We start from the raw sequence: 280743 nt of genomic DNA on the forward strand, positions 1-280743 counted from the left end.
CTCTGGCTGAATTGGTGAGAGACCCTGTCTGAAAATGTACCTGGAAAGAGATTGAGAAGGACTCCCCCATCCACCCCTCCCCCACAAAAATGCACAGACAAAGGTACACAAATAATGTCAGCAAACTGGAACCCAGTTTCTTTATACTTACAGGATTTGTTTGTTTTGTATATTTTTGAGACAGGGTATCAATGTTTGTGAGATTAGGTAGCCCTGGCTGATCTGAAACTTGCTATATAGACAAAGCTGGTCTTGAATCACAGAGATCTGCCTGCCTGGGCCTCCCAAGTGCTGGCTGGGATTAAAGGCGTTTACCAGAAGTCAGCATTTCACAGGACTCCTCATCTTCCAGCTCTTCCATCTTTCCACCTCCTCATCTGTGGTGTTCCTGAGCCTGGGTGGCTGGGGGTGGGGTGGTATTAATATAGATGTTCCAGTTAGAGTGAGCAGTCAGACTTTTCCTCAGCACTCTGAGCAGGGGTGCATCTCTCTGTTGACTGCTGGGCACTGAGAAGTTTCTTTGACCAAGGTTAAGAGCTGCCTAGGACTGTGGGTTCAAACAGGAGTATTTAGAAGGCAATTTGACAGTGTGGTCATTTAGCAAAATACCAATAGCAAGTTCTACTCTAGGGCCCGTGATCTCCCCAGCCATGGGCTTCTGACCAGGGTCTCAGTACCAGGCGTGGAATCCCCTCCTTGGAAGAGGCCTCAGATCTAATAAAGTGGTTAATTATTGACAAATCAGTGGCACTTTCTATTTTTATAGTTGAAAGGACGTCAGTAATCCTCATCTTCTTAGTGTCCTATAGAGAAACATCACATCTTTCTCTACTTAGTTTTCTTTCTCCCCTTAGTGTGAGGTGTGTGATAATTTGAAGGAGAATGGCCCCATAGTGTCACATGTTTTTGAATACTCGGTCTCCAGTTGGTGGCTGTTTGGGGGGGATTAAAGAGGTATGTCATTTCTGGAGGAAGTATGTCACTGGGGGTGGGCTTTGAGATTTGGGTTGTCTCTCTCTGCCTCCTACTTGTGGATCAAGATGTGAACTCTGCTGCCCATGCCAAGGCGCCTTTGCTATACTGTTGTGAACTCTGACCCTCTGAAACTGTAAGCCCAGTTAAATGCTTTCTTTGTAAGTTGGCTGGGCTGTGTGTTTTGTCACAGCAATTGAAAAGTAACTAAGGGTAAATGGAGATAAGCAAAGGACACAGTTTTGTCAAATGACCGCGCTGCTTGTTTAGAAAATGGATCCAGAACCTCCTGCTCCGGTTCTGTGCCGAGCTTCAGAGCTCCCCCAGGAAGAGTGAGGCACAGTGAGTTCGAGGCCGGGAAGTAGCTGTCACCGTGACGGGTCCTGTGCCCAAGGAGGTAGGTACTGGGATAAAGGTGCTGCAGGCAGTGGGGCCTGGGTTGGAAGCAGAAACAGATTGTCACCGCATTTTCTTTATGGTGTTTTCAAGGTCTGCAGACCCCAGGACAACTGCTGGGTCCCCAGACTGGCTGGGGCTCACAGGAGAGCTCAGGGGTAGAGCACTTAGCTCGCCCGTCGAAGCCCACACGTAGTGGAACAAGCAATACCAAAGGAAAACACTGCCAGGTGTGCTGGTGCATGCTTTTATTCCCAGCACTGAGGAGAACCTCTGTGGATCTCAGGCCAGCCTGGTCTACATAGTGAAGTCTAGCCAGAGCTACATAGAGAGACCCTGTCTCAAAAAATTAAAAAACAGCAAAATAGAATTGGTGGTAAACACTTGTAATCATGGCGCCCAGGAGGTAGAGGCAGGAATATCAAGTTCATGGCCATGCTTGGCTACACAGTTGAGTTGGAGGCCAGTCTGGGACATGGGAGACTGTATCTTTAATAAAAGAAACACGATTGGAGCCCCAAGGATTGGGCAGATGCCTCTTCACCCACAAACCATTCCCTGCAGCACCAGTGACCATCTGGGAACAGGTAAGGCCCCATCTCTGGACTGGGCAGACCAGGTCTCTAACCCCTAGGCCCGGGGGTACATTCTGTGCTGGGGGGGCACCCTCAGCCAGTGCAGCCCCAGAGACTGGGCAGCAGATTCTTCCCTCACCCCAGTCACCAAACCAACCATCCCCTGGGATACCAGTGACCACCAGAGCCATAAGTCCACCCTGCACTGATTGGGAACAGTTAAGGCCCTGATCTCCGGACTGGGTAGACCAGGTCTCTAGCCCCTAGGCCCTGGGGGCACATTCCTTGCCCCTCCACCCAGCCATTGTAGTCCCAGTGACCCAGCAGCTGTTGTCCCCCGTTTCTCCTCCCCCTTGCCAAACAAATCATCCCTTGCAGCACCAGCGACTACCTGAACCATATGACCCCTGGACCAGTTGGGAAAAACAACCACAGGAGCCAGAGGCCCCACCTGGACCAATTGGAAGAAGAGTGACCTGGAGCCCCACCTGATCAGATTAAAGGAAGAAATGGGTAGACAGCAGTGTAAGAACACATTCAACAACATAAAGGGCAATATAGTACCATCAGAACCTGGTGATCCTACAACAGCAAGACCTGAACATCCCAAAGCAGTGATCCAAGAAAACGACCTTAAAAACAATTTTATGAAGATGATCGAGGCTATAAAAGAGGAAATGAAAATTTTACTTAAAGAAATGGAGGAAAAGACAAACAAAAAATTGGAGGAAATCAAGAATTCGCTTAAAGAAAGTCAAGAAACCCAAGAAAAAACAAACAGGTAAAGGAAACAGTTCAAGACCTGAAATTGAAATAGAAGCAATAAAACACAAACTGAGGGAATTCAGGGAAAGGAAAATCTGAGTAAATAGAAACTACAGAGGCAAGTATAACCAACAGCATACAAGAAATGGAAGAGAGAATCTGAGGCGTTGAGGATACGATAGAGGAAATAGACTCATCGGTCAAAGAAAATGATAAATTCATCAAATTTTTAGCACAACATGCAGGAAATCCAGGACACCATAAAAAGACCAAACCTAAAAATAATAGAGATAGAAGAATTACAGCTCAAAGGCACAGAAAATATATTCAACAAAATTATAGAAGAAAACTTTCTCAACCTAAAGAAAGACATGCTTATGAAGATACAAGTAAGCATACAGAACACCAAACAGACTGGACCACAAAAAAGATCCTCTCATCACATTATAGTCAAAACACTAAACATACAGAATAAAGAATATTAAGATCAGTGAAGGAAAAAGGTAAAGTAACATATAAAGGCAGACCTATCAGAACTACACCTGGCCGGGCAGTGGTGGCCCATGCCTTTAATCCGAGCACTTGGGAGGCAGAGGCAGGTGGATCTCTGTGAGTTTGAGGCCAGCCTTGGCTACAGAGTGAGTTCCAGGAAAGGCGCAAAGCTATACAGAGAATCCCTTTCTCAAAAAACAAAAACAAAACAAAAACCAGAACTACACCTGACTTCTCAATGGAAACGACGAAAGTAAGAAGGTCCTGGACAGATGTTCTGCAGATACTAAGAAACCATGGATGCCAGCCCAGACTACTATACCCAGCAAAACTTTCAATTATTGTAGATGGAGAAAAAAAGATATTTCATGACAAAACCAGATTTAAACATTACATATCTACAAATCCAGTCCTATAGAAAGTACTAGAAGGAAAACTCCAACTCAAGGAAGCTAGGTGCAACCACCAAAACACAGGCAACAGATAACCTCACATCAACAAATCTCAAAGAAGGGAAACACATACTTACTACCACCAAAAATAAATAAATAAATAAAATAACGAATTAACAAACACTGGTCATTAATATCCTTTAATATCAATGGACTCAATTTGCCTATAAAAAGACACAGGCTAACAGAATGGATAAGAAAACAGGATCTATCCTCTGCTGCACACAAGAAATACACCTCAACCTCTAAGACAGACATTATCTCAGAGTAAAGAGTTGGGAAAAAACTTTCCAATCAAGCCAGGCGGTGGTGGCGCACACCTTTAATTCCAGCACTGGGAGGCAGAGCCAGGCGGATCTCTGTGAGTTCGAGGCCAGCCTGGGCTACCAAGTGAGTTCCAGGAAAGGCGCAAAACTACACAGAGAAACCCTGTCTCGAAAAACAAACAAACAAAAGTGTTGGGAAAAAACTTTCCAATCAAATGAACCTAAGTAGACTAAACAGAATTCAAACTAAAATCAAAAGAGATCAAGAAGGACATTTCATGTTCATCACAGGAAAAATCCATCAAGATGAAGTCTCAATTCTGAACATTATGCATTGGTATGAGAAATCTCATACCAATGACTTAACAGCACAACTGAAAGCTCTAGAACAAAAAGAAACAAACTCCCTCAGGAGAAATAGACGCCAAGAAATAATAATTGAGGGCTGAAATAAATGAATTAGAAACCAAGAGAACAATACAAAAAAAAATCAATGATGGGGGGAGGGGTGGGCGAGAGGGGGAGAACAGGGGATTCTGTGGCTATTATGTTGAACTGAATGGTGTTGTAAAATAATAATAATAATAATAATAATAATAATAATAATAATAATAAAAGAGAAAAAAAAATCAATGAAACAAAGAGTTGGTTCTTTGAAAAATCAACAAGATAGACAAGCCCTTAGCCAAATTAATCAAAAGGCAAAGAGAGAGCACCCAAATTAACAAAATCAGAAATGAAAACAGATAACAACAGACAATGAGGAAATCCAGAGAATCATCAGGTCATACTTCAAAAACCTGTACTCCACAAAATTGGAAAATATGGAAGAAATGGACAATTTTCTGGATAGATACCACACACCAAAATTAAATCAAGACCAGATAAACTATTTAAATAAACAAATAACTCCTAAAGAAATAGAAACAGTCATCAAAAGTCTCCCAACCAAAAAAAAAAAAAGCCCAGGACCAGATAGTTTCAGTGCAGAATTCTACCTGATTTTCAAAGAACTAATTCCAATACACTTCAAATTTTTCCACACAATAGAAAGAGAAGGAACATTACCAAACTCTTTTTATGAGGCTATAGTTACCCTGATACCCAAACCACACAAAAATGCAACAAAGAAGGAGAATTACAGACCAATCTCCCTCATGAATATTGATGCAAAAATACTCAACAAAATGTTGGCAAACCGAATCCAAGAACACATCAAAAAAATTATCCACCATAACCAAATAGGTTTCATCCCAGGGATGCAAGGATGGTTCAACATACGAAAATCTGTCAATGTAATACACCATATAAACAAAATGAAAAAAAACCCCAAACCACATGATCATCTCATTAGATGCTGAAAAAGCGTTTGACAAAAATGCAACACCCCTTCAGGATAAAGGTCTTAGAGAGATCAGGAATACAAGGAACATTCCTAAACATAATAAAGGCAATTTACAGCAAACCAACAGCCACCATCAAATTAAATGGAAAGAAACTCAAAGTGATTCCACTAAAATCAGGAACAAGACAAGGCTGTCCACTTTCCCCATGTTTATTCAATATAGTACTTGAAGTTCTAGCTAGAGCAATAAGACAACAAAAGGAGACCAAGGGATACAAACTAGAAAGGAAGAAGTCAAACTTTCACTATTTGCAGATGATATGATAGTATACATAAGTGACCCCAAAAATTCTACCAGCGAACTCCTACAGCTGATAAACTCCTTCAGTAAAGTGGCAGGATACAAGATCAACTCAAAAAAATCAGTAGCCCTCCTATACACAAATGATAAAAGGGCTGAGAAAGAAGTCAGAGAAAGAATGGATGAAAAAAATGTGGTACATATACACAATGGAGTACTACTCAGCAGAGAAAAACAATGACAGCATGAAATTTGCAGGCAAATGGATGGAACTAGAAAAAAATCATCCTGAGTGAGGTAACCCAGGCTCAGAAAGACAAACATGGTATGCACTCATAAGTAGATACTAGATATAAAGCAAAGGACAATCAGACTGCAACCCACGGAACCAGGGAGGCTACATAGCAGGGGGGACCCTAGGATGACTGTGGCTTATAATAAGTTTTGGTTTTACTCAATTACTGGGCAAGCCTCAATGAAACATTTCACTATTAGGATAAGAATTTATACTGTATCAAGCTGATAATAGAAAAATAAAATTTAAAAAGTGGTGAAAAAAAGGAATCTAGCATTTCTTGCTGTATGGCATGTCTTTGGTTTACTGAAGTCATTACTGGCATGTGAAATGTTCCCTTGGTTTGGAGTCTCTCTAACTTCCTCTGGGATTTGGCTAGACACACCTGGACTACCTCTTCTTACAAGTGTTGCCTCATGAGAGAAATCCATCCCAGCAGAAGTTCTGAGAATGCAGGGAAGAGAATGGGTCCAGTGTTAGCATTCTGCACATCACAGCCATGATGATGGTTGGTAGGGTGTTCTGGTGAGTGTAGACCTAAAGGCTGGCAAAGAGAGGGATGCAGTCTGGAAATTGTGAGGACTAAAGCATGAACAGGTGACTAGCATATTCTAGTTGGCTTTGTGGACTTAGCTGTCGGTTGAATTTGTAGGGTCATCAACCTCACAGTGTGATTTGTGTGTGTCTCTGTGACGTGGGTTTGCACATGTGTGTGTGCCAGTGTGTTCGACCACCTGTGTGCCCTGTGTAGTCCAGAAGTCACTGTTAGGCGTCTTACTGTGCAGCCCCAGAAATTACCTGTAGACCAGGCTGGCCTGGAATTCAGAACTCACAGCCTGCCTCTGCCTCCGGAGGGCCAGCATTTCTTGCTCACTCTCTGAGACAGGGTTGTTACTGCATCTGGAGCTCACAGGCTGGCTACGCTGCCTGGCCAGTGAGCCCGAGACATGCCTGTTTCAGCCATTCCCTCTCCCCTCCCTGGTCCTCATACCTATTTTATCCAACCATCTCTACCTGATCCTCTCCCTGGTGCTGGGAGTCAAGCTAAGGTTATAGCGTTATGTCAGAGGATGATGACCTTGAACTGACCCCCTGCTCCCACCTCCTCATGATCACAGACACATTTTACCATTACTAACTTTGAACTTTTTTAAGTAATTAAAAATTTTTTTTTTTTTTTTTTTTTTTTTTTTTTTTTTTGTTTTGTTTTTTGAGACAGGGTTTCTCTGTGTAGCTTTGCGCCTTTCCTGGAGCTCACTTGGTAGCCCAGGCTGGCCTCGAACTCACAGAGATCCTCCTGGCTCTGCCTCCCGAGTGCTGGGATTAAAGGCGTGCGCCACCACCGCCCGGCGTAATTAAAAATTTTTATTTAAAGATTTTACCTTTAATTATGTGCATGTGCCCACGAGTGTGTGTGTGTGTGTGTGTGTGTGTGTGTGTGTGTGTGAGAGAGAGAGAGAGAGAGAGAGAGAGAGAGAGAGAGAGAAAGAGGTGGGGGAGATAAACATGTGAGTACATCTGCAGAGGGAGAAGAGGGAGCCTGATTTCCTTGAGCTGGAGTTAGAGGCCCTTGTGGGTGCTGGGAACCAAACTCAAGTCCTCTGGAAGAGCAGCACATGCTCTTCCACACTGGGCCATCTCTCCAGCCCTTAATGTTGGGTATCTGCGGACCACTTGTGCAGCTGTTGCCCTGGAGGCAGAAAAGGGCTGTGGGATGCCCAGAACCAGTCACAGACAGTTGCAGCCACCATGTGAGTGCTGGGAATCAAACCTGGGCTTTCTGGAAGAGTAGCTAGTACCTTTAACTGCTGCTCCAACCCCCACTTTAAAATAAAAATATCAACTCTGTGTATCTGTATGTGGCTGTGTGCACATGCATCCAGGTGTCCTCAGGGTCAGAGCTGTTGGATCTCTCTGGAGTTGGAATTACAGTTAACTGCCTGATATGGAAGCCCAGAAATTAACTGAGTCCTCTGAAAAGGCAGCAAGTACTCCTTAACCACTAAGCCATCTCTCCTGCCCCCAAATCAAATTGTATTTAATTAATTTATTTTGAGACAGGGTATCCTTATGTAGCCTTGACTGGCCTGGAACTTGCTATGTAGATCAGGCTGACCTTGAACTCAGAGATGAATTGCTTCTGCCTCCTGAGTGCTGGGATTATTAAGGCATGTGCCACCACACCTGACTCAATATTTTATCTATTTATTCTATGTGTAGGAACATTTGCCTGCATGTATGTATGTGTAGCACTGGTGTGCCCAGACAGACAGTGACAAGGCAGTCATGTGTTTGGGTTTACAACCAATGAGAAGGCAGAACAACATACTATAAAAAAACGAACCGACAGGAAGTAGGTCTTTTTTCGTGAAGCTGGGACAGCAGGAGGAAGGGTGAGATTTTAGCTCTGAGCTCTGACCTCTCGGCTTTCTCTTTTACATTGTTTCTGTGTTTCTTATTTAATAAGACGGTTGGTTACATCTACATACCTCTCTGTGAACACAGGTGTTTGAGTGTGGTTTGTGCCTAATCCGGGGTCCGGGAGGGAGCCCCCACTGTGCAGGAGGGTGCTCTCCTTCACTCCCTCCCCCAAAGAGAACATACTTCATGATTTAATTCATTTGAAATTCTAGAAAATGTGAATTACTTTATGATGACCAAAAGAGTGCATCTTGGGGAATGGTGAAAGAGGGGGAACAAAATCAGGAAAGTGAAATTGCAAAGATGTACAAGGCAATTTTGTGGGGTGATTTGTGACCATGTTTTCACATACATATGCAATATGCTAGCAATTACCTAATTCTGGTTAGGTGGATGGCTCAGTGATGGTATGCTTGTCTCTGAAGTATAAGGCCCTAGGTTCAATCCCCAGGACTACCAAACAATGAAGGGTGAGGACGTGCCCATTGACATGAGGTTGAATTGAGACTACTGTTTGGACTGCAGGGGCGGCCAGGTGGGTAAAGTGCTTCCTATGCAATCAGCAAGCATAAGGACTTGAGTTCAGATCTCCAGAACCCACATAAAGGACAAGCACAGTAGCGCTTGTGGGGCAGGCATGCAGGGGTGAGCACACCTGTACCCATGTGCACACACACACTCACACAGTGACAAAATGTAAAGAATAATGGAAATGGACAAATAACACACTTTAAATAGCTTCAGCTCCTTCTATGTTAATTCTAGGTCAATAGAACACTATTTTTCAAGTAGTTCTGTATCGAGATGGATCAGTAGGTAAATGCACTTGCCACCAAGCCCAATGACTTGAGTTCAAGCCCAGGGACCCATAAGGTAGAAAGAGAGAACTGTCTTTCACAAGTTGTCCTCTGGCATCCACAGATATCCCAGACATGGAACTGGGATCCTCAGGGTTGGGGACAAGCACCTTTACCGTTTTGCAGTTTTGCCTTTTCCAGAATGTGATATAGCAATAATTATGTAGAAAGCAGCCTTGTTCATGTAGGATTAGACACCTTGTAACTAAATCTTCCAGTGTGATCTTCTTTTCCTAGTATACATTTTTAGAAGAATATTGGGTTCTTACGGTTTTGAAGATTTTGATATTTGTCAAAATTCTTCTATACAAATTTTCTTCCAGCTTACATTCTCTTTAGCATTGTGGAGAAATATACCTTCCCCACAACCCACTGCCAATCTCTTGCCACCACCTCCAGGGAGTTCATTTCCTTTTATTTCTGAGTAGTATTGTCAAATTGATATTATGAAATGCTTTAGAAATGGAAATCACTTTCTTTTATTTGCTGAATATAAAGAGAAGTCATATTTATGCTATCATTTTAAGTTATTTGCAGATTGAAAGGTTAAAATAGTACTCCATTATTTAATTTGTATTTGTTCAATTGCTAACAATATAAACATTTTGTCAGGAAAAAAATATTATCTTTGTGCCACTTAGATGGCATCAATCCAATGGGTAGGTGATACATATGAAATTGCAGCACGGTTGTCTTAGTTAGGATTTCTATTGCTGTGAAGAGACACTGTGATGGCAGCAACTCTCGGAAAGGAAAACATTTAATTGGAGTGGCTGGCTTACAGTTCAGGGGTTTAGTCCATTATCATCATGTCGGGAAGCAAGGCAGCATGCAGGCAGACATGGTGCTGGAGAAGGAGCTGAGTTCTACATTTTGCAGGTGACGGAAAGCCGTCTGAGATAGTGGATATGGCTTGATCATATATGAGACCTCAAAGCCCACCTCCACGGTGACACACTTCCTCCAATAAGGCCACGCCCACTCCTAATAGTGCCACTCCCTTTGGGGGCCATTTTCTTTCAAATACCACAATAGTACTCCTAAAAATCAAATTTTTGAGCCGTTATTGTAACCTAGTACTTTGCTGGGCATTCCATCAACACGTAGGGAAGAATCTATTTCTTTTTACATCTTTTTATTGATTGGAGGGAGGGCACATGAACTACAGTGGTTATGCAGAGGTCAGAGGGCAATCTGTTCTCTCTTTCCATCACATATGTTCCAGGACCCCCTGGAGCTGGAGTTATAGACAGTTATGAGCTGCCTGACTAGGTGCTAAGGATTGAACCTGGGTCCTCTGGAAGAACAGTACAGGCTCTTAGCCATCTCTCCAGCCTCTAATTAGAAGGGGCTGGATTCAAACTCACAGAGATCCTCTGGTCTCTGACTCAGGAGTTCTGGCATTAAAGGCAAACACCACCATGCCTGGCTAAAAAAATTCCTTTAAAATAAATAAATAAATCTGCTGGGTGGTGGTGGAAAGGATCAGAGTCCAGCACAGGACAAACACCAAGACTAAGTTCTCAGCACAAAGGAGATTTATTCACCCCAGAGGGACAAAGGGCAGGAATAAGAGACAAAGACAGGAGATAGAGGATGAGGGAGAAGGAAAAAGGAACTAAGGAGAGGAGACAGAATATTTGCCGCAGAGGGACAGAGGACTGCTTCTGGATAGACAGGAGACAGATATGGTCCATAGGCAAATACCAGTTTATAAAGGTAAAAGGAGAAACCCCATGTTAGGATGAGGTGTTTAACTTTAATTGGGTATGTTATTTAGGTGAACCAAAGGGGGCTTTTAATTCCTGGACTTCAATACTTTGATAGCTGGACCCTGGTAGTCAATCTCAGGTAGAGAAAATGGCCAAATAAAGGAATAGACCTTGGTGGTTAGCTTTAAGAATATAATCCAACGGTTTAGAAAGGAAGAGGGAATGGGGGAAGGGGAACGCCTGTCAGAGCCATGTTTGCTGTGCTCGGGTCTGTCAGAGCCCTTCAGTGGTGCCACTCGCCTTTAATTCTATCACTTGGGAGGCAGAGGCAGGTAGATCTTTGTGGGTTCAAAGCCAGCCTAGTCTACAGAGCAAGTTCCAGGACAGACAGGGCTCCACAGAGAAACCCTGTCTCAAATAAATAAATAAATAAATAAATAAATAAATAAATAAATAGGTAAATAAAATCTGAGTTATAATCAATTGCTAGCATTAATAGTTTACTGTATCTGGCACCAGAAGGACCAGGCAGGTGAAAGACATGCACACGCCCACCTGGAGCTGCTAGCCCTGGGTGGGTAAGAGAAACCAGGGGCCAGCAGCACACTGAGCCATAGGATGCCATTATGGTAGGCAAATATATGGTGGGGTATGGGAGGGAGAGAGGCAGAATGGTTCATGTTCTGTGGAGAGGGGCATCTCTAAAGAGGTGAAGATGGTGAGGACTGGGCTGATATGGGAGGCCTGCTTGTTATCCTGTGACTTCTGGACTTGGGCTTCTGCCAAGGGCCATACTGGTGTCCATGGCCCTGCCACAGCCATGGTCTGCATTTAAGTCCATGGCTCCCGTTACCACCAAAGACCATGTGGACATCCGAGGTCTGGGCCACCATCTGGGGCCATGTTGGTGTCCAAGAGCTACCCTACAGCCAGGGTGAAGGCCATCTGAGTTGCCTGCACTGTCACCTGGGACCATGGTGACATTCAGGTGGGGCTGCTGCCGGGGACCTTGTCTGGGTCCGTGGTCCTACAGCAGTGAGGATCTGTGTGGATGTCCATGGCCTGTGTTGCCACCAAGGGCAAAAGGAATGCCCAGGTTCTAGGTCACCACCTGGGGCCATGTTGGAGTATGGGGACCACACTGCTGCTGGGGCTGGTGCCATGCAGCTCTGGGAGGCCTATACTGCCACCGGACACAAAAAGTCACTCTTCAGGTGGTTTAGCTGCCTGAGGCTGTGTAGTGTGTTCCAGGTTCCCAGCATTGTGAACTGTCACCAGTGCTGGGTGGGCTTTGGAGATGCTGCTGTCTCTGAGTCATTTTTGCTCCTGTAAGTAACCCCTCAGCCATGTTCCTGTAAGTAATGAAGAACCAGCCTGCCTTCATCTTAGGCTTAAAAGCCATCATATACTAAAGACAAAGGAGGTTCATTCCTGTTTATGATTAAACCTGTTCTTCAAGGATTTTTAACCTTAACTACAGATGGTTCAGTACTGCTTGTTCCAGGAATGGTAATCATGTCTTTGTTTCAAAAAGCTGTTTATAACCATCTCGCAACCCTAACTTTGTTTCAGAAGGTTACACAACCACCTTGTTATGCCCACCTTGCAACCATGTCTTTGTGATGGTTTTTAGCGGCGCTCTTACCCTGACAGGAACAGTCAGAAAACACGACAGAACCCACTAGCAAGAGTTTTATTGAAACTCTTGTTATTCAGGCCTGCTGAAAGGACAGGTGAGGGAAGGGGTGGGGAGGAGAACAGGACACATGGGACCCACCCTGCACGTGTGCACACAGGCCCATGGGGCTACTCCACGCATGCGCATAGTTCACATGGTCACATGGTGTGCAATTACGGTAGGACATATGACCAGGAGATGACTAAGTGTCCTGCCTGGGCATGAGCAATCATGGGGCATGGCTGGAATTCCTGTCACTTTCTTTCAGGAGATCCTTAGAACTAATTGGTATGCTTATATTCTGCTCTTGTAACTCTGCCTTTGGAAACCCCCTACCCCTGAGTTATAAAACCTTGTCTTTCTCACATCCAATGCTGACCTCTTGGACCCAGCTGTAGGGGAGGCAGTCCTTTACACAAATCAAAAAACTTTCTTTAATTAATTTGGCCATAATGGCTTGGGTCGGTGGTCTTTCTCCTCCCAACTTTAGGATTAACAGTAATCCCAATAAAACTCATAGGTTTGAGCCAAGCAGTGGTGATGCACACCTTTAATCCTAGCACTGAGGAGGCAGAAGCAGGTGGATCTCTTTGAGTACAAGGCCAGCCTGGTCTACAGAGAGAGTTCCAGGACAGCCAGGGCTACACAGAGAAACCCTGCCTCAAAAAACAAAAACAAAAACAAAAACAAAAAAAACAAACCAAAAACCCTCATTGGTTTACCAAATTGCACTTTGTTCTGTTGTAGGATCCCTATTTGGGCCGAGTAGATAGATGTGTGTGTTGAGTCTCCCCAGAAAAGACTTTGTCACACAACACATAGTGAGACACTGTACTGAGAAAGAAAGAAAGAAAGAAAGAAAGAAAGAAAGAAAGAAAGAGAGAGAAAGAGAGAGAGAGAAGGAAAGAAAGAGAGAGAGAGAGAGAGAGAGAAAGAAAGAAAGAAAGAAAGAAAGAAAGAAAGAAAGAAAGAAAGAAAGAAAGAGGGAGGGAGGGAGGGGAAGGGAGGGAGAGGAGGGAGGGAGGGAAGGAGGGAAGGAGGAAGGGAGGGAGAGGAGGGAGGGAGGGAAGGAGGGAAGGAGGAAGGGAGGGAGGACGAACCCAAACAAAGGAAGCTAGAGAGGAAAGATGTGGCAGTCACACTCTGTCCCTCCTGAAACACTGTGACAGAACATTAGCAAGAGGATGAAAAGAGAGCCATCAAGATGTCTCAGGAGTAAAGACACTTTACATGCAAGCCTGATGACCCAAGTCTGAGGCCCCAAATCCGCAGTGAATGGCCCGAGTCTGACCCCCAAAATCCACACTGGAAAAAGAGAGCCAACTCTTGAAAGTCATCCTCTGACCCCCACATGTATGCCATGACAGATGTCTCCACATTCACACATGTACCATTCCCATGTACATAGTAATATGTAAACTCCTTTCTAGAAAAGGGTGGGTTGAGCTGGGTGTGGTGGTGCAGCCTTTAATCCCAGCGCTCAGGAAGAAGAGGCAGGTGAATCTCTGTGAGTTCGAGGCCAGCCTGGTCTATAGAGAGACTTCCAGGACAGCCAGAGCTATATAATGGAGAGGCTCTGTCTCAAAAAAAGAGGCAGGGGGCAGGGGAGGGTGAGCTGGGTGTGGTCGCACACAGCAGAAGCAGGAAATCCAAAGTGAGTTTGAGGCTAGCATGGTCTACACAGTTAGTTCTAGGCCAGCCAGGCTATATGGTGGGACCCTTTCAAAAAAAAAAAAAAAAAAAAAAAAAACAGAGGTGAGGCTGGAGAGTTGACTCCACAGATAAAAGTACTTGCTCTGCAAGCCTGCAAATGTGAGTTCTGTCCCTAGAACCCACAGTGGGAGCCGGGAACCAATCCTCAAAACCTGACCTCTGACTTCCACACACATTATCTCTCTCTCTCTCTCTCACACACACACACCCCTATAAATAACAATACTTCAGTTGTTTTGTTAGTTTTTTTTTAATTGAGAATGATATGAAACTTGGAAACATATGCTTCCTTCAGATATATACCAAGGAGTTGATTAAAATACATCAGAAGCCCAGGGCATTGGCCACACAAACTCTGATGTACAAGCACCGGGTCCATTTATTCTTCTCCTATGTAATGAGACTATTTTTAAAATTATGATAGAAAGATATATGCAGTAACACCAGTAATCTCAGCATTTGTGAGGCTGAGGCAGGAGGATTTCCATGAGTTTGAGGCCAGCATGGGCTTCACGGTAAGTTCTAGGCCAAAGAGTAAAACCCGTTCTCAATACTGAAACAAAGCACAATAAAAAAAAAGAAAAAGAAAAAAAATTAAAAGACCCCAAAAAAGTACAACATGGATATATATGTGCTGTGGAGAATTGTCTTTACCTGGGGAAAGGTCTGTCTTCGTGCACACTCCTCGGAGATTCTCTCTGAACTTTTGAAATTCTCTGAAAGGTAGAAGGAATGAAACCATCCTGACAATAAATAGAAGGCATATGAGTGAAACTGAGTTAGTTCACCCACGAAGGGAATACTAAGTCAAGCCTGCTTCCCTAATGAAGCTTCAACCTGAAGTCTAGACACTGGGCTAGGGTAGGCTCCTTATGACCCTCCACACATCAAAGTTCAGAGGATGACACAGTCCCTAGGACATAAAGCCTGGGACCTCTGCTGTAGGTGTTTCTAACTTTGGGTGGTTGTTTGCTTTGTTTTTGTTTTTGTTTTTTTTCCCTTCGAGGCAGGGTTTCTCTGTGTAGCTTTGCGCCTTTCCTGGAACTCACTTGGTAGCCCAGGCTGGCCTCGAACTCACAGAGATCCTCCTGGCTCTGCCTCCCAAGTGCTGGGATTAAAGGCATGTGCCACCACCACCTGGCTGCTTTGGTTTCTTGAGACACGGTTTGGCTATGTAGCCTAGGGTGACCTTGAACTCACAACCCTACTTCAGCATTCCCAGTGCTGGAGCAGGCATGGGGCCTCTATCCACTGACTGGTCCGTGGTTGTATCATTTCATTACTGACTTGTTCCAGAAGATTTTTGAACTTTCATTAAGAACTCCCTAATTTATAACCAGCTTATTAAAATCGAGTGAATCTGTTCATAATGAGTGAAATTGGCACATTTTACTTATTTAAGAGGCAATATGATCTCTCATACTATCAGACTTTCCCAGGGGAGGAGATAATTTATAGACTTCATTAGGACCAAAGTTGGGTGTCTAAGGAAACTTGTAGTTCCCAGAGTAAAGACTGCAAACTATCCCAGAACTGGTAACAAGCACATCTACAATAACATGTGTAATTTCATTAGTATACCACAAGATAACAAGCCAATAAACCAAGAGGACAACAAAACTGGTGAATACCAATTTCAAGAAAAGAAAATATAGCTAAGTAAAATACATCCAATTCCTCTCATACTTTGAGAAGTAGGAGTTAAAAGTACAGGGAGATGCCATTTTTAACTATCAAATTGGCAAAGGAAAATTTTTGGATATCATGCCACACTGTGAGACATAGGGAAACCGGGTCTGGTAGCCTCACACCTCAAAGGTGCAATTGAAAATCAACACAAATTCCATGAAGGGTAATGTGGCAATGTCTCGGCAAACTCCTGATACATTTGACTCAGCAAGTTCACCTTTAGGAACTTACCACAGCTCTGTCCACATGTTGGCAAAGAGCCATTTGTTACAAGTTGGAGAACACTGTCCCAATATCCAATAACTCTTCTATTAGGATTGGAATCACTTAGGTCTTGGATCCAAGATAGCCCTGTGGTCTGGTTGTATCTGTAAAATGCCGCAGAAGGCACGTGGTGCTGGAGCCGAACCTCTACAGGCTTGTGTCCTCCATTGCCATGGTGTTGGAATTCTGCTTTTGAACCAGCTGGGGCTTGGAACTGGAAAGACACCAAGGAGGCTGTGAGGGAAGGCTGAAGGGTTGGTGGAGCAACAGCTGCTGGTGCTGGGAAAAAAGAGAGAGAAAAGAGTGTTGAAGCTGGGGAAAGGACAACTCGTGTTATGCAGTCCTCACGTGCCCGGCCTTTGGCAGACTGAGAGAGAGAAAAGATAGCTAATACTGCTTCAAACAGCTTTTGGATTTGTTTATTATTGTACATGTGGTGTGTGGATGTGGGGTGTGTGGATGTGTGAGTGAGTGGGAGTGTGTGTGTATGTGTGTGTGTGTGTGTGTGTGTCTGTATGTGTATGTGTGTGTGTGTGTGTGTCTGTATGTGTATGCGTGTGTGTGTGTGTGTGTGTGTGTGTGTGAGTGTGTGTGTGTGTGTGTGTGTGTGTGTGTGTGTGTGTGTGTAGGTATGTGCTTACCATAGCATGCACATGCAGGTGAAAGTACAATTTAACTACAGAGCCATCTCATCGACCCTGGTTCAGATTTTTAAGTGAGGAGATGGCAGGGCTGAATGTGAATGTTCCATTTGGTATCTCTAACTATGTACAATAACACATAGGAGAGGAGAAATGAGCAAAAGAAGAAATGATACCTTTTGCAGGCAGAATTCGGAGGACCTTTTATTTTTTTTTAAGGCCAAGGGTTCACCAGTTTGGAAGATAAAGCTGTTTCATTCCTATTGTCAGTGGCTAAATTTTTTCTCATAGCCATGGGTTGTATCTGTAGCACTGAAGATAAAACAAATAAACAAGCAAAGCAAAGGACAGAGCCAAAAATAAATGAATGAATAAATAAACAAATAAACAAAACACCTCCCGTTCATATCTGAGATGGGGGCTCAGGACAAGGGCAGGCTCGGCTGCAGTGTCTGGGTACAGCTGAAGTGGCCCTGCTGCTTGGCCCACATGGAGTAGCTCCATGTTACCAGAGGAGTTTGTCATAGATGGGCATGCCACATGGAGTCTCTCACAAACTCCATTAAGAAAGTTATAATAAGGAGCTGAAGAGACGGTTCCACAGTTAAAGGCACTTGCTGCTCTCAAAAGAGGACCTGAGTTTAGTTCCAGAGTTCAGTTCCCAGCAACTACATGGAGGCTCAAAATCATCTGTAACTCTATTTCCAGGGGATCCACTGTCCTATTCTGGCTTCCTCAAAAGCGCTGCATTTATGTGGTGCACTTACACGCAGGCAAATCACTCATTCACATTAAAAAAGTTACAGTAGTTATAATATGCAGGGTTCTGTAAGGCCATTCCACACCTCACTCTCAGTTAAGAGAGATGGAGCTGCAGCAGATGGAGAGTGTGTAGACGAATATTCCAACTCTGCTCCCCTGGCAGAGTAAGTCTGAGATGAGCTTTACACCATCTCCCAGAAGATGAAGCTCCAACTCTTCACCCTTATTGGCTTCCTTCCCTTTCGTCACACATCTGTTTCCTTATTGGTGTCTCATTTCTCCTAGAAACTTCTGGTGCTTAAAACTTTGTTTCAGCATTCCCTCTGAAAGACCCACCTCACCCTACCAGAAATTAGAAGGTAAAATATCTTGTTCATCTTTGAAATCTCAAAACAGAGCTTCCTCCGAGAAGAGAAAATATTGCTTCAAAGAGTCAAAGCAATATCCTGGCTTACTGGGCATTCGGGGAGATTTTTGTTATATTTGCCCATACTAATAGATGCCAGTCGAAAGAGGAGAAAAATAATGGGTCTGGTGAGATGTCTTAGCAATTAAGACAAATTCTGTTTGTGCAGGCTGATTTTTTTTTTTGAAACAGGGTTTCTCTGTGTAGCCGTGGCTGTCCTGGAACTCACTCTGTAGACCAGGCTGGCCTTAAACTCAGAGATCTGGGTGTGCCACCACCACCCAGCATGCAGGCTGATTTTTTTTTTTTTGTCAACTTGCACAAGTTAGAGTCATTTGGGATGATGGATATGGTAGATATGACTGTCAGGCTACACACTCTAGAGTCACCCAGGAGACAAGCCCATGGCATGCCCATGGGGGTTATCTAGATTGGGTCAGCCTCTGGGTGTGTCTGAGAGGCATTGTGTAGATGAGGTTAACTGAGGTAAGAAGACCTACTTTGACTATGAACAGCACCATTCCACAGGCTGCAGTCCTGGATCGAATCCAAGGTGGCAAGTGAGTTGAGCATTGGCATTCGTCTGAGAAAACAGAGTGGCCAGCCTCTGGAGCTCTGCCACCTGTGGTGATATGTTGTGTCCCCCAATATATTGTGCATTTCTAATAAACTTATCTGGGGCCAGAGGACAGAACAGCCACTAGATAGACATAGAGGCCAGAAAATGGTGGCACACACACCTTTAATCCTAGCATCCTGGAGGCAGAGATCCATCTGGATCTCTGTGAGTTCAAAGCCACACTGGAAACAGCCAGGCATGGAGACTCACGCCTTTAATCCCAGGAAGTGATGGCAGGAAGCAGAAAGGTATTTAAGGCGTGAGCTAGAGCCTGGTTTTTTTAGGCTTTTGAGCAGAAGTTCAGCTGAGATCCATTTGGATGCGGACTCAGAGGCTTCCAGTCTGAGGAAACAGGATCACCTGAGGAACTGGTGAGGTGAGGAAGCTGTGGCTTGTTCTGCTTCTCTGGTCTTCCAGCATTCACCCCCATACCTGGCTTCAGATTTGTTTTTATTAATAAGACCTTTAGAGATTTGTGCTACAGCCACCATCCCATGATGGACCGTGCCCTCAAATTGTGAGCCAAGACAAGCTTCCTTAAGCTGCTTTCCTTGGAGTGTTTTATCTCAGCAACAGGAAAAGGAACTATGATGATAAGCAAAGATTTAGGGAACTGGGAGAAGAAGCAGATTCTCAAAGCAGCTCCTTAAAACGTCCAGACAGTAACATTTTCAGCAAGTGATCCTTAAAATATTTGTCACTTCCTAGATAAAAACGAGCAAAAGAGAAACTTGGGGTCCTAGACTGGTCACAAAGCTAAAGGTAAACTGATAACAGTAAATACAGTTAGCTGGGGCTTCGTGGCCCAAAGTTAATAAAGCTAAAAGGTACACTGAGTCTTAAATACTCTAAGTTATCTCCTCCCTCAAGGCTGTTATCTCCTAGAACTCCCCAAACAGTGCCGCCACAGGTGACCAAGAATTCAAACACTAGCCTGGCGGTGGTGGTGATGGTGGCGGTGGTGGTGGTGGTGGTGGTGTCAGTGGAGGAACACACCTTCAATCCCAGCACTCGGGAGGCAGAGGCAGGTGGATCTCTGAATTTGAGGCCAGCCTGGTCTACAGAGTGAGTTCCAGAACAGCAGAGGCTACACACACACACCCACACACACACACACACACCCACACCCACACACACACACACACACAAAAAAAAAAAAAAAAAAACCTGCCTTGAAAAAAAAAAAAGTTCCCTTAATCATTCTTTTGGTCTCCATTTGGTTTGTTTTCTTGGAAGGTACCTCAAGATGTCTCTAACCTTAGGCTGCCTCAGCCACAGGCTGAGGCTCAGCCTGACAACAGATGCCATCCACACGTAGTCTGTCACCTATGAACCCCGAATGACCTCCTGTTTAGCTCACCAGAATGGCTCACAGAACTCAGGGAAACATTTTACTTGCATCTACTGATTTTTTTTTTATAAAGATTGCTTACTACAAAGGATTCAGATGGACAGCCTGATGGAAGAGATGCATGGGGCAAGCATGTGAGAAGTGGTGTGATGCCTCCTTACTCTCTGTGGGTTTTCAGACACCTGTTTCTCTGCAAACCTCCACCTGTGCAGTTAATCTAAAGCTCCACGGACTCTAGAAGCTTCACTAAGTAGGTGTGATTGATTCCATCATTGGTCATTAGTAATCAGCTCAAACACCAGCACCTCTCATCCTCCAGAGGCCCAGGGGCTGAAACTCCTAACCTTCATACCTCAGTCCTTTCTGAGAGCACTCGGGATGGTGCCCCAGCCACCTCAATAGCACATGAAAGATTCTTATCGCTCCCAGAGATTCTACGGGATTTAAGAGAGATAAGACAAAATGATAATAATAATAATAATAATTCACAATAATAGAGGTAAAGCAGTTGGAAGTCACAGAGGTCTGACCAGCTTCTGTTCACAGAGAAGTTTGAGTTCGGTGGGTCTAATCACTAATGCTTTGTATTCCAGCAAGAATTGTACAAGTGTTATTTTACTTCTCTGTGAACAGAAGCTGGTCAGACCTCTGTGACTTCCAACTGCTTTACCTCTATTATTGTGAATTATTATTATTATTATTATATTTATTATTTATAAAATGGAGTGAGTTCCAGGACAGGCTCCAAAGCTACACAGAGAAACCCTGTCTCAAAAAACCAAAAAAATAAATAAATAAATAAATAAATAAATAAATAAATAAATAAATAAATAAATAAAAGAGAATCAATCAGTGACCTCCTCTTTCTCTCCTTCCTCAATCCAGAAGACTAAGCCTCTTTCTAAACTCCTCCCTACTATTTTCTGTGTCTCTCTATATGTCCTGGGTCCTCCAAAACCTCTATGGCTAATTTTGACCATCTAGTAGCTAGCTTCACCCTCTGATTCAAGGTAAACTTTATTGGTAGTCTTGGGAGTGTCAGAGTGTGATCAAAATATCCCACAACACACCTCCAGCCCATTTATTATCTTTTAACTGTAGAGACTTTTTGAGTCTCTACTTGACACTCCTTGAGGGTCTCTTTAACGGTTTGCAGTTGTTATAATGCACAGAGAGAGAGAGAGAGAGAGAGAGAGAGAGAGAACATATGACAAGAGTATTAGTAATTACAATTAGAATAAATTGTAGGCAAAGTTCCTCTGTTTCTTGGCAGCCACTCCCAAATAACCTTTCAGAGACTTATTATTAATTATAAATGCTCAGTTGATAGCTCGGGCTTGTTACTAGCTAAATCTTACATTTTAAATTAACCCATATTTCTTATCTACCCTCTGCCATGTGGCTGTACCTTCTTTCAACACAGCACACTCATCTACTCATCTTACTTCTCTCTTGTGACTCTGGAGACTCCACACTTCTTCTTCTCAGCATCCTCTGTCTGTCTGTCCTGCCTATATCTTCTGCTGAGTTACTGGCCAGTCAGCTCTTTTATTAAACTAATCAGAAGGTGCCTTGGCAAAGACACATCTTTACAGTGTACAAAAAGATTATTCTATAACATTTCCCCCTTTTTGTTTAATTAAAGAAGATGATTTTAACTTTAACATACTAAAACTATACATAACAAAAACAGTTATTAAGCAAGAGTTACATTACAATATCCAGTGCATTTGTATTTGGAAAATTCAGAGAAAATACTCCATTATCTATCTTATCTTGGTGAGTCCAAAGTTTTGTACCTAATTTACTTTCTATCCTAACTTGTATTACCAACCCAAAACTATCCTTTTGTGTCTCTCAACCTTATATACTTTACACCTCTTTTGTGAGTTTCTTTTCTGAATTTGGTAACAAGGAAAACTATATATATTACTATCTCGTCTTCAAATCCATCAGAGACTCAAGAAGGATATAATATTACCCAAGTAAATAGAAAGTGCTGAGCAAACAACTTCCTAAACTAAGAAATGACAGAAACAGTTGGCAGCCTTGTCTCATGTCTCTCATGCTGGCTACAGTACCAAGAAGAGTCTTTCGGCAAAAAATGAACCTGTGTGCCTTGGTTGGCTATCCTGGAAACTAGGACTACTTGGTAAATTGCTGGAAAGATACAAACATACTTGTCTGTGTTTTTGACTTACAATACTCATGATACCATATTACTGGAAATGCTGGAGCTGAGCTCTGAGCTTGGAAATACCTGATCCCACTTTCTGCTTTAAATTTATAGTTTCCCTGAAGTTAGTCTGCACAGTTTCCCCATTGATGTCAGGAGAAAATGCTTCTTGTTTGTTTGTTTGCTTGCTTGCTTGTTTGCTTGTTTGTTTTAATTGAGGTTATCTTAGAGTTTCTATTACTGTGATAAAACACCATGACCAAAAGCAATTTGGAGATGAAAGGGTTTATTTTATCTTATAGCTTATAGTCTACCATTCAGAGAAGTCAAGGAAGGAACTCAAGGCAGGAACTGAAGCAGAGGCCATGGAAGAGTACTGCTTACTAGTTTGCTCAGCCTGTTTTCTTATAGCACTCAGCTTCCTGGTGATCAGGATTACAAGTGCACAACACTGTGTTCAACTATTGTACTATCCCTTTTTAAAAAAAAAACATTTATTTCATCTATGTGGTGTGTGTGTGTGTGTGTGTGTGTGTGTGTGTGTGTGTGTGTATCTTGTCCACTGGTGTCAGCAAGCGTCAGAAAAGGGCATTGGATCCCCTGAAGCTGGAGTTGCAGGCATTTATGAGCTCTTGACCTGGGTGCTTGGATTTGAACTTGTACCCTTTGGAAGAACAACATGTGCTCCTAAGGGACAAGCCATCTCCCCAGCCCTGTGCTTGCTGCAAGCTGCAAGACTATGTTATAGAGATTCAGCTGTATATAATAAAGCTATACCTAGAAAGAGTTTCTCTGTGTAGCTTTGGAGCCTGTCCTGGAACTCACTCTGTCGTCCAGGATGGCCTCGAACTCACAGAGATCCGCCTGGCTCTGCTTCCCGAGTGCTGGGAGTGCTGGGATTAAAGGCGTGCGCCACCACCGTCCAGCTCTGAAGACTTTCTTTAAATTTTATTTTTTTGTATGTGAGTTTCACATCATGTACCCCAATCCTACTCATTTCTCAGTCCTTCCATAACCACCCTTCACCTGGTAACAGCCCCCTCAAAAGAAAATAATGAAAAATCAATCTCACCATGGCAGCTTTGGCATGTCACAGTATGTCACACAGTATACCCTTTTGTCCAAAGAGCTTTGCTTGCAAATGTTCATTGCAATGAGTTATTGGTCTGGTTCAAGGCCTCTGGCTTTTGCTACTCCATCCATACTGGATCCTCACTGGGACTCGAATACCCTGCTGTTGTCCTGAGTCATAGAGATCCTGCAGCTTTGGTTCTGCAGGATTGGTCCCTTCACTAGCTCCAGCAGCTCATAGATGGGGTGGATGCTGGAGTGGGCCAACTCAGAGTCCTGGATCTAGACCTTGAGAGTAGCCGAGTTGGTTTGTCTACCAGCTCTCCCCAGCTCAAGACAACAGGGCCAGCTCTCCTGCTCTGCCTTGGCAAGGGGCGGGGCCAGCTCTCCCACACTCACACTATCACAACCAGCTCTCCAAAGCTGGCCTGTCCAAGGGCAGGACCAGGTCTCTGCATCCACACCACTGATGTTGCCACCATGCAGTGGCCAGTGATGGGTGGGGCCTGCTCAATGCAGAGCTCAGACATTAACATGGCCCCAGGTGGTAGCCCAGACCATAGATGTCCACATGGTGGTAACATGGGCCACAGACATCGACACAGACCACTGGTCATTGGCAGTGACAGGTCATCACCACAGCCTCAGGTGGCAGCACAGGCTACTCTCATCAGGCTGTTCCTCACCGAAATGGCATTTCCAGCTCCACCTCTCTTCCTCTCCCATCTCTCTACCACATACTTGCTTATTGTGGTAGTGGCATTCGTGTGAAGGTGGGTGGCCTGAAAACTCTTAATAAGACCCTATAGGGGCTGGAGAGATGGCTCAGCAGTGAAGAGCACTGACTGCTCTTCCAGAGGTCCTGAGTTCAACCACATGGTGGCTCACAACCATCTATAATGAGATCTGGCACCCCCTTCTGGCCTGCAGGTATACATGCAGACAGAATACTGTATACATAATACATACATACATACATACATACATACATACATACATACATACATTTTTTTAAAAAAGACCCTATAACATAGATGCTACACAAGAAATGGGGGAAATTTCTAACCCAGGGCCTGAAGTAGTCATGTAAATGTCTTGTTAACTAATTGAAAGGATTGGTCTGGAGAGATGGCTCAGCAGCTACAAGCACTTGCTCTTGCAGAAGACTGGAGTTCAAATCCCCAGTACTCTTATGATGGCTCACAGCTGTCCATCACTCCAGTTCCAGGGGAACTAATGCCCTCTTCTGACCTCCTCCAGCACCAGGCATGCATGTGGCAGCCAGCCACGCATGTGAGAGTGACAAACACATAAAATAATTAGGTAAACAATCAAAAGAAGATGCAGCCAACTGAATATATGCATATGCTAATAAGAGTTGAAATTTTCAATGGAAAAAAATAAACTTATGACATCTCCTTACATTTATAAATCAAATTCAAAGGCCATCTGTTGGCTTAAATGAGTCTGTTTTTATATTGGTCAAGAAAAGCAGACATTTTTCAAGCCTAGTTTTCTGGCATGAAGGCATGAAGGTGTGACATTCCATGACTGTTATAGATGTGAACAGTTTTATTTACTGGGGTCATTAATAGCCTCTAACCTTCTAGGTAAACATTTAACTTTGAAGCATTAGCATATGATGATTCACTGGCTTGAAATCCTTCTTTCCTTATATGTACATGTTGGAACCATTAGGGCTTCAGCTTTTAAGTCCATATGCCCAGACAAAGGAACAAATTCACATGTATTATCTGCAGTGTGCCATGGTTTACGTAAGACCTGCCTATAGTTCAAATGAGATTGTTAGTTTTGTATCTCAAATTAGTTCCTGCCAACCCAGCAACTAAGAAAATGCCTTTGAAAAAACAAAAACTTTCCAAGCATGACCTGGTAATTGTTTTAATGGATTTTCAATGAAGGGTGAAGTGTTAAGTTATGTAGCCTGCAGGCATTCCATAAATATATTCAGACAGACTCAGCAGCCTGCATAGAAAAAAAATCCAAATATGTACAGGTTCAGTCTTCTTATATTGTTTCTTCTGGGCCCTGGTAGCAAGATTCACAAGAACCTGCTGCGGTGAGTGTGGACCACCCAGAGCACAGAGACACTTTGTACTGGAGCCACTTGTTGGGCAGAGAGCAATGAGCTGCTTTAAGAGAGAGTGAGTGAGAGAGAGAGAGAGAGAGAGAGAGAGAGAGAGAGAGAGAGAGAGAGAGAGAGAGAGAGACGGGATTATATGAGCAAGAGATATCGAGACCATGATTGGAAAAAGACAACTAGCCAAACTAGTGGAAACACATGAACTGTGAACCAATAGCTGAGGAGCCCCCATGGGACTGGACTAGGCCCTCTGGATAAGTGAGACAGTTGTTTAGCTTGAACTGTTTAGAGGGCCCCCACGCAGTGAGACCAGGAGCTGTCCCTAGTGCATGAGCCGGCTTTTTGGAACCTAGGGCCTATGCTGAGACACTTTGCTCATCCTTGATGCAGGGAAGAGGGGCTTGGACCTGCCTCAACTGAATGTACCAGGCTCTGCTGACTCCCCAGGGGACACCTTGCTTTGTAGGAGGTGAGAATTGGGGATGGGTTGGGAGGGAAGGCTGGGGAATGGGAGGAAAGAGGACAGGGGAATTCATGGTTGATATGTAAAACGAATAGAAAAATCTCTTAATAAAAATAAATAAATAAATAAAAAGAAAAAAAGCTGGCTAGAAACAAGTCAAGCTAAGATTGGGCATTAAAAAAAAACACATGATCATCTCATTTGATGCTGAAAAAGCATCCTCTTGCTTCCTGTGGACACAAAAGCAGAGCCTCCTTTCCAAAGAAACATATTCTTAGATCCAAATTTTGAAGTCAAGATAACCTTTAATATATATAGGTTTAACTTAACAGCCTTTATAATCAAATGTCTTTCTGCAGTTAGCTCATTAACAGTCAAAAATTTAAAGAAAACATAATATACATAATCCAGACTCTGTAATTTCCATCTTTACATGGCTATTTTTATATTATTTTTATTGTCTCTTTAAAGACTTCATTTTTAAAAACTATTTCATTTCTTTATATAACTGCCTATATTCATTTTCCTCTGTCTTTTAAGCCTATGCACATTTTTACATACATTGTAAACCGTTTAGAGACTTATTCCATCTGAATCTGTCTTCTTGTGTATCTGTGATTCTTTTCTGACCAGGAGAGATTTTAAACTGCTAAGCTGCATGGCTAGGATGAAAGCGGCAGCAGCCCTGGCTGCTGGTTCCACCCTGCTCGGCTTTTCAACATGGCGTGGGTACCTCGGGTACCAAGGTGTCACGTTCAAACTCCCAATTCTAGGAAGCAGTCTTAAGCAATGTGCCTGTGTTTTTAAGCCTGAGGCTGTGCTCCCAAGCCCACAGGCAGCAGCTGAGAGAAGCCTCTTTGTATTGTGGCCCATGAGAGCCCACCGGAGCCCACCGTGTAGCCGCTGAAGCCTGCCGTGACCAAGGGACACGTCTCTCTGTACCACTGCCAGTAATGAGATACACAAACTAGGAAACTGTTCTTAGCTCCATTTAGGACCTCCTTTTAAGTTCTCTCAGGTTTTCGGTGGAAACTCTTGCCCCATGTTGGGTGCCATTTGTAGGTGGTCATGGTCCCACCTGGCCCCGTGGTTTGGACAAATCTCTCCCATCCGCAGTCCCGGGACCACTTCAAAAGTAATTACACAGAGGCTTATATTATTTACAAACTGTATAGACTATGGCTCCAATTTATATTAGCTAGCTCTTTCAACTTAATTCAACCCATTCCTATTAATCTATGTCTTGTCATATGGCTTCAAGGCTTACCGGTACTTTCACATCTTCCTTCTTATGTGGCTGGATCATCTTTCCTCACTTTGTCTTTCTTCTCTCTCTCTCTCTCTCTCTCTCTCTCTCTCTCTCTCTCTCTCTCTCTCTCTCTCTCTCTCTGATTTCCTGCCTGGCTGTAAGTTTTCTTGCCATAGGCCCAAACAGCTTTATTTATTAGCCAGTGGGAGCAACACATATTCATAGCATATAGAAAGACATACCACAGCATGAGTGCAAACTTGTACAGCCATTTTGGAAACCAGTATGGTGACTTTTCAGAAAATTGGAAATCAATTTGCCTCGGGACCCAGCAATGCTACTCTTGGGCATATACCAAAGGGATGCTCAATCATACCACAAAAACATTTGTTCAACTATGTTCATAGCAGCATTTATTCATAATAGCCAGAGCCTGGAAACAACCTAGATGCCTCTCCACCGAAGAATAAATTTAAAAAATGTGGTACATATACAAAATGGGGTGCTACTCAGCTGTAAAAAACAATGGCATCATGAAACTTGAAGGTAAATGAATGGAACTAGAAAATATCATCCTGAGTGAGATAACCCAGGATAAGAAAGACAAACAAGATATGTACTTACTCATAAGTGGAAACTAGATGTAAAGCAAAGGATAACCAGATTACAACCCACAGCTCCAGAGAAACTAGGTAACAAGGAGGACCCTAAGAGGGACACATGGATCATGCTGAGAAGGGTAAATAGGTTAAACTGGGGGTGGGGTGGTACACCCATGATGGGGGATGAGAACATGAGGGAATGGCTGGTTAATCTTGGGGAAGAATGGAGGGGGAAAGCAATGAAAGAGATATCTTGATAAAGGGAGCTATTAGGGAGAAATCTGGTGCTAGGGAAATTTCCAGGAATCCACAAGGATGACCCCAGCTAAGACTACTAACAATAGTGGAGAGGGTGCCTGGACTGGCCTTCCTGTAATTATAATGGTGAGTACCCCAACTGTCATCATTGAGCCTTCATCCAATAACTGATGAAAGCAGACACAGAGATTCATAGCCAACCCGAGGCTGAGCTCCAGGAATCTAGCTGGAAAGGGAGGAAGGATTGTATGAGTAAGGAGGGTCAAGATCATGATGGGGAGGTCTGCAGAGACAACTGAATCAGGCTCGTGGGAACTCACCAACTCTAGATGGAGAGCTGTGGAGCCTGCATAGGACCTAACTGGGCCTGCTGCAAATGAAGACAGTTGTGTAGCTTGGTGTGTTTGAGGAGCCCGGGCAGTGGGATTAGGATCTATCCCTGGTGCATGAGTTGGCTTTTTGGAGCTCATTCCCTATGCTGGGATGCCTTGCTCATCCTTGACGAAATGGGGAGGGGCTTGGTCCTGCCTCAGCTGAATGTACCAGGCTTTGTAGACTCCCCATGTAGACTTACCATTTTGGAGGAGTGGATGGGGGTGGAGTGGGGGTGGGGAGGTGGCAGGGAGAGCAGGAGGGGTGATGGGAGGGGCAATTGTGGCTGGTACATAAATTTAAAAAAATAAAGCATGGTGAAATCCAGCAGCCCTCACATTCCAGTGTGTCTTAGTAGATATCACTCCTTTCCCAGCAGTCAAAAGGTTCAAAGACAACACAACATACAGTATCCACACTCTGTGTATTTTTCATCTTTATGTGGCTTATAATATAATATATATGTATATATATTTCATTTTTAAGGATTTTATTTTAAAACTATATTTTTTATTTGACTATTTTTTTCTCTTCTCACTCCTGAGCACATTTTAAAAGACAGTGTGACCCTTTTAGAGGCTCTCTTTGTCTGAATCTGTCCTTATTGTGCATCTGTAACCTTTTTTTGTCTGCATGAGCAAAATCCAAACTGTTGTGAAACTTTGATCAAGGTGTGCTGGTGGCTGGCTCCTCCCCAACTTGGTTCCCTGAGAACTTAGCCTTACTGTGGAGGTACCTGTGGGAGCCATGGTTACCTCACCAACTCTGGGGAGTTTTGGGGTCCACACTGCCACCAAGTAGTGAGCTGCCCAGTTTTTGATGCTAATGCTAAGTCAGGAAGCCATCTCTTAAAGGATCTGTGCCTCTGTTCACTGCTAGAAAGCAGAGCTTACTCAAGAAAAAACGGTTACCAAGAAGCCGAGTTTGACTCCATTCATGTACGCCTAGAATCCTTTTCCAAGTTCTCTCAGGTTTCTCAAGGAAATTCAGGCCCCACATTGGGCACCATTTGTAAGCTGAAGATCCCCCTACCCCATGTTCCGAAATAATCAACACAGAAACTTTTTTAATTTTTTATTTTTATTAAGAAATTTTCTATTCATTTTACATACCAACCACAGATCTCTCTCTCCTCCTTCCTCCTACCCCACTGCCTTCCTCCCCAACCCACACCCATTCCCACCTCCTCCAAGGCAAGGTCTCCCATGGGGCCAGCAGAGCCTGGTACGTTTAGTTGTGGCAGGTCCAAGCCCCCCTCCCCCTGACCCCTGCACCAAGGCTGCACAAGGTGTCCCACCATAGTCACTGGGCTCCCAAAACCTGGCTCATGCACCAGGGATGGTTCCAATCTCACTGCCTGAGGGCCCCCCAAACAGTTCAAGCTAAACAAATGTCTTGCCTATCCACAGGGCCTAGTCCACTCCCATGGGGGCTCCACAGCTACTGGTCCACAGTTCATGAGTTTCCACCAGTTTGGCTGGCCATCTCTGTACATTCTGTACGTTTTACCATTATGTTCAACACAGAAACTTAACATGAATTACAAATACTCGGCCAGTAGTTCAGGCTTGATAATATCTAACTCGTACTCTTAAATGAACCAATATTTCTTATCTATGCTTTGCTTAGTATCTTGTTACCTTATTTTTTACATGTCCTGCTTTCTCTGCATCTAGCAGCAGCTCTCTCCGACACCACCCTTCTTCATCCCATCTTCATCTTCATTCTGAGTTTGGCTTTCCTGCCTAACTTGCCTGTACAGCTATTGGTCAGTCAGCTTGTTTATTAAACCTATCATAGCCATATATATTCCCACAGGTTTATTTCTCAGCACAGGCCAGGACCATACTGACCCCTCAGTGCCCAGGGTACTCTGCCCCAGGCCTGTGTCCATGTATATCTTTGCCCAGCTGTCTGTCCATGTGCTGAGCAGCACCATACAAACTTCTCAGTGCCTGGGGTACTCTGCCCCAGGCCTATATGTGTGTATACCTTCACCCAGCTGTCTGCTGATGCGCTGGACCATACTGACTCCTCAGTGCCTGGGGTACTCTGCCCAGTCCTTTGTGTGTGTGTGTGTGTGTGTGTGTGTGTGTGTGTGTGTGTGTGTCTGTGTGTGTGTGTGTGTTTGTGTGTCTGTGTGTGTTTGTGTCTTCGCCCCATCAGTTCGTTTTGGAGCAGGGCCATGTTTTCTCTTCTTTCTCAGAGCCTAGGGCAGAGGGCCTCCAGATCTTCCTTCATGTGTGTGTTTTCATGGCTCATTCCTCTCATTCCTCCCAGGCAGCCCGTGGAGGTCCAACAGAGGCTGTTTCCAGCTCAGCTGGATCTAGAAACAGAATAAGTTTCATCAGGAGACATGGATGAGGTTTTGACCAAGTTTTTTTTTTTACAGCATTTGATATTCCCCAGACAGATCCGGGTGAGGTGACCACCCTCGGTCCCGTCCCTGCTACCCTGTGTTTGGGGAAAGTTTCTGCTGGTTTTGATTCTTTTTCTGTGTCTTGTCTCAAGCTGGGAACAACACTTCTTAGGGCACTGAGCTCTTCCCTCTTGGGGCAATTCTCCTGCTTGTCACCAGCAACCTTCACATCTGCTCCCCAGTAAAAGGACCAAAGCAGATGATGTACTACGTCTCACATGACTGTCTTTCTAAGAATATTCCTAAGAAGTGCTCAGTTATTCCTTCTCACCACTGGGCTTAAGTCTGTGGGAGCAGCTCTGTGAGGGACTCATGAGAAAGGGACAAGGTACTCGGATGGAGACATAGCAGATAAATGAAGAGTTATTAATAAAACACTCAGTTCTGAGGCGGGGGAAACACAACGAAGGTTTAGGTCAGGTCATGTGGGCAATGAGGCCAGGGACACAGGTCAGGAGCAAGTAGAGGGTGAAAAAGATCCCAAAGCCTCCATGGACTGCCAGGTACAGAACTCAGTGCCAAAATGGCCTGGGGCAACTGGAGGAGGAGGGGAGTGGGCTCTGGGTAAGAAGAGGTAATCAGAGAAAGTGTGATTGAAGGATGTAGCCAGGGAGGTGGGCTCTTGACGCTCTAGGCAGGACACACAGGACAATCCCAATGCATGAACAATGAGAGAATGTGGTCATCACATCTAGTGATGAGCAAAGGCTATGACGTCACTGCAGAGGCTCCTGGGAAGACAACTGGAGGAAAAAATAGTTTACAAACCAATGCCTACAGAAGAGGAGAAAGAGCTCAGAATTCATTGACTGGAACACACAGGAGTCCCACAGACCTCAGGGGGCAAACAGAGGTGGCCGGAAGCAATGGCAACGTGATAGTACAAGATGGGAACAGGAAAGTGAGTGCTGCACATGTGTGAGTCTGTGGCCCTCGTGTTCTGAGGAGAGGTGATGCCCAAGTGTCCAGGCCTTTTAGCCCTACGAATGTCTACCATAGTCATAGGGAGGACTGCAAGGCCCACCCTCTGCATCTTGAGTACTCACACAAAAATATTTGAAATGCAGGCCAAAACCGGATCACAAGCCCATATCCCTCATCACTCACTAGGTCTGAGGCTCCCAGATGGACAGGCAGTGCTCTAACCTCCTTTGCCTGGTACCCGATAGCACCTCACGTGTGAAGAGCACAGGCTGCAAATGACGTGAAAGTAAGTTCTGTGCTCACCTCCCAGCTCCACGGTGAGCAGAGCAAAGGCAGAGTCAACTCTGTTCTCACGGCACATGGGCCCTTTAAAGTGTGACTGACAGGACAGAAGGAAACCTGCATGTGGTTGCACATGTATGCACAGACCAGAAAGAGATGTTCTTCTCTAGCACTCAGGGACCCAATCTCTAAGACTCATGTCTGCAGGTTTGTGCCACGGGCCCATGAGAAAGTTGTGCCCCACCAAGTAGATCCCTCTATCACAGGTCAGCATCCCAAAGCCAGACTTTGATGGACACAGTTGACTAGAGTGAGCACCACAAAGGAGACAGGAGGGAGCAGATGTTCTGGCAAAGATCCATTTGAATGGTGGAGCCTCCAGCACGCACAGCAGCGTCCGCAGCCAGCGCTGCTCACCCTAGTGCATTGAAAGGAAAATCATGTCTACCCACACACACGTCTCAACCTCTCCTCTGCTCCCTCAGCCTCTGAAGCACAAGGTGACCTGGCTGCTCCTGGTCCCTCACTGCATCCCACAGGGATGTGTTGACTTTACCCCATTCTCCTCCTCCCTCTTCAGGGTCCTTACATCCCAATGTACCATAACTGCTATATTTGTCAAGAAGAATAGATGCTGGTTCCCACATTCCTGCCTGTGCCAGATGAAGCCAAACTGCCTCTCATAAGATCAACTTCAATTTTCCTCTGGTTCATAGACTATCAATGGAGTTTTCTAAATGCCAACATACAACAATTTAGAAAACCAGTTATGAGGCTAGAGAGATGGCTCAGCAGTTTAGACCTGAGTTGAGGTCTCAGCACCCATTTCAGGCATTTCATGACTACCTGTGATCTCAGCTCCAGGGATGGGATCCAACACACAGTTCTGACCTCCACAGGCACTGCACACATGTGGCATGCACTCACAGGGTACACACACACACACACACACACACACACACACACACACACACACACACACACACACACACACAGAGAGAGAGAGAGGGAGAGAGAGAGAGAGAGAGAGAGAGAGATAAAATTTAAAAAAATGAAACATCAAAAATGTACTCAAGTATTTCTCACAGCATTTTGTCTACATACCCTTTTGTTGCCCTATGATGAGAAGTCAGAGGTTTTGGCCACTCTCCCTAAAGTTGCTACCCTTGAGATCTGGTCTCATTCACAGAGGTCATGGGGCTTCTGCACTTCCTGATGTCTGTATTATAAACTGCTGCCCACTAGATTTACGTGAAAATTTAGGGCTGAACTCCAGTCCTCACAAGCACGTTCCTAGCTCCTGTCTTCTGGATGTGAAAAAGAACATCCGGAGGTTTGGTGATACCTGATTTATAAAAAGACTAATGCAGCTGAGTGGTGGTGGCATGCCTTTAATCCCAGCACTCGGGAGGCAGAGGCAGGCAGATCTGTGTGAGTTCAAGGTCAGCCTGGTCTCCAAAGTGAGTTCTAGGAAAGGTGCAAAGCTACACAGAAAAAACCTGTCTCGAAAAACCAAAAAAAAAAAAAAAAAAAAAAAAAAAAAAAAAAAAAAAAAAAAGACTAATGCTTTTGCATCCCATGTCTATGCCATCAGACATACAAAATGGTTTTTAGGGCTTCACAGATTTTTTTTCATTCAGTGATGCATGTTCATTGTCTTTTCTCCAATGTATATATGAGACTCTCCACAAAAGACAACATGTAATAACTAAAATTCTAATAAATGCAAGAACAGAGAGGACCAGGAGACAGGAAAGCAAACTTGACTGGGTTTGACCATTTAGATAATAACAAACTATTTTAAAATCTTGGGCAGATAGCACAGGCGTTACTTTCTCCCTGGAACACACTATCTTCCTGTGTTGAAGGATGACAAGGGACAAAGTATTAAAGAGAAGTTGAATCCTGTGTTGATGCTTAGACAACACAGTATGGGATGGAATGTCACTCTAGACGAGCGTGGAACTGCAGCCCTCTGCTCTGGTGACGCAGGCAGAGCACTGCTTCCACACACCTGAAAACCACGACCGGACTCTCCCAGCCCTTTGCCGCCCCTAACGGAGGTGCAAACTCTCCACTCCTGGGTCCTTTCCCATTGAACCTGACCAGGGATGCATTATTTACCACTCCTGTATTCTGTATTTCTCAAGCTGACCACGTCACTCTTTGAGTCTGTAGTGTATGGAATAAAGTGAGTACAGAAAATAACTTACACATACATTATTGTCTCTAGCAGGGGAAGCCACACTGCTTCACTAAAGGACCACCTCAGCTTTCCTTTCATTCATATCATTCAATAGAATTAAGATGGGTATTGAAATACATTTGTAAATCCTGTGGTTGTAGTTGTACTGATGACTACATAATGTACACTTAACATAGCAAAAAATATTATAAAACATCATATACTTATGAAATGCAAAATAATATATGACTACTCTAAATAATTCAAAATAATTACAGAAACAATCTCCCTTAGACCAGGAAAATACTGAAATAAGTATTATAATTAAAAGAGATTTCAGCTGGGCGGTGGTAGAGCACGCCTTTAATCCCAGCACTCGGGAGGCAGAGGCAGGCGGATCTCTGTGAGTTCGAGGCCAGCCTGGGCTACCAAGTGAGTTCCAGGAGAGGCGCAAAGCTACACAGAGAAACCCTGTCTCGAAAAACCAAAAAAAAAGAGATTTCTATCACTTCTTCGGGCCATTTTCAAACCAGGAAAACTGGCACTATTTTAAACATCAGTCAATCTGCTTTTCTCCACTGCAGATCAAATTCTATATATTGCATTATTAACCAAATATGCTTTTATTCTTAATTGCTTTTATATTATTATTATTAATACAATTATCATTATACCCGGGTAGGTACATGAAGTATGTGTTAGAGTACATGCCATGGCACATGTGTGGGGTTCAGAAGACAACTTGGAGCAGATGATTCTCTCCTTTCAACTTTATGGAGGTTGCAACTCGTGTCACAGGTTATAAAAGGCAAGTACATTTACTAAGGAAGCCATCTCACCAGACCTAGCATAGACAATTTGAATCTTGATAGAGTATACACTGTTTTAGAAAAAGGAACATACCACCAAGCATATGATGCAATCATACTGAAGTATTCACTCTTTGTGATATAGTGATAGCTTATTGGAGAGTGGGTAATTCATTATTACACTTAAAAACCGACTATTACGTATCATTTATTCCTCCTTCTGGTTTTCTTTTACAATGAAATCATTTGTATTCACTGCATAAAGTATCTGTCCAGGTTCAGACCAGCAAACTGACATTAAGGTGAGCAAGAATGGTGATTTGGAACGTGATCAACACCATGGCTTGGACAAAGTTCCAAATGAGAATTTTCACAAGAGTGAGGCATTAGGTAAATACTGAGTGCTACTCTGAGTAGTTATCTATTTCTGCCCCAGGGTGTGTAGCTCGCACAGCCTCACAACTTCTAGATGACACTTACACTGCCTTGACCTATCACTAAAGCATCTTCCCATTCCTAAATGCACTAGAACAGGGTAAGGGGTGATCTGGTACTCACAGGGTGTGTTTCTCCCAAATCGTGAGCCTCAACACTGTATCACCATTGGTTCTTTCTATGTGCTTTGGACATCACCACAGTGATGAGATCAGGATTCCTGCAGCAATGACTACCCTGGCATATGTTACCTCAATCTCTACCTTATCATATGCATTCATATTGGATTTGGAAATCCAGAAATTTACACAGACTACAAAATCTCTTGTATGACAATTAATGATCTCAGATCCTAATAATGAGCCCAGATAGCGAGATTTAGAGCCACAGAATTTGGAACTCTGTGTGGGATTCCCCTCTCAGCCCTCTCACCTAAAAGCAACACAGGTTTGGGTTCATTCATCATTGTGTCTCCTTGATTCCACCCAGGGGATGTGAATAACTAAAGACATACTGTAGTGCTGTTCCCGAGTGACTCAATGAACACAAGGCATGTGGTGTAAATGCTGAGGAAGGTTAGTTATTGGCAGAATGTGCTGCCACAGACCTCACAACTTAGTTGGTTCATAGACACATAAACCCACAGGTAACACATTCTCAAGCAATTGTTCTTCTGGAACATAACCATGCTTTTTGTGAAAGTGTTCATTTTTAATTTCACATGGACTTGGCTTGGACAGAGTTGTAGAAAGGTTTAAAAATAGTTCCTAATTTGGCCTGAGTGCATCCTCAGAATCTACTTCTAACATAGGCCACCATTATTCTCCAGAATGTTGTAGATTCCTAACTATGGCTATTATATCCTGTTTGAATGAGGACTCACAAACACTGAGTAGACTGAAATTCTACTGAAGGTCTGCTATGGCTACAGAAAATTGACCATCATACATTATTAATGCCTCACAAATATGAGGGCTACTATGTTTAGCCACTGGCCAACTCATAGGAAAGGCCAGTTTATCAAGGCAAGCACTGCATCTCCTGAGCTACCAACACAGCCCTCAAAAGGGGCATAAAGTCTGACAGGTTTACCAAATGGAGTTTTTATGTTCAGTTTCTAAGTCATTAGACATGCACAATAAATCTCAGGAGTTTGTTAATGTGATACATGTTCCTTCTGTCTGCATTCTCTATACCATAGGTGATATATGTTCCTCCCCTCTGCATCTGCCATACCATAAGTGATATATGTTCCTTCCATCTCCATCCTCTATACCATAAGAGATATATGTTCCTTCCGTCTGCATCCTCTATACCATATGTGATACATGTTCCTTCCATCTACATCCTCTATACCATATGTGATATATGTTACTCCCCTCTGCATTTCCCTATACCATGGGTGATATATGTTCCTTCTGTTTCAGTAAGAAGTGGCACGTGGAAAATAACTAAAATACATAATACTGAAAACTGTCAGGTCAAGGACACAGGAGAAAATGGGATTCAGTCTGAGGAACTAAATAAGGATAAACAGAAACACAACAATGTCTTTGTACTCAGATGCTTTTGAGGAAGATGAAATAGAAGGAATAAATGAAGAAGTGAGTCTTCTTTTTTACAATTCACATTCATGACATGATGTGGATAATTCATACAAGACCATAAACTGATGACTTTGTGTTCTAGTTTGAATGTAAAATGTCCCCCATAGCTTTGTGTGTTTAAACATGTAGTATGGAGCTGGTGGTGTTGTTTGGGAAGGGTTTGGATCCTTTAAAGGTGGAGTATCCTTGGGTGAAGGGAGGTTCTGGGAAGACCCCATTCCCACCTCAGTTAACTCTCTGCCTTCTGATTGTGGATGTGAATGCAATGTTAATGTTGTTGTTTGCTTTTGCTCTTTTGAGGGGTCCATCACCCAGTTCCCAAATAAATCACACACAATGGTGTATTCTTAATTATAAATGGCTAGCCTTAGCTTGGCTTGTTTATAACCAGCTTTTCTTAAATTAAATTAACCCATCTATTGTAGCAAAAATCTTAAAAGGTCTTATTAATAAAAACAAACCCAGGAGCCAGGTATTGGGGTGAATGCTGAAAAGATCAGAGAAGCAGAACAAGCCACATCCAACCTCACCTTGACAATTCCTCAGCTGATCTTGTTTCCTCAGACTGAAAGCCTCTGTGTCCTCATGCGAATAGATCTCATTCAAACTGCTGCTAAAAGCTAAAAGCTTAATCAGCTCTAGTTCCTGGTCCTCATGCCTTATGTACCTTTCTGCTTCCTGCCATCACTTCCTGGGATTAAAGGCATGTATATATATCACCATGCCTGGCTCTTTCCAGTGTGGCTTTGAACTCACAGAGATCCAAACGGATCTCTGCCTCCAGAATGCTAGGATTAATCCCATGTGCTACCACTGCCTAAACCTATGTTTAATATAGTAGCTATTCTGTTTTCTGACCCGCAGATAAGTTTATTGGAGTACACAATATGTCAACAACAGTCTATCTTTTGGCTCTGGGCTTTTATGCTTCTCTATTTCTGTCTGTCTGTCTGTCTTACTCTGTTGCTAGTTGTGCAGCTGGGGGACTGGCCCCTTGCATCGTTCTCTCCTTGTTCTCCTGCTCATTCTTCTTTTTCTCCCAGATTTCTCCTTCTATTTATGCTCTCTGCCTGCCAACCCCCCCCCATTTCTCTCTCCTACCTAGCTGTTCAGCTCTTTATTAGACCATCAGGTGTTTTAGACAGACAAAGTAACACAACCTCACAGAGTTAAACAAATGCAACATAAAAGATTGCAAACCAGCTTTGCATCATTAAACAAATGTTCCAGAGAATAAACAAAAGTAACACACCCTAAAATAATATTCGACAAGATGTTACTGTTGTCCCCTGTACCTACAGCCCTCCCTCCCCTGCCAACATCCATGTCTCCACCAACATGATGCAGTGATCCACTTGACAATAAGCCACAATAAACCCTTCCTCCATCAACCTGTTTCATGTCACTGATTTTATCACAGCAATGAGAAAAGGAGATGAAATACGGTGATTCAGGAATAGACCCTGGCTGATACTTCTGTCCACTGAAGGACCCTTGAGTGGACTTTCTTCCCCTGCCTTCCAAGAAAGGAAGAACTTGATTGCTGCTAGATTGTTCATTTGATCTGACCTGGAATGCCTTTACCTACCACTAACAAGTTCAGCATTTTGCAGGTTGGTCTTTCTACCCAAGTCATTATCAATGTTGTCCTCATCCATTCCATTGAAATCTGGATGAAAGTCAGGAGAGAGATGGATCTGACCAGGAATGACCTACCACCACCAACATCATTGCTTTGAAGGCTGTTCTCCTTACCCAAGTCATCCTCAGAGTCATCCTCATCACTATCATTGATACATGGAAGTCAGTGGAGAGGTGTATGTGGCCAGGTATACCATTACCTACTACTACCAAGAGCATCACTTTGAAGGTTGTTCTCCTTACCAAAGTCATCTTCATTGTTGTCCTCCTCCTTATCATCGATGTCTGGAAGGAAGAAAGTGGAGAGAGTGAGTGAATGACTCATACCTCAGTGACTGTAGTAGGTGAAGCCTTGCTACCTTACACAAGAACAAACTCAGCATTTCTTTGGTTCACATCACTCACTGAGAACCACAATAGACATTCTACTCATGAGATAAAGTAACACTTCACATATTAAAAATACTGCAAAATATGTTCATTCTTTTTACAGAGGAGATACCATCTTATTTGCAGCTACTGTTAATAACAAACTAGGGACTTGAGAGATGGCTCAGTGGTTAAGAGCACTGCTCTTCCAAAGGACAAGGGTTTGATTCCCAGTACCAACACAGTGGTTCACTACCATGTGTAATTCCAATTCTTGGTGATCCAATGCCCTCTCTGGCCTCCACTGGTACTAGGCAACATGTGTACCAACATACATGGCAGGTCAAATACATTCAAATTGCTTAAATCTAAAGCACAAACTATTGAATTTCCACAGTACCGTCATAAGTGCTACAGGACTTTTCGACTTTTTGCATGGTCTTTTTTTGAGGTATGTCACTCTGTTCAGGAACCTTGGTACTTCTGAAACCCATTTTTTTCTGTGTAGCAGAAACTAGAATGCATCACAGCAAAAATAGGTTTGGTGAATCATAAAATAAAAGGAAAATTAGTCTTTGTTCTATGATAAACATTTGATCTCATTGCTGATTTGTAAGAACATTGTTTTAATTCAGAATGTCACTTCTGGAAGATCAAGGACATCAGTGAACATTTAAAGCACATGCAACATGGTCAGTGCATGGAAGATCTCAGTCCAGGTAGATGACACAGTATTGGCAGAAGAGCATTTGACTGAGTGTGCAGAATGGCCAGCATCCAAAATAATTTTATGTACTAATACTGCGTGTGTGTGTGTGTGTGTGTGTGTGTGTGTGTGTGTGTGTGTGTGTACCATGTCATGGGTGTGGGTTCAGAGGAAAGCTTTGTGGAATTTCTTCTCTCTTCATGTAATCTGGGAATCAAACACGTTGGGTTTGTTTGTTTGTTTGTTTATCTATGAGTGCCTGTATGGATGTATGTGCACCACTTCCATGCCTGAAAACATCACCTTCTCCACCATGCCTTGGCCAAAATCCACTGTATCACTGCAACGGAAGCCAAAGTTGTTTTCTTCCATTATGATTCTGGTGTTTTATTATGGTAACAACAAAACAACTAATACAGAAAACAGTGCCAGAAAGATGGGTTATTGCTGTGACGGACCTGATCATGTTGCTTGGGGGAGGATTATGGAAATGTGGTGTTTTGACACAGAAGATCCACTGAATGCTCAAAACTGAATAAGCTTGCATGTAGAAATTTGGAAAACAAGAATGGTGAAAGGAAGGTAGACAAGCGAGTCTCGGCTTGTGGAGGGGGAGAGGGCAGCCACGTCTCTTGGGAACTGCTTGTGAGAAGTTTGGGTTAAGAATCTGTGAAGTGAAACCTTCTGTCCTTTACTGGGACAATGGCTACTGGGTATCCAGGACTGGGAAATCAGATGACTAGGAGACCAGCATCACAGACACAAGCTCTTCTTAGAACTATTTCTTTCACATCCGCACACAGAAGCTCTGGCTCAGAGCGGGGCCAGGCCGCATCCCAAGCTGGCACCCAAAATTGGTGATGTGTCGGGGTCTCCTATGTGCTACTTGCTATGGTGGCAGAAAAGCTACAGGACTGAGGGGTCACGGAAAGAAGCTGAGGCTTGCCACCATGTGGAAGGGCCAGAGTCCCTAGAGAGAGGCTAGGCAAGGCCATTGGTGGATGTCCAGGCTCGGTTGCTAGGAGACCTCAGCATATTAGAGATGGCAGGATGTGGAAGGCAGTGTTTTTGGAGTGCAGCTGGCATGAGCCTCCAAGACAGGCCTGTATGCTGTGGGTGACTGTCTGAGAGCTACAACTCTGCAAGCCTTTGAGTTCCCTGCCAGCTTCCCTGTCTCAACCAACATGATGCAGTGATCCACTTTAACAATAAGCCACAATAAACCCTTCCTCCATCAACCTGTTCCATGTCACTTATTTCATCATAGCAATGAGAAAAGAAACTGAAACACGGTGATTCGGGAACAGACCCTGGGTGATACTTCTGTCCACTGAAGGACCCTTGAGTGGACTTTCTTCCCCTGCCTTCCAAGCAGAAGGAATAACTTGATCGCTGCTAGATTGTTCACTGGATCTGACCAGGAATGCCTTTACCTACCACTAACAGGTTCAGCATTTGCAGGTTGATCTTTCTACCCAAGTCATTATCAATGTTGTCCTCATCCATTCCATTGAAATCTGGATGAAAGTCAGGAGAGAGATGGATCTGACCAGGAATGACCTACCACCACCAACATCATTGCTTTGAAGGCTGTTCTCCTTACCCAAGTCATCCTCAGAGTCATCCTCATCACTATCATTGATACATGGAAGTCAGTGGAGAGGTGTATGTGGCCAGGTATACCATTACCTACTACTACCAAGAGCATCACTTTGAAGGTTGTTCTCCTTACCAAAGTCATCTTCATTGTTGTCCTCCTCCTTATCATCGATGTCTGGAAGGAAGAAAGTGGAGAGAGTGAGTGAATGACTCATACCTCAGTGACTGTAGTAGGTGAAGCCTTGCTACCTTACACAAGAACAAACTCAGCATTTCTTTGGTTCACATCACTCACTGAGAACCACAATAGACATTCTACTCATGAGATAAAGTAACACTTCACATATTAAAAATACTGCAAAATATGATCATTCTTTTTATAGAGGAGATACCATCTTATTTGCAGCTACTGTTAATAACAAACTAGGGACTTGAGAGATTGCTCAGTGGTTAAGAGCACTGCTCTTCCAGAGGACTAGGGTTTGATTCCCAGTACCAACACAGTGGTTCACTACCATGTGTAATTCCAATTCTTGGTGATCCAATGCCCTCTCTGGCCTCCACTGGTACTAGGCAACACGTGTACCAACATACATGGCAGGTCAAATACCTTCAAATTGCTTAAATCTAAAACACACACTTGAATTTCCACAGTACCGTCATAAGTGCTACAGGACTTTTCGACTTTTTGCAAGGTCTTTTTTTGAGGTATGTCACTCTGTTCAGGAACCTTGGTACTTCTGAAACCCATTTTTTTCTGTGTAGCAGAAACTAGAATGCATCACAGCAAAAATAGGTTTGGTGAATCATAAAATAAAAGGAAAATTAGTCTTTGTTCTATGATAAACATTTGATCTCATTGCTGATTTGTAAGAACATTGTTTTAATTCAGAATGTCACTTCTGTAAGATCAAGGACATCAGTGAACATTTAAAGCACATCCAACATGGTCAGTGCATGGTAGATCTCAGTCCAGGTAGATGAGACAGTATTGGCAGAAGAGCATTTGACTGAGTGTGCAGAATGGCCAGCTTCTAAATTATCTTTAGAGCTATGTAATCACAATGAAATCTGTGCAGTTACTCAATTCTCTGTTCTTGAAACTGACAGTACAACTTCCTAAGGACTCCCATTAAGCCTAACGAATCTAAAAAAGTAAATGAATGTCAAGCCCCAAAGAAAATCACTAGCACTAAAAAGGGAGCTCTGTGGGGTTTGCCAAAGGCCAGAAAAATCAGCAAGAGGCCACAGTCAGATTCAGAGATAGTGTATGTACACTGCCAGGTCAGGGGAAATGGTCGCTTCTTTTCTTTTTCTTTCATTCATCTTTCTTTCTTTTTCTTTTTCTTTTTCCTTTTCTTTCTATTTCTTTCTTTTTCTTTCTTCTTTCTTTCTTTCTTTCTTTCTTTCTTTCTTTCTTTCTTTCTTTCTTTCTTTCTTTCTTTCTTTCTTTCTTTCTTTCTTTCTTTCTCTCTTTCTTTCTCTCTTTCTTTCTTTCTTTCTTTCTTTCTTTCTTTCTTTCTTTCTTTCTTTCTTTCTTTCTTTCTTTTGAAATATTAAATTTCCTTTTTATTTCCTTCACCACTTTTCATTCCTCACATAACATGATGTTTTACAATCCGTGTTAAATATATAAGATCACCAACAAACGGAGGCACTGGTAAGGGACCATCTCTACTTCTTGTTATTGTCTGAGGACACTGTAATAATCACTTTAAGATTACAGACCGAGCTGGGTGGTGGTGGCACAGCCTTTAATCCCAGCCCTAGGGAGGCAGAGCCAGGCAGATCTCTGTGAGTTCGAGGACAGCCTGGGCTACCAAGTGAGCTCCAGGAAAGGTACAAAGGTATGCAAAGAAACCCTGTCTCGAAAAACCAAAAAAAAAAAAAAGATTACAGACTGAATTATCTGACAGAACAAAGAAACTGAAACAAGGATCGCTATTCTACTTTTGCAACCCTGACTCAAGAAAAAATAAATAAATAAATAAATAAATAAATAAATAAATAAATAAATAAAAAAGACCATTTCCTTTAGAAGAAGCAATATGAGGAACCAGGTTAGTTCAAATGACTAGTAATTTATCACTACAATGTCAGGCTTCTCTCAGTGCAAATTTATAATGATCAGACAACCACACTAGGAGAAGGCCCTCACCAGGAGTCTGACTCCAAGTTACTTTGAAACACTTGTCACGTGATGACTGAGAGAAAAGATTCCCTTCAGTCAACAAACCCCGCATAAGCCCTCAATCTTGACTGACAGGGTGGGACAAATCTGGATGCTTTGCCGAGTTAATGGACTGCATCTGTACATACCACTTTCTTCATAACTACTGCCCTCAGTGCTGTCTGTATTGCCTCGACTAAACATGCCTAAGACGAGGGCAATGGCTTTTCTAGCTCAAAGTATGTACTTAACCTTGCTTGCTCCTTTCTCAGAGTCCAGTTTCTGCTCTACAAAATTTTCTGTTCATACTGTACCCAAGAGCAAGATAGTCCCACATTCCCTTAACCAAAGCCCCCCTTTACCTAATGCCTAATCACATAGATATGCCTTGGGGAACAAAAGGCATCTTAGAAATGATGACTTGTCAATGCTGGCTGTGTGGATCCACTGAGTACACATGTTCCCCATGTTCTCCCTTACCAGCCAACATGGAGACCGACCATCAGTAAGGGCAAGTATTTTGTGGAGACACAGTCTAGATCCCCTGAAATATTTATGGTCAATAGAATGAGTGAAACCAGAATAGTAACTTAGTGTTGGGGGCTGGAGAGATGGCTCAGAGGTTAAGAGCATAAGCTGCTCTTACAGAGGTTCTGAGATCAATTCCCAGCAACCACATGGTGACTCACAGCCATCTATAATGAGATCTGGTGGCCTCTTCTGGCCTGCAGGCATACTTGCACACAGAATACTATATATACAATCAATCAATCAATAAGTAAATAAAATAACTTAATGTTGACTGGGGTCTTAGTAGATAAGAGCTCTAAATGGCCTTACCATAGGGTGAGGGGAGATCTGGTAGTTATAGGGTGTGGTTTTCCCTTTCCCCAAATTGTGAGCCTCAACACTCTGTGTCAGCATTGGTTCTTTCTATGTGTTTTTGACATCACCACAGTGATGAGAAAAGGATTCCCACAGCAATGCCCACCCTGGGCTATGCTTTAACACATTACCTGAAACTCTACCTTATCTTATGCATTCACAAAGGCTTTGGAAATCCAGAAATTTACACAGACTACTGAACCTCTTATCTGGCTAATGACAGCAGAGGGGAGCCTCCAAATCTGGACCCACACGTTGGAGTCCCTCATTGCCCCTTTCACATAATAGCACTGGGTGTTTTCATTCACTCATCATTGTGTCTCTTTGAATCTGCACAGGGAATGCAGATCTTAATTGAAAATGGACACACATCTGTGCTGTTCCTGAGTGACCTAATGAACACAAGACACAGGACAGAAATGCTGAGGAAAGTTAGTTATTGGCAGGATGCTCTGCCACAGTCCTTACACGGTCCCACAGAAGGCCTACGTCACGGTCTCTAAAGCGATTGTTCTTGCATATATCCTGCCTAACATGACAGCAGTGTCCTCTCACACAGGGCTGGGTTGAACAGACAGAATCAAAAGTTTTAAAATAATTCCTGTTTGCCTAAGCGCATAGTCAGTGTTCACTCCTAAGGAAGGTCAGTAATGGTCTCTACAACGTTCCAATTGCACAACCATGGTGAGTAGAGACTCTCTGAATGACATGAGCTCAGAATTCTGGGAGGAATAGCACTGTCTATGACAAAGTCTTGTACTGTTAGGCCTAGAAAACGCACCATCTTACATTATTAGTGTGGTGAAATACTGTGAACCCTAATAAAGTTTACCTGGTGATCAGTGGACAGAGGCAGCCACTAAATCAGACATAGCTATCAGGCTGTGGTGGCACACGCCCTTAATCCTATCACTCAGGAAGTAGAGATCTGTCTGGATCTCTGTGAGTTCAAGGTCACACTGGACTACACATGAGAGAAACAGAATCAGGCAGTGGTGACACACGCCTTTAATCCCAGGAAGCAATATGGCAGGACATAGAAAGGTACATAAGGTGTGAGGAAACAGGAACTTGCTCTCTTGAGGCTGAGGATTTCATAGAGGTAAGCTAGGGGCTGGCTGTTCTGCTTCTCTGATCTTTCAGCTTTCACTCCACTATCTGACTCTGGATGTTTTATTATACGACCTTTTAAGATCAGTGTTACAAGTAATGCCTCACAAAGACGAGGGCTTCCCCCTTGAGCCACTGGCCTGTTTGTAGGAACAGAAGAAGCCCTGAGGGAGTGAAGTCCTGAGCAAGTGTGTATTATTGACAAGGGCACAGCCCAGGGGAAATGGGCAAATCCTTTCTCCCAGGTGGGCCAGGCTAGAAGTCACCAAAGCCTTCTTCTTGTTCAAGTGCAAGTGTTTACTGGTGCCTGATCAGTGTGTACAAAAACCAGCAGCTGCATCTTCCTGGTCTGGAAGGTTAGGCCTGAGACTGCTTGCCTGTGGAGACTTCCTGCCAGCAAGCAGCCAGTCACTCCCCCTGTGATGTACCTAACACACACACCGAACTTTCAGGTTGCTAGAGTTAGTAGATGCCCTGCATCAGAGCTTACACCTCAACCCTACACTCTGACCCCGTCTTTCTGTACATGTGTCTGTGTGTCTGTCCTTTCTTCACTCCCTAACATCCAACTCTAGCCCAGTGTGTTGATGTGCCAATGCATGGCAAAATTGTTATGTTAGCGAGGCAGGCACCTGATTGCCTGAAAAACCCACCCTATCAAGATCAATATAAACAGGGATAGCGACAACCCCTTTTTTTTGAGGGGGGTGGGGGGGTGAAATTCTACCCTTTCTACCAAAGTATAATTTTTGCATTCCCAGTCTCCACAAACTATCTATGAGATGTATATTCATTCTGTCTGAATGTCTGTCTGATTATGATGATCCTGAAGATACTAATTTTACTTTCACACAGACTCAGGTTTGCAAGACTTAGAGAAAGGTTTACAAATAACTCCACTACTGGCAATAGTGCCTGTTCTTAAAGTAAGTCCAGCATTGTTCCCCAGAGTGTTCCAGTTACCTAAGATCCATAGATCCTGCTTGAATGAAATGAACCCCAGAACAGAGGATGGATTAACATTATATATTAAGATATCAAGTGTTGCAAGATAAAGAAAGGCCATCATCTTACATCATTAAGGCCTCATACATGTGAAGGTGATTCCCTTTAGATGTGGGCCAATTGATGGAAGCCTCAGGCTTACAAAGCAAACACTTTATCAAAAGAGTTACCTCCTTTGCCCTCAAAAAGATATAGAAAGGGACATGGGAAAACTTACTGTTCAGAGACAGGCTGATCTTTATACAACAAGTAAGTTCTTCCATTCTATTTATTCACATGCCCCTAGACAATAATTTTTAAGATTGCAAAGATTTTTGTTTGTATGACATGTGTTCATCTGATTGACCTTGTCAACAATCAGTTCCTATTTTCATATGCATATTTTCCATAAGTGATGGCATGAAGGAAATAATTATAAATGAAAGCATTGGGAAGAGAAGGCGGCAGGAACATGGGCTTTGGTTTGCTAACACAGATGAAAACAAACTACATGCATTTCTGGACCACACAACACAGTCATTTCTTTGTACTTGGAATTTACTGTCTTCCTTTGTGGAAAAGGATGACAAAGGGGCAATAAAGTAGAGTGGGTTCTTGTAGCCTCTCAGTTTCCTAAGTAGACACATATTAAGTGGCAGGACACGGTCAATGTACATGGCTATGTGTGTTCTGGATTGAATTGTATGCAGGTGGTGCTGCATGTGGAGTGTTTGGGAGCTTTGGGGTGTGGAGCCTATCCTGAGTTAGTGAGTCATTTAGGGCCAACCTCCAGGTGTTGGAGTCCAGTTCCACCTCTGCTTATTCTGTTTCCTTGGTATGGATGCAACATACCAAAGTGGTCTCCTGCAAATGAGGCCACCTAGCCTTCCCTGCCAGCTGCCAGGTACTCTCAAACATTACAGAATGATCCCCCTTCAATAAGTCACATGGACACTTCCTTCCTTCAGTGAATCTTCTTAGGTCATATCAAGGTGGAAAAAAAACCAAACAAAACCAATGAATGATTCCATGAGAGTCTCATCATGGTTTCTGTCTGTTTAGAAGGCCTCACACTGCATCTGACCCAGAGTCCATGACCTACAGGTAAGAGTCTTTGTTTTTCAGGTGGGTCTGACTACACAAGTCATTCTCAGCACTGTGATCATCATCATTAGCCATGACTGAAAGAAAGCCAGGGGAGAGAGTGAATCACACACAGTGTCTGCCATAGGTGAAGCCACACTGCCTCACACAAGAACCATCTCTGCTTTCCTTTGGTTCGTATCATGCCACCAGAACCAAAATAGGCATTTCAATGTGGTTTTATGCTCTGTGGTGGTAGTTCTACTGGTGGACTAGAGAAATTAATTTCCACTTTAAAACTACTACAATGATTCTTCATTCTCTTTATAGTGGGGATACTATACAATCTACAACTACTGATAATAACTATAATTAATTACTGAATTTCCACTGTACCGTCATTAGTGCCACAGGTCTTTTGCAGCATTGTTTCAGACCTTTCATTGATTGTAGAGGTAACGGAGCACCGAATGCCTAGCTTCCGCAATATGGCTACAACTTGAATGCAATCAAAACAAGAATGTTTAGTTCTGCTGAATTCATTTAAAAAAATAAGGAACTAACAACTGTTTTATGTTTAACATTCCATCTCATTACTGATTTGGGAGTACACTCATCTGATTCAAAATATCACCTTTGGACAATCCTGGAAATCAGTGTCGACTCATTGGAGATATGACATGGTCGGTATAGGTGGGGTATCAATTCACATGGGTGAGACAGTATCAACAGAAGGGCAGTGTGACTGTGTGAAGTGACCAGCATCCAAATCCCTCCAATAGCCATGTAAACACATTGAAAATGCAATTGCTCACTTCTGCATTCTTGACTCTTGACACTGTAGTTTCCTAAGAACTTACATTGCACCTAAAGAATCTAAATAAGCAAATGAAGGAAGAGCTCTGGTTTGCTGTGGATAGTGCTCTGTATACTGTGAATGTGTGGCTATGATTGGTTAATAAATAAAATGGTGATTGGCCAGTAGCTAGGCAGGAAGTATAGTATAGGCGGGAAGAGCAGAGAGGAGAATTCTGGGAAGAGGAAGGCTGAGTCAGGAGTCTCCAGCCAGACACAGAGGAAGCAAGATGTGAAGGCAGAACTGAGAAATGGTACCAAGCCATGTGGCTAAACATAAATAAGAATTATTGATTAGTTTAAATGTTAGAGCTAGTCAGTGGTAAGCCTGAGCTAATGGCCAAGGAGTTTTAATTAATATAAGCCTCTGTGTGTTTACTTGGGTCCAAGTGGCTGCAGGACTGGCAGTTGAGAGAGGTTTGTCCTGAGCATGGACCAGGTGGAACACAGGAAAACTTCAGCTACACTGGTAACAAGCACTAGTACCACAAAGGTGCTCTATGGTGCTTGGTCTCTCCAGAACCACCACCTGGATGGTGATACTTACAACCAGAGAGGCTGTTTGGATGACTTCTGGAAAGAACATAAACATATGCTTGCTTCATTATTTATACAGCACAGCTTTTTAAAGTTCACACACATATCTCGTATTACCTTCACAGAAAGGCACTAGAGAAGAAGACAATCAACATCTCCTACTTTGGACCTGAAGGCACTGTGCTAGTTAGCTACTAATGGCACTGTGCCTGAGTAGATGACAGAAAAAAAGAACAGGACAGATGTTCTACTTTTCAATCCCTACTACAAAAAGTCACCATTCCTCACAAAGGAGTGGAGTAAGGGAACAACGCTTGTTTAATTGTATGGCATTCCTCTGCCACTACTTCACATGGTCAGCTCCTCTCAGTGAGTCTTTCAGGCATTTTCTTATGGCCTAGACTGGCCAGTGATTGGAGATGAGATTAAATTCATGAGAACCATGAGCCCCCTTCTAGAGTACTAGATTAACCAACCTATGTTGTGTCCACATCACACTTTATGCACTGTTGAGTATCAAACCCAGAGACTCCTAAATGAAGACCTGCTACTCCAATGACAGAGCAAAAGCACAAACCCAGTACACCATAGCTTTCTCTGTCTTTCACAGTTGTGAATGACTGTCACCTGATCCATGGATGCTACCTATGTTTTCTGATCGCTGATACAGAAAGGGTACTGTTTGTGTTCTCTATAGGCAGGATTTTTTCTGGGTATATGCTGGGAAGCTGAATGGATTCATGCAAAATGACAGCTCATGTCTCTATGGGGAGAAAATCTGAGCTAATTCTAAAAATGTCACTTTCATCCCAAATATCTGGGAACATGGTTGGCTCTTGTAGTCCTTAGCTATCTAGCTTGGTCACTCACATCCCTCTCCTGTAGCAGCAGGGTATGCTGAGAAATGAATCCAGCATATATGGCTATAGTGAGCTCTGAACCAAGTAATGTAGGAAAGGCATGGCCTCAGATCTCTTCATTGACAAAATTGACATGTGTAATTGGAAAATCTTTTGGGAGAAAACACATAAAGATGTTTGTTGATACATGAAATCCCAACAAGAGTAAATGAGAGAACCACATACACAGGACCATGATAGGTCCCTTGGGATAGCTGCTGTTATCTTACCTAAATTTACAATCTTGTTGCCATTAGATTGCTTTGAAAAGAATGAGGAACCAATATGACCTCATAGAGCCTGTGACAGCTTGACTTCACAGGTTTAAGCCAGACAGGCTCCTAGAGCTCAGAGTTGGAAGTAGACATGGGCTCCTATCCCTAACCAAGAAGCTATCTGCAGCTGACAAGCTCTCACAAAGGAAAAAGTACTTTTCCCCAATGGTGTGTCAACCACACTCCAGGGCAGTCCCCATGCCCAACAGGAGATGGCCAACACAAGACAAACTCAATGGTGTTTTTCTAGATTTCTGTGTCTTACATTGTTTTGTTTGGCATTTTCTGTCTTACTGAGCTTTTGCTTGTATAGTATAGTTTCTGATTCTGTGTTTATATGCGGGTGTGTGTGTGTGTGTGTGTGTGTGTGTGTGTGTGTGTATGTGTGTGCTTTTTCCTTTTTTTGAATTACTTTTATTGTTTTTCACCTTGCCTGTTTGCTTTCTAAAGAGAGAGGAGGCATAGAGTTGTTGGGTGGGGAGGTGGGGAAGATGTGAAAAGAAATGGGAGAGGGGAATATGATGATTTCTTAAAATTTAAAAAAGATTTGTACATAAACAAGTAAATAGCAGTTGTGAACGAGACCAAGACAACAAGTATATGCAGAGTTCTTATCTACAGTGTGTCCAAAAATGTCATTCCAAGATACATACTGTATCTGTGCCTCCTTGACTGGACCTGCAATTCAGAGAAAACACTCTTAGATCAGATCATACTGAGTTATGTTTGCACAGATTTCTGTTTTTTTCCTGTGACTTAGGACAGTTTGTAAACAGGACTGAGAAGAACAACCAATTTAAAGATTCTATATTAGTCTGTTATCTGATTCTCTTACAAAACACCTGCAGCTAGTTACTGTGTGAAAAATATAAGTGAATTTTACACCTTTGCCTGTTTAGTCCACATCTGGCAAACTCACCCCTTTATTCTCTACTGAGGGTTTCCTCAAAGCTTCTTTGAAAGGTGGCAGAGAAATATTATAAGAATCTGTGAGATGAATCCCTCCAAGGAGTGTCTCTGTTGCTCAAGTATCTACTCTAACATCATGCTTTAAAGGTCTCACTGCCTCAATATCTCTTAACGGACACCAGAATCTTTTGCCACATCAATATTTGGGGAAACACATTCCAACTGTGTTAACCTTAGGAGACCCCAGCAGAAAGACAAGAAGACACTCACAGAAGAAACAGGAACTTTTCCTATATAATATGCCTGTTGGCTTCTTATACATGTTTTAGTCTGAAGGGGAATCTTATGTGAGAAGAAAAGCTCCTGACACCCACTGTGGTAACTGACATGGTTTACAATTTCCTCTCATGCTGTGTCGTATCATGGGTGACTTGTGTCCTTTTCCTATGTAAACACTCTAATACCTATAGTGTGTGAACAGTTTTATTATTGAGATCTGATGCCCATAAAAATAAAGTATCATGAAAGAAACCTTTCTATGTTAGGATATGGAAAGGCCATCTTACCGCAACCAACGATGGTTTTGACCCTTCTTCTGAGGCCTGAGGATGCTCCTCACACAAATCTAGGGGAACAGGATATAACGTTCAGCTCATGGTACCACCTGTTATATGTCAAGGGCTTTTACGTTGCTAGGGACAGTGACATGTGGACTTAGTCCCTATGCCTTGCCTCAGTGCACAGAATTAATAAACATGGCTGAAGGGCTGCAAGACAGTTTTCCCTGCCAGGAAAAGTGAAAACAAGGCAAGACCTCAAGAGACCTGAAGTAGAGACTTTTTGTTCTCCTACGTAAAGGGAATCTAACACACTGTGAAATAATCCATCTTGGATTAGGCTACACTTAAATAAATGTTATGTTAAATGACAGATTGCTATCACTTTATGACCATTTCAAGTCTTTCTAGATCTCTGCTAACCTCTTTCAGCCGTACAGATCAACATAGACAGACTCTTTATTCATTTACTATGATCTTATTTTTTAAATTGGTTATTCGCCATTGCCTGTGTATATGCATATACAAAGTGTATGTACAGGAATACATACTATGTGACATCTGTCCAAGGGTCAAAGGACAAGATTGTGGATTCTCTCTTTCTACCTTCATATGGATCTGAGAAATGACACTCAGGTACTAAGCACTGGAAGAAATATACATTTACCCTTTGAATCATATTGTCAGCCTTAGCATATAGAATTTTAATCTTCAAAATGTATACATTGTTCACGAAAAATTCATGCAGTATCAGGAACATGATGTAATGACACTAAATTTTTCACTCCTTGATACATAATCATACTTTACTGATAAGTGCAAGATACTGACATTATTACACTTAAGAACCATTATAGGTTGTTTTTATCTCCTGCTAGTTTTTCTTTACTGGGTCATCCTTTGTATTCATTCTGTGACGTGAATGTCCAAGTTCAGACTACCCAACTCACATTAAGGCAGAGAACACTGATCATCTGTCCCCTGGAATTCTACTTGCTTCCGCAATTAAGAAATTTAGATAGAAGATAGATTCTTTTGTATGGTTGTTCATGTCCTCATAGCCTAAATATAAGTTCATGGTAACAGTTTGGAACCTCATACTAGGGGGCTACATATCTGATTTCAACCTTGGCACTTTCACCTAAGAACATCATGACCTTGAGTCTATTCATCATCACATCTCTTCAATTCCTGTGCATCATCATTAAAGAAGTAAACAATGTCTGTGTCTGTTTTCCTCCTGAGCAACTTAGTGAACCTAACTTATTGGTGTAAATGCTGAGAAAGGCTAGTTGTCAGCACAATGTACTGCCATAGACAGTGCACCCTCACATACTCCACAGAGTCACAAAAACCCTATAACAAATCCTCAAGCTATTGTTCTAGATAGATCCTGTTTTTCCTAAAAGTATTCATTTTAATTTCACACAGACATTTGTTGCACAGAGACAGCTAAAACTTTAAAAGTAATGCCTATGTTGTCCTGTGTTGGCCTGGATGCATATTCAGATTCCATTTCTAAAGTATGGTCAGTATTGTTCTTTAAAATGTTCCAATTGCATGACTTCAGTTATTAGATCTTGAATGAATTGGCCAGAAAAGACTAGTAGGTTAACATTGTTTGTTTAAATGTCTAGTACTCCTAGACTTGGGAAATCCACCATCTTATATCTGCCTCAGAAATGTGGTCACATAATGGGAAAGTCTTTGTGCTTGAAAGCAAGTACTGTGTCAGCTAAGCTAGCCATTTACTGGTCTAGAAATATGCAAAGACCAAAAGATGGTCCTTTTACGTAACAAATGAGGTCATTTGCTTTCTATGCCATTAGACATGCATAACAATCTTAAGTGTACACAGATATCTGTGTTTTATATTTTCATTTTGTCTAACTTCCCCAGTATCCAAGCACATTCCCTACATCAGCTGTGCAGTCTCAGCAAAAAGAAGTACACAGGAAGTTACTAAAATACTTATTAATGAAAGAAGAGGTAGGATAAAGACACAGGAAAGCAAGCAGACTTCAAATCAATTGCCAGGATTATGACAAACTATGTTAAACTCTTGATCAGATGTCATGGTCATTTCTTTGTTCCTGAAACATATTGTAGTCCTCTGAGAGAAGATGACAAAGTGGAAAAAATAAGAAAGCAGGTTCTTGTATTTTTGCCTAGAGTTCAGATTATGTGACATGAAATGGTCAATCTACATAAAGCCTTAAATCATATACTGTGTGTTCTGGTTTGATTAGGGAATGTCCTGCACAGCCTGATGAGTTTGAGCACTCTATCCTCACCTTATGGTACTGCCTAAGAGAGGCTTCAGGAGATGGAGCATCCCTGGAGAAAGCAAGCCCCTGGGGAAAGACCTCTGTCTAACTTCTGTTTAGTCTCTGCTTCCTGAGTACATGTGTATGCACTTATGTACAGATGCAATGTGACCAGCCAGCGCCATACACCTGCTGAGACATTTTCCCTGCCAGAATGACCACCTTGTCATAATAGCCCAAATAAACCTTTCCTCCATTAAAATGCTTTTCTCAGTTATTTGGTCACAGAAAATAAGAAAAGCCACTAATCATTAATAGAATCTCATCGTTGTTTCTGCCCATCTGGAAGTCCTTAAATTGACTTTCCTCTTTTGCCTCCCAAGCAGAAGGAACAACCTGACTGTTGATAGACCCTTTCATTGGATCTGGCCAAGAATGCCAGGACCTACCATGGTCTTTGAGATACACTTTGGTCTCAGGAGACAACTCATTTTCAGTGTTGCCATCCTCCATGATGTCAATGTTTGGAACTATGTCTGTGGAGAGTGATTTACATACTACTGTCGATAGTGGGTGAAGCCACATTGCCTCACCCGAGAACCTGCTCTGCTTCCCTTTGCTTCAGATCATTCAGGGAGAAGCACGACAGTCATTGAAATGCATTTTGAAGTTCTATCATTGCAGTTCTACTTTTGAATACTTCACTCATTAAAAATACATGAGGCATTTTCCACCTTTTAAATAAGAGATGTAGACTGTGGTTTGAATCAGAAATATCCTGTTTAGGTTCAGCTATTTGGATATCTGGTACCCAGTTTGGGGCACCAGTTGGGAAGATTGTGGATCCTTTAGGAGCTAGCCTTGCTGAGTGAATTGTATTACTGGAGGTAGGGTTTGAAGCCTCATAGCCTCACCCTAATTCCAGTTCATTCTCTCTCCTTCCTATTTGTAGGTTTTTGAACATGTGACTTCTCAGCCTACAGATATAAATACAACTTATTCAATCCATCTGTTGTTACTTGTATGTATATGATTTCAGGGTTGACCACTTGTTATTGAATAAGCAACTGGGGCTTCGTCTCTGAAGAAGACTATATCTCCTGCTCTCAGTATTCCTTAGTTGTCTATATTTCTTTTTCTGTGAGTGGGGCTCCATGAGATCCCCCACTTCCATGTTAGCATGTCTATTGGTGGTGTCCTTCCAGTCTTGTTTAGGTAGCCATACTGTTAGGTAGCATGGATGAAGCTTCCCTGCCATTTCTAGGAGACAACCTCAAGCAGAGTTCCTGGTCTTCTGGCTCTTACAACTTTTCTATGCCTTCTTTCTTAATGGCCCCTGAGCTTTAGGTGTGTTGCAGATGTATCATCAATTGGGGCTGTACCCTCTGGGGATTTTTCAAGTTGAGCTAAAGGCATTTTGCATTATAATACGGTCATTAGCTTACAGAGGCAAGGAAGTGGAATATGGTGGTATGCTGAGAAATGTTTCTCATAGGCTCCTGTAATTGAAACCTTGGTCTCTGGTGGTTGATACTGTTTGGGAAAGTTGTAGCATGTTTAGGAAGTGGAGCATTGCTGGAGAAAATGCATCACCGTGGGCAGGCTTTGAGAATCTCTAGCCTCACCCAACTTCCAGTTTGCTGTTTCCTGTTTGCTGTTGAAAATGTGATCTCTCAGCCTACTGCTCCTGACAGTATGCCTGCCATGACTTTCACCCACCATGATTGATATTTACCCCTCTGGAAACCTAAGTCAACATAAACTCTTTCTTCTGTAAGTGTCTTTTGGTCATAGTGTATTATCGTAGCAACAGAAAAGTATCTAGTACAATTACCATCACCAATGACTATTAATAACTCAAACACATTACTGAATATCCACAGTACCGTCACTGGTGCCGCATGCCTTTTCCGTCACATGCACGTTTGCTGTTTCAGATCTCACACTGAAGGACTTGCTGTGCCTAAGCCCCAGCTTTTGCATCATAGATCTCACTGCAACGCATTCACAACAAAAAGAGGTCAGCTCAATTGCATTTAACAAATAAACAAATGACCCCCACCCCCGGGGAAAACTAACAACTGTCCTGTGTATAAACATTTGACCTCATTAGTGATTTCCAAGCATGACTCAGAATGTTACTCTGAATGGAGGATCACAAACATAAGTGTCCACTTAACACAAGAATGGCATGGTCAGTCAGGTCTCAATTCATGTGAATGGCCCAGTATTAGCAGAGAAGCAAAGTGACTCAGTGTGTGAGACAGCCAGCATCCAAATCACTTTAGGATCCATGTAAACCTAGTGAAATTTATGCAGCTACTTATGACACCAATTCTTGGCACTATGACACTCCAACTGCCTAAGCACTTACATTAAACCTGATGAATCTAAAGCAGTAAGTAAACATGAAGACTTACAGAATAGTACTAGGTCTAGAGAAGTGGTCTGTGGGGTTTACTGAATGCTAGAACAATCCCAAGACAGCAATGGGTAGATCCAGAGACAGCTCCAGAACAGTGGACAACAGCTATTTCTTTTCATTCTTTACCTACCCATGGTGTTTTACAGTCCATGAAGATTGTGTATCACATTGAGGTAGGGAAGCAGGTAAGGGGTTATCTTCATGCCACTGTGACATAATTGCCCTGACAGAAGAACCTCAAAACAGGGAAGGAAGTTCTACTTTTCAGTTCTTTTCTCCAAAAGAAGTGATATGAGAGAGTTTGGTTAGTTCAAATGTGTCCATCTCTTCTACACTGTCTTTCTAATGATGAGACAACCATGCTGACCAGACACCACATAATGACTCAGACTCCAAGTCATTCTAACACTGATGTTACATTACAGTCGTGGTGGGGATGGGGAACACTTCCCTACAACTGACATACTCTGGATAAGATTCAAACTCAGTGAACAGGACAAGAAGTTAGGTGGCGTGGTGATTTAATGGATGTGTCTGCGCACATCACTTTCTAGGTGACGACTGCCCTTGGCACTCTCTGTGGAGCCTGAAAAAGTCCAGAGAAGAGAAGGGCAGAACCTTCACTAGCTCTAAGTGCGCACCTCCCCTGCTCACGCTCCCTCAACCGTGTCCAGTTTCTAAACTACAAACTCTACTATTCACAGTCCATTCCCGAGCAAGATACACAGTCCTATCTGCCCCTAACAAAAACAATCTGTAGCAGATGTCTTCAACCTAGAGAGGTACTCTCAGTCACAAGGCATTTAGAAATCCTGACATGAAATCAAATTGTTCGATAATGACTGTATATATCCATTGAGTGTAATGGCTCCCTATGCTCACATTTCTTGGCCAACATGGAAACAGAGCATCTGTGAGGGGAAGTTCCCTTCAAGTATAAGTGTACCTCATCTTGAAAAGAAGTGTGGTTGCCGGGCGGTGGTGGTGGTGGTGGTGGTGGTGCATGCCTTTAATCCCAGCACTTTGGAGGCAGAGCAGGCAGAGATCTCTGAGTTCAAGGCCAGCCTGGTCTACAGAGTGAGATCCAGGACAGGCAGCAAAACTACTCAGAGAAACCCTGTCTTGAAAAAAAACAAAACAAAACAAAACAAAAAACAAAACAGAATAGAAGTATGGTCAAAATAATGAGACTGTATTAATAACTTAGTAGGCTTCAGTTCTGATGGGTGGCTCTTTGGACTTATACTAATGCCTTCTACAATGCTGAAGCATTCACCTGGAATCAGCCATGTTCAAGTAAAACCCAATTATGACACATGTCCACCATGTTTTCCAATGTAGAGTCCCCCATTGTCAAAATCAATTTGACAACAAGCAGATAAGCTTTAACTTTTTGAGTTTTGTTGTGGTGGTAGCTGTTTTAATTTTTCAGACAGGGTCTCATGTCACAATCTGGGCTGGCCAGGGAATGCCTCAGATTGATCACCATACTCCTTACTCTACAGTCCTAGAATTACAAGAATTACCAACTTCCCAGGGTTTGCAGTGCTGAGGATCAAGCCCAACACTTTCTGTATGATAGCCTAGTTTTCTGTAAGCTAAACAATCTGAGCCTACCTAGGCTTTATTTTTTAAACTTGTATCTCCAGCACAATGCATAGATGCTATCTGCAGTTTTGACCAGTGAGACAGCTAAGAGTTCTCTGTCAGTTGGAATTATTCTAGAAATGGAAAGCTAGGATTCCTCCATAATTTCTACCCATTTCTTGACAGGGTCAGAGGCAGAGTTTATAGCTGGGAATGTGACCTATATACTTCATATCTGGGAACACATTTTGTCCTTGTATTCCCTAGCTTGCCCTCTTGCTCATGTGCCTCCCTGTCCTGGTACATTCTTCTTTAGTAAGGTTATGCTGAGAAATGAATTCATCATATGTATCTGTAATGAGTTTTAAATTAATTGATGTGGCAAAAGTGAGAACAACTCTTTAAGTTTTTCATTTAAATTGAAAATTTGTTGGAAAATCAAGATATTTTGGGGGGAAGCACACATAAAGATATTGTCAGACACACAAAATCCCAAGGTTAGTAAGGTAAATAAGAGAGAACTAAAGACACATAACCATGATGTGTCTCTTGGAATATCAGTAGTTGTTTGAAACTAAACCTGCCATTCTCATGGCTACCAGGTCTCTCTGAAAATAGCGGTGCAGTAAATATGCAATTCTTATCTACAGTGTGACTTTAAAAAAAAGTCATTCCAGAATACATACGGCATCGGCACTTCCGTGACTCGACCTGCAATTTAGAGAAAACACTCTTAGGTTCAGGTAATACTGAGTTCTGTTTGTCTTTGGTTCTTCTAGTGACTTGGGGAAGAGTGGCCAAGTGAAAGATTCTGTATTAATTTGTTGTGTGATACTGCTACAAAACACCCGAGGCTGGGTAATGTGTGAAAAACATAAGTATTTTTCATACTCTTGATCATTTATCCCAGATCAGGCAAACATACCTCTTTGTCCCCTACAAATGTTTCCTGGAAGCTACACTGAAAAATGGCAGAGAACTATTAAGACAATCTGGTACTGTGAGATGAATCCCTACTAAGGGGTGCCTCTGTGTCAGATTATTTACTTTAACTTCACACTTTAAAGATCTCAACACCTAATGTCCTTATAATGGACTTAAAAATCTTTTACCACATCAATAATTAGGAAAATACATTCCAATTGCCTTAACCTTAGACGTCCCCTGAAGAAAGGTAAGAGGACACTTAGAAAAGAAACTTTTCACAGGTAATGTGTGTGGTGATATTTTATTTGTACTGAAATGTGATTTTATTTGTATGTTAATAAATAAAGTTGTCTGGGGGTCAGAGCTATTAGCAAGCCATAGCAAAAGCCGGGTGGTAGTTCAAGCCTTTAATCCCAGCACTTAGTAGGCAGAGCCAGGAGGATCTCTGTGTGTTCAAGGATACATCCAGCATTGGAGACACACGCCTTTAATCTCAGTACCAACCATAGAAGACCTGGAGGTCTGTACAGACAGGCAGTGACAAGGTGGTTATGTGGTTGGGTTTACAACCAATGAGAAGGCAGAACAGAAGGTCTTTATAAAGACAGACACACAGGAAGTAGGTCTCTTTTGGAGAGGAAGGACCACCGCGAGAAAAAGGGTAAGGTTTTTAGCTCTTAGCTCTGACCTCTTTGGCTTTCTTCTTTGCATTGGTTCTGTGTTTCTTATTGAATAAGACGGTTACTTCTACAAATGTGTGCCAACTTTTGAGTGAAAATCACTCAGGTTTTAATCTAGACAGAAAAACTTTTGCCAGAAGAAAGGTCCCCTAAAAATACATGTGGAAACTGGCACTGGCATTTTTTTACAACTTGACCAAAAACTGCTTGATCTAGTTCTACTTCCTCCTTTTACTTAGAAAATACTTGAATACCTATAGTGTAGGTAATCAGTTTTATCATCCCAATGTGATAAAAGAAAATATAAAGGAATCCTGAATCCAACCTTTTTGTTTTAGAAAAGGGAAAAGATATTTTACCTTAATTAGTGATGGATTTATCTTCTCTTTTGGGGGGGTCTTCATCTGGTCCTTGTCAGACATCCCTAGGAGAACACAAAATAAACCTGAGATCATGGTACCACTTACTGTATCACAGGGGATCTTGGATTGATGTGGACAGAGTTCTATGGATTCAATCTAAACATTCAGGCTTAATGCACATAGTTAATTAATAAACATAATTGTGTTGATGCGAGAACATCCTCTTGACTAGGGAGAAAAAATCAAGACCTTGAGAAATGAGAAAGGTAAGTTTTGCCCTTCTATATAATGTGAATCTAAAGCAACCTGAAAATGTTTCATTGGGGAAACACTGAAATAAATGTTAAATGATGGGTTTCTAGCCAGGTGTAGAGGCCCATGCCTTTAATCCCAGCACCTGGGAACCAGAGGCAGATGGATCTCCAAGTTCAAGACCAGCCTGGTCTACAGAGTCAGTTCTAGGACAGTCAGGACCACACAGAACCCTGTCTCAAAAAAACCAAAAGAGAAAAAAAATAGATTTCTGCTTTCTCTTACTTCTTCAGAACATTTTGAAGTCAGGACAACTGGCACTTCTTTCTAGATATCAGTCAAACCTCTTTTAACCCCATAGGCAAGCATCTATCTAGATGCATTAACCACATATGATTTTCAAAATTAATTTTATGTACTAATATTGTGTGTGTGTGTGTGTGTGTGTGTGTGTGTACCATATCATGGGTCATGGGTGTGGGTTCAGAGGACAGCTTTGTGGAATTTCTTCTCTCTTCATGTAATCTGGGAATCAAACACGTTGGGTTTGTTTGTTTGTTTGTTTATCTATGAGTGCCTGTATGGATGTATGTGCACCACTTCCATGCCTGACAACATCACCAACTCAACCATGCCTTGGCCAAAATCCACCGTATCACTGCAATGGAAGCCAAAGTTGTTTTCTTCCATTGTGATTCTGGTGTTTTATTATAGTAACAACAAAACAACTAATACAGAAAACAGTGCCAGAAAGATGGGTTATTGCTGTGACGGACCTGATCATGTTGCTTGGGGGAGGATTATGGAAATGTGGTGTTTTGACACAGAAGATCCACTGAATGCTCAAAACTGAATAAGCTTGCATGTAGAAATTTGGAAAACAAGAATGGTGAAAGGAAGGTAGACAAGCGAGTCTTGGCTTGTGGAGGGGGAGAGGGCAGCCACGTCTCTTGGGAACTGCTTGTGAGAAGTTTGGGTTAAGAATCTGTGAAGTGAAACCTTCTGTCCTTTACTGGGACAATGGCTACTGGGTATCCAGGACTGGGAAATCAGATGACTAGGAGACCAGCATCACAGACACAAGCTCTTCTTAGAACTATTTCCTTCACATCCGCACACAGAAGCTCTGGCTCAGAGCGGGGCCAGGCCGCATCCCAAGCTGGCACCCAAAATTGGTGATGTGTCGGGGTCACCTATGTGCTACTTGCTATGGTGGCAGAAAAGCTACAGGACTGAGGGGTCACGGAAAGCAGCTGAGGCTTGCCACCATGTGGAAGGGCCAGAGTCCCTAGAGAGAGGCTAGGCAAGGCCATTGGTGGATGTCCAGGCTCGGTTACTAGGAGACCTCAGCATATTAGAGATGGCAGGATGTGGAAGGCAGTGTTTTTGGAGTGCAGCTGGCATGAGCCTCCAAGACAGGCCTGTATGCTGTGGGTGACTGTCTGAGAGCTACAACTCTGCAAGCCTTTGAGTTCCCTGCCAGCTTCCCTGTCTCAACCAACATGATGCAGTGATCCACTTTAACAATAAGCCACAATAAACCCTTCCTCCATCAACCTGTTTCATGTCACTGATTTCATCACAGCAATGAGAAAAGGAGATGAAATACGATGATTCAGGAACAGACCCTGGCTGATACTTCTGTCCACTGAAGGACCCTTGAGTGGACTTTCTTCCCCTGCCTTCCAAGCACAAGGAATAACTTGATTGCTGCTAGATTGTTCATTGGATCTGACCAGGAATGCCTTTACCTACCACTAACAAGTTCAGCATTTTGCAGGTTGGTCTTTCTACCCAAGTCATTATCAATGTTGTCCTCACCCATTCCATTGAAATCTGGATGAAAGTCAGTAGAGAGATGGATCTGACCAGGAATGACCTACCACCACCAACATCATTGCTTTGAAGGCTGTTCTCCTTACCCACGTCATCCTCAGAGTCATCCTCATCACTATCATTGATACATGGAAGTCAGTGGAGAGGTGGATGTGGCCAGGAATACCATTACCTACTACTACCAAGAGCATCACTTTGAAGGTTGTTCTCCTTACCAAAGTCATGTTCATTTTCGTCCTCCTCCTTATCATCGATGTCTGGAAGGAAGAAAGTGGAGAGAGTGAGTGAATGACTCATACCTCAGTGACTGTAGTAGGTGAAGCCTTGCTACCTTACACAAGAACAAACTCAGCATTTCTTTGGTTCACATCACTCACTGAGAACCACAATAGACATTCTACTCATGAGATAAAGTAACACTTCACATATTAAAAATACTGCAAAATATGTTCATTCTTTTTACAGAGGAGATACCATCTTATTTGCAGCTACTGTTAATAACAAACTAGGGACTTGAGAGATGGCTCAGTGGTTAAGAACACTGCTCTTCCAGAGGACTAGGGTTTGATTCCCAGTACCAACACAGTGGTTCACAACCATGTGTAATTCCAATTCTTGGTGATCCAATGCCCTCTCTGGCCTCCACTGGTACTAGGTAACATGTGTACCAACATACATGGCAGGTCAAATACATTCAAATTGCTTAAATCTAAAACACACACTTGAATTTCCACAGTACCGTCATAAGTGCTACAGGACTTTTCGACTTTTTGCAAGGTCTTTTTTTGAGGTATGTCACTCTGTTCAGGAACCTTGGTACTTCTGAAACCCATTTTTTTCTGTGTAGCAGAAACTAGAATGCATCACAGCAAAACTAGGTTTGGTGAATCATAAAATAAAAGGAAAATTAGTCTTTGTTCTATGATAAACATTTGATCTCATTGCTGATTTGTAAGCACATTGTTTTAATTCAGAATGTCACTTCTGTAAGATCAAGGACATCAGTGAACATTTAAAGCACATCCAACATGGTCAGTGTATGGAAGATCTCAATCCAGGTAGATGAGACAGTATTGACAGAAGAGCATTTGACTGAGTGTGCAGAATGGCCAGCATCCAAAATAATTTTATGTACTAATACTGCGTGTGTGTGTGTGTGTGTGTGTGTGTGTGTGTGTGTGTGTGTGTGTGTGTGTACCATGTCATGGGTGTGGGTTCAGAGGACAGCTTTGTGGAATTTCTTCTCTCTTCATGTAATCTGGGAATCAAACACGTTGGGTTTGTTTGTTTGTTTGTTCAGCTATGAGTGCCTGTATGGATGTATGTGCACCACTTCCATGCCTGAAAACATCACCTTCTCCACCATGCCTTGGCCAATATCCACCGTATCACTGCAACGGAAGCCAAAGTTGTTTTCTTCCATTGTGATTCTGGTGTTTTATTATAGTAACAACAAAACAACTAATACAGAAAACAGTGCCAGAAAGATGGGTTATTGCTGTGACGGACCTGATCATGTTGCTTGGGGGAGGATTATGGAAATGTGGTGTTTTGACACAGAAGATCCACTGAATGCTCAAAACTGAATAAGCTTGCATGTAGAAATTTGGAAAACAAGAATGATGAAAGGAAGGTAGACAAGCGAGTCTTGGCTTGTGGAGGGGGAGAGGGCAGCCACGTCTCTTGGGAACTGCTTGTGAGAAGTTTGGGTTAAGAATCTGTGAAGTGAAACCTTCTGTCCTTTACTGGGACAATGGCTACTGGGTGTCCAGGACTGGGAAATCAGATGACTAGGGGACCAGCATCACAGACACAAGCTCTTCTTAGAACTATTTCCTTCACATCCGCACACAGAAGCTCTGGCTCAGAGCGGGGCCAGGCCGCATCCCAAGCTGGCACCCAAACTTGGTGATGTGTCGGGGTCTCCTATGTGCTACTTGCTATGGTGGCAGCAAAGCCACAGGACTGAGGGGTCATGGAAAGAAGCTGAGGCTTGCCACCATGTGGAAGGGCCAGAGTCCCTAGAGAGAGGCTAGGCAAGGACATAGGTGGATGTCCACGCTCGGTTGCTAGGAGACCTCAGCATATTAGAGATGGCAGGATGTGGAAGGCAGTGTTTTTGGAGTGGAGCTGGCATGAGCCTCCAAGACAGGCCTGTATGCTGTGGGTGACTGTCTGAGAGCTACAACTCTGCAAGCCTTTGAGTTCCCTGCCAGCTTCCCTGTCTCCACCAACATGATGCAGTGATCCACTTTAACAATAAGCCACAATAAACCCTTCCTCCATCAACCTGTTCCATGTCACTTATTTCATCATAGCAATGAGAAAAGAAACTGAAACACGGTGATTCGGGAACAGACCCTGGCTGATACTTCTGTCCACTGAAGGACCCTTGAGTGGACTTTCTTCCCCTGCCTTCCAAGCAGAAGGAATAACTTGATCGCTGCTAGATTGTTCACTGGATCTGACCAGGAATGCTTTTACCTACCACTAACAGGTTCAGCATTTGCAGGTTGGTCTTTCTACCCAAGTCATTATCAATGTTGTCCTCATCCATTCCATTGAAATCTGGATGAAAGTCAGTAGAGAGATGGATCTGACCAGGAATGACCTACCACCACCAACATCATTGCTTTGAAGGCTGTTCTCCTTACCCAAGTCATCCTCAGAATCATCCTCATCACTATCATTGATACATGGAAGTCAGTGGAGAGGTGGATGTGGCCAGGAATACCATTACCTACTACTACCAAGAGCATCACTTTGAAGGTTGTTCTCCTTACCAAAATCATCTTCATTGTTGTCCTCCTCATCATCATCGATGTCTGGAAGGAAGAAAGTGGAGAGAGTGAGTGAATGACTCATACCTCAGTGACTGTAGTAGGTGAAGCCTTGCTACCTTACACAAGAACAAACTCAGCATTTCTTTGGTTCACATCACTCACTGAGAACCACAATAGACATTCTACTCATGAGATAAAGTAACACTTCACATATTAAAAATACTGCAAAATATGTTCATTCTTTTTACAGAGGAGATACCATCTTATTTGTAGCTACTGTTAATAACAAACTAGGGACTTGAGAGATGGCTCAGTGGTTAAGAACACTGCTCTTCCCGAGGACTAGGGTTTGATTCCCAGTACCAACACAGTGGTTCACTACCATGTGTAATTCCAATTCTTGGTGATCCAATGCCCTCTCTGGCCTCCACTGGTACTAGGCAACACGTGTACCAACATACATGGCAGGTCAAATACATTCAAATTGCTTAAATCTAAAACACACACTTGAATTTCCACAGTACCGTCATAAGTGCTACAGGACTTTTCGACTTTTTGCAAGGTCTTTTTTTGAGGTATGTCACTCTGTTCAGGAACCTTGGTACTTCTGAAACCCATTTTTTTCTGTGTAGCAGAAACTAGAATGCATCACAGCAAAAATAGGTTGGTGAATCATAAAATAAAAGGAAAATTAGTCTTTGTTCTATGATAAACATTTGATCTCATTGCTGATTTGTAAGCACATTGTTTTAATTCAGAATGTCACTTCTGTAAGATCAAGGACATCAGTGAACATTTAAAGCACATCCAACATGGTCAGTGTATGGAAGATCTCAATCCAGGTAGATGAGGCAGGATTGACAGAAGAGCATTTGACTGAGTATGTAAACACAGTGAAGTCTGTGCAGTTCCTCACTTCTCTGTTCTTGAAACTGACAGTACAACTTCCTAAGGACTCCCATTAAGCCTAACGAATCTAAAAAAGTAAATGAATGTCAAGCCCCAAAGAAAATCACTAGCACTAAAAAGGGAGCTCTGTGGGGTTTGCCAAAGGCCAGAAAAATCAGCAAGAGGCCACAGTCAGATTCAGAGATAGTGTATGTACACTGCCAGGTCAGGGGAAATGGTCGCTTCTTTTCTTTTTCTTTCATTCCTCTTTCTTTCTTTTTCTTTTTCTTTTTCCTTTTCTTTCTATTTCTTTCTTTTTCTTTCTTCTTTCTTTCTTTCTTTCTTTCTTTCTTTCTTTCTTTCTTTCTTTCTTTCTTTCTTTCTTTCTTTCTTTCTTCCTTTCTTTCTTTCTTTCTCTCTTTCTTTCTCTCTTTCTTTCTTTCTTTCTTTCTTTCTTTTGAAATATTAAATTTCCTTTTTATTTCCTTCACCACTTTTCATTCCTCACATAACATGATGTTTTACAATCCGTGTTAAATATATAAGATCACCAACAAATGGAGGCACTGGTAAGGGACCATCTCTACTTCTTGTTATTGTTTGAGGACACTGTAATAATCACTTTAAGATTACAGACCGAGCCGGGCGGTGGTGGCACAGCCTTTAATCCCAGCCCTAGGGAGGCAGAGCCAGGCAGATCTCTGTGAGTTCAAGGACAGCCTGGGCTACCAAGTGAGCTCCAGGAAAGGCACAAAGCTATGCATAGAAACCCTGTCTCGAAAATTCAAAAAAAAAAAAAAAAGATTACAGACTGAATTATCTGACAGAACAAAGAAACTGAAACAAGGATCGCTATTCTACTTTTGCAACCCTGACTCAAGAAAAAATAAATAAATAAATAAATAAATAAATAAATAAATAAAAGACCATTTCCTTTAGAAGAAGCAATATGAGGAACCAGGTTAGTTCAAATGACTAGTAATTTATCACTACAATGTCAGGCTTCTCTCAGTACAAATTTATAATGATCAGACAACCACACTAGGAGAAGGCCCTCACCAGGAGTCTGACTCCAAGTTACTCTGAAACACTTGTCACGTGATGACTGGAGAAAAGATTCCCTTCAGTCAACAAACCCCACATAAGCCCTCAATCTTGACTGACAGGCTGGGACAAATCTGGATGCTTTGCCGAGTTAATGGACTGCATCTGTAGATACCACTTTCTTCATAACTACTGCCCTCAGTGCTGTCTGTATTGCCTGGACTAAACATGCCTAAGACGAGGGCAATGGCTTTTCTAGCTCAAAGTATGTACTTAACCTTGCTTGCTCCTTTCTCAGAGTCCATTTTCTGCTCTACAAAATTTTCTGTTCATACTGTACCCAAGAGCAAGATAGTCCCACATTCCCTTAACCAAAGCCCCCCTTTACCTAATGCCTAATCACATAGATATGCCTTGGGGAACAAAAGGCATCTTAGAAATGATGACTTGTCAATGCTGGCTGTGTGGATCCACTGAGTACACATGTTCCCCATGTTCTCCCTTACCAGCCAACATGGAGACCGACCATCAGTAAGGGCAAGTATTTTGTGGAGACACAGTCTAGATCCCCTGAAATATTTATGGTCAATAGAATGAGTGAAACCAGATTAGTAACTTAGTGTTGGGGGCTGGAGAGATGGCTCAGAGGTTAAGAGCACAAGCTGCTCTTACAGAGGTTCTGAGATCAATTCCCAGCAACCACATGGTGACTCACAGCCATCTATAATGAGATCTGGTGGCCTCTTCTGGCCTGCAGGCATACTTGCACACAGAATACTATATATACAATCAATCAATAAGTAAATAAAATAACTTAATGTTGACTGGGGTCTTAGTAGATAAGAGCTCTAAATGGCCTTATGATAGAGTGAGGGGAGATCTGGTAGTTATAGGGTGTGGTTTTCCCTTTCCCCAAATTGTGAGCCTCAACACTCTGTGTCAGCATTGGTTCTTTCTATGTGCTTTTGACATCACCACAGTGATGAGAAAAGGATTCCCGCAGCAATGCCCACCCTGGGCTGTGTTTTAACATATTACCTGAAACTCTACCTTATCCTATGCATTCACAAAGGCTTTGGAAATCCAGAAATTTACACAGACTACAGAACCTCTTATCTGGCTAATGACAGCAGAGGGGAGCCTCTAAATCTGGACCCACACGTTGGAGTCCCTCATTGCCCCTTTCACATAATAGCACTGGGTGTTTTCATTCACTCATCATTGTGTCTCTTTGAATCTGCACAGGGAATGCAGATCTTAATTGAAAATGGACACACATCTGTGCTGTTCCTGAGTGACCTAATGAACACAAGACATGGGACAGAAATGCTGAGGAAAGTTAGTTATTGGCAGGATGCTCTGCCACAGTCCTTACAGGGTCCCACAGAAGGCCTACGTCACGGTCTCTAAAGCGATTGTTCTTGCATATATCCTGCCTAACATGACAGCAGTGTCCTCTCACACAGGGCTGGGTTGTACAGACAGAATCAAAAGTTTTAAAATAATTCCTATGTTTGCCTAAGCGCATAGTCAGTGTTCAGTCCTAAGGAAGGTCAGTAATGGTCTCTACAACATTCCAATTGCACAACCATGGTGAGTAGAGACTCTCTGATTAACATGAGCTCAGAATTCTGGGAGGAATAGCACTGTCTATGACAAAGTCTTGTACTGTTAGGCCTGGAAAATGCACCATCTTACATTATTAATGTGGTGATATATTGTGAACCCTAATAAAGTTTACCTGGTGATCAGTGGACAGAGGCAGCCACTAAATCAGACATAGCTATCAGGCTGTGGTGGCACACGCCCTTAATCCTATCACTCAGGAGGCAGAGATCTGTCTGGATCTCTGTGAGTTCAAGGCCACGCTGGGCTACACATGAGAGAAACAGAATCAGGCAGTGGTGACACACGCCTTTAATCCCAGGAAGCAATATGGCAGGACATAGAAAGGTACATAAGGTGTGAGGAAACAGGAACTTGCTCTCTTGAGGCTGAGCATTTCATAGAGGTAAGCTAGGGGCTGGCTGTTCTGCTTCTCTGATCTTTCAGCTTTCACTCCACTATCTGACTCTGGATGTTTTATTATACGACCTTTTAAGATCAGTGTTACAAGTAATGCCTCACAAAGACGAGGGCTTCCCCCTTGAGCCACTGGCCTGTTTGTAGGAACAGAAGAAGCCCTGAGGGAGTGAAGTCCTGAGCAAGTGTGTATTATTGACAAGGGCACAGCCCAGGGGAAATGGGCAAATCCTTTCTCCCAGGTGGGCCAGGCTAGAAGTCACCAAAGCCTTCTTCTTGTTCAAGTGCAAGTGTTTACTGGTGCCTGATCAGTGTGTACAAAAACCAGCAGCTGCATCTTCCTGGTCTGGAAGGTTAGGCCTGAGACTGCTTGCCTGTGGAGACTTCCTGCCAGCAAGCAGCCAGCCACTCCCCCTGTGATGTACCTAACACACACACCGAAATTTCAGGTTGCTAGAGTTAGTAGATGCCCTGCATCAGAGCTTACACCTCAACCCTACACTCTGACCCCGTCTTTCTGTACATGTGTCTGTGTGTCTGTCCTTTCTTCACTCCCTAACATCCAACTCTAGCCCAGTGTGTTGATGTGCCAATGCATGGCAAAATTGTTATGTTAGCGAGGCAGGCACCTGATTGCCTGAAAAACCCACCCTATCAAGATCAATATAAACAGGGATAGCGACAACCCCTTTTTTTGGGGGGGTGTGGGGGGGTGAAATTCTACCCTTTCTACCAAAGTATAATTTTTGCATTCCCAGTCTCCACAAACTATCTATGAGATGTATATTCATTCTGTCTGAATGTCTGTCTGATTATGATGATCCTGAAGATACTAATTTTACTTTCACACAGACTCAGGTTTGCAAGACTTAGAGAAAGGTTTACAAATAACTCCACTACTGGCAATAGTGCCTGTTCTTAAAGTAAGTCCAGCATTGTTCCCCAGAGTGTTCCAGTTACCTAAGATCCATAGATCCTGCTTGAATGAAATGAACCCCAGAACAGAGGATGGATTAACATTATATATTAAGATATCAAGTGTTGCAAGATAAAGAAAGGCCATCATCTTACATCATTAAGGCCTCATACATATGAAGGTGATTCCCTTTAGATGTGGGCCAATTGATGGAAGCCTCAGGTTTACAAAGCAAACACTTTATCAAAAGAGTTACCTCCTTTGCCCTCAAAAAGATATAGAAAGGGACATGGGAAAACTTACTGTTCAGAGACAGGCTGATCTTTATACAACAAGTAAGTTCTTCCATTCTATTTATTCACATGCCCCTAGACAATAATTTTTAAGATTGCAAAGATTTTTGTTTGTATGACATGTGTTCATCTGATTGACCTTGTCAACAATCAGTTCCTATTTTCATATGCATATTTTCCATAAGTGATGGCATGAAGGAAATAATTATAAATGAAAGCATTGGAAAGAGAAGGCGGCAGGAACATGGGCTTTGGTTTGCTAACACAGATGAAAACAAACTACATGCATTTCTGGACCACACAACACAGTCATTTTTTGGACTTGGAATTTACTGTCTTCCTTTGTGGAAAAGGATGACAAAGGGGCAATAAAATAGAGTGGGTTCTTGTAGCCTCTCAGTTTCCTAAGTAGACTCATATTAAGTGGCAGGACACGGTCAATGTACATGGCTATGTGTGTTCTGGATTGAATTGTATGCAGGTGGTGCTGCATGTGGAGTGTTTGGGAGCTTTGGGGTGTGGAGCCTATCCTGAGTTAGTGAGTCATTTAGGGCCAACCTCCAGGTGTTGGAGTCCAGTTCCACCTCTGCTTATTCTGTTTCCTTGGTATGGATGCAACATACCAAAGTGGTCTCCTGCAAATGAGGCCACCTAGCCTTCCCTGCCAGCTGCCAGGTACTCTCAAACATTACAGAATGATCCCCCTTCAATAAGTCACATGGACACTTCCTTCCTTCAGTGAATCTTCTTAGGTCATATCAAGGTGGAAAAAAAACCAAACAAAACCAATGAATGATTCCATGAGAGTCTCATCATGGTTTCTGTCTGTTTAGAAGGCCTCACACTGCATCTGACCCAGAGTCCATGACCTACAGGTAAGAGTCTTTGTTTTTCAGGTGGGTCTGACTACACAAGTCATTCTCAGCACTGTGATCATCATCATTAGCCATGACTGAAAGAAAGCCAGGGGAGAGAGTGAATCACACACAGTGTCTGCCATAGGTGAAGACACACTGCCTCACACAAGAACCATCTCTGCTTTCTTTTGATTCATATCATGCCACCAGAACCAAAATAGGCATTTCAATGTGGTTTTATGCTCTGTGGTGGTAGTTCTACTGGTGGACTAGAGAAATTAATTTCCACTTTAAAACTACTACAATGATTCTTCATTCTCTTTATAGTGGGGATACTATACAATCTACAACTACTGATAATAACTATAATTAATTACTGAATTTCCACTGTACCGTCATTAGTGCCACAGGTCTTTTGCAGCATTGTTTCAGACATTTCATTGATTGTAGAGGTAACGGAGCACCGAATGCCTAGCTTCCGCAATATGGCTACAACTTGAATGCAATCAAAACAAGAATGTTTAGTTCTGCTGAATTCATTTAAAAAAATAAGGAACTAACAACTGTTTTATGTTTAACATTCCATCTCATTACTGATTTGGGAGTACACTCATCTGATTCAAAATATCACCTTTGGACAATCCTGGAAATCAGTGTCGACTCATTGGAGATATGACATGGTCGGGATAGGTGGGGTATCAATTCACATGGGTGAGACAGTATCAACAGAAGGGCAGTGTGACTGTGTGAAGTGACCAGCATCCAAATCCCTCCAATAGCCATGTAAACACATTAAAAATGCAATTGCTTACTTCTGCATTCTTGACTCTTGACACTGTAGTTTCCTAAGAACTTACATTGCACCTAAAGAATCTAAATAAGCAAATGAAGGAAGAGCTCTGGTTTGCTGTGGATAGTGCTCTGTATACTGTGAATGTGTGGCTATGATTGGTTAATAAATAAAATGGTGATTGGCCAGTAGCTAGGCAGGAAGTATAGTATAGGCGGGAAGAGCAGAGAGGAGAATTCTGGGAAGAGGAAGGCTGAGTCAGGAGTCTCCAGCCAGACACAGAGGAAGCAAGATGTGAAGGCATAACTGAGAAACAGTACCAAGCCATGTGGCTAAACATAAATAAGAATTATTGATTAGTTTAAATGTTAGAGCTAGTCAGTGGTAAGCCTGAGCTAATGGCCAAGGAGTTTTAATTAATATAAGCCTCTGTGTGTTTACTTGGGTCCAAGTGGCTACAGGACTGGCAGTTGAGAGAGGTTTGTCCTGAGCATGGACCAGGTGGAACACAGGAAAACTTCAGCTACACTGGTAACAAGCACTAGTACCACAAAGGTGCTCTATGGTGCTTGGTCTCTCCAGAACCACCACCTGGATGGTGATACTTACAACCAGAGAGGCTGTTTGGATGACTTCTGGAAAGAACATAAACATATGCTTGCTTCATTATTTATACAGCACAGCTTTTTAAAGTTCACACACATATCTCGTATTACCTTCACAGAAAGGCACTAGAGAAGAAGACAATCAACATCTCCTACTTTGGACCTGAAGGCACTGTGCTAGTTAGCTACTAATGGCACTGTGCCTGAGTAGATGACAGAAAAAAAGAACAGGACAGATGTTCTACTTTTCAATCCCTACTACAAAAAGTCACCATTCCTCACAAAGGAGTGGAGTAAGGGAACAACGCTTGTTTAATTGTATGGCATTCCTCTGCCACTACTTCACATGGTCAGCTCCTCTCAGTGAGTCTTTCAGGCATTTTCTTATGGCCTAGACTGGCCAGTGATTGGAGATGAGATTAAATTCATGAGAACCATGAGCCCCCTTCTAGAGTACTAGATTAACCAACCTATGTTGTGTCCACATCACACTTTATGCACTGTTGAGTATCAAACCCAGAGACTCCTAAATGAAGACCTGCTACTCCAATGACAGAGCAAAAGCACAAACAAAGTACACCATAGCTTTCTCTGTCTTTCACAGTTGTGAATGACTGTCACCTGATCCATGGATGCTACCTATGTTTTCTGATCGCTGATACAGAAAGGGTACTGTTTGTGTTTTCTATAGGCAGGATTTTTTCTGGGTATATGCTGGAAAGCTGAATGGATTCATGCAAAATGACAGCTCATGTCTCCATGAGGAGAAAATCTGAGCCAATTCTAAAAATGTCACTTTCATCCCAAATATCTGGGAACATGGTTGGCTCTTGTAGTCCCTAGCTATCTAGCTTGGTCACTCACATCCCTCTCCTAGTTGGTTGTCCTGTAGCAGTAGGGTATGCTGAGAAATGAATTCAACATATATGGCTATGGTGAGCTCTGAACCAAGTAATGTAGGAAAGGCATGGCCTCAGATCTCTTCATTGACAAAATTGACATGTGTAATTGGAAAATCTTTTGGGAGAAAACACATAAAGATGTTTGTTGATACATGAAATCCCAACAAGAGTAAATGAGAGAACCACATACACAGGACCATGATAGGTCTCTTGGGATATCTGTTGTTATCTTACCTAAATTTACAATCTTGTTGCCATTAGATTGCTTTGAAAAGAATGAGGAACCAATATGACCTCATAGAGCCTGTGACAGCTTGACTTCACAGGTTTAAGCCAGACAGGCTCCTAGAGCTGAGAGTTGGAAGTAGACATGGGCTCCCATCCCTAACCAAGAAGCTATCTGCAGCTGACAAGCTCTCACAAAGGAAAAAGTACTTTTCCCCAGTGGTGTGTCAACCACAATCCAGGGCAGTCCCCATGCCCAACAGGAGATGGCCAACACAAAACAAACTCAATGGTGTTTTTCTAGATTTCTGTGTCTTACATTGTTTTGTTTGGCATTTTCTGTTTTACTGAGCTTTTGCTAATATATTATAGTTTCTGATTCTGTGTTTAAATGCGGGTGTGTGTGTGTGTGTGTGTGTGTGTGTGTGTGTGTGTGTGTGTATGTGTGTGTGGTGTGTATATGTGTGCTTTTTCCTTTTTTTAAATTACTTTTATTGTTTTTCACATTGCCTGTTTGCTTTCTAAAGAGAGAGGAGGCATGGAGTTGTCAGGTGGGGAGGTGGGGAAGATCTGAAAAGAAATGGGAGAGGGGAATAGGATGATTTCTTAAAATTTAAAAAAGATTTGTACATAAACAAGTAAATAGAAGTTGTGAACCAGACAAAGACAACAAGTATATGCAGAGTTCTTATCTACAGTGTGTCCAAAAATGTCATTCCAAGATACATACTGTATCTGTGCCTCCTTGACTGGACCTGCAATTCAGAGAAAACACTCTTAGATCAGATCATACTGAGTTATGTTTGCACAGATTTCTATTTTTTTTTTTCCTGTGACTTAGGACAGTTTGTAAACAGGACTGAGAAGAACAGCCCATTTGAAGATTCTATATTAGTCTGTTATGTGATTCTCTTACAAAACACCTGCAGCTAGTTACTGTGTGAAAAATATAAGTGAATTTTACACCTTTGCCTGTTTAGTCCACATCCGGCAAACTCACCCCTTGATTCTCTACTGAGGGTTTCCTCAAAGCTTCTTTGGAAGGTGGCAGAGAAATATTATAAGAATCTGTGAGATGAATCCCTCCAAGGAGTGTCTCTGTTGCTCAAGTATCTACTCTAACATCATACCTTAAAGGTCTCACTGCCTCAATATCTCTTAGCGGACACCAGAATCTTTTGCCACATCAATATTTGGAGAAACACATTCCAACTGTATTAACCTTAGGAGACCCCAGCAGAAAGACAAGAAGACACTCACAGAAGAAACAGGAACTTTTCCTATATAATATGCCTGTTGGCTTCTTATACATGTTTTAGTCTGAAGGGGAATCTTATGTGAGAAGAAAAGCTCCTGACACCCACTATGGTAACTGACATGGTTTACAATTTCCTCTCGTGCTGTGTCGTATCATGGGTGACTTGTGTCCTTTTCCTATGTAAACACTCTAATACCTATAGTGTGTGGACAGTTTTATTATTGAGATCTGATGCCCATAAAAATAAAGTATCATGAAAGTAACCTTTCTATGTTAGGATATGGAAAGGCCATCTTACCGCAACCAACGATGATTTTGACCCTTCTTCTGAGGCCTGAGGATGCTCCTCACACAAATCTAGGGGAACAGGATATAACTTTCAGCTAATGGTACCACCTGTTATATGTCAAGGGCTTTTACGTTGCTAGGGACAGTGACATGTGGACTTAGTCCCTATGCCTTGCCTCAGTGCACAGAATTAATAAACATGGCTGAAGGGCTACAAGACAGTTTTCCCTGCCAGGAAAAGTGAAAACAAGGCAAGACCTCAAGAGACCTGAAGTAGAGACTTTTTGTTCTCCTACATAAAGGGAATCTAACACACTGTGAAATAATCCATCTTGGATTAGGCTACACTTAAATAAATGTTATGTTAAATGACAGATTGCTATCACTTTATGACCATTTCAAGTCTTTCTAGATCTCTGCTAACCTCTTTCAGCTGCTTCAGATCAACATAGACAGACTCTTCATTCATTTACTATGATCTTACTTTTTAAATTGCTTATTTGCCATTGCCTGTGTATATGCATATACAAAGTGTATGTACAGGAATACATACTATGTGACATCTGTCCAAGGGTCAAAGGACAAGATTGTGGATTCTCTCTTTCTACCTTCATATGGATCTGAGAAATGACACTCAGGTACTAAGCACTGGAAGAAATATACATTTACCCTTTGAATCATATTGTCAGCCCTAGCATATAGAATTTTAATCTTCAAAATGTACACATTGTTCAAGAAAAATTCATGCAGTATCAGGAACATGATGTAATGACACTAAATTTTTCACTCCCTGATACATAATCATACTTTACTGATAAGTGCAAGATACTGACATTATTACACTTAAAGAACCATTATAGATTGTTTTTTTCTCCTGCTAGTTTTTCTTTACTGGGTCATCCTTTGTATTCATTCTGTGAGGTGAATGTCCAGGTTCAGACTACCCAACTCACATTAAGGCAGAGAACACTGATCATCTGTCCCCTGGAATTCTACTTGCTTCCGCAATTAAGAAATTTAGATAGAAGATAGATTCTTTTGTATGGTTGTTAATGTCCTCATAGCCTAAATATAAGTTCATGGTAACAGTTTGGAACCTCATACTAGGGGGCTACATATCTGATTTCAACCTTGGCACTTTCACCTAAGAACATCATGACCTTGAGTCTATTCATCATCACATCTCTTCAATTCCTGTGCATCATCATTAAAGAAGTAAACAATGTCCGTGTCTGTTTTCCTCCTGAGTAACTTAGCGAACCTAACTTATTGGTGTAAATGCTGAGAAAGGCTAGTTGTCAGCACAATGTACTGCCATAGACAGTGCACCCTCACATACTCCACAGAGTCACAAAAACCCTATAACAAATCCTCAAGCTATTGTTCTAGATAGATCCTGTTTTTCCTAAAAGTATTTATTTTAATTTCACACAGACATTTGTTGCACAGAGACAGCTAAAACTTTCAAAGTAATGCCTATGTTGTCCTGTGTTGGCCTAGATGCATATTCAGATTCCATTTCTAAAGTATGGTCAGTATTGTTCTTTAAAATGTTCCAATTGCATGACTTCAGTTATTAGATCTTCAATGAATTGGCCAGAAAAGACTAGTAGGTTAACATTGTTTGTTTAAATGTCTAGTACTCTTAGACTTGGGAAATCCACCATCTTATATCTGCCTCAGAAATGTGGTCACACAATGGGAAAGTCTTTGTGCATGAAAGCAAGTACTGTGTCAGCTAAGCTAGCCATTTACTGGTCTAGAAGAATGCAAAGACCCAGGAACTAATGATTCTGAATGAAAGATGGTCCTTTTACGTAACAAATGAGGTCATTTGTTTTCTATGCCGTTAGACATGCATAACAATCTTAAGTGTACACAGATGTCTGTGTTTTATATTTTCATTTTGTCTAACTTCCCCAGTATCCAAGCACATTCCCTACATCAGCTGTGCAGTCTCAGCAAAAAGAAGTACACAGGAAGTTACTAAAATACTTATTAATGAAAGAAGAGGTAGGATAAAGACACAGGAAAGCAAGCAGACTTCAAATCAATTGCCAGGATTATGACAAACTATGTTAAACTCTTGATCAGATGTCATGGTCATTTCTTTGTTCCTGAAACATATTGTAGTCCTCTGAGAGAAGATGACAAAGTGGAAAAAATAAGAAAGCAGGTTCTTGTATTTTTGCCTAGAGTTCAGATTATGTGACATGAAATGGTCAATCTACATAAAGCCTTAAATCATATACTGTGTGTTCTGGTTTGATTAGGGGATGTCCTGCATAGCCTGATGAGTTTGAGCACTCTATCCTCACCTTATGGTACTGCCTAAGAAAGGCTTCAGGAGATGGAGCATCCCTGGAGAAAGCAAGCCCCTGGGGAAAGACCTCTGTCTAACTTCTGTTTAGTCTCTGCTTCCTGAGTACATGTGTATGCACTTATGTACAGATGCAATGTGACCAGCCAGCGCCATACACCTGCTGAGACATTTTCCCTGCCAGAATGACCACCTTGTCATAATAGCCCAAATAAACCTTTCCTCCATTAAAATGCTTTTCTCAGTTATTTGGTCACAGAAAATAAGAAAAGCCACTAATCATTAATAGAATCTCATCGTTGTTTCTGCCCATCTGGAAGTCCTTAAATTGACTTTCCTCTTTTGCCTCCCAAGCAGAAGGAACAACCTGACTGTTGATAGACCCTTTCATTGGATCTGGCCAAGAATGCCAGGACCTACCTTGGTCTTCGAGATACATGTTGTTCTCAGGAGACAACTCAATTTCAGTGTTGCCATCCTCCATGATGTCAATGTTTGGAACTATGTCTGTCGAGAGTGATTTACATACTACTGTCGATAGTGGGTGAAGCCACATTGCCTCACCCGAGAACCCGCTCTGCTTCCCTTTGCTTCAGATCATTCAGGGAGAAGCACGACAGTCATTGAAATGCATTTTGAAGTTCTATCATTGCAGTTCTACTTTTGAATACTTCACTCATTAAAAATACATGAGGCATTTTCCACCTTTTTAATAAGAGATGTAGACTGTGGTTTGAATCAGAAATATCCTGTTTAGGTTCAGCTATTTGGATATCTGGTACCCAGTTTGGGGCACCAGTTGGGAAGATTGTGGATCCTTTAGGAGCTAGCCTTGCTGAGTGAATTGTATTACTGGAGGTAGGGTTTGAAGCCTCATAGCCTCACCCTAATTCCAGTTCATTCTCTCTCCTTCCTATTTGTAGGTTTTTGAACATGTGACTTCTCAGCCTACAGATATAAATACAACTTATTCAATCCATCTGTTGTTACTTGTATGTATATGATTTCAGGGTTGACCACTTGTTATTGAATAAGCAACTGGGGCTTCGTCTCTGAAGAAGACTATATCTCCTGCTCTCAGTATTCCTTAGTTGTCTATATTTCTTTTTCTGTGAGTGGGGCTCCATGAGATCCCCCACTTCCATGTTAGCATGTCTATTGGTGGTGTACTTCCAGTCTTGTTTAGGTAGCCATACTGTTAGGTAGCATGGATGAAGCTTCCCTGCCATTTCTAGGAGACAACCTCAAGCAGAGTTCCTGGTCTTCTGGCTCTTACAACTTTTCTATGCCTTCTTTCTTAATGGCCCCTGAGCTTTAGGTGTGTTGCAGATGTATCATCAATTGGGGCTGTACCCTCTGGGGATTTTTCAAGTTGAGCTAAAGGCATTTTGCATTATAATACGGTCATTAGCTTACAGAGGCAAGGAAGTGGAATATGGTGGTATGCTGAGAAATGTTTCTCATAGGCTCCTGTAATTGAAACCTTGGTCTCTGGTGGTTGATACTGTTTGGGAAAGTTGTAGCATGATTAGGAAGTGGAGCATTGCTGGAGAAAATGCATCACCGTGGGCAGGCTTTGAGAATCTCTAGCCTCACCCAACTTCCAGTTTGCTGTTTCCTGTTTGCTGTTGAAAATGTGATCTCTCAGCCTACTGCTCCTGACAGTATGCCTGCCATGACTTTCACCCACCATGATTGATATTTACCCCTCTGGAAACCTAAGTCAACATAAACTCTTTCTTCTGTAAGTGTCTTTTGGTCATAGTGTATTATCGTAGCAACAGAAAAGTATCTAGTACAATTACCATCACCAATGACTATTAATAACTCAAACACATTACTGAATATCCACAGTACCGTCACTGGTGCCGCATGCCTTTTCCTTCACATGCACGTTTGCTGTTTCAGATCTTACACTGAAGGACTTGCTGTGCCTAAGCCCCAGCTTTTGCATCATAGATCTCACTGCAACGCATTCACAACAAAAAGAGGTCAGCTCAATTGCATTTAACAAATAAACAAATGACCCCCACCCCCGGGGAAAACTAACAACTGTCCTGTGTATAAACATTTGACCTCATTAGTGATTTCCAAGCATGACTCAGAATGTTACTCTGAATGGAGGATCACAAACATAAGTGTCCACTTAACACAAGAATGGCATGGTCAGTCAGGTCTCAATTCATGTGAATGGCCCAGTATTAGCAGAGAAGCAAAGTGACTCAGTGTGTGAGACAGCCAGCATCCAAATCACTTTAGGATCCATGTAAACCTAGTGAAATTTATGCAGCTACTTATGACACCAATTCTTGGCACTATGACACTCCAACTGCCTAAGCACTTACATTAAACCTGATGAATCTAAAGCAGTAAGTAAACATGAAGACTTACAGAATAGTACTAGGTCTAGAGAAGTGGTCTGTGGGGTTTACTGAATGCTAGAACAATCCCAAGACAGCAATGGGTGGATCCAGAGACAGCTCCAGAACAGTGGACAACAGCTATTTCTTTTCATTCTTTACCTACCCATGGTGTTTTACAGTCCATGAAGATTGTGTATCACATTGAGGTAGGGAAGCAGGTAAGGGGTTATCTTCATGCCACTGTGACATAATTGCCCTGACAGAAAAACCTCAAAACAGGGAAGGAAGTTCTACTTTTCAGTTCTTTTCTCCAAAAGAAGTGATATGAGAGAGTTTGGTTAGTTCAAATGTGTCCATCTCTTCTACACTGTCTTTCTAATGATGAGACAACCATGCTGACCAGACACCACATAATGACTCAGACTCCAAGTCATTCTAACACTGATGTTACATTACAGTCGTGGTGGGGATGGGGAACACTTCCCTACAACTGACATACTCTGGATAAGATTCAAACTCAGTGAACAGGACAAGAAGTTAGGTGGCGTGGTGATTTAATGGATGTGTCTGCGCACATCACTTTCTAGGTGACGACTGCCCTTGGCACTCTCTGTGGAGCCTGAAAAAGTCCAGAGAAGAGAAGGGCAGAACCTTCACTAGCTCTAAGTGCGCACCTCCCCTGCTCACGCTCCCTCAACCGTGTCCAGTTTCTAAACTACAAACTCTACTATTCACAGTCCATCCCCGAGCAAGATACACAGTCCTATCTCCCCCTAACAAAAACAATCTGTAGCAGATGTCTTCAACCTAGAGAGGTACTCTCAGTCACAAGGCATTTAGAAATCCTGACATGAAATCAAATTGTTCGATAATGACTGTATATATCCATTGAGTGTAATGGCTCCCTATGCTCACATTTCTTGGCCAACATGGAAACAGAGCATCTGTGAGGGGAAGTTCCCTTCAAGTATAAGTGTACCTCATCTTGAAAAGAAGTGTGGTTGCCGGGCGATGGTGGTGGTGGTGGTGGTGGTGGTGCATGCCTTTAATCCCAGCACTTTGGAGGCAGAGCAGGCAGAGATCTCTGAGTTCAAGGCCAGCCTGGTCTACAGAGTGAGATCCAGGACAGGCAGCAAAACTACTCAGAGAAACCCTGTCTTGAAAAAAAACAAAACAAAACAAAACAAAAAACAAAACAGAATAGAAGTATGGTCAAAATAATGAGACTGTATTAATAACTTAGTAGGCTTCAGTTCTGATGGGTGGCTCTTTGTACTTATACTAATGCCTTCTACAATGCTGAAGCATTCACCTGGAATCAGCCATGTTCAAGTAAAACCCAATTATGACACATGTCCACCATGTTTTCCAATGTAGAGTCCCCCATTGTCAAAATCAATTTGACAACAAGCAGATAAGCTTTAACTTTTTGAGTTTTGTTGTGGTGGTAGCTGTTTTAATTTTTCAGACAGGGTCTCATGTCACAATCTGGGCTGGCCAGGGAATGCCTCAGATTGATCACCATACTCCTTACTCTACAGTCCTAGAATTACAAGAATTACCAACTTCCCAGGGTTTGCAGTGCTGAGGATCAAGCCCAACACTTTCTGTATGATAGCCTAGTTTTCTGTAAGCTAAACAATCTGAGCCTACCTAGGCTTTATTTTTTAAACTTGTATCTCCAGCACAATGCATAGATGCTATCTGCAGTTTTGACCAGTGAGACAGCTAAGAGTTCTCTGTCAGTTGGAATTATTCTAGAAATGGAAAGCTAGGATTCCTCCATAATTTCTACCCATTTCTTGACAGGGTCAGAGGCAGAGTTTATAGCTGGGAATGTGACCTATATACTTCATATCTGGGAACACATTTTGTCCTTGTATTCCCTAGCTTGCCCTCTTGCTCATGTGCCTCCCTGTCCTGGTACATTCTTCTTTAGTAAGGTTATGCTGAGAAATGAATTCATCATATGTATCTGTAATGAGTTTTAAATTAATTGATGTGGCAAAAGTGAGAACAACTCTTTAAGTTTTTCATTTAAATTGAAAATTTGTTGGAAAATCAAGATATTTTGGGGGGAAGCACACATAAAGATATTGTCAGACACACAAAATCCCAAGGTTAGTAAGGTAAATAAGAGAGAACTAAAGACACATAACCATGATGTGTCTCTTGGAATATCAGTAGTTGTTTGAAACTAAACCTGCCATTCTCATGGCTACCAGGTCTCTCTGAAAATAGCGGTGCAGTAAATATGCAATTCTTATCTACAGTGTGACTTTAAAAAAAAGTCATTCCAGAATACATACGGCATCGGCACTTCCGTGACTCGACCTGCAATTTAGAGAAAACACTCTTAGGTTCAGGTAATACTGAGTTCTGTTTGTCTTTGGTTCTTCTAGTGACTTGGGGAAGAGTGGCCAAGTGAAAGATTCTGTATTAATTTGTTGTGTGATACTGCTACAAAACACCCGAGGCTGGGTAATGTGTGAAAAACATAAGTATTTTTCATACTCTTGATCATTTATCCCAGATCAGGCAAACATACCTCTTTGTCCCCTACAAATGTTTCCTGGAAGCTACACTGAAAAATGGCAGAGAACTATTAAGACAATCTGGTACTGTGAGATGAATCCCTACTAAGGGGTGCCTCTGTGTCAGATTATTTACTTTAACTTCACACTTTAAAGATCTCAACACCTAATGTCCTTATAATGGACTTAAAAATCTTTTACCACATCAATAATTAGGAAAATACATTCCAATTGCCTTAACCTTAGACGTCCCCTGAAGAAAGGTAAGAGGACACTTAGAAAAGAAACTTTTCACAGGTAATGTGTGTGGTGATATTTTATTTGTACTGAAATGTGATTTTATTTGTATGTTAATAAATAAAGTTGTCTGGGGGTCAGAGCTATTAGCAAGCCATAGCAAAAGCCGGGTGGTAGTTCAAGCCTTTAATCCCAGCACTTAGTAGGCAGAGCCAGGAGGATCTCTGTGTGTTCAAGGATACATCCAGCATTGGAGACACACGCCTTTAATCTCAGTACCAACCATAGAAGACCTGGAGGTCTGTACAGACAGGCAGTGACAAGGTGGTTATGTGGTTGGGTTTACAACCAATGAGAAGGCAGAACAGAAGGTCTTTATAAAGACAGACACACAGGAAGTAGGTCTCTTTTGGAGAGGAAGGACCACCGCGAGAAAAAGGGTAAGGTTTTTAGCTCTTAGCTCTGACCTCTTTGGCTTTCTTCTTTGCATTGGTTCTGTGTTTCTTATTGAATAAGACGGTTACTTCTACAAATGTGTGCCAACTTTTGAGTGAAAATCACTCAGGTTTTAATCTAGACAGAAAAACTTTTGCCAGAAGAAAGGTCCCCTAAAAATACATGTGGAAACTGGCACTGGCATTTTTTTACAACTTGACCAAAAACTGCTTGATCTAGTTCTACTTCCTCCTTTTACTTAGAAAATACTTGAATACCTATAGTGTAGGTAATCAGTTTTATCATCCCAATGTGATAAAAGAAAATATAAAGGAATCCTGAATCCAACCTTTTTGTTTTAGAAAAGGGAAAAGATATTTTACCTTAATTAGTGATGGATTTATCTTCTCTTTTGGGGGGGTCTTCATCTGGTCCTTGTCAGACATCCCTAGGAGAACACAAAATAAACCTGAGATCATGGTACCACTTACTGTATCACAGGGGATCTTGGATTGATGTGGACAGAGTTCTATGGATTCAATCTAAACATTCAGGCTTAATGCACATAGTTAATTAATAAACATAATTGTGTTGATGCGAGAACATCCTCTTGACTAGGGAGAAAAAATCAAGACCTTGAGAAATGAGAAAGGTAAGTTTTGCCCTTCTATATAATGTGAATCTAAAGCAACCTGAAAATGTTTCATTGGGGAAACACTGAAATAAATGTTAAATGATGGGTTTCTAGCCAGGTGTAGAGGCCCATGCCTTTAATCCCAGCACCTGGGAACCAGAGGCAGATGGATCTCCAAGTTCAAGACCAGCCTGGTCTACAGAGTCAGTTCTAGGACAGTCAGGACCACACAGAACCCTGTCTCAAAAAAACCAAAAGAGAAAAAAAAATAGATTTCTGCTTTCTCTTACTTCTTCAGAACATTTTGAAGTCAGGACAACTGGCACTTCTTTCTAGATATCAGTCAAACCTCTTTTAACCCCATAGGCAAGCATCTATCTAGATGCATTAACCACATATGATTTTCAAAATTAATTTTATGTACTAATATTGTGTGTGTGTGTGTGTGTGTGTGTGTGTGTACCATGTCATGGGTGTGGGTTCAGAGGACAGCTTTGTGGAATTTCTTCTCTCTTCATGTAATCTGGGAATCAAACACGTTGGGTTTGTTTGTTTGTTTGTTTATCTATGAGTGCCTGTATGGATGTATGTGCACCACTTCCATGCCTGACAACATCACCAACTCAACCATGCCTTGGCCAAAATCCACCGTATCACTGCAACGGAAGCCAAAGTTGTTTTCTTCCATTGTGATTCTGGTGTTTTATTATAGTAACAACAAAACAACTAATACAGAAAACAGTGCCAGAAAGATGGGTTATTGCTGTGACGGACCTGATCATGTTGCTTGGGGGAGGATTATGGAAATGTGGTGTTTTGACACAGAAGATCCACTGAATGCTCAAAACTGAATAAGCTTACATGTAGAAATTTGGAAAACAAGAATGGTGAAAGGAAGGTAGACAAGCGAGTCTTGGCTTGTGGAGGGGGAGAGGGCAGCCACGTCTCTTGGGAACTGCTTGTGAGAAGTTTGGCTTAAGAATCTGTGAGGTGAAACCTTCTGTCATTTACCGGGACAATGGCTACTGGGTATCCAGGACTGGGAAATCAGATGACTAGGGGACCAGCATCATAGACACAAGCTCTTCTTAGAACTATTTCCTTCACATCCACACACAGAAGCTCTGGCTCAGAGCGGGGCCAGGCCGCATCCCAAGCTGGCACCCAAACTTGGTGATGTGTCGGAGTCTCCTATGTGCTACTTGCTATGGTGGCAGAAAAGCTACAGGACTGAGGGGTCATGGAAAGCAGCTGAGGCTTGCCACCATGTGGAAGGGCCAGAGTCCCTAGAGAGAGGCTAGGCAAGGCCATTGGTGGATGTCCAGGCTCGGTTACTAGGAGACCTCAGCATATTAGAGATGGCAGGATGTGGAAGGCAGTGTTTTTGGAGTGGAGCTGGCATGAGCCTCCAAGACAGGCCTGTATGCTGTGGGTGACTGTCTGAGAGCTACAACTCTGCAAGCCTTTGAGTTCCCTGCCAGCTTCCCTGTCTCAACCAACATGATGCAGTGATCCACTTGACAATAAGCCACAATAAACCCTTCCTCCATCAACCTGTTTCATGTCACTGATTTCATCACAGCAATGAGAAAAGGAGATGAAATACGATGATTCAGGAACAGACCCTGGCTGATACTTCTGTCCACTGAAGGACCCTTGAGTGGACTTTCTTCCCCTGCCTTCCAAGCAGAAGGAATAACTTGATTGCTGCTAGATTGTTCATTGGATCTGACCAGGAATGCCTTTACCTACCACTAACAGGTTCAGCATTTTGCAGGTTGGTCTTTCTACCCAAGTCATTATCAATGTTGTCCTCATCCATTCCATTGAAATCTGGATGAAAGTCAGTAGAGAGATGGATCTGACCAGGAATGACCTACCACCACCAACATCATTGCTTTGAAGGCTGTTCTCCTTACCCACGTCATCCTCAGAGTCATCCTCATCACTATCATTGATACATGGAAGTCAGTGGAGAGGTGGATGTGGCCAGGAATACCATTACCTACTACTACCAAGAGCATCACTTTGAAGGTTGTTCTCCTTACCAAAGTCATGTTCATTGTCGTCCTCCTCCTTATCATCGATGTCTGGAAGGAAGAAAGTGGAGAGAGTGAGTGAATGACTCATACCTCAGTGACTGTAGTAGGCGAAGCCTTGCTACCTTACACAAGAACAAACTCAGCATTTCTTTGGTTCACATCACTCACTGAGAACCACAATAGACATTCTACTCATGAGATAAAGTAACACTTCACATATTAAAAATACTGCAAAATATGTTCATTCTTTTTACAGAGGAGATACCATCTTATTTGCAGCTACTGTTAATAACAAACTAGGGACTTGAGAGATGGCTCAGTGGTTAAGAACACTGCTCTTCCAGAGGACTAGGGTTTGATTCCCAGTACCAACACAGTGGTTCACAACCATGTGTAATTCCAATTCTTGGTGATCCAATGCCCTCTCTGGCCTCCACTGGTATTAGGCAACACGTGTACCAACATACATGGCAGGTCAAATACATTCAAATTGCTTAAATCTAAAACACACACTTGAATTTCCACAGTACCGTCATAAGTGCTACAGGACTTTTCGACTTTTTGCAAGGTCTTTTTTTGAGGTATGTCACTCTGTTCAGGAACCTTGGTACTTCTGAAACCCATTTTTTTCTGTGTAGCAGAAACTAGAATGCATCACAGCAAAACTAGGTTTGGTGAATCATAAAATAAAAGGAAAATTAGTCTTTGTTCTATGATAAACATTTGATCTCATTGCTGATTTGTAAGCACATTGTTTTAATTCAGAATGTCACTTCTGTAAGATCAAGGACATCAGTGAACATTTAAAGCACATCCAACATGGTCAGTGTATGGAAGATCTCAATCCAGGTAGATGAGACAGGATTGACAGAAGAGCATTTGACTGAGTATGTAAACACAGTGAAATCTGTGCAGTTCCTCACTTCTCTGTTCTTGAAACTGACAGTACAACTTCCTAAGGACTCCCATTAAGCCTAACGAATCTAAAAAAGTAAATGAATGTCAAGCCCCAAAGAAAATCACTAGCACTAAAAAGGGAGCTCTGTGGGGTTTGCCAAAGGCCAGAAAAATCAGCAAGAGGCCACAGTCAGATTCAGAGATAGTGTATGTACACTGCCAGGTCAGGGGAAATGGTTGCTTCTTTTCTTTTTCTCTCTTTCCGCTTTCTTTCTCTTTCTTTTTCTTTTTCCTTTTCTTTCTCTTTCTTTCTCTTTCTCTTTCTTTCTTTCTTTTGAAATATTAAATTTCCTTTTTATTTTCTTCACCACTTTTCATTCCTCACATAACATGATGTTTTACAATCCGTGTAAAATATATAAGATCACCAACAAACGGAGGCACTGGTAAGGGACCATCTCTACTTCTTGTTATTGTCTGAGGACACTGTAATAATCACTTTAAGATTACAGACCAAGCCGGTCGGTGGTGGCACACGCCTTTAATCTCAGCCCTAGGGAGGCAGAGCCAGGCAGATCTCTGTGAGTTCGAGGACAGCCTGGGCTACCAAGTGATCTCCAGGAAAGGTACAAAGCTATGCAAAGAAACCCTGTCTCGAAAAACCAAAAAAAAAAAAAAAAAAAAAAAAAAGATTACAGAATGAATTATCTGACAGAAAAAAGAAACTGAAACAAGGATCGCTATTCTACTTTTCCAACCCTGACTCAAGAAAAAATAAATAAATAAATAAATAAATAAATAAATAAATAAATAAATAAATAAATAAAAAGACCATTTCCTTTAGAAGAAGCAATATGAGGAACCAGGTTAGTTCAAATGACTAGTAATTTATCACTACAATGTCAGGCTTCTCTCAGTACAAATTTATAATGATCAGACAACCACACTAGGAGAAGGCCCTCACCAGGAGTCTGACTCCAAGTTACTTTGAAACACTTGTCACGTGATGACTGAGAGAAAAGATTCCCTTCAGTCAACAAACCCCACATAAGCCCTCAATCTTGACTGACAGGCTGGGACAAATCTGGATGCTTTGCCGAGTTAATGGACTGCATCTGTAGATACCACTTTCTTCATAACTACTGCCCTCAGTGCTGTCTGTATTGCCTCGACTAAACATGCCTAAGACGAGGGCAATGGCTTTTCTAGCTCAAAGTATGTACTTAACCTTGCTTGCTCCTTTCTCAGAGTCCAGTTTCTGCTCTACAAAATTTTCTGTTCATACTGTACCCAAGAGCAAGATAGTCCCACATTCCCTTAACCAAAGCCCCCCTTTACCTAATGCCTAATCACATAGATATGCCTTGGGGAACAAAAGGCATCTTAGAAATGATGACTTGTCAATGCTGGCTGTGTGGATCCACTGAGTACACATGTTCCCCATGTTCTCCCTTACCAGCCAACATGGAGACCGACCATCAGTAAGGGCAAGTATTTTGTGGAGACACAGTCTAGATCCCCTGAAATATTTATGGTCAATAGAATGAGTGAAACCAGAATAGTAACTTAGTGTTGGGGGCTGGAGAGATGGCTCAGAGGTTAAGAGCACAAGCTGCTCTTACAGAGGTTCTGAGATCAATTCCCAGCAACCACATGGTGACTCACAGCCATCTATAATGAGATCTGGTGGCCTCTTCTGGCCTGCAGGCATACTTGCACACAGAATACTATATATACAATCAATCAATCAATAAGTAAATAAAATAACTTAATGTTGACTGGGGTCTTAGTAGATAAGAGCTCTAAATGGCCTTATGATAGGGTGAGGGGAGATCTGGTAGTTATAGGGTGTGGTTTTCCCTTTTCCCAAATTGTGAGCCTCAACACTCTGTGTCAGCATTGGTTCTTTCTATGTCCTTTTGACATCACCACAGTGATGAGAAAAGGATTCCCACAGCAATGCCCACCCTGGGCTATGCTTTAACACATTACCTGAAACTCTACCTTATCCTATGCATTCACAAAGGCTTTGGAAATCCAGAAATTTACACAGACTACTGAACCTCTTATCTGGTAATGACAGCAGAGGGTAGCCTCCAAATCTGGACCCACACGTTGGAGTCCCTCATTGCCCCTTTCACATAACAGCACTGGGTGTTTTCATTCACTCATCATTGTGTCTCTTTGAATCTGCACAGGGAATGCAGATCTTAATTGAAAATGGACACACATCTGTGCTGTTCCTGAGTAACCTAATGAACACAAGACACAGGACAGACATGCTGAGGAAAGCTAGTTATTGGCAGGATGCTCTGCCACAGACCTTACACGGTCCCACAGAAGGCCTACGTCACGGTCTCTAAAGCGATTGTTCTTGCATATATCCTGCCTAACATGACAGCAGTGTCCTCTCACACAGGACTTGGTTGAACAGACAGAATCAAAAGTTTTAAAATAATTCCTATGTTTGCCTAAGCGCATAGTCAGTGTTCACTCCTAAGGAAGGTCAGTAATGGTCTCTACAACGTTCCAATTGCACAAGCATGGTGAGTAGAGACTCTCTGAATGACATGAGCTCAGAATTCTGGGAAGAATAGCACTGCCTATGACAATGTCTTGTACTGTTAGGCCTGGAAAACGCACCATCTTACATTATTAATGTGGTGATATATTGTGAACCCTAATAAAGTTTACCTGGTGATCAGTGGACAGAGGCATCCACTAAATCAGACATAGCTATCAGGCTGTGGTGGCACACGCCCTTAATCCTATCACTCAGGAGGCAGAGATCTGTCTGGATCTCTGTGAGTTCAAGGCCACGCTGGGCTACACATGAGAGAAACAGAATCAGGCAGTGGTGACACACGCCTTTAATCCCAGGAAGCAATATGGCAGGACATAGAAAGGTACATAAGGTGTGAGGAAACAGGAACTTGCTCTCTTGAGGCTGAGGATTTCATAGAGGTAAGCTAGGGGCTGGCTGTTCTGCTTCTCTGATCTTTCAGCTTTCACTCCACTATCTGACTCTGGATGTTTTATTATACGACCTTTTAAGATCAGTGTTACAAGTAATGCCTCACAAAGACGAGGGCTTCCCCCTTGAGCCACTGGCCTGTTTGTAGGAACAGAAGAAGCCCTGAGGGAGTGAAGTCCTGAGCAAGTGTGTATTATTGACAAGGGCACAGCCCAGGGGAAATGGGCAAAGCCTTTCTCCCAGGTGGGCCAGGCTGGAAGTCGGCAAAGCCTTCTTCTTGTTCAAGTGCAAGTGTTTACTGGTGCCTGATCAGTGTGTACAAAAACCAGCAGCTGCATCTTCCTGGTCTGGAAGGTTAGGCCTGAGACTGCTTGCCTGTGGATACTTCATGCCAGCAAGCAGCCAGTCACTCCCCCTGTGATGTACCTAACACACACACCGAACTTTCAGGTTGCTAGAGTTAGTAGATGCCCTGCATCAGAGCTTACACCTCAACCCTACACTCTGACCCCGTCTTTCTGTACATGTGTCTGTGTGTCTGTCCTTTCTTCACTCCCTAACACCCAACTCTAGCCCAGTGTGTTGATGTGCCAATGCATGGCAAGATTGTTGTTAGTGAGGCAGGCACCTGATTGCCTGAAAAACCCACCCTATCAAGATGAATATAAACAGGGATAGCGACAACGCCTTTTTTTGGGGGTGGTGGTGGTGGTGAAATTCTACCCTTTCTACCAAAGTATAATATTTGCATTTGCAGTCTCCACAAACTACCTGTGAGATATATATTCATTCTGTATGAATGTCTGTCTGACTATGATAATCCTGAAGATACTAATATTACTTTCACACAGACTCAGGTTTGGAAGACTTAGAGAAAGGTTTACAAATAACTCCACTACTGGCAATAGTGCCTATTCTTAAAGTAAGTCCAGCATTGTTCCCCAGAGTGTTCCAGTTGCCTAAGATCCATAGATCCTGCTTGAATGAAATGAACCCCAGAACAGAGGATGGATTAACATTATATATTAAGATATCAAGTGTTGTAAGATAAAGAAAGGCCATCATCTTACATCATTAAGGCCTCATACATGTGAAGGTGATTCCCTTTAGATGTGGGCCAATTGATGGAAGCCTCAGGCTTACAAAGCAAACACTTTATCAAAAGAGTTACATCCTTGGCCCTCAAAAAGATATAGAAAGGGACATGGGAAAACTTACTGTTCAGAGACAGGCTGATCTTTATACAACAAGTAAGTTCTTCCATTCTATTTATTCACATGCCCCTAGACAATAATTTTTAAGATTGCAAAGATTTTTGTTTGTATGACATGTGTTCATCTGATTGACCTTGTCAACAATCAGTTCCTATTTTCATATGCATATTTTCCATAAGTGATGGCATGAAGGAAATAATTATAAATGAAAGCATTGGGAAGAGAAGGCGGCAGGAACATGGGCTTTGGTTTGCTAACACAGATGAAAACAAACTACATGCATTTCTGGACCACACAACACAGTCATTTTTCGGACTTGGAATTTACTGTCTTCCTTTGTGGAAAAGGATGAGAAAGGGGCAATAAAATAGAGTGGGTTCTTGTAGCCTCTCAGTTTCCTAAGTAGACTCATATTAAGTGGCAGGACACGGTCAATGTACATGGCTATGTGTGTTCTGGATTGAATTGTATGCAGGTGGTGCTGCATGTGGAGTGTTTGGGAGCTTTGGGGTGTGGAGCCTATCCTGAGTTAGTGAGTCATTTAGGGCCAACCTCCAGGTGTTGGAGTCCAGTTCCACCTCTGCTTATTCTGTTTCCTTGGTATGGATGCAACATACCAAAGTGGTCTCCTGCAAATGAGGCCACCAGGCCTTCCCTGCCAGCTGCCAGGTACTCTCAAACATTACAGAATGATCCCCCTTCAATAAGTCACATGGACACTTCCTTCCTTCAGTGAATCTTCTTAGGTCATATCAAGGTGGAAAAAAAACCAAACAAAACCAATGAATGATTCCATGAGAGTCTCATCATGGTTTCTGTCTGTTTAGAAGGCCTCACACTGCATCTGACCCAGAGTCCATGACCTACAGGTAAGAGTCTTTGTTTTTCAGGTGGGTCTGACTACACAAGTCATTCTCAGCACTGTGATCATCATCATTAGCCATGACTGAAAGAAAGCCAGGGGAGAGAGTGAATCACACACAGTGTCTGCCATAGGTGAAGACACACTGCCTCACACAAGAACCATCTCTGCTTTCCTTTGGTTCATATCATGCCACCAGAACCAAAATAGGCATTTCAATGTGGTTTTATGCTCTGTGGTGGTAGTTCTACTGGTGGACTAGAGAAATTAATTTCCACTTTAAAACTACTACAATGATTCTTCATTCTCTTTATAGTGGGGATACTATACAATCTACAACTACTGATAATAACTATAATTAATTACTGAATTTCCACTGTACCGTCATTAGTGCCACAGGTCTTTTGCAGCATTGTTTCAGACCTTTCATTGATTGTAGAGGTAACGGAGCACCGAATGCCTAGCTTCCGCAATATGGCTACAACTTGAATGCAATCAAAACAAGAATGTTTAGTTCTGCTGAATTCATTTAAAAAAATAAGGAACTAACAACTGTTTTATGTTTAACATTCCATCTCATTACTGATTTGGGAGTACACTCATCTGATTCAAAATATCACCTTTGGACAATCCTGGAAATCAGTGTTGACTCATTGGAGATATGACATGGTCGGTATAGGTGGGGTATCAATTCACATGGGTGAGACAGTATCAACAGAAGGGCAGTGTGACTGTGTGAAGTGACCAGCATCCAAATCCCTCCAATAGCCATGTAAACACATTGAAAATGCAATTGCTCACTTCTGCATTCTTGACTCTTGACACTGTAGTTTCCTAAGAACTTACATTGCACCTAAAGAATCTAAATAAGCAAATGAAGGAAGAGCTCTGGTTTGCTGTGGATAGTGCTCTGTATACTGTGAATGTGTGGCTATGATTGGTTAATAAATAAAATGGTGATTGGCCAGTAGCTAGGCAGGAAGTATAGTATAGGCGGGAAGAGCAGAGAGGAGAATTCTGGGAAGAGGAAGGCTGAGTCAGGAGTCTCCAGCCAGACACAGAGGAAGCAAGATGTGAAGGCAGAACTGAGAAACGGTACCAAGCCATGTGGCTAAACATAAATAAGAATTATTGATTAGTTTAAATGTTAGAGCTAGTCAGTGGTAAGCCTGAGCTAATGGCCAAGGAGTTTTAATTAATATAAGCCTCTGTGTGTTTACTTGGGTCCAAGTGGCTGCAGGACTGGCAGTTGAGAGAGGTTTGTCCTGAGCATGGACCAGGTGGGACACAGGAAAACTTCAGCTACACTGGTAACAAGCACTAGTACCACAAAGGTGCTCTATGGTGCTTGGTCTCTCCAGAACCACCACCTGGATGGTGATACTTACAACCAGAGAGGCTGTTTGGATGACTTCTGGAAAGAACATAAACATATGCTTGCTTCATTATTTATACAGCACAGCTTTTTAAAGTTCACACACATATCTCGTATTACCTTCACAGAAAGGCACTAGAGAAGAAGACAATCAACATCTCCTACTTTGGACCTGAAGGCACTGTGCTAGTTAGCTACTAATGGCACTGTGCCTGAGTAGATGACAGAAAAAAAGAACAGGACAGATGTTCTACTTTTCAATCCCTACTACAAAAAGTCACCATTCCTCACAAAGGAGTGGAGTAAGGGAACAACGCTTGTTTAATTGTATGGCATTCCTCTGCCACTACTTCACATGATCAGCTCCTCTCAGTGAGTCTTTCAGGCATTTTCTTATGGCCTAGACTGGCCAGTGATTGGAGATGAGATTAAATTCATGAGAACCATGAGCCCCCTTCTAGAGTACTAGATTAACCAACCTATGTTGTGTCCACATCACACTTTATGCACTGTTGAGTATCAAACCCAGAGACTCCTAAATGAAGACCTGCTACTCCAATGACAGAGCAAAAGCACAAAACCAGTACACCATAGCTTTCTCTGTCTTTCACAGTTGTGAATGACTGTCACCTGATCCATGGATGCTACCTATGTTTTCTGATCGCTGATACAGAAAGGGTACTGTTTGTGTTTTCTATAGGCAGGATTTTTTCTGGGTATATGCTGGAAAGCTGAATGGATTCATGCAAAATGACAGCTCATGTCTCCATGGGGAGAAAATCTGAGCCAATTCTAAAAATGTCACTTTCATCCCAAATACCTGGGAACATGGTTGGCTCTTGTAGTCCCTAGCTATCTAGCTTGGTCACTCACATCCCTCTCCTGTAGCAGCAGTGTATGCTGAGAAATGAATCCAGCATATATGGCTATGGTGAGCTCTGAACCAAGTAATGTAGGAAAGGCATGGCCTCAGATCTCTTCATTGACAAAATTGACATGTGTAATTGGAAAATCTTTTGGGAGAAAACACATAAAGATGTTTTTTGATACATGAAATCCCAACAAGAGTAAATGAGAGAACCACATACACAGGACCATGATAGGTCTCTTGGGATATCTGTTGTTATCTTACCTAAATTTACAATCTTGTTGCCATTAGATTGCTTTGAAAAGAATGAGGAACCAATATGACCTCATAGAGCCTGTGACAGCTTGACTTCACAGGTTTAAGCCAGACAGGCTCCTAGAGCTGAGAGTTGGAAGTAGACATGGGCTCCCATCCCTAACCAAGAAGCTATCTGCAGCTGACAAGCTCTCACAAAGGAAAAAGTACTTTTCCCCAGTGGTGTGTCAACCACAATCCAGGGCAGTCCCCATGCCCAACAGGAGATGGCCAACACAAAACAAACTCAATGGTGTTTTTCTAGATTTCTGTGTCTTACATTGTTTTGTTTGGCATTTTCTGTTTTACTGAGCTTTTGCTAGTATATTATAGTTTCTGATTCTGTGTTTAAATGCGTGTGTGTGTGTGTGTGTGTGTGTGTGTGTGTGTGTGTGTGTGTATGTGTGTGTGGTGTGTATATGTGTGCTTTTTCCTTTTTTTAAATTACTTTTATTGTTTTTCACATTGCCTGTTTGCTTTCTAAAGAGAGAGGAGGCATGGAGTTGTCAGGTGGGGAGGTGGGGAAGATCTGAAAAGAAATGGGAGAGGGGAATAGGATGATTTCTTAAAATTTAAAAAAGATTTGTACATAAACAAGTAAATAGAAGTTGTGAACCAGACAAAGACAACAAGTATATGCAGAGTTCTTATCTACAGTGTGTCCAAAAATGTCATTCCAAGATACATACTGTATCTGTGCCTCCTTGACTGGACCTGCAATTCAGAGAAAACACTCTTAGATCAGATCATACTGAGTTATGTTTGCACAGATTTCTGTTTTTTTTTTTTTCCTGTGACTTAGGACAGTTTGTAAACAGGACTGAGAAGAACAGCCCATTTGAAGATTCTATATTAGTCTGTTATGTGATTCTCTTACAAAACACCTGCAGCTAGTTACTGTGTGAAAAATATAAGTGAATTTTACACCTTTGCCTGTTTAGTCCACATCCGGCAAACTCACCCCTTGATTCTCTACTGAGGGTTTCCTCAAAGCTTCTTTGGAAGGTGGCAGAGAAATATTATAAGAATCTGTGAGATGAATCCCTCCAAGGAGTGTCTCTGTTGCTCAAGTATCTACTCTAACATCATACCTTAAAGGTCTCACTGCCTCAATATCTCTTAGCGGACACCAGAATCTTTTGCCACATCAATATTTGGAGAAACACATTCCAACTGTGTTAACCTTAGGAGACCCCAGCAGAAAGACAAGAAGACACTCACAGAAGAAACAGGAACTTTTCCTATATAATATGCCTGTTGGCTTCTTATACATGTTTTAGTCTGAAGGGGAATCTTTTTTTTTTTTTGTGATATATATTTTTTATTTTACAATACCATTCAGTTCTACATATCAGCCATGGGTTCCCCTATTCTCCCCCCTCCCACGCGCTCCCCTTACCCCCAGCCCACCCTCCATTCCCACCTCCTCCAGGACAAGTCCTCCCCCGAGGACTGTGATCAACTTGGTAGACTCAGTCCAGGGAGGTCCAGTCCCTTCCTCCCAGACTAAGCCAAGTGTCCCTGCATAAGTTCCTGGTCTGAAGGGGAATCTTATGTGAGAAGAAAAGCTCCTGACACCCACTATGGTAACTGACATGGTTTACAATTTCCTCTCGTGCTGTGTCGTATCATGGGTGACTTGTGTCCTTTTCCTATGTAAACACTCTAATACCTATAGTGTGTGGACAGTTTTATTATTGAGATCTGATGCCCATAAAAATAAAGTATCATGAAAGAAACCTTTCTATGTTAGGATATGGAAAGGCCATCTTACCGCAACCAACGATGGTTTTGACCCTTCTTCTGAGGCCTGAGGATGCTCCTCACACAAATCTAGGGAACAGGATATAACTTTCAGCTCATGGTACCACCTGTTATATGTCAAGGGCTTTTACGTTGCTAGGGACAGTGACATGTGGACTTAGTCCCTATGCCTTGCCTCAGTGCACAGAATTAATAAACATGGCTGAAGGGCTGCAAGACAGTTTTCCCTGCCAGGAAAGTGAAAACAAGGCAAGACCTCAAGAGACCTGAAGTAGAGACTTTTTGTTCTCCTACGTAAAGGGAATCTAACACACTGTGAAATAATCCATCTTGGATTAGGCTACACTTAAATAAATGTTATGTTAAATGACAGATTTCTATCACTTTATGACCATTTCAAGTCTTTCTAGATCTCTGCTAACCTCTTTCAGCCGCTACAGACCAACAGAGACAGACTCTTCATTCATTTAGTATGATCTTACTTTTTAAATTGGTTATTCGCCATTGCCTGTGTATATGCATATACAAAGTGTATGTACAGGAATACATACTATGTGACATCTGTCCAAGGGTCAAAGGACAAGATTGTGGATTCTCTCTTTCTACCTTCATATGGATCTGAGAAATGACACTCAGGTACTAAGCACTGGAAGAAATATACATTTACCCTTTGAATCATATTGTCAGCCCTAGCATATAGAATTTTAATCTTCAAAATGTACACATTGTTCAAGAAAAATTCATGCAGTATCAGGAACATGATGTAATGACACTAAATTTTTCACTCCCTGATACATAATCATACTTTACTGATAAGTGCAAGATACTGACATTATTACACTTAAAGAACCATTATAGATTGTTTTTTTCTCCTGCTAGTTTTTCTTTACTGGGTCATCCTTTGTATTCATTCTGTGAGGTGAATGTCCAGGTTCAGACTACCCAACTCACATTAAGGCAGAGAACACTGATCATCTGTCCCCTGGAATTCTACTTGCTTCCGCAATTAAGAAATTTAGATAGAAGATAGATTCTTTTGTACGGTTGTTAATGTCCTCATAGCCTAAATATAAGTTCATGGTAACAGTTTGGAACCTCATACTAGGGGGCTACATATCTGATTTCAACCTTGGCACTTTCACCTAAGAACATCATGACCTTGAGTCTATTCATCATCACATCTCTTCAATTCCTGTGCATCATCATTAAAGAAGTAAACAATGTCCGTGTCTGTTTTCCTCCTGAGCAACTTAGTGAACATAACTTATTGGTGTAAATGCTGAGAAAGGCTAGTTGTCAGCACAATGTACTGCCATAGACAGTGCACCCTCACATACTCCACAGAGTCACAAAAACCCTATAACAAATCCTCAAGCTATTGTTCTAGATAGATCCTGTTTTTCCTAAAAGTATTTATTTTAATTTCACACAGACATTTGTTGCACAGAGACAGCTAAAACTTTCAAAGTAATGCCTATGTTGTCCTGTGTTGGCCTAGATGCATATTCAGATTCCATTTCTAAAGTATGGTCAGTATTGTTCTTTAAAATGTTCCAATTGCATGACTTCAGTTATTAGATCTTCAATGAATTGGCCAGAAAAGACTAGTAGGTTAACATTGTTTGTTTAAATGTCTAGTACTCTTAGACTTGGGAAATCCACCATCTTATATCTGCCTCAGAAATGTGGTCACACAATGGGAAAGTCTTTGTGCTTGAAAGCAAGTACTGTGTCAGCTAAGCTAGCCATTTACTGGTCTAGAAGAATGCAAAGACCCAGGAACTAATGATTCTGAATGAAAGATGGTCCTTTTACGTAACAAATGAGGTCATTTGTTTTCTATGCCATTAGACATGCATAACAATCTTAAGTGTACACAGATGTCTGTGTTTTATATTTTCATTTTGTCTAACTTCCCCAGTATCCAAGCACATTCCCTACATCAGCTGTGCAGTCTCAGCAAAAAGAAGTACACAGGAAGTTACTAAAATACTTATTAATGAAAGAAGAGGTAGGATAAAGACACAGGAAAGCAAGCAGACTTCAAATCAATTGCCAGGATTATGACAAACTATGTTAAACTCTTGATCAGATGTCATGGTCATTTCTTTGTTCCTGAAACATATTGTAGTCCTCTGAGAGAAGATGACAAAGTGGAAAAAATAAGAAAGCAGGTTCTTGTATTTTTGCCTAGAGTTCAGATTATGTGACATGAAATGGTCAATCTACATAAAGCCTTAAATCATATACTGTGTGTTCTGGTTTGATTAGGGGATGTCCTGCATAGCCTGATGAGTTTGAGCACTCTATCCTCACCTTATGGTACTGCCTAAGAAAGGCTTCAGGAGATGGAGCATCCCTGGAGAAAGCAAGCCCCTGGGGAAAGACCTCTGTCTAACTTCTGTTTAGTCTCTGCTTCCTGAGTACATGTGTATGCACTTATGTACAGATGCAATGTGACCAGCCAGCGCCATACACCTGCTGAGACATTTTCCCTGCCAGAATGACCACCTTGTCATAATAGCCCAAATAAACCTTTCCTCCATTAAAATGCTTTTCTCAGTTATTTGGTCATAGAAAATAAGAAAAGCCACTAATCATTAATAGAATCTCATCGTTGTTTCTGGCCATCTGGAAGTCCTTAAATTGACTTTCCTCTTTTGCCTCCCAAGCAGAAGGAACAACCTGACTGTTGATAGACCCTTTCATTGGATCTGGCCAAGAATGCCAGGACCTACCATGGTCTTCGAGATACACGTTGTTCTCAGGAGACAACTCAATTTCAGTGTTGCCATCCTCCATGATGTCAATGTTTGGAACTATGTCTGTGGAGAGTGATTTACATACTACTGTCGATAATGGGTGAAGCCACATTGCCTCACCCGAGAACCCGCTCTGCTTCCCTTTGCTTCAGATCATTCAGGGAGAAGCACGACAGTCATTGAAATGCATTTTGAAGTTCTATCATTGCAGTTCTACTTTTGAATACTTCACTCATTAAAAATACATGAGGCATTTTCCACCTTTTTAATAAGAGATATAGACTGTGGTTTGAATCAGAAATATCCTGTTCAGGTTCAGCTATTTGGATATCTGGTACCCAGTTTGGGGCACCAGTTGGGAAGATTGTGGATCCTTTAGGAGCTAGCCTTGCTGAGTGAATTGTTATTACTGGAGGTAGGGTTTGAAGCCTCATAGCCTCACCCTAATTCCAGTTCATTCTCTCTCCTTCCTATTTGTAGGTTTTTGAACATGTGACTTCTCAGCCTACAGATATAAATACAACTTATTCAATCCATCTGTTGTTACTTGTATGTATATGATTTCAGGGTTGACCACTTGTTATTGAATAAGCAACTGGGGCTTCGTCTCTGAAGAAGACTATATCTCCTGCTCTCAGTATTCCTTAGTTGTCTATATTTCTTTTTCTGTGAGTGGGGCTCCATGAGATCCCCCACTTCCATGTTAGCATGTCTATTGGTGGTGTACTTCCAGTCTTGTTTAGGTAGCCATACTGTTAGGTAGCATGGATGAAGCTTCCCTGCCATTTCTAGGAGACAACCTCAAGCAGAGTTCCTGGTCTTCTGGCTCTTACAACTTTTCTATGCCTTCTTTCTTAATGGCCCCTGAGCTTTAGGTGTGTTGCAGATGTATCATCAATTGGGGCTGTACCCTCTGGGGATTTTTCAAGTTGAGCTAAAGGCATTTTGCATTATAATACGGTCATTAGCTTACAGAGGCAAGGAAGTGGAATATGGTGGTATGCTGAGAAATGTTTCTCATAGGCTCCTGTAATTGAAACCTTGGTCTCTGGTGGTTGATACTGTTTGGGAAAGTTGTAGCATGTTTAGGAAGTGGAGCATTGCTGGAGAAAATGCATCACCGTGGGCAGGCTTTGAGAATCTCTAGCCTCACCCAACTTCCAGTTTGCTGTTTCCTGTTTGCTGTTGAAAATGTGATCTCTCAGCCTACTGCTCCTGACAGTATGCCTGCCATGACTTTCACCCACCATGATTGATATTTACCCCTCTGGAAACCTAAGTCAACATAAACTCTTTCTTCTGTAAGTGTCTTTTGGTCATAGTGTATTATCGTAGCAACAGAAAAGTATCTAGTACAATTACCATCACCAATGACTATTAATAACTCAAACACATTACTGAATATCCACAGTACCGTCACTGGTGCCGCATGCCTTTTCCTTCACATGCACGTTTGCTGTTTCAGATCTCACACTGAAGGACTTGCTGTGCCTAAGCCCCAGCTTTTGCATCATAGATCTCACTGCAACGCATTCACAACAAAAAGAGGTCAGCTCAATTGCATTTAACAAATAAACAAATGACCCCCACCCCCGGGGAAAACTAACAACTGTCCTGTGTATAAACATTTGACCTCATTAGTGATTTCCAAGCATGACTCAGAATGTTACTCTGAATGGAGGATCACAAACATAAGTGTCCACTTAACACAAGAATGGCATGGTCAGTCAGGTCTCAATTCATGTGAATGGCCCAGTATTAGCAGAGAAGCAAAGTGACTCAGTGTGTGAGACAGCCAGCATCCAAATCACTTTAGGATCCATGTAAACCTAGTGAAATTTATGCAGCTACTTATGACACCAATTCTTGGCACTATGACACTCCAACTGCCTAAGCACTTACATTAAACCTGATGAATCTAAAGCAGTAAGTAAACATGAAGACTTACAGAATAGTACTAGGTCTAGAGAAGTGGTCTGTGGGGTTTACTGAATGCTAGAACAATCCTAAGACAGCAATGGGTGGATCCAGAGACAGCTCCAGAACAGTGGACAACAGCTATTTCTTTTCATTCTTTACCTACCCATGGTGTTTTACAGTCCATGAAGATTGTGTATCACATTGAGGTAGGGAAGCAGGTAAGGGGTTATCTTCATGCCACTGTGACATAATTGCCCTGACAGAAAAACCTCAAAACAGGGAAGGAAGTTCTACTTTTCAGTTCTTTTCTCCAAAAGAAGTGATGAGAGAGTTTGGTTAGTTCAAATGTGTCCATCTCTTCTACACTGTCTTTCTAATGATGAGACAACCATGCTGACCAGACACCACATAATGACTCAGACTCCAAGTCATTCTAACACTGATGTTACATTACAGTCGTGGTGGGGATGGGGAACACTTCCCTACAACTGACATACTCTGGATAAGATTCAAACTCAGTGAACAGGACAAGAAGTTAGGTGGCGTGGTGATTTAATGGATGTGTCTGCGCACATCACTTTCTAGGTGACGACTGCCCTTGGCACTCTCTGTGGAGCCTGAAAAAGTCCAGAGAAGAGAAGGGCAGAACCTTCACTAGCTCTAAGTGCGCACCTCCCCTGCTCACGCTTCCTCAACCGTGTCCAGTTTCTAAACTACAAACTCTACTATTCACAGTCCATCCCCGAGCAAGATACACAGTCTTATCTGCCCTTAACAAAAACAATCTGTAGCAGATGTCTTCAACCTAGAGAGGTACTCTCAGTCACAAGGCATTTAGAAATCCTGACATGAAATCAAATTGTTCGATAATGACTGTATATATCCATTGAGTGTAATGGCTCCCTATGCTCACATTTCTTGGCCAACATGGAAACAGAGCATCTGTGAGGGGAAGTTCCCTTCAAGTATAAGTGTACCTCATCTTGAAAAGAAGTGTGGTTGCCGGGCGGTGGTGGTGGTGGTGGTGGTGGTGGTGCATGCCTTTAATCCCAGCACTTTGGAGGCAGAGCAGGCAGATATCTCTGAGTTCAAGGCCAGCCTGGTCTACAGAGTGAGATCCAGGACAGGCAGCAAAACTACTCAGAGAAACCCTGTCTTGAAAAAAAACAAAACAAAACAAAACAAAAAACAAAACAGAATAGAAGTATGGTCAAAATAATGAGACTGTATTAATAACTTAGTAGGCTTCAGTTCTGATGGGTGGCTCTTTGGACTTATACTAATGCCTTCTACAATGCTGAAGCATTCACCTGGAATCAGCCATGTTCAAGTAAAACCCAATTATGACACATGTCCACCATGTTTTCCAATGTAGAGTCCCCCATTGTCAAAATCAATTTGACAACAAGCAGATAAGCTTTAACTTTTTTGAGTTTTGTTGTGGTGGTAGCTGTTTTAATTTTTCAGACAGGGTCTCATGTCACAATCTGGGCTGGCCAGGGAATGCCTCAGATTGATCACCATACTCCTTACTCTACAGTCCTAGAATTACAAGAATTACCAACTTTCCAGGGTTTGCAGTGCTGAGGATCAAGCCCAACACTTTCTGTATGATAGCCTAGTTTTCTGTAAGCTAAACAATCTGAGCCTACCTAGGCTTTATTTTTTAAACTTGTATCTCCAGCACAATGCATAGATGCTATCTGCAGTTTTGACCAGTGAGACAGCTAAGAGTTCTCTGTCAGTTGGAATTATTCTAGAAATGGAAAGCTAGGATTCCTCCATAATTTCTACCCATTTCTTGACAGGGTCAGAGGCAGAGTTTATAGCTGGGAATGTGACCTATATACTTCATATCTGGGAACACATTTTGTCCTTGTATTCCCTAGCTTGCCCTCTTGCTCATGTGCCTCCCTGTCCTGGTACATTCTTCTTTAGTAAGGTTATGCTGAGAAATGAATTCATCATATGTATCTGTAATGAGTTTTAAATTAATTGATGTGGCAAAAGTGAGAACAACTCTTTAAGTTTTTCATTTAAATTGAAAATTTGTTGGAAAATCAAGATATTTTGGGGGGAAGCACACATAAAGATATTGTCAGACACACAAAATCCCAAGGTTAGTAAGGTAAATAAGAGAGAACTAAAGACACATAACCATGATGTGTCTCTTGGAATATCAGTAGTTGTTTGAAACTAAACCTGCCATTCTCATGGCTACCAGGTCTCTCTGAAAATAGCGGTGCAGTAAATATGCAATTCTTATCTACAGTGTGACTTTTAAAACAAGTCATTCCAGAATACATACGGCATCGGCACTTCCGTGACTCGACCTGCAATTTAGAGAAAACACTCTTAGGTTCAGGTAATACTGAGTTCTGTTTGTCTTTGGTTCTTCTAGTGACTTGGGGAAGAGTGGCCAAGTGAAAGATTCTGTATTAATTTGTTGTGTGATACTGCTACAAAACACCCGAGGCTGGGTAATGTGTGAAAAACATAAGTATTTTTCATACTCTTGATCATTTATCCCAGATCAGGCAAACATACCTCTTTGTCCCCTACAAATGTTTCCTGGAAGCTACACTGAAAAATGGCAGAGAACTATTAAGACAATCTGGTACTGTGAGATGAATCCCTACTAAGGGGTGCCTCTGTGTCAGATTATTTACTTTAACTTCACACTTTAAAGATCTCAACACCTAATGTCCTTATAATGGACTTAAAAATCTTTTACCACATCAATAATTAGGAAAATACATTCCAATTGCCTTAACCTTAGACGTCCCCTGAAGAAAGGTAAGAGGACACTTAGAAAAGAAACTTTTCACAGGTAATGTGTGTGGTGATATTTTATTTGTACTGAAATGTGATTTTATTTGTATGTTAATAAATAAAGTTGTCTGGGGGTCAGAGCTATTAGCAAGCCATAGCAAAAGCCGGGTGGTAGTTCAAGCCTTTAATCCCAGCACTTAGTAGGCAGAGCCAGGAGGATCTCTGTGTGTTCAAGGATACATCCAGCATTGGAGACACACGCCTTTAATCTCAGTACCAACCATAGAAGACCTGGAGGTCTGTACAGACAGGCAGTGACAAGGTGGTTATGTGGTTGGGTTTACAACCAATGAGAAGGCAGAACAGAAGGTCTTTATAAAGACAGACACACAGGAAGTAGGTCTCTTTTGGAGAGGAAGGACCACCGCGAGAAAAAGGGTAAGGTTTTTAGCTCTTAGCTCTGACCTCTTTGGCTTTCTTCTTTGCATTGGTTCTGTGTTTCTTATTGAATAAGACGGTTACTTCTACAAATGTGTGCCAACTTTTGAGTGAAAATCACTCAGGTTTTAATCTAGACAGAAAAACTTTTGCCAGAAGAAAGGTCCCCTAAAAATACATGTGGAAACTGGCACTGGCATTTTTTTACAACTTGACCAAAAACTGCTTGATCTAGTTCTACTTCCTCCTTTTACTTAGAAAATACTTGAATACTTATAGTGTAGGTAATCAGTTTTATCATCCCAATGTGATAAAAGAAAATATAAAGGAATCCTAAATCCAACCTTTTTGTTTTAGAAAAGGGAAAAGATATTTTACCTTAATTAGTGATGGATTTATCTTCTCTTTTGGGGGGGTCTTCATCTGGTCCTTGTCAGACATCCCTAGGAGAACACAAAATAAACCTGAGATCATGGTACCACTTACTGTATCACAGGGGATCTTGGATTGATGTGGACAGAGTTCTATGGATTCAATCTAAACATTCAGGCTTAATGCACATAGTTAATTAATAAACATAATTGTGTTGATGCGAGAACATCCTCTTGACTAGGGAGAAAAAATCAAGACCTTGAGAAATGAGAAAGGTAAGTTTTGCCCTTCTATATAATGTGAATCTAAAGCAACCTGAAAATGTTTCATTGGGGAAACACTGAAATAAATGTTAAATGATGGGTTTCTAGCCAGGTGTAGAGGCCCATGCCTTTAATCCCAGCACCTGGGAACCAGAGGCAGATGGATCTCCAAGTTCAAGACCAGCCTGGTCTACAGAGTCAGTTCTAGGACAGTCAGGACCACACAGAACCCTGTCTCAAAAAAACCAAAAGAGAAAAAAAAATAGATTTCTGCTTTCTCTTACTTCTTCAGAACATTTTGAAGTCAGGACAACTGGCACTTCTTTCTAGATATCAGTCAAACCTCTTTTAACCCCATAGGCAAGCATCTATCTAGATGCATTAACCACATATGATTTTCAAAATTAATTTTATGTACTAATATTGTGTGTGTGTGTGTGTGTGTGTGTGTGTGTGTGTGTGTGTGTGTGTGTACCATGTCATGGGTGTGGGTTCAGAGGACAGCTTTGTGGAATTTCTTCTCTCTTCATGTAATCTGGGAATCAAACACGTTGGGTTTGTTTGTTTGTTTGCTTATCTATGAGTGCCTGTATGGATGTATGTGCACCACTTCCATGCCTGACAACATCACCAACTCAACCATGCCTTGGCCAATATCCACCGTATCACTGCAACGGAAGCCAAAGTTGTTTTCTTCCACTGTGATTCTGGTGTTTTATTATAGTAACAACAAAACAACTAATACAGAAAACAGTGCCAGAAAGATGGGTTATTGCTGTGACGGACCTGATCATGTTGCTTGGGAGAGGATTATGGAAATGTGGTGTTTTGACACAGAAGATCCACTGAATGCTCAAAACTGAATAAGCTTACATGTAGAAATTTGGAAAACAAGAATGGTGAAAGGAAGGTAGACAAGCGAGTTTTGGCTTGTGGAGGGGGAGAGGGCGGCCACGTCTCTTGGGAACTGCTTGTGAGAAGTTTGGGTTAAGAATCTGTGAAGTGAAACCTTCTGTCCTTTACTGGGACAATGGCTACTGGGTGTCCAGGACTGGGAAATCAGATGACTAGGGGACCAGCATCACAGACACAAGCTCTTCTTAGAACTATTTCTTTCACATCCGCACACAGAAGCTCTGGCTCAGAGCGGGGCCAGGCCGCATCCCAAGCTGGCACCCAAACTTGGTGATGTGTCGGAGTCTCCTATGTGCTACTTGCTATGGTGGCAGAAAAGCTACAGGACTGAGGGGTCACGGAAAGCAGCTGAGGCTTGCCACCATGTGGAAGGGCCAGAGTCCCTAGAGAGAGGCTAGGCAAGGCCATTGGTGGATGTCCAGGCTCGGTTACTAGGAGACCTCAGCATATTAGAGATGGCAGGATGTGGAAGGCAGTGTTTTTGGAGTGGAGCTGGCATGAGCCTCCAAGACAGGCCTGTATGCTGTGGGTGACTGTCTGAGAGCTACAACTCTGCAAGCCTTTGAGTTCCCTGCCAGCTTCCCTGTCTCAACCAACATGATGCAGTGATCCACTTGACAATAAGCCACAATAAACCCTTCCTCCATCAACCTGTTTCATGTCACTGATTTCATCACAGCAATGAGAAAAGGAGATGAAATACGATGATTCAGGAACAGACCCTGGCTGATACTTCTGTCCACTGAAGGACCCTTGAGTGGACTTTCTTCCCCTGCCTTCCAAGCAGAAGGAATAACTTGATTGCTGCTAGATTGTTCATTGGATCTGACCAGGAATGCCTTTACCTACCACTAACAAGTTCAGCATTTTGCAGGTTGGTCTTTCTACCCAAGTCATTATCAATGTTGTCCTCATCCATTCCACTGAAATCTGGATGAAAGTCAGTAGAGAGATGGATCTGACCAGGAATGACCTACCACCACCAACATCATTGCTTTGAAGGCTGTTCTCCTTACCCACGTCATCCTCAGAGTCATCCTCATCACTATCATTGATACATGGAAGTCAGTGGAGAGGTGGATGTGGCCAGGAATACCATTACCTACTACTACCAAGAGCATCACTTTGAAGGTTGTTCTCCTTACCAAAGTCATGTTCATTTTCGTCCTCCTCCTTATCATCGATGTCTGGAAGGAAGAAAGTGGAGAGAGTGAGTGAATGACTCATACCTCAGTGACTGTAGTAGGTGAAGCCTTGCTACCTTACACAAGAACAAACTCAGCATTTCTTTGGTTCACATCACTCACTGAGAACCACAATAGACATTCTACTCATGAGATAAAGTAACACTTCACATATTAAAAATACTGCAAAATATGTTCATTCTTTTTACAGAGGAGATACCATCTTATTTGCAGCTACTGTTAATAACAAACTAGGGACTTGAGAGATGGCTCAGTGGTTAAGAACACTGCTCTTCCAGAGGACTAGGGTTTGATTCCCAGTACCAACACAGTGGTTCACAACCATGTGTAATTCCAATTCTTGGTGATCCAATGCCCTCTCTGGCCTCCACTGGTACTAGGCAACACGTGTACCAACATACATGGCAGGTCAAATACATTCAAATTGCTTAAATCTAAAACACACACTTGAATTTCCACAGTACCGTCATAAGTGCTACAGGACTTTTCGACTTTTTGCAAGGTCTTTTTTTGAGGTATGTCACTCTGTTCAGGAACCTTGGTACTTCTGAAACCCATTTTTTTCTGTGTAGCAGAAACTAGAATGCATCACAGCAAAACTAGGTTTGGTGAATCATAAAATAAAAGGAAAATTAGTCTTTGTTCTATGATAAACATTTGATCTCATTGCTGATTTGTAAGCACATTGTTTTAATTCAGAATGTCACTTCTGTAAGATCAAGGACATCAGTGAACATTTAAAGCACATCCAACATGGTCAGTGTATGGAAGATCTCAATCCAGGTAGATGAGACAGGATTGACAGAAGAGCATTTGACTGAGTATGTAAACACAGTGAAATCTGTGCAGTTCCTCACTTCTCTGTTCTTGAAACTGACAGTACAACTTCCTAAGGACTCCCATTAAGCCTAACGAATCTAAAAAAGTAAATGAATGTCAAGCCCCAAAGAAAATCACTAGCACTAAAAAGGGAGCTCTGTGGGGTTTGCCAAAGGCCAGAAAAATCAGCAAGAGGCCACAGTCAGATTCAGAGATAGTGTATGTACACTGCCAGGTCAGGGGAAATGGTTGCTTCTTTTCTTTTTCTCTCTTTCCGCTTTCTTTCTCTTTCTTTTTCTTTTTCCTTTTCTTTCTCTTTCTTTCTCTTTCTCTTTCTTTCTTTCTTTTGAAATATTAAATTTCCTTTTTATTTTCTTCACCACTTTTCATTCCTCACATAACATGATGTTTTACAATCCGTGTAAAATATATAAGATCACCAACAAACGGAGGCACTGGTAAGGGACCATCTCTACTTCTTGTTATTGTCTGAGGACACTGTAATAATCACTTTAAGATTACAGACCAAGCCGGTCGGTGGTGGCACACGCCTTTAATCTCAGCCCTAGGGAGGCAGAGCCAGGCAGATCTCTGTGAGTTCGAGGACAGCCTGGGCTACCAAGTGATCTCCAGGAAAGGTACAAAGCTATGCAAAGAAACCCTGTCTCGAAAAACCAAAAAAAAAAAAAAAAAAAAAAAAAAAAAAGGTTACAGAATGAATTATCTGACAGAAAAAAGAAACTGAAACAAGGATCGCTATTCTACTTTTCCAACCCTGACTCAAGAAAAAATAAATAAATAAATAAATAAATAAATAAATAAATAAATAAATAAATAAATAAATAAAAAGACCATTTCCTTTAGAAGAAGCAATATGAGGAACCAGGTTAGTTCAAATGACTAGTAATTTATCACTACAATGTCAGGCTTCTCTCAGTACAAATTTATAATGATCAGACAACCACACTAGGAGAAGGCCCTCACCAGGAGTCTGACTCCAAGTTACTTTGAAACACTTGTCACGTGATGACTGAGAGAAAAGATTCCCTTCAGTCAACAAACCCCGCATAAGCCCTCAATCTTGACTGACAGGCTGGGACAAATCTGGATGCTTTGCCGAGTTAATGGACTGCATCTGTAGATACCACTTTCTTCATAACTACTGCCCTCAGTGCTATCTGTATTGCCTGGAGTAAACATGCCTAAGACGAGGGCAATGGCTTTTCTAGCTCAAAGTATGTACTTAACCTTGCTTGCTCCTTTCTCAGAGTCCAGTTTCTGCTCTACAAAATTTTCTGTTCATACTGTACCCAAGAGCAAGATAGTCCCACATTCCCTTAACCAAAGCCCCCCTTTACCTAATGCCTAATCACATAGATATGCCTTGGGGAACAAAAGGCATCTTAGAAATGATGACTTGTCAATGCTGGCTGTGTGGATCCACTGAGTACACATGTTCCCCATGTTCTCCCTTACCAGCCAACATGGAGACCGACCATCAGTAAGGGCAAGTATTTTGTGGAGACACAGTCTAGATCCCCTGAAATATTTATGGTCAATAGAATGAGTGAAACCAGAATAGTAACTTAGTGTTGGGGGCTGGAGAGATGGCTCAGAGGTTAAGAGCACAAGCTGCTCTTACAGAGGTTCTGAGATCAATTCCCAGCAACCACATGGTGACTCACAGCCATCTATAATGAGATCTGGTGGCCTCTTCTGGCCTGCAGGCATACTTGCACACAGAATACTATATATACAATCAATCAATCAATAAGTAAATAAAATAACTTAATGTTGACTGGGGTCTTAGTAGATAAGAGCTCTAAATGGCCTTATGATAGGGTGAGGGGAGATCTGGTAGTTATAGGGTGTGGTTTTCCCTTTCCCCAAATTGTGAGCCTCAACACTCTGTGTCAGCATTGGTTCTTTCTATGTCCTTTTGACATCACCACAGTGATGAGAAAAGGATTCCCGCAGCAATGCCCACCCTGGGCTATGCTTTAACATATTACCTTAAACTCTACCTTATCCTATGCATTCACAAAGGCTTTGGAAATCCAGAAATTTACACAGACTACAGAACCTCTTATCTGTCTAATGACAGCAGAGGGGAGCCTCCAAATCTGGACCCACACGTTGGAGTCCCTCATTGCCCCTTTCACATAATAGCACTGGGTGTTTTCATTCACTCATCATTGTGTCTCTTTGAATCTGCACAGGGAATGCAGATCTTAATTGAAAATGGACACACATCTGTGCTGTTCCTGAGTAACCTAATGAACACAAGACACAGGACAGACATGCTGAGGAAAGCTAGTTATTGGCAGGATGCTCTGCCACAGACCTTACACGGTCCCACAGAAGGCCTACATCACGGTCTCTAAAGCGATTGTTCTTGCATATATCCTGCCTAACATGACAGCAGTGTCCTCTCACACAGGACTTGGTTGAACAGACAGAATCAAAAGTTTTAAAATAATTCCTGTTTGCCTAAGCGCATAGTCAGTGTTCACTCCTAAGGAAGGTCAGTAATGGTCTCTACAACGTTCCAATTGCACAACCATGGTGAGTAGAGACTCTCTGATTAACATGAGCTCAGAATTCTGGGAGGAATAGCACTGTCTATGACAAAGTCTTGTACTGTTAGGCCTGGAAAATGCACCATCTTACATTATTAATGTGGTGATATATTGTGAACCCTAATAAAGTTTACCTGGTGATCAGTGGACAGAGGCAGCCACTAAATCAGACATAGCTATCAGGCTGTGGTGGCACACGCCCTTAATCCTATCACTCAGGAGGCAGAGATCTGTCTGGATCTCTGTGAGTTCAAGGCCACGCTGGGCTACACATGAGAGAAACAGAATCAGGCAGTGGTGACACACGCCTTTAATCCCAGGAAGCAATATGGCAGGACATAGAAAGGTACATAAGGTGTGAGGAAACAGGAACTTGCTCTCTTGAGGCTGAGGATTTCATAGAGGTAAGCTAGGGGCTGGCTGTTCTGCTTCTCTGATCTTTCAGCTTTCACTCCACTATCTGACTCTGGATGTTTTATTATACGACCTTTTAAGATCAGTGTTACAAGTAATGCCTCACAAAGACGAGGGCTTCCCCCTTGAGCCACTGGCTTGTTTGTAGGAACAGAAGAAGCCCTGAGGGAGTGAAGTCCTGAGCAAGTGTGTATTATTGACAAGGGCACAGCCCAGGGGAAATGGGCAAAGCCTTTCTCCCAGGTGGGCCAGGCTGGATGTCGGCAAAGCCTTCTTCTTGTTCAAGTGCAAGTGTTTACTGGTGCCTGATCAGTGTGTACAAAAACCAGCAGCTGCATCTTCCTGGTCTGGAAGGTTAGGCCTGAGACTGCTTGCCTGTGGATACTTCATGCCAGCAAGCAGCCAGTCACTCCCCCTGTGATGTACCTAACACACACACCGAACTTTCAGGTTGCTAGAGTTAGTAGATGCCCTGCATCAGAGCTTACACCTCAACCCTACACTCTGACCCTGTCTTTCTGTACATGTGTCTGTGTGTCTGTCCTTTCTTCACTCCCTAACATCCAACTCTAGCCCAGTGTGTTGATGTGCCAATGCATGGCAAAATTGTTATGTTAGCGAGGCAGGCACCTGATTGCCTGAAAAACCCACCCTATCAAGATGAATATAAACAGGGATAGCGACAACGCCTTTTTTGGGGGGTGGTGGTGGTGGTGAAATTCTACCCTTTCTACCAAAGTATAATATTTGCATTTGCAGTCTCCACAAACTACCTGTGAGATGTATATTCATTCTGTATGAATGTCTGTCTGACTATGATGATCCTGAAGATACTAATATTACTTTCACACAGACTCAGGTTTGCAAGACTTAGAGAAAGGTTTACAAATACCTCCACTACTGGCAATAGTGCCTGTTCTTAAAGTAAGTCCAGCATTGTTCCCCAGAGTGTTCCAGTTGCCTAAGATCCATAGATCCTGCTTGAATGAAATGAACCCCAGAACAGAGGATGGATTAACATTATATATTAAGATATCAAGTGTTGCAAGATAAAGAAAGGCCATCATCTTACATCATTAAGGCCTCATACATGTGAAGGTGATTCCCTTTAGATGTGGGCCAATTGATGGAAGCCTCAGGCTTACAAAGCAAACACTTTATCAAAAGAGTTACATCCTTGGCCCTCAAAAAGATATAGAAAGGGACATGGGAAAACTTACTGTTCAGAGACAGGCTGATCTTTATACAACAAGTAAGTTCTTCCATTCTATTTATTCACATGCCCCTAGACAATAATTTTTAAGATTGCAAAGATTTTTGTTTGTATGACATGTGTTCATCTGATTGACCTTGTCAACAATCAGTTCCTATTTTCATATGCATATTTTCCATAAGTGATGGCATGAAGGAAATAATTATAAATGAAAGCATTGGGAAGAGAAGGCGGCAGGAACATGGGCTTTGGTTTGCTAACACAGATGAAAACAAACTACATGCATTTCTGGACCACACAACACAGTCATTTTTTGGACTTGGAATTTACTGTCTTCCTTTGTGGAAAAGGATGAGAAAGGGGCAATAAAATAGAGTGGGTTCTTGTAGCCTCTCAGTTTCCTAAGTAGACTCATATTAAGTGGCAGGACACGGTCAATGTACATGGCTATGTGTGTTCTGGATTGAATTGTATGCAGGTGGTGCTGCATGTGGAGTGTTTGGGAGCTTTGGGGTGTGGAGCCTATCCTGAGTTAGTGAGTCATTTAGGGCCAACCTCCAGGTGTTGGAGTCCAGTTCCACCTCTGCTTATTCTGTTTCCTTGGTATGGATGCAACATACCAAAGTGGTCTCCTGCAAATGAGGCCACCAGGCCTTCCCTGCCAGCTGCCAGGTACTCTCAAACATTACAGAATGATCCCCCTTCAATAAGTCACATGGACACTTCCTTCCTTCAGTGAATCTTCTTAGGTCATATCAAGGTGGAAAAAAAACCAAACAAAACCAATGAATGATTCCATGAGAGTCTCATCATGGTTTCTGTCTGTTTAGAAGGCCTCACACTGCATCTGACCCAGAGTCCATGACCTAGAGGTAAGAGTCTTTGTTTTTCAGGTGGGTCTGACTACACAAGTCATTCTCAGCACTGTGATCATCATCATTAGCCATGACTGAAAGAAAGCCAGGGGAGAGAGTGAATCACACACAGTGTCTGCCATAGGTGAAGACACACTGCCTCACACAAGAACCATCTCTGCTTTCCTTTGGTTCATATCATGCCACCAGAACCAAAATAGGCATTTCAATGTGGTTTTATGCTCTGTGGTGGTAGTTCTACTGGTGGACTAGAGAAATTAATTTCCACTTTAAAACTACTACAATGATTCTTCATTCTCTTTATAGTGGGGATACTATACAATCTACAACTACTGATAATAACTATAATTAATTACTGAATTTCCACTGTACCGTCATTAGTGCCACAGGTCTTTTGCAGCATTGTTTCAGACCTTTCATTGATTGTAGAGGTAACGGAGCACCGAATGCCTAGCTTCCGCAATATGGCTACAACTTGAATGCAATCAAAACAAGAATGTTTAGTTCTGCTGAATTCATTTAAAAAAATAAGGAACTAACAACTGTTTTATGTTTAACATTCCATCTCATTACTGATTTGGGAGTACACTCATCTGATTCAAAATATCACCTTTGGACAATCCTGGAAATCAGTGTTGACTCATTGGAGATATGACATGGTCGGTATAGGTGGGGTATCAATTCACATGGGTGAGACAGTATCAACAGAAGGGCAGTGTGACTGTGTGAAGTGACCAGCATCCAAATCCCTCCAATAGCCATGTAAACACATTGAAAATGCAATTGCTCACTTCTGCATTCTTGACTCTTGACACTATAGTTTCCTAAGAACTTACATTGCACCTAAAGAATCTAAATAAGCAAATGAAGGAAGAGCTCTGGTTTGCTGTGGATAGTGCTCTGTATACTGTGAATGTGTGGCTATGATTGGTTAATAAATAAAATGGTGATTGGCCAGTAGCTAGGCAGGAAGTATAGTATAGGCGGGAAGAGCAGAGAGGAGAATTCTGGGAAGAGGAAGGCTGAGTCAGGAGTCTCCAGCCAGACACAGAGGAAGCAAGATGTGAAGGCAGAACTGAGAAACGGTACCAAGCCATGTGGCTAAACATAAATAAGAATTATTGATTAGTTTAAATGTTAGAGCTAGTCAGTGGTAAGCCTGAGCTAATGGCCGAGGAGTTTTAATTAATATAAGCCTCTGTGTGTTTACTTGGGTCCAAGTGGCTGCAGGACTGGCAGTTGAGAGAGGTTTGTCCTGAGCATGGACCAGGTGGAACACAGGAAAACTTCAGCTACACTGGTAACAAGCACTAGTACCACAAAGGTGCTCTATGGTGCTTGGTCTCTCCAGAACCACCACCTGGATGGTGATACTTACAACCAGAGAGGCTGTTTGGATGACTTCTGGAAAGAACATAAACATATGCTTGCTTCATTATTTATACAGCACAGCTTTTTAAAGTTCACACACATATCTCGTATTACCTTCACAGAAAGGCACTAGAGAAGAAGACAATCAACATCTCCTACTTTGGACCTGAAGGCACTGTGCTAGTTAGCTACTAATGGCACTGTGCCTGAGTAGATGACAGAAAAAAAGAACAGGACAGATGTTCTACTTTTCAATCCCTACTACAAAAAGTCACCATTCCTCACAAAGGAGTGGAGTAAGGGAACAACGCTTGTTTAATTGTATGGCATTCCTCTGCCACTACTTCACATGATCAGCTCCTCTCAGTGAGTCTTTCAGGCATTTTCTTATGGCCTAGACTGGCCAGTGATTGGAGATGAGATTAAATTCATGAGAACCATGAGCCCCCTTCTAGAGTACTAGATTAACCAACCTATGTTGTGTCCACATCACACTTTATGCACTGTTGAGTATCAAACCCAGAGACTCCTAAATGAAGACCTGCTACTCCAATGACAGAGCAAAAGCACAAAACCAGTACACCATAGCTTTCTCTGTCTTTCACAGTTGTGAATGACTGTCACCTGATCCATGGATGCTACCTATGTTTTCTGATCGCTGATACAGAAAGGGTACTGTTTGTGTTTTCTATAGGCAGGATTTTTTCTGGGTATATGCTGGAAAGCTGAATGGATTCATGCAAAATGACAGCTCATGTCTCCATGGGGAGAAAATCTGAGCCAATTCTAAAAATGTCACTTTCATCCCAAATACCTGGGAACATGGTTGGCTCTTGTAGTCCCTAGCTATCTAGCTTGGTCACTCACATCCCTCTCCTGTAGCAGCAGGGTATGCTGAGAAATGAATCCAGCATATATGGCTATGGTGAGCTCTGAACCAAGTAATGTAGGAAAGGCATGGCCTCAGATCTCTTCATTGACAAAATTGACATGTGTAATTGGAAAATCTTTTGGGAGAAAACACATAAAGATGTTTTTTGATACATGAAATCCCAACAAGAGTAAATGAGAGAACCACATACACAGGACCATGATAGGTCTCTTGGGATATCTGTTGTTATCTTACCTAAATTTACAATCTTGTTGCCATTAGATTGCTTTGAAAAGAATGAGGAACCAATATGACCTCATAGAGCCTGTGACAGCTTGACTTCACAGGTTTAAGCCAGACAGGCTCCTAGAGCTGAGAGTTGGAAGTAGACATGGGCTCCCATCCCTAACCAAGAAGCTATCTGCAGCTGACAAGCTCTCACAAAGGAAAAAGTACTTTTCCCCAGTGGTGTGTCAACCACAATCCAGGGCAGTCCCCATGCCCAACAGGAGATGGCCAACACAAAACAAACTCAATGGTGTTTTTCTAGATTTCTGTGTCTTACATTGTTTTGTTTGGCATTTTCGGTCTTACGGAGCTTTTGCTTGTATATTATAGTTTCTGATTCTGTGTTTATATACGTGTGTGTGTGTGTGTGTGTATGTGTGTGTGTGTGTGTATGTGTGTTTGTGTGTGTGTGGTGTGTATATGTGTGCTTTTTCCTTTTTTTAAATTACTTTTATTGTTTTTCACCTTGCCTGTTTGCTTTCTAAAGAGAGAGGAGGAATGGAGTTGTCAGGTGGGGAGGTGGGGAAGATCTGAAAAGAAATGGGAGAGGGGAATAGGATGATTTCTTAAAATTTAAAAAAGATTTGTACATAAACAAGTAAATAGAAGTTGTGAACCAGACAAAGACAACAAGTATATGCAGAGTTCTTATCTACAGTGTGTCCAAACATGTCATTCCAAGATACATACTGTATCTGTGCCTCCTTGACTGGACCTGCAATTCAGAGAAAACACTCTTAGATCAGATCATACTGAGTTATGTTTGCACAGATTTCTGTTTTTTTCCTGTGACTTAGGACAGTTTGTAAACAGGACTGAGAAGAACAGCCCATTTGAAGATTCTATATTAGTCTGTTATGTGATTCTCTTACAAAACACCTGAAGCTAGTTACTGTGTGAAAAATATAAGTGAATTTTACACCTTTGCCTGTTTAGTCCACATCTGGCAAACTCACCCCTTGATTCTCTACTGAGGGTTTCCTCAAAGCTTCTTTGGAAGGTGGCAGAGAAATATTATAAGAATCTGTGAGATGAATCCCTCCAAGGAGTGTCTCTGTTGCTCAAGTATCTACTCTAACATCATACCTTAAAGGTCTCACTGCCTCAATATCTCTTAGCGGACACCAGAAACTTTTGCCATATCAATATTTGGGGAAACACATTCCAACTGTGTTAACCTTAGGAGACCCCAGCAGAAAGACAAGAAGACACTCACAGAAGAAACAGGAACTTTTCCTATATAATATGCCTGTTGGCTTCTTATACATGTTTTAGTCTGAAGGGGAATCTTATGTGAGAAGAAAAGCTCCTGACACCCACTATGGTAACTGACATGGTTTACAATTTCCTCTCATGCTGTGTCGTATCATGGGTGACTTGTGTCCTTTTCCTATGTAAACACTCTAATACCTATAGTGTGTGGACAGTTTTATTATTGAGATCTGATGCCCATAAAAATAAAGTATCATGAAAGTAACCTTTCTATGTTAGGATATGGAAAGGCCATCTTACCGCAACCAACGATGGTTTTGACCCTTCTTCTGAGGCCTGAGGATGCTCCTCACACAAATCTAGGGGAACAGGATATAACTTTCAGCTCATGGTACCACCTGTTATATGTCAAGGGCTTTTACGTTGCTAGGGACAGTGACATGTGGACTTAGTCCCTATGCCTTGCCTCAGTGCACAGAATTAATAAACATGGCTGAAGGGCTGCAAGACAGTTTTCCCTGCCAGGAAAAGTGAAAACAAGGCAAGACCTCAAGAGACCTGAAGTAGAGACTTTTTGTTCTCCTACGTAAAGGGAATCTAACACACTGTGAAATAATCCATCTTGGATTAGGCTACACTTAAATAAATGTTATGTTAAATGACAGATTGCTATCACTTTATGACCATTTCAAGTCTTTCTAGATCTCTGCTAACCTCTTTCAGCCGCTACAGATCAACATAGACAGACTCTTCATTCATTTACTATGATCTTACTTTTTAAATTGCTTATTTGCCATTGCCTGTGTATATGCATATACAAAGTGTATGTACAGGAATACATACTATGTGACATCTGTCCAAGGGTCAAAGGACAAGATTGTGGATTCTCTCTTTCTACTGTCATATGGATCTTAGAAATAACACTCAGGTACTAAGCACTGGAAGAAATATACATTTACCCTTTGAATCATATTGTCAGCCCTAGCATATAGAATTTTAATCTTCAAAATGTACACATTGTTCAAGAAAAATTCATGCAGTATCAGGAACATGATGTAATGACACTAAATTTTTCACTCCTTGATACATAACCATACTTTACTGATAAGTGCAAGATACTGACATTATTACACTTAAAGAACCATTATAGATTGTTTTTTTCTCCTGCTAGTTTTTCTTTTTTTTTAATTTATTTTTTTTTTGAGTAGCTGAGTTGAAGTTTTATTGTAAAAATGATGGTTGGGATCTACTTTATGCTGTATTTTATTAAGGGATTTCAGTAACAAGCATTTGGTGAATGCCCACTCCTGTTACCATTGCTAAGTGGTGGTGGTCATATTTAGAATCATATGTTATGGTCTTGATCCTCAAGTCACTTGTAACATACATAAATAAAGAACAGATACACATGAGTTTAAGTTACAGTAAGTTCATATCCCATCAGCAATAATGACTGGCATCAAGAAATATGTATTAGAAAGTCAGTCCTGCTAGTTTTTCTTTACTGGGTCATCCTTTGTATTCATTCTGTGAGGTGAATATCCAGGTCCAGACTACCCAACTCACATTAAGGCAGAGAACACTGTTCATCTGTCCCCTGGAATTCTACTTGCTTCCGCAATTAAGAAATTTAGATAGAAGATAGATTCTTTTGTACGGTTGTTAATGTCCTCATAGCCTAAATATAAGTTCATGGTAACAGTTTGGAACCTCATACTAGGGGGCTACATATCTGATTTCAACCTTGGCACTTTCACCTAAGAACATCATGACCTTGAGTCTATTCATCATCACATCTCTTCAATTCCTGTGCATCATCATTAAAGTGGTAAACAATGTCCGTGCCTGTTTTCCTCCTGAGCAACTTAGCGAACCTAACTTATTGGTGTAAATGCTGAGAAAGGCTAGTTGTCAGCACAATGTACTGCCATAGACAGTGCACCCTCACATACTCCACAGAGTCACAAAAACCCTATAACAAATCCTCAAGCTATTGTTCTAGATAGATCCTGTTTTTCCTAAAAGTATTTATTTTAATTTCACACAGACATTTGTTGCACAGAGACAGCTAAAACTTTCAAAGTAATGCCTATGTTGTCCTGTGTTGGCCTAGATGCATATTCAGATTCCATTTCTAAAGTATGGTCAGTATTGTTCTTTAAAATGTTCCAATTGCATGACTTCAGTTATTAGATCTTCAATGAATTGGCCAGAAAAGACTAGTAGGTTAACATTGTTTGTTTAAATGTCTAGTACTCTTAGACTTGGGAAATCCACCATCTTATATCTGCCTCAGAAATGTGGTCACACAATGGGAAAGTCTTTGTGCTTGAAAGCAAGTACTGTGTCAGCTAAGCTAGCCATTTACTGGTCTAGAAGAATGCAAAGACCCAGGAACTAATGATTCTGAATGAAAGATGGTCCTTTTACGTAACAAATGAGGTCATTTGTTTTCTATGCCATTAGACATGCATGACAATCTTAAGTGTACACAGATGTCTGTGTTTTATATTTTCATTTTGTCTAACTTCCCCAGTATCCAAGCACATTCCCTACATCAGCTGTGCAGTCTCAGCAAAAAGAAGTACACAGGAAGTTACTAAAATACTTATTAATGAAAGAAGAGGTAGGATAAAGACACAGGAAAGCAAGCAGACTTCAAATCAATTGCCAGGATTATGACAAACTATGTTAAACTCTTGATCAGATGTCATGGTCATTTCTTTGTTCCTGAAACATATTGTAGTCCTCTGAGAGAAGATGACAAAGTGGAAAAAATAAGAAAGCAGGTTCTTGTATTTTTGCCTAGAGTTCAGATTATGTGACATGAAATGGTCAATCTACATAAAGCCTTAAATCATATACTGTGTGTTCTGGTTTGATTAGGGAATGTCCTGCATAGCCTGATGAGTTTGAGCACTCTATCCTCACCTTATGGTACTGCCTAAGAAAGGCTTCAGGAGATGGAGCATCCCTGGAGAAAGCAAGCCCCTGGGGAAAGACCTCTGTCTAACTTCTGTTTAGTCTCTGCTTCCTGAGTACATGTGTATGCACTTATGTACAGATGCAATGTGACCAGCCAGCGCCATACACCTGCTGAGACATTTTCCCTGCCAGAATGACCACCTTGTCATAATAGCCCAAATAAACCTTTCCTCCATTAAAATGCTTTTCTCAGTTATTTGGTCATAGAAAATAAGAAAAGCCACTAATCATTAATAGAATCTCATCGTTGTTTCTGCCCATCTGGAAGTCCTTAAATTGACTTTCCTCTTTTGCCTCCCAAGCAGAAGGAACAACCTGACTGTTGATAGACCCTTTCATTGGATCTGGCCAAGAATGCCAGGACCTACCATGGTCTTCGAGATACACGTTGTTCTCAGGAGACAACTCAATTTCAGTGTTGCCATCCTCCATGATGTCAATGTTTGGAACTATGTCTGTGGAGAGTGATTTACATACTACTGTCGATAGTGGGTGAAGCCACATTGCCTCACCCGAGAACCTGCTCTGCTTCCCTTTGCTTCAGATCATTCAGGGAGAAGCACGACAGTCATTGAAATGCATTTTGAAGTTCTATCATTGCAGTTCTACTTTTGAATACTTCACTCATTAAAAATACATGAGGCATTTTCCACCTTTTAAATAAGAGATGTAGACTGTGGTTTGAATCAGAAATATCCTGTTTAGGTTCAGCTATTTGGATATCTGGTACCCAGTTTGGGGCACCAGTTGGGAAGATTGTGGATCCTTTAGGAGCTAGCCTTGCTGAGTGAATTGTATTACTGGAGGTAGGGTTTGAAGCCTCATAGCCTCACCCTAATTCCAGTTCATTCTCTCTCCTTCCTATTTGTAGGTTTTTGAACATGTGACTTCTCAGCCTACAGATATAAATACAACTTATTCAATCCATCTGTTGTTACTTGTATGTATATGATTTCAGGGTTGACCACTTGTTATTGAATAAGCAACTGGGGCTTCGTCTCTGAAGAAGACTATATCTCCTGCTCTCAGTATTCCTTAGTTGTCTATATTTCTTTTTCTGTGAGTGGGGCTCCATGAGATCCCCCACTTCCATGTTAGCATGTCTATTGGTGGTGTCCTTCCAGTCTTGTTTAGGTAGCCATACTGTTAGGTAGCATGGATGAAGCTTCCCTGCCATTTCTAGGAGACAACCTCAAGCAGAGTTCCTGGTCTTCTGGCTCTTACAACTTTTCTATGCCTTCTTTCTTAATGGCCCCTGAGCTTTAGGTGTGTTGCAGATGTATCATCAATTGGGGCTGTACCCTCTGGGGATTTTTCAAGTTGAGCTAAAGGCATTTTGCATTATAATACGGTCATTAGCTTACAGAGGCAAGGAAGTGGAATATGGTGGTATGCTGAGAAATGTTTCTCATAGGCTCCTGTAATTGAAACCTTGGTCTCTGGTGGTTGATACTGTTTGGGAAAGTTGTAGCATGTTTAGGAAGTGGAGCATTGCTGGAGAAAATGCATCACCGTGGGCAGGCTTTGAGAATCTCTAGCCTCACCCAACTTCCAGTTTGCTGTTTCCTGTTTGCTGTTGAAAATGTGATCTCTCAGCCTACTGCTCCTGACAGTATGCCTGCCATGACTTTCACCCACCATGATTGATATTTACCCCTCTGGAAACCTAAGTCAACATAAACTCTTTCTTCTGTAAGTGTCTTTTGGTCATAGTGTATTATCGTAGCAACAGAAAAGTATCTAGTACAATTACCATCACCAATGACTATTAATAACTCAAACACATTACTGAATATCCACAGTACCGTCACTGGTGCCGCATGCCTTTTCCGTCACATGCACGTTTGCTGTTTCAGATCTCACACTGAAGGACTTGCTGTGCCTAAGCCCCAGCTTTTGCATCATAGATCTCACTGCAACGCATTCACAACAAAAAGAGGTCAGCTCAATTGCATTTAACAAATAAACAAATGACCCCCACCCCCGGGGAAAACTAACAACTGTCCTGTGTATAAACATTTGACCTCATTAGTGATTTCCAAGCATGACTCAGAATGTTACTCTGAATGGAGGATCACAAACATAAGTGTCCACTTAACACAAGAATGGCATGGTCAGTCAGGTCTCAATTCATGTGAATGGCCCAGTATTAGCAGAGAAGCAAAGTGACTCAGTGTGTGAGACAGCCAGCATCCAAATCACTTTAGGATCCATGTAAACCTAGTGAAATTTATGCAGCTACTTATGACACCAATTCTTGGCACTATGACACTCCAACTGCCTAAGCACTTACATTAAACCTGATGAATCTAAAGCAGTAAGTAAACATGAAGACTTACAGAATAGTACTAGGTCTAGAGAAGTGGTCTGTGGGGTTTACTGAATGCTAGAACAGTCCCAAGACAGCAATGGGTGGATCCAGAGACAGCTCCAGAACAGTGGACAACGGGTATTTCTTTTCATTCTTTACCTACCCATGGTGTTTTACAGTCCATGAAGATTGTGTATCACATTGAGGTAGGGAAGCAGGTAAGGGGTTATCTTCATGCCACTGTGACATAATTGCCCTGACAGAAAAACCTCAAAACAGGGAAGGAAGTTCTACTTTTCAGTTCTTTTCTCCAAAAGAAGTGATATGAGAGAGTTTGGTTAGTTCAAATGTGTCCATCTCTTCTACACTGTCTTTCTAATGATGAGACAACCATGCTGACCAGACACCACATAATGACTCAGACTCCAAGTCATTCTAACACTGATGTTACATTACAGTCGTGGTGGGGATGGGGAACACTTCCCTACAACTGACATACTCTGGATAAGATTCAAACTCAGTGAACAGGACAAGAAGTTAGGTGGCGTGGTGATTTAATGGATGTGTCTGCGCACATCACTTTCTAGGTGACGACTGCCCTTGGCACTCTCTGTGGAGCCTGAAAAAGTCCAGAGAAGAGAAGGGCAGAACCTTCACTAGCTCTAAGTGCGCACCTCCCCTGCTCACGCTTCCTCAACCGTGTCCAGTTTCTAAACTACAAACTCTACTATTCACAGTCCATCCCTGAGCAAGATACACAGTCCTATCTGCCCTTAACAAAAACAATCTGTAGCAGATGTCTTCAACCTAGAGAGGTACTCTCAGTCACAAGGCATTTAGAAATCCTGACATGAAATCAAATTGTTCGATAATGACTGTATATATCCATTGAGTGTAATGGCTCCCTATGCTCACATTTCTTGGCCAACATGGAAACAGAGCATCTGTGAGGGGAAGTTCCCTTCAAGTATAAGTGTACCTCATCTTGAAAAGAAGTGTGGTTGCTGGGCGGCGGTGGTGGTGGTGGTGGTGGTGGTGGTGCATGCCTTTAATCCCAGCACTTTGGAGGCAGAGCAGGCAGATATCTCTGAGTTCAAGGCCAGCCTGGTCTACAGAGTGAGATCCAGGACAGGCAGCAAAACTACTCAGAGAAACCCTGTCTTGAAAAAAAACAAAACAAAACAAAACAAAAAACAAAACAGAATAGAAGTATGGTCAAAATAATGAGACTGTATTAATAACTTAGTAGGCTTCAGTTCTGATGGGTGGCTCTTTGGACTTATACTAATGCCTTCTACAATGCTGAAGCATTCACCTGGAATCAGCCATGTTCAAGTAAAACCCAATTATGACACATGTCCACCATGTTTTCCAATGTAGAGTCCCCCATTGTCAAAATCAATTTGACAACAAGCAGATAAGCTTTAACTTTTTTGAGTTTTGTTGTGGTGGTAGCTGTTTTAATTTTTCAGACAGGGTCTCATGTCACAATCTGGGCTGGCCAGGGAATGCCTCAGATTGATCACCATACTCCTTACTCTACAGTCCTAGAATTACAAGAATTACCAACTTTCCAGGGTTTGCAGTGCTGAGGATCAAGCCCAACACTTTCTGTATGATAGCCTAGTTTTCTGTAAGCTAAACAATCTGAGCCTACCTAGGCTTTATTTTTTAAACTTGTATCTCCAGCACAATGCATAGATGCTATCTGCAGTTTTGACCAGTGAGACAGCTAAGAGTTCTCTGTCAGTTGGAATTATTCTAGAAATGGAAAGCTAGGATTCCTCCATAATTTCTACCCATTTCTTGACAGGGTCAGAGGCAGAGTTTATAGCTGGGAATGTGACCTATATACTTCATATCTGGGAACACATTTTGTCCTTGTATTCCCTAGCTTGCCCTCTTGCTCATGTGCCTCCCTGTCCTGGTACATTCTTCTTTAGTAAGGTTATGCTGAGAAATGAATTCATCATATGTATCTGTAATGAGTTTTAAATTAATTGATGTGGCAAAAGTGAGAACAACTCTTTAAGTTTTTCATTTAAATTGAAAATTTGTTGGAAAATCAAGATATTTTGGGGGGAAGCACACATAAAGATATTGTCAGACACACAAAATCCCAAGGTTAGTAAGGTAAATAAGAGAGAACTAAAGACACATAACCATGATGTGTCTCTTGGAATATCAGTAGTTGTTTGAAACTAAACCTGCCATTCTCATGGCTACCAGGTCTCTCTGAAAATAGCGGTGCAGTAAATATGCAATTCTTATCTACAGTGTGACTTTTAAAACAAGTCATTCCAGAATACATACGGCATCGGCACTTCCGTGACTCGACCTGCAATTTAGAGAAAACACTCTTAGGTTCAGGTAATACTGAGTTCTGTTTGTCTTTGGTTCTTCTAGTGACTTGGGGAAGAGTGGCCAAGTGAAAGATTCTGTATTAATTTGTTGTGTGATACTGCTACAAAACACCCGAGGCTGGGTAATGTGTGAAAAACATAAGTATTTTTCATACTCTTGATCATTTATCCCAGATCAGGCAAACATACCTCTTTGTCCCCTACAAATGTTTCCTGGAAGCTACACTGAAAAATGGCAGAGAACTATTAAGACAATCTGGTACTGTGATATGAATCCCTACTAAGGGGTGCCTCTGTGTCAGATTATTTACTTTAACTTCACACTTTAAAGATCTCAACACCTAATGTCCTTATAATGGACTTAAAAATCTTTTACCACATCAATAATTAGGAAAATACATTCCAATTGCCTTAACCTTAGACGTCCCCTGAAGAAAGGTAAGAGGACACTTAGAAAAGAAACTTTTCACAGGTAATGTGTGTGGTGATATTTTATTTGTACTGAAATGTGATTTTATTTGTATGTTAATAAATAAAGTTGTCTGGGGGTCAGAGCTATTAGCAAGCCATAGCAAAAGCCGGGTGGTAGTTCAAGCCTTTAATCCCAGCACTTAGTAGGCAGAGCCAGGAGGATCTCTGTGTGTTCAAGGATACATCCAGCATTGGAGACACACGCCTTTAATCTCAGTACCAACCATAGAAGACCTGGAGGTCTGTACAGACAGGCAGTGACAAGGTGGTTATGTGGTTGGGTTTACAACCAATGAGAAGGCAGAACAGAAGGTCTTTATAAAGACAGACACACAGGAAGTAGGTCTCTTTTGGAGAGGAAGGACCACCGCGAGAAAAAGGGTAAGGTTTTTAGCTCTTAGCTCTGACCTCTTTGGCTTTCTTCTTTGCATTGGTTCTGTGTTTCTTATTGAATAAGACGGTTACTTCTACAAATGTGTGCCAACTTTTGAGTGAAAATCACTCAGGTTTTAATCTAGACAGAAAAACTTTTGCCAGAAGAAAGGTCCCCTAAAAATACATGTGGAAACTGGCACTGGCATTTTTTTACAACTTGACCAAAAACTGCTTGATCTAGTTCTACTTCCTCCTTTTACTTAGAAAATACTTGAATACCTATAGTGTAGGTAATCAGTTTTATCATCCCAATGTGATAAAAGAAAATATAAAGGAATCCTGAATCCAACCTTTTTGTTTTAGAAAAGAGAAAAGATATTTTACCTTAATTAGTGATGGATTTATCTTCTCTTTTGGGGGGGTCTTCATCTGGTCCTTGTCAGACATCCCTAGGAGAACACAAAATAAACCTGAGATCATGGTACCACTTACTGTATCACAGGGGATCTTGGATTGATGTGGATAGAGTTCTATGGATTCAATCTAAACATTCAGGCTTAATGCACATAGTTAATTAATAAACATAATTGTGTTGATGCGAGAACATCCTCTTGACTAGGGAGAAAAAAATCAAGACCTTGAGAAATGAGAAAGGTAAGTTTTGCCCTTCTATATAATGTGAATCTAAAGCAACCTGAAAATGTTTCATTGGGGAAACACTGAAATAAATGTTAAATGATGAGTTTCTAGCCAGGTGTAGAGGCCCATGCCTTTAATCCCAGCACCTGGGAACCAGAGGCAGATGGATCTCCAAGTTCAAGACCAGCCTGGTCTACAGAGTCAGTTCTAGGACAGTCAGGACCACACAGAACCCTGTCTCAAAAAAACCAAAAGAGAAAAAAAAATAGATTTCTGCTTTCTCTTACTTCTTCAGAACATTTTGAAGTCAGGACAACTGGCACTTCTCTCTAGATATCAGTCAAACCTCTTTTAACCCCATAGGCCAGCATCTATCTAGATGCATTAACCACATATGATTTTCAAAATTAATTTTATGTACTAATATTGTGTGTGTGTGTGTGTGTGTGTGTGTGTGTGTGTGTGTGTGTGTGTGTGTATACCATGTCATTGGTGTGGGTTCAGAGGACAGCTTTGTGGAATTTCTTCTCTCTTCATGTAATCTGGGAATCAAACAAGTTGGGTTTGTTTGTTTGTTTGTTTATCTATGAGTGCCTGTATGGATGTATGTGCACCACTTCCATGCCTGACAACATCACCTACTCCACCATGCCTTGGCCAAAATCCACCGTATCACTGCAACGGAAGCCAAAGTTGTTTTCTTCCATTGTGATTCTGGTGTTTTATTATAGTAACAACAAAACAACTAATACAGAAAACAGTGCCAGAAAGATGGGTTATTGCTGTGACGGACCTGATCATGTTGCTTGGGGGAGGATTATGGAAATGTGGTGTTTTGACACAGAAGATCCACTGAATGCTCAAAACTGAATAAGCTTGCATGTAGAAATTTGGAAAACAAGAATGGTGAAAGGAAGGTAGACAAGCGAGTCTTGGCTTGTGGAGGGGGAGAGGGCAGCCACGTCTCTTGGGAACTGCTTGTGAGAAGTTTGGGTTAAGAATCTGTGAAGTGAAACCTTCTGTCCTTTACTGGGACAATGGCTACTGGGTATCCAGGACTGGGAAATCAGATGACTAGGGGACCAGCATCACAGACACAAGCTCTTCTTAGAACTATTTCCTTCACATCCGCACACAGAAGCTCTGGCTCAGAGCGGGGCCAGGCCGCATCCCAAGCTGGCACCCAAAATTGGTGATGTGTCGGGGTCTCCTATGTGCTACTTGCTATGGTGGCAGAAAAGCTACAGGACTGAGGGGTCATGGAAATAAGCTGAGGCTTGCCACCATGTGGAAGGGCCAGAGTCCCTAGAGAGAGGCTAGGCAAGGACATAGGTGGATGTCCACGCTCGGTTGCTAGGAGACCTCAGCATATTAGAGATGGCAGGATGTGGAAGGCAGTGTTTTTGGAGTGGAGCTGGCATGAGCCTCCAAGACAGGCCTGTATGCTGTGGGTGACTGTCTGAGAGCTACAACTCTGCAAGCCTTTTTTGTTCCCTGCCAGCTTCCCTGTCTCCACCAACATGATGCAGTGATCCACTTTAACAATAAGCCACAATAAACCCTTCCTCCATCAACCTGTTTCATGTCACTGATTTCATCACAGCAATGAGAAAAGGAGATGAAATACGATGATTCAGGAACAGACCCTGGCTGATACTTCTGTCCACTGAAGGACCCTTGAGTGTACTTTCTTCCCCTGCCTTCCAAGCACAAGGAATAACTTGATTGCTGCTAGATTGTTCATTGAATCTGACCAGGAATGCCTTTACCTACCACTAACAAGTTCAGCATTTTGCAGGTTGGTCTTTCTACCCAAGTCATTATCAATGTTGTCCTCATCCATTCCATTGAAATCTGGATGAAAGTCAGTAGAGAGATGGATCTGACCAGGAATGACCTACCACCACCAACATCATTGCTTTGAAGGCTGTTTTCCTTACCCACGTCATCCTCAGAGTCATCCTCATCACTATCATTGATACATGGAAGTCAGTGGAGAGGTGGATGTGGCCAGGAATACCATTACCTACTACTACTAAGAACATCACTTTGAAGGTTGTTCTCCTTACCAAAGTCATGTTCATTTTCGTCCTCCTCCTTATCATCGATGTCTGGAAGGAAGAAAGTGGAGAGAGTGAGTGAATGACTCATACCTCAGTGACTGTAGTAGGTGAAGCCTTGCTACCTTACACAAGAACAAACTCAGCATTTCTTTGGTTCACATCACTCACTGAGAACCACAATAGACATTCTACTCATGAGATAAAGTAACACTTCACATATTAAAAATACTGCAAAATATGTTCATTCTTTTTACAGAGGAGATACCATCTTATTTGCAGCTACTGTTAATAACAAACTAGGGACTTGAGAGATGGCTCAGTGGTTAAGAACACTGCTCTTCCAGAGGACTAGGGTTTGATTCCCAGTACCAACACAGTGGTTCACAACCATGTGTAATTCCAATTCTTGGTGATCCAATGCCCACTCTGGCCTCCACTGGTACTAGGCAACATGTGTACCAACATACATGGCAGGTCAAATACATTCAAATTGCTTAAATCTAAAACACACACTTGAATTTCCACAGTACCGTCATAAGTGCTACAGGACTTTTCGACTTTTTGCAAGGTCTTTTTTTGAGGTATGTCACTCTGTTCAGGAACCTTGGTACTTCTGAAACCCATTTTTTTCTGTGTAGCAGAAACTAGAATGCATCACAGCAAAACTAGGTTTGGTGAATCATAAAATAAAAGGAAAATTAGTCTTTGTTCTATGATAAACATTTGATCTCATTGCTGATTTGTAAGCACATTGTTTTAATTCAGAATGTCACTTCTGTAAGATCAAGGACATCAGTGAACATTTAAAGCACATCCAACATGGTCAGTGTATGGAAGATCTCAATCCAGGTAGATGAGACAGTATTGACAGAAGAGCATTTGACTGAGTGTGCAGAATGGCCAGCATCCAAAATAATTTTATGTACTAATACTGCGTGTGTGTGTGTGTGTGTGTGTGTGTGTGTGTGTGTGTGTGTGTGTGTGTACCATGTCATGGGTGTGGGTTCAGAGGACAGCTTTGTGGAATTTCTTCTCTCTTCATGTAATCTGGGAATCAAACACGTTGGGTTTGTTTGTTTGTTTGTTCAGCTATGAGTGCCTGTATGGATGTATGTGCACCACTTCCATGCCTGAAAACATCACCTTCTCCACCATGCCTTGGCCAATATCCACCGTATCACTGCAACGGAAGCCAAAGTTGTTTTCTTCCATTGTGATTCTGGTGTTTTATTATAGTAACAACAAAACAACTAATACAGAAAACAGTGCCAGAAAGATGGGTTATTGCTGTGACGGACCTGATCATGTTGCTTGGGGGAGGATTATGGAAATGTGGTGTTTTGACACAGAAGATCCACTGAATGCTCAAAACTGAATAAGCTTGCATGTAGAAATTTGGAAAACAAGAATGATGAAAGGAAGGTAGACAAGCGAGTCTTGGCTTGTGGAGGGGGAGAGGGCAGCCACGTCTCTTGGGAACTGCTTGTGAGAAGTTTGGGTTAAGAATCTGTGAAGTGAAACCTTCTGTCCTTTACTGGGACAATGGCTACTGGGTGTCCAGGACTGGGAAATCAGATGACTAGGGGACCAGCATCACAGACACAAGCTCTTCTTAGAACTATTTCCTTCACATCCGCACACAGAAGCTCTGGCTCAGAGCGGGGCCAGGCCGCATCCCAAGCTGGCACCCAAACTTGGTGATGTGTCGGGGTCTCCTATGTGCTACTTGCTATGGTGGCAGCAAAGCCACAGGACTGAGGGGTCATGGAAAGAAGCTGAGGCTTGCCACCATGTGGAAGGGCCAGAGTCCCTAGAGAGAGGCTAGGCAAGGACATAGGTGGATGTCCACGCTCGGTTGCTAGGAGACCTCAGCATATTAGAGATGGCAGGATGTGGAAGGCAGTGTTTTTGGAGTGGAGCTGGCATGAGCCTCCAAGACAGGCCTGTATGCTGTGGGTGACTGTCTGAGAGCTACAACTCTGCAAGCCTTTGAGTTCCCTGCCAGCTTCCATGTCTCCACCAACATGATGCAGTGATCCACTTTAACAATAAGCCACAATAAACCCTTCCTCCATCAACCTGTTCCATGTCACTTATTTCATCATAGCAATGAGAAAAGAAACTGAAACACGGTGATTCGGGAACAGACCCTGGCTGATACTTCTGTCCACTGAAGGACCCTTGAGTGGACTTTCTTCCCCTGCCTTCCAAGCAGAAGGAATAACTTGATCGCTGCTAGATTGTTCACTGGATCTGACCAGGAATGCCTTTACCTACCACTAACAGGTTCAGCATTTGCAGGTTGGTCTTTCTACCCAAGTCATTATCAATGTTGTCCTCATCCATTCCATTGAAATCTGGATGAAAGTCAGTAGAGAGATGGATCTGACCAGGAATGACCTACCACCACCAACATCATTGCTTTGAAGGCTGTTCTCCTTACCCAAGTCATCCTCAGAGTCATCCTCATCACTATCATTGATACATGGAAGTCAGTGGAGAGGTGGATGTGGCCAGGAATACCATTACCTACTACTACCAAGAGCATCACTTTGAAGGTTGTTCTCCTTACCAAAATCATCTTCATTGTTGTCCTCCTCATCATCATCGATGTCTGGAAGGAAGAAAGTGGAGAGAGTGAGTGAATGACTCATACCTCAGTGACTGTAGTAGGTGAAGCCTTGCTACCTTACACAAGAACAAACTCAGCATTTCTTTGGTTCACATCACTCACTGAGAACCACAATAGACATTCTACTCATGAGATAAAGTAACACTTCACATATTAAAAATACTGCAAAATATGTTCATTCTTTTTACAGAGGAGATACCATCTTATTTGTAGCTACTGTTAATAACAAACTAGGGACTTGAGAGATGGCTCAGTGGTTAAGAGCACTGCTCTTCCAAAGGACAAGGGTTTGATTCCCAGTACCAACACAGTGGTTCACTACCATGTGTAATTCCAATTCTTGGTGATCCAATGCCCTCTCTGGCCTCCACTGGTACTAGGCAACATGTGTACCAACATACATGGCAGGTCAAATACCTTCAAATTGCTTAAATCTAAAGCACAAACTATTGAATTTCCACAGTACCGTCATAAGTGCTACAGGACTTTTCGACTTTTTGCAAGGTCTTTTTTTGAGGTATGTCACTCTGTTCAGGAACCTTGGTACTTCTGAAACCCATTTTTTTCTGTGTAGCAGAAACTAGAATGCATCACAGCAAAACTAGGTTTGGTGAATCATAAAATAAAAGGAAAATTAGTCTTTGTTCTATGATAAACATTTGATCTCATTGCTGATTTGTAAGCACATTGTTTTAATTCAGAATGTCACTTCTGTAAGATCAAGGACATCAGTGAACATTTAAAGCACATCCAACATGGTCAGTGTATGGAAGATCTCAATCCAGGTAGATGAGACAGTATTGACAGAAGAGCATTTGACTGAGTGTGCAGAATGGCCAGCATCCAAAATAATTTTATGTACTAATACTGTGTGTGTGTGTGTGTGTGTGTGTGTGTGTGTGTGTGTGTGTGTGTGTACCATGTCATGGGTGTGGGTTCAGAGGACAGCTTTGTGGAATTTCTTCTCTCTTCATGTAATCTGGGAATCAAACACGTTGGGTTTGTTTGTTTGTTTGTTCAGCTATGAGTGCCTGTATGGATGTATGTGCACCACTTCCATGCCTGAAAACATCACCTTCTCCACCATGCCTTGGCCAATATCCACCGTATCACTGCAACGGAAGCCAAAGTTGTTTTCTTCCATTGTGATTCTGGTGTTTTATTATAGTAACAACAAAACAACTAATACAGAAAACAGTGCCAGAAAGATGGGTTATTGCTGTGACGGACCTGATCATGTTGCTTGGGGGAGGATTATGGAAATGTGGTGTTTTGACACAGAAGATCCACTGAATGCTCAAAACTGAATAAGCTTGCATGTAGAAATTTGGAAAACAAGAATGATGAAAGGAAGGTAGACAAGCGAGTCTTGGCTTGTGGAGGGGGAGAGGGCAGCCACGTCTCTTGGGAACTGCTTGTGAGAAGTTTGGGTTAAGAATCTGTGAAGTGAAACCTTCTGTCCTTTACTGGGACAATGGCTACTGGGTGTCCAGGACTGGGAAATCAGATGACTAGGGGACCAGCATCACAGACACAAGCTCTTCTTAGAACTATTTCTTTCACATCCGCACACAGAAGCTCTGGCTCAGAGCGGGGCCAGGCCGCATCCCAAGCTGGCACCCAAACTTGGTGATGTGTCGGGGTCTCCTATGTGCTACTTGCTATGGTGGCAGAAAAGCTACAGGACTGAGGGGTCATGGAAAGAAGCTGAGGCTTGCCACCATGTGGAAGGGCCAGAGTCCCTAGAGAGAGGCTAGGCAAGGACATAGGTGGATGTCCACGCTCGGTTGCTAGGAGACCTCAGCATATTAGAGATGGCAGGATGTGGAAGGCAGTGTTTTTGGAGTGGAGCTGGCATGAGCCTCCAAGACAGGCCTGTATGCTGTGGGTGACTGTCTGAGAGCTACAACTCTGCAAGCCTTTGAGTTCCCTGCCAGCTTCCATGTCTCCACCAACATGATGCAGTGATCCACTTTAACAATAAGCCACAATAAACCCTTCCTCCATCAACCTGTTCCATGTCACTTATTTCATCATAGCAATGAGAAAAGAAACTGAAACACGGTGATTCGGGAACAGACCCTGGCTGATACTTCTGTCCACTGAAGGACCCTTGAGTGGACTTTCTTCCCCTGCCTTCCAAGCAGAAGGAATAACTTGATCGCTGCTAGATTGTTCACTGGATCTGACCAGGAATGCCTTTACCTACCACTAACAGGTTCAGCATTTGCAGGTTGGTCTTTCTACCCAAGTCATTATCAATGTTGTCCTCATCCATTCCATTGAAATCTGGATGAAAGTCAGTAGAGAGATGGATCTGACCAGGAATGACCTACCACCACCAACATCATTGCTTTGAAGGCTGTTCTCCTTACCCAAGTCATCCTCAGAGTCATCCTCATCACTATCATTGATACATGGAAGTCAGTGGAGAGGTGGATGTGGCCAGGAATACCATTACCTACTACTACCAAGAGCATCACTTTGAAGGTTGTTCTCCTTACCAAAATCATCTTCATTGTTGTCCTCCTCATCATCATCGATGTCTGGAAGGAAGAAAGTGGAGAGAGTGAGTGAATGACTCATACCTCAGTGACTGTAGTAGGTGAAGCCTTGCTACCTTACACAAGAACAAACTCAGCATTTCTTTGGTTCACATCACTCACTGAGAACCACAATAGACATTCTACTCATGAGATAAAGTAACACTTCACATATTAAAAATACTGCAAAATATGTTCATTCTTTTTACAGAGGAGATACCATCTTATTTGTAGCTACTGTTAATAACAAACTAGGGACTTGAGAGATGGCTCAGTGGTTAAGAGCACTGCTCTTCCAAAGGACAAGGGTTTGATTCCCAGTACCAACACAGTGGTTCACTACCATGTGTAATTCCAATTCTTGGTGATCCAATGCCCTCTCTGGCCTCCACTGGTACTAGGCAACATGTGTACCAACATACATGGCAGGTCAAATACCTTCAAATTGCTTAAATCTAAAGCACAAACTATTGAATTTCCACAGTACCGTCATAAGTGCTACAGGACTTTTCGACTTTTTGCAAGGTCTTTTTTTGAGGTATGTCACTCTGTTCAGGAACCTTGGTACTTCTGAAACCCATTTTTTTCTGTGTAGCAGAAACTAGAATGCATCACAGCAAAACTAGGTTTGGTGAATCATAAAATAAAAGGAAAATTAGTCTTTGTTCTATGATAAACATTTGATCTCATTGCTGATTTGTAAGCACATTGTTTTAATTCAGAATGTCACTTCTGTAAGATCAAGGACATCAGTGAACATTTAAAGCACATCCAACATGGTCAGTGTATGGAAGATCTCAATCCAGGTAGATGAGACAGTATTGACAGAAGAGCATTTGACTGAGTGTGCAGAATGGCCAGCATCCAAAATAATTTTATGTACTAATACTGCGTGTGTGTGTGTGTGTGTGTGTGTGTGTGTGTGTGTGTGTGTGTGTACCATGTCATGGGTGTGGGTTCAGAGGACAGCTTTGTGGAATTTCTTCTCTCTTCATGTAATCTGGGAATCAAACACGTTGGGTTTGTTTGTTTGTTTGTTCAGCTATGAGTGCCTGTATGGATGTATGTGCACCACTTCCATGCCTGAAAACATCACCTTCTCCACCATGCCTTGGCCAATATCCACCGTATCACTGCAACGGAAGCCAAAGTTGTTTTCTTCCATTGTGATTCTGGTGTTTTATTATAGTAACAACAAAACAACTAATACAGAAAACAGTGCCAGAAAGATGGGTTATTGCTGTGACGGACCTGATCATGTTGCTTGGGGGAGGATTATGGAAATGTGGTGTTTTGACACAGAAGATCCACTGAATGCTCAAAACTGAATAAGCTTGCATGTAGAAATTTGGAAAACAAGAATGATGAAAGGAAGGTAGACAAGCGAGTCTTGGCTTGTGGAGGGGGAGAGGGCAGCCACGTCTCTTGGGAACTGCTTGTGAGAAGTTTGGGTTAAGAATCTGTGAAGTGAAACCTTCTGTCCTTTACTGGGACAATGGCTACTGGGTGTCCAGGACTGGGAAATCAGATGACTAGGGGACCAGCATCACAGACACAAGCTCTTCTTAGAACTATTTCCTTCACATCCGCACACAGAAGCTCTGGCTCAGAGCGGGGCCAGGCCGCATCCCAAGCTGGCACCCAAACTTGGTGATGTGTCGGGGTCTCCTATGTGCTACTTGCTATGGTGGCAGCAAAGCCACAGGACTGAGGGGTCATGGAAAGAAGCTGAGGCTTGCCACCATGTGGAAGGGCCAGAGTCCCTAGAGAGAGGCTAGGCAAGGACATAGGTGGATGTCCACGCTCGGTTGCTAGGAGACCTCAGCATATTAGAGATGGCAGGATGTGGAAGGCAGTGTTTTTGGAGTGGAGCTGGCATGAGCCTCCAAGACAGGCCTGTATGCTGTGGGTGACTGTCTGAGAGCTACAACTCTGCAAGCCTTTGAGTTCCCTGCCAGCTTCCATGTCTCCACCAACATGATGCAGTGATCCACTTTAACAATAAGCCACAATAAACCCTTCCTCCATCAACCTGTTCCATGTCACTTATTTCATCATAGCAATGAGAAAAGAAACTGAAACACGGTGATTCGGGAACAGACCCTGGCTGATACTTCTGTCCACTGAAGGACCCTTGAGTGGACTTTCTTCCCCTGCCTTCCAAGCAGAAGGAATAACTTGATCGCTGCTAGATTGTTCACTGGATCTGACCAGGAATGCCTTTACCTACCACTAACAGGTTCAGCATTTGCAGGTTGGTCTTTCTACCCAAGTCATTATCAATGTTGTCCTCATCCATTCCATTGAAATCTGGATGAAAGTCAGTAGAGAGATGGATCTGACCAGGAATGACCTACCACCACCAACATCATTGCTTTGAAGGCTGTTCTCCTTACCCAAGTCATCCTCAGAGTCATCCTCATCACTATCATTGATACATGGAAGTCAGTGGAGAGGTGGATGTGGCCAGGAATACCATTACCTACTACTACCAAGAGCATCACTTTGAAGGTTGTTCTCCTTACCAAAATCATCTTCATTGTTGTCCTCCTCATCATCATCGATGTCTGGAAGGAAGAAAGTGGAGAGAGTGAGTGAATGACTCATACCTCAGTGACTGTAGTAGGTGAAGCCTTGCTACCTTACACAAGAACAAACTCAGCATTTCTTTGGTTCACATCACTCACTGAGAACCACAATAGACATTCTACTCATGAGATAAAGTAACACTTCACATATTAAAAATACTGCAAAATATGTTCATTCTTTTTACAGAGGAGATACCATCTTATTTGTAGCTACTGTTAATAACAAACTAGGGACTTGAGAGATGGCTCAGTGGTTAAGAGCACTGCTCTTCCAAAGGACAAGGGTTTGATTCCCAGTACCAACACAGTGGTTCACTACCATGTGTAATTCCAATTCTTGGTGATCCAATGCCCTCTCTGGCCTCCACTGGTACTAGGCAACATGTGTACCAACATACATGGCAGGTCAAATACCTTCAAATTGCTTAAATCTAAAGCACAAACTATTGAATTTCCACAGTACCGTCATAAGTGCTACAGGACTTTTTGCAAGGTCTTTTTTTGAGGTATGTCACTCTGTTCAGGAACCTTGGTACTTCTGAAACCCATTTTTTTCTGTGTAGCAGAAACTAGAATGCATCACAGCAAAACTAGGTTTGGTGAATCATAAAATAAAAGGAAAATTAGTCTTTGTTCTATGATAAACATTTGATCTCATTGCTGATTTGTAAGCACATTGTTTTAATTCAGAATGTCACTTCTGTAAGATCAAGGACATCAGTGAACATTTAAAGCACATCCAACATGGTCAGTGTATGGAAGATCTCAATCCAGGTAGATGAGACAGTATTGACAGAAGAGCATTTGACTGAGTGTGCAGAATGGCCAGCATCCAAAATAATTTTATGTACTAATACTGTGTGTGTGTGTGTGTGTGTGTGTGTGTGTGTGTGTGTGTGTGTACCATGTCATGGGTGTGGGTTCAGAGGACAGCTTTGTGGAATTTCTTCTCTCTTCATGTAATCTGGGAATCAAACACGTTGGGTTTGTTTGTTTGTTTGTTCAGCTATGAGTGCCTGTATGGATGTATGTGCACCACTTCCATGCCTGAAAACATCACCTTCTCCACCATGCCTTGGCCAATATCCACCGTATCACTGCAACGGAAGCCAAAGTTGTTTTCTTCCATTGTGATTCTGGTGTTTTATTATAGTAACAACAAAACAACTAATACAGAAAACAGTGCCAGAAAGATGGGTTATTGCTGTGACGGACCTGATCATGTTGCTTGGGGGAGGATTATGGAAATGTGGTGTTTTGACACAGAAGATCCACTGAATGCTCAAAACTGAATAAGCTTGCATGTAGAAATTTGGAAAACAAGAATGATGAAAGGAAGGTAGACAAGCGAGTCTTGGCTTGTGGAGGGGGAGAGGGCAGCCACGTCTCTTGGGAACTGCTTGTGAGAAGTTTGGGTTAAGAATCTGTGAAGTGAAACCTTCTGTCCTTTACTGGGACAATGGCTACTGGGTGTCCAGGACTGGGAAATCAGATGACTAGGGGACCAGCATCACAGACACAAGCTCTTCTTAGAACTATTTCTTTCACATCCGCACACAGAAGCTCTGGCTCAGAGCGGGGCCAGGCCGCATCCCAAGCTGGCACCCAAACTTGGTGATGTGTCGGGGTCTCCTATGTGCTACTTGCTATGGTGGCAGAAAAGCTACAGGACTGAGGGGTCATGGAAAGAAGCTGAGGCTTGCCACCATGTGGAAGGGCCAGAGTCCCTAGAGAGAGGCTAGGCAAGGACATAGGTGGATGTCCACGCTCGGTTGCTAGGAGACCTCAGCATATTAGAGATGGCAGGATGTGGAAGGCAGTGTTTTTGGAGTGGAGCTGGCATGAGCCTCCAAGACAGGCCTGTATGCTGTGGGTGACTGTCTGAGAGCTACAACTCTGCAAGCCTTTGAGTTCCCTGCCAGCTTCCATGTCTCCACCAACATGATGCAGTGATCCACTTTAACAATAAGCCACAATAAACCCTTCCTCCATCAACCTGTTCCATGTCACTTATTTCATCATAGCAATGAGAAAAGAAACTGAAACACGGTGATTCGGGAACAGACCCTGGCTGATACTTCTGTCCACTGAAGGACCCTTGAGTGGACTTTCTTCCCCTGCCTTCCAAGCAGAAGGAATAACTTGATCGCTGCTAGATTGTTCACTGGATCTGACCAGGAATGCCTTTACCTACCACTAACAGGTTCAGCATTTGCAGGTTGGTCTTTCTACCCAAGTCATTATCAATGTTGTCCTCATCCATTCCATTGAAATCTGGATGAAAGTCAGTAGAGAGATGGATCTGACCAGGAATGACCTACCACCACCAACATCATTGCTTTGAAGGCTGTTCTCCTTACCCAAGTCATCCTCAGAGTCATCCTCATCACTATCATTGATACATGGAAGTCAGTGGAGAGGTGGATGTGGCCAGGAATACCATTACCTACTACTACCAAGAGCATCACTTTGAAGGTTGTTCTCCTTACCAAAATCATCTTCATTGTTGTCCTCCTCATCATCATCGATGTCTGGAAGGAAGAAAGTGGAGAGAGTGAGTGAATGACTCATACCTCAGTGACTGTAGTAGGTGAAGCCTTGCTACCTTACACAAGAACAAACTCAGCATTTCTTTGGTTCACATCACTCACTGAGAACCACAATAGACATTCTACTCATGAGATAAAGTAACACTTCACATATTAAAAATACTGCAAAATATGTTCATTCTTTTTACAGAGGAGATACCATCTTATTTGTAGCTACTGTTAATAACAAACTAGGGACTTGAGAGATGGCTCAGTGGTTAAGAGCACTGCTCTTCCAAAGGACAAGGGTTTGATTCCCAGTACCAACACAGTGGTTCACTACCATGTGTAATTCCAATTCTTGGTGATCCAATGCCCTCTCTGGCCTCCACTGGTACTAGGCAACATGTGTACCAACATACATGGCAGGTCAAATACCTTCAAATTGCTTAAATCTAAAGCACAAACTATTGAATTTCCACAGTACCGTCATAAGTGCTACAGGACTTTTCGACTTTTTGCAAGGTCTTTTTTTGAGGTATGTCACTCTGTTCAGGAACCTTGGTACTTCTGAAACCCATTTTTTTCTGTGTAGCAGAAACTAGAATGCATCACAGCAAAACTAGGTTTGGTGAATCATAAAATAAAAGGAAAATTAGTCTTTGTTCTATGATAAACATTTGATCTCATTGCTGATTTGTAAGCACATTGTTTTAATTCAGAATGTCACTTCTGTAAGATCAAGGACATCAGTGAACATTTAAAGCACATCCAACATGGTCAGTGTATGGAAGATCTCAATCCAGGTAGATGAGACAGTATTGACAGAAGAGCATTTGACTGAGTGTGCAGAATGGCCAGCATCCAAAATAATTTTATGTACTAATACTGTGTGTGTGTGTGTGTGTGTGTGTGTGTGTGTGTGTGTGTGTGTACCATGTCATGGGTGTGGGTTCAGAGGACAGCTTTGTGGAATTTCTTCTCTCTTCATGTAATCTGGGAATCAAACACGTTGGGTTTGTTTGTTTGTTTGTTCAGCTATGAGTGCCTGTATGGATGTATGTGCACCACTTCCATGCCTGAAAACATCACCTTCTCCACCATGCCTTGGCCAATATCCACCGTATCACTGCAACGGAAGCCAAAGTTGTTTTCTTCCACTGTGATTCTGGTGTTTTATTATAGTAACAACAAAACAACTAATACAGAAAACAGTGCCAGAAAGATGGGTTATTGCTGTGACGGACCTGATCATGTTGCTTGGGGGAGGATTATGGAAATGTGGTGTTTTGACACAGAAGATCCACTGAATGCTCAAAACTGAATAAGCTTGCATGTAGAAATTTGGAAAACAAGAATGATGAAAGGAAGGTAGACAAGCGAGTCTTGGCTTGTGGAGAGGGGGGGAGAGGGCAGCCACGTCTCTTGGGAACTGCTTGTGAGAAGTTTGGGTTAAGAATCTGTGAAGTGAAACCTTCTGTCCTTTACTGGGACAATGGCTACTGGGTGTCCAGGACTGGGAAATCAGATGACTAGGGGACCAGCATCACAGACACAAGCTCTTCTTAGAACTATTTCCTTCACATCCGCACACAGAAGCTCTGGCTCAGAGCGGGGCCAGGCCGCATCCCAAGCTGGCACCCAAACTTGGTGATGTGTCGGGGTCTCCTATGTGCTACTTGCTATGGTGGCAGAAAAGCTACAGGACTGAGGGGTCACGGAAAGCAGCTGAGGCTTGCCACCATGTGGAAGGGCCAGAGTCCCTAGAGAGAGGCTAGGCAAGGACATAGGTGGATGTCCACGCTCGGTTGCTAGGAGACCTCAGCATATTAGAGATGGCAGGATGTGGAAGGCAGTGTTTTTGGAGTGGAGCTGGCATGAGCCTCCAAGACAGGCCTGTATGCTGTGGGTGACTGTCTGAGAGCTACAACTCTGCAAGCCTTTGAGTTCCCTGCCAGCTTCCCTGTCTCCACCAACATGATGCAGTGATCCACTTTAACAATAAGCCACAATAAACCCTTCCTCCATCAACCTGTTCCATGTCACTTATTTCATCATAGCAATGAGAAAAGAAACTGAAACACGGTGATTCGGGAACAGACCCTGGCTGATACTTCTGTCCACTGAAGGACCCTTGAGTGGACTTTCTTCCCCTGCCTTCCAAGCAGAAGGAATAACTTGATCGCTGCTAGATTGTTCACTGGATCTGACCAGGAATGCCTTTACCTACCACTAACAGGTTCAGCATTTGCAGGTTGGTCTTTCTACCCAAGTCATTATCAATGTTGTCCTCATCCATTCCATTGAAATCTGGATGAAAGTCAGTAGAGAGATGGATCTGACCAGGAATGACCTACCACCACCAACATCATTGCTTTGAAGGCTGTTCTCCTTACCCAAGTCATCCTCAGAGTCATCCTCATCACTATCATTGATACATGGAAGTCAGTGGAGAGGTGGATGTGGCCAGGAATACCATTACCTACTACTACCAAGAGCATCACTTTGAAGGTTGTTCTCCTTACCAAAATCATCTTCATTGTTGTCCTCCTCATCATCATCGATGTCTGGAAGGAAGAAAGTGGAGAGAGTGAGTGAATGACTCATACCTCAGTGACTGTAGTAGGTGAAGCCTTGCTACCTTACACAAGAACAAACTCAGCATTTCTTTGGTTCACATCACTCACTGAGAACCACAATAGACATTCTACTCATGAGATAAAGTAACACTTCACATATTAAAAATACTGCAAAATATGTTCATTCTTTTTACAGAGGAGATACCATCTTATTTGTAGCTACTGTTAATAACAAACTAGGGACTTGAGAGATGGCTCAGTGGTTAAGAGCACTGCTCTTCCAAAGGACAAGGGTTTGATTCCCAGTACCAACACAGTGGTTCACTACCATGTGTAATTCCAATTCTTGGTGATCCAATGCCCTCTCTGGCCTCCACTGGTACTAGGCAACATGTGTACCAACATACATGGCAGGTCAAATACCTTCAAATTGCTTAAATCTAAAGCACAAACTATTGAATTTCCACAGTACCGTCATAAGTGCTACAGGACTTTTCGACTTTTTGCAAGGTCTTTTTTTGAGGTATGTCACTCTGTTCAGGAACCTTGGTACTTCTGAAACCCATTTTTTTCTGTGTAGCAGAAACTAGAATGCATCACAGCAAAACTAGGTTTGGTGAATCATAAAATAAAAGGAAAATTAGTCTTTGTTCTATGATAAACATTTGATCTCATTGCTGATTTGTAAGCACATTGTTTTAATTCAGAATGTCACTTCTGTAAGATCAAGGACATCAGTGAACATTTAAAGCACATCCAACATGGTCAGTGTATGGAAGATCTCAATCCAGGTAGATGAGACAGTATTGACAGAAGAGCATTTGACTGAGTGTGCAGAATGGCCAGCATCCAAAATAATTTTATGTACTAATACTGTGTGTGTGTGTGTGTGTGTGTGTGTGTGTGTGTGTGTGTGTGTACCATGTCATGGGTGTGGGTTCAGAGGACAGCTTTGTGGAATTTCTTCTCTCTTCATGTAATCTGGGAATCAAACACGTTGGGTTTGTTTGTTTGTTTGTTCAGCTATGAGTGCCTGTATGGATGTATGTGCACCACTTCCATGCCTGAAAACATCACCTTCTCCACCATGCCTTGGCCAATATCCACCGTATCACTGCAACGGAAGCCAAAGTTGTTTTCTTCCACTGTGATTCTGGTGTTTTATTATAGTAACAACAAAACAACTAATACAGAAAACAGTGCCAGAAAGATGGGTTATTGCTGTGACGGACCTGATCATGTTGCTTGGGGGAGGATTATGGAAATGTGGTGTTTTGACACAGAAGATCCACTGAATGCTCAAAACTGAATAAGCTTGCATGTAGAAATTTGGAAAACAAGAATGATGAAAGGAAGGTAGACAAGCGAGTCTTGGCTTGTGGAGAGGGGGGGAGAGGGCAGCCACGTCTCTTGGGAACTGCTTGTGAGAAGTTTGGGTTAAGAATCTGTGAAGTGAAACCTTCTGTCCTTTACTGGGACAATGGCTACTGGGTGTCCAGGACTGGGAAATCAGATGACTAGGGGACCAGCATCACAGACACAAGCTCTTCTTAGAACTATTTCCTTCACATCCGCACACAGAAGCTCTGGCTCAGAGCGGGGCCAGGCCGCATCCCAAGCTGGCACCCAAACTTGGTGATGTGTCGGGGTCTCCTATGTGCTACTTGCTATGGTGGCAGAAAAGCTACAGGACTGAGGGGTCACGGAAAGCAGCTGAGGCTTGCCACCATGTGGAAGGGCCAGAGTCCCTAGAGAGAGGCTAGGCAAGGACATAGGTGGATGTCCACGCTCGGTTGCTAGGAGACCTCAGCATATTAGAGATGGCAGGATGTGGAAGGCAGTGTTTTTGGAGTGGAGCTGGCATGAGCCTCCAAGACAGGCCTGTATGCTGTGGGTGACTGTCTGAGAGCTACAACTCTGCAAGCCTTTGAGTTCCCTGCCAGCTTCCCTGTCTCCACCAACATGATGCAGTGATCCACTTTAACAATAAGCCACAATAAACCCTTCCTCCATCAACCTGTTCCATGTCACTTATTTCATCATAGCAATGAGAAAAGAAACTGAAACACGGTGATTCGGGAACAGACCCTGGCTGATACTTCTGTCCACTGAAGGACCCTTGAGTGGACTTTCTTCCCCTGCCTTCCAAGCAGAAGGAATAACTTGATCGCTGCTAGATTGTTCACTGGATCTGACCAGGAATGCCTTTACCTACCACTAACAGGTTCAGCATTTGCAGGTTGGTCTTTCTACCCAAGTCATTATCAATGTTGTCCTCATCCATTCCATTGAAATCTGGATGAAAGTCAGTAGAGAGATGGATCTGACCAGGAATGACCTACCACCACCAACATCATTGCTTTGAAGGCTGTTCTCCTTACCCAAGTCATCCTCAGAGTCATCCTCATCACTATCATTGATACATGGAAGTCAGTGGAGAGGTGGATGTGGCCAGGAATACCATTACCTACTACTACCAAGAGCATCACTTTGAAGGTTGTTCTCCTTACCAAAATCATCTTCATTGTTGTCCTCCTCATCATCATCGATGTCTGGAAGGAAGAAAGTGGAGAGAGTGAGTGAATGACTCATACCTCAGTGACTGTAGTAGGTGAAGCCTTGCTACCTTACACAAGAACAAACTCAGCATTTCTTTGGTTCACATCACTCACTGAGAACCACAATAGACATTCTACTCATGAGATAAAGTAACACTTCACATATTAAAAATACTGCAAAATATGTTCATTTTTTTTACAGAGGAGATACCATCTTATTTGTAGCTACTGTTAATAACAAACTAGGGACTTGAGAGATGGCTCAGTGGTTAAGAGCACTGCTCTTCCAAAGGACAAGGGTTTGATTCCCAGTACCAACACAGTGGTTCACTACCATGTGTAATTCCAATTCTTGGTGATCCAATGCCCTCTCTGGCCTCCACTGGTACTAGGCAACATGTGTACCAACATACATGGCAGGTCAAATACCTTCAAATTGCTTAAATCTAAAGCACAAACTATTGAATTTCCACAGTACCGTCATAAGTGCTACAGGACTTTTCGACTTTTTGCAAGGTCTTTTTTTGAGGTATGTCACTCTGTTCAGGAACCTTGGTACTTCTGAAACCCATTTTTTTCTGTGTAGCAGAAACTAGAATGCATCACAGCAAAACTAGGTTTGGTGAATCATAAAATAAAAGGAAAATTAGTCTTTGTTCTATGATAAACATTTGATCTCATTGCTGATTTGTAAGCACATTGTTTTAATTCAGAATGTCACTTCTGTAAGATCAAGGACATCAGTGAACATTTAAAGCACATCCAACATGGTCAGTGTATGGAAGATCTCAATCCAGGTAGATGAGACAGTATTGACAGAAGAGCATTTGACTGAGTATGTAAACACAGTGAAGTCTGTGCAGTTCCTCACTTCTCTGTTCTTGAAACTGACAGTACAACTTCCTAAGGACTCCCATTAAGCCTAACGAATCTAAAAAAGTAAATGAATGTCAAGCCCCAAAGAAAATCACTAGCACTAAAAAGGGAGCTCTGTGGGGTTTGCCAAAGGCCAGAAAAATCAGCAAGAGGCCACAGTCAGATTCAGAGATAGTGTATGTACACTGCCAGGTCAGGGGAAATGGTCGCTTCTTTTCTTTTTCTTTCATTCCTCTTTCTTTCTTTTTCTTTTTCTTTTTCCTTTTCTTTCTATTTCTTTCTTTTTCTTTCTTTCTTTCTTTCTTTCTTCCTCTCTTTCTTTCTTTTTCTCTTTCTTTCTTTCTTTTGAAATATTAAATTTCCTTTTTATTTCCTTCACCACTTTTCATTCCTCACATAACATGATGTTTTACAATCCGTGTTAAATATATAAGATCACCAACAAATGGAGGCACTGGTAAGGGACCATCTCTACTTCTTGTTATTGTCTGAGGACACTGTAATAATCACTTTAAGATTACAGACCGAGCTGGGTGGTGGTGGCACAGCCTTTAATCCCAGCCCTAGGGAGGCAGAGCCAGGCAGATCTCTGTGAGTTCGAGGACAGCCTGGGCTACCAAGTGATCTCCAGGAAAGGTACAAAGCTATGCAAAGAAACCCTGTCTCGAAAAACCAAAAAAAAAAAAAAGATTACAGACTGAATTATCTGACAGAACAAAGAAACTGAAACAAGGATCGCTATTCTACTTTTGCAACCCTGACTCAAGAAAAAATAAATAAATAAATAAATAAATAAATAAATAAATAAATAAATAAATAAATAAATAAATAAAAGACCATTTCCTTTAGAAGAAGCAATATGAGGAACCAGGTTAGTTCAAATGACTAGTAATTTATCACTACAATGTCAGGCTTCTCTCAGTGCAAATTTATAATGATCAGACAACCACACTAGGAGAAGGCCCTCACCAGGAGTCTGACTCCAAGTTACTCTGAAACACTTGTCACGTGATGACTGGAGAAAAGATTCCCTTCAGTCAACAAACCCCACATAAGCCCTCAATCTTGACTGACAGGCTGGGACAAATCTGGATGCTTTGCCGAGTTAATGGACTGCATCTGTAGATACCACTTTCTTCATAACTACTGCCCTCAGTGCTGTCTGTATTGCCTGGACTAAACATGCCTAAGACGAGGGCAATGGCTTTTCTAGCTCAAAGTATGTACTTAACCTTGCTTGCTCCTTTCTCAGAGTCCAGTTTCTGCTCTACAAAATTTTCTGTTCATACTGTACCCAAGAGCAAGATAGTCCCACATTCCCTTAACCAAAGCCCCCCTTTACCTAATGCCTAATCACATAGATATGCCTTGGGGAACAAAAGGCATCTTAGAAATGATGACTTGTCAATGCTGGCTGTGTGGATCCACTGAGTACACATGTTCCCCATGTTCTCCCTTACCAGCCAACATGGAGACCGACCATCAGTAAGGGCAAGTATTTTGTGGAGACACAGTCTAGATCCCTTGAAATATTTATGGTCAATAGAAGGAGTGAAACCAGATTAGTAACTTAGTGTTGGGGGCTGGAGAGATGGCTCAGAGGTTAAGAGCACAAGCTGCTCTTACAGAGGTTCTGAGATCAATTCCCAGCAACCACATGGTGACTCACAGCCATCTATAATGAGATCTGGTGGACTCTTCTGGCCTGCAGGCATACTTGCACACAGAATGCTATATATACAATCAATCAATAAGTAAATAAAATAACTTAATGTTGACTGGGGTCTTAGTAGATAAGAGCTCTAAATGGCCTTATGATAGAGTGAGGGGAGATCTGGTAGTTATAGGGTGTGGTTTTCCCTTTCCCCAAATTGTGAGCCTCAACACTCTGTGTCAGCATTGGTTCTTTCTATGTGCTTTTGACATCACCACAGTGATGAGAAAAGGATTCCCGCAGCAATGCCCACCCTGGGCTGTGCTTTAACATATTACCTGAAACTCTACCTTATCCTATGCATTCACAAAGGCTTTGGAAATCCAGAAATTTACACAGACTACAGAACCTCTTATCTGGCTAATGACAGCAGAGGGGAGCCTCTAAATCTGGACCCACACGTTGGAGTCCCTCATTGCCCCTTTCACATAATAGCACTGGGTGTTTTCATTCCCTCATAATTGTGTCTCTTTGAATCTGCACAGGGAATGCAGATCTTAATTGAAAATGGACACACATCTGTGCTGTTTCTGAGTGACCTAATGAACACAAGACATGGGACAGAAATGCTGAGGAAAGTTAGTTATTGGCAGGATGCTCTGCCACAGTCCTTACACGGTCCCACAGAAGGCCTACGTCACGGTCTCTAAAGCGATTGTTCTTGCATATATCCTGCCTAACATGACAGCAGTGTCCTCTCACACAGGGCTGGGTTGTACAGACAGAATCAAAAGTTTTAAAATAATTCCTATGTTTGCCTAAGCGCATAGTCAGTGTTCACTCCTAAGGAAGGTCAGTAATGGTCTCTACAACGTTCCAATTGCACAACCATGGTGAGTAGAGACTCTCTGATTAACATGAGCTCAGAATTCTGGGAGGAATAGCACTGCCTATGACAATGTCTTGTACTGTTAGGCCTGGAAAACGCACCATCTTACATTATTAATGTGGTGATATATTGTGAACCCTAATAAAGTTTACCTGGTGATCAGTGGACAGAGGCAGCCACTAAATCAGACATAGCTATCAGGCTGTGGTGGCACACGCCCTTAATCCTATCACTCAGGAGGTAGAGATCTGTCTGGATCTCTGTGAGTTCAAGGTCACACTGGACTACACATGAGAGAAACAGAATCAGGCAGTGGTGACACACGCCTTTAATCCCAGGAAGCAATATGGCAGAACATAGAAAGGTACATAAGGTGTGAGGAAACAGGAACTTGCTCTCTTGAGGCTGAGGATTTCATAGAGGTAAGCTAGGGGCTGGCTGTTCTGCTTCTCTGATCTTTCAGCTTTCACTCCACTATCTGACTCTGGATGTTTTATTATACGACCTTTTAAGATCAGTGTTACAAGTAATGCCTCACAAAGACGAGGGCTTCCCCCTTGAGCCACTGGCCTGTTTGTAGGAACAGAAGAAGCCCTGAGGGAGTGAAGTCCTGAGCAAGTGTGTATTATTGACAAGGGCACAGCCCAGGGGAAATGGGCAAAGCCTTTCTCCCAGGTGGGCCAGGCTGGAAGTCGGCAAAGCCTTCTTCTTGTTCAAGTGCAAGTGTTTACTGGTGCCTGATCAGTGTGTACAAAAACCAGCAGCTGCATCTTCCTGGTCTGGAAGGTTAGGCCTGAGACTGCTTGCCTGTGGAGACTTCCTGCCAGCAAGCAGCCAGCCACTCCCCCTGTGATGTACCTAATACACACACCGAAATTTCAGGTTGCTAGAGTTAGTAGATGCCCTGCATCAGAGCTTACACCTCAACCCTACACTCTGACCCCGTCTTTCTGTACATGTGTCTGTGTGTCTGTCCTTTCTTCACTCCCTAACATCCAACTCTAGCCCAGTGTGTTGATGTGCCAATGCATGGCAAAATTGTTATGTTAGCGAGGCAGGCACCTGATTGCCTGAAAAACCCACCCTATCAAGATGAATATAAACAGGGATAGCGACAACCCCTTTTTTTGGGGGGGGTGGGGGGGTGAAATTCTACCCTTTCTACCAAAGTATAATATTTGCATTTGCAATCTCCACAAACTACCTGTGAGATGTATATTCATTCTGTCTGAATGTCTGTCTGACTATGATGATCCTGAAGATACTAATTTTACTTTCACACAGACTCAGGTTTGGAAGACTTAGAGAAAGGTTTACAAATACCTCCACTACTGGCAATAGTGCCTGTTCTTAAAGTAAGTCCAGCATTGTTCCCCAGAGTGTTCCAGTTACCTAAGATCCATAGATCCTGCTTGAATGAAATGAACCCCAGAACAGAGGATGGATTAACATTATATATTAAGATATCAAGTGTTGCAAGATAAAGAAAGGCCATCATCTTACATCATTAAGGCCTCATACATATGAAGGTGATTCCCTTTAGATGTGGGCCAATTGATGGAAGCCTCAGGTTTACAAAGCAAACACTTTATCAAAAGAGTTACCTCCTTTGCCCTCAAAAAGATATAGAAAGGGACATGGGAAAACTTACTGTTCAGAGACAGGCTGATCTTTATACAACAAGTTAGTTCTTCCATTCTATTTATTCACAGGCCCCTAGACATTAATTTTTAAGATTGCAAAGATTTTTGTTTGTATGACATGTGTTCATCTGATTGACCTTGTCAACAATCAGTTCCTATTTTCATATGCATATTTTCCATAAGTGATGGCATGAAGGAAATAATTATAAATGAAAGCATTGGGAAGAGAAGGCGGCAGGAACATGGGCTTTGGTTTGCTAACACAGATGAAAACAAACTACATGCATTTCTGGACCACACAACACAGTCATTTCTTTGTACTTGGAATTTACTGTCTTCCTTTGTGGAAAAGGATGACAAAGGGGCAATAAAATAGAGTGGGTTCTTGTAGCCTCTCAGTTTCCTAAGTAGACTCATATTAAGTGGCAGGACACGGTCAATGTACATGGCTATGTGTGTTCTGGATTGAATTGTATGCAGGTGGTGCTGCATGTGGAGTGTTTGGGAGCTTTGGGGTGTGGAGCCTATCCTGAGTTAGTGAGTCATTTAGGGCCAACCTCCAGGTGTTGGAGTCCAGTTCCACCTCTGCTTATTCTGTTTCCTTGGTATGGATGCAACATACCAAAGTGGTCTCCTGCAAATGAGGCCACCTAGCCTTCCCTGCCAGCTGCCAGGTTCTCTCAAACATTACAGAATGATCCCCCTTCAATAAGTCACATGGACACTTCCTTCCTTCAGTGAATCTTCTTAGGTCATATCAAGGTGGAAAAAAAACCAAACAAAACCAATGAATGATTCCATGAGAGTCTCATCATGGTTTCTGTCTGTTTAGAAGGCCTCACACTGCATCTGACCCAGAGTCCATGACCTACAGGTAAGAGTCTTTGTTTTTCAGGTGGGTCTGACTACACAAGTCATTCTCAGCACTGTGATCATCATCATTAGCCATGACTGAAAGAAAGCCAGGGGAGAGAGTGAATCACACACAGTGTCTGCCATAGGTGAAGCCACACTGCCTCACACAAGAACCATCTCTGCTTTCTTTTGGTTCATATCATGCCACCAGAACCAAAATAGGCATTTCAATGTGGTTTTATGCTCTGTGGTGGTAGTTCTACTGGTGGACTAGAGAAATTAATTTCCACTTTAAAACTACTACAATGATTCTTCATTCTCTTTATAGTGGGGATACTATACAATCTACAACTACTGATAATAACTATAATTAATTACTGAATTTCCACTGTACCGTCATTAGTGCCACAGGTCTTTTGCAGCATTGTTTCAGACATTTCATTGATTGTAGAGGTAACGGAGCACCGAATGCCTAGCTTCCGCAATATGGCTACAACTTGAATGCAATCAAAACAAGAATGTTTAGTTCTGCTGAATTCATTTAAAAAAATAAGGAACTAACAACTGTTTTATGTTTAACATTCCATCTCATTACTGATTTGGGAGTACACTCATCTGATTCAAAATATCACCTTTGGACAATCCTGGAAATCAGTGTTGACTCATTGGAGATATGACATGGTCGGTATAGGTGGGGTATCAATTCACATGGGTGAGACAGTATCAACAGAAGGGCAGTGTGACTGTGTGAAGTGACCAGCATCCAAATCCCTCCAATAGCCATGTAAACACATTGAAAATGCAATTGCTCACTTCTGCATTCTTGACTCTTGACACTGTAGTTTCCTAAGAACTTACATTGCACCTAAAGAATCTAAATAAGCAAATGAAGGAAGAGCTCTGGTTTGCTGTGGATAGTGCTCTGTATACTGTGAATGTGTGGCTATGATTGGTTAATAAATAAAATGGTGATTGGCCAGTAGCTAGGCAGGAAGTATAGTATAGGCGGGAAGAGCAGAGAGGAGAATTCTGGGAAGAGGAAGGCTGAGTCAGGAGTCTCCAGCCAGACACAGAGGAAGCAAGATGTGAAGGCAGAACTGAGAAACGGTACCAAGCCATGTGGCTAAACATAAATAAGAATTATTGATTAGTTTAAATGTTAGAGCTAGTCAGTGGTAAGCCTGAGCTAATGGCCGAGGAGTTTTAATTAATATAAGCCTCTGTGTGTTTACTTGGGTCCAAGTGGCTGCAGGACTGGCAGTTGAGAGAGGTTTGTCCTGAGCATGGACCAGGTGGGACACAGGAAAACTTCAGCTACACTGGTAACAAGCACTAGTACCACAAAGGTGCTCTATGGTGCTTGGTCTCTCCAGAACCACCACCTGGATGGTGATACTTACAACCAGAGAGGCTGTTTGGATGACTTCTGGAAAGAACATAAACATATGCTTGCTTCATTATTTATACAGCACAGCTTTTTAAAGTTCACACACATATCTCGTATTACCTTCACAGAAAGGCACTAGAGAAGAAGACAATCAACATCTCCTACTTTGGACCTGAAGGCACTGTGCTAGTTAGCTACTAATGGCACTGTGCCTGAGTAGATGACAGAAAAAAAGAACAGGACAGATGTTCTACTTTTCAATCCCTACTACAAAAAGTCACCATTCCTCACAAAGGAGTGGAGTAAGGGAACAACGCTTGTTTAATTGTATGGCATTCCTCTGCCACTACTTCACATGGTCAGCTCCTCTCAGTGAGTCTTTCAGGCATTTTCTTATGGCCTAGACTGGCCAGTGATTGGAGATGAGATTAAATTCATGAGAACCATGAGCCCCCTTCTAGAGTACTAGATTAACCAACCTATGTTGTGTCCACATCACACTTTATGCACTGTTGAGTATCAAACCCAGAGACTCCTAAATGAAGACCTGCTACTCCAATGACAGAGCAAAAGCACAAACAAAGTACACCATAGCTTTCTCTGTCTTTCTCAGTTGTGAATGACTGTCACCTGATCCATGGATGCTACCTATGTTTTCTGATCGCTGATACAGAAAGGGTACTGTTTGTGTTTTCTATAGGCAGGATTTTTTCTGGGTATATGCTGGAAAGCTGAATGGATTCATGCAAAATGACAGCTCATGTCTCCATGGGGAGAAAATCTGAGCCAATTCTAAAAATGTCACTTTCATCCCAAATATATGGGAACATGGTTGGCTCTTGTAGTCCCTAGCTATCTAGCTTGGTCACTCACATCCCTCTCCTAGTTGGTTGTCCTGTAGCAGTAGGGTATGCTGAGAAATGAATTCAACATATATGGCTATGGTGAGCTCTGAACCAAGTAATGTAGGAAAGGCATGGCCTCAGATCTCTTCATTGACAAAATTGACATGTGTAATTGGAAAATCTTTTGGGAGAAAACACATAAAGATGTTTGTTGATACATGAAATCCCAACAAGAGTAAATGAGAGAACCACATACACAGGACCATGATAGGTCTCTTGGGATATCTGTTGTTATCTTACCTAAATTTACAATCTTGTTGCCATTAGATTGCTTTGAAAAGAATGAGGAACCAATATGACCTCATAGAGCCTGTGACAGCTTGACTTCACAGGTTTAAGCCAGACAGGCTCCTAGAGCTGAGAGTTGGAAGTAGACATGGGCTCCCATCCCTAACCAAGAAGCTATCTGCAGCTGACAAGCTCTCACAAAGGAAAAAGTACTTTTCCCCAGTGGTGTGTCAACCACAATCCAGGGCAGTCCCCATGCCCAACAGGAGATGGCCAACACAAAACAAACTCAATGGTGTTTTTCTAGATTTCTGTGTCTTACATTGTTTTGTTTGGCATTTTCTGTTTTACTGAGCTTTTGCTAGTATATTATAGTTTCTGATTCTGTGTTTAAATGCGGGTGTGTGTGTGTGTGTGTGTGTGTGTGTGTGTGTGTGTGTGTATGTGTGTGTGGTGTGTATATGTGTGCTTTTTCCTTTTTTTAAATTACTTTTATTGTTTTTCACATTGCCTGTTTGCTTTCTAAAGAGAGAGGAGGCATGGAGTTGTCAGGTGGGGAGGTGGGGAAGATCTGAAAAGAAATGGGAGAGGGGAATAGGATGATTTCTTAAAATTTAAAAAAGATTTGTACATAAACAAGTAAATAGAAGTTGTGAACCAGACAAAGACAACAAGTATATGCAGAGTTCTTATCTACAGTGTGTCCAAAAATGTCATTCCAAGATACATACTGTATCTGTGCCTCCTTGACTGGACCTGCAATTCAGAGAAAACACTCTTAGATCAGATCATACTGAGTTATGTTTGCACAGATTTCTGTTTTTTTTTTCCTGTGACTTAGGACAGTTTGTAAACAGGACTGAGAAGAACAGCCCATTTGAAGATTCTATATTAGTCTGTTATGTGATTCTCTTACAAAACACCTGCAGCTAGTTACTGTGTGAAAAATATAAGTGAATTTTACACCTTTGCCTCTTTAGTCCACATCCGGCAAACTCACCCCTTGATTCTCTACTGAGGGTTTCTTCAAAGCTTCTTTGGAAGGTGGTAGAGAAATATTATAAGAATCTGTGAGATGAATCCCTCCAAGGAGTGTCTCTGTTGCTCAAGTATCTACTCTAACATCATACCTTAAAGGTCTCACTGCCTCAATATCTCTTAGCAGACACCAGAAACTTTTGCCATATCAATATTTGGGGAAACACATTCCAACTGTGTTAACCTTAGGAGACCCCAGCAGAAAGACAAGAAGACACTCACAGAAGAAACAGGAACTTTTCCTATATAATATGCCTGTTGGCTTCTTATACATGTTTTAGTCTGAAGGGGAATCTTATGTGAGAAGAAAAGCTCCTGACACCCACTATGGTAACTGACATGGTTTACAATTTCCTCTCGTGCTGTGTCGTATCATGGGTGACTTGTGTCCTTTTCCTATGTAAACACTCTAATACCTGTAGTGTGTGGACAGTTTTATTATTGAGATCTGATGCCCATAAAAATAAAGTATCATGAAAGAAACCTTTCTATGTTAGGATATGGAAAGGCCATCTTACCGCAACCAACGATGGTTTTGACCCTTCTTCTGAGGCCTGAGGATGCTCCTCACACAAATCTAGGGGAACAGGATATAACTTTCAGCTCATGGTACCACCTGTTATATGTCAAGGGCTTTTACGTTGCTAGGGACAGTGACATGTGGACTTAGTCCCTATGCCTTGCCTCAGTGCACAGAATTAATAAACATGGCTGAAGGGCTGCAAGACAGTTTTCCCTGCCAGGAAAAGTGAAAACAAGGCAAGACTTCAAGAGACATGAAGTAGAGACTTTTTGTTCTCCTACGTAAAGGGAATCTAACACACTGTGAAATAATCCATCTTGGATTAGGCTACACTTAAATAAATGTTATGTTAAATGACAGATTTCTATCACTTTATGACCATTTCAAGTCTTTCTAGATCTCTGCTAACCTCTTTCAGCCACTACAGATCAACATAGACAGACTCTTCATTCATTTACTATGATCTTACTTTTTAAATTGCTTATTTGCCATTGCCTGTGTATATGCATATACAAAGTGTATGTACAGGAATACATACTATGTGACATCTGTCCAAGGGTCAAAGGACAAGATTGTGGATTCTCTCTTTCTACCTTCATATGGATCTGAGAAATGACACTCAGGTACTAAGCACTGGAAGAAATATACATTTACCCTTTGAATCATATTGTAGGCCTAGCATATAGAATTTTAATCTTCAAAATGTACACATTGTTCAAGAAAAATTCATGCAGTATCAGGAACATGATGTAATGACACTAAATTTTTCACTCCCTGATACATAATCATACTTTACTGATAAGTGCAAGATACTGACATTATTACACTTAAAGAACCATTATAGATTGTTTTTTTCTCCTGCTAGTTTTTCTTTACTGGGTCATCCTTTGTATTCATTCTGTGAGGTGAATGTCCAGGTTCAGACTACCCAACTCACATTAAGGCAGAGAACACTGATCATCTGTCCCCTGGAATTCTACTTGCTTCCGCAATTAAGAAATTTAGATAGAAGATAGATTCTTTTGTACGGTTGTTAATGTCCTCATAGCCTAAATATAAGTTCATGGTAACAGTTTGGAACCTCATACTAGGGGGCTACATATCTGATTTCAACCTTGGCACTTTCACCTAAGAACATCATGACCTTGAATCTATTCATCATCACATCTCTTCAATTCCTGTGCTTCATCATTAAAGAAGTAAACAATGTCCATGTCTGTTTTCCTCCTGAGTAACTTAGCGAACCTAACTTATTGGTGTAAATGCTGAGAAAGGCTAGTTGTCAGCACAATGTACTGCCATAGACAGTGCACCCTCACATACTCCACAGAGTCACAAAAACCCTATAACAAATCCTCAAGCTATTGTTCTAGATAGATCCTGTTTTTCCTAAAAGTATTTATTTTAATTTCACACAGACATTTGTTGCACAGAGACAGCTAAAACTTTCAAAGTAATGCCTATGTTGTCCTGTGTTGGCCTAGATGCATATTCAGATTCCATTTCTAAAGTATGGTCAGTATTGTTCTTTAAAATGTTCCAATTGCATGACTTCAGTTATTAGATCTTCAATGAATTGGCCAGAAAAGACTAGTAGGTTAACATTGTTTGTTTAAATGTCTAGTACTCTTAGACTTGGGAAATCCACCATCTTATATCTGCCTCAGAAATGTGGTCACACAATGGGAAAGTCTTTGTGCATGAAAGCAAGTACTGTGTCAGCTAAGCTAGCCATTTACTGGTCTAGAAGAATGCAAAGACCCAGGAACTAATGATTCTGAATGAAAGATGGTCCTTTTACGTAACAAATGAGGTCATTTGCTTTCTATGCCATTAGACATGCATAACAATCTTAAGTGTACACAGATGTCTGTGTTTTATATTTTCATTTTGTCTAACTTCCCCAGTATCCAAGCACATTCCCTACATCAGCTGTGCAGTCTCAGCAAAAAGAAGTACACAGGAAGTTACTAAAATACTTATTAATGAAAGAAGAGGTAGGATAAAGACACAGGAAAGCAAGCAGACTTCAAATCAATTGCCAGGATTATGACAAACTATGTTAAACTCTTGATCAGATGTCATGGTCATTTCTTTGTTCCTGAAACATATTGTAGTCCTCTGAGAGAAGATGACAAAGTGGAAAAAATAAGAAAGCAGGTTCTTGTATTTTTGCCTAGAGTTCAGATTATGTGACATGAAATGGTCAATCTACATAAAGCCTTAAATCATATACTGTGTGTTCTGGTTTGATTAGGGAATGTCCTGCACAGCCTGATGAGTTTGAGCACTCTATCCTCACCTTATGGTACTGCCTAAGAGAGGCTTCAGGAGATGGAGCATCCCTGGAGAAAGCAAGCCCCTGGGGAAAGACCTCTGTCTAACTTCTGTTTAGTCTCTGCTTCCTGAGTACATGTGTATGCACTTATGTACAGATGCAATATGACCAGCCAGCGCCATACACCTGCTGAGACATTTTCCCTGCCAGAATGACCACCTTGTCATAATAGCCCAAATAAACCTTTCCTCCATTAAAATGCTTTTCTCAGTTATTTGGTCACAGAAAATAAGAAAAGCCACTAATCATTAATAGAATCTCATCGTTGTTTCTGCCCATCTGGAAGTCCTTAAATTGACTTTCCTCTTTTGCCTCCCAAGCAGAAGGAACAACCTGACTGTTGATAGACCCTTTCATTGGATCTGGCCAAGAATGCCAGGACCTACCATGGTCTTCGAGATACACGTTGTTCTCAGGAGACAACTCAATTTCAGTGTTGCCATCCTCCATGATGTCAATGTTTGGAACTATGTCTGTGGAGAGTGATTTACATACTACTGTCGATAGTGGGTGAAGCCACATTGCCTCACCCGAGAACCCGCTCTGCTTCCCTTTGCTTCAGATCATTCAGGGAGAAGCACGACAGTCATTGAAATGCATTTTGAAGTTCTATCATTGCAGTTCTACTTTTGAATACTTCACTCATTAAAAATACATGAGGCATTTTCCACCTTTTTAATAAGAGATGTAGACTGTGGTTTGAATCAGAAATATCCTGTTTAGGTTCAGCTATTTGGATATCTGGTACCCAGTTTGGGGCACCAGTTGGGAAGATTGTGGATCCTTTAGGAGCTAGCCTTGCTGAGTGAATTGTATTACTTAAGGTAGGGTTTGAAGCCTCATAGCCTCACCCTAATTCCAGTTCATTCTCTCTCCTTCCTATTTGTAGGTTTTTGAACATGTGACTTCTCAGCCTACAGATATAAATACAACTTATTCAATCCATCTGTTGTTACTTGCATGTATATGATTTCAGGGTTGACCACTTGTTATTGAATAAGCAACTGGGGCTTCGTCTCTGAAGAAGACTATATCTCCTGCTCTCAGTATTCCTTAGTTGTCTATATTTCTTTTTCTGTGAGTGGGGCTCCATGAGATCCCCCACTTCCATGTTAGCATGTCTATTGGTGGTGTACTTCCAGTCTTGTTTAGGTAGCCATACTGTTAGGTAGCATGGATGAAGCTTCCCTGCCATTTCTAGGAGACAACCTCAAGCAGAGTTCCTGGTCTTCTGGCTCTTACAACTTTTCTATGCCTTCTTTCTTAATGGCCCCTGAGCTTTAGGTGTGTTGCAGATGTATCATCAATTGGGGCTGTACCCTCTGGGGATTTTTCAAGTTGAGCTAAAGGCATTTTGCATTATAATACGGTCATTAGCTTACAGAGGCAAGGAAGTGGAATATGGTGGTATGCTGAGAAATGTTTCTCATAGGCTCCTGTAATTGAAACCTTGGTCTCTGGTGGTTGATACTGTTTGGGAAAGTTGTAGCATGTTTAGGAAGTGGAGCATTGCTGGAGAAAATGCATCACCGTGGGCAGGCTTTGAGAATCTCTAGCCTCACCCAACTTCCAGTTTGCTGTTTCCTGTTTGCTGTTGAAAATGTGATCTCTCAGCCTACTGCTCCTGACAGTATGCCTGCCATGACTTTCACCCACCATGATTGATATTTACCCCTCTGGAAACCTAAGTCAACATAAACTCTTTCTTCTGTAAGTGTCTTTTGGTCATAGTGTATTATCGTAGCAACAGAAAAGTATCTAGTACAATTACCATCACCAATGACTATTAATAACTCAAACACATTACTGAATATCCACAGTACCGTCACTGGTGCCGCATGCCTTTTCCTTCACATGCACGTTTGCTGTTTCAGATCTCACACTGAAGGACTTGCTGTGCCTAAGCCCCAGCTTTTGCATCATAGATCTCACTGCAACGCATTCACAACAAAAAGAGGTCAGCTCAATTGCATTTAACAAATAAACAAATGACCCCCACCCCCGGGGAAAACTAACAACTGTCCTGTGTATAAACATTTGACCTCATTAGTGATTTCCAAGCATGACTCAGAATGTTACTCTGAATGGAGGATCACAAACATAAGTGTCCACTTAACACAAGAATGGCATGGTCAGTCAGGTCTCAATTCATGTGAATGGCCCAGTATTAGCAGAGAAGCAAAGTGACTCAGTGTGTGAGACAGCCAGCATCCAAATCACTTTAGGATCCATGTAAACCTAGTGAAATTTATGCAGCTACTTATGACACCAATTCTTGGCACTATGACACTCCAACTGCCTAAGCACTTACATTAAACCTGATGAATCTAAAGCAGTAAGTAAACATGAAGACTTACAGAATAGTACTAGGTCTAGAGAAGTGGTCTGTGGGGTTTACTGAATGCTAGAACAATCCCAAGACAGCAATGGGTGGATCCAGAGACAGCTCCAGAACAGTGGACAACGGGTATTTCTTTTCATTCTTTACCTACCCATGGTGTTTTACAGTCCATGAAGATTGTGTATCACATTGAGGTAGGGAAGCAGGTAAGGGGTTATCTTCATGCCACTGTGACATAATTGCCCTGACAGAAAAACCTCAAAACAGGGAAGGAAGTTCTACTTTTCAGTTCTTTTCTCCAAAAGAAGTGATATGAGAGAGTTTGGTTAGTTCAAATGTGTCCATCTCTTCTACACTGTCTTTCTAATGATGAGACAACCATGCTGACCAGACACCACATAATGACTCAGACTCCAAGTCATTCTAACACTGATGTTACATTACAGCCGTGGTGGGGATGGGGAACACTTCCCTACAACTGACATACTCTGGATAAGATTCAAACTCAGTGAACAGGACAAGAAGTTAGGTGGCGTGGTGATTTAATGGATGTGTCTGCGCACATCACTTTCTAGGTGACGACTGCCCTTGGCACTCTCTGTGGAGCCTGAAAAAGTCCAGAGAAGAGAAGGGCAGAACCTTCACTAGCTCTAAGTGCGCACCTCCCCTGCTCACGCTTCCTCAACCGTGTCCAGTTTCTAAACTACAAACTCTACTATTCACAGTCCATCCCCGAGCAAGATACACAGTCCTATCTGCCCCTAACAAAAACAATCTGTAGCAGATGTCTTCAACCTAGAGAGGTACTCTCAGTCACAAGGCATTTAGAAATCCTGACATGAAATCAAATTGTTCGATAATGACTGTATATATCCATTGAGTGTAATGGCTCCCTATGCTCACATTTCTTGGCCAACATGGAAACAGAGCATCTGTGAGGGGAAGTTCCCTTCAAGTATAAGTGTACCTCATCTTGAAAAGAAGTGTGGTTGCCGGGCGGTGGTGGTGGTGGTGGTGGTGGTGGTGCATGCCTTTAATCCCAGCACTTTGGAGGCAGAGCAGGCAGATATCTCTGAGTTCAAGGCCAGCCTGGTCTACAGAGTGAGATCCAGGACAGGCAGCAAAACTACTCAGAGAAACCCTGTCTTGAAAAAAAACAAAACAAAACAAAACAAAAAACAAAACAGAATAGAAGTATGGTCAAAATAATGAGACTGTATTAATAACTTAGTAGGCTTCAGTTCTGATGGGTGGCTCTTTGGACTTATACTAATGCCTTCTACAATGCTGAAGCATTCACCTGGAATCAGCCATGTTCAAGTAAAACCCAATTATGACACATGTCCACCATGTTTTCCAATGTAGAGTCCCCCATTGTCAAAATCAATTTGACAACAAGCAGATAAGCTTTAACTTTTTTGAGTTTTGTTGTGGTGGTAGCTGTTTTAATTTTTCAGACAGGGTCTCATGTCACAATCTGGGCTGGCCAGGGAATGCCTCAGATTGATCACCATACTCCTTACTCTACAGTCCTAGAATTACAAGAATTACCAACTTCCCAGGGTTTGCAGTGCTGAGGATCAAGCCCAACACTTTCTGTATGATAGCCTAGTTTTCTGTAAGCTAAACAATCTGAGCCTACCTAGGCTTTATTTTTTAAACTTGTATCTCCAGCACAATGCATAGATGCTATCTGCAGTTTTGACCAGTGAGACAGCTAAGAGTTCTCTGTCAGTTGGAATTATTCTAGAAATGGAAAGCTAGGATTCCTCCATAATTTCTACCCATTTCTTGACAGGGTCAGAGGCAGAGTTTATAGCTGGGAATGTGACCTATATACTTCATATCTGGGAACACATTTTGTCCTTGTATTCCCTAGCTTGCCCTCTTGCTCATGTGCCTCCCTGTCCTGGTACATTCTTCTTTAGTAAGGTTATGCTGAGAAATGAATTCATCATATGTATCTGTAATGAGTTTTAAATTAATTGATGTGGCAAAAGTGAGAACAACTCTTTAAGTTTTTCATTTAAATTGAAAATTTGTTGGAAAATCAAGATATTTTGGGGGGAAGCACACATAAAGATATTGTCAGACACACAAAATCCCAAGGTTAGTAAGGTAAATAAGAGAGAACTAAAGACACATAACCATGATGTGTCTCTTGGAATATCAGTAGTTGTTTGAAACTAAACCTGCCATTCTCATGGCTACCAGGTCTCTCTGAAAATAGCGGTGCAGTAAATATGCAATTCTTATCTACAGTGTGACTTTTAAAACAAGTCATTCCAGAATACATACGGCATCGGCACTTCCGTGACTCGACCTGCAATTTAGAGAAAACACTCTTAGGTTCAGGTAATACTGAGTTCTGTTTGTCTTTGGTTCTTCTAGTGACTTGGGGAAGAGTGGCCAAGTGAAAGATTCTGTATTAATTTGTTGTGTGATACTGCTACAAAACACCCGAGGCTGGGTAATGTGTGAAAAACATAAGTATTTTTCATACTCTTGATCATTTATCCCAGATCAGGCAAACATACCTCTTTGTCCCCTACAAATGTTTCCTGGAAGCTACACTGAAAAATGGCAGAGAACTATTAAGACAATCTGGTACTGTGAGATGAATCCCTACTAAGGGGTGCCTCTGTGTCAGATTATTTACTTTAACTTCACACTTTAAAGATCTCAACACCTAATGTCCTTATAATGGACTTAAAAATCTTTTACCACATCAATAATTAGGAAAATACATTCCAATTGCCTTAACCTTAGACGTCCCCTGAAGAAAGGTAAGAGGACACTTAGAAAAGAAACTTTTCACAGGTAATGTGTGTGGTGATATTTTATTTGTACTGAAATGTGATTTTATTTGTATGTTAATAAATAAAGTTGTCTGGGGGTCAGAGCTATTAGCAAGCCATAGCAAAAGCCGGGTGGTAGTTCAAGCCTTTAATCCCAGCACTTAGTAGGCAGAGCCAGGAGGATCTCTGTGTGTTCAAGGACACATCCAGCATTGGAGACACACGCCTTTAATCTCAGTACCAACCATAGAAGACCTGGAGGTCTGTACAGACAGGCAGTGACAAGGTGGTTATGTGGTTGGGTTTACAACCAATGAGAAGGCAGAACAGAAGGTCTTTATAAAGACAGACACACAGGAAGTAGGTCTCTTTTGGAGAGGAAGGACCACCGCGAGAAAAAGGGTAAGGTTTTTAGCTCTTAGCTCTGACCTCTTTGGCTTTCTTCTTTGCATTGGTTCTGTGTTTCTTATTGAATAAGACGGTTACTTCTACAAATGTGTGCCAACTTTTGAGTGAAAATCACTCAGGTTTTAATCTAGACAGAAAAACTTTTGCCAGAAGAAAGGTCCCCTAAAAATACATGTGGAAACTGGCACTGGCATTTTTTTACAACTTGACCAAAAACTGCTTGATCTAGTTCTACTTCCTCCTTTTACTTAGAAAATACTTGAATACCTATAGTGTAGGTAATCAGTTTTATCATCCCAATGTGATAAAAGAAAATATAAAGGAATCCTAAATCCAACCTTTTTGTTTTAGAAAAGGGAAAAGATATTTTACCTTAATTAGTGATGGATTTATCTTCTCTTTTGGGGGGGTCTTCATCTGGTCCTTGTCAGACATCCCTAGGAGAACACAAAATAAACCTGAGATCATGGTACCGCTTACTGTATCACAGGGGATCTTGGATTGATGTGGATAGAGTTCTATGGATTCAATCTAAACATTCAGGCTTAATGCACATAGTTAATTAATAAACATAATTGTGTTGATGCGAGAACATCCTCTTGACTAGGGAGAAAAAATCAAGACCTTGAGAAATGAGAAAGGTAAGTTTTGCCCTTCTATATAATGTGAATCTAAAGCAACCTGAAAATGTTTCATTGGGGAAACACTGAAATAAATGTTAAATGATGGGTTTCTAGCCAGGTGTAGAGGCCCATGCCTTTAATCCCAGCACCTGGGAACCAGAGGCAGATGGATCTCCAAGTTCAAGACCAGCCTGGTCTACAGAGTCAGTTCTAGGACAGTCAGGACCACACAGAACCCTGTCTCAAAAAAAACAAAAGAGAAAAAAAAATCGATTTCTGCTTTCTCTTACTTCTTCAGAACATTTTGAAGTCAGGACAACTGGCACTTCTCTCTAGATATCAGTCAAACCTCTTTTAACCCCATAGGCCAGCATCTATCTAGATGCATTAACCACATATGATTTTCAAAATTAATTTTATGTACTAATATTGTGTGTGTGTGTGTGTGTGTGTGTGTGTGTGTGTGTGTGTGTGTGTGTGTATACCATGTCATTGGTGTGGGTTCAGAGGACAGCTTTGTGGAATTTCTTCTCTCTTCATGTAATCTGGGAATCAAACAAGTTGGGTTTGTTTGTTTGTTTGTTTATCTATGAGTGCCTGTATGGATGTGTGTGCACCACTTCCATGCCTGACAACATCACCTTCTCCACCATGCCTTGGCCAAAATCCACCGTATCACTGCAATGGAAGCCAAAGTTGTTTTCTTCCATTGTGATTCTGGTGTTTTATTATAGTAACAACAAAACAACTAATACAGAAAACAGTGCCAGAAAGATGGGTTATTGCTGTGACGGACCTGATCATGTTGCTTGGGGGAGGATTATGGAAATGTGGTGTTTTGACACAGAAGATCCACTGAATGCTCAAAACTGAATAAGCTTGCATGTAGAAATTTGGAAAACAAGAATGGTGAAAGGAAGGTAGACAAGCGAGTCTTGGCTTGTGGAGGGGGAGAGGGCAGCCACGTCTCTTGGGAACTGCTTGTGAGAAGTTTGGGTTAAAAATCTGTGAGGTGAAACCTTCTGTCATTTACCGGGACAATGACTACTGGGTATCCAGGACTGGGAAATCAGATGACTAGGGGACCAGCATCACAGACACAAGCTCTTCTTAGAACTATTTCCTTCACATCCGCACACAGAAGCTCTGGCTCAGAGCGGGGCCAGGCCGCATCCCAAGCTGGCACCCAAACTTGGTGATGTGTCGGAGTCTCCTATGTGCTACTTGCTATGGTGGCAGAAAAGCTACAGGACTGAGGGGTCACGGAAAGCAGCTGAGGCTTGCCACCATGTTGAAGGGCCAGAGTCCCTAGAGAGAGGCTAGGCAAGGCCATTGGTGGATGTCCAGGCTCGGTTACTAGGAGACCTCAGCATATTAGAGATGGCAGGATGTGGAAGGCAGTGTTTTTGGAGTGCAGCTGGCATGAGCCTCCAAGACAGGCCTGTATGCTGTGGGTGACTGTCTGAGAGCTACAACTCTGCAAGCCTTTGAGTCCAGAAGATGATGAGTGATTCCTAGGTGTCGGACATTGCACTTCTTGCACTATTTTCGTTTCGTTTTTCTTTCCTTTCCCTATAGCTTTCTTTTTGCTTCTTTGAATAAAAGAGCACATAAAACTTGGTTTTTGACAGGAACCTATAGTTAAAAGACTGGATTTTAAAAGAGTACTTGGACTTTTAAATGGTGGGCATTATTTGAAGACTGTGGGACTTCTATCGTTGTACACTATTTTATATTATATAAACATGAGACCTTGGAGAAAAATAGGAAATGTTATAATCTAACAATGGCCTGCTTATGTGTCAAGTTGACAAGAGGTGACTTGTGCTGTTTAATCTTCTTTGTAAACTTCACACACCTAGGAGGGAATCGAAATTGGGGAGTTGCTTCCATTAGATTGGCTTGTAAGAATGACTGTGGGGATATTCTTGACTTCTAATTGATATAGGAGGGCCCAGACCACTATGGGTGGTGTTACTCCTTAGGCAGGTGGGGGTGCACTGTCTAAAAAAAATAACTGAGCAAACTAGAGAGAGCAAATCAGTAAGCAACATTCCTTCATGGTCTCAGATTAGCTTCCTGACTCCACGTTGCTACTTTGAGTTACCATCTTTGCTTCCCTTGATGGTAGGCTATAATCTGATAGATACAACAAGCCTTTCCACCCTAGCTTGCTTTTGGTCAATATGTTTGTCATACCAATGGAAAGCAGATTATAATATGTGCATTTGACAAAATGTAGGAACAGAATATAATTAAAATACTTATTAATGACTGCACCAGCAGGACAATGACACGGAGAAGTAAGCATCTTTGGTTTAACCACTACATTATGACAACAACCTACATTAAACTCTGGACCAGATGACATGGTCATTTCTTTGTCTAAGGAGTACAAAAATAAAATATTGAGTCATAACATTGAGAAGAGCAACTAAAGGATGATTCACTAATAGACTCTTACCACTGCTTTTTCCTATTAGGAAGACCCTTAAATTGATTTTCTGTCATCCAAGGAGAAGGAATAACGTGACTAATCCTAGACCCTCCCATTGGATCTGACCAGGAATGCCAGTACCTACCACTACTACAACCAAGAAAACTGCTCTTCTTGCTGTTCATCTCTTTCTCAGAGTCAGTTTCGTCAGGATCATCAGTATCTGGAAGAAAGTCAGTAGAGAGATGGATCAGACCCAGAATGACCTACCTTCCCCAAGTTACCCTCAGTTAAGTGTTTATCAGAGCAACAGAAAACAAACCAGAACAGTATGACAGAGGGCAGAACACAGAAAAGAACTAATGAGAGTAGGAGTAGGACAACAATGCAGGGAAGGAATATCTTTAACTACCTAGATGAGGATAACCTACATGATGGACCAGATGAAATGGTCACTTCTTCATCCCTGGAGTATCTTATCTTCCTTGAAGAATGGTTACAAAGAGTGAAATAAGAAGCTGAGCCCCTGCCTTTCTACCTAGAGTCCAGATTATGTGACATGAGATGGTCAATCCATACATGACCTTACACCACACTATGTGTTTTGATTTGAGTGTTTAATGTCCCCGTGTTTAATGTCATGTGTTTGAATATTTGGTTCCCAGTGGGTGATGCTGCTTGAAAAGGGATTGGCTCCATCATCAGGAGGTGAATATTCCCTGGAGGAAGTGAGTCTCTGGGAAAACTTTTAGGCCTCGGAGCCCAGCCACACTCTGTTAACTTGCTGCCTCCTGAACATGGATGCAGTGTGAACAACTGGCTGCCTGCACTGGCTAAGACACATTCCATGCCAGCTGCCATGGCTTCCCCACAATAATGGAATCATCTTTTTAACTATAAGCCATAATAAACCCTTTCTCAATTAAAGTGCTTGTCAGGTGTTTGGTCATAACATGAGAAAAACAACTAAATATAATGATTAAATAATAGTTTCATCATTGCTTCTAGCCCACTTGGAAGACCCTTCAAATTAACATTCCCTCATAGATATCCAAGGAGAAGCAATAACCCAACTGCTCTTAGAACCTCACATTGGATCTGACCAGGAATACCAGTACCTACCACTACTGCTACCAAGAAAACTGCTCTCCTTGCTGTTCATCTCGTTCTCAGAGTCGGTTTGGTCAGGCTCATCAGTATCTGGAAGGAAGTTAGTGGAGAGATGGATCAGACCCGGAATGACCTACCACCAAGTCCATTGCTTTGAAGGCTGTTCTTGCTACCCAAGTCATCTTCAGTGTGTCACCACCTATAGTGTTTGTATCTGGAAGAAACCAGTGGAGAATTGGATGTGACCAGATAGGACCTACCACTGCCAAGATCATCACTTTGAAGGCTGCTCTCTTTACACAAGACATTGGCATCTTTGCCCTCATCCATATCTGGAAGGAAGAAAGTAGAGAGAGTGAGTAACTCATACCTAGGTGACTGTAGTAGGTGAAGCCATACTGTCTCACTCAAGGTCAAATTCAGCTTTTTGTTTGTTCACATTATTCACTGAGAACCACAGTAGAAGTTTAAGTGTGTTTTTATATTCTGTGTTTGTATCAGGGTCTACTGATGAACTAGGGAGGTTAATATTTCACATATCAAAAGAACAGTGCAAGAAATCTTCATTCTTTTCATAAATAAAAGGCAGCATAATCTACAACTATTGTTGATGACAAAGTAATTATTGAATTTTCAAAGTACCATCAGCAGTCTGCTGATAAACAACTATGTCTCAGAGTTTGTGGCACTGGGTACTGCGCCCTTTCCCTCTGGTCCTGAGACCTTGGAACCTTGCATTACTATGGTAATGGCTCTGCTCCTTACTGTCTATTTTAGGAGTGTGCTATGACCTTGAGGGCTGTACAATTTTTCTTAGAATTGTAAGGAGTCTCCGGTTAGACATGTGAGAAGTCAGGCAAGAGAGAGGGATGAGAGAGAAAACTAAGAACAAAGAACAGCAGAAAAAAAGGTACAGAGGACCAAGAAAGAGAGGAGCTAAGTATAAGAGCAGAAAAGAAGCTATGTAGTTAGAATTGACTTAGAGGAATAAAATGAATGGACTGAAAGAGATCTGTGTAGATTCATTTGATATCCCTCAGATTGGAATCCTAGCCTCTGTGAGCATCTTCCCCAGGACTCTGGGAGAAATCTCCTCAGGGCAGGTACGGGGGGTGGGGAGAGCTTTCCTCACATCGTGGAGGTCAGTGTACACTTAATGTAGGCATTACATGGTCAAGAGAGGTAAGTTCTCTTATGGATATGGTACAGTAGCAACAGAAAGCCAGTGTGAAATTTGTACAATTCCTTGCTTCTCTACCCTTTGCACTGGGACACCAAAAATTAAGAATCCTTCATAAACCTCATGAGTGTGAAAATAATTAACGATAAAGGCTTAGTTAAAAGCGCTGGACTACAGAAATGTCACGACATTTGTTAAATGTAAAATACAAACAATACCCCAGCTCGATTGAGTGGCTACTTGCAAAGAGGGTGTTAGCCTGGCCTTGGAGCAATGGACAGTTATGTTTACTTTTCATTCTTTACACAGCATGATGTTTTTCAGGCCATGGAGCACATATAGTGTCACCTTCAGTGAACCATAGCCAGAGAAAATTACACTGTCTACATTTCACCTCAGGCTACTGGAGTGTCTAATTTTATGTCATTGTGACCAAATTGCCCGACAGAAAAAAAATAGAGATGAATGTTCTACTTTTGAATCCCTGACACAGAACATGAGTTTGCAAAAGAAGTCATTCAGAGACCTCAGAGGTATAAATGTGTACCTGTCTCTGCCACTGCCTTCACGATGCCTCCTCCCTGTAGTTTCTAATAGTTAAGTCCATGGACATGGGACCCCTTCTATCTGTCTACCACGATGACTCAGAGGCCAGATCATGCCAACACAGTTGTCACGTGATGGTGGGGAGGAAAACAACACTATCTTTCAACTGATCAACCCCGAATAAACCATAAACTGACAGGACAAGATGCCTAGATCACTGTGACTTAATGGACTGAGTGTGTGCATTCTACTTTCTCCCTGACAATTACCCTTGGCAACAGTCTCTGCAGCCAGACCAGGCCTACCTCTGAGAAGGGTGGGGGCTGCATTATCACTGATCAGTATGTGCCTTCCCTACTCACTCTTTCCTCAATGAAGTCCAATTTTTACTAAACAAATTTTGTTTCCATTCACTGGTTACCCAGGGGCAGGACACACAGTCCTGCTTCCTCTGAACTAAAGCCCTCCTTAGCAAATGCCTGAACATACAGACACATCACAATCACACTCTTCAGTCCTGACTGTTTACATATACTGAATGGATAGGCTCCCTATGTTCTCACCAGTCAACATGGAGACTGACCATCAGTAAGAGCAAATACTTTTAGAGCAGAGTCTAACTCATCTTTAAATATGGTCACTTAAAAGAAAGAGACTATATTGATTGGAGGCTTCTCTTCCTTCCTTCCTTCTTCTTCTTTTTTTTTAAGTAGACATAGACCCTAAATTGTGTGGTGCTTTGAGCTCCTGAGAATGAGCTAAAGCCTTTCACCAGTTCTTACTGAAACCTGTTATTTCTAGAATTTCAATTGTGACACATATACAATTTGTTTTTCTTTGCTGTGACTTTGACTGTTAAAATCAATGCTCTCACTGGTGGAAGGTCAGCTCTTTTCCCACTTGTCATTTTTTGTTCCCATTTTGTTGTTGTTGTTGTTGTTGTTGTTGTTGTTGTTGTTGTTGTCAGACACAGCCTCAGTGTACAGCCCAGGAGGACCAGAAACTGTCAGAGAGTGAGAATAATCACGAGCTCCTTATAGATTTGTGTGCTACCACTCAGGTTTATGTGGAACTAAAGATCAAACTGAGGGCCTCCTATGTCATAGGTAGACATTTTACCAAGGGAGCTATTTTCCCAGAACATGTGGGCTTTCTTTGGCTTTCACACTTGTGGAAGTCTGCACCCAGGCACATGGATGCTGAAATGGGTTTTGATTGTTGCTGTTATTTTCTGTCTCTGGAGATTTGATTTGTTTGAGGTCCACCTAGGGGCTGGAAACCTTCTACAGTGACTAATGGCATCTTGACAGGGTAGTAAGTGGAAGTGTCATCTCATAGCACTGATATTGGACCCTAAGTTTATGTACACAATGATGGTCTTGGCCTGTGTAGTCACACATCTCAACCACTTACCTCTGTTTCTTGGTTGATTCTTCTATGACAGAGAACACAAAGAAATAATGCCAGCATGCATGGCTGTGATGAGTTCTAAACTAATATAGGGAAAATGTGCACTTTAATTTTTTTCTCATTGGAGAAATTGATATTGGGTTTAAATAATTGAGATTTCTACCTAGGAGAAATACAAATATAGACACATCCTGGTGCATAAAATCTCAAACTAAAATGATCACAACTAAATGCATGCATAGTAAACATGCTTACAATTTGTTATTTGGGCTATCACTGTGTGTGTGTGTGTGTGTGTGTGTGTGTGTGTGTGTGTGTGTGTGTGTTTCTTTTTCTTTACCTAAAAGTCTTAAGTGTTACTGTGAGCAGGTAGTAGAAATTGTAGAGTGCACCTGAGAAAAGACAGGCAGTACTTGTAAATTTCTTATCTAAAATGTGTCTTAAGAAAGTGGCTCCATGATACATACGATATGGCTTCCTCTTTGGCTCCACCTACAATTTAGAGAAAAGAAACACTCAGGTACAGAACAAGGTGAGTTCCATTTCCACAGGTTTCTTTCCTCTCCTAGTACTTAGGGTAATTGTAATTAGGATGGGGAAGAATAGTCAAGACAAAGATTATTAGTCTGTCATATGATGCTGTCAGAAAACACCTGACCTTGGATACTTTGGGAAAAAATATCTTTCACACTTTTGCTGATTCAACCCAAATCAGGTTTTCCTATCACTCTATTAAGGGTTTTTAGGATACACTGTCACATGGCAGAGAAATCTTTTTAAAACCTGCTCTCAAGAGTCCCCTTTGAGGGGCTAGAGAGATGACTCAGAGGTTAAGAACACTGACTGTTCTTCCAGAGGTCCTGAGTTCAATTCCCGGCCCCCATATAGTAGCTCACAACCATCTGTAATGAGATCTGGCTCCCTCTTCTGGCCCTCAGGGATACATGCAAACAGAACACTGTATACATAATAAATAAATAAATCTTAAAAAAAAAAAGAGTTCCCCTTGAGAAGTGCCTCCATGCCCCAATTAGCTATACATTAAATTTCATGCTTTACAGGTCTGGCGACTTCAATGTTCCTATAATTGATATAAGAAACTTCTGCCACAACAGTTCCAAAAACCTACTTACACTGTCTAAAACAGAGAACCCTGCAAGAGAAAGTGGAGATGACACAGATATACACACTCTTCATAAACACAAGTCAGCTGCCTTTGAAAACATTGATCTGTTGTATATGTGCTCAAGTATATGTATGTGCATCACACGTGTGCAGGAGTCCAGGGAGGCCAGACAAATGGCATAGGGTGTCAGATCCTCTGGGAATGGAGTTACAGGTGGTTGTGAACCACCGTGGTGTAAGTGCTTGGAATCGAACCTGGGTCCTTCGGAAGAGCAGCAAGTGCTCTTAACAACTGAGACATTGCTACAACCCCATCTATTACCTTTTGAGTGTAAATTACACAACTTTAAACATAAAAAGGAACAGCTGTTCAAGAAAAACAAGCCTCCTAAAACACACCTGACAGTGACATTGTGTTTCAGGGATGACTTGGTACAATTTCATTTCATTCACTTCCTAAGTAAACAACTTAATGTGTAGTGTACATGATCTTTTATTTTATTCAAATACAGTATCTATTAAAAGCAAAGGAATCAGGAAAGTAGCCTTTCTATCTTAGAAAATGTGATGTTCATCTTACCTTTGATGACCTTGCCAACTCTTCTTGTGGGGCTGTCAACTGGCTGTCCTCTGGAAAAAGTAGAACACAAAATAACAGCTCAAGGTACAATTTGTACTTGCCGAGAAATCTTTGCTTTATATGGACAAAGATCCATGGCTTTAGTCCATATGGCTGGACTGAATGGATGTAGTTCATTAATGAGCATGATTGGGCTACTGCTGGAGCAATCTTTTCAAGAGGAAAGGGAAAGTAGGAGAATACAAGAAGAGAAATAAGGGACAATAATTTTGGCCTAAGTATGGGGAATCTAAGACAATGTGCACTAATCCATGTTTGACTGTGTGAACACTAAAATGAATCTTAACCTTATACAGGAGCTCTACCATGTCTTCAGACCATTCTGAAGCCCTGAAGATTGACTTTCCTTTCTAGGAATCTCTTAAATCCATGTCAATGCCCACAAACTGAAATACACAGAATTTGCATTTGTCATTAAGCAAATGGGAATTTAAACTCAATAGTCTACATACTGTACTGGGGAAATAGACTTGGTAGCAGGCACAAGATGTAATTATACTCATCCACTCATCCTTTGATACACAATAAGATTACTGAACAGTAGAAGATGCTGATGTTAATACAGTTTCTAAGTAGTAACTATATATAATGCAGTTCTTCTGGTCTTCCTTCAATATGCTATCCATTTGTTTTTGTGGTGTTGTGTGGCTGTCCATATTCAGATCAGTGGACCCACAGTGTAGTGGGTTAGAATGAGAATCTGGCCTCTGTTGACCACTCCATATCAGAGTTGTCACTAGAATGCTATAGAACATTAATATTGGAATGCTATTCTGAGTTCTTCTACATCCCTGTCTCAGGAGTGCAGCTCATATGGTCTCAGCACTTAACTTCACAGATATCACTAAAAGATATGCCCAGTTGTAACTGACTTTATGGCAGGGTTGGAGACTGATTAAGGACTCTCAGAATGTGCATGCCCAAATCCTCAGTATCAGTGAACTGATCAAAACCATCAGTTCCTTGTGTTTTGCACGTAATGACTCGAATGAAATGCTATATTTGTGTAGCGATATCTGCCCTGGGGTTTGAAAGCATTAGTATGAAGTGGATAATGTATATAATTTATGTAGGCCAGCAGAAATCCATACACAGATGATGGCTCTCTTCTATGGTAGCTAATAACTCCACAGTTGAATGATGAGCACAAGTCAACAATTAGGGTGTCACATGAGGGCCACACATCTGTTTCTACATTGGCCCTAAGAGTAGAGGAGCTTGAATACTTCTATCACTCTCTCTCTCTCTCTCTGATTCTACCCATAAGGGCATAGATCTGTGCTGTTGGTAAGTGATTTAATGAACACAAGGCATGTGGTTTAAATCCTCAGGCATGTTATGTTATTGGCAAAATAAACTGCCCAGTTCCTCCAGCTTAGCCTGAACCACAGACTCATGAAAGTCTTGGGTTCTAAATTCCAAAGCCATTATTCTTCTATGACATACTCCTACTTAGCTCGAAAGCAACCATTTTTCTTTCATGCAGACTTGGGTGGACAAAGCGAGTTAACAGTTTAAAACTTATGCCTATGTTGGCCTAAGTACACACTCAATGTCCACTCCTAAAGTTAGGTCAGCATTGTTCTTCAGAATGTCCCAGTTGCAATACCTATTTCAATAAGGCAGCCCCAGAATGCTGGGTGCACTAACATCACGTATTAAAACATGTAACATTTTAAGACCTGGAAAACCCACCATCTTACATTACTGATGTGTCACAAATTTGAGAGTCTCTCCATTTAGCTATTGAGAAAGTCATAGCAAAGTCTAGAACTCAACTTTTGAAAGAGCTCAAAATGAAGGGTCAGGAGAACTAAGCCACACAGCACACTGAAACAGTTTTAGCCATTAACATCTTTTCAAATCTATAGGTAACCACAATTCTCTCTGTGAATAATTCTAATCATATTATATATATACATTATATACTAATTGCTGAATGTAAAACAATATTAAGTTTCTATGCTCGTATTCATCAGTCTTTACAGTTGACCCTAATCCTCTACTTTTGTGTATTAAAACTGACTCCACACTGAAAAGGCAATTACCACATTTGACGATGCTTAGCTCTGTGGGGAAGTAGGCTCACACATTACCTCTAATTGATATCCCTGGCAATTCAGATGGCTCACAAAGCAAATGTTTTCAGATTAATGAAATATAGAAAGTGCACACTCCCATGAACCATCACATACATGGAAAACACATATCCATATTTTCCTGACTAAAATGAACCTTTCAGGGGGAAAAAAGGAATGTATGTTAAAAATAAAGATACAGCTGGGAGGTGGTGGCTCACGCCTTTAATCCCAGCACTTGGGAGGTAGAAACAGGCGGATCTCTGAGTTCGAGGCCAGACTGGGCTACAGAGTGAGTTCCAGGAAAGGTGCAAAGCTACAGAGAAACTCTGTCTTGAAAAACAAAAACAAAAAAACAACAGAAAAATAAAGACACACACACACTTGTTATATGAAATGTCTCAAAACATCTCCATAATTTTTTGAGATTAATAATTTAAACACATATAACTTAAATCTTATCAAAATATACTTTACAAAAGTTATTGTATTTATACCACAGAGCATCTAGTAAGGAAAAGCTTAACAACATAAGGTATAATAGGAATTTACACACACACACACAAATCCCACACACATACAATAGTTAATATTGGTTGTCAATTTGACTACATCTTAAAACAGTTATAACCCAAGCTGCTGGGCATTCCTATGAGGAATTTCTTTTCTTTTTCTATTTTCCTTTGGTTTTTCGAGACAGGGTTTCTCTGTGTAGTTTTGGTGGCTGTCCTGGATCTCACTTGGTAGCCCAGGCTGTCCTCAAACTCACAGAGATCCGCCTGCCTCTGCATCCTGAGTGCTGGGATTAAAGGCGTGCACCACCACCACCTGGCCTGAGGGATTTTCTTGATTTGATTATTTGAATCAGTAAGATCCAGCTTACATCTGGGCTGCACCTTCTGGTGTCGGCACAGGTACAAGGACATGGAATAAGGAAAGTCTGTTGTTTGCCTGCTTTCCTCACTCTCACTGGTGAGCACAGCGACCCTGCTGCCGAGGCATTCCTTTGCCAGTCTTAGCACCAATTTCCTTGGGACTCCAATGTAGACTGAAGATCAGCAGCTCTCCAGGAATCCTCCAGGACTCCAGTGCCAGACTGAGAATGCTAAGACATCCAGCCTTTGAACTCAACCCCTGCTGGATTCTCAGTCTTTTAAGCATGAGACAGCCTTTGTTGAACTACGCAGACAGCATCCTATAAGCCAATCTAATAAGTCCCCTTGATGTATACATACATATATTCTCTCTATTCTGTTCCTTCAGAGAACCCTATTTATAACATTAGAGAAAGGTTAAAGTCAAATTGCTTTACAGGACAATCAAATACATGAGATAGAATAAAAGTATAAAGCACAATCAAAACTATATATAAAGAAAGAAATATTTGAACAAAATATTTTGAAAACTATTAACCAACTAAAGGCATAGCATCCAGTGGTGAATATCATACCTTTGGAGGTACAGTTATCGCCCATTTTAAACGTTTACCACAATCAAAATATCAGAGTCTATGTTATCCTAGGTGCTAGTTAAGAAGTCTCAATGAAACTGAAATTCAAAACAGAGGCGCAAACATATATAATCACGTAACCACGGCAACAGAATATGCAAGAGTGACATCACAATCTATACTGTGACATCTATCATCTGCTACAAGAGTTATAATACAAGGCAAGAGTCCTAATACAAGTTCAAGACCACATTTATCAATAAGTTAATGGTTTGGCAAAATGGCTCAGCTCTAAGTGTCGTACAAGCCTGACAACCTGAGTTCAGTCACCAGAACCCATGATGAAACTTCCAAAGTCATTTTCTAGTGTACTATTGTGGGGCGTTTACCCACCACCCCCACAGCTTCCCAGAGTTTTCTTGAGTGCGAGCAGCAGGAAATATTAGATAGAAGGATTTATAGCGGAGAATCTTGTGGAGATAAACAGATAGAAAATAAAGGATAGCCTCGAGAGGGCCTGGAACCTATTCCAACGGGCCCGGACTGTCTCTGGTCCAGGGTTTTTATAGAGACGCCAAGGGGTGGAGCAAAAGACCTCCTCCCCCAGCACAGCCAAGTGCAGACCATCTCAGACACCTGTACTCAGGCCCGTGGTCCTGATCATCCTCTATTTGGACCTGCTGGGTAAAGCCACGAGGAACCCCAGAACGGGCTCCCACAGGTCCCCCCTTCTTAATATATAAAAAAATAACTATTAATGGCTTACAGCAATCTCCATAGCTGTTACACCTCCCAGTATGGGAGTAGAGGATGATATAGATGGCATTTCTCTTTTGAATTAGGTCCAAGGTGACTACAGCAGTCTTAGCTGCCTCAAGCCCTTTCTAAACCAAAACTCGGTGACTACAAACTTCAAGAATCCCTTAGCTTCATCATTACCATTAACAGGTTAACAAATATTGCTATACATAGTCACAATTCTCTCAATCTTACAACTCAAAGCAAACTCTTAACAGAACCATTAGAATTAGCATATATGGTGCTATATAGAGTTAACAATTTTCTCCGTCTTACAACCTTAACTCAATCATTTGAATTTTCTTGTTAACATAGGAAAAACTTCGATGTATTTACATCAAACTTAAATATTTTCTTAACTCCACAAAACCAGGGTGCATTAATATCAATAGGTTTCTGCGAACATAATTCAATCTCATAACTCCTCCTTTTCTTTATAATTTTTTAAACAAAGTCTCAAACCTAGTTAGAGGAACCCAAACTTATCTGTTTGAACAGTTCCATTTGTAACATAAAACCAGTTCCATAAGTAATTTCATTTTTACATAAACAGTTTCACAAAACAACTCATAAATCACCAGTTAATAAAGCATATACGCATACACAAAATTGCATCTTGATTCTAAGTAGAAATACATTTCTTCATTTAAACAGTTTCATTTTTAACCCAATTCCAGAAAACCGTTCCTAGGTCATTACTATAAGTAAACTCAAAATTGTCCCATTGCAATGAAATCTCTATTGTTCATTTCATTTAAGTACCAAAATTCAAATGATAAATATTGGTACTAGCCTTCCAAATTTGAAGAAATCCATAACCAAAATGTTTTTGTAATTTTTATCTCATTTTAAATTCAAAAAGTTCAAACAAGAAATAAATTCTGGTATCAGGCTTTCACTTCCAAATATGAAGAGATGTTTTTCAACCAAAACTTTTTGCAGTTAATTTTTGTTCAAACAAGCGTCTCTGCAACTTTTGTTCTCACAGACAGACCTTTTTAGTATAGTAAGATTTTAAACCGCACCGTTTTTGCTGTTAGCTCAGGTTTTTCTGTGCTGCGTTGATATTCCATGGATCTCAGCCGCGGATGCCTTGTGCTGGTTCTGGCCTCCGCCATTCTTAGCTTCTTAGCGGCTTCTGGAGCTTTTGAAACCATTCAGACTGCCTACCTTGCAGTCTACTAGGACACTATCTCCTGTGTCTCAGGTGTTTTCACCATATACATTAATAGACTCACACTTAACATTTACACTTTACAAACCCACATAACATGTGCTTAAGCATAAACTCACTCAACATTTACACATTTTTACAAACTCACATATTAACATCTACTTATTTATACTTTAAGGAAACTATAGATCTACTTTAGCAAATATATTTCTTATTAATTCTCATATATTTATATTCATTCCATCTTATTTCTTATTTAAACTTACATTTACAACTAGCATCTTACAAGCTTATTACTACATGTCTTAAGACTACCTTAGATACTTCTTACAAGCTTATATTCTTAAAGGAACTCTATAGATCTATTTTACAAACTTATATAGGCTACCATTAGCATATATCTAACTTAGCAAACACCTAAAGATTTCTTAACACAGATCTAACAAGACAGCATTTTTACAAACTCACATATCTTATTTTTTGTCTTTCTACTTCTTACTCTTAATTATTATCACCATCTCTATCAGAAAGATTCTCTTAACTAGACAGGAAGTACGTACATCATTTCTCAAGTTTCCAGTTTCTAGTTAGCTTTGTTATAAAGCACTGGGATTTAGTGAGTGTTGTCATTATAGAGTTGTGATACTTGTTGCTAGGGGATTGTAACATTCTCCGGACAACGCCACACTCCAAAGTTGCCATTTCTGTCAGCCGTTTGGACCAGCAGAGATGCACTGTCAGCGGTAAACGGTTTTTTAACTAGAGGCTGTCCCTTCACCCAAATTCATAATAGCTCCCCTAAGAACTTCAATTCAAACAAACGTTTCTATCACAGCAGTACTTTTGGTTTGTTCTACTGAAAAACTTTACGCTGAGGGTGAAATTACTGTATTTAGCTGCTGTAAAGCTCTTCGTCAATACTGCACAGCTATTAGGTGATATAAGGTATTTTTCTAAAGGAGCTAGTAAAGCCAAAAGCAGCACAGCTCTGAACTCTTATTTCCTGACTGTTTGCATTAAACCAGTGACAAAACCTCAGAAGCACTAATCGAGCCACTTTCATTCTGGTTCCTTTACAGGAACGTCATTAGAGCTAACTTTTCTTAGTTCCACACTCCTTACCAAATGCTCCGGTAACCACCGAGCTTCCTTCTCCTCTTGTGAAAAAACACAAACATGTCCTCGACCCCATATTAACACAGGCTCAGGACCCTTCCATAATCCTGAGCAGGGATCTTTCCATTTCACTTGAGTTTTCACTTCATTAGCTTTAACTCCTGATGTTATTAGCAGCGGTGATATTTAGCATTGATTTCTTATAAGGAACTTTCAAGTAAAGCAACTCTTTTATAAGACAGATAGATTTTAAGTTTGTTTCCCATCTATAAAGCAGTCATTTCTTTTTTGAATGCCTGTTTCCTTGTCTCCTTATTAGATTTGCAAAGGAATTACTCATTGTAGGTAGTTTGTTCAAAAGGCAAAAACTTTTTTAATTTCAACATAAGTTTCTTCATATCTAAGACAATGTTCAGTGTATAAACTGTTTTCCCTTGTTTTAAGGATTTTAAAGTGGCTTGTTTGCTCTTATAGGTAGCTTTCTGTCATCCAGCTACTGTAAAAATTTGCACAGCTATTAGGGTAAATAAGGCATTTTACCAACGGCGCCCCAAACCACTACGCACCTAGTTCCGTATCCTTTCAATTTTTCTTTGGAACTGACACTTAAACCCTTAGACGACTTTTCCCCTTATTCTTTTAAAAGCTGTATTTTAATTTTAGAGCTGACAAAAGTGTTTCAGGGCAATGTCGCCATCTTTAGCAGAAAAACTACCTTTCCCAGAATGCATTTCCCTTATATCAGTCCATAATAATATCAGTCCCTTATATCAGTCCTTTATATCATTTCCCTTATATCATTCATTTCCCATAGTTCTTTTTGGGTCTGAGAGTCAACTGGTTCTCTTTTACTAGACTTGCCCGGGAGGTTTGAACAAAGTCTCTTGCCTTTGCAACGGGAGATTTGAACAAGCATTTTACACTTTCAGCTATGGCACATTCGGAGATTCCTATTCTCTCCTCAGCTGGCTTTAACAGGTGTTTCAACTTCATCAGACACTGGCCCCCGAATCAGAACCATACCTGCCTCGTTTAGCCGGCATTGAGGCTGCCATTTCTGATAGCAACTTTCCTTGGGGCTTGTGTTTGTTTTAGCCAGTCAGTGAAAAACAAGATCATTTACAACAGCTTTTTCATAGCTCCTTCAGAGATTTTCTCCCGCTGATCTATCTCATTTTGCTTGTTCCTTCCTTCCCCAGATGCAGAGCTTCAGCTATCTGTCTGCGGCTCTGTACCTCTGCTAGCTGCCTTTGAGGTAGGGGCTTTTTTTCTCCCCCCGAATCTGCCTCAAATTCTAGCAGCTTTTTCAGGTCACATATTTTCTGGGGAGGATTATGTCCCTTCTCTGTTTCTTCAGAGTCTTTCTCCCAGACAGTTCCCAGTTTGGTCTCAGTTTATCCCCTCTACTCCAGAAACGGTTTCCGACACTATAGCGGCGGGGCGGCTTTCTCTGCTACTGAAGGTAGGGCTTTTTGTCCGTTTGTTTTCGGGGTCTGTGCGGTTTGCGTACAGACTGAAAATCCAACAAGGGAGGTTTTTGCCATCTCTAAACTCCCATTAGGATGGGTGCTTTGCCTCATATCAGGCCTTCACCTGGCCCAGTCCCCCAGTGGGTTGCTTTTGCTTGTCTGGGTGCTCAGGACAGAGCTTATGCCAGAGGCAATCACCCCTCAGGGCTACACTCCCTCATCTCAGGGAGTCAGTTGAAACAAAGCTTTTCTCAAAGAGATGCTTTGTCTGACAGAAAAGAAAGCTTTATTCCTGGATAGTCCGGTCTTGCCCTGGCTGGGCTCTTTCCCCAGACAGCATTCTGACTCAGCAGCACGACTGCTTCAGACACAGTTCAGCTTTACTGTTTTCCCAGAAAGGTCCTTTTCTCTGATAGGAAAGCTTTCTCAGATTTCTTTTTGCAGTTGTGGACCTATCAACCCGGGACTTGTAGGAAAGCGCGCAACTGTGCCGGCTTTAGCTTTGGTTTGTTCATTAGCAATCTTCCCCTGGGTCCTGCACCTTCCTGCCTCAGCTCTGTGCTCCAGGAAGTTTACGACTGCAGGAACCCTAGTATCCCCGAAATGCACTCCTACTCAGAGACGCTGGCCAGTCGTCTCTGGGTTTTTGCTCAGAAGCGAGGATACAATGCTGACAGTTTCAGGGAATCTTTGCATAGGACATTAGGAGCACCTTTTCATTCTGAAATGCTCACTCAAAACCTTTGCTGCCTCAGCTCCGCTGTAACTGAAAAGCTTGGCTTTTTTGCTTTTCTCAGGTAAAGTTTCCTGCCCTTTTGGGCTCTCTGTAGCTCTTCACCCACACTCTCCCAAGCGTTTCCCTCAGGGGATTCTGCCCCACTGTCTTTTACTAGCTTGAAGAGACAGCTTAGAAGAGGTTTTTAGGAACTTGTTCCAGCCTCCTGCATTGCAGGGAGGATTGTTAAAGCTTGAAAGAACTTAGAGAGGTTTTGCTGTCTTAAGTTTGTTGTTTTCCCTTAGAGCTAATCACAGGTGGTCCCCATACTAATATCTTCAGGTGATTCTACTCTCGTCTTTCTGAGAGAAGGTTAGAGGCTTTAGTTTTTAAGTTTCTTAAGAGAGAAAGATTAAGGCTTTTTAGAGAGATTTTCCCCCAAATTTTTCAAGAAAAGCTTTAGAGTTTAAGAGAAAGATTTTTTTCCCCCCAGGAGAAAGACCAACATTTCCCAAAACTTCCCAACTTTAAACTTTGACTTCTTACACCCCCATTTTTGCCTCAGGGGAGAAATTACTTTCTCCTGCCGCTTGGATTTGGCATTTCAGCTGTCCCCAGGTCAAAAGCTTCCATAGGAAACTTTTTCTTCCCCATAAGCTCAAAGAAGAGCTTTTTTACTACCCGTAAAGCCCAAAGAAAGATTTTTTCCCCAGTTTGCTTTCAAAGCCCCCAAAGTTAGAAAATTGAAGAGTTTTTCTGTCTAGTTGCCTTACTTATTTTTACCCACACAATCTTACACTTCTAAGTTTTTCCTAACTATATTACTACCCTATATCTTATACTTATCACAGATAGAAATTGAGAAAGGGATAGAAGATAGAAAATTTTGACAGAAGAGAATTTCGCTGCAGCATCGGACATCCTTCCAGTCCGCTTTCCTTTTCTCTCGAGGATAAAACCCCTGCCTCACCAAAAATATATATATATAAATATATATATATATTCCATAACACCGGCATGCCTTTCCACTGGCAGGGCTGACTCAGCACTTTCACCAAAAACTCTGTAATAAAACTATTATTTTCCTTTATCTTTAGTCCCTATTACTTGGTCTTTAGTCCCTGTTCATTTGTCTTTAGTTCCTGTTCATTTGTCTTTAGTCCCTTTTTTTCTTTAGTCCCTTTTTTTCTTTAGTCCCTTTTTTTCTTTAGTCCCTTTTTTTCTTTAGTCCCTTTTTTTCTTTAGTCCCTGTTCACGGCGCCATTCTGTGGGGCGTTTACCCACCACCCCCACAGCTTCCCAGAGTTTTCTTGAGTGCGAGCAGCAGGAAATATTAGATAGAAGGATTTATAGCGGAGAATCTTGTGGAGATAAACAGATAGAAAATAAAGGATAGCCTCGAGAGGGCCTGGAACCTATTCCAACGGGCCCGGACTGTCTCTGGTCCAGGGTTTTTATAGAGACGCCAAGGGGTGGAGCAAAAGACCTCCTCCCCCAGCACAGCCAAGTGCAGACCATCTCAGACACCTGCACTCAGGCCCGTGGTCCTGATCATCCTCTATTTGGACCTGCTGGGTAAAGCCACGAGGAACCCCAGAACGGGCTCCCACATACTATGCACTTTATGTACATGCATCCACTCATGTACCATGGCATACTTGTACCTGTAGTCAGCACACACACATGCACACAAGTGCACGCACACATGCACACACCGCACAATAATAATACTTTTTTAAAAGAAGAGGTTATTATACATGGTTTTTTGTGTTTCATAGTCTTTCCCTAATAATGTAATTACCAAATTGCATGCTTTATCTCATCTGTTATCACTGTGAGCTTCTTTGTCTAAACTTCTGAATTTATGGAGGAATTTTTCTACCAGTGAATTTAGAGGCTGAGCTACTGCTCCCTGAGGAAATAATAGGAAAAGTCATTTCCTGAGATCATTCTTTTGACAGATTAATTAATGGTCAAGGGCATGAACATAATTATAATATTGCTCAATATATTATCTCAAATAACCTTCACCATGTAGAATTAACTGTGTAACCTAGCTATAAAGGCCACCCGGTCATGCATGCATTTGCATAAAGGCCATCCAAACCCAAACATTCATGTGATGTGCTCATGAAAACAAGCTACGTAAATAAATATAACCTTTCCCAAAATAAATGTAAGTGAAAAAGTAGGGTATATGTGCTGGTTTATGATTCTGAGAAGGTCCTCTTCCTGGTATTTCATAGCACAGGACTATTAATACTAATAGCTCACATATGTCTGGAATAATAACAGAGTTCATCTAAGGAGATATCTTAGGGTTTCTATTGCTGCAACAAAACACCATGACCAAAAGGGAAGTTTGGGAGGAAAGGGTTTATGAGGCTTACACTTCAGCATTGCTGTTCATCACTGGAGGAAGTCAGGACAGAAACTTCAACAGGGCAGGATCCCATAGGCAGAAGCTGATGCAGCAGCCACGGAGGAGGATGCTTACTGGCTTGCTTCCCCTAGCTTGCTCAGCCCACCTTCTTATAGAACCCAGGACCAGCAGCCCAGGGATGGCCCCACCCACCATGATCTGGACCCTCTCACATTGATCACTAATTGAGAAAAAGCCTTAGAGCTGTATCTCATCAAGCCATTTCCTCAACTGAGGCTCCTTCCTCTCTGATGACTCTACCTTGTGTCAAATTGACACACAAAAGCAGCCGGACACCAACATCTTGGCTCTGCATCCTGTTTGTGAGCCAGGATGTGAGTTCTCAGGTGCTGCTCCAGTGCCATGCCTGCCTGTCTGCCGTCACGCTCCCCGCCATGATGTGGGTGCTCTTCTATCCCTCCGGAACTGTGAGCACCAAATAAACCCTGCTTTCTATAAGTTGCCTTGCTCATGTTTTTATCACAGCAATACAAAAGTAACTAAGAAGTGACTAAGATATAAGTAAATCCAAGGGTCTCCAACATCAGGAAATTTCAAGGAGTGCAGGGGTGTGGGGCATGCAGAGATAGTCCTTCTTAGTCAAAGGATAAGTTACTGCACTTGGACCCTCCCACCACCAAGAAAGAAGAACACTTGGTAGGCTTATTTGGACTTTGGAGAAAGCATGTTTCTTATTTGGGTATTTCCAGCCCATATAAGAAGTATAATGGCTCTTCTTGGTTGTCAACTTTACTATATTTGGAATCAACTAAAACCCAAGCTGCTCCAATTCCTCAGACTCCTGCCTAGCACTGCAACAGAACACCAGCTGCTGCTTCCCTTCCCCCCTCTCTACACATCCTGTGGATCCCACAGACTGTCTCCTCCTGACCACCCTTCTCCTACTTGTCCCTGCACCCCACCCTCCAACACCAGAAGGCATTCCCTGTGAACACTCCAGCCTATTTTCCTAATGTAAAGAAGGAGATGCCTATCAAAGTACAAGAAGCATACAGAACACCAATAGATTGGACCAGAAAAGGGAACCCCCTTGCCATATAATAACCAAAACACTAAATGTACAAACAGAAAAAGAATATTAAAAGCTGCAGGGGAAGGAAGCAAGTAATATATAAAGGAAGGCCTATTAGAATTACATCCAACTTCTCAAAAGAGACTCTACAAGCTAGAAGGGCCTAGATAGATACCCTGTGGACTCTAAGAGACCACAGATGCCAACACAGACTACTATACCCAGCAAAACTTTCAATCACCATAGAAGGAGAAAATAAGATATTCCATGATAAAGTCAACTTTATCTATCTATATAGATAAATTTGACTATATCTATATAGATATATTTATCTATGATAAAGTCAAGCAATATCTATCTATAGATCCAGCCCTACAGAAGGTGTTAGAAGGAAAACTCCAACCTAAATCAGTTGCTCCACCCATGAAAACACAGGAAATAATGTCACACCAGCAAAACCAAAAGAAGCACACACCACCACCACCACCACCACCACCACCACCACCACCAAGAACAACAAAAAAACAATAGGAATTAATAATCATTAATCACTGATATCTCTCAATATCAGTGGATGCAATTCCAAAATAAAAAGACACAAGCTAACAGAATGAATATGAAATCAGAATCCATTCTTCTGCTACACACAAGAAATACACCTCAACATCAAAGAAAGACCTTACAAAGGGTTGGAAAAGATTTTCTAAGCAAATGGACCTAAGAAGCAACTTAGTATAGAACAACTGGTGTAGTCATTCTAATATCTAACAAAACAGACTTCAAACCAAAATTAATCAAAAGAGATGGAAAAGGACATTTCGTACTCATCAAAGGAAAAATCCACCAAGATGACATTTCAATTCTTAACATCTATGCCTCAAACACAAGGGCACCCACTTTTGTAAAAGAAACACTTCTATAGCTTAAATCACATATTGACCTCACACACTGATAGTGGGAAACTTCAATACCCCACTCTCACCAATGGACAGGCCATCCAAGCAAAAACTAAACAGAGAAACTCTGAAGCTAACTGACATTATAAACTAAATGAACCTAAAAAATATTTACAGGACATTCCACCCAAACACAAAAGAATGTAACTTGTTCTCAGCACCACAGGGAACTTTCTCCAAAACTGACCACATATTAAGAGACAAAGCAAGTCTCAACAGATATAAAAAATTGAAATAATTCCCTGTGCCCTTTCAGATTACCATGGATTAAGCTGGATATCAGTAACAACAGAACACTCCCTCATTGCTGGTGGGAGTGCAGACTCCTACAGCCACTGTGGAAATCAATATGGCAGTTCCTCAGGAAACCGGGAATCAATCTATCTTAAGACCCAGTGATACCACTCTTAGGCATATGCCCAAAGGATGCTCCATCCTACCACAAGGACACTTACTCAATTACATTCATTGAAGCATTATTCATAGTAGACAGAAACTGGAAACATAGATTTCCCTCAAGAATGGATAAAGAAAATGTGATCAGCTGCTAAAAAAAAAAGAAAGAAAGAAAGAAAGAAAGAAAGAAAGAAAGAAAGAAAGAAAGAAGGAAAGAAAAAGACATCATGAAATTTGCAGACAAATGAATGCAACAACAACAACAACAAGAAGATAACCAAGTTACAATGCATAGATTCTGAGAGGTTAAGTAAAGATGGGGGTCCTAGGAGGGGTGCATGGATCTCCCTGAGAAGGGCAAATGGAATAGATTTTGTGGGTAGACTGAGGATGGGTTGGAACATGAGCCAAAAGGTGGGACTAGGGGGAAATAGAATGGAGGCAAAGAGTTCAGTGAGAGACAGCTGGAATTGGGGGTATTGGTGGGGTGAGGGTGGAAACTTAATGTAGTAGAAACTTCCTGGAATCTGTGAGGGTGATCCTAGTGAGGACTCCTAGTAATGGAGGATATGGAGTCTGAACTGGCCATCTCTTGTAGCAGGCAAGGCTCCCAGTGGCAGGACTGTGTTTCATTAGGTCCAGTTCTTGGCCGAGGGCATCCCATGGAGATCTGCAAACAACCCAGGCTAATGCTGGGACAGAGGGTTGCTCTCCATAAACTGACAGCGGGGCCTCATTGCCAAGGACAACATCCACACAGCTCACTGAACGTGGAGAGGCTGAGCTGGTGTCCACATGGAGCCTTCACCCCTACATTCTAGTCTCTTTGATGTGGGAAAGTACTCTGCAGGCTACTGAAAGGGAAACCTAGATGCCAACCCAGCTGCAAAACCTTTGGCCTATAATTTGTCCTGCCTGCAAGATGTACTGAGGCAATGGTGATACAGACCTTCTGAGAGTGGCCAACCAATGCCTGATTTAACTTGAGGCCCACTTCTCAAGAAGGAACCCAGGTGATACTGCTTGGATTGCCAGGAACCAGAGACTGGATAGCCCAGAGACCCAGGGTAGGAACAAATACGGCTGGTCTTAAAAATAATAATTAATAAAAAATAAATGAAATGATGAAATGATTCCTAAAGATATTCTGATATATATATATATGTATATATATCATTGAATATATATATATCAATGAATATATATATATATATATTCATTCTATCAGTACTGTTTCTCTAGAGAACCCTGACTAATACACCAAGTAACTCTGAATGCTGCTAGCTTTGAGTAGATCCTGAACCAGGCTTTTCAATGGCTACTCTACCATTTAAAACATATGATCCAAAAGACCTGATGGTACCCGAGGTATCAGTGGCAGATAGAGATGCTGTCTGGAAACTTTGGTGGGCTCCTATAGGTGAATCACAAAAAAAACTTGGAGGATTTTGGAGCAATGTCCTACCATCATCTGTAAATAACTATTCTCCCTTTGAAAGAGAGTTTTTGGCATTCTATTGGGCATTAGTGAAAACTGAACATTTGACAATGAGCCACCAAGTTACCATGAGATTGAATTGCCCATCATGTGATGAGTATGATCTGACCCACCAAGTCATAATGTAGAACACGCATAGCAATGAGCTGGTGGCAGGGTGACTATATTGGACCGCTTTCACTGTGGGAAGGACAATGCTTTCTCCTTGCTGGAATAAGGACTTATTCTGGTTATGAATTTGCCTTTCCTATATGTAATGCTTCTGCCAAAACTATCAACCATGGACTTACAGAATGCCTTATCTAACATTATCATATTCCATAGAGCATTGTTTTTGATCAAGGCACTCACTTTGTACCCAGAAAAGTGCAGCAGTGGGCCCATGATCATGGAAGCCACTAGTCTTACCATGTTCCCCACTATCCTGGAGAAACTGGCCTGATATAACAGTGGCATAGCCTTTTGAAGACCCAGTTACAAGACCAATTAGGTGGCCATGGCCTAGAAAGATGGGGCAGTATACTTTTTTAATATGATACTTTTCCCACATGGCCATGATTCATGGGTCTAGGGATCATGGAGTAGGGATGCTTCCATTCAGTATCACCCCTAGTGGCCTACTAAGAAGAACATCTTTGTTTCCTGTTCTGAGGACCAAAAGTTCTGCTGACCTAGAAGTTTTGGTACCAGATGGGGAAGCACTTCTGCCTGGAGACACAAGAAAACTCCCCCTGGTCACTTTGGGATTCTGGTGCTCTTAAGCCATCCATATTTTGAGTTTCACATCAGAAGGACATAGAAGGCTTTTGTGACAAACCTTATCCCCACCCCACCCCCCAAAAGTAACAGCCTAGACAGAAATCTATCAAAGAGAACTCTTAAAACTTGTGGTAAGGATGCTGAAGTGTAGATCTCCACAACTGAGGGCTTCTGGCGGGAGTTCAGGTGGAGAAGAACTCGATTTTCTTTAAGGGGCTGGCCACCTGGAGTTTGACCACGCTTCAGTGAATATATGAGCAGCACAAATTGGAATGTTTTCTCTTCTTTATTTGTCAGAGGGGGCAGTGAAAAGGGTGGGAGGGTGGCCCGGAGGCCTATGAGGTGAGTGTGCTTGGGGTTCACGATGTGAAATTTCCAAATAATCAAAGAAATATTATGATAAGAAAAAGAAAAACAACTAAAGTTCTTGTACAGCAAAAGGTGTCTTGCAGTTATTATTGCTGTAATGAAACACCATGACCAAAAGCAAATTGGGGAAAACAGGATTTATTTCACATGCAATCCTATATAACAGTTCATCATCAAAACAGTCAGGACAGGAACTCAAACAGGGAGGAACCTGGAGGCAGGCACTAATGCAGAGGCCATGGAAGAGTGCTGTTTACTGGCTTGCTTCTCACAGCTTGCACAGTCTGCTTTCTTACAGAACCCAGGATCACCACCCCCAAGTGCGACCCTACTCACAATGGACTGGGCCCTCCCACATCAATCACTAATTAAGAAAATGCCATACAGGCTTGCCTATGGCCTGATCTCACGGAGACTTTTTTCTCAACTGAGGCTACCTCCTTTCTGATGACTCCAGCTCGTGTCAACTTGACATAAAACTAGCCAGCACAAAAGAATATCATCATTCAAGTGGGAAGGCAGACTGAAGAATGAGGGGGAAATTTTTACTAGCAAAACATCTGACAGAGTATTAGTGTCTAAAATATTCAAAGAACTAAACAATAACTATATAAACATAAAAAAAACAACCTAAACAAAAGATGGGGCATAGATCTAAACAGAGAGTTCTCAAAAGATAAAATATAAATGGCTGAGGAATATGCTCTTAATATTCAAAATCCTTTGCTATTAAAGAAAGGCAAATTAAAACTGCTTTTAGATTTCATCTTACTCCAGTCAGAATGGCTAAGATTTTTTTTAAAAGAACAAAAATAATGATGGTCAATGCTGGTGCATAAGGAAAAGAGGGCAATTTTTCACTGTTGGTGTGAGTGAATAATTGAATAAAGCAAACTGGCACAGCCACTATAGAAACCAGTGTGAAGGTTACTCAAAACTGCAATAGATCTACCATATGATCCAGCTACACTTCTCTTGAGGATACACCAAAAAGACTCTATATCCTAATCTAGAAATAGGTGGTCATACATGCTCATTGCTACACTATTCACAATAACCAGGAAATAGAACTAGCCTAGATGCTCATCAACAGATGCAGGAACAATGCCAATGTGGTACATTTAAAAAGTGGAGTCTCATTCAGCTGGTAAGAAAAATGAAATTGAGGGTCAGTTAACTAGAAACAATCTTCCTGAGTGAAGTAACCCAGCCAGAAAGGCAAACATCACAGAGAATTGCACCTAAAGCCTCACACATGCCAGGAAACTACCGTAGCATGAAACCATGCCCCCAGGTCTCTATTTTTTTTTCTACTCTTTATTTTGAGATAGGGGTGCTCACTAATTTGCCCAGGCTAGCCTTAAACTCACTCTGTAGTCCAGGAAGGACATAAACTTGTTATGCCCTTGCCTCAGCTTCTTGAGTAGCTGGGATTATAGGCCTCTGGCAGCCAGCCTAGCTCACAGTACAGTTTGAACTTAACTTATTGAATTGAGAAATCTCAACTTATTGAGATATAAACATAAAATAATTCTAGCTTTCCTCATAACTACTCAGTTGAATCCTAAACTTGTTGAGTGTGAGTACTAGAATGCTATTTTTTTCAGCAACACTCAGTTACAAGAACTAGATAAGAATGAAGTACCCAAGACCCTGCCCAGATCCCGGCCTTGACTATTCTGCAGCCATGACAGGCTGTGGAACACGCCCAACAGAATGCAGGCCCCTGGCATAGCACAATATGCCCTTGAGGCCCCAACCTTGAGCCTAGTTCTAATTACAGGAAAACCCTGCCAGATGTTCTTATACAGTAAAAGATGCCAATTATAAGTTACAGCAAGCAAGGTCAGGATAAAGAAAATATGTAGTAGCAACTGCTAAAAGAGATAATAGTTTTCTTGCAGCTGCAAACTGACCAAGGACAGCACCTCTGGATGAGAGAAAAACATCAAACGTGAGTCTGCTCCTATGTAGCCAATAGACCCCAGACTCCCCTTGCTTCACCCCACCTTGCTCTACTCCCTATAAACACCCTGCCCCCTGGCTACTCAGGGTCTCTCCTGCTCTGCTGCTGCGTCAGATGGATGGAGAGTCCCAAGTTAACTCGTAGTAAAGACTCTTTGCTTTTGTATCAGATTAAATCTCTTGGTGGTCTTTGGGGGATTCTGGGTACAACAAGAAGACGATAACTTTATCATCTGAAGACATCGCACATCATGCAGAGAAATCAAGCTGGAGCTGAGCTGGATGATTGCCCCTCACGGCTAGCTTTCATAGTGCTAGAAGGTACTTACTATACAGGTTGCTGTGGGGAAAGAGGCATCAATGGTCTTACTCATCTGTAAACCCCACAAACTTCAAAGATGAAAGGCAGGATGCACCCACTTATGCAACAGTGGTGTAACTGTTATAGGGGTAGCTGGGGGCTCTCTGATTGGATTTGAGGCCCACTCCATGGGAGGAAATTCATGCCTGGTACTGTAAACACACTAAAAAGCCCCATCGTGGGAGAGGTCATAGGTCCTAAGGGGGACTTAATTCGGCTGCACAGCTAAACTGACATAGTGTAGTCCCAATGCAATGATTACACAGATGGTTCCAGGTAAACTAAGTCACAAAAGAAAACTAAAAGTCATTCATCTGGGAGAAGAAGGGGTAGGGAGGGTGTATTGAGAGAGGTGGGAGGGAAATATCAGAATGTGGGGCGGGGGGGGGGGGGGGGGTGTAACCAGAATGTATTATACACATGTATGAAATCATCAAAAAACTTAATAAACCTCTATTTTAATTATTTCAATGGATATACACTTATAATAATACATAAAGGGGATAGAGTGAGGTAATCAATAAAGGTTAATTAACATTTGTAAAAATCATGGTTTTTAAATCTCTTCTACTGACACCTCATTAGCACAAGTGGCAGGAAAGAACATAACTTGCTCTTACTGGCTCTCTCTTTCCTTCAAGCTCCGCAGCTCTCCTTTGTTGTTGTTGTTGTTGCTCTTTTGGGGGGGCCACCACCCAGCTTTCAAATAAATCACACAGGGAGGCTTATCCTTACTTATGAATGCTCGGCCTTAGCTTGGCTTAGTTTGTAGCCAGCTTTTCTAACTTAACTTATCCCCTCTACCTTTTGCCTCTGGGCTTTTCCTGTTCTCTTTCTTCTGTAAATCTTACTCTTACTCCATGACTTGCTGTGTAGCTGGGTGACTGTCCCCTGGAGTCCTCCTTCTCTAGCTACTCGATCTCTCCTCCCAGTATTCTCCTTCTATAAATATTCTCTGCCTGCCAGCCCTGGCTATCGTTTCTCCTGCCTTGCTATTGGCCATTCAGTTCTTTATTAGACCGTCAGGTGTTTTAGACAGGCACAGTAATACATTTTCACAGAGTTAAACAAATGCAACATAAACAAAAGTAACACACTTTAAAATAACATTCTACTAAGCCTTTATCTCTTTCCTTCACAAACTTCTATCTTCTGCCCTAAGCGGTACCTATAGAAACAGCAATATTCTACTTACTAATCCTGCCAGACATTAGTATGGTCCACCATAGTCATCAGCCAGCCCTCTTCTAGGAGCTCAACTGATAGCAGCTGCCAACCAAAGTGCTCCCAGGACAGGACATGTTCAGGGTCTTTTCTCTGACTCAATTTGAAGTCAGTGGCCTCAACCTCATCACTGCACAGATTGTGGTTTCTGCACAAGTACCATATGTCATCTCCAGGCAGTGTGCAAATTCACACTGGATCCCTCTGCTCAAATCTGTCAGAATTCTTTATGCATTCACTTAGCCAAATGTTCAGAAGCATACTGCCCAAGCGTCCTTCTAGTGGGAATGGGCTACTACAGCAAGTGTGTTACACCATAAACTCTCTAAGACACAGGTAACACCACTCTCTATAGGTAAAACCCCCCAAAGTACCACAAATTTATGTCTAGTTCCCCACACTCCAGATTCAAATGGGAAGCTTGGAAAGGAATAAAATGTGTTCTCAGCATTCTTTTCCTTAAAACTCTTTACTACATTCTAGACACATCATAATCAAGGCAAATATCCATCCAGAGAAGATTATATCATTCTCCTCTTTGTGTGTTTAGACCTACAAATATCCCAACAAGATTCTCTTAGTCTTTACCTCAAACTTTACTGTGAGCAAATAAGAGGGCTGGCCACCACTATACTAACTGCATAAATGCCAAAAGATAACATCTCTTCAAACCACCTTTTAGCCTACATTGTAAGGGAGGGGTGATGGTCGGAGTGTGGTTTTACTGGAATGTCAGTGCTTTGAAAATCATCTAGTATAATGGTTGATACTACAGTAAATATGCCTTCTGACTGGAACAAAAATCGAGTCAACAGTCCTGAGTAAAATAAAAATACCTTTCACTGCTGTGCTACACTTCTCATGTGAATTACATAATACAGGTGTTATTAACTGCATTTTACATATGGACACCAAATGGAACTGTGATTATTCAGTTAAGGAACAAAAATAACCAATGGAAATAAAGCCTTCAGTGCTTTAACAAAACACAGGTGAAATCAGCTGAAAAATAAGAGGATGGGGCTAGTGATTTCTCTGTAGTTAGGAGCACTGGCTAGTCTTCCAGAGAACTGGGGTTCAATTCCCAGCACCCACATGGCAGCTCCCAATTGTCTCAAACACCAGTCCCTGGGGATCTGATGCCCTTTTCTGGAGGCATCTGGAGGCATCTGCAGGCATCAGGCACCCACATACATGCAGGAAAAATTTAAAAAAATAGAATAAAAATTATAACACAGTATGTACTTAGACTAATGATCCCATTGTACCTATTTACATTATTTTAGAAGTTCTAGTAGGAAGAAGGGTAGAAGATAAAATGAAAATAACTAAGTTGCCAGGTGAGTCTTCAAGCATCTTGTCATTGTACAATCATCACTAATTTTCTCAAACCCCTTTTCCCTCTTAACCTACAACTTACATAACAAATCTTTATAACTATTAAACTTGCACAAAACTTTGGATAAATGAGTGACAGAACCAGAAATAAAAGCCACAGTTGCTTACACCAAGGAGTGTCCCTCAAACACAGGAACACTAGAGGGAGGTGCCAATGTTTCAGTCGTCACATGAGCTGTGTCTGCACCTGGCCAATTTCACAAACAAATTTGATTTCTTCAATCAGGCATTTGCTATTTTAAATCTCAAAAATCAAAGAGCTCTAGGGAAGACCTAGAAATTACACGGGCTCATATGCTCACTTTTATACTCATACATTCACCTTGTAAAAGAACCTGAACCCCAGACCAAATACAGTAATGTTTAGTAATGTTTCCTACTACAAGATGATGACTCAGTATACTCAAATGATACGATTTTAATTAAAACTATTTCCTCTTGGGCCAGCAAGATGTGTGAGGAGCCTAAGGCACTTGCTCTCTCTCCTAACAGCCTGACATTGATCCCCAGTCCCATACAGTAAAAGGAGAGCATCAACTCCCACGCATGTGTCATGGTACACACACACACTAAATTTAACTTTTAAAAATTAAATTTTCTTAAAACATAAGAAGTTTTACACAATGGTAACAATATCAATTGTATAAACACGTTACTACATTTTTTAATAATTCCACTATTGCTTATTTGCGAATGTACATCTAATGAACCATAGTATCAAACTTATCTTGGCTGTTTCTAATTAAAGAGGAAATAAATGCTATCTCAACCTGCAACTTTTAACTTTCCATGTATTGCAAAGGCTAAATAATAAACCATAGTCATTAAAACCACAGTTATTTTAAAAATATAAATTCAGTTATGTCTTTAATAATTCTAGGAAAATATACCATTGAATTCCTTAATATTTTACTAAATGAAAATTAACATAGTATATAGCTTGCATTTACTAAAAGGCCAGCAGACTGTTTAGTGACTTGTCACAATAGACTAAGCTACATAACTGTTTAAAGTCTTCTTACAATCACACAGTTACCTAAAATCAGAAAACATCTTATAATGACATCCCAATTTTACCTAGGATTGTTTATGATAACAATCAATCTCTTTTCTCTAACCAGAATGAATTAGAAGCATGCTAATTATCTGAGCAGAAAGGGAGAAATTTCTAACTAAGGCATGAAGCATGATACCAAAAATGAACATGAAAAATCTCACCATAACCATCTATAGCAGCCAAAGAAAATGCAGATATGACTTTTGAAATCCTGTTTGTGTGTGTATTTGTGTGTTTTCTAAAGTGTGCACATGTTTGTTTCTCTCTCTGTCTCTCTCTGTCTCTGTCTCTGTCTCTCTCTCTGCCTCTCTCTCTCTCTCTCTGTGTGTGTATGTGTGTGTGTGTGTGTGTGTGTGTGTGTGTGTGTGTGTGTGTACACCATCTGATTCCTTCCTAAGACTATGAGTTAAGTCAGGTTTCCAATAAATCTTGCACAGAATATGAGAGGACATATATAACATAAACAAAACATTAAAAATTTTAAAAAACTTAAAAATCAAGGAAGCCTCAAGCATATGTCAATCTTAGTGTAAAGGTCAAAAGAACAATTCTCTAGCACCAGGTTTCTCTCTTACCCCATAATGTCTCCCTCTATCAAGATTTCTCTTTCATTGCTCTCCCACTCCATCCCTCCCCCAGCTCAACCATTCCATTACCTCATGTTCTCATCCCCCATCCCCAGTTTACTCATGGAGATCTCCTCTGTTTCCTCTTCCCAAGATAATCTGTACATTCCTCTTAGGGTCCTCCTTGTTTCCTAGCTTCTCTGGAGGTGTGGATTATAGTCTGTTTATCTTTTGCTTTACATCAAGTATCCACAAGGATGACCCCAGATTAGACTACTAACAATAGTGGTGAGGGTGCCTGAACTGACCTACCCTGGTGATCAGATTGGTGAATACCCTAAGTGTCATCATAGAGCTTTCATCCAGTAACTGATGGAAGCAGATGCAGAGATCCACACCAAGCACTAGGCTGAGCTCCTGAAGTCCAGCTGAAGAGAGGGAAGAGTGATTATATGAGCAAGGGGTTTCAAGATCACGATGGGGAAATCTACAGGGACAACTGAATCAAGCTCATAGGAATTCATGAACTTTAGACCAACAGCTGTGGAGTCTCCATGGGATTGGACTAGACCCTCTGCATACAGGAGTAGTTGTGTATCTGGGTCTGTTTGAGCGGCCCCTGGCAGTGTGATCAGGATCTACCTCCGGTGCATGAGCTGGCTTTCTGGATCCCATTACCTATGGTGAGACACCTTGCTCAGCCTTGATGCAGACGGGGGCGGGGGCGGGGGGGGGGGCTGGTCCTGCCTCACCTGAATGTACCAGGCATTGCTGTCCCCCTCAATGGAGAACTTATCCTTTTGGAAGAGAGCAGGAGGGGTGGGCCTGGGAGGGGGCAGCTAGTTGGGGGTTGGGGGATTGGGAGGAGGGAAGAAGGGGGATCTGTGGTTGGTATATAAGATGAATAAAAACATTCTTTTTTTTTTATTTTTATTTTTTTTATAGATACTAGGACTCTTTATTAACTTGGTTATTTTTTTTTTTTTAGTAAATTTATTTTACAACATCATTTAGTTCAACATAATAGCCACAGATTCCCCTGTTTTCCCACTCTCGCCCCCCCTCCCCCTCCCCCCCCACCCCCCATTCCCACCTCCTCCAGATCAAGGTCTCCCCCGAGGACTGGGATCGACCTGGTAGACTCAGTCCAGCCAGGTCCAGTCCCCCCCTCCCAGACCGAGCCAAGCGTCCCTGCATAAGTCCCAGGATTCAAACAGCCAACTCATGCAACGAGCCCAGGACCCGGCACCAACACACAGCTGCCTCCCAAACAGATCAAGCCAAATGACTGTCTCACCCGTTCAGGGGGCCTGATCCAGTTGGGGGGCCCTCAGCCTTTGGTTCATAGATCCTGTGCTTCCATTCATTTGGTTATTTGTCCCTGTGCTTTATCCAACCTTGGCTTCAGCAATTCTCGCTCATATAAACCCTCTTCTTTCTCACTAATTAGACTCCCAGTGCTCCACCAGGGGCCCAGCCGTGGATGTCTGCATCCAGATTCCTCAGTCCTTGGATGGGGTTTATGGCACAACTATCAGGGTGTCTGGCCATCCCATCACCAGAGTAGGTCAGTTCCTGCTGTCTCTCGACCATTGCCAGCAGTCTTTTGTGGGGGTATCTTTGTGGATCTCCGTGGGCCTCCCTAGCTCTCTGCTTCCTCCCCTTCTCATGTGGTCTTCATTTACCATGGTCTCCTATTCCTTGTTCTCCCTCTCTTTTCTTGATCCAGCTAGGATCTCCCACTCTCTTTCCCTCGACCGTTGCCCTTCATTGTTCCCACTCATGACCAGGCTGTTCATGTAGATCTCATCCATTTCTCCGTGTCTTTTTTGGGGTCTCGTTTTCCAGGTAGCCTCACTGGTATGTGAGTAGCAGTCCAGCCATCCTTGTTCCACATCTAGCATCTTCCTATGAGTGAGTACATACCATATTTGTCTTTCTGAGTCTGGGTCACCTCACTCAGGATGATTTTTTCTAGATCGATCCATTTGTCTGCAAACCGTATGATGTCATTGTTTTTCTCTGCTGAGTAGTATTCCATTGTGTATATGTGCCACAATTTATTTATCCATTCTTCAGTTGAAGGGCATCTAGGTTGTTTCCAGGTTTTGGCTATTACAAACAATGCTGATATGAACATAGCTGAGCAAGTGCTCTTGTGGTATGATTGAGCATTTCTTGGGTATATGCCCAAAAGTGGTATAGATGGATCTTGGGGGAGATTGATTCCCAGTTTTCTAAGAAAGCGCCATATTGATTTCCAAAGTGGTTGTACAAGCTTGCATTCCCACCAGCAGTGGAGGAGAGTTCCCCTAGTTCCACAACCTCTCCAGCATAAAGTGTCTTCAGTGTTTTTGATCTTAGCCACTCTAACAGGCGTAAGGTGGTATCTCAGAGTTGTTTTGATTTGCATTTCCCTGATGATTAGGGATGTTGAGCAATTCCTTAAATGTCTTTCAGCCATTTGGGTTTCCTCTGTTGAGAATTCTCTGTTTAGTTCTAAAGCCCATTTCTCAATTGGACTGTTGGTCGTTTTGATGTCTAATTTCTTGAGTTCCTTATATATTCTGGACATCAGTCCTCTGTCACCTGTGGGGTTGATGTTGGCTGTTGGCTTGCTGTAAATTGCCTTTATTATGTTTAGGTATGTTCCCTGTATTCCTGATCTCTCCCGTAATAAAAACAGCTTGGTATTGGCATAAAAACCGACATGTGGACCAATGGAATCGAATTGAAGACCCTTACATTAACCCACACACCTATGAACATATAATTTTTGACAAAGAAGCCAAAAGTGTACAATGGAAAAAAGAAAGCATCTTCAACAAATGGTGCTGGCATAACTGGATATCAACGTGTAGAAGGCTGCAAATAGATCCATATCTGTCACCGTGCACAAAACTTAAGTCCAAGTGGATCAAAGACCTCAACATAAATCCAGCTACTCTAAACCTGCTAGAAGAGAAAGTAGGAAGTAGTCTTGAACGCATTGGCATAGGAGATCACTTCCTAAATATAACACCAGTAGCACAGACACTGAGACAAACAATCAATCAATGGGACCTCTTGAATAAAAACATTCTTAAATAAATAAAAAAAGAACAATTCTCATTACACTTAATGAAGCAAAAAAGTAGACAATTAAAACTCAAAAAAGTGAGGTAAACAAGTCAGATGTAGGAAAACTTTTAAAGCATCTGATTCTAGATGAATGACTCCTTGCACACCTTACCTTACATTCCACCACACTCTGATCCGATTCACAAATCACATAGACTTCATCTACTGCCCGACAAAGATTGTCAAAAAAAAAAAAAAAATGCCCAGTAGCGAGCTCTTAGGTCAATTTTCCGTGGATGCCTTGCTTTTGTTATTTTACAATCTACTGCAATACTCTGATGAAATAAATGAAACATTTAAAAAGGTAAGTAAAAGGCATCTAGGAACTAGTTTTTTTTTTTTTTTTTTTTTTTTTTTTTTTTTTTTTTTTTTATAAAGCACACCTTTCAACATGAATATTTAAGACATTCTTTTCAGCTTACATCACACTTGAGTCCATCAAATAAATTTCTGCCCTAAACAAGAGGCAGGTTTTTCCAGTAAAAACCCTAGCTTGGAGGGGGAAGGAAGTCCCGAAGCCCCACCCTTACCTGAGAAGCCCATGTCAGCTAAAGGCTGCTGAGAGAGGAGGAGTCCATATGCATCCCCCCATCTGCACACACGCCACAGTGCAAGTGTGGGGGCCAAGCACGATTTGTGGGAGTGAGTTTTCTCCTTCCATCGTGTGGGTTCCCAAGATCAACGTCAAGTGATCGGGCTTGTTAGTAAGCACTTTTACCCCATCATCCTGCCGACCCAGCTGATGTCAGGTTTTTATAGGATACTATTCATGGAATAACAAACCCATTCCCACGATACTGGCATGATACTTTCTGCCAGGCTGAGACAGCAAGAAGATTCTCATCAGATTGGGTCCAAGATCATGGGTTTCTCAGCCTCCAGAACTCAGAACTATATACCAGATAAACGGCTATTGCTTTTAAGTTACCCATTTTGTGGAAGTTTGTTAAAGCAGCACAAGACAGACTAAAACAATGTAAACACTTAAGTCTTCGTGTATCTGAAATGGATTTTACTTCACTTCAGTAATGGAATAATCATCTGACTAAGCACAGAACTAGAGCTTAAGAGTTCTGTGGGCTTGCTTGCCTTATAACTCTTAGCCACTGCTCCTTTGTCTTTTTGTGGCTCCAAAGACTGCTAGTGACCTGTAATCCGGTGTGATGTTACTTTTGGTAAGTTTAAAGACTTTCTTTTGCCCTGCTGCTCTGAAGACTGTAAAATAGATGTAAGTATAAAGCTACTTTTATTTATGCTGCTTAGCTCCAGTTTATGTTCTAACACCCCTGAGAAGTCAGCAAGTGAAAAAAACCTTCAAGGCACCACTTATTTTCTACTTTCGGAAGCCTTAGAAGACGTGTACTAGAAATTCCACCGTAGATTCCTTCACATCTTCCTCGTCTTTGGTCCTCTCTTAGTCTAAATCCCCTCCGAGCACCCTCCAGCTTGGAGGGTCGTTCACTATTCTCCTTCCAGTATCCCATTTATTAATTGCAGTTTTCCACATTTTCACTGACACATCTATAAATATTTGAAATTAATAGTTAATTTCTTTATTTCATAATTTACCAAATTTCTTATAGAGTTCTTCTTTCCTGTGAGGAACCTAAACTCATTTATTTGAAAGTTCTCTTTAGAATAGTATCTTACTTTTCATTACATAAAGAGGAAATTCTCATTTGTATCAAGTACTGACGGTATTTCATGGCATTTTCTTCATGTGCTTTGATATTTTATTTGGCAAACTTATTTTGAGTTTCGTGTCTTTCACTATCTTTTTTTTTCTAAAAATGAAATACATGTTTTATTTGGAAAAAGTCAGCATCTTACACAGGTTTCAAATCTGTATTTTCACCCTGTCAATTACCATGGTATTTTAAATGCATTGAGTACAATTCAGTGTCATAGATCTTTTCTGCCTCTATTTAGAAGACATTGGGTTAAAAAAAAATACTACAATTCCAATCTGGTCCATCCTTCCTCCTGACTTACTCTGAACCCATTTTCTACATTTCAGGTAAGTGGAAAGGGTCACAAAAGCTAAGGTTTGTGGAGCCGAGACTGTCCAACAATTCTAAGCACGATAGAAGTTTCTCTTTGAGCCTTGGTGCCTGTGGCAGGGAGGTGGGTACTTACTGAAACCAAGTGAACTCAGCAAACTCCCTCCCTATTTTATCTTTTATTGGCTTCCCTGGGGCCAAACTCTGACCCTCTTGGTTTTGCAAATACTGAAAAACAATGTAAAAAACAAAAAGAGCACACACATTCAGTCTGTACTGAATATCTCACATACAGCTCTAAACTAGAATATAAATGGAAGTATCGAAAATCAAGGAGAAAAGGTCTTGGGGGTTAAGGAGGATTCCGGGGTGCTGGTGGGATGTGGCTCAGTGGTACAGCATGTGCTTAGCATGCTTGTGGCCCTGGGTTCAATCCTCAGAACCACCAAGCCCCCCTAAACCCACACAACTCAAAGATTACAAGAGTTTCATACCATAACTAGGGTCTTGGAAAACCCAAGCTGAATTCAGCTGATGCCTGAAATACTTGTCTATATTAAATCAGACTGTATTGAATAATGTTTTGTAGACTTTAATACTAACATTTTTGCAGTAGATTTCAAAAATGGCAATGACTTCTAACCACTCAATGTCTCTGAACAGGAGCAAAGGTAGCAATCTAGTGATAACATTCTAGCTCTAGGCTTGCAGGAAGCATCTGAGAGGAGGCACCCAGCAGGTGACAGACTGTGGCTACAACAGCCAAGATGTTTCCAGAATTTCATGCTTTAAATTTCTTAAATATATACCTAGCAGGCACCTACACCAGGCAACTATGATGCTAGAAAAATACTTTTGTCAGTATTTTATAAATCTCCAACTTTTAACTAATATTTCCATCCATAAATGTTCCAGTAACAATTTCCGACAAAGCATTACAAACAACAATAAAACCAGATTAAGGTTAGAGTTACCTCAAGCAAGTTAGTTGTTGTTATTCTTCCTTTTAAAATGACACTTAAAATAGATGAATTCAGCAGAATGGTTTTAAAAGTTAAGGCTCTCTAAAGAGTTCTAAAACTAAAACTTAAGGCACATATTATAATCTTCATGAGACTGTTAAAAGCTAAGATTAAAACAGAAAAAAAAAATCCCTAGTTCTTTCCCATATCCTTTGCCACCCACTCCCTACCTAAAGCATAATAAAGTTTGAATTCCGGCATTGGTAAGGAGTGAACAAAAAAAAACAAAAACAAAAACAAAAAAATCCACCAATGAACACCTGGTAGGTTTCCACAGAAATGTCCACTGTCTGCATTGAGCACCACTGGTAGACTAGAGGCCAGCAGAATGGTTTCGAATGTCGGCTCCGGTCACACACTGCTCTGCTCCTGCTCCGTTCACACGGGACTCTCCTCCTCTGCTGGCTCTCCGGCGCTGTTCTGCTGCTGTGAGGACTGTGCTGCTTTGGTTACTTCCTTGGGCTTCTCGCCGGCGTCTGTGCCGGCCTCCTCCTCCTTAGCTTCCCTTTTCTGCTTCTCCTCTGCCTTCTGTTCTTTGGCCAAGAGTCGGTAATTGATGCCCATGCCGATGAAGAGATAGATGCCCGCGATGATGAGGATCACGCCACAGGCCCAGTACGTGTACTTGTAGTCTCCGAACATGTCATTGAGGCGGCCGTTATGTGCCTCGTGGCGCCCGGAGTGTGCTGGTGACGCGGCGGGGCGGGCTGCAGCTCCTCGGAGCCCCGGGTCCTGCTCGCGTACCTTGCCGCCGCCACCGCCTCTGCTGCTGGGTTCGTTGGCTGCGGCACCCACACTGCGGACCAGTCACGTCGCTGCTCGCCACTTTTCGTCTTTCACTTTCTTACTAGCTCACCTTTAGATGCCATCAATCTGGGCCATTACAGTTCTTCTTCCCGCGTCTTCTACTGGAGCCTACAGCCCTCCCTCAGGGAGTAAGACAGACTGAGTCTTCTTCAATCAGAGGTTACTCCTGAAAGCAGTCCCCACTGCACACAGCCTCCAGACATCACTGCCATTGGCCACCACCCCAGCAAGAAAAAGACAGAGTGTGTCTTTTTCATTCTAGTATTGCACAGTCCTATACAGGCCTAAGTGTGGTGATATATTGTGCACCCTAATAAACTTGCCTGAGGATCAGAGGACAGAGCCAGCCACTAGAGTAGACAGAGGTCAGGCAGTGGTGGCACACACCTTTAATCCCAGTATTTGAGATCTCATGCCTTTGCTTGGGAAGCACATATGCCTTTAATCCCAGGAAGTAATATGGTATATAGAGCGTGAGGAAACAGGAACTCTCTCTCTCTCTTTAGACTGAGGATTTTGTAGAGGTAAGAACTAGCGCCTGGCTGGTCTGCTTCTCTGATCTTTAAGCTTTCACCCTGTTATCTGGCTCTGGGTATTTTACCGAAAGACCACCTAAGATTGAAACAACACCTCAGTTTTCAAATCAGACCCTGAGCATGTTTCCCATCACAAATGGCATCCAGGCTCTTTATCCATTGGAATTCATCCTCTAGATGCTTTGACCACTCAGTCTGTGTCCCCAATCCACTCACTTCTAAAGAGAAAGTTCTGTTCTCTTTCTATCTGGAGATAGTTATCTTGTTATCTGAAAATAAAGTTTGTCACTGATGCTTCTGTAAGGTGTACTCTTTGTGAATCTTTGTCACAATGATAACCTCATTTAAACTCCATTTTCTTTACATCAAGTTTTCGGTTTATGCAAACATAATATATCTAATAATATCAAGTTAAAATAACAAGTATAAAAAGAAAAAACTAAGGAAAAGCTAACTATAATTATCCTGAACATTTTTAAAATAAGAGGTAGTTCTGGATTCTTGAATAATATTAGAGTGACCAGCCTTAATATTATATATCCCAGGGGCTCAGGAGAGAGAACTACTAACAGCGAGGACTATTTTCAGGAAATAGAATCTCAGCACAGTGAGCTCTACAGTCCACTTGCTTTAATTCCTCTGGCACAACATCCTATATACACAGCTTCAGTTCTGTTCTCATGCCTAGCTCCTTTCTTGCCTGATTTCTCTCTATATTTATCTACTGTTCCCTCTAAGTTCTATCTTAATTCTCTCGTCTTAATTCTGACTCATCTAGGTCCTTTTCATCTTGTTCTTACCCAGCTAGTACTTCCCCATCTGACTCTTGCTCATCTTCCATCTCGTCCACATGTACTCTCCTTATCCCTCTCCATTCTCCGTCTCTCCATTCTTCACGTTCCTCCTAAGTCTCCCAGGAATCCAGTTATAAATGCAAGCAATAGCAAGCCCCTGGTTGAGCAAGGTCACCAGGCTTGAATTCTGCAGGGTCATAAAGGCTGGTAAGAATTTTCCTCAGGCAGTGACCACCAGGCTTCCAGGGTCAAACAAAGGGGTGATAAGAATCACACAGAGGGTCAGTAATTGTTAATTATCATTTGCAACCCAAAAGGGAAGTGACTAATAGGGAAAGGAATTAACTAAAGGCTAAATTTGGGTAATAGCTAAGAAGAGGAATCTTATATGCTCCATTATAGTCTTAAATGTGATTGGTAGAAAATGTTAAGAATCTGTAAATTGCTAGGTCAATGGGAGAAAATAAAACTGCCTTCTTTTTTCCTATGGCTCCTATCTGTCCAAGCTATCTGCCATTTTTCTGCAGGGTAGGAGAAAGTGTGCTCAGTCGCTAGGCAACCCATGCACAGCTAGATGCCTCTGGTGATAGTTAAAGGGAGATCTGGACCTAGAGGTAAGATTTGGGAAAGGAGGAAGTTAAGCTTAATTGGGACCTCCGCCAGGCCTTCTCAAACAGGTAGTCTGGATGCTTAAGTCTGCTCTTAGAGAGTACAGTGGTATCTCTGATAAGGTACTTTCCTCCTTCTGGGGATGGTCCTGGCCAGATGCTGCCAATGATAATTACAGGGAGGCTTGAACTGGGGTTCTGGCTGTGCATAGCTGTCAGCGCACAAGGTTATCAAAATATTCCTTTAGTAGAGGGGAAATGGTGCCCAATAAATGATGGAAAAGCTACAATAGCACACAAGAAACTCACAGCGGGGAAATGGCTGATAATCAAAAGCCAAATATCACCAAGGCTCCTTGAGCCTCAGTTTGACCTCTGGAAGGCCCTTGGCTTCTTCCAGGTATTAGCTTTGTCATAATCAGCTGAAATCCTACTTTGTATATTTTTGTGGCTTGCAGCACTGCATTCTCTACAGCTTTAGTGACTCTAGAAACTTTTAAAGTCACTAAATTGTGACTTCTACAGACTAACAGTATCATTACTTACAGAAAGAATATCATTAATTCCCAGTATGGACCAGGTAGCAGAAAAGTTAAGGTTATAAACTGAAAACTGACTGACAGTACGGGCTGAAATACTAGCTGGCTGTCACTCACTGGGTTGTTATACAGCTCTCTGAGCATCTGTTTCTCCTCATACAGTAACTTCACTTTCTTGTGATACTGTTGGAGGATACACACATGTGTGCAGCCGTTCACCCCTAGGTACACACAGGGGGAGGTCATAGGAAGAGCACAGGTGACTTCATCTATGACTATCCACCTTATTCCTACTAAGACAAGGCATCTCAGTAAAGTGAAAGATTGCTGTTTTGGCTAGGCAGGCTAGCTAGCCACCCACTAAGCTCCTAGGATCTATCTGTATCTGCCTCTCAAAAGCAGAGTTACAGACACACACTGCCAATCTGGCTTTTTTTTTTGATGTGGATGATGAGGATTTGAATATAGGTCCTCATGCTTACACAGCCAATGGGTCATCTCTCCAGCCCATAACTTTACTTTGTTAAGTGAAGAAAATAAGGCCTACAGCAAAGGGTTCCTATGAGAACAACAAAAAAAGTATCTATTTATAAAGTACTTAGGACTAGGTAAATAGTGAATTCAGAATCCGCCATATATATAACCAATAATATGCTCAGGAAATGAATTAAAACCAATTAGTAAAAAGGTGTATATGTTGAATGTACCAGGCTCTGCTGACTCCCCATGGGAGACCTTGCCTTGGAGGAGATGGGAATGGGGGGTGGGTTGGGGAAAAAGGCTGGAGGGCAGAGGAGGGAGGAGAGGGGGGGGTCTGTGGTTGGTATGTAAAATGAATAGAAAAATTATCAATAATTAAAAACAAAAAAGGGGGTGTATGCTGTACCTGTTTAGTGGTTTTATGAGTACCTTGAATTGTCCTCTTAGATTTTCCACCAGTTTGACATTTAGGTTTTCCTTCAAAGCATGAAAAAGGAAATAGACACATAAATGAAAAGAGATAACATACAACTAAACCACAGGTGATCTATAATATACACAAAACAACACAATGCATTCAGGCATCTCTAGTACCTAATTTCCATCCAGAAACCATAGGACAGTACAATTTATTCATCATCAATGAATGTGAACTACTGATGAAGTTTTTTATTTTTTTTGATTTTTAAACCTATGTTCTTAATTCCTAGAGACTGCTTTATTCAGTGGCTTTCTTGGAGAGGAAGCTTCAGCCCTGGAACTTTTTTTTAACCAAGACTTTAAACATAAGCATTCTACTACTAAGATACTCCCACAGCCTAGGTGCACTCTTAGCTTGAAATGTCCTGTCATATAAGATTGTTCTCAAAGAAAGAGGAAAGAATGCCCAAAGGAAACAGACCACCAAGAATCTCCCTTTGTCAAATCTACGACAATCTGAACATCAAAGAGAGTCATATATTATACCCCATTTAATACTAAGTCAAGAATCTACACAAATTTAAATTTATAAATACACATATGTTTTAAAGTAAAAGGGAGAAGGAAGAGCTATTCTTTATATTAGAAGGCTAATTGACAAACATGGAAGAAATTATGAAGTTAAGAAATCAGCATTTCAACTACCAGAATAATAGCTTAATAATTTCATTATTTTTAAAACAGCAAATGAATAATAACAGTTTAAAAATATTTTTTACAAAATCAATTTTATTTACTATGCCAATTTGCTGAGGAGATCTAATTGCGTACATCCACTTTAAATCAGCTTAGTCTCCAGAACTAAATACATCCTTCTACATTTTGTTTTGTCTCTGTTTTAGACAAGACCTTGTAATAGTGCCAAGGCTATCCTTGAGCTCCTAAACTCAAGTAATCCTCCTGCCTCCAGTCTTCCAGCACACCCACCTGTCCTCCCAATTTACAAAAGGGAAAGCTAACTTCTAAAATACATACCATGATCGTCTTTGCTTTCTAGTGGGACACTCCAAGCGATCAGGTTTCTTGCTGTACGACCCTCCTCAGCATCAATTTTCCTCACTTTGTCATAACTATTGGAGCACTGGAAGGAAGCCTAGATATATCGAAACAGTAATATTTATGAGACTATTAGGTATCAATCACCATTTTGCATATATTTAATAAAGTCATTATTCTTCATATTTATTCAGACAGCAAATACTTGAAAACAAATTTGAGTAGCTTGGGAGATGGCTCCTTGGATAAAGTACTCATTGAATAAGCATGAGAAAAAAGAGTTCAGATCTCCAAGATCCACGTAAAAACTGAGTGATGTGGAACAGAACTGTAATCCCAGTACAGGACGGGCAGAGACAGCCAGCCAGTTTAGCCAAAATAGGAAGTTCTAGGTTTAATGGAAGACTCTGTCTCAAAAGATAAGGTAGAGGCAGGCAGATGGCTCAGTCGTAAAGGCTCTGGCCAACAAGTCTGAAGACCTGAGTACAATCCCCATTACTCACATAGTAAAAGAACAGAACGGACTCCCGTAAGCTGTCCTCTGACCTCCACACATGCGCACTGTGGCACTTACATGCACACGTGTATGCACACACACAAATGAATACATACTGATTTAAAAATAAAAGGGGAAAGGCTTGGGTGGTGGCTTAATGTATAAAGTGCTTACTGACACCGAGAAAAGGCAGCCACAGTTTTTGAGACAGATCATATCATATTTTTAAGCTTGTGGGAAGAATCCTATAGGGAGAAGTTTTTGGTTATGTGAGATAAAGGGAATAAACATGCTAGCTAAATCTATAAACATGAGAATCTCAGTTCTAATCACCAGAACCCAGGTAGAAAAGCTAAAACCCAGCACTGGAAGCAGAAACAGGAAGTTCCCAAGAGCCCCTGGCCAATAGGTGAGCTCCAGGTTCAGTGAGAAACACTATCTCAAATATAAGGTAGAAAGCAAGAGCATGGCACCCAATGCTGACTTCTGGTCTCTCCACACACATACACACATGTACCACAACACATGCACAAACACACATATTCCCACACGTGCGCCATAACAATGTAGAGAGAGAAAAGGAGACATCAACTGTCAACTCTGGTCTCCACATCATGAACACACAAACTAACCTGAGGTTTAGAATGTGGCTCATCAGACACCAAGTATGTCTTAAGGTTTAAAAAAACTAAAATAAAATTTTTAAATTACTTCTAAAACAAATATAGTCTAAAGTTTGAATGGCTATGTGGTGATATTTTATTTGTATGTTAATAAAAATTTGCCTGGAGATCAGAGGACATAGCCAGCCATAAACAAAAGTCAGGCAGTAGTAGCACACGCCCTTATTCTGATCATTTGGCAGGCAGGGTCTCTGTGTGTTCAAGGACATACTAAGGAACAGCATGGTGACACAATGCCTTTAATCCCAGTACCAACCACAGAGACCTGGAGGTCTGTACTGACAGGCATTGACAAGGAAGTGAGGTAGCTGGGCTAAGAGCCAATGAGAGGACAGAACAGCAAGGCAATAAAGGTACAGGTTAGACAGGAAGTAGCTCTCTCTTGGGAAGCTACAGCGGCGTGGTGAGCTAAGGTTAGCTGGTGGCTCTCACTATTTCCCTGATCTCTATGGCATTCACTCCTGTATTTGGCTCTGTGTTTCTTATTTAATAAGACTGTTTAGAAATTCGTCTACACAGCTACACCACGCAGCAGAACCACCAATCTGCACCTATGCCAGCCCCACATCTTACATATCAACAAGTCTAGTGGGTGGAATAACAATCAAAATCCCAACCGAAAAAAGTTCAAAAGAGAATGGCAAGTGAGAGACTAGACATAAGACTAAAAATAGAGAAAAGACATAAAGCTAAAATAAAAAAATAAAATAAAAACCTCTTGGAGTTTTACCTTAAAAACAAAAAAAATGAGATTTTTTTTAAAAGACAGGTCATATTTTTATGCTCATGGGAAGAATCTGAAAAAAAATTGTTATATGGGGGAAAGAGAACAAACATGCCTACTAAATCTATGAGTGACAAAAATAAAAGTTCAGTACACAAATGAAGGAACTAACTACTACTAAAAATTCCAAACTAGTAGAAAAAAAAGATCCCACTTATTAGAATACTCTGATCAGAGACTAATTCATATCTTCTCTCCAGAACTTTCAGCCTTCTACTTAATGTCTATGTTTCTATCCCTTCACTCTTCTGGCCATGCCCTGAAATTCCCAGAAGCATCTACCTAATTAGCTAAAGCTTTCACAGGGAGTTACGTTGTTATACTATGCTCTCTAGATTTGCAAAATTCTCAAATCACTTCTCTGTTTACTCTCATGCTTCCCAATGATGTAAAACACCTCCTCTACTGGTCTGAACTTAGCGCTATCACTTAGATGACACAAACATAGTTTTAAACAAAAGCACCACTAGAACTCCAGGTCAAATGAACAAGTTTAAATATATGTCATACTGTTAGCTCTTTCAGATAATTTCCTTGTTCCCCTGTAGCAAATCTTACAGGTATAGACATCACGGCATAAAACTCACTACTCTTATGTCCTGTCTAACTCGAGTCCTCATAAAGTAATGAGCTTCCAAGAACCAAAACAGATGACATCACAGTCCCAAGACTGCAAGAATACTAAACCTGAACCTTTGGATTGAATGCTCCTTTCTCCTATAAACATCACCATTACCAACTTAGAGTTCTTTTGTACTTAATGCAGAAAGACATAGAGAAAAAGCCACCAGCTCGAGGACTGTTTTTACTCTTTATTCTAATATTTAACATGCAAAAATATTACTATTAATCTTGTATATGCCTGAAACAGCTTTCATTTTATATTACAGATGCTCACTGTAACATGCTGAATGTGCTCCTTTCAGTAAAAACACAAAATCGGATCATTTTTAACAACTTAATTCTTATAAACATGTCAGTATCATAATGCTTTTAATCAGTTTGGAATAAGCACTGGGGGTTGAAATACAATCAATGAGTATGAGATACATAATCACTTTATAGATGTCTATTTCAACAGCATTCTTACTCAGGTTCTTTTCTTACAGATCTCAACAAATTTTTGCCTCCAAGTCATAGTGTGCCACCTATTGCTACATAGAGATTTTACATAGGCTTTTTAAATACTTAACATTTCAAATAAAAGCAATAAACACAGCATTAAGTTATATTCAAATCTTGCCCAATACACTCAAAGAAATCAATTACTCAGATGTTCACCACAGTCTACATACTTCTGAGACTTGCTGCTATATTCAAATCTTCCAAGGAGGGACTTGGGCAAGACTACATTCCCTCTTCCTAAGCCCTCCATTTGAGTAGTTTCAGGCATATAGAAATGTCTGGAGACATTGAGCTGCCCAAGTGTGAGGAATGACAGCATGTTTGCTTCCATTCTTGGGGGGGGGGGTGTAATCTTTTTTCAATTAAACGCTGCTGGTGTTACGCCCAGATTGTGGGGACCCCCAAAAGACCACCATAGAAACAGACTCCCATATGTAAAAGCAAAGAGCCTTTATTTTCAAACTTGGAGCTTGGACTTTCTGTGGAACGCAACAGTGGGAGCAGAGAGCCCTGAACCCAAGCAGGGTGGGGTTTTTATCACAGCAGAGGTTGGGATGAGGGAATTCCAGGGTTCAGGACCCTGATTGGATAACATTTGTCTAGGAATGGGAATGTTTGGAATGTCAGGTATTTTCTCTTAGATGCAGGCCTCCCAGGGTGGGGTCAGCTTATGGCTTTTTCTGGGTCCAGGTGTTGCCTGCCAGAAGCTATATCTGGGCTGCTAAGCCCATCATGGCAGCTGTGTGGTCAACCTACTTTAGACCCCACACACATTGGCAGCCATCCTCAGATTCACCCTCGGACTATGTCCATCTCCTGCTGTCCCCACCCACTTTACACATCCTCTTTGGGACCTGAACACCCCCTACCCTTTGCCAGAGCAGGTCTCCTGTAGTGGAGTGTTGTGCATCTCTATGTTCTGGGGACGACCTGACCACTGCGTTCTGGCTCACATGACTCACAGCAGCTGTACTTGCCTGCTATATAAGTTACATGAGTGTTGTTGTGACAAATGCCTGCAATTTATCAAATGAAGAGTTTATTTTGGCTTGTGGTTGAAAATCCAATCCATCAGGGCAGAGAAAGCATGGAGGCATAAGTTTGTCTTCAACATTTAAAAAGCAGAGAGAGGTATATTGAAAAGTTTAAATCCCCCCAGTAGTAACGCAGGCAATGTAATTAGTCAGATCAGTCTGAATTACTAAATCCAGATTTAATCTGAGCAGAGCATTCCCGGGTGGTCCCAGAGGAAGAGGAGAAGCCATGAAGGGAAACCACAATGGGATGTCTTAGGCCAGATCTTAAATACCCTCGGGAGGTGGAACGGCAATGTGGCGGGCTTTCTCAGGGGCAGGGTTTGGAGGGAGAGATGCCCAACATGTATGTTTGTGCTCAACTCTTTTTCCTTTTCTTCTTTGCTTTTTTTTTTTTTTTTTTTTTTTTTTTTTTTTTTTTTTTTTTTTTTTTTGCAGGGGCAGGGGGACAAGCAGGATGGTTCAAGACAGGGATTCTCTGGCTGGAATTTGCTCTGTAGACCAGACTTGAAACTCAGAGATCACCCTGCCTGCCTCTGTTTCCCAAGTGCTGGGATTAAAGGCAAGTGCCTCCACTGCCCAGCAAGTTTTATACTTTTTATTCACTCTGAGACCACAGTGGATGGAATGATATAGCTCACATTTAGGGTGGGTGTTGGTTACACAGCAGTGCTCCTGTTGGGCGGCGGCCATGGTGACAGAGAAGAGTGCTGGATGTATTGGTGGTGGAGGAGTCATGAGCCATAGTTACCTTTCTAGAGCTTTATTGGGAGAGTAGGGTGAGAGAGAGAGACAGAGAGACAGAGAGAGACGGCACAGAGTGGGGAATACAGAAGGAAAGAGTGCGGAAAGAGAGAGAACAGAAAAGGCGCGCCTGCTTTTTTAGACTGGGATGCCGCCATCACAGGACGGTGATGTAATTAAGGACATAATTCTTACATCCCAGACTTTTGCTTATTATAAAAAAAAAGCAGGTAGATGGGAATAGGGGCGTCGTTTCTCTCAAAGACTGCTTCCAGCTGACTGTTGGACGTTGGCTGGCTCTTGGGGGAATGGGGAAGGGGAGTCTTCCAAGGTAGACAGGCGTTGTGGGATACTGTCTGCCATCCATTGCTCTGGAGACATGTATCCCTCTTGGCTGTGGCTGGGAACTTTCTGTCTGACAAGATGCTGGTGACACAGAAAAAAACTTAGAGAGAAAAGAATCATTATTATTTTATGTTGGTAGATCTGGCCTGTCCAGATGGATTTTGAAACATGTTAAGCTTTATCAGAGACAGATTATTTTAAAGTACCTGTTTCCTTTCCTAGTTTGGCATCCAGAAGACAGGTGATCAATTGTTAAAAGCATCTCACAGTAATAGATGTTTACATTAAAGTCTTTTTTGTAGCGCCCAGACACTTTTGGGTCTGGGGGTGTAAATACCTTTTAGCTGTTACAGTTTCTTACTTAATGGTCTCTGGACTCTGGTTCTGTGGTGGTCCTGTATCATTGGCTGAACAGTGAGTTAGAACAGGGAACTGGGAAGAGAAAAGCTTGTGGTGTACGAGAATTTATTTTTTGGAATTAAGGACAAGGCAAAGATCAGGGCCCTGTCTGTATGCACATGAGAAACATAGGCAATAGATCTGGAGTGAGACAATGAGCTCTTATCTTAGCTGGGAATCTTTTTTATCAAGTAACTCTGAAAGTGTAATTAAATCCAGTGAGGTGGGTAAGGCTGTCCTCTGTACCCGACAATAGAGAAAGGAGAGGTGACATCCCAAAACTTCCAGGACCAAGTCAGTGGCTCTGGTGTCCAGAAGAAAAGAAAAGAACCCTGCTGCGTTCTGGGTTCCCTGCCATATCTGTGGCCAAGCCTAGGTCTGCTGGAGGTCTTAGCTTGATGTAACCATGCATCTTGGTGCCTGGGGGCAGTCAGCTGACTGGTTGTCTTTCTAGGCAGCACTTTTAACAAGGTTGTTGATGGCCTGGCAGGGCATTCACTAGCCCGTGGCCTTTTTCCTCACTTAAAACAGGGACCCAACAGCTTTTGGGAGTCAGCAAGTGCCAGCACTTGGCAATTTTGTTTTCGGGCTTTTATCTCTTCCCTGGCACACCTTAAATGCCACAGATGTCTCTCTTGCCTGTGGGGTCAGGAGCCTTGCTCTCCAGATGCCTAAGTTTTAGTCGGGTAGGTCTGGGGAAAAAGAGATGGATTTTACTCCATATCCTGATTTTTTTTTCCTGATGATTGGTGGCTTAAGGACAGCTTTTGGAAGATCTTCCAGGAGGCAGACTATAAACCGATCCTTTTGGAAGACTTGTCTGAGGCTATCAGCTGATTTTTGGCTTAAGAGCCATCCTGACTACTGTAAACTTATTTGTATGGATCTTAGCCACTACCAGACCTGTCTGTGTTTGAGAATGAGTGGGTGGAGTTAAGGTGAGTTAGGAGGAGAGTCCATAGATGCTGCCCAAGCCCGCCCATTTGAGCCCACCCACTGCCGGTGGAAGTCAGACAGAAATGGTTGCATGTGGCAGAGGCAGAAATGGGGAGGGAGAAGGGTTTAGAGCTTTAGCAGAAAGCTTGGGGATAAAGTAACTCTTTTATTTGCCCATTAGCTGACAGAAGTTCCTGCTACGCTGTTATGCAGCCAGATTTATCAGTACCACGAAGCTGTTATGTGGTCAGATTTACCAGTACCCGCCCAAATGGCCTTTGCCCATTTGTTGGCAGAAGTTCCCGCAACACTGTTATGGGGCCAGATTTATCGGTACCGCCCCTATCCACCAATGTAAGTGGTAAATGTATCCGCCCCTTTGTCCCATGGCTGTAGCCGAGAGAAAAATAAAAAATTAAAATAACAAACCGGGATCAGACTCCAATCTCAGGCGTCCCCAAGTGTGAAGAGAGATCTAAGAATCAGCTCAAGTTCGCCATCCTCTTCATCAAGGGATGGGAAGGGCTTCAGCGGTGCTGCACTTGGTCCACAGTGGACCCGAGACGGCATTGACCCCCTTGTCAGGAGCGAAAATGTACCTGCCGTTGTCAGCACAGCCTGAGGACAACCCCCTCCCCCACAGCCCGAGGACAGCACTACCACCACCACCACCCCCGGGGTGTCCTTTGCAAAGAATATAGCTCAGACTACAGTCAAGAGAACTTCGGACTCGCTCACTGTGGTGAAGAATCACGGTGGTAGCAGTAGTGGTAGCTGTGTGGGGTCCAGCGGAGGCCAGGGATACGTGCGCGCTCACGGTCTCACGGTCTTGCGGTCTTGCTGGATTGGGGAGGAGGTGGCAAGCATCAGTGGTCTATCCGAGTCACAGCACAAATGTTGGTTACATGGTGGCCTTCGTGTCTGGCCGCCACCACAGTGGCCATGCTGACGGAGAAGAGTGATGGATGTATGGGTGGCAGAGGAGTCACGAGCCATAGTAACCTTTCTAGAGAGAGGGAGAGAGGGGTTGAGAGAGAGGGGGAGAGGGAGGGAGGGAGGGAGGGAGAGAGGGAGGGAGTATTCTGAGGGGGGAATACGGAAGGAAAGAGTGCGGAAAGAGAGAGCACAGAGAAGGCATGACCGCTTTTTTAGGCTGGGGCTCGTTGTAGGCTGGTGACATAATTAAGGACATAATCCTTACAGTGGGCCTTTCTACTTCAAGTAACTTACTCTAGATAATGCCTGGAGGCTCTTCACTGATTCTAGATCCAATCAAATCACAGAGATCCTCCTGGCTCTGCCTCCTAAGTGCTGGGATTAAAGGCATGTGCCACCACCACCTGGCTGCTTTGGTTTCTTGAGACACGGTTTGGCTATGTAGCCTAGGGTGACCTTGAACTCACAACCCTACTTCAGCATTCCCAGTGCTGGAGCAGGCATGGGGCCTCTATCCACTGACTGGTCCGTGGTTGTATCATTTCATTACTGACTTGTTCCAGAAGATTTTTGAACTTTCATTAAGAACTCCCTAATTTATAACCAGCTTATTAAAATCGAGTGAATCTGTTCATAATGAGTGAAATTGGCACATTTTACTTATTTAAGAGGCAATATGATCTCTCATACTATCAGACTTTCCCAGGGGAGGAGATAATTTATAGACTTCATTAGGACCAAAGTTGGGTGTCTAAGGAAACTTGTAGTTCCCAGAGTAAAGACTGCAAACTATCCCAGAACTGGTAACAAGCACATCTACAATAACATGTGTAATTTCATTAGTATACCACAAGATAACAAGCCAATAAACCAAGAGGACAACAAAACTGGTGAATACCAATTTCAAGAAAAGAAAATATAGCTAAGTAAAATACATCCAATTCCTCTCATACTTTGAGAAGTAGGAGTTAAAAGTACAGGGAGATGCCATTTTTAACTATCAAATTGGCAAAGGAAAATTTTTGGATATCATGCCACACTGTGAGACATAGGGAAACCGGGTCTGGTAGCCTCACACCTCAAAGGTGCAATTGAAAATCAACACAACTTCCATGAAGGGTAATGTGGCAATGTCTTGGCAAACTCCTGATACATTTGACTCAGCAAGTTCACCTTTAGGAACTTACCACAGCTCTGTCCACATGTTGGCAAAGAGCCATTTGTTACAAGTTGGAGAACACTGTCCCAATATCCAATAACTCTTCTATTAGGATTGGAATCACTTAGGTCTTGCATCCAAGATAGCCCTGTGGTCTGGTTGTATCTGTAAAATGCCGCAGAAGGCACGTGGTGCTGGAGCCGAACCTCTACAGGCTTGTGTCCTCCATTGCCATGGTGTTGGAATTCTGCTTTTGAACCAGCTGGGGCTTGGAACTGGAAAGACACCAAGGAGGCTGTGAGGGAAGGCTGAAGGGTTGGTGGAGCAACAGCTGCTGGTGCTGGGAAAAAAGAGAGAGAAAAGAGTGTTGAAGCTGGGGAAAGGACAACTCGTGTTATGCAGTCCTCACGTGCCCGGCCTTTGGCAGACTGAGAGAGAGAAAAGATAGCTAATACTGCTTCAAACAGCTTTTGGATTTGTTTATTATTGTACATGTGGTGTGTGGATGTGGGGTGTGTGGATGTGTGAGTGAGTGGGAATGTGTGTGTATGTGTGTGTGTGCGTGTGTGTGTGTGTGTGTCTGTATGTGTATGCGTGTGTGTGTGTGTGTGTGTGTGTGTGTGTGTGTAAGTGTATGTGTGTGTGTGTGTGTAAGTGTATGTGTGTGTGTGTGTGTGTGTGTGTGTGTGTGTGTGTGTGTAGGTATGTGCTTACCATAGCATGCACATGCAGGTGAAAGTACAATTTAACTACAGAGCCATCTCATCGACCCTGGTTCAGATTTTTAAGTGAGGAGATGGCAGGGCTGAATGTGAATGTTCCATTTGGTATCCCTAACTATGTACAATAACACATAGGAGAGGAGAAATGAGCAAAAGAAGAAATGATACCTTTTGCAGGCAGAATTCGGAGGACCTTTTATTTTTTTTTATTTTTATTTTTTTTTAAGGCCAAGGGTTCACCAGTTTGGAAGATAAAGCTGTTTCATTCCTATTGTCAGTGGCTAAATTTTTTCTCATAGCCATGGGTTGTATCTGTAGCACTGAAGATAAAACAAATAAACAAGCAAAGCAAAGGACAGAGCCAAAAATAAATGAATGAATAAATAAACAAATAAACAAAACACCTCCCGTTCATATCTGAGATGGGGGCTCAGGACAAGGGCAGGCTCGGCCGCAGTGTCTGGGTACAGCTGAAGTGGCCCTGCTGCTTGGCCCACATGGAGTAGCTCCATGTTACCAGAGGAGTTTGTCATAGATGGGCATGCCACATGGAGTCTCTCACAAACTCCATTAAGAAAGTTATAATAAGGAGCTGAAGAGACGGTTCCACAGTTAAAGGCACTTGCTGCTCTCAAAAGAGGACCTGAGTTTAGTTCCAGAGTTCAGTTCCCAGCAACTACATGGAGGCTCAAAATCATCTGTAACTCTATTTCCAGGGGATCCACTGTCCTATTCTGGCTTCCTCAAAAGCGCTGCATTTATGTGGTGCACTTACACGCAGGCAAATCACTCATTCACATTAAAAAAGTTACAGTAGTTATAATATGCAGGGTTCTGTAAGGCCATTCCACACCTCACTCTCAGTTAAGAGAGATGGAGCTGCAGCACATGGAGAGTGTGTAGACGAATATTCCAACTCTGCTCCCCCGGCAGAGTAAGTCTGAGATGAGCTTTACACCATCTCCCAGAAGATGAAGCTCCAACTCTTCACCCTTATTGGCTTCCTTCCCTTTCGTCACACATCTGTTTCCTTATTGGTGTCTCATTTCTCCTAGAAACTTCTGGTGCTTAAAACTTTGTTTCAGCATTCCCTCTGAAAGACCCACCTCACCCTACCAGAAATTAGAAGGTAAAATATCTTGTTCATCTTTGAAATCTCAAAACAGAGCTTCCTCCGAGAAGAGAAAATATTGCTTCAAAGAGTCAAAGCAATATCCTGGCTTACTGGGCATTCGGGGAGATTTTTGTTATATTTGCCCATACTAATAGATGCCAGTCGAAAGAGGAGAAAAATAATGGGTCTGGTGAGATGTCTTAGCAATTAAGACAAATTCTGTTTGTGCAGGCTGATTTTTTTTTTTTTTTTTTGAAACAGGGTTTCTCTGTGTAGCCGTGGCTGTCCTGGAACTCACTCTGTAGACCAGGCTGGCCTTAAACTCAGAGATCTGGGTGTGCCACCACCACCCAGCATGCAGGCTGATTTTTTTTTTTGTCAACTTGCACAAGTTAGAGTCATTTGGGATGATGGATATGGTAGATATGACTGTCAGGCTACATACTCTAGAGTCACCCAGGAGACAAGCCCATGGCATGCCCATGGGGGTTATCTAGATTGGGTCAGCCTCTGGGTGTGTCTGAGAGGCATTGTGTAGATGAGGTTAACTTAGGTAAGAAGACCTACTTTGACTATGAACAGCACCATTCCACAGGCTGCAGTCCTGGATCGAATCCAAGGTGGCAAGTGAGTTGAGCATTGGCATTCGTCTGAGAAAACAGAGTGGCCAGCCTCTGGAGCTCTGCCACCTGTGGTGATATGTTGTGTCCCCCAATATATTGTGCATTTCTAATAAACTTATCTGGGGCCAGAGGACAGAACAGCCACTAGATAGACATAGAGGCCAGAAAATGGTGGCACACACACCTTTAATCCTAGCATCCTGGAGGCAGAGATCCATCTGGATCTCTGTGAGTTCAAAGCCACACTGGAAACAGCCAGGCATGGAGACTCACGCCTTTAATCCCAGGAAGTGATGGCAGGAAGCAGAAAGGTATTTAAGGCGTGAGCTAGAGCCTGGTTTTTTTAGGCTTTTGAGCAGAAGTTCAGCTGAGATCCATTTGGATGCGGACTCAGAGGCTTCCAGTCTGAGGAAACAGGATCACCTGAGGAACTGGTGAGGTGAGGAAGCTGTGGCTTGTTCTGCTTCTCTGGTCTTCCAGCATTCACCCCCATACCTGGCTTCAGATTTGTTTTTATTAATAAGACCTTTAGAGATTTGTGCTACAGCCACCATCCCATGATGGACCGTGCCCTCAAATTGTGAGCCAAGACAAGCTTCCTTAAGCTGCTTTCCTTGGAGTGTTTTATCTCAGCAACAGGAAAAGGAACTATGATGATAAGCAAAGATTTAGGGAACTGGGAGAAGAAGCAGATTCTCAAAGCAGCTCCTTAAAACGTCCAGACAGTAACATTTTCAGCAAGTGATCCTTAAAATATTTGTCACTTCCTAGATAAAAACGAGCAAAAGAGAAACTTGGGGTCCTAGACTGGTCACAAAGCTAAAGGTAAACTGATAACAGTAAATACAGTTAGCTGGGGCTTCGTGGCCCAAAGTTAATAAAGCTAAAAGGTACACTGAGTCTTAAATACTCTAAGTTATCTCCTCCCTCAAGGCTGTTATCTCCTAGAACTCCCCAAACAGTGCCGCCACAGGTGACCAAGAATTCAAACACTAGCCTGGCGGTGGTGGTGATGGTGGCGGTGGTGGTGGTGGTGGTGGTGTCAGTGGAGGAACACACCTTCAATCCCAGCACTCGGGAGGCAGAGGCAGGTGGATCTCTGAATTTGAGGCCAGCCTGGTCTACAGAGTGAGTTCCAGAACAGCAGAGGCTACACACACACACCCACACACACACACACACACCCACACCCACACACACACACACACACACAAAAAAAAAAAAAAAACCTGCCTTGAAAAAAAAAAAAGTTCCCTTAATCATTCTTTTGGTCTCCATTTGGTTTGTTTTCTTGGAAGGTACCTCAAGATGTCTCTAACCTTAGGCTGCCTCAGCCACAGGCTGAGGCTCAGCCTGACAACAGATGCCATCCACACGTAGTCTGTCACCTATGAACCCCGAATGACCTCCTGTTTAGCTCACCAGAATGGCTCACAGAACTCAGGGAAACATTTTACTTGCATCTACTGATTTTTTTTTTTATAAAGATTGCTTACTACAAAGGATTCAGATGGACAGCCTGATGGAAGAGATGCATGGGGCAAGCATGTGAGAAGTGGTGTGATGCCTCCTTACTCTCTGTGGGTTTTCAGACACCTGTTTCTCTGCAAACCTCCACCTGTGCAGTTAATCTAAAGCTCCACGGACTCTAGAAGCTTCACTAAGTAGGTGTGATTGATTCCATCATTGGTCATTAGTAATCAGCTCAAACACCAGCACCTCTCATCCTCCAGAGGCCCAGGGGCTGAAACTCCTAACCTTCATACCTCAGTCCTTTCTGAGAGCACTCGGGATGGTGCCCCAGCCACCTCAATAGCACATGAAAGATTCTTATCGCTCCCAGAGATTCTACGGGATTTAAGAGAGATAAGACAAAATGATAATAATAATAATAATAATTCACAATAATAGAGGTAAAGCAGTTGGAAGTCACAGAGGTCTGACCAGCTTCTGTTCACAGAGAAGTTTGAGTTCGGTGGGTCTAATCACTAATGCTTTGTATTCCAGCAAGAATTGTACAAGTGTTATTTTACTTCCTTTATAAGAGACCATACTACCATATGCTGGGATCAGGCTGTGTGTTCTGCCCTGCATTACTCCATATTATGCAAAATGGTGTTTTTCCAGGCTGCGTCTTGCCCTGAGAGAATCCATTTTATAAACAGCTTTTTACTCCATTCTGAGTGCAAACACTGAGACAAGATGACTCTGCACCTTGGCAGACCAGTAAACAACACCAGCTGTTCAGCACCACCCACGGGCACACAGGGATAAAGAACTTATTCTTAAAAGCAAAAAAGGTGCCACTTTATACATTTTTCAAAGTAAATTGGGACTAAAGAAGCACATGGGGATAGTAAAACCATTAGAAAAGCCAGGCCTGAGAACCTACCAGACACACACCAGGCTGTGGAATGGGAGCAACTCCTCTCCTGGGCCCCATGAAAAGAAGCACTGTGATGTCAAGCTGTCAAGTGAGAACATAGTGAGTGATCAAGGAACTGACAGGCAGGGAACACTGGAGTGTCCCAGGGGATTGAGCTCAGCTTGTTTCCTGATGTTGATTCATCCTACTAGAATTGCTGTTTGTCTGTCTGTCAATCTGTCTGTTTGTTCATTGCTCTGGATCTGCCATCCACCTATTTGTCCTTTTGTTCACCTGGACCCAACCCTGTTCTTTCTCTCTGCAACTTCTCCTACAGCTTCTCTGGGAGTTGGGTGGGGGAGACATTCATCTAAAGCATTTATCTAATTATTCTTTCATCAATAAAAACTCAAGAGTCAGGTTAAAAAACCTGATGGACCAGAGAAACAATAAGGAATCCATCAGTAAGCTGGGCGGTGGTGGCACACGCCTTTAATCCCAGCACTTGGGAGGCAGAGGCAGGCAGATCTCTGTGAGTTCGAGGCCAGCCTGGGCTATAGAGTGAGTTCCAGGACAGGCTCCAAAGCTACACAGAGAAACCCTGTCTCAAAAAACCAAAAATAAATAAATAAATAAATAAATAAATAAATAAATAAATAAATAAAAGAGAATCAATCAGTGACCTCCTCTTTCTCTCCTTCCTCAATCCAGAAGACTAAGCCTCTTTCTAAACTCCTCCCTACTATTTTCTGTGTCTCTCTATATGTCCTGGGTCCTCCAAAACCTCTATGGCTAATTTTGACCATCTAGTAGCTAGCTTCACCCTCTGATTCAAGGTAAACTTTATTGGTAGTCTTGGGAGTGTCAGAGTGTGATCAAAATATCCCACAACACACCTCCAGCCCATTTATTATCTTTTAACTGTAGAGACTTTTTGAGTCTCTACTTGACACTCCTTGAGGGTCTCTTTAACGGTTTGCAGTTGTTATAATGCACAGAGAGAGAGAGAGAGAGAGAGAGAGAGAGAGAGAGAGAACATATGACAAGAGTATTAGTAATTACAATTAGAATAAATTGTAGGCAAAGTTCCTCTGTTTCTTGGCAGCCACTCCCAAATAACCTTTCAGAGACTTATTATTAATTATAAATGCTCAGTCGATAGCTCGGGCTTGTTACTAGCTAAATCTTACATTTTAAATTAACCCATATTTCTTATCTACCCTCTGCCATGTGGCTGTACCTTCTTTCAACACAGCACACTCATCTACTCATCTTACTTCTCTCTTGTGACTCTGGAGACTCCACACTTCTTCTTCTCAGCATCCTCTGTCTGTCTGTCCTGCCTATATCTTCTGCTGAGTTACTGGCCAGTCAGCTCTTTTATTAAACTAATCAGAAGGTGCCTTGGCAAAGACACATCTTTACAGTGTACAAAAAGATTATTCTATAACATTTCCCCCTTTTTGTTTAATTAAAGAAGATGATTTTAACTTTAACATACTAAAACTATACATAACAAAAACAGTTATTAAGCAAGAGTTACATTACAATATCCAGTGCATTTGTATTTGGAAAATTCAGAGAAAATACTCCATTATCTATCTTATCTTGGTGAGTCCAAAGTTTTGTACCTAATTTACTTTCTATCCTAACTTGTATTACCAACCCAAAACTATCCTTTTGTGTCTCTCAACCTTATATACTTTACACCTCTTTTGTGAGTTTCTTTTCTGAATTTGGTAACAAGGAAAACTATATATATTACTATCTCGTCTTCAAATCCATCAGAGACTCAAGAAGGATATAATATTACCCAAGTAAATAGAAAGTGCTGAGCAAACAACTTCCTAAACTAAGAAATGACAGAAACAGTTGGCAGCCTTGTCTCATGTCTCTCATGCTGGCTACAGTACCAAGAAGAGTCTTTCGGCAAAAAATGAACCTGTGTGCCTTGGTTGGCTATCCTGGAAACTAGGACTACTTGGTAAATTGCTGGAAAGATACAAACATACTTGTCTGTGTTTTTGACTTACAATACTCATGATACCATATTACTGGAAATGCTGGAGCTGAGCTCTGAGCTTGGAAATACCTGATCCCACTTTCTGCTTTAAATTTATAGTTTCCCTGAAGTTAGTCTGCACAGTTTCCCCATTGATGTCAGGAGAAAATGCTTCTTGTTTGTTTGTTTGCTTGCTTGCTTGTTTGCTTGTTTGTTTTAATTGAGGTTATCTTAGAGTTTCTATTACTGTGATAAAACACCATGACCAAAAGCAATTTGGAGATGAAAGGGTTTATTTTATCTTATAGCTTATAGTCTACCATTCAGAGAAGTCAAGGAAGGAACTCAAGGCAGGAACTGAAGCAGAGGCCATGGAAGAGTACTGCTTACTAGTTTGCTCAGCCTGTTTTCTTATAGCACTCAGCTTCCTGGTGATCAGGATTACAAGTGCACAACACTGTGTTCAACTATTGTACTATCCCTTTTTAAAAAAAAAACATTTATTTCATCTATGTGGTGTGTGTGTGTGTGTGTGTGTGTGTATCTTGTCCACTGGTGTCAGCAAGCGTCAGAAAAGGGCATTGGATCCCCTGAAGCTGGAGTTGCAGGCATTTATGAGCTCTTGACCTGGGTGCTTGGATTTGAACTTGTACCCTTTGGAAGAACAACATGTGCTCCTAAGGGACAAGCCATCTCCCCAGCCCTGTGCTTGCTGCAAGCTGCAAGACTATGTTATAGAGATTCAGCTGTATATAATAAAGCTATACCTAGAAAGAGTTTCTCTGTGTAGCTTTGGAGCCTGTCCTGGAACTCACTCTGTCGTCCAGGATGGCCTCGAACTCACAGAGATCCGCCTGGCTCTGCTTCCCGAGTGCTGGGAGTGCTGGGATTAAAGGCGTGCGCCACCACCGTCCAGCTCTGAAGACTTTCTTTAAATTTTATTTTTTTGTATGTGAGTTTCACATCATGTACCCCAATCCTACTCATTTCTCAGTCCTTCCATAACCACCCTTCACCTGGTAACAGCCCCCTCAAAAGAAAATAATGAAAAATCAATCTCACCATGGCAGCTTTGGCATGTCACAGTATGTCACACAGTATACCCTTTTGTCCAAAGAGCTTTGCTTGCAAATGTTCATTGCAATGAGTTATTGGTCTGGTTCAAGGCCTCTGGCTTTTGCTACTCCATCCATACTGGATCCTCACTGGGACTCGAATACCCTGCTGTTGTCCTGAGTCATAGAGATCCTGCAGCTTTGGTTCTGCAGGATTGGTCCCTTCACTAGCTCCAGCAGCTCATAGATGGGGTGGATGCTGGAGTGGGCCAACTCAGAGTCCTGGATCTAGACCTTGAGAGTAGCCGAGTTGGTTTGTCTACCAGCTCTCCCCAGCTCAAGACAACAGGGCCAGCTCTCCTGCTCTGCCTTGGCAAGGGGCGGGGCCAGCTCTCCCACACTCACACTATCACAACCAGCTCTCCAAAGCTGGCCTGTCCAAGGGCAGGACCAGGTCTCTGCATCCACACCACTGATGTTGCCACCATGCAGTGGCCAGTGATGGGTGGGGCCTGCTCAATGCAGAGCTCAGACATTAACATGGCCCCAGGTGGTAGCCCAGACCATAGATGTCCACATGGTGGTAACATGGGCCACAGACATCGACACAGACCACTGGTCATTGGCAGTGACAGGTCATCACCACAGCCTCAGGTGGCAGCACAGGCTACTCTCATCAGGCTGTTCCTCACCGAAATGGCATTTCCAGCTCCACCTCTCTTCCTCTCCCATCTCTCTACCACATACTTGCTTATTGTGGTAGTGGCATTCGTGTGAAGGTGGGTGGCCTGAAAACTCTTAATAAGACCCTATAGGGGCTGGAGAGATGGCTCAGCAGTGAAGAGCACTGACTGCTCTTCCAGAGGTCCTGAGTTCAACCACATGGTGGCTCACAACCATCTATAATGAGATCTGGCACCCCCTTCTGGCCTGCAGGTATACATGCAGACAGAATACTGTATACATAATACATACATACATACATACATACATTTTTTTAAAAAAGACCCTATAACATAGATGCTACACAAGAAATGGGGGAAATTTCTAACCCAGGGCCTGAAGTAGTCATGTAAATGTCTTGTTAACTAATTGAAAGGATTGGTCTGGAGAGATGGCTCAGCAGCTACAAGCACTTGCTCTTGCAGAAGACTGGAGTTCAAATCCCCAGTACTCTTATGATGGCTCACAGCTGTCCATCACTCCAGTTCCAGGGGAACTAATGCCCTCTTCTGACCTCCTCCAGCACCAGGCATGCATGTGGCAGCCAGCCACGCATGCGAGAGTGACAAACACATAAAATAATTAGGTAAACAATCAAAAGAAGATGCAGCCAACTGAATATATGCATATGCTAATAAGAGTTGAAATTTTCAATGGAAAAAAATAAACATGACATCTCCTTACATTTATAAATCAAATTCAAAGGCCATCTGTTGGCTTAAATGAGTCTGTTTTTATATTGGTCAAGAAAAGCAGACTTTTTTCAAGCCTAGTTTTCTGGCATGAAGGCATGAAGGTGTGACATTCCATGACTGTTATAGATGTGAACAGTTTTATTTACTGGGGTCATTAATAGCCTCTAACCTTCTAGGTAAACATTTAACTTTGAAGCATTAGCATATGATGATTCACTGGCTTGAAATCCTTCTTTCCTTATATGTACATGTTGGAACCATTAGGGCTTCAGCTTTTAAGTCCATATGCCCAGACAAAGGAACAAATTCACATGTATTATCTGCAGTGTGCCATGGTTTACGTAAGACCTGCCTATAGTTCAAATGAGATTGTTAGTTTTGTATCTCAAATTAGTTCCTGCCAACCCAGCAACTAAGAAAATGCCTTTGAAAAAACAAAAACTTTCCAAGCATGACCTGGTAATTGTTTTAATGGATTTTCAATGAAGGGTGAAGTGTTAAGTTATGTAGCCTGCAGGCATTCCATAAATATATTCAGACAGACTCAGCAGCCTGCATAGAAAAAAAAATCCAAATATGTACAGGTTCAGTCTTCTTATATTGTTTCTTCTGGGCCCTGGTAGCAAGATTCACAAGAACCTGCTGCGGTGAGTGTGGACCACCCAGAGCACAGAGACACTTTGTACTGGAGCCACTTGTTGGGCAGAGAGCAATGAGCTGCTTTAAGAGAGAGTGAGTGAGAGAGAGAGGAGAGAGAGAGAAAGAGAGAGAGAGAGAGAGAGAGAGAGAGAGAGAGAGAGAGAGAGAGAGGCGGGATTATATGAGCAAGAGATATCGAGACCATGATTGGAAAAAGACAACTAGCCAAACTAGTGGAAACACATGAACTGTGAACCAATAGCTGAGGAGCCCCCATGGGACTGGACTAGGCCCTCTGGATAAGTGAGACAGTTGTTTAGCTTGAACTGTTTAGAGGGCCCCCACGCAGTGAGACCAGGAGCTGTCCCTAGTGCATGAGCCGGCTTTTTGGAACCTAGGGCCTATGCTGAGACACTTTGCTCATCCTTGATGCAGGGAAGAGGGGCTTGGACCTGCCTCAACTGAATGTACCAGGCTCTGCTGACTCCCCAGGGGACACCTTGCTTTGTAGGAGGTGAGAATTGGGGATGGGTTGGGAGGGAAGGCTGGGGAATGGGAGGAGAGAGGACAGGGGAATTCATGGTTGATATGTAAAACGAATAGAAAAATCTCTTAATAAAAATAAATAAATAAATAAAAAGAAAAAAAGCTGGCTAGAAACAAGTCAAGCTAAGATTGGGCATTAAAAAAAAACACATGATCATCTCATTTGATGCTGAAAAAGCATCCTCTTGATTCCTGTGGACACAAAAGCAGAGCCTCCTTTCCAAAGAAACATATTCTTAGATCCAAATTTTGAAGTCAAGATAACCTTTAATATATATAGGTTTAACTTAACAGCCTTTATAATCAAATGTCTTTCTGCAGTTAGCTCATTAACAGTCAAAAATTTAAAGAAAACATAATATACATAATCCAGACTCTGTAATTTCCATCTTTACATGGCTATTTTTATATTATTTTTATTGTCTCTTTAAAGACTTCATTTTTAAAAACTATTTCATTTCTTTATATAACTGCCTATATTCATTTTCCTCTGTCTTTTAAGCCTACGCACATTTTTACATACATTGTAAACCGTTTAGAGACTTATTCCATCTGAATCTGTCTTCTTGTGTATCTGTGATTCTTTTCTGACCAGGAGAGATTTTAAACTGCTAAGCTGCGTGGCTAGGATGAAAGCGGCAGCAGCCCTGGCTGCTGGTTCCACCCTGCTCGGCTTTTCAACATGGCGTGGGTACCTCGGGTACCAAGGTGTCACGTTCAAACTCCCAATTCTAGGAAGCAGTCTTAAGCAATGTGCCTGTGTTTTTAAGCCTGAGGCTGTGCTCCCAAGGCTACAGGCAGCAGCTGAGAGAAGCCTCTTTGTATTGTGGCCCATGAGAGCCCACCGGAGCCCACCGTGTAGCCGCTGAAGCCTGCCGTGACCAAGGGACACGTCTCTCTGTACCACTGCCAGTAATGAGATACACAAACTAGGAAACTGTTCTTAGCTCCATTTAGGATCTCCTTTTAAGTTCTCTCAGGTTTTCGGTGGAAACTCTTGCCCCATGTTGGGTGCCATTTGTAGGTGGTCATGGTCCCACCTGGCCCCGTGGTTTGGACAAATCTCTCCCATCCGCAGTCCCGGGACCACTTCAAAAGTAATTACACAGAGGCTTATATTATTTACAAACTGTATAGACTATGGCTCCAATTTATATTAGCTAGCTCTTTCAACTTAATTCAACCCATTCCTATTAATCTATGTCTTGTCATATGGCTTCAAGGCTTACCGGTACTTTCACATCTTCCTTCTTATGTGGCTGGATCATCTTTCCTCACTTTGTCTTTCTTCTCTCTCTCTCTCTCTCTCTCTCTCTCTCTCTCTCTCTCTCTCTTTGATTTCCTGCCTGGCTGTAAGTTTTCTTGCCATAGGCCCAAACAGCTTTATTTATTAGCCAGTGGGAGCAACACATATTCATAGCATATAGAAAGACATACCACAGCATGAGTGCAAACTTGTACAGCCATTTTGGAAACCAGTATGGTGACTTTTCAGAAAATTGGAAATCAATTTGCCTCGGGACCCAGCAATGCTACTCTTGGGCATATACCAAAGGGATGCTCAATCATACCACAAAAACATTTGCTCAACTATGTTCATAGCAGCATTTATTCATAATAGCCAGAGCCTGGAAACAACCTAGATGCCTCTCCACCGAAGAATAAATTTAAAAAATGTGGTACATATACAAAATGGGGTGCTACTCAGCTGTAAAAAACAATGGCATCATGAAACTTGAAGGTAAATGAATGGAACTAGAAAATATCATCCTGAGTGAGATAACCCAGGATAAGAAAGACAAACAAGATATGTACTTACTCATAAGTGGAAACTAGATGTAAAGCAAAGGATAACCAGATTACAACCCACAGCTCCAGAGAAACTAGGTAACAAGGAGGACCCTAAGAGGGACACATGGATCATGCTGAGAAGGGTAAATAGGTTAAACTGGGGGTGGGGTGGTACACCCATGATGGGGGATGAGAACATGAGGGAATGGTTGGTTAATCTTGGGGAAGAATGGAGGGGGAAAGCAATGAAAGAGATATCTTGATAAAGGGAGCTATTAGGGAGAAATCTGGTGCTAGGGAAATTTCCAGGAATCCACAAGGATGACCCCAGCTAAGACTACTAACAATAGTGGAGAGGGTGCCTGGACTGGCCTTCCTGTAATTATAATGGTGAGTACCCCAACTGTCATCATTGAGCCTTCATCCAATAACTGATGAAAGCAGACACAGAGATTCATAGCCAACCCGAGGCTGAGCTCCAGGAATCTAGCTGGAAAGGGAGGAAGGATTGTATGAGTAAGGAGGGTCAAGATCATGATGGGGAGGTCTGCAGAGACAACTGAATCAGGCTCGTGGGAACTCACCAACTCTAGATGGAGAGCTGTGGAGCCTGCATAGGACCTAACTGGGCCTGCTGCAAATGAAGACAGTTGTGTAGCTTGGTGTGTTTGAGGAGCCCGGGCAGTGGGATTAGGATCTATCCCTGGTGCATGAGTTGGCTTTTTGGAGCTCATTCCCTATGCTGGGATGCCTTGCTCATCCTTGACGAAATGGGGAGGGGCTTGGTCCTGCCTCAGCTGAATGTACCAGGCTTTGTAGACTCCCCATGTAGACTTACCATTTTGGAGGAGTGGATGGGGGTGGAGTGGGGGTGGGGAGGTGGCAGGGAGAGCAGGAGGGGTGATGGGAGGGGCAATTGTGGCTGGTACATAAATTTAAAAAAATAAAGCATGGTGAAATCCAGCAGCCCTCACATTCCAGTGTGTCTTAGTAGATATCACTCCTTTCCCAGCAGTCAAAAGGTTCAAAGACAACACAACATACAGTATCCACACTCTGTGTATTTTTCATCTTTATGTGGCTTATAATATAATATATATGTATATATATTTCATTTTTAAGGATTTTATTTTAAAAGTATATTTTTTATTTGACTATTTTTTTTCTCTTCTCACTCCTGAGCACCTTTTAAAAGACAGTGTGACCCTTTTAGAGGCTCTCTTTGTCTGAATCTGTCCTTATTGTGCATCTGTAACCTTTTTTTGTCTGCATGAGCAAAATCCAAACTGTTGTGAAACTTTGATCAAGGTGTGCTGGTGGCTGGCTCCTCCCCAACTTGGTTCCCTGAGAACTTAGCCTTACTGTGGAGGTACCTGTGGGAGCCATGGTTACCTCACCAACTCTGGGGAGTTTTGGGGTCCACACTGCCACCAAGTAGTGAGCTGCCCAGTTTTTGATGCTAATGCTAAGTCAGGAAGCCATCTCTTAAAGGATCTGTGCCTCTGTTCACTGCTAGAAAGCAGAGCTTACTCAAGAAAAAACGGTTACCAAGAAGCCGAGTTTGACTCCATTCATGTACGCCTAGAATCCTTTTCCAAGTTCTCTCAGGTTTCTCAAGGAAATTCAGGCCCCACATTGGGCACCATTTGTAAGCTGAAGATCCCCCTACCCCATGTTCCGAAATAATCAACACAGAAACTTTTTTAATTTAATTTTTTATTTTTATTAAGAAATTTTCTATTCATTTTACATACCAACCACAGATCTCTCTCTCCTCCTTCCTCCTACCCCACTGCCTTCCTCCCCAACCCACACCCATTCCCACCTCCTCCAAGGCAAGGTCTCCCATGGGGCCAGCAGAGCCTGGTACGTTTAGTTGTGGCAGGTCCAAGCCCCCCTCCCCCTGACCCCTGCACCAAGGCTGCACAAGGTGTCCCACCATAGTCACTGGGCTCCCAAAACCTGGCTCTTGCACCAGGGATGGTTCCAATCTCACTGCCTGAGGGCCCCCCAAACAGTTCAAGCTAAACAAATGTCTTGCCTATCCACAGGGCCTAGTCCACTCCCATGGGGGCTCCACAGCTACTGGTCCACAGTTCATGAGTTTCCACCAGTTTGGCTGGCCATCTCTGTACATTCTGTACGTTTTACCATTATGTTCAACACAGAAACTTAACATGAATTACAAATACTCGGCCAGTAGTTCAGGCTTGATAATATCTAACTCGTACTCTTAAATGAACCAATATTTCTTATCTATGCTTTGCTTAGTATCTTGTTACCTTATTTTTTACATGTCCTGCTTTCTCTGCATCTAGCAGCAGCTCTCTCCGACACCACCCTTCTTCATCCCATCTTCATCTTCATTCTGAGTTTGGCTTTCCTGCCTAACTTGCCTGTACAGCTATTGGTCAGTCAGCTTGTTTATTAAACCTATCATAGCCATATATATTCCCACAGGTTTATTTCTCAGCACAGGCCAGGACCATACTGACCCCTCAGTGCCCAGGGTACTCTGCCCCAGGCCTGTGTCCATGTATATCTTTGCCCAGCTGTCTGTCCATGTGCTGAGCAGCACCATACAAACTTCTCAGTGCCTGGGGTACTCTGCCCCAGGCCTATATGTGTGTATACCTTCACCCAGCTGTCTGCTGATGCGCTGGACCATACTGACTCCTCAGTGCCTGGGGTACTCTGCCCAGTCCTTTGTGTGTGTTTGTGTGTGTGTCTGTGTGTGTGTGTCTGTGTGTGTGTGTGTGTGTGTGTGTGTTTGTGTGTCTGTGTGTGTTTGTGTCTTCGCCCCATCAGTTCGTTTTGGAGCAGGGCCATGTTTTCTCTTCTTTCTCAGAGCCTAGGGCAGAGGGCCTCCAGATCTTCCTTCATGCATGTGTTTTCATGGCTCATTCCTCTCATTCCTCCCAGGCAGCCCGTGGAGGTCCAACAGAGGCTGTTTCCAGCTCAGCTGGATCTAGAAACAGAATAAGTTTGATCAGGAGACATGGATAAGGTTTTGACCAAGTTTTTGACAATGTTTGATATTCCCCAGACAGATCCGGGTGAGGTGACCACCCTAGGTCCCATCCCTGCTACCTTGTGTTTGGGGAAAGTTTCTGCTGGTTTTGATTCTTTTTCTGTGTCTTGTCTCAAGCTGGGAACAACACTTCTTAGGGCACTGAGCTCTTCCCTCTTGGGGCAATTCTCCTGCTTGTCACCAGCAACCTTCACATCTGCTCCCCAGTAAAAGGACCAAAGCAGATGATGTACTACGTCTCACATGACTGTCTTTCTAAGAATATTCCTAAGAAGTGCTCAGTTATTCCTTCTCACCACTGGGCTTAAGTCTGTGGGAGCAGCTCTGTGAGGGACTCATGAGAAAGGGACAAGGTACTCGGATGGAGACATAGCAGATAAATGAAGAGTTATTAATAAAACACTCAGTTCTGAGGCGGGGGAAACACAACGAAGGTTTAGGTCAGGTCATGTGGGCAATGAGGCCAGGGACACAGGTCAGGAGCAAGTAGAGGGTGAAAAAGATCCCAAAGCCTCCATGGACTGCCAGGTACAGAACTCAGTGCCAAAATGGCCTGGGGCAACTGGAGGAGGAGGGGAGTGGGCTCTGGGTAAGAAGAGGTAATCAGAGAAAGTGTGATTGAAGGATGTAGCCAGGGAGGTGGGCTCTTGACGCTCTAGGCAGGACACACAGGACAATCCCAATGCATGAACAATGAGAGAATGTGGTCATCACATCTAGTGATGAGCAAAGGCTATGACGTCACTGCAGAGGCTCCTGGGAAGACAACTGGAGGAAAAAATAGTTTACAAACCAATGCCTACAGAAGAGGAGAAAGAGCTCAGAATTCATTGACTGGAACACACAGGAGTCCCACAGACCTCAGGGGGCAAACAGAGGTGGCCGGAAGCAATGGCAACGTGATAGTACAAGATGGGAACAGGAAAGTGAGTGCTGCACATGTGTGAGTCTGTGGCCCTCGTGTTCTGAGGAGAGGTGATGCCCAAGTGTCCAGGCCTTTTAGCCCTACGAATGTCTACCATAGTCATAGGGAGGACTGCAAGGCCCACCCTCTGCATCTTGAGTACTCACACAAAAATATTTGAAATGCAGGCCAAAACCGGATCACAAGCCCATATCCCTCATCACTCACTAGGTCTGAGGCTCCCAGATGGACAGGCAGTGCTCTAACCTCCTTTGCCTGGTACCCGATAGCACCTCACGTGTGAAGAGCACAGGCTGCAAATGACGTGAAAGTAAGTTCTGTGCTCACCTCCCAGCTCCACGGTGAGCAGAGCAAAGGCAGAGTCAACTCTGTTCTCACGGCACATGGGCCCTTTAAAGTGTGACTGACAGGACAGAAGGAAACCTGCATGTGGTTGCACATGTATGCACAGACCAGAAAGAGATGTTCTTCTCTAGCACTCAGGGACCCAATCTCTAAGACTCATGTCTGCAGGTTTGTGCCACGGGCCCATGAGAAAGTTGTGCCCCACCAAGTAGATCCCTCTATCACAGGTCAGCATCCCAAAGCCAGACTTTGATGGACACAGTTGACTAGAGTGAGCACCACAAAGGAGACAGGAGGGAGCAGATGTTCTGGCAAAGATCCATTTGAATGGTGGAGCCTCCAGCACGCACAGCAGCGTCCGCAGCCAGCGCTGCTCACCCTAGTGCATTGAAAGGAAAATCATGTCTACCCACACACACGTCTCAACCTCTCCTCTGCTCCCTCAGCCTCTGAAGCACAAGGTGACCTGGCTGCTCCTGGTCCCTCACTGCATCCCACAGGGATGTGTTGACTTTACCCCATTCTCCTCCTCCCTCTTCAGGGTCCTTACATCCCAATGTACCATAACTGCTATATTTGTCAAGAAGAATAGATGCTGGTTCCCACATTCCTGCCTGTGCCAGATGAAGCCAAACTGCCTCTCATAAGATCAACTTCAATTTTCCTCTGGTTCATAGACTATCAATGGAGTTTTCTAAATGCCAACATACAACAATTTAGAAAACCAGTTATGAGGCTAGAGAGATGGCTCAGCAGTTTAGACCTGAGTTGAGGTCTCAGCACCCATTTCAGGCATTTCATGACTACCTGTGATCTCAGCTCCAGGGATGGGATCCAACACACAGTTCTGACCTCCACAGGCACTGCACACATGTGGCATGCACTCACAGGGTACACACACACACACACACACACACACACACACACACACACACACACACAGAGAGAGAGAGAGAGAGAGAGAGAGAGAGAGAGAGAGAGAGAGAGGGAGAGAGAGAGAGAGAGAGAGAGAGAGAGAGAGAGAGAGAGATAAAATTTAAAAAAATGAAACATCAAAAATGTACTCAAGTATTTCTCACAGCATTTTGTCTACATACCCTTTTGTTGCCCTATGATGAGAAGTCAGAGGTTTTGGCCACTCTCCCTAAAGTTGCTACCCTTGAGATCTGGTCTCATTCACAGAGGTCATGGGGCTTCTGCACTTCCTGATGTCTGTATTATAAACTGCTGCCCACTAGATTTACGTGAAAATTTAGGGCTGAACTTCAGTCCTCACAAGCACGTTCCTAGCTCCTGTCTTCTGGATGTGAAAAAGAACATCCGGAGGTTTGGTGATACCTGATTTATAAAAAGACTAATGCAGCTGAGTGGTGGTGGCATGCCTTTAATCCCAGCACTCGGGAGGCAGAGGCAGGCAGATCTGTGTGAGTTCAAGGTCAGCCTGGTCTCCAAAGTGAGTTCTAGGAAAGGTGCAAAGCTACACAGAAAAAACCTGTCTCGAAAAACCAAAAAAAAAAAAAAAAAAAAAAAAAAAAAAGACTAATGCTTTTGCATCCCATGTCTATGCCATCAGACATACAAAATGGTTTTTAGGGCTTCACAGATTTTTTTTCATTCAGTGATGCATGTTCATTGTCTTTTCTCCAATGTATATATGAGACTCTCCACAAAAGACAACATGTAATAACTAAAATTCTAATAAATGCAAGAACAGAGAGGACCAGGAGACAGGAAAGCAAACTTGACTGGGTTTGACCATTTAGATAATAACAAACTATTTTAAAATCTTGGGCAGATAGCACAGGCGTTACTTTCTCCCTGGAACACACTATCTTCCTGTGTTGAAGGATGACAAGGGACAAAGTATTAAAGAGAAGTTGAATCCTGTGTTGATGCTTAGACAACACAGTATGGGATGGAATGTCACTCTAGACGAGCGTGGAACTGCAGCCCTCTGCTCTGGTGACGCAGGCAGAGCACTGCTTCCACACACCTGAAAACCACGACCGGACTCTCCCAGCCCTTTGGCGCCCCTAACGGAGGTGCAAACTCTCCACTCCTGGGTCCTTTCCCATTGAACCTGACCAGGGATGCATTATTTACCACTCCTGTATTCTGTATTTCTCAAGCTGACCACATCACTCTTTGAGTCTGTAGTGTATGGAATAAAGTGAGTACAGAAAATAACTTACACATACATTATTGTCTCTAGCAGGGGAAGCCACACTGCTTCACTAAAGGACCACCTCAGCTTTCCTTTCATTCATATCATTCAATAGAATTAAGATGGGTATTAAAATACATTTGTAAATCCTGTGGTTGTAGTTGTACTGATGACTACATAATGTACACTTAACATAGCAAAAAATATTATAAAACATCATATACTTATGAAATGCAAAATAATATATGACTACTCTAAATAATTCAAAATAATTACAGAAACAATCTCCCTTAGACCAGGAAAATACTGAAATAAGTATTATAATTAAAAGAGATTTCAGCTGGGCGGTGGTAGAGCACGCCTTTAATCCCAGCACTCGGGAGGCAGAGCCAGGTGGATCTCTGTGAGTTTGAGGCCAGCCTGGGCTACCAAGTGAGTTCCAGGAGAGGCGCAAAGCTACACAGAGAAACCCTGTCTCGAAAAACCAAAAAAAAAGAGATTTCTATCACTTCTTCAGGCCATTTTCAAACCAGGACAATTGGCACTATTTTAAACATCAGTCAAACTGCTTTTCTCCACTGCAGATCAAATTCTATATATTGCATTATTAACCAAATATGCTTTTATTCTTAATTGCTTTTATATTATTATTATTAATACAATTATCATTATACCCGGGTAGGTACATGAAGTATGTGTTAGAGTACATGCCATGGCACATGTGTGGGGTTCAGAAGACAACTTGGAGCAGATGATTCTCTCCTTTCAACTTTATGGAGGTTGCAACTCATGTCACAGGTTATAAAAGGCAAGTACATTTACTAAGGAAGCCATCTCACCAGACCTAGCATAGACAATTTGAATCTTGATAGAGTATACATTGTTTTAGAAAAAGGAACATACCACCAAGCATATGATGCAATCATACTGAAGTATTCACTCTTTGTGATATAGTGATAGCTTATTGGAGAGTGGGTAATTCATTATTACACTTAAAAACCGACTATTACGTATCATTTATTCCTCCTTCTGGTTTTCTTTTACAATGAAATCATTTGTATTCACTGCATAAAGTATCTGTCCAGGTTCAGACCAGCAAACTGACATTAAGGTGAGCAAGAATGGTGATTTGGAACGTGATCAACACCATGGCTTGGACAAAGTTCCAAATGAGAATTTTCACAAGAGTGAGGCATTAGGTAAATACTGAGTGCTACTCTGAGTAGTTATCTATTTCTGCCCCAGGGTGTGTAGCTCGCACAGCCTCACAACTTCTAGATGACACTTACACTGCCTTGACCTATCACTAAAGCATCTTCCCATTCCTAAATGCACTAGAACAGGGTAAGGGGTGATCTGGTACTCACAGGGTGTGTTTCTCCCAAATCGTGAGCCTCGACACTGTATCACCATTGGTTCTTTCTATGTGCTTTGGACATCACCACAGTGATGAGATCAGGATTCCTGCAGCAATGACTACCCTGGCATATGTTACCTCAATCTCTACCTTATCATATGCATTCATATTGGATTTGGAAATCCAGAAATTTACACAGACTACAAAATCTCTTGTATGACAATTAATGATCTCAGATCCTAATAATGAGCCCAGATAGCGAGATTTAGAGCCACAGAATTTGGAACTCTGTGTGGGATTCCCCTCTCAGCCCTCTCACCTAAAAGCAACACAGGTTTGGGTTCATTCATCATTGTGTCTCCTTGATTCCACCCAGGGGATGTGAATAACTAAAGACATACTGTAGTGCTGTTCCCGAGTGACTCAATGAACACAAGGCATGTGGTGTAAATGCTGAGGAAGGTTAGTTATTGGCAGAATGTGCTGCCACAGACCTCACAACTTAGTTGGTTCATAGACACATAAACCCACAGGTAACACATTCTCAAGCAATTGTTCTTCTGGAACATAACCATGCTTTTTGTGAAAGTGTTCATTTTTAATTTCACATGGACTTGGCTTGGACAGAGTTGTAGAAAGGTTTAAAAATAGTTCCTAATTTGGCCTGAGTGCATCCTCAGAATCTACTTCTAACATAGGCCACCATTATTCTCCAGAATGTTGTAGATTCCTAACTATGGCTATTATATCCTGTTTGAATGAGGACTCACAAACACTGAGTAGACTGAAATTCTACTGAAGGTCTGCTATGGCTACAGAAAATTGACCATCATACATTATTAATGCCTCACAAATATGAGGGCTACTATGTTTAGCCACTGGCCAACTCATAGGAAAGGCCAGTTTATCAAGGCAAGCACTGCATCTCCTGAGCTACCAACACAGCCCTCAAAAGGGGCATAAAGTCTGACAGGTTTACCAAATGGAGTTTTTATGTTCAGTTTCTAAGTCATTAGACATGCACAATAAATCTCAGGAGTTTGTTAATGTGATACATGTTCCTTCTGTCTGCATTCTCTATACCATAGGTGATATATGTTCCTCCCCTCTGCATCTGCCATACCATAAGTGATATATGTTCCTTCCATCTCCATCCTCTATACCATAAGAGATATATGTTCCTTCCGTCTGCATCCTCTATACCATATGTGATACATGTTCCTTCCATCTACATCCTCTATACCATATGTGATATATGTTCCTCCCCTCTGCATTTCCCTATACCATGGGTGATATATGTTCCTTCTGTTTCAGTAAGAAGTGGCACGTGGAAAATAACTAAAATACATAATACTGAAAACTGTCAGGTCAAGGACACAGGAGAAAATGGGATTCAGTCTGAGGAACTAAATAAGGATAAACAGAAACACAACAATGTCTTTGTACTCAGATGCTTTTGAGGAAGATGAAATAGAAGGAATAAATGAAGAAGTGAGTCTTCTTTTTTACAATTCACATTCATGACATGATGTGGATAATTCATACAAGACCATAAACTGATGACTTTGTGTTCTAGTTTGAATGTAAAATGTCCCCCATAGCTTTGTGTGTTTAAACATGTAGTATGGAGCTGGTGGTGTTGTTTGGGAAGGGTTTGGATCCTTTAAAGGTGGAGTATCCTTGGGTGAAGGGAGGTTCTGGGAAGACCCCATTCCCACCTCAGTTAACTCTCTGCCTTCTGATTGTGGATGTGAATGCAATGTTAATGTTGTTGTTTGCTTTTGCTCTTTTGAGGGGTCCATCACCCAGTTCCCAAATAAATCACACACAATGGTGTATTCTTAATTATAAATGGCTAGCCTTAGCTTGGCTTGTTTATAACCAGCTTTTCTTAAATTAAATTAACCCATCTATTGTAGCAAAAATCTTAAAAGGTCTTATTAATAAAAACAAACCCAGGAGCCAGGTATTGGGGTGAATGCTGAAAAGATCAGAGAAGCAGAACAAGCCACATCCAACCTCACCTTGACAATTCCTCAGCTGATCTTGTTTCCTCAGACTGAAAGCCTCTGTGTCCTCATGCGAATAGATCTCATTCAAACTGCTGCTAAAAGCTAAAAGCTTAATCAGCTCTAGTTCCTGGTCCTCATGCCTTATGTACCTTTCTGCTTCCTGCCATCACTTCCTGGGATTAAAGGCATGTATATATATCACCATGCCTGGCTGTTTCCAGTGTGGCTTTGAACTCACAGAGATCCAAACGGATCTCTGCCTCCAGAATGCTAGGATTAATCCCATGTGCTACCACTGCCTAAACCTATGTTTAATATAGTAGCTATTCTGTTTTCTGACCCGCAGATAAGTTTATTGGGGTACACAATATGTCAACAACAGTCTATCTTTTGGCTCTGGGCTTTTATGCTTCTCTATTTCTGTCTGTCTGTCTGTCTTACTCTGTTGCTAGTTGTGCAGCTGGGGGACTGGCCCCTTGCATCGTTCTCTCCTTGTTCTCCTGCTCATTCTTCTTTTTCTCCCAGATTTCTCCTTCTATTTATGCTCTCTGCCTGCCAACCCCCCCCCCATTTCTCTCTCCTACCTAGCTGTTCAGCTCTTTATTAGACCATCAGGTGTTTTAGACAGACAAAGTAACACAACCTCACAGAGTTAAACAAATGCAACATAAAAGATTGCAAACCAGCTTTGCATCATTAAACAAATGTTCCAGAGAATAAACAAAAGTAACACACCCTAAAATAATATTCGACAAGATGTTACTGTTGTCCCATGTACCTACAGCCCTCCCTCCCCTGCCAACATCCATGTCTCCACCAACATGATGCAGTGATCCACTTGACAATAAGCCACAATAAACCCTTCCTCCATCAACCTGTTTCATGTCACTGATTTTATCACAGCAATGAGAAAAGGAGATGAAATACGGTGATTCAGGAATAGACCCTGGCTGATACTTCTGTCCACTGAAGGACCCTTGAGTGGACTTTCTTCCCCTGCCTTCCAAGAAAGGAAGAACTTGATTGCTGCTAGATTGTTCATTTGATCTGACCTGGAATGCCTTTACCTACCACTAACAAGTTCAGCATTTTGCAGGTTGGTCTCTCTACCCATTATCAATGTTGTCCTCATCCATTCCATTGAAATCTGGATGAAAGTCAGGAGAGAGATGGATCTGACCAGGAATGACCTACCACCACCAACATCATTGCTTTGAAGGCTGTTCTCCTTACCCAAGTCATCCTCAGAGTCATCCTCATCACTATCATTGATACATGGAAGTCAGTGGAGAGGTGTATGTGGCCAGGAATACCATTACCTACTACTACCAAGAGCATCACTTTGAAGGTTGTTCTTCTTACCAAAGTCATCTTCATTGTTGTCCTCCTCCTTATCATCGATGTCTGGAAGGAAGAAAGTGGAGAGAGTGAGTGAATGACTCATACCTCAGTGACTGTAGTAGGTGAAGCCTTGCTACCTTACACAAGAACAAACTCAGCATTTCTTTGGTTCACATCACTCACTGAGAACCACAATAGACATTCTACTCATGAGATAAAGTAACACTTCACATATTAAAAATACTGCAAAATATGTTCATTCTTTTTACAGAGGAGATACCATCTTATTTGCAGCTACTGTTAATAACAAACTAGGGACTTGAGAGATGGCTCAGTGGTTAAGAGCACTGCTCTTCCAGAGGACTAGGGTTTGATTCCCAGTACCAACACAGTGGTTCACTACCATGTGTAATTCCAATTCTTGGTGATCCAATGCCCTCTCTGGCCTCCACTGGTACTAGGCAACATGTGTACCAACATACATGGCAGGTCAAATACCTTCAAATTGCTTAAATCTAAAGCACAAACTATTGAATTTCCACAGTACCGTCATAAGTGCTACAGGACTTTTCGACTTTTTGCAAGGTCTTTTTTTGAGGTATGTCACTCTGTTCAGGAACCTTGGTACTTCTGAAACCCATTTTTTTCTGTGTAGCAGAAACTAGAATGCATCACAGCAAAAATAGGTTTGGTGAATCATAAAATAAAAGGAAAATTAGTCTTTGTTCTATGATAAACATTTGATCTCATTGCTGATTTGTAAGAACATTGTTTTAATTCAGAATGTCACTTCTGGAAGATCAAGGACATCAGTGAACATTTAAAGCACATGCAACATGGTCAGTGCATGGAAGATCTCAGTCCAGGTAGATGAGACAGTATTGGCAGAAGAGCATTTGACTGAGTGTGCAGAATGGCCAGCATCCAAAATAATTTTATGTACTAATACTGCGTGTGTGTGTGTGTGTGTGTGTGTGTGTGTGTGTGTGTGTGTGTACCATGTCATGGGTGTGGGTTCAGAGGAAAGCTTTGTGGAATTTCTTCTCTCTTCATGTAATCTGGGAATCAAACACGTTGGGTTTGTTTGTTTGTTTGTTTATCTATGAGTGCCTGTATGGATGTATGTGCACCACTTCCATGCCTGAAAACATCACCTTCTCCACCATGCCTTGGCCAAAATCCACTGTATCACTGCAACGGAAGCCAAAGTTGTTTTCTTCCATTATGATTCTGGTGTTTTATTATGGTAACAACAAAACAACTAATACAGAAAACAGTGCCAGAAAGATGGGTTATTGCTGTGACGGACCTGATCATGTTGCTTGGGGGAGGATTATGGAAATGTGGTGTTTTGACACAGAAGATCCACTGAATGCTCAAAACTGAATAAGCTTGCATGTAGAAATTTGGAAAACAAGAATGGTGAAAGGAAGGTAGACAAGCGAGTCTTGGCTTGTGGAGGGGGAGAGGGCAGCCACGTCTCTTGGGAACTGCTTGTGAGAAGTTTGGGTTAAGAATCTGTGAAGTGAAACCTTCTGTCCTTTACTGGGACAATGGCTACTGGGTATCCAGGACTGGGAAATCAGATGACTAGGGGACCAGCATCACAGACACAAGCTCTTCTTAGAACTATTTCCTTCACATCCGCACACAGAAGCTCTGGCTCAGAGCGGGGCCAGGCCACATCCCAAGCTGGCACCCAAACTTGGTGATGTGTCGGAGTCTCCTATGTGCTACTTGCTATGGTGGCAGAAAAGCTACAGGACTGAGGGGTCACGGAAAGAAGCTGAGGCTTGCCACCATGTGGAAGGGCCAGAGTCCCTAGAGAGAGGCTAGGCAAGGCCATTGGTGGATGTCCAGGCTCGGTTGCTAGGAGACCTCAGCATATTAGAGATGGCAGGATGTGGAAGGCAGTGTTTTTGGAGTGCAGCTGGCATGAGCCTCCAAGACAGGCCTGTATGCTGTGGGTGACTGTCTGAGAGCTACAACTCTGCAAGCCTTTGAGTTCCCTGCCAGCTTCCCTGTCTCAACCAACATGATGCAGTGATCCACTTTAACAATAAGCCACAATAAACCCTTCCTCCATCAACCTGTTCCATGTCACTTATTTCATCATAGCAATGAGAAAAGAAACTGAAACACGGTGATTCGGGAACAGACCCTGGGTGATACTTCTGTCCACTGAAGGACCCTTGAGTGGACTTTCTTCCCCTGCCTTCCAAGCAGAAGGAATAACTTGATCGCTGCTAGATTGTTCACTGGATCTGACCAGGAATGCCTTTACCTACCACTAACAGGTTCAGCATTTGCAGGTTGGTCTTTCTACCCAAGTCATTATCAATGTTGTCCTCATCCATTCCATTGAAATCTGGATGAAAGTCAGGAGAGAGATGGATCTGACCAGGAATGACCTACCACCACCAACATCATTGCTTTGAAGGCTGTTCTCCTTACCCAAGTCATCCTCAGAGTCATCCTCATCACTATCATTGATACATGGAAGTCAGTGGAGAGGTGTATGTGGCCAGGTATACCATTACCTACTACTACCAAGAGCATCACTTTGAAGGTTGTTCTCCTTACCAAAGTCATCTTCATTGTCGTCCTCCTCCTTATCATCGATGTCTGGAAGGAAGAAAGTGGAGAGAGTGAGTGAATGACTCATACCTTAGTGACTGTAGTAGGTGAAGCCTTGCTACCTTACACAAGAACAAACTCAGCATTTCTTTGGTTCACATCACTCACTGAGAACCACAATAGACATTCTACTCATGAGATAAAGTAACACTTCACATATTAAAAATACTGCAAAATATGTTCATTCTTTTTACAGAGGAGATACCATCTTATTTGCAGCTACTGTTAATAACAAACTAGGGACTTGAGAGATGGCTCAGTGGTTAAGAGCACTGCTCTTCCAGAGGACTAGGGTTTGATTCCCAGTACCAACACAGTGGTTCACTACCATGTGTAATTCCAATTCTTGGTGATCCAATGCCCTCTCTGGCCTCCACTGGTACTAGGCAACACGTGTACCAACATACATGGCAGGTCAAATACATTCAAATTGCTTAAATCTAAAACACACACTTGAATTTCCACAGTACCGTCATAAGTGCTACAGGACTTTTCGACTTTTTGCAAGGTCTTTTTTTGAGGTATGTCACTCTGTTCAGGAACCTTGGTACTTCTGAAACCCATTTTTTTCTGTGTAGCAGAAACTAGAATGCATCACAGCAAAAATAGGTTTGGTGAATCATAAAATAAAAGGAAAATTAGTCTTTGTTCTATGATAAACATTTGATCTCATTGCTGATTTGTAAGAACATTGTTTTAATTCAGAATGTCACTTCTGGAAGATCAAGGACATCAGTGAACATTTAAAGCACATCCAACATGGTCAGTGCATGGAAGATCTCAGTCCAGGTAGATGAGACAGTATTGGCAGAAGAGCATTTGACTGAGTGTGCAGAATGGCCAGCTTCTAAATTATCTTTAGAGCTATGTAATCACAGTGAAATCTGTGCAGTTACTCAATTCTCTGTTCTTGAAACTGACAGTACAACTTCCTAAGGACTCCCATTAAGCCTAACGAATCTAAAAAAGTAAATGAATGTCAAGCCCCAAAGAAAATCACTAGCACTAAAAAGGGAGCTCTGTGGGGTTTACCAAAGGCCAGAAAAATCGGCAAGAGGACACAGTCAGATTCAGAGATTGTGTATGTACACTGCCAGGTCAGGGGAAATGGTTGCTTCTTTTCTTTTTCTTTCTTTACTCTTTCTTTCTTTTTCTTTTTCTTTTTCCTTTTCTTTCTCTTTCTTTCTTTTTCTTTCTTTCCTTTCTTTCTTTCTTTCTTTCTTTCTTTCTTTCTTTCTTTCTTTCTTTCTTTCTTTCTTCTTTCTTTTGAAATATTAAATTTCCTTTTTATTTTCTTCACCACTTTTCATTCCTCACATAACATGATGTTTTACAATCCGTGTTAAATATATAAGATCACCAACAAATGGAGGCACTGGTAAGGGACCATCTCTACTTCTTGTTATTGTCTGAGGACACTGTAATAATCACTTTAAGATTACAGACCGAGCTGGGTGGTGGTGGCACAGCCTTTAATCCCAGCCCTAGGGAGGCAGAGCCAGGCAGATCTCTGTGAGTTCGAGGACAGCCTGGGCTACCAAGTGATCTCCAGGAAAGGTACAAAGCTATGCAAAGAAACCCTGTCTTGAAAAACCAAAAAAAAAAACATTACAGACTGAATTATCTGACAGAACAAAGAAACTGAAACAAGGATCGCTATTCTACTTTTGCAACCCTGACTCAAGAAAAAATAAATAAATAAATAAATAAATAAATAAATAAATAAATAAATAAATAAATAAAAGACCATTTCCTTTAGAAGAAGCAATATGAGGAACCAGGTTAGTTCAAATGACTAGTAATTTATCACTACAATGTCAGGCTTCTCTCAGTGCAAATTTATAATGATCAGACAACCACACTAGGAGAAGGCCCTCACCAGGAGTCTGACTCCAAGTTACTTTGAAACACTTGTCACGTGATGACTGAGAGAAAAGATTCCCTTCAGTCAACAAACCCCGCATAAGCCTTCAATCTTGACTGACAGGCTGGGACAAATCTGGATGCTTTGCCGAGTTAATGGACTGCATCTGTAGATACCACTTTCTTCATAACTACTGCCCTCAGTGCTGTCTGTATTGCCTGGACTAAACATGCCTGAGACGAGGGCAATGGCTTTTCTAGCTCAAAGTATGTACTTAACCTTGCTTGCTCCTTTCTCAGAGTCCAGTTTCTGCTCTACAAAATTTTCTGTTTATACTGTACCCAAGAGCAAGATAGTCCCACATTCCCTTAACCAAAGCCCCCCTTTACCTAATGCCTAATCACATAGATATGCCTCGGGGAACAAAAGGCATCTTAGAAATGATGACTTGTCAATGCTGGCTGTGTGGATCCACTGAGTACACATGTTCCCCATGTTCTCCCTTACCAGCCAACATGGAGACCGACCATCAGTAAGGGCAAGTATTTTGTGGAGACACAGTCTAGATCCCCTGAAATATTTATGGTCAATAGAATGAGTGAAACCAGAATAGTAACTTAGTGTTGGGGGCTGGAGAGATGGCTCAGAGGTTAAGAGCACAAGCTGCTCTTACAGAGGTTCTGAGATCAATTCCCAGCAACCACATGGTGACTCACAGCCATCTATAATGAGATCTGGTGGACTCTTCTGGCCTGCAGGCATACTTGCACACAGAATACTATATATACAATCAATCAATCAATAAGTAAATAAAATAACTTAATGTTGACTGGGGTCTTAGTAGATAAGAGCTCTAAATGGCCTTATGATAGGGTGAGGGGAGATCTGGTAGTTATAGGGTGTGGTTTTCCCTTTCCCCAAATTGTGAGCCTCAACACTCTGTGTCAGCATTGGTTCTTTCTATGTGCTTTTGACATCACCACAGTGATGAGAAAAGGATTCCCGCAGCAATGCCCACCCTGGGCTGTGCTTTAACATATTACCTGAAACTCTACCTTATCCTATGCATTCACAAAGGCTTTGGAAATCCAGAAATTTACACAGACTACTGAACCTCTTATCTGGTAATGACAGTAGAGGGGAGCCTCCAAATCTGGACCCACACGTTGGAGTCCCTCTTTGCCCCTTTCACATAATAGCACTGGGTGTTTTCATTCACTCATCATTGTGTCTCTTTGAATCTGCACAGGGAATGCAGATCTTAATTGAAAATGGACACACATCTGTGCTGTTCCTGAGTGACCTAATGAACACAAGACACAGGACAGAAATGCTGAGGAAAGTTAGTTATTGGCAGGATGCTCTGCCACAGTCCTTACACGGTCCCACAGAAGGCCTACGTCACGGTCTCTAAAGCGATTGTTCTTGCATATATCCTGCCTAACATGACAGCAGTGTCCTCTCACACAGGGCTGGGTTGAACAGACAGAATCAAAAGTTTTAAAATAATTCCTGTTTGCCTAAGCGCATAGTCAGTGTTCACTCCTAAGGAAGGTCAGTAATGGTCTCTACAACGTTCCAATTGTACAACCATGGTGAGTAGAGACTCTCTGAATGACATGAGCTCAGAATTCTGGGAGGAATAGCACTGTCTATGACAAAGTCTTGTACTGTTAGGCCTAGAAAACGCACCATCTTACATTATTAGTGTGGTGAAATACTGTGAACCCTAATAAAGTTTACCTGGTGATCAGTGGACAGAGGCAGCCACTAAATCAGACATAGCTATCAGGCTGTGGTGGCACACGCCCTTAATCCTATCACTCAGGAGGCAGAGATCTGTCTGGATCTCTGTGAGTTCAAGGTCACACTGGACTACACATGAGAGAAACAGAATCAGGCAGTGGTGACACACGCCTTTAATCCCAGGAAGCAATATGGGAGGACATAGAAAGGTACATAAGGTGTGAGGAAACAGGAACTTGCTCTCTTGAGGCTGAGGATTTCATAGAGGTAAGCTAGGGGCTGGCTGTTCTGCTTCTCTGATCTTTCAGCTTTCACTCCACTATCTGACTCTGGATGTTTTATTATACGACCTTTTAAGATCAGTGTTACAAGTAATGCCTCACAAAGACGAGGGCTTCCCCCTTGAGCCACTGGCCTGTTTGTAGGAACAGAAGAAGCCCTGAGGGAGTGAAGTCCTGAGCAAGTGTGTATTATTGACAAGGGCACAGCCCAGGGGAAATGGGCAAATCCTTTCTCCCAGGTGGGCCAGGCTAGAAGTCACCAAAGCCTTCTTCTTGTTCAAGTGCAAGTGTTTACTGGTGCCTGATCAGTGTGTACAAAAACCAGCAGCTGCATCTTCCTGGTCTGGAAGGTTAGGCCTGAGACTGCTTGCCTGTGGAGACTTCCTGCCAGCAAGCAGCCAGCCACTCCCCCTGTGATGTACCTAACACACACACCGAAATTTCAGGTTGCTAGAGTTAGTAGATGCCCTGCATCAGAGCTTACACCTCAACCCTACACTCTGACCCCGTCTTTCTGTACATGTGTCTGTGTGTCTGTCCTTTCTTCACTCCCTAACATCCAACTCTAGCCCAGTGTGTTGATGTGCCAATGCATGGCAAAATTGTTATGTTAGCGAGGCAGGCACCTGATTGCCTGAAAAACCCACCCTATCAAGATCAATATAAACAGGGATAGCGACAACCCCTTTTTTTTGGGGGGTTGGGGGGGTGAAATTCTACCCTTTCTACCAAAGTATAATTTTTGCATTTGCAGTCTCCACAAACTACCTGTGAGATGTATATTCATTCTGTCTGAATGTCTGTCTGACTATGATGATCCTGAAGATACTAATTTTACTTTCACACAGACTCAGGTTTGCAAGACTTAGAGAAAGGTTTACAAATAACTCCACTACTGGCAATAGTGCCTATTCTTAAAGTAAGTCCAGCATTGTTCCCCAGAGTGTTCCAGTTACCTAAGATCCATAGATCCTGCTTGAATGAAATGAACCCCAGAACAGAGGATGGATTAACATTATATATTAAGATATCAAGTGTTGCAAGATAAAGAAAGGCCATCATCTTACATCATTAAGGCCTCATACATATGAAGGTGATTCCCTTTAGATGTGGGCCAATTGATGGAAGCCTCAGGCTTACAAAGCAAACACTTTATCAAAAGAGTTACCTCCTTTGCCCTCAAAAAGATATAGAAAGGGACATGGGAAAACTTACTGTTCAGAGACAGGCTGATCTTTATACAACAAGTAAGTTCTTCCATTCTATTTATTCACATGCCCCTAGACAATAATTTTTAAGATTGCAAAGATTTTTGTTTGTATGACATGTGTTCATCTGATTGACCTTGTCAACAATCAGTTCCTATTTTCATATGCATATTTTCCATAAGTGATGGCATGAAGGGAATAATTATAAATGAAAGCATTGGGAAGAGAAGGCGGCAGGAACATGGGCTTTGGTTTGCTAACACAGATGAAAACAAACTACATGCATTTCTGGACCACACAACATAGTCATTTCTTTGTACTTGGAATTTACTGTCTTCCTCTGTGAAAAAGAATGGCAAAGGGGCAATAAAATAGAGTGGGTTCTTGTAGCCTCTCAGTTTCCTAAGTAGACTCATATTAAGTGGCAGGACACGGTCAATGTACATGGCTATGTGTGTTCTGGATTGAATTGTATGCAGGTGGTGCTGCATGTGGAGTGTTTGGGAGCTTTGGGGTGTGGAGCCTATCCTGAGTTAGTGAGTCATTTAGGGCCAAACTCCAGGTGTTGGAGTCCAGTTCCACCTCTGCTTATTCTGTTTCCTTGGTATGGATGCAACATACCAAAGTGGTCTCCTGCAAATGAGGCCACCTAGCCTTCCCTGCCAGCTGCCAGGTACTCTCAAACATTACAGAATGATCCCCCTTCAATAAGTCACATGGACACTTCCTTCCTTCAGTGAATCTTCTTAGGTCATATCAAGGTGGAAAAAAAACCAAACAAAACCAATGAATGATTCCATGAGAGTCTCATCATGGTTTCTGTCTGTTTAGAAGGCCTCACACTGCATCTGACCCAGAGTCCATGACCTACAGGTAAGAGTCTTTGTTTTTCAGGTGGGTCTGACTACACAAGTCATTCTCAGCACTGTGATCATCATCATTAGCCATGACTGAAAGAAAGCCAGGGGAGAGAGTGAATCACACACAGTGTCTGCCATAGGTGAAGCCACACTGCCTCACACAAGAACCATCTCTGCTTTCCTTTGGTTCATATCATGCCACCAGAACCATAATAGGCATTTCAATGTGGTTTTATGCTCTGTGGTGGTAGTTCTACTGGTGGACTAGAGAAATTAATTTCCACTTTAAAACTACTACAATGATTCTTCATTCTCTTTATAGTGGGGATACTATACAATCTACAACTACTGATAATAACTATAATTAATTACTGAATTTCCACTGTACCGTCATTAGTGCCACAGGTCTTTTGCAGCATTGTTTCAGACCTTTCATTGATTGTAGAGGTAACGGAGCACCGAATGCCTAGCTTCCGCAATATGGCTACAACTTGAATGCAATCAAAACAAGAATGTTTAGTTCTGCTGAATTCATTTAAAAAAATAAGGAACTAACAACTGTTTTATGTTTAACATTCCATCTCATTACTGATTTGGGAGTACACTCATCTGATTCAAAATATCACCTTTGGACAATCCTGGAAATCAGTGTTGACTCATTGGAGATATGACATGGTCGGTATAGGTGGGGTATCAATTCACATGGGTGAGACAGTATCAACAGAAGGGCAGTGTGACTGTGTGAAGTGACCAGCATCCAAATCCCTCCAATAGCCATGTAAACACATTGAAAATGCAATTGCTCACTTCTGCATTCTTGACTCTTGACACTGTAGTTTCCTAAGAACTTACATTGCACCTAAAGAATCTAAATAAGCAAATGAAGGAAGAGCTCTGGTTTGCTGTGGATAGTGCTCTGTATACTGTGAATGTGTGGCTATTATTGGTTAATAAATAAAATGGTGATTGGCCAGTAGCTAGGCAGGAAGTATAGTATAGGCGGGAAGAGCAGAGAGGAGAATTCTGGGAAGAGGAAGGCTGAGTCAGGAGTCTCCAGCCAGACACAGAGGAAGCAAGATGTGAAGGCAGAACTGAGAAACAGTACCAAGCCATGTGGCTAAACATAAATAAGAATTATTGATTAGTTTAAATGTTACTAATGTAAGTGTTAGTCAGTGGTAAGCCTGAGCTAATGGCCAAGGAGTTTTAATTAATATAAGCCTCTGTGTGTTTACTTGGGTCCAAGTGGCTGCAGGACTGGCAGTTGAGAGAGGTTTGTCTTGAGCATGGACCATGTGGAACACAGGAAAACTTCAGCTACACTGGTAACAAGCACTAGTACCACAAAGGTGCTCTATGGTGCTTGGTCTCTCCAGAACCACCACCTGGATGGTGATACTTACAACCAGAGAGGCTGTTTGGATGACTTCTGGAAAGAACATAAACATATGCTTGCTTCATTATTTATACAGCACAGCTTTTTAAAGTTCACACACATATCTCGTATTACCTTCACAGAAAGGCACTAGAGAAGAAGACAATCAACATCTCCTACTTTGGACCTGAAGGCACTGTGCTAGTTAGCTACTAATGGCACTGTGCCTGAGTAGATGACAGAAAAAAAGAACAGGACAGATGTTCTACTTTTCAATCCCTACTACAAAAAGTCACCATTCCTCACAAAGGAGTGGAGTAAGGGAACAACGCTTGTTTAATTGTATGGCATTCCTCTGCCACTACTTCACATGGTCAGCTCCTCTCAGTGAGTCTTTCAGGCATTTTCTTATGGCCTAGACTGGCCAGTGATTGGAGATGAGATTAAATTCATGAGAACCATGAGCCCCCTTCTAGAGTACTAGATTAACCAACCTATGTTGTGTCCACATCACACTTTATGCACTGTTGAGTATCAAACCCAGAGACTCCTAAATGAAGACCTGCTACTCCAATGACAGAGCAAAAGCACAAACCCAGTACACTATAGCTTTCTCTGTCTTTCACAGTTGTGAATGACTGTCACCTGATCCATGGATGCTACCTATGTTTTCTGATCGCTGATACAGAAAGGGTACTGTTTGTGTTCTCTATAGGCAGGATTTTTTCTGGGTATATGCTGGGAAGCTGAATGGATTCATGCAAAATGACAGCTCATGTCTCTATGGGGAGAAAATCTGAGCTAATTCTAAAAATGTCACTTTCATCCCAAATATCTGGGAACATGGTTGGCTCTTGTAGTCCTTAGCTATCTAGCTTGGTCACTCACATCCCTCTCCTAGTTGGTTGTCCTGTAGCAGCAGGGTATGCTGAGAAATGAATCCAGCATATATGGCTATAGTGAGCTCTGAACCAAGTAATGTAGGAAAGGCATGGCCTCAGATCTCTTCATTGACAAAATTGACATGTGTAATTGGAAAATCTTTTGGGAGAAAACACATAAAGATGTTTGTTGATACATGAAATCCCAACAAGAGTAAATGAGAGAACCACATACACAGGACCATGATAGGTCCCTTGGGATAGCTGCTGTTATCTTACCTAAATTTACAATCTTGTTGCCATTAGATTGCTTTGAAAAGAATGAGGAACCAATATGACCTCATAGAGCCTGTGACAGCTTGACTTCACAGGTTTAAGCCAGACAGGCTCCTAGAGCTCAGAGTTGGAAGTAGACATGGGCTCCTATCCCTAACCAAGAAGCTATCTGCAGCTGACAAGCTCTCACAAAGGAAAAAGTACTTTTCCCCAATGGTGTGTCAACCACACTCCAGGGCAGTCCCCATGCCCAACAGGAGATGGCCAACACAAGACAAACTCAATGGTGTTTTTCTAGATTTCTGTGTCTTACATTGTTTTGTTTGGCATTTTCTGTCTTACTGAGCTTTTGCTTGTATAGTATAGTTTCTGATTCTGTGTTTATATGCGGGTGTGTGTGTGTGTGTGTGTGTGTGTGTGTGTGTGTGTGTGTGTGTGTATGTGTGTGCTTTTTCCTTTTTTTAAATTACTTTTATTGTTTTTCACCTTGCCTGTTTGCTTTCTAAAGAGAGAGGAGGCATAGAGTTGTTGGGTGGGGAGGTGGGGAAGATGTGAAAAGAAATGGGAGAGGGGAATATGATGATTTCTTAAAATTTAAAAAAGATTTGTACATAAACAAGTAAATAGCAGTTGTGAACGAGACCAAGACAACAAGTATATGCAGAGTTCTTATCTACAGTGTGTCCAAAAATGTCATTCCAAGATACATACTGTATCTGTGCCTCCTTGACTGGACCTGCAATTCAGAGAAAACACTCTTAGATCAGATCATACTGAGTTATGTTTGCACAGATTTCTGTTTTTTTCCTGTGACTTAGGACAGTTTGTAAACAGGACTGAGAAGAACAACCAATTTAAGGATTCTATATTAGTCTGTTATCTGATTCTCTTACAAAACACCTGCAGCTAGTTACTGTGTGAAAAATATAAGTGAATTTTACACCTTTGCCTGTTTAGTCCACATCTGGCAAACTCACCCCTTTATTCTCTACTGAGGGTTTCCTCAAAGCTTCTTTGAAAGGTGGCAGAGAAATATTATAAGAATCTGTGAGATGAATCCCTCCAAGGAGTGTCTCTGTTGCTCAAGTATCTACTCTAACATCATGCTTTAAAGGTCTCACTGCCTCAATATCTCTTAACGGACACCAGAATCTTTTGCCACATCAATATTTGGGGAAACACATTCCAACTGTGTTAACCTTAGGAGACCCCAGCAGAAAGACAAGAAGACACTCACAGAAGAAACAGGAACTTTTCCTATATAATATGCCTGTTGGCTTCTTATACATGTTTTAGTCTGAAGGGGAATCTTATGTGAGAAGAAAAGCTCCTGACACCCACTGTGGTAACTGACATGGTTTACAATTTCCTCTCATGCTGTGTCATATCATGGGTGACATGTGTCCTTTTCCTATGTAAACACTCTAATACCTATAGTGTGTGAACAGTTTTTTTTATTGAGATCTGATGCCCATAAAAATAAAGTATCATGAAAGAAACCTTTCTATGTTAGGATATGGAAAGGCCATCTTACCGCAACCAACGATGGTTTTGACCCTTCTTCTGAGGCCTGAGGATGCTCCTCACACAAATCTAGGGGAACAGGATATAACGTTCAGCTCATGGTACCACCTGTTATATGTCAAGGGCTTTTACGTTGCTAGGGACAGTGACATGTGGACTTAGTCCCTATGCCTTGCCTCAGTGCACAGAATTAATAAACATGGCTGAAGGGCTGCAAGACAGTTTTCCCTGCCAGGAAAAGTGAAAACAAGGCAAGACCTCAAGAGACCTGAAGTAGAGACTTTTTGTTCTCCTACGTAAAGGGAATCTAACACACTGTGAAATAATCCATCTTGGATTAGGTTACACTTAAATAAATGTTATGTTAAATGACAGATTGCTATCACTTTATGACCATTTCAAGTCTCTCTAGATCTCTGCTAACCTCTTTCAGCCGCTACAGATCAACATAGACAGACTCTTCATTCATTTACTATGATCTTACTTTTTAAATTGCTTATTCGCCATTGCCTGTGTATATGCATATACAAAGTGTATGTACAGGAATACATACTATGTGACATCTGTCCAAGGGTCAAAGGACAAGATTGTGGATTCTCTCTTTCTACCTTCATATGGATCTGAGAAATGACACTCAGGTACTAAGCACTGGAAGAAATATACATTTACCCTTTGAATCATATTGTCAGCCTTAGCATATAGAATTTTAATCTTCAAAATGTATACATTGTTCACGAAAAATTCATGCAGTATCAGGAACATGATGTAATGACACTAAATTTTTCACTCCTTGATACATAATCATACTTTACTGATAAGTGCAAGATACTGACATTATTACACTTAAGAACCATTATAGATTGTTTTTTTCTCCTGCTAGTTTTTCTTTACTGGGTCATCCTTTGTATTCATTCTGTGACGTGAATGTCCAAGTTCAGACTACCCAACTCACATTAAGGCAGAGAACACTGATCATCTGTCCCCTGGAATTCTACTTGCTTCCGCAATTAAGAAAATTAGATAGAAGATAGATTCTTTTGTATGGTTGTTCATGTCCTCATAGCCTAAATATAAGTTCATGGTAACAGTTTGGAACCTCATACTAGGGGGCTACATATCTGATTTCAACCTTGGCACTTTCACCTAAGAACATCATGACCTTGAGTCTATTCATCATCACATCTCTTCAATTCCTGTGCATCATCATTAAAGAAGTAAACAATGTCTGTGTCTGTTTTCCTCCTGAGCAACTTAGTGAACCTAACTTATTGGTGTAAATGCTGAGAAAGGCTAGTTGTCAGCACAATGTACTGCCATAGACAGTGCACCCTCACATACTCCACAGAGTCACAAAAACCCTATAACAAATCCTAAAGCTATTGTTCTAGATAGATCCTGTTTTTCCTAAAAGTATTCATTTTAATTTCACACAGACATTTGTTGCACAGAGACAGCTAAAACTTTCAAAGTAATGCCTATGTTGTCCTGTGTTGGCCTGGATGCATATTCAGATTCCATTTCTAAAGTATGGTCAGTATTGTTCTTTAAAATGTTCCAATTGCATGACTTCAGTTATTAGATCTTGAATGAATTGGCCAGAAAAGACTAGTAGGTTAACATTGTTTGTTTAAATGTCTAGTACTCCTAGACTTGGGAAATCCACCATCTTATATCTGCCTCAGAAATGTGGTCACATAATGGGAAAGTCTTTGTGCTTGAAAGCAAGTACTGTGTCAGCTAAGCTAGCCATTTACTGGTCTAGAAATATGCAAAGACCAAAAGATGGTCCTTTTACGTAACAAATGAGGTCATTTGCTTTCTATGCCATTAGACATGCATAACAATCTTAAGTGTACACAGATATCTGTGTTTTATATTTTCATTTTGTCTAACTTCCCCAGTATCCAAGCACATTCCCTACATCAGCTGTGCAGTCTCAGCAAAAAGAAGTACACAGGAAGTTACTAAAATACTTATTAATGAAAGAAGAGGTAGGATAAAGACACAGGAAAGCAAGCAGACTTCAAATCAATTGCCAGGATTATGACAAACTATGTTAAACTCTTGATCAGATGTCATGGTCATTTCTTTGTTCCTGAAACATATTGTAGTCCTCTGAGAGAAGATGACAAAGTGGAAAAAATAAGAAAGCAGGTTCTTGTATTTTTGCCTAGAGTTCAGATTATGTGACATGAAATGGTCAATCTACATAAAGCCTTAAATTATATACTGTGTGTTCTGGTTTGATTAGGGAATGTCCTGCACAGCCTGATGAGTTTGAGCACTCTATCCTCACCTTATGGTACTGCCTAAGAGAGGCTTCAGGAGATGGAGCATCCCTGGAGAAAGCAAGCCCCTGGGGAAAGACCTCTGTCTAACTTCTGTTTAGTCTCTGCTTCCTGAGTACATGTGTATGCACTTATGTACAGATGCAATGTGACCAGCCAGCGCCATACACCTGCTGAGACATTTTCCCTGCCAGAATGACCACCTTGTCATAATAGCCCAAATAAACCTTTCCTCCATTAAAATGCTTTTCTCAGTTATTTGGTCACAGAAAATAAGAAAAGCCACTAATCATTAATAGAATCTCATCGTTGTTTCTGCCCATCTGGAAGTCCTTAAATTGACTTTCCTCTTTTGCCTCCCAAGCAGAAGGAACAACCTGACTGTTGATAGACCCTTTCATTGGATCTGGCCAAGAATGCCAGGACCTACCATGGTCTTCGAGATACACGTTGTTCTCAGGAGACAACTCAATTTCAGTGTTGCCATCCTCCATGATGTCAATGTTTGGAACTATGTCTGTGGAGAGTGATTTACATACTACTGTCGATAGTGGGTGAAGCCACATTGCCTCACCCGAGAACCTGCTCTGCTTCCCTTTGCTTCAGATCATTCAGGGAGAAGCACGACAGTCATTGAAATGCATTTTGAAGTTCTATCATTGCAGTTCTACTTTTGAATACTTCACTCATTAAAAATACATGAGGCATTTTCCACCTTTTAAATAAGAGATGTAGACTGTGGTTTGAATCAGAAATATCCTGTTTAGGTTCAGCTATTTGGATATCTGGTACCCAGTTTGGGGCACCAGTTGGGAAGATTGTGGATCCTTTAGGAGCTAGCCTTGCTGAGTGAATTGTATTACTGGAGGTAGGGTTTGAAGCCTCATAGCCTCACCCTAATTCCAGTTCATTCTCTCTCCTTCCTATTTGTAGGTTTTTGAACATGTGACTTCTCAGCCTACAGATATAAATACAACTTATTCAATCCATCTGTTGTTACTTGTATGTATATGATTTCAGGGTTGACCACTTGTTATTGAATAAGCAACTGGGGCTTCGTCTCTGAAGAAGACTATATCTCCTGCTCTCAGTATTCCTTAGTTGTCTATATTTCTTTTTCTGTGAGTGGGGCTCCATGAGATCCCCCACTTCCATGTTAGCATGTCTATTGGTGGTGTACTTCCAGTCTTGTTTAGGTAGCCATACTGTTAGGTAGCATGGATGAAGCTTCCCTGCCATTTCTAGGAGACAACCTCAAGCAGAGTTCCTGGTCTTCTGGCTCTTACAACTTTTCTATGCCTTCTTTCTTAATGGCCCCTGAGCTTTAGGTGTGTTGCAGATGTATCATCAATTGGGGCTGTACCCTCTGGGGATTTTTCAAGTTGAGCTAAAGGCATTTTGCATTATAATATGGTCATTAGCTTACAGAGGCAAGGAAGTGGAATATGGTGGTATGCTGAGAAATGTTTCTCATAGGCTCCTGTAATTGAAACCTTGGTCTCTGGTGGTTGATACTGTTTGGGAAAGTTGTAGCATGTTTAGGAAGTGGAGCATTGCTGGAGAAAATGCATCACCGTGGGCAGGCTTTGAGAATCTCTAGCCTCACCCAACTTCCAGTTTGCTGTTTCCTGTTTGCTGTTGAAAATGTGATCTCTCAGCCTACTGCTCCTGACAGTATGCCTGCCATGACTTTCACCCACCATGATTGATATTTACCCCTCTGGAAACCTAAGTCAACATAAACTCTTTCTTCTGTAAGTGTCTTTTGGTCATAGTGTATTATCGTAGCAACAGAAAAGTATCTAGTACAATTACCATCACCAATGACTATTAATAACTCAAACACATTACTGAATATCCACAGTACCGTCACTGGTGCCGCATGCCTTTTCCGTCACATGCACGTTTGCTGTTTCAGATCTCACACTGAAGGACTTGCTGTGCCTAAGCCCCAGCTTTTGCATCATAGATCTCACTGCAACGCATTCACAACAAAAAGAGGTCAGCTCAATTGCATTTAACAAATAAACAAATGACCCCCACCCCCGGGGAAAACTAACAACTGTCCTGTGTATAAACATTTGACCTCATTAGTGATTTCCAAGCATGACTCAGAATGTTACTCTGAATGGAGGATCACAAACATAAGTGTCCACTTAACACAAGAATGGCATGGTCAGTCAGGTCTCAATTCATGTGAATGGCCCAGTATTAGCAGAGAAGCAAAGTGACTCAGTGTGTGAGACAGCCAGCATCCAAATCACTTTAGGATCCATGTAAACCTAGTGAAATTTATGCAGCTACTTATGACACCAATTCTTGGCACTATGACACTCCAACTGCCTAAGCACTTACATTAAACCTGATGAATCTAAAGCAGTAAGTAAACATGAAGACTTACAGAATAGTACTAGGTCTAGAGAAGTGGTCTGTGGGGTTTACTGAATGCTAGAACAATCCCAAGACAGCAATGGGTGGATCCAGAGACAGCTCCAGAACAGTGGACAACGGGTATTTCTTTTCATTCTTTACCTACCCATGGTGTTTTACAGTCCATGAAGATTGTGTATCACATTGAGGTAGGGAAGCAGGTAAGGGGTTATCTTCATGCCACTGTGACATAATTGCCCTGACAGAAAAACCTCAAAACAGGGAAGGAAGTTCTACTTTTCAGTTCTTTTCTCCAAAAGAAGTGATATGAGAGAGTTTGGTTAGTTCAAATGTGTCCATCTCTTCTACACTGTCTTTCTAATGATGAGACAACCATGCTGACCAGACACCACATAATGACTCAGACTCCAAGTCATTCTAACACTGATGTTACATTACAGTCGTGGTGGGGATGGGGAACACTTCCCTACAACTGACATACTCTGGATAAGATTCAAACTCAGTGAACAGGACAAGAAGTTAGGTGGCGTGGTGATTTAATGGATGTGTCTGCGCACATCACTTTCTAGGTGACGACTGCCCTTGGCACTCTCTGTGGAGCCTGAAAAAGTCCAGAGAAGAGAAGGGCAGAACCTTCACTAGCTCTAAGTGCGCACCTCCCCTGCTCACGCTTCCTCAACCATGTCCAGTTTCTAAACTACAAACTCTACTATTCACAGTCCATCCCCAAGCAAGATACACAGTCCTATCTCCCCCTAACAAAAACAATCTGTAGCAGATGTCTTCAACCTAGAGAGGTACTCTCAGTCACAAGGCATTTAGAAATCCTGACATGAAATCAAATTGTTCGATAATGACTGTATATATCCATTGAGTGTAATGGCTCCCTATGCTCACATTTCTTGGCCAACATGGAAACAGAGCATCTGTGAGGGGAAGTTCCCTTCAAGTATAAGTGTACCTCATCTTGAAAAGAAGTGTGGTTGCCGGGCGGTGGTGGTGGTGGTGGTGGTGGTGCATGCCTTTAATCCCAGCACTTTGGAGGCAGAGCAGGCAGATATCTCTGAGTTCAAGGCCAGCCTGGTCTACAGAGTGAGATCCAGGACAGGCAGCAAAACTACTCAGAGAAACCCTGTCTTGAAAAAAAACAAAACAAAACAAAACAAAAAACAAAACAGAATAGAAGTATGGTCAAAATAATGAGACTGTATTAATAACTTAGTAGGCTTCAGTTCTGATGGGTGGCTCTTTGGACTTATACTAATGCCTTCTACAATGCTGAAGCATTCACCTGGAATCAGCCATGTTTAAGTAAAACCCAATTATGACACATGTCCACCATGTTTTCCAATGTAGAGTCCCCCATTGTCAAAATCAATTTGACAACAAGCAGATAAGCTTTAACTTTTTTGAGTTTTGTTGTGGTGGTAGCTGTTTTAATTTTTCAGACAGGGTCTCATGTCACAATCTGGGCTGGCCAGGGAATGCCTCAGATTGATCACCATACTCCTTACTCTACAGTCCTAGAATTACAAGAATTACCAACTTCCCAGGGTTTGCAGTGCTGAGGATCAAGCCCAACACTTTCTGTATGATAGCCTAGTTTTCTGTAAGCTAAACAATCTGAGCCTACCTAGGCTTTATTTTTTAAACTTGTATCTCCAGCACAATGCATAGATGCTATCTGCAGTTTTGACCAGTGAGACAGCTAAGAGTTCTCTGTCAGTTGGAATTATTCTAGAAATGGAAAGCTAGGATTCCTCCATAATTTCTACCCATTTCTTGACAGGGTCAGAGGCAGAGTTTATAGCTGGGAATGTGACCTATATACTTCATATCTGGGAACACATTTTGTCCTTGTATTCCCTAGCTTGCCCTCTTGCTCATGTGCCTCCCTGTCCTGGTACATTCCTCTTTAGTAAGGTTATGCTGAGAAATGAATTCATCATATGTATCTGTAATGAGTTTTAAATTAATTGATGTGGCAAAAGTGAGAACAACTCTTTAAGTTTTTCATTTAAATTGAAAATTTGTTGGAAAATCAAGATATTTTGGGGGGAAGCACACATAAAGATATTGTGAGACACACAAAATCCCAAGGTTATTAAGGTAAATAAGAGAGAACTAAAGACACATAACCATGATGTGTCTCTTGGAATATCAGTAGTTGTTTGAAACTAAACCTGCCATTCTCATGGCTACCAGGTCTCTCTGAAAATAGCGGTGCAGTAAATATGCAATTCTTATCTACAGTGTGACTTTTAAAACAAGTCATTCCAGAATACATACGGCATCGGCACTTCCGTGACTCGACCTGCAATTTAGAGAAAACACTCTTAGGTTCAGGTAATACTGAGTTCTGTTTGTCTTTGGTTCTTCTAGTGACTTGGGGAAGAGTGGCCAAGTGAAAGATTCTGTATTAATTTGTTGTGTGATACTGCTACAAAACACCCGAGGCTGGGTGATGTGTGAAAAACATAAGTATTTTTCATACTCTTGATCATTTATCCCAGATCAGGCAAACATACCTCTTTGTCCCCTACAAATGTTTCCTGGAAGCTACACTGAAAAATGGCAGAGAACTATTAAGACAATCTGGTACTGTGAGATGAATCCCTACTAAGGGGTGCCTCTGTGTCAGATTATTTACTTTAACTTCACACTTTAAAGATCTCAACACCTAATGTCCTTATAATGGACTTAAAAATCTTTTACCACATCAATAATTAGGAAAATACATTCCAATTGCCTTAACCTTAGACGTCCCCTGAAGAAAGGTAAGAGGACACTTAGAAAAGAAACTTTTCACAGGTAATGTGTGTGGTGATATTTTATTTGTACTGAAATGTGATTTTATTTGTATGTTAATAAATAAAGTTGTCTGGGGGTCAGAGCTATTAGCAAGCCATAGCAAAAGCCGGGTGGTAGTTCAAGCCTTTAATCCCAGCACTTAGTAGGCAGAGCCAGGAGGATCTCTGTGTGTTCAAGGACACATCCAGCATTGGAGACACACGCCTTTAATCTCAGTACCAACCATAGAAGACCTGGAGGTCTGTACAGACAGGCAGTGACAAGGTGGTTATGTGGTTGGGTTTACAACCAATGAGAAGGCAGAACAGAAGGTCTTTATAAAGACAGACACACAGGAAGTAGGTCTCTTTTGGAGAGGAAGGACCACCGCGAGAAAAAGGGTAAGGTTTTTAGCTCTTAGCTCTGACCTCTTTGGCTTTCTTCTTTGCATTGGTTCTGTGTTTCTTATTGAATAAGACGGTTACTTCTACAAATGTGTGCCAACTTTTGAGTGAAAATCACTCAGGTTTTAATCTAGACAGAAAAACTTTTGCCAGAAGAAAGGTCCCCTAAAAATACATGTGGAAACTGGCACTGGCATTTTTTTACAACTTGACCAAAAACTGCTTGATCTAGTTCTACTTCCTCCTTTTACTTAGAAAATACTTGAATACCTATAGTGTAGGTAATCAGTTTTATCATCCCAATGTGATAAAAGAAAATATAAAGGAATCCTAAATCCAACCTTTTTGTTTTAGAAAAGGGAAAAGATATTTTACCTTAATTAGTGATGGATTTATCTTCTCTTTTGGGGGGGTCTTCATCTGGTCTTTGTCAGACATCCCTAGGAGAACACAAAATAAACCTGAGATCATGGTACCACTTACTGTATCACAGGGGATCTTGGATTGATGTGGACAGAGTTCTATGGATTCAATCTAAACATTCAGGCTTAATGCACATAGTTAATTAATAAACATAATTGTGTTGATGCGAGAACATCCTCTTGACTAGGGAGAAAAAATCAAGACCTTGAGAAATGAGAAAGGTAAGTTTTGCCCTTCTATATAATGTGAATCTAAAGCAACCTGAAAATGTTTCATTGGGGAAACACTGAAATAAATGTTAAATGATGGGTTTCTAGCCAGGTGTAGAGGCCCATGCCTTTAATCCCAGCACCTGGGAACCAGAGGCAGATGGATCTCCAAGTTCAAGACCAGCCTGGTCTACAGAGTCAGTTCTAGGACAGTCAGGACCACACAGAACCCTGTCTCAAAAAAAACAAAAGAGAAAAAAAAATAGATTTCTGCTTTCTCTTACTTCTTCAGAACATTTTGAAGTCAGGACAACTGGCACTTCTTTCTAGATATCAGTCAAACCTCTTTTAACCCCATAGGCAAGCATCTATCTAGATGCATTAACCACATATGATTTTCAAAATTAATTTTATGTACTAATATTGTGTGTGTGTGTGTGTGTGTGTGTGTGTGTGTGTGTGTACCATGTCATGGGTGTGGGTTCAGAGGACAGCTTTGTGGAATTTCTTCTCTCTTCATGTAATCTGGGAATCAAACACGTTGGGTTTGTTTGTTTGTTTTTTTATCTATGAGTGCCTGTATGGATGTATGTGCACCACTTCCATGCCTGACAACATCACCAACTCAACCATGCCTTGGCCAAAATCCACCGTATCACTGCAACGGAAGCCAAAGTTGTTTTCTTCCATTGTGATTCTGGTGTTTTATTATAGTAACAACAAAACAACTAATACAGAAAACAGTGCCAGAAAGATGGGTTATTGCTGTGACGGACCTGATCATGTTGCTTGGGGGAGGATTATGGAAATGTGGTGTTTTGACACAGAAGATCCACTGAATGCTCAAAACTGAATAAGCTTGCATGTAGAAATTTGGAAAACAAGAATGGTGAAAGGAAGGTAGACAAGCGAGTCTTGGCTTGTGGAGGGGGAGAGGGCAGCCACGTCTCTTGGGAACTGCTTGTGAGAAGTTTGGGTTAAGAATCTGTGAAGTGAAACCTTCTGTCCTTTACTGGGACAATGGCTACTGGGTATCCAGGACTGGGAAATCAGATGACTAGGGGACCAGCATCACAGACACAAGCTCTTCTTAGAACTATTTCCTTCACATCCGCACACAGAAGCTCTGGCTCAGAGCGGGGCCAGGCCGCATCCCAAGCTGGCACCCAAAATTGGTGATGTGTCGGGGTCTCCTATGTGCTACTTGCTATGGTGGCAGAAAAGCTACAGGACTGAGGGGTCATGGAAAGAAGCTGAGGCTTGCCACCATGTGGAAGGGCCAGAGTCCCTAGAGAGAGGCTAGGCAAGGCCATTGGTGGATGTCCAGGCTCGGTTACTAGGAGACCTCAGCATATTAGAGATGGCAGGATGTGGAAGGCAGTGTTTTTGGAGTGGAGCTGGCATGAGCCTCCAAGACAGGCTTGTATCCTGTGGGTGACTGTCTGAGAGCTACAACTCTGCAAGCCTTTGAGTTCCCTGCCAGCTTCCCTGTCTCAACCAACATGATGCAGTGATCCACTTGACAATAAGCCACAATAAACCCTTCCTCCATCAACCTGTTTCATGTCACTGATTTCATCACAGCAATGAGAAAAGGAGATGAAATACGATGATTCAGGAACAGACCCTGGCTGATACTTCTGTCCACTGAAGGACCCTTGAGTGGACTTTCTTCCCCTGCCTTCCAAGCACAAGGAATAACTTGATCGCTGCTAGATTGTTCATTGGATCTGACCAGGAATGCCTTTACCTACCACTAACAGGTTCAGCATTTGCAGGTTGGTCTTTCTACCCAAGTCATTATCAATGTTGTCCTCATCCATTCCATTGAAATCTGGATGAAAGTCAGTAGAGAGATGGATCTGACCAGGAATGACCTACCACCACCAACATCATTGCTTTGAAGGCGGTTCTCCTTACCCAAGTCATCCTCAGAGTCATCCTCATCACTATCATTGATACATGGAAGTCAGTGGAGAGGTGGATGTGGCCAGGAATACCATTACCTACTACTACCAAGAGCATCACTTTGAAGGTTGTTCTCCTTACCAAAGTCGTCTTCATTGTTGTCCTCCTCCTTATCATCGATGTCTGGAAGGAAGAAAGTGGAGAGAGTGAGTGAATGACTCATACCTTAGTGACTGTAGTAGGTGAAGCCTTGCTACCTTACACAAGAACAAACTCAGCATTTCTTTGGTTCACATCACTCACTGAGAACCACAATAGACATTCTACTCATGAGATAAAGTAACACTTCACATATTAAAAATACTGCAAAATATGTTCATTCTTTTTACAGAGGAGATACCATCTTATTTGCAGCTACTGTTAATAACAAACTAGGGACTTGAGAGATGGCTCAGTGGTTAAGAACACTGCTCTTCCAGAGGACAAGGGTTTGATTCCCAGTACCAACACAGTGGTTCACAACCATGTGTAATTCCAATTCTTGGTGATCCAATGCCCTCTCTGGCCTCCACTGGTACTAGGCAACACGTGTACCAACATACATGGCAGGTCAAATACCTTCAAATTGCTTAAATCTAAAACACACACTTGAATTTCCACAGTACCGTCATAAGTACTACAGGACTTTTCGACTTTTTGCAAGGTCTTTTTTTGAGGTATGTCACTCTGTTCAGGAACCTTGGTACTTCTGAAACCCATTTTTTTCTGTGTAGCAGAAACTAGAATGCATCACAGCAAAAATAGGTTGGTGAATCATAAAATAAAAAGAAAATTAGTCTTTGTTCTATGATAAACATTTGATCTCATTGCTGATTTGTAAGCACATTGTTTTAATTCAGAATGTCACTTCTGTAAGATCAAGGACATCAGTGAACATTTAAAGCACATCCAACATGGTCAGTGTATGGAAGATCTCAATCCAGGTAGATGAGACAGGATTGACAGAAGAGCATTTGACTGAGTATGTAAACACAGTGAAATCTGTGCAGTTCCTCACTTCTCTGTTCTTGAAACTGACAGTACAACTTCCTAAGGACTCCCATTAAGCCTAACGAATCTAAAAAAGTAAATGAATGTCAAGCCCCAAAGAAAATCACTAGCACTAAAAAGGGAGCTCTGTGGGGTTTGCCAAAGGCCAGAAAAATCAGCAAGAGGCCACAGTCAGATTCAGAGATAGTGTATGTACACTGCCAGGTCAGGGGAAATGGTCGCTTCTTTTCTTTTTCTTTCATTCCTCTTTCTTTCTTTTTCTTTTTCTTTTTCCTTTTCTTTCTCTTTCTTTCTTTTTCTTTCTTTCTTCTTTCTTTCTTTCTTTCTTTCTTTCTTTCTTTCTTTCTTTCTTTCTTTCTCTCTTTCTTTCTTTTTCTCTTTCTTTCTTTTGAAATATTAAATTTCCTTTTTATTTTCTTCACCACTTTTCATTCCTCACATAACATGATGTTTTACAATCCGTGTTAAATATATAAGATCACCAACAAATGGAGGCACTGGTAAGGGACCATCTCTACTTCTTGTTATTGTCTGAGGACACTGTAATAATCACTTTAAGATTACAGACCGACCGGGCGGTGGTGGCACAGCCTTTAATCCCAGCCCTAGGGAGGCAGAGCCAGGCAGATCTCTGTGAGTTCAAGGACAGCCTGGGCTACCAAGTGAGCTCCAGGAAAGGCACAAAGCTATGCATAGAAACCCTTTCTCGAAAATTCAAAAAAAAAAAAAAAGATTACAGACTGAATTATCTGACAGAACAAAGAAACTGAAACAAGGATCGCTATTCTACTTTTGCAACCCTGACTCAAGAAAAAAAAAAATAAATAAATAAATAAATAAAAGACCATTTCCTTTAGAAGAAGCAATATGAGGAACCAGGTTAGTTCAAATGACTAGTAATTTATCACTACAATGTCAGGCTTCTCTCAGTACAAATTTATAAAGATCAGACAACCACACTAGGAGAAGGCCCTCACCAGGAGTCTGACTCCAAGTTACTTTGAAACACTTGTCACGTGATGACTGGAGAAAAGATTCCCTTCAGTCAACAAACCCCACATAAGCCCTCAATCTTGACTGACAGGCTGGGACAAATCTGGATGCTTTGCCGAGTTAATGGACTGCATCTGTAGATACCACTTTCTTCATAACTACTGCCCTCAGTGCTGTCTGTATTGCCTCGACTAAACATGCCTGAGACGAGGGCAATGGCTTTTCTAGCTCAAAGTATGTACTTAACCTTGCTTGCTCCTTTCTCAGAGTCCAGTTTCTGCTCTACAAAATTTTCTGTTCATTCTGTACCCAAGAGCAAGATAGTCCCATATTCCCTTAACCAAAGCCCCCCTTTACCTAATGCCTAATCACATAGATATGCCTTGGGGAACAAAAGGCATCTTAGAAATGATGACTTGTCAATGCTGGCTGTGTGGATCCACTGAGTACACATGTTCCCCATGTTCTCCCTTACCAGCCAACATGGAGACCGACCATCAGTAAGGGCAAGTATTTTGTGGAGACACAGTCTAGATCCCCTGAAATATTTATGGTCAATAGAATGAGTGAAACCAGATTAGTAACTTAGTGTTGGGGGCTGGAGAGATGGCTCAGAGGTTAAGAGCACAAGCTGCTCTTACAGAGGTTCTGAGATCAATTCCCAGCAACCACATGGTGACTCACAGCCATCTATAATGAGATCTGGTGCCCTCTTCTGGCCTGCAGGCATACTTGCACACAGAATGCTATATATACAATCAATCAATAAGTAAATAAAATAACTTAATGTTGACTGGGGTCTTAGTAGATAAGAGCTCTAAATGGCCTTATGATAGGGTGAGGGGAGATCTGGTAGTTATAGGGTGTGGTTTTCCCTTTCCCCAAATTGTGAGCCTCAACACTCTGTGTCAGCATTGGTTCTTTCTATGGGATTTTGATATCACCACAGTGATGAGAAAAGGATTCCCACAGCAATGCCCACCCTGGGCTATGCTTTAACACATTACCTGAAACTCTACCTTATCTTATGCATTCACAAAGGCTTTGGAAATCCAGAAATTTACACAGACTACTGAACCTCTTATCTGGTAATGACAGCAGAGGGTAGCCTCCAAATCTGGACCCACACGTTGGAGTCCCTCATTGTCCCTTTCACATAACAGCACTGGGTGTTTTCATTCACTCATCATTGTGTCTCTTTGAATCTGCACAGGGAATGCAGATCTTAATTGAAAATGGACACACATCTGTGCTGTTCCTGAGTAACCTAATGAACACAAGACACGGGACAGACATGCTGAGGAAAGCTAGTTATTGGCAGGATGCTCTGCCACAGACCTTACACGGTCCCACAGAAGGCCTACGTCACGGTCTCTAAAGCGATTGTTCTTGCATATATCCTGCCTAACATGACAGCAGTGTCCTCTCATACAGGGCTGGGTTGAACAGACAGAATCAAAAGTTTTAAAATAATTCCTGTTTGCCTAAGCGCATAGTCAGTGTTCACTCCTAAGGAAGGTCAGTAATGGTCTCTACAACGTTCCAATTGCACAACCATGGTGAATATAGACTCTCTGAATGACATGAGCTCAGAATTCTGGGAGGAATAGCACTGTCTATGACAAAGTCTTGTACTGTTAGGCCTGGAAAACGCACCATCTTACATTATTAATGTGGTGATATACTGTGAACCCTAATAAAGTTTACCTGGTGATCAGTGGACAGAGGCAGCCACTAAATCAGACATAGCTATCAGGCTGTGGTGGCACACGCCCTTAATCCTATCACTCAGGAGGCAGAGATCTGTCTGGATCTCTGTGAGTTCAAGGTCACACTGGACTACACATGAGAGAAACAGAATCAGGCAGTGGTGACACACGCCTTTAATCCCAGGAAGCAATATGGCAGGACATAGAAAGGTACATAAGGTGTGAGGAAACAGGAACTTGCTCTCTTGAGGCTGAGGATTTCATAGAGGTAAGCTAGGGGCTGGCTGTTCTGCTTCTCTGATCTTTCAGCTTTCACTCCACTATCTGACTCTGGATGTTTTATTATACGACCTTTTAAGATCAGTGTTACAAGTAATGCCTCACAAAGACGAGGGCTTCCCCCTTGAGCCACTGGCTTGTTTGTAGGAACAGAAGAAGCCCTGAGGGAGTGAAGTCCTGAGCAAGTGTGTATTATTGACAAGGGCACAGCCCAGGGGAAATGGGCAAAGCCTTTCTCCCAGGTGGGCCAGGCTAGAAGTCACCAAAGCCTTCTTCTTGTTCAAGTGCAAGTGTTTACTGGTGCCTGATCAGTGTGTACAAAAACCAGCAGCTGCATCTTCCTGGTCTGGAAGGTTAGGCCTGAGACTGCTTGCCTGTGGAGACTTCCTGCCAGCAAGCAGCCAGTCACTCCCCCTGTGATGTACCTAACACACACACCGAACTTTCAGGTTGCTAGAGTTAATAGATGCCCTGCATCAGAGCTTACACCTCAACCCTACACTCTGACCTCTGTCTGTGTGTCTGTCCTTTCTTCACTCCCTAACATCCAACTCTAGCCCAGTGTGTTGATGTGCCAATGCATGGCAAAATTGTTATGTTAGCGAGGCAGGCACCTGATTGCCTGAAAAACCCACCCTATCAAGATGAATATAAACAGGGATAGCGACAACGCCTTTTTTTGGGGGTGGTGGTGGTGGTGAAATTCTACCCTTTCTACCAAAGTATAATATTTGCATTTGCAGTCTCCACAAACTATCTGTGAGATGTATATTCATTCTGTCTGAATGTCTGTCTGACTATGATGATCCTGAAGATACTAATATTACTTTCACACAGACTCAGGTTTGGAAGACTTAGAGAAAGGTTTACAAATACCTCCACTACTGGCAATAGTGCCTGTTCTTAAAGTAAGTCCAGCATTGTTCCCCAGAGTGTTCCAGTTGCCTAAGATCCATAGATCCTGCTTGAATGAAATGAACCCCAGAACAGAGGATGGATTAACATTATATATTAAGATTTCAAGTGTTGTAAGATAAAGAAAGGCCATCATCTTACATCATTAAGGCCTCGTACATATGAAGGTGATTCCCTTTAGATGTGGGCCAATTGATGGAAGCCTCAGGCTTACAAAGCAAACACTTTATCAAAAGAGTTACCTCCTTTGCACTCAAAAAGATATAGAAAGGGACATGGGAAAACTTACTGTTCAGAGACAGGCTGATCTTTATACAACAAGTAAGTTCTTCCATTCTATTTATTCACATGCCCCTAGACAATAATTTTTAAGATTGCAAAGATTTTTGTTTGTATGACATGTGTTCATCTGATTGACCTTGTCAACAATCAGTTCCTATTTTCATATGCATATTTTCCATAAGTGATGGCATGAAGGGAATAATTATAAATGAAAGCATTGGGAAGAGAAGGCGGCAGGAACATGGGCTATGGTTTGCTAACACAGATGAAAACAAACTACATGCATTTCTGGACCACACAACATAGTCATTTCTTTGTACTTGGAATTTACTGTCTTCCTCTGTGAAAAAGAATGGCAAAGGGGCAATAAAATAGAGTGGGTTCTTGTAGCCTCTCAGTTTCCTAAGTAGACTCATATTAAGTGGCAGGACACGGTCAATGTACATGGCTATGTGTATTCTGGATTGAATTGTATGCAGGTGGTGCTGCATGTGGAGTGTTTGGGAGCTTTGGGGTGTGGAGCCTATCCTGAGTTAGTGAGTCATTTAGGGCCAACCTCCAGGTGTTGGAGTCCAGTTCCACCTCTGCTTATTCTGTTTCCTTGGTATGGATGCAACATACCAAAGTGGTCTCCTGCAAATGAGGCCACCTAGCCTTCCCTGCCAGCTGCCAGGTACTCTCAAACATTACAGAATGATCCCCCTTCAATAAGTCACATGGACACTTCCTTCCTTCAGTGAATCTTCTTAGGTCATATCAAGGTGGAAAAAAAACCAAACAAAACCAATGAATGATTCCATGAGAGTCTCATCATGGTTTCTGTCTGTTTAGAAGGCCTCACACTGCATCTGACCCAGAGTCCATGACCTACAGGTAAGAGTCTTTGTTTTTCAGGTGGGTCTGACTACACAAGTCATTCTCAGCACTGTGATCATCATCATTAGCCATGACTGAAAGAAAGCCAGGGGAGAGAGTGAATCACACACAGTGTCTGCCATAGGTGAAGCCACACTGCCTCACACAAGAACCATCTCTGCTTTCCTTTGGTTCATATCATGCCACCAGAACCATAATAGGCATTTCAATGTGGTTTTATGCTCTGTGGTGGTAGTTCTACTGGTGGACTAGAGAAATTAATTTCCACTTTAAAACTACTACAATGATTCTTCATTCTCTTTATAGTGGGGATACTATACAATCTACAACTACTGATAATAACTATAATTAATTACTGAATTTCCACTGTACCGTCATTAGTGCCACAGGTCTTTTGCAGCATTGTTTCAGACCTTTCATTGATTGTAGAGGTAACGGAGCACCGAATGCCTAGCTTCCGCAATATGGCTACAACTTGAATGCAATCAAAACAAGAATGTTTAGTTCTGCTGAATTCATTTAAAAAAATAAGGAACTAACAACTGTTTTATGTTTAACATTCCATCTCATTACTGATTTGGGAGTACACTCATCTGATTCAAAATATCACCTTTGGACAATCCTGGAAATCAGTGTTGACTCATTGGAGATATGACATGGTCGGTATAGGTGGGGTATCAATTCACATGGGTGAGACAGTATCAACAGAAGGGCAGTGTGACTGTGTGAAGTGACCAGCATCCAAATCCCTCCAATAGCCATGTAAACACATTGAAAATGCAATTGCTCACTTCTGCATTCTTGACTCTTGACACTGTAGTTTCCTAAGAACTTACATTGCACCTAAAGAATCTAAATAAGCAAATGAAGGAAGAGCTCTGGTTTGCTGTGGATAGTGCTCTGTATACTGTGAATGTGTGGCTATGATTGGTTAATAAATAAAATGGTGATTGGCCAGTAGCTAGGCAGGAAGTATAGTATAGGCGGGAAGAGCAGAGAGGAGAATTCTGGGAAGAGGAAGGCTGAGTCAGGAGTCTCCAGCCAGACACAGAGGAAGCAAGATGTGAAGGCAGAACTGAGAAACAGTACCAAGCCATGTGGCTAAACATAAATAAGAATTATTGATTAGTTTAAATGTTAGAGCTAGTCAGTGGTAAGCCTGAGCTAATGGCCAAGGAGTTTTAATTAATATAAGCCTCTGTGTGTTTACTTGGGTCCAAGTGGCTGCAGGACTGGCAGTTGAGAGAGGTTTGTCCTGAGCATGGACCATGTGGAACACAGGAAAACTTCAGCTACACTGGTAACAAGCACTAGTACCACAAAGGTGCTCTATGGTGCTTGGTCTCTCCAGAACCACCACCTGGATGGTGATACTTACAACCAGAGAGGCTGTTTGGATGACTTCTGGAAAGAACATAAACATATGCTTGCTTCATTATTTATACAGCACAGCTTTTTAAAGTTCACACACATATCTCGTATTACCTTCACAGAAAGGCACTAGAGAAGAAGACAATCAACATCTCCTACTTTGGACCTGAAGGCACTGTGCTAGTTAGCTACTAATGGCACTGTGCCTGAGTAGATGACAGAAAAAAAGAACAGGACAGATGTTCTACTTTTCAATCCCTACTACAAAAAGTCACCATTCCTCACAAAGGAGTGGAGTAAGGGAACAACGCTTGTTTAATTGTATGGCATTCCTCTGCCACTACTTCACATGGTCAGCTCCTCTCAGTGAGTCTTTCAGGCATTTTCTTATGGCCTAGACTGGCCAGTGATTGGAGATGAGATTAAATTCATGAGAACCATGAGCCCCCTTCTAGAGTACTAGATTAACCAACCTATGTTGTGTCCACATCACACTTTATGCACTGTTGAGTATCAAACCCAGAGACTCCTAAATGAAGACCTGCTACTCCAATGACAGAGCAAAAGCACAAACCCAGTACACCATAGCTTTCTCTGTCTTTCACAGTTGTGAATGACTGTCACCTGATCCATGGATGCTACCTATGTTTTCTGATCGCTGATACAGAAAGGGTACTGTTTGTGTTCTCTATAGGCAGGATTTTTTCTGGGTATATGCTGGGAAGCTGAATGGATTCATGCAAAATGACAGCTCATGTCTCTATGGGGAGAAAATCTGAGCTAATTCTAAAAATGTCACTTTCATCCCAAATATCTGGGAACATGGTTGGCTCTTGTAGTCCTTAGCTATCTAGCTTGGTCACTCACATCCCTCTCCTAGTTGGTTGTCCTGTAGCAGCAGGGTATGCTGAGAAATGAATCCAGCATATATGGCTATAGTGAGCTCTGAACCAAGTAATGTAGGAAAGGCATGGCCTCAGATCTCTTCATTGACAAAATTGACATGTGTAATTGGAAAATCTTTTGGGAGAAAACACATAAAGATGTTTGTTGATACATGAAATCCCAACAAGAGTAAATGAGAGAACCACATACACAGGACCATGATAGGTCCCTTGGGATAGCTGCTGTTATCTTACCTAAATTTACAATCTTGTTGCCATTAGATTGCTTTGAAAAGAATGAGGAACCAATATGACCTCATAGAGCCTGTGACAGCTTGACTTCACAGGTTTAAGCCAGACAGGCTCCTAGAGCTCAGAGTTGGAAGTAGACATGGGCTCCTATCCCTAACCAAGAAGCTATCTGCAGCTGACAAGCTCTCACAAAGGAAAAAGTACTTTTCCCCAATGGTGTGTCAACCACACTCCAGGGCAGTCCCCATGCCCAACAGGAGATGGCCAACACAAGACAAACTCAATGGTGTTTTTCTAGATTTCTGTGTCTTACATTGTTTTGTTTGGCATTTTCTGTCTTACTGAGCTTTTGCTTGTATAGTATAGTTTCTGATTCTGTGTTTATATGCGGGTGTGTGTGTGTGTGTGTGTGTGTGTGTGTGTGTGTGTGTGTGTATGTGTGTGCTTTTTCCTTTTTTTAAATTACTTTTATTGTTTTTCACCTTGCCTGTTTGCTTTCTAAAGAGAGAGGAGGCATAGAGTTGTTGGGTGGGGAGGTGGGGAAGATGTGAAAAGAAATGGGAGAGGGGAATATGATGATTTCTTAAAATTTAAAAAAGATTTGTATTTAAACAAGTAAATAGCAGTTGTGAACGAGACCAAGACAACAAGTATATGCAGAGTTCTTATCTACAGTGTGTCCAAAAATGTCATTCCAAGATACATACTGTATCTGTGCCTCCTTGACTGGACCTGCAATTCAGAGAAAACACTCTTAGATCAGATCATACTGAGTTATGTTTGCACAGATTTCTGTTTTTTTCCTGTGACTTAGGACAGTTTGTAAACAGGACTGAGAAGAACAACCAATTTAAGGATTCTATATTAGTCTGTTATCTGATTCTCTTACAAAACACCTGCAGCTAGTTACTGTGTGAAAAATATAAGTGAATTTTACACCTTTGCCTGTTTAGTCCACATCTGGCAAACTCACCCCTTTATTCTCTACTGAGGGTTTCCTCAAAGCTTCTTTGAAAGGTGGCAGAGAAATATTATAAGAATCTGTGAGATGAATCCCTCCAAGGAGTGTCTCTGTTGCTCAAGTATCTACTCTAACATCATGCTTTAAAGGTCTCACTGCCTCAATATCTCTTAACGGACACCAGAATCTTTTGCCACATCAATATTTGGGGAAACACATTCCAACTGTGTTAACCTTAGGAGACCCCAGCAGAAAGACAAGAAGACACTCACAGAAGAAACAGGAACTTTTCCTATATAATATGCCTGTTGGCTTCTTATACATGTTTTAGTCTGAAGGGGAATCTTATGTGAGAAGAAAAGCTCCTGACACCCACTGTGGTAACTGACATGGTTTACAATTTCCTCTCATGCTGTGTCATATCATGGGTGACATGTGTCCTTTTCCTATGTAAACACTCTAATACCTATAGTGTGTGAACAGTTTTTTTTATTGAGATCTGATGCCCATAAAAATAAAGTATCATGAAAGAAACCTTTCTATGTTAGGATATGGAAAGGCCATCTTACCGCAACCAACGATGGTTTTGACCCTTCTTCTGAGGCCTGAGGATGCTCCTCACACAAATCTAGGGGAACAGGATATAACGTTCAGCTCATGGTACCACCTGTTATATGTCAAGGGCTTTTACGTTGCTAGGGACAGTGACATGTGGACTTAGTCCCTATGCCTTGCCTCAGTGCACAGAATTAATAAACATGGCTGAAGGGCTGCACGACAGTTTTCCCTTCCAGGAAAAGTGAAAACAAGGCAAGACCTCAAGAGACCTGAAGTAGAGACTTTTTGTTCTCCTACGTAAAGGGAATCTAACACACTGTGAAATAATCCATCTTGGATTAGGTTACACTTAAATAAATGTTATGTTAAATGACAGATTGCTATCACTTTATGACCATTTCAAGTCTCTCTAGATCTCTGCTAACCTCTTTCAGCCGCTACAGATCAACATAGACAGACTCTTCATTCATTTACTATGATCTTACTTTTTAAATTGCTTATTCGCCATTGCCTGTGTATATGCATATACAAAGTGTATGTACAGGAATACATACTATGTGACATCTGTCCAAGGGTCAAAGGACAAGATTGTGGATTCTCTCTTTCTACCTTCATATGGATCTGAGAAATGACACTCAGGTACTAAGCACTGGAAGAAATATACATTTACCCTTTGAATCATATTGTCAGCCTTAGCATATAGAATTTTAATCTTCAAAATGTATACATTGTTCACGAAAAATTCATGCAGTATCAGGAACATGATGTAATGACACTAAATTTTTCACTCCTTGATACATAATCATACTTTACTGATAAGTGCAAGATACTGACATTATTACACTTAAGAACCATTATAGATTGTTTTTTTCTCCTGCTAGTTTTTCTTTACTGGGTCATCCTTTGTATTCATTCTGTGACGTGAATGTCCAAGTTCAGACTACCCAACTCACATTAAGGCAGAGAACACTGATCATCTGTCCCCTGGAATTCTACTTGCTTCCGCAATTAAGAAAATTAGATAGAAGATAGATTCTTTTGTATGGTTGTTCATGTCCTCATAGCCTAAATATAAGTTCATGGTAACAGTTTGGAACCTCATACTAGGGGGCTACATATCTGATTTCAACCTTGGCACTTTCACCTAAGAACATCATGACCTTGAGTCTATTCATCATCACATCTCTTCAATTCCTGTGCATCATCATTAAAGAAGTAAACAATGTCTGTGTCTGTTTTCCTCCTGAGCAACTTAGTGAACCTAACTTATTGGTGTAAATGCTGAGAAAGGCTAGTTGTCAGCACAATGTACTGCCATAGACAGTGCACCCTCACATACTCCACAGAGTCACAAAAACCCTATAACAAATCCTAAAGCTATTGTTCTAGATAGATCCTGTTTTTCCTAAAAGTATTCATTTTAATTTCACACAGACATTTGTTGCACAGAGACAGCTAAAACTTTCAAAGTAATGCCTATGTTGTCCTGTGTTGGCCTGGATGCATATTCAGATTCCATTTCTAAAGTATGGTCAGTATTGTTCTTTAAAATGTTCCAATTGCATGACTTCAGTTATTAGATCTTGAATGAATTGGCCAGAAAAGACTAGTAGGTTAACATTGTTTGTTTAAATGTCTAGTACTCCTAGACTTGGGAAATCCACCATCTTATATCTGCCTCAGAAATGTGGTCACATAATGGGAAAGTCTTTGTGCTTGAAAGCAAGTACTGTGTCAGCTAAGCTAGCCATTTACTGGTCTAGAAATATGCAAAGACCAAAAGATGGTCCTTTTACGTAACAAATGAGGTCATTTGCTTTCTATGCCATTAGACATGCATAACAATCTTAAGTGTACACAGATATCTGTGTTTTATATTTTCATTTTGTCTAACTTCCCCAGTATCCAAGCACATTCCCTACATCAGCTGTGCAGTCTCAGCAAAAAGAAGTACACAGGAAGTTACTAAAATACTTATTAATGAAAGAAGAGGTAGGATAAAGACACAGGAAAGCAAGCAGACTTCAAATCAATTGCCAGGATTATGACAAACTATGTTAAACTCTTGATCAGATGTCATGGTCATTTCTTTGTTCCTGAAACATATTGTAGTCCTCTGAGAGAAGATGACAAAGTGGAAAAAATAAGAAAGCAGGTTCTTGTATTTTTGCCTAGAGTTCAGATTATGTGACATGAAATGGTCAATCTACATAAAGCCTTAAATCATATACTGTGTGTTCTGGTTTGATTAGGGAATGTCCTGCACAGCCTGATGAGTTTGAGCACTCTATCCTCACCTTATGGTACTGCCTAAGAGAGGCTTCAGGAGATGGAGCATCCCTGGAGAAAGCAAGCCCCTGGGGAAAGACCTCTGTCTAACTTCTGTTTAGTCTCTGCTTCCTGAGTACATGTGTATGCACTTATGTACAGATGCAATGTGACCAGCCAGCGCCATACACCTGCTGAGACATTTTCCCTGCCAGAATGACCACCTTGTCATAATAGCCCAAATAAACCTTTCCTCCATTAAAATGCTTTTCTCAGTTATTTGGTCACAGAAAATAAGAAAAGCCACTAATCATTAATAGAATCTCATCGTTGTTTCTGCCCATCTGGAAGTCCTTAAATTGACTTTCCTCTTTTGCCTCCCAAGCAGAAGGAACAACCTGACTGTTGATAGACCCTTTCATTGGATCTGGCCAAGAATGCCAGGACCTACCATGGTCTTCGAGATACACGTTGTTCTCAGGAGACAACTCAATTTCAGTGTTGCCATCCTCCATGATGTCAATGTTTGGAACTATGTCTGTGGAGAGTGATTTACATACTACTGTCGATAGTGGGTGAAGCCACATTGCCTCACCCGAGAACCTGCTCTGCTTCCCTTTGCTTCAGATCATTCAGGGAGAAGCACGACAGTCATTGAAATGCATTTTGAAGTTCTATCATTGCAGTTCTACTTTTGAATACTTCACTCATTAAAAATACATGAGGCATTTTCCACCTTTTAAATAAGAGATGTAGACTGTGGTTTGAATCAGAAATATCCTGTTTAGGTTCAGCTATTTGGATATCTGGTACCCAGTTTGGGGCACCAGTTGGGAAGATTGTGGATCCTTTAGGAGCTAGCCTTGCTGAGTGAATTGTATTACTGGAGGTAGGGTTTGAAGCCTCATAGCCTCACCCTAATTCCAGTTCATTCTCTCTCCTTCCTATTTGTAGGTTTTTGAACATGTGACTTCTCAGCCTACAGATATAAATACAACTTATTCAATCCATCTGTTGTTACTTGTATGTATATGATTTCAGGGTTGACCACTTGTTATTGAATAAGCAACTGGGGCTTCGTCTCTGAAGAAGACTATATCTCCTGCTCTCAGTATTCCTTAGTTGTCTATATTTCTTTTTCTGTGAGTGGGGCTCCATGAGATCCCCCACTTCCATGTTAGCATGTCTATTGGTGGTGTACTTCCAGTCTTGTTTAGGTAGCCATACTGTTAGGTAGCATGGATGAAGCTTCCCTGCCATTTCTAGGAGACAACCTCAAGCAGAGTTCCTGGTCTTCTGGCTCTTACAACTTTTCTATGCCTTCTTTCTTAATGGCCCCTGAGCTTTAGGTGTGTTGCAGATGTATCATCAATTGGGGCTGTACCCTCTGGGGATTTTTCAAGTTGAGCTAAAGGCATTTTGCATTATAATATGGTCATTAGCTTACAGAGGCAAGGAAGTGGAATATGGTGGTATGCTGAGAAATGTTTCTCATAGGCTCCTGTAATTGAAACCTTGGTCTCTGGTGGTTGATACTGTTTGGGAAAGTTGTAGCATGTTTAGGAAGTGGAGCATTGCTGGAGAAAATGCATCACCGTGGGCAGGCTTTGAGAATCTCTAGCCTCACCCAACTTCCAGTTTGCTGTTTCCTGTTTGCTGTTGAAAATGTGATCTCTCAGCCTACTGCTCCTGACAGTATGCCTGCCATGACTTTCACCCACCATGATTGATATTTACCCCTCTGGAAACCTAAGTCAACATAAACTCTTTCTTCTGTAAGTGTCTTTTGGTCATAGTGTATTATCGTAGCAACAGAAAAGTATCTAGTACAATTACCATCACCAATGACTATTAATAACTCAAACACATTACTGAATATCCACAGTACCGTCACTGGTGCCGCATGCCTTTTCCGTCACATGCACGTTTGCTGTTTCAGATCTCACACTGAAGGACTTGCTGTGCCTAAGCCCCAGCTTTTGCATCATAGATCTCACTGCAACGCATTCACAACAAAAAGAGGTCAGCTCAATTGCATTTAACAAATAAACAAATGACCCCCACCCCCGGGGAAAACTAACAACTGTCCTGTGTATAAACATTTGACCTCATTAGTGATTTCCAAGCATGACTCAGAATGTTACTCTGAATGGAGGATCACAAACATAAGTGTCCACTTAACACAAGAATGGCATGGTCAGTCAGGTCTCAATTCATGTGAATGGCCCAGTATTAGCAGAGAAGCAAAGTGACTCAGTGTGTGAGACAGCCAGCATCCAAATCACTTTAGGATCCATGTAAACCTAGTGAAATTTATGCAGCTACTTATGACACCAATTCTTGGCACTATGACACTCCAACTGCCTAAGCACTTACATTAAACCTGATGAATCTAAAGCAGTAAGTAAACATGAAGACTTACAGAATAGTACTAGGTCTAGAGAAGTGGTCTGTGGGGTTTACTGAATGCTAGAACAATCCCAAGACAGCAATGGGTGGATCCAGAGACAGCTCCAGAACAGTGGACAACAGCTATTTCTTTTCATTCTTTACCTACCCATGGTGTTTTACAGTCCATGAAGATTGTGTATCACATTGAGGTAGGGAAGCAGGTAAGGGGTTATCTTCATGCCACTGTGACATAATTGCCCTGACAGAAAAACCTCAAAACAGGGAAGGAAGTTCTACTTTTCAGTTCTTTTCTCCAAAAGAAGTGATATGAGAGAGTTTGGTTAGTTCAAATGTGTCCATCTCTTCTACACTGTCTTTCTAATGATGAGACAACCATGCTGCCCAGACACCACATAATGACTCAGACTCCAAGTCATTCTAACACTGATGTTACATTACAGTCGTGGTGGGGATGGGGAACACTTCCCTACAACTGACATACTCTGGATAAGATTCAAACTCAGTGAACAGGACAAGAAGTTAGGTGGCGTGGTGATTTAATGGATGTGTCTGCGCACATCACTTTCTAGGTGACGACTGCCCTTGGCACTCTCTGTGGAGCCTGAAAAAGTCCAGAGAAGAGAAGGGCAGAACCTTCACTAGCTCTAAGTGCGCACCTCCCCTGCTCATGCTTCCTCAACCATGTCCAGTTTCTAAACTACAAACTCTACTATTCACAGTCCATCCCCAAGCAAGATACACAGTCCTATCTCCCCCTAACAAAAACAATCTGGCCGGGCGTTGGTGGCGCACGCCTTTAATCCCAGCACTCGGGAGGCGGAGGCAGGCGGATCTCTGTGAGTTCGAGGCCAGCCTGGGCTACCAAGTGAGCTCCAGGAAAGGCGCAAAGCTACACAGAGAAACCCTGTCTCGAAAAAAAACAAAAAAACAAAAAAAAAAAAAAAAAAAAAAAAAAAAAACAATCTGTAGCAGATGTCTTCAACCTAGAGAGGTACTCTCAGTCACAAGGCATTTAGAAATCCTGACATGAAATCAAATTGTTCGATAATGACTGTATATATCCATTGAGTGTAATGGCTCCCTATGCTCACATTTCTTGGCCAACATGGAAACAGAGCATCTGTGAGGGGAAGTTCCCTTCAAGTATAAGTGTACCTCATCTTGAAAAGAAGTGTGGTTGCCGGGCGGTGGTGGTGGTGGTGGTGGTGGTGCATGCCTTTAATCCCAGCACTTTGGAGGCAGAGCAGGCAGATATCTCTGAGTTCAAGGCCAGCCTGGTCTACAGAGTGAGATCCAGGACAGGCAGCAAAACTACTCAGAGAAACCCTGTCTTGAAAAAAAACAAAACAAAACAAAACAAAACAAAAAACAAAACAGAATAGAAGTATGGTCAAAATAATGAGACTGTATTAATAACTTAGTAGGCTTCAGTTCTGATGGGTGGCTCTTTGGACTTATACTAATGCCTTCTACAATGCTGAAGCATTCACCTGGAATCAGCCATGTTTAAGTAAAACCCAATTATGACACATGTCCACCATGTTTTCCAATGTAGAGTCCCCCATTGTCAAAATCAATTTGACAACAAGCAGATAAGCTTTAACTTTTTTGAGTTTTGTTGTGGTGGTAGCTGTTTTAATTTTTCAGACAGGGTCTCATGTCACAATCTGGGCTGGCCAGGGAATGCCTCAGATTGATCACCATACTCCTTACTCTACAGTCCTAGAATTACAAGAATTACCAACTTCCCAGGGTTTGCAGTGCTGAGGATCAAGCCCAACACTTTCTGTATGATAGCCTAGTTTTCTGTAAGCTAAACAATCTGAGCCTACCTAGGCTTTATTTTTTAAACTTGTATCTCCAGCACAATGCATAGATGCTATCTGCAGTTTTGACCAGTGAGACAGCTAAGAGTTCTCTGTCAGTTGGAATTATTCTAGAAATGGAAAGCTAGGATTCCTCCATAATTTCTACCCATTTCTTGACAGGGTCAGAGGCAGAGTTTATAGCTGGGAATGTGACCTATATACTTCATATCTGGGAACACATTTTGTCCTTGTATTCCCTAGCTTGCCCTCTTGCTCATGTGCCTCCCTGTCCTGGTACATTCCTCTTTAGTAAGGTTATGCTGAGAAATGAATTCATCATATGTATCTGTAATGAGTTTTAAATTAATTGATGTGGCAAAAGTGAGAACAACTCTTTAAGTTTTTCATTTAAATTGAAAATTTGTTGGAAAATCAAGATATTTTGGGGGGAAGCACACATAAAGATATTGTGAGACACACAAAATCCCAAGGTTAGTAAGGTAAATAAGAGAGAACTAAAGACACATAACCATGATGTGTCTCTTGGAATATCAGTAGTTGTTTGAAACTAAACCTGCCATTCTCATGGCTACCAGGTCTCTCTGAAAATAGCGGTGCAGTAAATATGCAATTCTTATCTACAGTGTGACTTTTAAAACAAGTCATTCCAGAATACATACGGCATCGGCACTTCCGTGACTCGACCTGCAATTTAGAGAAAACACTCTTAGGTTCAGGTAATACTGAGTTCTGTTTGTCTTTGGTTCTTCTAGTGACTTGGGGAAGAGTGGCCAAGTGAAAGATTCTGTATTAATTTGTTGTGTGATACTGCTACAAAACACCCGAGGCTGGGTGATGTGTGAAAAACATAAGTATTTTTCATACTCTTGATCATTTATCCCAGATCAGGCAAACATACCTCTTTGTCCCCTACAAATGTTTCCTGGAAGCTACACTGAAAAATGGCAGAGAACTATTAAGACAATCTGGTACTGTGAGATGAATCCCTACTAAGGGGTGCCTCTGTGTCAGATTATTTACTTTAACTTCACACTTTAAAGATCTCAACACCTAATGTCCTTATAATGGACTTAAAAATCTTTTACCACATCAATAATTAGGAAAATACATTCCAATTGCCTTAACCTTAGACGTCCCCTGAAGAAAGGTAAGAGGACACTTAGAAAAGAAACTTTTCACAGGTAATGTGTGTGGTGATATTTTATTTGTACTGAAATGTGATTTTATTTGTATGTTAATAAATAAAGTTGTCTGGGGGTCAGAGCTATTAGCAAGCCATAGCAAAAGCCGGGTGGTAGTTCAAGCCTTTAATCCCAGCACTTAGTAGGCAGAGCCAGGAGGATCTCTGTGTGTTCAAGGACACATCCAGCATTGGAGACACACGCCTTTAATCTCAGTACCAACCATAGAAGACCTGGAGGTCTGTACAGACAGGCAGTGACAAGGTGGTTATGTGGTTGGGTTTACAACCAATGAGAAGGCAGAACAGAAGGTCTTTATAAAGACAGACACACAGGAAGTAGGTCTCTTTTGGAGAGGAAGGACCACCGCGAGAAAAAGGGTAAGGTTTTTAGCTCTTAGCTCTGACCTCTTTGGCTTTCTTCTTTGCATTGGTTCTGTGTTTCTTATTGAATAAGACGGTTACTTCTACAAATGTGTGCCAACTTTTGAGTGAAAATCACTCAGGTTTTAATCTAGACAGAAAAACTTTTGCCAGAAGAAAGGTCCCCTAAAAATACATGTGGAAACTGGCACTGGCATTTTTTTACAACTTGACCAAAAACTGCTTGATCTAGTTCTACTTCCTCCTTTTACTTAGAAAATACTTGAATACCTATAGTGTAGGTAATCAGTTTTATCATCCCAATGTGATAAAAGAAAATATAAAGGAATCCTAAATCCAACCTTTTTGTTTTAGAAAAGGGAAAAGATATTTTACCTTAATTAGTGATGGATTTATCTTCTCTTTTGGGGGGGTCTTCATCTGGTCCTTGTCAGACATCCCTAGGAGAACACAAAATAAACCTGAGATCATGGTACCACTTACTGTATCACAGGGGATCTTGGATTGATGTGGACAGAGTTCTATGGATTCAATCTAAACATTCAGGCTTAATGCACATAGTTAATTAATAAACATAATTGTGTTGATGCGAGAACATCCTCTTGACTAGGGAGAAAAAATCAAGACCTTGAGAAATGAGAAAGGTAAGTTTTGCCCTTCTATATAATGTGAATCTAAAGCAACCTGAAAATGTTTCATTGGGGAAACACTGAAATAAATGTTAAATGATGGGTTTCTAGCCAGGTGTAGAGGCCCATGCCTTTAATCCCAGCACCTGGGAACCAGAGGCAGATGGATCTCCAAGTTCAAGACCAGCCTGGTCTACAGAGTCAGTTCTAGGACAGTCAGGACCACACAGAACCCTGTCTCAAAAAAACTAAAGAGAAAAAAAAATAGATTTCTGCTTTCTCTTACTTCTTCAGAACATTTTGAAGTCAGGACAACTGGCACTTCTTTCTAGATATCAGTCAAACCTCTTTTAACCCCATAGGCAAGCATCTATCTAGATGCATTAACCACATATGATTTTCAAAATTAATTTTATGTACTAATATTGTGTGTGTGTGTGTGTGTGTGTACCATGTCATGGGTGTGGGTTCAGAGGACAGCTTTGTGGAATTTCTTCTCTCTTCATGTAATCTGGGAATCAAACACGTTGGGTTTGTTTGTTTGTTTGTTCAGCTATGAGTGCCTGTATGGATGTATGTGCACCACTTCCATGCCTGACAACATCACCAACTCAACCATGCCTTGGCCAAAATCCACCGTATCACTGCAACGGAAGCCAAAGTTGTTTTCTTCCATTGTGATTCTGGTGTTTTATTATAGTAACAACAAAACAACTAATACAGAAAACAGTGCCAGAAAGATGGGTTATTGCTGTGACGGACCTGATCATGTTGCTTGGGGGAGGATTATGGAAATGTGGTGTTTTGACACAGAAGATCCACTGAATGCTCAAAACTGAATAAGCTTGCATGTAGAAATTTGGAAAACAAGAATGGTGAAAGGAAGGTAGACAAGCGAGTCTTGGCTTGTGGAGGGGGAGAGGGCAGCCACGTCTCTTGGGAACTGCTTGTGAGAAGTTTGGGTTAAGAATCTGTGAAGTGAAACCTTCTGTCATTTACTGGGACAATGGCTACTGGGTATCCAGGACTGGGAAATCAGATGACTAGGGGACCAGCATCACAGACACAAGCTCTTCTTAGAACTATTTCCTTCACATCCGCACACAGAAGCTCTGGCTCAGAGCGGGGCCAGGCCGCATCCCAAGCTGGCACCCAAAATTGGTGATGTGTCGGGGTCTCCTATGTGCTACTTGCTATGGTGGCAGAAAAGCTACAGGACTGAGGGGTCATGGAAAGAAGCTGAGGCTTGCCACCATGTGGAAGGGCCAGAGTCCCTAGAGAGAGGCTAGGCAAGGCCATTGGTGGATGTCCAGGCTCGGTTACTAGGAGACCTCAGCATATTAGAGATGGCAGGATGTGGAAGGCAGTGTTTTTGGAGTGGAGCTGGCATGAGCCTCCAAGACAGGCCTGTATCCTGTGGGTGACTGTCTGAGAGCTACAACTCTGCAAGCCTTTGAGTTCCCTGCCAGCTTCCCTGTCTCAACCAACATGATGCAGTGATCCACTTGACAATAAGCCACAATAAACCCTTCCTCCATCAACCTGTTTCATGCCACTGATTTCATCACAGCAATGAGAAAAGGAGATGAAATACGATGATTCAGGAACAGACCCTGGCTGATACTTCTGTCCACTGAAGGACCCTTGAGTGGACTTTCTTCCCCTGCCTTCCAAGCACAAGGAATAACTTGATTGCTGCTAGATTGTTCATTGGATCTGACCAGGAATGCCTTTACCTACCACTAACAGGTTCAGCATTTGCAGGTTGGTCTTTCTACCCAAGTCATTATCAATGTTGTCCTCATCCATTCCATTGAAATCTGGATGAAAGTCAGTAGAGAGATGGATCTGACCAGGAATGACCTACCACCACCAACATCATTGCTTTGAAGGCGGTTCTCCTTACCCAAGTCATCCTCAGAGTCATCCTCATCACTATCATTGATACATGGAAGTCAGTGGAGAGGTGGATGTGGCCAGGAATACCATTACCTACTACTACCAAGAGCATCACTTTGAAGGTTGTTCTCCTTACCAAAGTCGTCTTCATTGTTGTCCTCCTCCTTATCATCGATGTCTGGAAGGAAGAAAGTGGAGAGAGTGAGTGAATGACTCATACCTCAGTGACTGTAGTAGGTGAAGCCTTGCTACCTTACACAAGAACAAACTCAGCATTTCTTTGGTTCACATCACTCACTGAGAACCACAATAGACATTCTACTCATGAGATAAAGTAACACTTCACATATTAAAAATACTGCAAAATATGTTCATTCTTTTTACAGAGGAGATACCATCTTATTTGCAGCTACTGTTAATAACAAACTAGGGACTTGAGAGATGGCTCAGTGGTTAAGAACACTGCTCTTCCAGAGGACAAGGGTTTGATTCCCAGTACCAACACAGTGGTTCACAACCATGTGTAATTCCAATTCTTGGTGATCCAATGCCCTCTCTGGCCTCCACTGGTACTAGGCAACACGTGTACCAACATACATGGCAGGTCAAATACCTTCAAATTGCTTAAATCTAAAACACACACTTGAATTTCCACAGTACCGTCATAAGTACTACAGGACTTTTCGACTTTTTGCAAGGTCTTTTTTTGAGGTATGTCACTCTGTTCAGGAACCTTGGTACTTCTGAAACCCATTTTTTTCTGTGTAGCAGAAACTAGAATGCATCACAGCAAAAATAGGTTGGTGAATCATAAAATAAAAAGAAAATTAGTCTTTGTTCTATGATAAACATTTGATCTCATTGCTGATTTGTAAGCACATTGTTTTAATTCAGAATGTCACTTCTGTAAGATCAAGGACATCAGTGAACATTTAAAGCACATCCAACATGGTCAGTGTATGGAAGATCTCAATCCAGGTAGATGAGACAGGATTGACAGAAGAGCATTTGACTGAGTATGTAAACACAGTGAAATCTGTGCAGTTCCTCACTTCTCTGTTCTTGAAACTGACAGTACAACTTCCTAAGGACTCCCATTAAGCCTAACGAATCTAAAAAAGTAAATGAATGTCAAGCCCCAAAGAAAATCACTAGCACTAAAAAGGGAGCTCTGTGGGGTTTGCCAAAGGCCAGAAAAATCAGCAAGAGGCCACAGTCAGATTCAGAGATAGTGTATGTACACTGCCAGGTCAGGGGAAATGGTC

General features: G+C 41.9%; 1 protein-coding gene and 1 long non-coding RNA gene across 2 annotated transcripts; both read right to left on the reverse strand.

The window, feature by feature from the left end:
* Positions 1-29352: 29352 nt before the first annotated feature.
* Positions 29353-173045, reverse strand: LOC143274202 (uncharacterized). Its single transcript, XM_076575897.1, has 50 exons — positions 172934-173045; positions 169346-169395; positions 168108-168132; positions 164765-164836; positions 164517-164594; positions 163540-163617; positions 160707-160771; positions 159427-159451; positions 156611-156718; positions 152445-152503; positions 151620-151644; positions 148763-148864; positions 142371-142445; positions 139840-139881; positions 137276-137317; positions 134724-134765; positions 132160-132201; positions 129596-129637; positions 127030-127071; positions 124706-124770; positions 123426-123450; positions 120607-120714; positions 116117-116175; positions 115295-115319; positions 112447-112548; positions 106115-106156; positions 103798-103862; positions 102518-102542; positions 99704-99811; positions 95538-95596; positions 94453-94477; positions 91609-91710; positions 85286-85327; positions 82987-83051; positions 81707-81731; positions 78892-78999; positions 74725-74783; positions 73899-73923; positions 71040-71141; positions 64627-64668; positions 62059-62100; positions 59753-59817; positions 58473-58497; positions 55661-55768; positions 51517-51575; positions 50695-50719; positions 47872-47973; positions 41377-41418; positions 38813-38854; positions 29353-30593 (listed from the first exon to the last, which is right to left on the reverse strand). The coding sequence occupies exons 1-50, from the start codon at positions 172956-172958 to the stop codon at positions 30535-30537; spliced, it is 2886 nt and encodes a 961-aa protein (XP_076432012.1). The 5' UTR covers positions 172959-173045; the 3' UTR covers positions 29353-30534.
* A 53161-nt stretch (positions 173046-226206) lies between these two features.
* On the reverse strand, positions 226207-238324 carry LOC143274096 (uncharacterized). The gene is made up of 2 exons (XR_013052534.1): positions 238266-238324; positions 226207-227475 (listed from the first exon to the last, which is right to left on the reverse strand). It is a non-coding gene; the product is annotated as an uncharacterized LOC143274096 (long non-coding RNA).
* Positions 238325-280743: the final 42419 nt, after the last annotated feature.

Source organism: Peromyscus maniculatus, chromosome 7 (assembly GCF_049852395.1).
Source record: "Peromyscus maniculatus bairdii isolate BWxNUB_F1_BW_parent chromosome 7, HU_Pman_BW_mat_3.1, whole genome shotgun sequence".
NCBI lineage: Eukaryota > Metazoa > Chordata > Mammalia > Rodentia > Cricetidae > Peromyscus > Peromyscus maniculatus.

Coding starts and splice junctions, on each gene's coding strand:
- LOC143274202 (XM_076575897.1), bottom strand. CDS start 172,958: ATGGGCGATAACTGTACCTCCAAAG. Junction 81,732..82,986: donor TAAATCCATCACTAATTAAG/GTAAAATATCTT, acceptor TCTAAATTGCAG/GTCGAGTCACGGAAGTGCCG. Junction 51,576..55,660: donor GGCATGCGGCACCAGTGACG/GTACTGTGGATA, acceptor CTGTTCCCCTAG/ATTTGTGTGAGGAGCATCCT.